This window comes from Podarcis filfolensis, assembly GCF_964270895.1.
Source record: "Podarcis filfolensis genome assembly, chromosome: 2".
Classification (NCBI taxonomy): domain Eukaryota; kingdom Metazoa; phylum Chordata; class Lepidosauria; order Squamata; family Lacertidae; genus Podarcis; species Podarcis filfolensis.
Genome location: NC_139605.1, coordinates 26,745,081 through 27,033,438, shown reverse-complemented (window position 1 = coordinate 27,033,438; position 288,358 = coordinate 26,745,081). Strand labels below are relative to the sequence as shown.

Sequence of the window (288,358 nt, the reverse complement as noted above, 5' to 3'; positions counted from 1 at the left end):
ATATGCTTCACCATCTGTTCCATGTAAATGTGCAAAAACATATCCAGGAGTGATTAGGTTTATTATTTGTACTAGTAACAATTTGCATTTATAACACTTTCTCCCAGCACTAGCGGATTCTGCTCATCGGCAAGGATGATAACGGAGGATAGATCCTTAGCTGAAACAAGCAACCGTAGCTTCAGCAGTCAGTGGCGCAAAGTTCTTGCTAAATGAAACCAGCTGAGGAGCCAACATGGGTCCGGATTCACCCCTTTGATTAATCCTTGCCTATATCATAGAATCATAGAATCATAGAGTTGGAAGAGACCACAAGGGCCATCGAGTCCAACCCCCTGCCAAGCAGGAACACCATCAGAGCACTCCTGACATATGGTTGTCAAGCCTCTGCTTAAAGACCTCCAAAGAAGGAGACTCCACCACACTCCTTGGCAGCAAATTCCACTGTCGAACAGCTCTTACTGTCAGGAAGTTCTTCCCAATGTTTAGGTGGAATCTTCTTTCTTGTAGTTTGGATCCACTGCTCCGTGTCCGCTTCTCTGGAGCAGCAGAAAACAACCTTTCTCCCTCCTCTATGTGACATCCTTTTATATATTTGAACATGGCTATCATATCACCCCTTAACCTCCTCTTCTCCAGGCTAAACATGCCCAGCTCCCTTAGCCGTTCCTCATAAGGCATCGTTTCCAGGCCTTTGACCATTTTGGTTGCCCTCCTCTGGACACGTTCCAGTTTGTCAGTGTCCTTCTTGAACTGTGGTGCCCAGAACTGGACACAGTACTCCAGGTGAGGTCTGACCAGAGCAGAATACAGTGGCACTATTACTTCCCTTGATCTAGATGCTATACGCCTATTGATGCAGCCCAGAATTGCATTGGCTTTTTTAGCTGCCGCGTCACACTGTTGGCTCATGTCAAGTTTGTGGTCAACCAAGACTCCTAGATCCTTTTCACATGTACTGCTCTCAAGCCAGGTGTCACCCATCTTGTATTTGTGCCTCTCATTTTTTTTGCCCAAGTGCAATACTTTACATTTCTCCCTGTTAAAATTCATCTTGTTTGCTTTGGCCCAGTTCTCTAATCTGTCAAGGTCGTTTTGAAGTGTGATCCTGTCCTCTGGGGTGTTAGCCACCCCTCCCAGTTTGGTGTCATCTGCAAATTTGATCAGGATGCCCTTGAGTCCATCATCCAAGTCGTTGATAAAGATGTTGAATAAGACCGGGCCCAAGACAGAACCCTGTGGCACCCCACTAGTCACTCTTCTCCAGGATGAAGAGGAACCACTGATGAGCACCCTTTGGGTTCGGTCAGTCAGCCAGTTACAAATCCACTGAGTGGTAGCACAGTCAAGACCGCATTTTACCAGCTTCTTTACAAGAATATTATGGGGCACCTTGTCAAATGCCTTGCTGAAATCAAGGTAGGCTACATCCACTGCGTTCCCTTCATCTACCAGGCTTGTAATTCTGTCAAAAAACGAGATCAGGTTAGTCTGACATGACTTATTTTTCAGAAATCCATGCTGACTATTGGTGATCACAGCATTCCTTTCTAGGTGCTCACAGACTGTTTGTTTAATGATCTGCTCCAGAATCTTCCCTGGTATTGATGTCAGACTGACTGGGCGGTAATTATTTGGGTCCTCTCTTTTCCCCTTTTTGAAAATAGGGACAACATTTGCCCTCCTCCAGTCTGCCAGGACTTCGTCTGTTCTCCAGGAATTCTCAAAGATGACTGCCAGTGGTTCTGAGATCACATCTGCCAGTTCTTTTAATACTCTTGGATGCAGTTCATCTGGCCCTGGAGACTTGAATACATCTAAACTAGCCAAGTATTCTTGTACTATCTCCTTAGTTATTCTGGGCTGTGTTTCCTCTGCTGAATCATTTGCTCCAAATTCTTCAGGTCGGGCATTGTTTTCTTTATCGGAGAAGACTGAGGCAAAGAAGGCATTGAGAAGTTCAGCCCTTTCTGTGTCCCCTGTTTGCATTTCACCATCTTCTCCTCTGAGTGACCCCACTGTTTCTTTGTTCTTCCTTTTGCTACGAACATACCCATAAAAGCCTTTTTTGTTGCTTTTAACCTCTCTAGCAAGCCTGAGTTCATTCTGTGCTTTAGCTTTTCTTTGTGTCTACACGTGCTGGCTATTTGTTTGAATTCCTCTTTGGTGGTTTCCCCCCTTTTCCATTTTTTGTACACATCCTTTTTTAATCTTAACTCAGTTAAAAGTTCTTTAGATAGCCACCCTGGCTTCTTTAGGCACCTTCCATGTTTCCATCTCATCGGTATTGCCTGAAGTTATGCTTTTACTATCTCCCTCTTAACAAACTCCCAGCCATCATGAACTCCCTTTCCTTTTAGTATTACTGTCCATGGGATCTCACCCAGCACTTCCCTAAGTTTTATGAAGTCCGCTTTCTTAAAGTCAAGAAATTGAGTCCTAGTATGCTTGGCTGCTTCTTTCCGCTGTATAGTAAACTTCAGAAGAGCATGATCACTCGCGCCTAATGATCCTTCCACTTCTACCCCACTAACCAGGTCATCAACATTGGTTAGGAACAGATCTAAAATGGCTGTCAAGCCAGGACTTCCGGGTTGGCGCCTCCAGCAATGGCGGAGCTCCTCCGATCGGGAGGAACTTGCTCCGTGGAAAGCAGGGTCTGACCGCCACGGCGAAGGTGGAGACCCTCTGAAATCACAAGCGGGAGAAGCTTGTGAACTTGGGATTCGGCTGGCACCTTCTGCGCCTCCCCTACTCGCGGGGAAACCCTGTTTTGGGAATCCGGAGCGATGTGGGGTGAGTGGCACAGTGCTTCGATCTGACTGCTTCTTTCACGGAGTGAAGCCGCATTGCTGTTGCCGGAGAGCGCTGACTTTTTCCTGTGGACAATTGGATTTTAAACAACTACCCGTGAGTAGAACGGAAAATTGGATCTTTAAATACCTTAATTTGGCACCGAAACGGGGAAGGTCTTAAACAGGAAGTCCGCCTTCCTTTTTTGTAAATAGATTGAAGCAAAGACGTTATAAGCTAAAGTCTTTGAAAGCTTTTGGCAAAGGATTAAATTTTCATTGGTTAAAACTACAAACCCCCCCTTGGAAGCAGGAGAAGAGGGGGGAAATTTTGGACTTAGCGAGCCTGCAGAAGAGAGTGAAAAACCAAATTACCACTGCTCTGAACCTGGAAAAGGGCTGCCAGAAAGAGTGAAGTTTTGGGAGAGTTCATTGACTGTGAACAGAGCATTTTTGACAGCTAGTTAAATAAGAGAAAGATACTGTTTCCATTGTCCTCTTCTGCGTTTAAAAAGGAGGAAAAGTAACTGAAAATTGAAATTATCTTTATGGCTTGAGTTGTGTTTGAAAGGATTGATACAAGTGGAGACTGTTTCCCTCTAGAGGGAGCCTTTGAAACTGTTACAGGAGTGTAACTGGGGAATCGCCACCTGCAAGATAAGAAATTGTGAGAACTAGAGATTGACCTTGGACCATTTAAAATGTTGACAGGAGAAGCCATTGTGACGGTATTATGTAAGATAAGCTATTTGCTGGAACAGCTTCATAAGAAGACGGATGACATGTCTTTTAAAGTTGACAACTTGGAACAAAAAGTGACTAAGTGGAGACAAAAATTGAGCACCAATACAGAAATAATTCAGGATTTGGTACAAGAATCTACTTTGGCAGGACAAATTGTGGAGGAGAAAGAGAAAGCTGTGGTTGTTGAGCCTAAAGTAATACAAGCGGGATCCTCAGTCTTACAGAAGCAAATTGAGGATTACAAGTTGAGGCCTTCTATGATCGAACCTAGAAAAAGCCAGATTTTGAGGATTCGATCCCGGCTTGGACGGAAGAAGGAAAGTTGGAAAGATCCCTCTATGCAGGGATTAACTGACTTTTGGGACATGGACTTGGGTCTGGAGGAGATTGGAGTTCTGGGGGCCTTTGGATTTGGAGGAATTTTGAAACATGTCATGTAACACCTTATAGACCTTAGCTTCAACTATGGAAATTTGGCTGACCTGTCCAGAAGGAATAAAAGCATTGTTAGGTTGGAGCCTTCCCGAGATCTGCTCTTTGGCATTAAAGAATATGAAGAAGACCTGCAGAAGGGACCTGGAAAAGAGTTAAGAGCCTCGGACATAAGATCTCCAGGTTGATGGACTATATGGAATTGACGGAAAGGACTGGCAGAATCCGAAACCAGGGAGAGGAGATGGTGGAAGAAGATTGGAGAATTTAAAGTTTATATATAGAAATACTGTAAAATTAATGAGTGCTAGAAAAATGATGGAATGGAATTATATGGCCTTAGCAGAAATGTTATAAGGAGTTAAGCATATATAAGTATTTTAGTTTTAATGAAAAATAACGTTAAAAAATATGTTAAGATATTTATAATATGATAGAAAATAGAGAAGGATGGAAAGGATTTGCTGAAACAATTAATAGAAGTGGAATACAAAAAGGGAGGTGAGAGGAAGTCGAGGAAACAAGGGAATGAAAGATAGAATATGGAAAAGGTGTGATGTATGTTTTTAAACGGTTTTTGTTTTGTTTTGTTTAGGGTTAGGGTGGGTTAGGGTTTTGTTTAGTTTAGTTTAATGTTTTTAGTTTAATGTGTTTAGGTTGTGTTTTGTATTGTTTATATATTGTATTGTATTGTTTCCTTTCCTTTTTTGTTTTTTCTCTCTTGTCTTTTTTTCTTTTTCTTTTCCTTTTCTGTAATCTTTAAAAGTAATAAACATTATTTAAAAAAATAATAATAATAAAATGGCTGTCAAGCCGTTGTTCCTGTCATTATTTGGGGGCAATCAGCACTATGGATTTATTATTTATTTTATCTATTCACAGAAATGCGTACAGCGCCATCACTGAGGAAAATCATGGTGGTGAATTACGTAAGATTGGCAAGAAAGCTACATCTATACAACCAATATGGAAATACATCTCCCATCAGCAGTTCAGATGAATGCAATGACATAGATGGTTCACTCCTTAGGGAAAGAAAGCTTTGGTGAGCAGGCAAGTTTTAAACTGGCACCTCTTACGAGATATATATTTTTAAAAAATATTAAGTGGTATATAAATACTTTGAAATAGTTTATAATACTTTGAAATAGCTTATAATCCCAGCACTGTAGATACTTACACAAATGACAGAGTAGGAATTCCAAGTTATTTGGCTTCCAGATTCCAAAGTCCTGCCCCTTCAGGCAAACAATTTCAAAACTGGGTTGTTTTGGCCTAAACTATCTGGGTGAAAGTAGATAAATAAATAAAGTGCAAGTAGATAAATAGGTACCGCTCTGGCGGGAAGGTAAACGGTGTTTCCATGCGCTGCTCTGGTTCGCCAGAAGCGGCTTAGTCATGCTGGCCACATGACCCGGAAGCTGTACGCCGGCTCCCTCAGCCAACAAAGCGAGATGAGCGCCGCAATCCCAGAGTCGGTCACGACTGGACCTAATGGTCAGGGGTCCCTTTACCTTTACTATCTGGGTGAAATAAAATTCATGTTTTATTTTAACTGATACTCATCAAAATATATGCAAAGGTTTGTCCCAAATACAAAGTATCTTTTCATAATATACCAGAATAAAATAAATATTTTTTTTAAAAAAAATCTAATCTAAGAAGAAACAGGAGCAAAGAAAAGAGAAGAAGAAGAAAACGTAAGAAAGTGAAAGGGGAAAAGAAAAAGGGGAAAAGATTAAAAAACTTCAGATTCTCTGTCTGTCAGCTAAATATAATAAGTTGTCCAACATATTCACTCAAATTTACATCCAACTATTCTATTTTCTATAAGCCAATATTTTTTCAATCTTCAAATCCGGCTATCCCAAGTTCATATTCTCTTCCATTGCAAAAAGTCCATAAGAAGTTTCCAATCCTCAATATATGTCAATAATGATTGTTCTCTGATCAAACACATTGATTTTGCCATCTCAGCTAAATCCAATTATTTTATCAACCATTCCTCCATAGAAGGTAGGACTGTATCTTTCCATCTTGGTGCATCTCACCGCTGTAATCATATATGAAATTCATCTTCATTGGAGGCAAACCAACTGGGCCGCAGAGTCCATTCCTACTGGCAACTCCTGCTTTGGGTGAAACTCAGAAGCAACGATAATCCTCTCTAGCATGCACTCTCCATCTTACCCAGCCTGCCTTTTCTGTAGGAGAAAATCCTACTGCTAGAGCAAATCTTGCAAGGGTGTGGTTATAGCTGCTTTTGGAACATCATTTCACAGAAGTGCCAAACAGTAGACATACCGAGAATATGAATGGAGAGCAATTTCAAGCTTTGCTGGCAACGTATGCTGGAGACTCAGAGCTCTTCTGAGTACGCATGGGTTTGTGTGTATAAATTAGATCCTTTAAAATAAACTGTGGGAAGACGCCACAGATTAATTAGCAAATAAAGTAGCTCAGCCTGTGGTTTTGTATGTGACTAACATCCTCGTTATTCCTTGATGCCGCATATGTTGCTAGAGTAATCTTAGGGAGGGCATAAGGGCTCAGCTGTTTGGCAGTGGCCGCAATAATATGTATGAGAAGGAATCTGGGAGGTGGTCAGTACCCCATCAAGTTGTGGGAAGAAGCCTTGCTGCATAAAGCAGAGGCTTGCTCTTTCTGAGGGAGATGCACTTACGGTTCGCGCAACATAGAGATTCTCTACCAGCAGTAATACCCCATCTGGGAATTTAGATCTTGCTCTGAAAGAAAGGAAAACACAATGATCTAAAAGCTCCTAGCTCTGCAGCCATATGGAGAAGGATACGTTTAGGCTGGGATGGAAGAGGGGTGGGACACTTTTTCAGCCTGAGAACCTCATTGGTTTGTGGACAAAATTCCATGGGGTGCAGGCCGGTGGTGCGTGGGGTCAAAGGCAAAATGTGGGTGGAGCTAGAGATATGACCCTTAGCTCTGTGCAGTAGACTATATTCCAGCCATGTAAACGCCAGAGGTTTCTCTCTCTCTCTCTCTCTCTCTCTCTCTCTCTCTCTCTCTCTCTCTCTCTCTCTCTCACACACACACACACACACACACACACACACCTCTCCTTCCATCCAGACAAGTAAAAGCTATTTTCACAATTGAAGGACATGTTTCAGACAGGGAAAAGAAGCATGGGCAGAAGACCCAGGCTCCAGGAAGTCCATCATGCTTGTAGCTAGCCTTGCTTATACAGTGGTACCTCAAGTTACATACGCTTCAGGTTACATACACTTCAGGTTACAGACTCCACTAACCCAGAAATAGTACCTCGGGTTAAAACTTTGCTTCAGGATGAGAACAGAAATTGTGTTCCAGCGACGCGGCGGCAGTGGGAGGCCCCATTAGCTAAAGTGGTACCTCAGGTTAAGAACAGTTTCAGGACAGTTAAGAATGGACCTCCGGAACAAATTAAGTTCGTAACCAGAGGTACCACTGTGTGTGTGTGTGTGTGTGTGTGTGTGTGTGTGTGTGTGTATTTAAAGGGGTTGGTACTGTGAAAAGAAGTACAACCCAGGTGACCACACGTTCAGCTGCTGCATCTTCATGACCACCAATGCCTCTGCGCCCATCGTTGTGCCTAGAGACGTTCTGGAGAAATGGAGATAGTGGCAGCTGCTGCAGCCAATGCTGATGGCTTATGTTCTGCCACTGCCTATCCTCACTGCTTTCTGCCACTGCCCGCCACCATTTGCCCCTGACACCTCTGCCTGCTGACTTAACCTGCGAAAAACACTCTGCAGTTCAAAGGCAGTCTCAAGCCCATTGGGCTTTCGCCTCAAATTTGTGTGTGAGTGTACATGGACTGTACATTTTTGAACAATGTATGTGACTAGCTATGAGTATAAACCTCAGCTGCTCATGCACACAGACATAGAATATAATGTGTGAACATGTCCTAGTCCATGAAGATTTTCTTTGTTCCTATGTATATATGGGTGGAACAGTGTAGCGGCCCCACAACTCCTACATATGACTTAGTTCTTTTCCAGGTAAAATGCAAACTTTTTCATTTTTATGCATCTCGCATAAGCCTGTAAGGTGAAGGAAGTAAAAAAAAATGGAGGGGGGAGAGACAAATCACACAATAGGGAATGTTCACAGTAACCCGTTCTTGATGGGAATGACAGCCCTATTTGTGTTGTTAAACAGTACATAATTAAAAGTCAATACACCCAGATCATAATAAAATCTGTGTAACTAGTCAACCTCTCCCTCCGAATACCTGTGAGAGAACCTCATTTAAAACTCAGCTCTGTCTAATTTGCAAACAAAAGAAGAAGAAGAAGAAGAAGAAGAAGAAGAAGAAGAAGAAGAAGAAGAAACAAAAGCAACCCTCGAATATAAAGTTTCACTATTATATCAAAGCTGTAGATTAACTTCCATAGGCAAAGTTCAGTTTAAGGTTATCTAGCTCTCTGGGTAAGCTGGGGAGTGTTATGCCAAGGAGATAAATGGTCGTTTACTTCTACAGGTTGTCTGTAGTATACTGTGCAGAAATGAGCTTAGCTCCTTGGAGAATATCTGTCATATCAAACAGGAAAGAATACCTTATTAGGCTGTGCCCATTTCATAATGAACAGAAGCTGCGAATCTCCGGAGAGGAGAGCTTTCTGCTTGCAAGTTCTGAGACGACTTTTAAAGAAAGAAAGAAAGGTAACCATTTTTCAGGAAGCTAATGCAATCAAATTAATTGTTTGCTTTTGCTTTACTTGCGCTGGTGCAAAGTACTCATCATAAAATTATCCGGTTAACTCCAGATTTGGATGGGCATGAGAGGCAGCCAGCTAAGTTTTACTCAGCGTTAGAGACAATGGAATTAATGGACATGACTAAGTTAGCTCCATTCATTTCCATGGGTCTACTCTGAATAAAGCTTAGCTGAATATCACCTCATGTGTTCTACTTTACAGAGGACACAATAGCTTCCCAAATGTTTGGCTTCCCAAAAAGTTAGAAAACCGGAACACTTACTTCTGGGTTTTCGGCATTTGGGAACCAGGCGTTTGAGAACCAAGGTATTGTGTTTCTATTTAAATTACAGTAATTAGTCCTAACTTGCTTCTATACATATAAATTACCATACACAAACTTTATGCAGATTTGGGTCCTCTTTTGTCTTCCATACGTTGCTCTTGGCATGCACCATCTGAGGCCTTGCCCCAGGTTCCATGGTCAAATGAGATACAGCAGGCAGTCACTAAGAGCAGGGCCTTTTCCATAATGGCCTCCACTTCCCAGAATGCTCTCCCGAGGGACGTTCATGAGACCCTGACACCATTCATTTAGGCAACAGGCCAAAGCACTGCTGTTCCAGAGAGCTTTTAGTTGACTCTCCCCTTGGCTTCTTTATTTCGGTGCTGTTCCTCAATGACTGATGCTTTGTTAAGTTTGATTTAATTATTATTATTATAACTTTATGGTGGAGATCTTTTTTATCTGTTGTATAATGCTTCCGTGCTGTAGGTCTCTTAGGGTTCATTTGCAAAAACTGGCTCATCAGTGATAGTTTGAGCCATTCTCACCCACCCACAGCTGCCTACAATCTGTGTGGTATGCATTTCTAGTTTCCTACCTTGGTCTTTATTTATTTTAAAGGCATTTATACAACACTTTTTATTAGAAAATTTCAAATCAGTGTACAGAACAGTAAGATCATACTTTGAAACAATAAAAACCAGCAACATACCATCTATCATAATAAATCCCAGTACTACACTGTAAAAGCAATGACAAACCTAGACAGCATCTTAAAAAGTAGAGACATCACCTTGCCAACAAAGGTCCGTATAGTTAAAGCTATGGTTTTCCCAGTAGTGATGTATGGAAGTGAGAGCTGGACCATAAAGAAGGCTGATCGCCAAAGAATTGATGCTTTTGAATTATGGTGCTGGAGGAGACTCTTGAGAGTCCCATGGACTGCAAGAAGATCAAACCTATCCATTCTTAAGGAAATCAGCCCTGAGTGCTCACTGGACGGACAGATCGTGAAGCTGAGGCTCCAATACTTTGGCCACCTCATGAGAAGAGAAGACTCCCTGGAAAAGACCCTGATGTTGGGAAAGATTGAGGGCACAAGGAGAAGGGGACGACAGAGGATGAGATGGTTGGATGGTGTTCTTGAAGCTACCAGCATGAGTTTGATCAAACTGCGGGAGGCAGTGGAGGACAGAAGTGCCTGGCGTGCTCTGGTCCATGGGGTCACGAACAGTCGGACACGACTAAACGACTAAACAACAACAACAACTACACTGTAACCAGCCATACGCAGAAACCAGTAAGAATGGCCAGGGAATGACTGAGTAAACAGTTAAGTCTTCAGCATGTGCTGGAAACATCTGTAGCACATTTGTCAAGGAGGTAAGGACATATCCCCCCACCCGCTCACCTCCACCATATAAACTCAAGACACAAGTTGGGGTCCAATGCTAGTCCTAAGATTAGACCCATTGCAATTAATGAATCTAATTTAGTCCTGCCCATTAATTGAAACAGGTCTACTGTAAGTAGGTACAAGCCCCACACAATGGACAGGATCCAACTTCTGCTTGTGGAAGCCTAAACAAGGACTTCTGCTAGCACAGTGGGGCTCTCCCACCTGCACCCCCCAAAACTGGCTCTGTGGGGGTCGGGAGAACCCTCAGAACAGCACAGGGGAGAAGGATGGGGGATCACTGCATCTGGCCATTTAGGGCTGGTACTTAAGAGTAGTCAAGCTCACTTAATGGACATAGCTAAATTAGGTTCATTCATATTGGTGGGACTGCTCTGCATTGATCTCAGTGAAATGCCACTCATTATTGTTGTTGTTCATAGAATCATAGAATCATAGAGTTGGAAGAGACCACAAAGGCCATCGAGTCCAACCCCCTGCCAAGCAGGAAACACCATCAGAGCACTCCTGACATATGGTTGTCAAGCCTCTGCTTAAAGACCTCCAAAGAAGGAGACTCCACCACACTCCTTGGCAGCAAATTCCACTGTCGAACAGCTCTTACTGTCAGGAAGTTCTTCCTAATGTTTAGGTGGAATCTTCTTTCTTGTAGTTTGGATCCATTGCTCCGTGTCCGCTTCTCTGGAGCAGCAGAAAACAACCTTTCTCCCTCCTCTATGTGACATCCTTTTATATATTTGAACATGGCTATCATATCACCCCTTAACCTCCTCTTCTCCAGGCTAAACATGCCCAGCTCCCTTAGCCGTTCCTCATAAGGCATTGTTTCCAGGCCTTTGTCCATTTTGGTTGCCCTCCTCTGGACACGTTCCAGTTTGTCAGTGTCCTTCTTGAACTGTGTGTTGAACTGGTGTTGTTGTTGTTGTTGTTGTCCCTTCACAAAATCATTGTAAGCATATCCTTCCTTATTGGTACTTCCGTTACCATTTGCTTTGCATCTTCACAAAATTCACAGCCCTGAGGCTACCTGCTTATTTCGTCCTGTATATTTCTGTGACATAATGTAGATTTTAAAACGCCGGGTAATTACCAGTGATACATTTCCAGGGACAGTCTAGTTATCTGTGAATGGGAAACTGCTTTTTAAAAGATATATTTTCCCCAAATGTGCCCAGCAATTAGTTGGCATCTTTATTGTAAAATGAACTAATTTTATGGGGCTACCTTCTGGTCCCCATTTATAGCAATCTAAAGTCTGAAGTAATAGTGTATCACTAAAGGGGGGGTGAGGAGAAAAGGAGGGCCGCTGGCACTCTGATGTGCTAACAGCCTATTTAGGTGTTATAAAGCAAACTGCTGTACACAGATTTAAATTCAGGTGCAGTCTAAGGTCAGCCTTGAATTGTATGTGTAATATGTTTGTCAGGCACCCCATGTGTACGACTGACAGCTCTTAACTTACTTGCCACAGGCTGTTTTGTGCAGCTGGGAATATTCTATGTTTTGGACCCAGGTGATGTGCACACAAAAAGAAAATTCTTCTACGCTGAGAAATCCTGCGGAGTCAGATCATACCCAGGGAAGAATAATGCCATAAATGTACATAAATGAAGGCATTCGGTTTTGGAGTTAATGTAGACAAGAAAACAGAGCACCTACCAAAATCAGGTTTACGTTTCTTTCACTAGGTGTCGTAGATGGGGATCAGGTACAGAGTTGTGTATGGAAGGAAGTATATGGAAGGAGCAATATTTATATTTCTCATTTACTTATATATTATATTTGTTCTCTGGCTTTTTGACAGTCCCTGAAAATGAATTGCAACATTTTTATTTTATTTTATTTTATTTTATTTATTATTTATTTATTGATTGATTGATTGATTGATTTTTTGGCAGACTGTATACTGCTTATATTTAAACAAAATTCTAAGTAGCTTGCAACATAGGTTTAAAACATCTTAGCAAATATTTTAAAATACCAGAGAATTTCCACATTTTTTAAAACATCAGCTACGATAAAACAGAATGCCTTCTAAACACCAGGAAATAAACTAAGACATTGATACCTCTATTATATACCCTGCCACTGTCCAGGAAAAAAATGGGATATCTCATTTTTTCATCATGAGCAAAGGGAGGCCATTTTGGACACCGTGATCTTGTGCGATTCTGCTCTGCAATTTTTGCGGGGCCACAATCTTGTGTGGTGCCAGAAACATGCGCTTTGGGGCACTGTGCCTGAAAAAAGCACCATTCGGGAGGGGGGGAATTGCGGTGTGAAATCGCCCGAGATCATAATGTTCAAAATGGCTGCTGTTCTCTCATGAGAAAAAATGGAAAGATGGCGTCTGGGAAGATTGTGTCTTAGATTTTCCTGTCAAGGTGTTGGAGAGTATCCTATTACATTTGATAACTTTCTAGTTTAACCGAGAATGAAAGACCAGTCCAATTAAAGCAGATGACGTCTGGTGTCATATTTGTCACCCTGCCTGCCCACTTCCTGGCTTCCTTTTCAAAAGCCACTTCCACAGCATACATTTAAAGCACTACGATATCACTTTAAAAAGTCATGGCTTCCCCCAAAGAATTCTGGGAGCTGTAGTTTTTAAAGGTGCTAAGCATTGTTAGGAGACCCCCTTCCCCTCAGAGAGCAGCATTTGCCGGAGTGGTTTAACAGTTAATGCCTCATCACGGGGAACTCTGGAAATTATCATGGGGGGCGGGGGCAGGATAGAGTGCCCCTAGCAACTCTCAGCTTCTGTTAACAAACTCCAGTTCCCATAATTCTTTGGGGACACCATGGATGTTTAAAGCGGTATCATAGGACTCAGCTACATTCGTAAAGATAAAGCGCTTTATATGCTTTATAACACTGTGACACCAGATGGCGCTGCAGAGTCCCGTTTTTTGCCAACGGGATTTCCCTGTGCAAAGTTTACAACATGTTTAACTGAATTGCTTCTTTGATGTGTCTAGATCCAGCCATGGTGCTTTGAATGTACAGTGGTACCTTGGGTTACATATGCTTCAGGTTACAGACTCCGCTAACCCAGAAATATTACCTTGGGTTAAGAACTTTGCTTCAGGATGAGAACAGAAATCGTGCTACGGCGGCGGCAGGAGGCCTCATTAGCTAAAGTGGTGCTTCAGGTTAAGAACAGTTTCAGGTTAAGAACGGACCTCTGGAACGAATTAAGTACTTAACCCAAGGTACCACTGTATGCTGTAAATGTGTTTTCGCATGGGGCAGAGGTGTGCCTCTGCCAGCCTCTCGCCAGCAAAGAGCACCCCAATGTGCCTGTTCATATGATGGGTTCATAGAAGCTACCATCAGTGGCACTGCTGCTAGTGGAATCCCCCCCCCCCCCGGCAGGGATATTTGGGGAGCAAGGAGGGGCCAAGACTGGGCCAGCCCAGGATCCATTTTCCCCTGAGACAGCCCTACTGCCGTCGCATGATGGCAACAGCTTCAGTTGGGGCCTCTTTCTCCAGCTAGGAGCCATCACAGCAAATATCCACTTTTTCTTGCATCACGAGCCTCTGCAGTCAGACTGTTGACGTGGCAGTGCTGGTGCTGCTCTATCAAGCCCTGGCTCTGCTAGCCAAGCTTTGGGACTGCAGCTTAATTGTGTGTGTGTGTGTGTGTGTGTGTGTGTGTGTGTGTGTGTGTCTTCTATCTGCAACAACATCTGCTCTGCCGCCACCGCTTCTTCTCCTCCTTTTGCTGCTGAAGACCACTTGATGCAGCCATCTGCAAACAGGAGAGGACCGCAATCAAGGACCCTTTATTGCAGGGGAGGGCACAGTGTCGGTCAAGAACTACCGGTAGATCTCTCGATGATTTGCTGTCATTCACCAGAGGTCTCTGACTCACAGCTGTTTAACAACGGCGACAACTAAAAGTCTTTTCCTGGTTTGTTTATTTGTTTGTTTAAATAAATAAATAAATAAATAAATAAATAAATAAATAAGCAAGCAAGCAAGCCTGTTGGAAAACCAGGGAAAGATTTTTGTAGAAAGGGTCTGGTGCTAAAAAAAATAGAAATAAAATCCCTTGAATATGTGTTCAGGGACAGCTTCCCTGTCCATTCATTCAAGCCCCCAGATCCAGTGTTCCCTCTGGTTGCTGATCCTAAGAAGTTTTAGTAATGAAGAGAGTAGGTTCCATAAACCTGAACTCTGCCCAGTTTGCACCAATGTAGTTTACAGAACCGTTCTGTGCTAAGCAAGCCTGTCTTTTTTAGCCTGCCTCTGACTTGCGGTCTCATGATAGAGCCACTTCCGGGACCTGGCAAGGAGGTGGGGTTGCGGGCTGGGTTCCAGCCCCCACGAGAACGAGGGAATCCAGGCCGCGTCGTCCACCCAGTCAGCCAATCGGGTGGCTGGGGGGCGTGGCCTGCCCTATTTAGGGCCGGCGCGGCCGGGGCTCACCCTCTTTTCGCCGGCCAGCCATCACGTTTTCCCACCCACCCTCCCTTTAGGTAGGCTTCTGACTTTGCTATGGACTTCGGTCTGACGCCGCAAGGGGCATGGTAGGAATTTTTCCCAATTGGCGATTTTTAGCCATTTGGTTTTTCGCCTACCTCGTAGCAACTCGTCACAACTCCTCGGCATTGGCGGTTAGGCATTGGTAAGGAGGGGTTAAGAGGATGTGGGGGGGGAGGAAACGCCATCACCTTCCCCCAAAGAGCGAAGGGTGGTCCGATAAAGGCTCCGGGGGGCGTGGCCCTGTCCGAAGCCTATGGAGGTGTGGGCCTAAGGCATGCCCCTGAGCAGTGACCCGGGGGAGTTCCTAGTTGACGTGCCTCAGCAGGACTCCCCCTTTATGGTGTTAACCCTTCCCGGTCTTCAGCAAACGGGCTGGAGACCGGATAGTAGATAGGACCAATGCCTAAGCCAATGCCTCTCATTCCTGAAATCAATAAAGTTGTGGCCTAATTCACCCATTTAACCTTAATTCTGGTGTCCTGTGTCTTTATTTTTCCCTGGTGGGGGGCGGGAACTCGCCACGCAACTTGCTTGCTTGCTTGCTGTATGTGAAGGATCATAGAGTTGCTTAGGCCACCAGAAAACATCTGAGCTTCTTGGTAAAGTAAGGTTCCGAGCCCTGAACGCATCGTGACCTCACCACAGCTCTCTCTAGCTGTGCCTTCAGATAGCATTGCATTGTCCTACTGTACACTGAACACTGAAATCACAATGAAGCAGGTGAAGGGGAGAGAAAGGCAGGAAGCTGCCTAACCTCAAGTCCACACAGCTCAGTATTGTCTACACTGACGAGCTGGGATTCTCCAGGGATGCAGGCAGTGGCCTAATCTGGCCCTATCTGGATATGCAGGGAACTAAACCTGGGACCTTACAAAGCAGGTTCTCTATCACTGAGGTACGACCCTTTCCTATTGGATAGGATGGGTCTTTGGCTGTGAGGCCATGTGCTAAGCTAGAGGATGGCCATGCCAAGATACAGTTAGGAATCTATGTCAGAGTCATCCAGAATATGCACATACGCGGTGCTAATTCTGCCTTTATGCAGTTTTGAAGGATGCTTCTTGTATGTGTGTGCACACATGTGGGGAGGGGGGAATAGTCAGAGGGGAGTGGGCGAGGGGGGGAGAAACACACCGATAATGGGCACAGTGGCTGTGTGAGTCATTCCTCCTGCGGAAAATTATCTGCCCCCCTCACCTGGTGTGAGTTATAATTATAATGAGGGCCACAACTGCACAGATGGTAAATCATTACTCATGAGGCAGTCTTTAACTGGGCGCGGGGGGGACCACAGCACAAAAATATACCCTGCTTCATTTGCAATAAAGGTTACCTACCTCCTCCCCACAAAAATACGTTTCTACTTATTTTTGTTATTTCCTCCCAAACATCCCCTTTCTCAGAGTCCTTCCACCAACACAGATCTCTCCCTTGAATAAGGATTTCTGGCAACTGCTTTCTCTTCCCGCCTCCTGCAGGTGAAAAGAAGTGGGTGCTGGATTCCACATCACATTTACACTGCAAATCTGAAGACAAGAGGTGGTGGGTGTTTCCAATCCTTGGCAAATGTTTCTGCCACTGTTCTGAAGCTTCATAGCAAATGGCTAAGGCTTCTGAGGCTCTCGGTCCATGTGATGTGACCACAGCAATGGGAAGTCCATAACTGAAGCTGTCCTGTGTACAGCAAAACAGATTACCATGGTCTTCACTGTTGGGAATCTGAATATGTGCAGCTACTCACACAGAGTCAATTAAGGTTTGGCAGACAGCCAGAAGGCAATCTGAAGGAGTAAGTCTGCCTGGTGATAACAGAGACATGGAGACCGCTCCCTGATTGGTCAAGCTCTCTCAAGGGAGTGATAATTAATGGCCTACTAATTGGAATGCGTTAGTTCAGTGTTCGTGTTCAGAGTTCTGTGTCAATGTAGGAGTTGTGAGTCATGTATGAGAGAGCAAGCTAACGATCCGTGTTCTGTTTCTGTAAATAGTCCACTGTATATAATAAACCCCTAACTGCAAGTTCCTGGTTCCTGCTTCGTCCATCCTGTCTGCAGCCAAGTCGCCAATTGCTTCCGTAGATTCTGCGTGTACTCTGCTAGGTCTGGCTAAGATCCTGCAACTAGTCAGAAAATTGCGAAACACCAAATATGTTTCCCAAATGAGGAGACAGAAGTGGGGTTACCACCTCCTGTTGTCTACCCTGGTTAGACATGGACCACAGGAAGCAAGTTTAAGCTATCTGCAGATTCTTTAAACTGCTGCAGATTCTTAAATGAATCAGGTAAGTACGTTGTGGTCTTATTTTTGTTTTTCATTTTCATTGGGGGAAACTGATGCATCTTCAAAATACAGAAGCTCTTTCACAGATCAGGAAAAATAGGGTGCATTTTTTTTATCTCAGTAAAGTGGGTACAAGGGCAGAAGATGTAAAGCATAAGAAAGTAGCTAGCTATAGGGAGGCTGGATACAGCAAAATACCCTTTTCCAAAGTCTTGTTTATGATTTTCAACTTCAAAAAAGAGAAAGCTTGCATGTGCAAAATTAACATCAACAGCTGTTTGGCTTCGGCCTGAAATAAAGAAACTGCAGAAGGTAATACCACCTGCACACATCTAATTGCAGCCCCTCACAATCTGTTCCACAGCTATGGTGTAATGGGGAAATAATAGGTGGCACTCTCCATCCAAAGATTGCAAAAGAAGTTTGCAAACAGAAATGCATTAAACCTCCAAAACTCAGTGCAAAACAGCCTAGATCTGCTTGCCCTGTCCAAACACCAGTTATCTCTTCCACTAAGAAAGCAGCATTGTGCTTTAAAGGCAAGGATGGGCAATCTGCAGCCCTTCCAAAAATAAATTTCTGGACTACAACCCCCATCATTCATGGGGCTGCATCTGGTGGGCTTTGTGTTCAGGTGTTAGTATGAATACATCCAAATGTGGCTGGTGGCAGAGGCATCCACCCAAGCCCCACATCTCCCATCCATCGACATTTATTTACATCTTTGCATGGTTAGCACAAAGGTGTGCTTAAAAACTTTAAAAACCTTCCTCTGATTGTAAAGTTTCTGGTTGCAGGGAGGCTTCTCTGTGCATTCAAATGATTGGGCTCAGAAATTTAATGTCCTGGGAGTGTGCTAGTCAGTAATCACATAGTTCAAAGTTAATTCTTTATTAGCAAAAACACTCAGCCAAAGATTTGGTTGAGTGGCAGGCATATTGAGCTGATCAGCTCATTCCTGGCGATCTTACTCCATGAAAATCAATTGCTGAGACTGAAAGTCCCCACCTCCTCAAAGCCTTCTAAGTCTCCTTCTCTCCAAGGCTTTTCCCAAGCAATTGGAGATTGCACTTATGTGCAGTCTGCTGGTGCTCCACCCATTTCAGTCCTCTTCTGGTTCTGTGAGGAGAGCTTGTCGCAGCAGGAGGGAGAGACACCTGTGACTCTTCACCAGCCTGACTCATCTCTGCCTCTTGGCCTCCCTCCTCCGACTCTCCTGCTTCACATTCTGACTCTGATTCTGGCCTCCTCTCTGCCACAGACTCCCAAGCTCACCATGCCCTGTTACCTCCCCAGATTCTGACACCTCCTCTTCCCAATCTTCTCCCTCTGACCACTCATCATTGTCCCATCACCACTCCCTGGGCTCTGAGCCTTCTTCCCTTGGTGGTTCTCCAGTTGGTTCTTCCCAACATTCCTCTGCATCCAACCAGTCCATGACATTTAAGCATGCAGCATTGATCCCAGGATTGAGAACTGGCAACCCTTGACTAGACAGATTAGATCGGTCACATGTTGACTCCTACTGTACCATTGTGAAGTTCATGAATAAGGTATGTTAGCAAAACTGGCCAAAGAACAGCATGGCATCCAAATAGGTTTACAGCTGAATTCCTGCACAAATGCTGTGCTGAATATCAGTAGTAGCATGGTGTCAGGGAACTGCCTTCGGAGCCAGAGGCGGAGGCAAGGCTCCAGAGAGATGCTGGAGAGGGGCCCAGCAGGGAGAGAGGCAGCCCATCTGCTGGGGAAGGAAATCAGCGTAACACCAGGGGTGAAGGGGGGCAGATGGGGGAATCGGCGAAGGGGCTCCAGGACTCCTCGCTGGAGACCAGCGGGGAGAGCACAGGTCCTCCGCTACTCACACCCACCCTGTGCAGAAGACTTCCGCGCAGGGAGAGTAGGCGGAGACTTGGCGTCAAAGAACTTCTTTGCTGGAAGAAGTTCAAGAAACGCCCACTGACGGATTCTGCCAGCGACTGAAACAGCCACAAAGTGAAGGGCTGTCCAGACAGAAAGGGTTTAACCAGGTAACCTAGCCAGGAGTGGCGGCAACTTACGCATGAGCAACCCCTATAACCATTACACATGGATTTAATGTAACTACAGTTATCATGACTTATGAACCTTCCATCCGGAGTAACAGTGGAATGGATGGTGAATATTCATTTGTATGTTGGCACTGAATCTAATCCCAGCTATCAAGCTGATGAACTTTCCACTTGGGAGATACAGCTGAGATGTATCTTTCAAGTGCTGTAATTATTTATTGATGCCATCGCTCAGGTTCTTTGTCTGTTGTAGCCTACTGTATAATAAACATAGCTGGTTCTATTACATTGCACATATTTTGATCCATTCCCATAGTGTCATTTTTCTTGGCGGTACTACAGTATGGCTAGGGAAAATATCTGAACCTGCCTGGCCTGGTCGTGTATGGACAGCCAGGGAGCATGTTTTATCAGAGATGTCACAAGCTGTTGGCTGTCTGCCCACATCATCCTGCACCAGCTGGAACTTCCAGGTCAGGCGCGAGGGCAGCCCACATAGAATGCATAGCAGAAACCCAGTCTCACAGTTGCCAATTTGTAGACTACAGTGACCAGGTTTCAAACTGCATCTAGCTGCACTCGCTTAGAATCTCTTTTAAGATAAGAGTCTGCTAGATGAGGCCGATGGCCTACCTAGTCCAGCATCCTGTTCTCACAGTGGCCAACCAAACGCCTGTGGGACACCTCCAAGGTTTTTCCATACTGCAGTTTTCAGCAACTGGTCATCAGAAGTATGTTTCCGAGCACAATTCAAAGTGTTGGTGCTGACCTTTAAAGCCCTAAACAGCCTTGGTCCAGTATACCTGAAGGAGCGTCTCCACCCCCATCATTCTGCCCGGACACTGAGGGCCTTCTGGCAGTTCCCTCACTGCGAGAAGCCAAGTTACAGGGAACCAGGCAGAGGGACTTCTCAGTAGTGGCACCCACCCTGTGGAACGCCCTCCCACCAGATGTCAAAGAGATAAACAACTACCAGACTTTTAGAAGACACCTGAAGGCAGCCCTGTTTAGGGAAGCTTTTAATGTTTAATAGACTATTGTATTTTAATATTCTGTTGGAAGCCACCCAGAGTAGCTGGGTAAACCCAGCCAGATGGGCGGGGTATAAATAAATAAATAAATAAATAAATTATTATTATTATTATTATTATTATTACCTCCAACTCAATATGGGAAGATCTGAAGTGGAGCAACCATGTGGGGGGGAGCTGTGCCAGGCCCATAGGTGCTGGGTCCAGGGGACCCTGGGTGCTCTAGCCCCCACAAAATTCCCCCTGAGGGGGCTGGGCACCCACAAATTTTGGGGGCGCACACACAGGGTACGTGTGTCCAATGTAAGTGATGGGCACCCACAGTCACAGGGGTAAATCGGCGCCGCTGGCCAGGCCCCTTCCCAGGCCACAACCCTCAAACACTTTGCTCTGCACTTTCCTTAAGTGATTTTCATGGAATCATAAAATTGTAAAATTGAAAGGGACCACAAGGATAATTTAGTCAATGCACCACAATGCACGAATCTTTCGCCCAACATGGGGCTCAAACCCATGACCCCAAGAGTAATACTCTACCAGCTGATGGAGCGTATACACAGAGGGTGTGAGTGCATATCAAAACCTCCTTCTTTTCCATAACTTGAAACACAACAAATTTTACCAATGTAAGAGTTCTGTCTGTTGCTGCACCTGCTGTTGCCTTTAGACCTTCCCACCACTGGAATGTGGTCCCTGGAAGGTTGCCTAGGTGGAAATGTGGCCCTCAGACTGAAAGAGGTTCTCTCCCACTTCCTGGGGTGGGGAGAGAAATAAGTTCTGCTGTTGTCACAGCTGATGTGCAGCCCCGTGACATTGCTGGAGAGATTCTCCTCCTGGAGAATATTTGGCAAAATGATACCACTGCTTTTGCTGCCAGCAAAGTGGGTAAAGAGTTTGGGGAGAGAATTTTTGCCCAGCTCTGCTTGAAACCCATTGTTTTAGTACACAGAGTAAAATACAGCTATATTATCATTTTCATAATATAGGAAGCCATATTAAGGGCATAAAATCGTACTGACAAATTTTCTATCCAGCTATTTAAACTGTTTCTCTGATTATGTATAATAATATTGCATCGTTTTTGCTTAGGCTTTATATATTAAACCAATAAATTGGTGGAGAGAAAAGACCACGTAATAAAAAACGGAAATGTGCATGTTCTTTTCATAACTACAATGTTTCCTAATCATGCCAATGTGAATTCGATACAACAAATCTATTTTTTGCTATTCTGTGTCCTGGCCGAAATCAATTCTTCAAAGGAGAAAGCAATAAGAACATTCGCAGATGTAAATGTCTGCTTGAAATCAATGCAATTATTCTACAGCCCTATTTGTGTGGCGGGGGGGGGGGTTAAGTACAATGAACCATGGCTGAGATGTACCTTTTTCAGTTCTGTACTTTCCACAGAAGGCTCTCCTCCCATGGGAGAGCTGAGGGCCAAAGCTATAGATGGCATACACACAACACCTTTAAACAAGTTCATTTCATTCCACCCCTCAAATAATTCTGGGCACTGTGGTTTGTTAAGAGTTGCTGGGAATTGTAAATCTCTGAGGAGTAAACAACAGGACCCAAATTTCTTTGAGTGGTAAATGTGCTTGGAATGAAGGTATAGCCTATACAGAGACTCTGTGACGCAGAAGCCCAGGATTCCAACCCTCCAACATTTCTCCGATGAAAATAGGAACGTCCCATTCCATATTTATACCCCACACATCTTACTGGAGACTCAGCTAGACTGGTAAAGAAAAAGCGGTTTAAGTGTGTTGTATGTGCAAAATAACATTGTGCCATCAGATAGCGACATGGAGTCCCGTTTTTCTCTACATGTTTTCCCTGTTTAAATTTACAACGCTTCTTGGATGCGTCTAGATCCAGCCTGGGTTGCTCCAGCCACTTTGGGCAGCTTCCAACATATATAAAAACACAATAAAACATTAAACATTTTTTTAAAAAAAACCTTCCCTATACAGGATTGCCTTCAGACAGCTCGGGGGTCGGATAACTCCACACCCTCCAACATTTCTCCAATGAAAATAGGGAAAAGTGAGACTTTCTGAGATCAAATCAGAAACCGGGATGGTTTCTCTAAATCAGGAACATACCTGAGGGAAAAGGACACTTGGAGGGTCTGGGATTCTGGTTTCCTCAGAAGCTCAGTTCCTTTGGCCTTTTGTCAAAGAAACCCACAAGTACCTTTTCCAAGAAGCTGCTATCAGTCCTTCGACTATCAGTCCATCTATTGTTTGTTATCAGTTTGTTATTTATAAGATCTGTATACTGCCCTTCATCTGTAGATCTCAGGGGAGTTCACAACATAAAAATACAGCATAAAAGAACACAAAATACATAATAAAAATTAGAACAAAAACAAACAAACAATCCCCCTCCCACAAAACATTTTAAAGGGTATCAGATGTTCATCACCATTGCCTACACTGACTGGAAAATGGCTTCCAGCTCTACCTGAACTAAATCCGGGACATCTTGTGTGTGGGATGGTGGAGGAGCAGGGCATCTTCACCCTTCTGTGGCCCAAGCTTGAAGGTGGCTGCTGTGAGACTAGGATGAGGTCACCTTCTGCAGAGGTTGTCATAAGAGACAATTCTGAGAGGACTTTTGAGCGGCCTACCCTGAAAATCATATGAGAGTGGTTCTCAGGGGTCTGGTGGGTGTGGCAGTAGCCATGGCCTACGGTGATGCATTTCACCATAGAATATTCTGGAACAGGAGCATGCACTTGATCAACCTGGACATGTCAGATAAGGTTTAGATTTCCTGGAGCAGAAGGGCCCTGCTCTGTGTTTTCTCTTCAGAAGGTATGCTGGGATTAATACATTTACCTTCCTTAATATAGTCACAGCTTTAGTTCTTTAGTTCTTATCTGCTCAAAGAAAACAAGTGGAAGGTGAAGGGGGGAATAATAGCTGTGGTGAAACATTTACAATATGTGCATTGCCGAAAATCAGAAACTGTTTCTGAGCCTTGAAAAAAACAGCAAAAAAATCTGCACAGACATTTGCATTTATATACAGAGCTAAATAATAGTTTTGAATGCACATGTCTAAACATATATTCTCTCAAAATAAACATTTATCTAAAATGTGTGTTTTAAAAGATATTTTGATACTTTTTTTTTTTTAGCTGAGTACTTACTGCAAAATTCAGAGAAATGCAAAAATCCAAAAGATGACTACATTAGTCTGGAGTGTATGGATCAGCTTGGCTCACAGCAGAATTCACAAAGGATAAATTCCTCAGGCTTCCTTGCCACACACTGGAGAAGACACATTCACCTGATCTGTCATGAAACAGCAGGTAGTTAAACTACTCTACACACACACACACACACAAACACACAAATACATAGAGAGAGAGTTGCTAAGAAATCTACACATTCTTCCTTTACTTTAAAATACTGGCGAACAGTTGACTTCATAGCTGACTTCATAGCTGTTGCTAATGTGAAGTGGCTCCTTTAGATACCTTCAAACAACACAGCAAGATTTGCTATTTCAACGCTACACTTTTTTTATTTGACAGAAGCTCCTAACTTGAGCTCACGAGCAAAATGCCAGCATTGGGGGGGGGGGGAGTTTGCTGCCTCAGGTGCTATTGGGAGATCCTTGTTACTGGAGAGGCTTGTTAGTCAATCAGAAACTCCGCATGAAATAGGCACACATAATGCGCTGGAGATGGAAATAGATTTCTCCATTTCCTAACAGCATAATGGCAAATGGTGGTCTGTGATGCGTCAGGAATAACATTCAGCAGCGACACTTTCAAAGTGCGGGTAGCTCAAACAGATTCATTGGAGACTTAGAAATCAGGGCCTACAACCAACCCACTTGCAGAGTATCTTATTTTTACCTTCCTTTTTCTTTACTTCTTTCTTTTTTTTACCACCAGCGGCAGTTTCCTGCTTCTGGCAAACAGGTTGTCTGGTTCATTCACCGTGATCAGAACATGGAATTTTGCATGCCGCTGTAAACTCCCCCAATGTAGGTTGAGCAGTGGAGTGAAAAATGCCAGGTTTTGCTTATGATGAATAATCATTCAACCCATTCTCCACAGCGGGAAAGAAACAAGCTTCCCCTCAGAAGGGTTTTTAGCATGTGTCATCCCTAAGGCTGAAGCAAATCCAGTCTTCTTGGAGCCAGTGAGGTTCAGTGGAGAAAGGAAAAGATTTACTGGATGGGTTCAGCTGAAACCAGACAGTGAGCTTTCTGGGCTCCCTTTAGGGTTGCCAACTCCTGCTTCCTTTTATTGCCCTTGCTTGTGTAGCTTTAGCGTAAGAATGCCATAGCAGTAAAATATTTCTCCTTTGCCAAGAAGAGCATCACCTGCTGGATTTCCTTTAAAGGTGCAGAACAGAGCAATTAAAACATTTTTAACTCTCAGCTTCTTCAGAAGGAACTTAGCTGAAGGAATTGTTTTGGGTGGATAGTGTTATTCTATTGTTCAGTCAATAGGTGGCACTGGACTTAGTTGTATCTGAATAGGGCTGGTTGGTTGGTTTTTCTTGTTTAAGAGAGACTATATATTTATTATCTAGCTTCCTGACTGTCCTGTCCTCTCAGCTGTTCATGGCATGATGTCAGAAGTCAGGTTTTAACATCTGAGAGATTTTTCCGATGTTTAGATTAAACCTGGACTAATATTCTCAGCTGAGCTGCTTTCGACTATTTGCAACAGGAGGGGTGAAAGGAAAATGCCCCCACCCCCACTATTGTGGTGGTTTGGGATAAATTACTGAAAATTTCAGAACAGGTGCTGTTTTAATTTACTTTAGAAATGTGTGGTTGCAAGTAAGTTTGTTTGTGTAGATGGCTTATATATCAGCCTTTTCACAGATCATTGAGTGGTTTACAATAAAAGAAAGTAGTTGAGAATACATAAAATCCATAAAAATAACACAGTCCATGAAACATGCACAACAGATCACTGAATGCCAATTACTAATAGCAGCACCAGTCAGGTCTTTCCTCCTCCAAACGCCCTCCAAAATTATGCATCTTGAAGTTATAAAGAGATGAGGCCAGACAGACCTCAGGAAGGGCAGAAGTCCACAAGAAGGGCCACTGATAAAGCCCTTTCTGGGGTCCTCACCTCACACTGCAATAGGAATCACCAGGAGGGCTTCATCTGCTGATCTTAACTCATGGGCAGGTCAATATGGGAGATGGCATTCTTGCAGGTATTTGGTTTTTCTTTCTTTTGTTAATATTTGTTTATGCCTCACCAGCCTCTAATCACAGCTGGCAAGACTCCCCATCTGTATAGCCTGAGCACCTTCCAGCCTGTGCCAGTCAGATTCCCATGGAAACAGTGCTACATGACTAGAAGGGACTAAGAAGACTGTGGAAATGGAAAAAGAGAGACATGTACAATGTCTAGTAAAGAGGGAGGGAAGTGGAGGCCTTGCCATGCACCACCTCTTGCACCCCTCCCCTCTTGCAGTGGCCAGGTTAGGTGCATGGCCTTAAAATCATAGAATCATAGAATCATAGAGTTGGAAGAGACCACAAGGGCCATCGAGTCCAACCCCCTGCCAAGCAGGAAACACCATCAGAGCACTCCTGACATATGGTTGTCAAGCCTCTGCTTAAATACCTCCAAAGAAGGAGACTCCACCACACTCCTTGGCAGCAAATTCCACTGTCGAACAGCTCTTACTGTCAGGAAGTTCTTCCTAATGTTTAGGTGGAATCTTCTTTCTTGTAGTTTGGATCCATTGCTCCGTGTCCGCTTCTCTGGAGCAGCAGAAAACAACCTTTCTCCCTCCTCTATGTGACATCCTTTTATATATTTGAACATGGCTATCATATCACCCCTTAACCTCCTCTTCTCCAGGCTAAACATGCCCAGCTCCCTTAGCCGTTCCTCATAAGGCATCGTTTCCAGGCCTTTGACCATTTTGGTTGCCCTCTTCTGGACACGTTCCAGTTTGTCAGTGTCCTTCTTGAACTGTGGTGCCCAGAACTGGACACAGTACTCTAGGTGAGGTCTGACCAGAGCAGAATACAGTGGCACTATTACTTCCCTTGATCTAGATGCTATACTCCTATTGATGCAGCCCAGAATTGCATTGGCTTTTTTAGCTGCCGCGTCACAGAACTGGACACAGTACTCTAGGTGAGGTCTGACCAGAGCAGAATACAGTGGCACTATTACTTCCCTTGATCTAGATGCTATACTCCTATTGATGCAGCCCAGAATTGCATTGGCTTTTTTAGCTGCCGCGTCACACTGTTGGCTCATGTCAAGTTTGTGGTCAACCAAGACTCCTAGATCCTTTTCACATGTACTACTCTCAAGCCAGGTGTCCCCCATCTTGTATTTGTGCCTCTCATTTTTTTTGCCCAAGTGCAATACTTTACATTTCTCCCTGTTAAAATTCATCTTGTTTGTTTTGGCCCAGTTCTCCAATCTGTCAAGGTCGTTTTGAAGTGTGATCCTGTCCTCTGGGGTGTTAGCCACCCCTCCCAGTTTGGTGTCATCTGCAAATTTGATCAGGATGCCCTTGAGTCCATCATCCAAGTCGTTGATAAAGATGTTGAATAAGACCGGGCCCAAGACAGAACCCTGTGGCACCCCACTAGTCACTCTTCTCCAGGATGAAGAGGAACCATTGATGAGCACCCTTTGGGTTCGGTCAGTCAGCCAGTTACAAATCCACTGAGTGGTAGCATAGTCAAGACCGCATTTTACCAGCTTCTTTGCAAGAATATCATGGGGCACCTTGTCAAATGCCTTGCTGAAATCAAGGTAGGCTACATCCACTGCGTTCCCTTCATCTACCAGGCTTCTAATTCTGTCAAAAAATGAGATCAGGTTAGTCTGACATGACTTATTTTTCAGAAATCCATGCTGACTATTGGTGATCACAGCATTCCTTTCTAGGTGCTCACAGACTGTTTGCTTAATGATCTGCTCCAGAATCTTCCCTGGTATTGATGTCAGACTGACTGGGCGGTAATTATTTGGGTCCTCTCTTTTCCCTTTTTTGAAAATAGGGATAACATTTGCCCTCCTCCAGTCTGCCAGGACTTCGCCTGTTCTCCAGGAATTCTCAAAGATGACTGCCAGTGGTTCTGAGATCACATCTTCCAGTTCTTTTAATACTCTTGGATGCAGTTCATCTGGCCCTGGAGACTTGAATACATCTAAACTAGCCAAGTATTCTTGTACTATCTCCTTAGTTATTCTGGGCTGTGTTTCCTCTGCTGAATCATTTGCTCCAAATTCTTCAGGTTGGGCATTGTTTTCTTTATCGGAGAAGACTAAGGCAAAGAAGGCATTGAGGAGTTCAGCCCTTTCTGTGTCCCCTGTTTGCATTTCACCATCTTCTCCTCTGAGTGACCCCACTGTTTCTTTGTTCTTCCTTTTGCTACGAACATACCCATAAAAGCCTTTTTTGTTGCTTTTAACCTCTCTAGCAAGCTTGAGTTCATTCTGTGCTTTAGCTTTTCTGACTTTGTGTCTACACGTGCTGGCTATTTGTTTGAATTCCTCTTTGGTGGTTTCCCCCCTTTTCCATTTTTTGTACACATCCTTTTTTAATCTTAACTCAGTTAAAAGTTAAAAGGTGCCTTGTGAGCACCTGCTTTCCACGCAGAAGATCTTGGGTTCAATCCCCAGCCTCTGGGGCTGGTAGAGAACCCTGCCTGGACAGCCATTGCAGACACTGAGCGAGATGGTTCAATGGTCTGTCTCCATAGAAGGCTGCTTCCTATATTCCTCAAGGGAAACAGGGAAGAGGAAAGCAAGCACAGAAACCATCACTTGTCTGCTCCTGATTCAGCTCAGAGTTTCCTCTCCTGTTGCCCCCATTCTCAACTTTTAGAGGGACAAGGCATTGTTGACCTGTGGGGAGTTTTATTTTTCTTGTTTGGCATTTTTTAATGGATCTGTTGGATTTTATAGATGCTGTGAACCACTTTAAGAGTTCTGTATGAAAAATGGAATACAAATCTGATAATATAAGCACTATAATAGTCAGGTGAAGGGCAACCTGGTCTGTGTAATGGAAATAAAATAACTTCTGACAGAAGTGCAGAAGAGTCTGATTTCTGGACAACCACAAAGTTGCAAGCCTAGATTTCCGGGCTTAGGTAACCACACTCAGTTTGGTCAACATCATGTATAGCCACATCTCTAAAATTCTGCACAGAATCATTATTCACCACGCCACAATTATACTAATGTCATGGGTGTCTACGTTTTAAGTTTACCTGCTTTTGGGTTGATTTTTCAATCTGTTTTTAGCTGGTTTTTCTGTATTCTGTACATTGCCTTGAGACATGTGAAATGTCCACATGAAGAGGCCACCAATAATATAACCAGACTTTGCATTTCCTGGCTCAGAAACGTAAGAGTGTAAGAAGAGTACTGCTGGCTCAAGCCAAACACCCACCTAGTCCAGCCTCTTGCTCTCACAGTAACCAATGAGAAGCTTATGGGAATCCCACAAAGTAGGCTCTGGGTGCCATACCATTCTCTCCACTTGCAATTCCTATTGGAGATTCATTCCCCGTGTCTGCAGTCATGGGATTGTTGTCTATCACATGATGGTGTATGTTTTCATTCCACAGAGTGGGAAGTGACGGAGACAGGCTGTTTGTGTTACTGTGTTCCGTGAAGTGGGACTATTGTCCTTTGCTCTTTGCTGTCTGATGAGAAAGAGGAAGGAGCTAAGTCAGAATGCTCCAAGTGTTTTATATGTAAATAAAGTAAAGGTAAAGGTACCCCTGCCCGTACGGGCCAGTCGTGTCCGACTCTAGGGTTGTGCGCTCATCTGACTTAAGAGGCCGGGAGCCAGCGCTGTCCGCAGACACTTCCGGGTCACGTGGCCAGCATGACGAAGCTGCTCTGGCGAGCCAGCACCAGCGCAGCACACAGAAACGCCGTTTACCTTCCTGCTATAAAGCAGTACCTATTTATCTACTTGCACTTAAGGGTGCTTTCGAACTGCTAGGTGGGCAGGAGCTGGGACCGAACGACAGGAGCTCACCCCACCGCGGGGATTCGAACCGCCGTCCATATGATCAGCAAGTCAGCAAGTGGATTTGTAACTGGCTGACTGACCGAACCCAAAGGGTGCTCATCAATGGTTCCTCTTCATCCTGGAGAAGAGTGACTAGTGGGGTGCCACAGGGTTCTGTCTTGGGCCCGGTCTTATTCAACATCTTTATCAACGACTTGGATGATGGACTCAAGGGCATCCTGATCAAATTTGCAGATGACACCAAACTGGGAGGGGTGGCTAACACCCCAGAGGACAGGATCACACTTCAAAACGACCTTGACAGATTGGAGAACTGGGCCAAAACAAACAAGATGAATTTTAACAGGGAGAAATGTAAAGTATTGCACTTGGGCAAAAAAAATGAGAGGCACAAATACAAGATGGGGGACACCTGGCTTGAGAGCAGTACATGTGAAAAGGATCTAGGAGTCTTGGTTGACCACAAACTTGACATGAGCCAACAGTGTGACGCGGCAGCTAAAAAAGCCAATGCAATTCTGGGCTGCATCAATAGGAGTATAGCATCTAGATCAAGGGAAGTAATAGTGCCACTGTATTCTGCTCTGGTCAGACCTCACCTGGAGTACTGTGTCCAGTTCTGGGCACCACAGTTCAAGAAGGACACTGACAAACTGGAACGTGTCCAGAGGAGGGCAACCAAAATGGTCAAAGGCCTGGAAACGATGCCTTATGAGGAACGGCTAAGGGAGCTGGGCTTGTTTAGCCTGGAGAAGCGGAGGTTAAGGGGTGATATGATAGCCATGTTCAAATATATAAAAGGATGTCACATAGATGAGGGAGAAAGGTTGTTTTCTGCTGCTCCAGAGAAGCGGACACGGAGCAGTGGATCCAAACTACAAGAAAGAAGATTCCACCTAAACATTAGGAAGAACTTCCTGACAGTAAGAGCTGTTCGACAGTGGAATTTGCTGCCAAGGAGTGTGGTGGAGTCTCCTTCTTTGGAGGTCTTTAAGCAGAGGCTTGACAACCATATGTCAGGAGTGCTCTGATGGTGTTTCCTGCTTGGCAGGGGGTTGGACTCGATGGCCCTTGTGGTCTCTTCCAACTCTATGATTCTATGATTCTATGATTCTATAAGTCCTAGGCACTGAGGTTTTACCCACAGCGCCACCCGTGTCCCAAATAAAGTAGATTAGCCAAAATGCTGAGTTGCTGAGGTCTGTTACGCAAGCTGCGAAGACTCTGCGGATCCCTAAGAGTGCTGATGTCTCCAAGGCATCAGTCACTGTGATTTTCGGGCAGAAGAAAGCTTTTGAAGCTCCTGAACGATCGACCAGGAGGGAGAGAACATGACCTTAGGGCATGTGTCTCTGCCAGGGTCCTACTCGCAACTGTTAGGACGGCTCCTAACAGTTCCCAGCAACTGGGGTTCATGGCAAGTGGCCATTTTGATAGCCTTATCCTCCATGGATTTGTCAGTTTGTAACAGTCACCTGAAAGACAAGGTGAGCATTGCATTCCCAGAAGTTCTTCTCTGGCTCAGACTTAAATCTAAGCTGTAGGCGAACTTGTCCTCCTTCAACATCCAACCATCTGCCTGACCTCCAATCTCCCTCCCCCAGCCTTACACATTTTCAAACTCAGTTTCCCCTCGTTACCTAGCTCACTGCTCTAGTTGTGGCAATGGAACAGGAAGTGTCTTCTCCCCTATGTCATGCCTCTATGGCTGTGAGTCTGGAGCATGAGAAAGTGTGGCTTTCCTAGCTCTGCTGGCATACATCACTGTGGGATGAGGGAAGCAGGTTTGATTGAGCTTGAAACAAATTGGGCTGCTTTCGATGTTTTGGGGAGAAAACTGGTTTCCCAAGCCAAATTCTGAGCTTGATTGGGTGAGCTTTCCCATCACTAATCTATTCCTCCGAAGCTCTTGACAACCTCACCTATCTCCATTTCTATTGGAAGTTCTCAATTCTCTGCTTTTATCAGTATGAGAAAAACCAATCTCTACAAAATGATCTTGAGATAAAGCCTCAGAACCTGCTAGGAGAGATAGCTGCATCCTTCCTCGCCTCATCTCTCATCTCCAAACGTTCAACATTTCCACAACTCATGACATCTCCCTCTACCTTCCTGCCTTTTACATCTCTGTCTTCAACTCTTGTCATTCCTTCAGTATCAGAGAAGGAGCTATTAGGGCATTGTCTTCATCTGCAATAGCAGGACTTGCAGCAAATAACTATTTTCTCCTCTATCTTGAAAGGTCCACCATTTCCACAGCTCCTATTTCCTAGCCCAGGATAAGCTTTTTCAGCTAACTGATCCTGAAGGGAATCGACTGTCACTTTCCACACTGCATTCCTACTCACCATTTCTTTGCGACTGACTTTTGCAATTTCATGTCAGTCTTGCTAGCTCCCTGTGCAAGCACCCTGTTCTGCTCCAGGAAATACATTTCATTCTCTTTGTTACAGACAGCAGCTCTTAAACCTTCTTTCTCCAGCAAAACACAACTGAATGTACCTGCTCTTCTTTATTTTATAGTTTCTTATAAAGCAAATATCCTCCATTGTTCTTTGTGAGGGATGAGGGAAATGTTCTATTTGGTGCTCATTTCAGTGAGAAACTATTTAATTTGTGCTTCTAGAAACAATATTCAAAACACATCTGTCCTTCAAAATTCACACAGATTTTGCAGTGCAGTTCTCCAACAAAACAATGTTTACAAAAATACATATACTAGTTGCAAGTGTGGGTGAAAGTGCATACATGGGTGAAAACATACAAATTGCATTCTCCCTGGGGAAATTGCTTGCAAGAATGTGCACATTTGTCAAAACTGCACACCAAACTATGTTAGGAGAAATTTGCACTAAAATGCTGTCAATTTTTAATGCAAATTTCATTTTGTAAAACAATCTGCAAATTGCTGTGGAAATTAGGAGAACTGAATCTAAGGCTGGAAAAATTAGGCATTGAGTGCATAGGAGCCAACTCCTAGGGGCCAAGGGGTCTTAGTTCCATCCAATAAAATCTTTGAGGGGGCTGCCCCCCTCCAGTTGGTGGGCATTGCCATTCAAATGTTGTGCATGCATCGCACCATGTGATTGGTTCTGTGGAGCAGGGCTTACCTGGGACCCCCAATATTTTGTTCAAGTTGGCACCCCGATTGAGAGAAATGAACACTGACTGATTTGTCCACGCCTACCACCTACCCAAGCTCAATCTGACGTTGTCCCAACATATCATGGGCCTTGGGGTAGTATGGCAAGTGCAGAGAAAAGGAGGTGCTGACAGATGGCGCCAGGGAGGGATCCAGTTGTCTGGGCAGATCTCTACACCCAGGTCAGGAGAGCCCAAGGAAGAGCATCGCGAGGAAGGTCCTAGTGGGGTATTTCCCTCACCTCACTCCATCTCCCTGTTTGTCCCCACAGCACTGGGATCAGGTTGTTCCTCCATCTTCAGACCTGTTGGAGGCTGGTTTTGGCTCATCCACTTTGATTATTGTGCCACCAATTCCACCTCTGGTGTTGTCAGAAGCCATGTCCAGTCCCATCTCTTTAAGGAGGGTTGTTACCTTGCCTGCCCCATCTGACTCTGAGCAGGTAGTGATGCCTCCTCCATCACCCAGGTCATGCAGATACTGTCGCAGCCTTCAACAGACAGGGTTGACTCAGCCTTCCCGGGGAAGTACTAGGTTGCTTGCCCAGCCTGAGGGTTGGGTCCACTTGCTACACTAAGCTGTGCCCACCTCTTTCCCTTATAACAGGGCTTCAGGGAGGTTGTCATTGTCGGATCACAGCCTTTGCTTGAGTAGCCATATCACCTGCAGTGCCTTGGGACAATGTTTTTCATATGTATTGCACTGCTCTGTGCATTAAAGCTTTTGGTAGAAATACCATCTGAGTTCAAGTTTGTCATCGAGCTGGAAGCAGGACTGCCTTCTAGCATGACCACCTTGATTAGCTAGTAATCAATAAACTCTTTGGCAGGTTTTCTCCTAGCTTGTTCTGGAGGGACCCCCCAGTGTAGCTGGGTGCATGACTCAGCTCCTCTGTTGAGACCAATCAGGTCTGCCCTTGTAAGCTAACTTGATGGCTGACTGTTTCAGGTGACTCTCTTTCCTCTGCTGAGATATCTGGCACAGTTAGGGCAGGGACATTTTTTGCCGCACTACTCAGCCCCTCCTCAACGGCAGGCTCAACACTCTCAGTATTACTCCCTGGCGTTCTCATTCAATGCTTCCTCCCTCTCTGACCAGTCCTGCAAGAGTTTTCCACAGGGCCCATGGCAATCCCCATCTCAGCTTGTCATCCACTCCCTTGCAAGAGAAATATATCATGTAGAAAAAGAAATCAAGTCCATGCAGTGGATTCACAGTACACTGCTTCCCCCGATTAATTCATCCTGGTCATTGAATTTCAGCTTCTTGATCACAAATTTTTCATGTGGATGTTATTGTGTGGGCAGCATGACTGATGTCTAAGCAGTATTTGGTTGAGGTTTTTCCCTCCAATGGAAACAAGAATTGCCACAATGGCTTTTTAGGAGGGAAATTTGCATGAAAGCAGTTGGCAGAAGTGACATCATTTGTAAACTGGCTGTATGAGTTATAATTGATGGAATTGATGAAATCTGCATATTGATGAAAACTGCCTGCTCAGTTTATATCCTGCACATTCAGCACACATGGACTCCGAGGGTGGCTTACAATATGAAGATTAAAAACAATATCTTCAACCATTTAAATGTGCAAATGAATAAGAGCAATAACTCTGAAGAAAAGAAACATGCCTTGTTTAGGTAATGCACAAACGTGCTCAGATGTGCACCATTTTAGAAGAGGTCACGTCTCTTTCCTTTTTCAGAAAGAAAAAAGAACCTGCTGCCTTCTAATCAATCAAACGATTTTCAATACATTACCGTAACTGGCTAATTGCAACTGACACTGCTGCCCTACTTGGATAGTTTGATTCACAGCAGAAGGGGTAAAACCACCACTTTCCCTCCCATCCTTCATTCCTACATTAGTGAACCAAGGCTCCCAGTTTCCTGGGAGCAAGCCCCATCAATCTTAACAGGAGCTACTTTTGAGTAGACATGACTAGGACTGCATTGCCTTCTGCAGATCATCTTCATGCGTGTGACCAACTCGGGGTCAGTAGCAGTCAGTAAATCTGTTTCCTCCTCAACATGGTAGGAAGCTTCCACTAGGGAGAATATAATAAACTTTCTGCTTGTAACAAACACCACTTCTATTTACAAGCCTTGGCAGCTGGTAAAGCCATTTTCTTTAGAATTTCTCCTTTCACATTCTAAAGGGTTTCTATTGTCATACATACATACCTGACTGTAAATGACAGGACCACAGCATGGGGCTGGCAATCTGTCAGCCCTTCTCCCACAAGCTGCTACTTGTGCGTATTCACTAGGGAAGCAGTGAGTTTTTTGAGCTCTTAAAAGCAGAGTCTGTAACCTTTTAAGCTCTCCAGACTATCAAAGGGTGCAGCAGCAGCAACATTCAGTCCAGAAGGTGGAAACTGGGGATGGGAAAGTGGGGAAAATAAACTATTTATTTGTACTATCAACGCCCCCCCCAATATATAAAACACCTGTGTATTAAAACGTGCACTGTACATACATTATACACCAAAGCAAGACATAATCTTTATTATAAACCTGTTGTAACAATTAGTGAAGTATAATAAATTTGAAGATTGATTTCAAAAGGTGTCCCTGATTAATCAGGGGGCAGATCTGAGAGAGAGAGAGAGAGACAGAGACAGAGACAGAGACAGAGACAGAGACAGAGACAGAGACAGAGAGAATGAATGAATGAAAGTACTCAGACAAAAACTATGAACTGGCTGAACTCCATATGGTTTTCACCTCTACATGCTGGGAGTTTACCTGCATTTGGAAACTGGGAGCTAACATGGCCCCTTTTCATGGAGAGGCTTTGTTCACCAAAGGCAGAGCAAGCTACCCAGGGTGGGTTAAGCCTCAGTGAGAGTTTGCTGGTTGCTGAAATTACAGATAGGTAGCCGTGTTGGTCTGCCATAGTCAAAACAAAACAAAAATTTTCTTTCCAGTAGCACCTTAAAGACCAACTAAGTTAGTTCTTGGTATGAGCTTTCGTGTGTATCTGAAGAAGTGTGCATGCACACGAAAGCTCATACCAAGAACTAACTTGGTTGCTGAAGCAACATTTGAGCTCACTTATCACTATCCCTGAGCTTCACATGGAGCTCTCCATGGTGCTACTCAATTTGCTGGCATCTTCCCTCTTCTTTTGCTCAAATTTGTCTTATCGGAATCTGACCTCTGTTTTGACTTGTTTAGATTGGCCAAAGATCCAAGGGAGGCAGTTGGAGTGGAGTGAGAGACTGTGGGAGGGATTCTGGGGGTCTGTGAGTGGGATTCTGTCAGGGGAGTTTGTTCTGACAGGTGGTAGAGCTGAGGAGAGCCAAGAACTCTCAGAATATGCTCTAAGGCTTTGAATCGCAGAACACTGTTAAAATAGAAAAGACCACAGTCTCACATGTTGTTTACAGGAAAAAGGGTCCTGTGAGGGAATACAGTGGTACCACAGGTTACATACGCTTCAGGTTACAGACGCTTCAGGTTACAGACTCCGCTAACCCAGAAATAGTACCTCAGGTTAAGAACTTTGCGTCAGGATGAGAACAGAAATCGTGCTCCAGCGGCACAGTGGCAGAAGGAGGCCCCATTAGCTAAAGTGGTGTTAAGAACAGTTTCAGGTTAGGAACGGAGCTCCAGAATGTATTAAGTTCTTAACCCAAGGTACCACTGTACTCTGAAAGGAAAGGGCAGTAGTGATTCTGAGGCCAAGGAGGATTTGGGTGTGTGTAAAGAAACAGCCAAGTTAAAATCCTAAATTCCTGAAGTGTGTGCGGAAAAGTCTGATGTATGAAAGACGTATAAAAGAAAGTAACCTTAAGCCTGAACAGCATACAGCCTATAACTTGAGACAGTATACATTTTAATAAAAAGCAACAGTACTGTTTGTTGCATTTCTGTGGAAGAAGAAGAAGAAGCAAAACTCCTTTTTTACATCTGTTATAATAAAGTTTGTTTGCAACCTGCTTTCCCAAAAGGAAAACCCACTGTCACTTGTGATTCAGACTCCATTGGGGATTTCACCTGAGGAAAAGGGAAAACAGAGGGCTGGCGCAGTGGCACCAGGGAGAGAGAGTGCCGTTGCGTCGTTGCATATTAGTTGGTGGCAGAGGTGGGATATGAAGTTAAAACCCACACAGAAACGTGCCCACAGATACAGAACAACCAGTTTAATGATGTATTGAGGATATTTTATTAAAAGAAGAAGAAAAATTCTGTCAGAAAATGGCCAGCAAGCGCCAAGCAAAAGAGACTCGGGATGACCCAGAGAAGGGAGTATGAGGAGGATCCCAATAGTGAATTACAAATGATGGGTCTAAGATTAGAATTGGCCAAAGTTGAAGCAGAGAGAAAAAAGGAAAAGGCAAAATTAGCAGATGAAGAGGCCAGAATCGCAGCTGACATTCCGTTAGCATAGATACAGGCTGAGAGAGATATGGCAGAGAGAGAGAGCAGATTAGCTCATGAGGAAAGAGAAAGAGAAAGGGAGGCCAAGATGGCCCTTGAGAAAGACATGTTTCTTTTAAAAATTGAGGAAATTAAGCTGAGAGCAGAACTGCCACATCCATTGGTTGGGGGTGGAGACTTTACCTCAGCTAATGTAAAGAGATTTCCTAAGTATGTCCAAGGTGATGGTGTACAGGCATTCCTGTTTAGTTTTGAACGGACCTGTAAGGACTTAAATATCCCTGAGGAAAACTGGATGCTGTATTTATGCCCACAGATATGTGGAACTTTGAGGGAAATATACTCAGATTTAAGAGAAGATGAAACCGCTGATTACCTCACATTCAAAGAAAGAGTGAAAGTGTGGTTTGGTTTAACTGCAGAGCAAAGTAGAAAAACCTTTCGTGACATTAAAAGAAAATCAGGAGAGACTTATGTCCAACTGGGTAGCTGTATTGATAAAGCTCAGGACAGATGGATGGAAGGAAGTAAAATTGAAACCTTTGATGAGCTTAAACAGTTGATCAGTTTAGAGCAATTTTATAGACAGGTTCCTGCACACCTGCGCTGGTTCCTTAAAGATAAGAAACGGAAAACAGTAACGGAAGTCTCCACCTTGTTAGATGAAATCGAAGGCGACTTAGGGGGAGCAGTAATATCTGGTCCCTTCAAGAAAAAATGATTATTGGAAACCCAGAGAGAAAGTTGGGACTCAGAACAAGAACCCTGAAAGGCAGACCACTCCTACACAATACAAACCTACAGGAGTAGTTTGTTACCACTGTCTGGAGGAGGGTCACATCAGAACACGTTATCCTAGAGAAAACAAAAACCCCTGTAGCTGCTAAGACTATTAAAATGGTACAAAGAACTGATAGTGTCAGCAGTCAGAACCCCAGTTCACAATCACCTGAGCCCAGTCAAACTGAGAAATCTGCCAGAGATATGCAAGTCTGGAGGGTGAAGGAAGACCTTAACAGAGATTGTATGGAGACTGTTACCATAAATAATGAGGTCTTAAGAGCGCTGAGGGATACTGGAGCAGAAATTTCCCTTCTACACTCTAAGCTGGTACAAAAAGAACAATTTTTACCAGACAAGTCATACCAGCTAAAAGGTGTACGCAGACCACAGTTTGAGGAAAGAACTTTTGAAAGCCTGTGAAATAAAACACTTGACCACCACCGCTTATCATCCTCAGAAAAATGGACTCACTGAAAATTTTAATGGGGCCTTGAATATTATGCTCAAGATTTATGCCTCCAACCACCCAAATGATTGGGATGCCTGGGTGCAACATTTCCTGTTTGGGTACAGGGAGGTACCCCAAGAAAGCTCAGGATTCAGCCCATTTGGAAGACAACCACATGGTCCTTTGGACATCTTAAAAGCTGCATGGACCAAGAACAAATTGAGTGCCAGGGTGTGATGGCATGCCTACACAAGCTCCAGGATAACCTTAAAGAACCGAAGGAGTTGGCAGCGAACAACTTACAGAAAGCCCAACAACAACAGAAAACATGGTACAACCCAGGAACCAAGAGTTCAAGCCAGGAGATCAAGTGCTGATGCTTCATCCCAGACTGAAGAGAAAGCTGGAAGTTTCCTGGAAAGGTCCCTTCTGTATCATTAGTAGAGTATCCAGTGTAAACTATTTAGTTAGTTTAAACTCAGAAGGTGGACATTGTAAAGTTTTCCATGTTAATATGCTTAAACCCTATTATGAACGGCGTAACCTAGTCTTAAACACTAGCGGGGAAATAAAGCCATACTTGTGGGAGAGAACATTTACCCTTTGTACTGACCATTTCTCTCTGAAATGGTTAAATCAAGTGAAAGGTGCCAATAGCAAACTAATAAGGTGGAGTTTGCAATTGCAAGACTACAATTTTGACGTCTCCCACATCAGAGGGAGGGATAATGTGATTGCAGATGCCCTGTCATGAAACTTTTAGATAAGTACAGGGGCAATCAGGCTTATTTAATGTTTATTTGATAAGATGTAATTGTTTGGAATGAAATTAGTTAAAATGCAAATTTAAAAGTGGTTAAAATGTATTTCAGTCCTGTATTTTTAAAGTGCAGTGTCTATTTATAGATATAAAGGAATATAGAGTTAAATACCTCGGGCTAAGTACTTAATTCATTCCGGAGGTCCGTGCTTAACCTGAAACTGTTCTTAACCTGAAGCACCACTTTAGCTAATGGGGCCTCCTGCTGCCGCCGCGCCACCGGAGCACGATTTCTGTTCTCATCCTGAAGCAAAGTTCTTAACCTGAAGCACTATTTCTGAGTTAGTGGAGTCTGTAACCTGAAGCGTATGTAACCCGAAGTGTATGTAACCCGAGGTACCAATGTATTATGCTATATAGTTATTTTTAGAACTTTATAGTGTTTGTAGCTTAATAGTATTATAACGTATATAAGGTATTGTGTGTACAGTACATGTATTTTTGCATATTGAAACAGGAACCCCAAAATACTTTTTACAATTCCTGCCCATTGCTGCATCGAGGCTGGTATATGTAACCTCGCCTACGCAATTATTTTCAGGGGTGGGACATGTGATGGAAAAGTTTGTTTACTGAGCAGGTTGAGTCATTGAGGTTTTTTTGCTTTTTTACCTTTTGTAAATTTATTTGTGACAAATACTGTTTCTATTTTATTTGTTTCACTTGATTTTGATATATTTTTCTCAGACACAAATAACTCTGCATTGATTTGATCTGCTGCAGTTTCCTTTGGTGTAACAAGACTATCAGCTACACAGACTGATATGTAATCTTGCTGATTTCCATCATGTTCTGCAGTCTGAGGAGTGCTCACATGTTGCCTGATAGTTCATCTAATTGGTTGATCAGAAATCTCAGGCTGTTGACCAGAACTGTTGCAGTGGTCTGTTTCCAGTGCCAAGGGTTTTTGAATATGCTCTGAAAGAGTGCTCATTTCAATTGCAGTTAAAATGTTATTATCAAGAATGCTTTCAGTTCTATGACAATTTTATTGGCACAGTAAGACATTCTGCAAATGCAGCTCATCCACATCTTTCTGTAATAAGAACTTTTCATTTCTTAGCATCCTAGAATTTTCTTTCTCTGTGCTGAGGGTCATGGCCAGAGCCTTATTATTGTGTTTCAAAGAAGTCTTAAAAAGTGAGGAGCTGCTTATTATCTTAGCTTTGATTTTACATACAAGAGCAGCATTCAGCTTCCCAGCTTTTAGAGCTCCATTCTCCTTCCCCCCGACATGTCTTTTAATATCTCCAAGGGTCAACGAGGAAGATGCTTCTGAAGTTACATTGCTTTCCATTTTAAAGGATGCAGTTTATTACCCAGTAGAAATAGGTTGTCCACATTCCTCCCTGAACTGAACCTTCGCATAAGTGTATTTGTTTTGCCTGATTTTGCCTTACTTGAAGCTGAGTTTAAAATGTTCCACTGTGCCTTGCTTCCCATCTTGGAATCCAAATATGTATTTTGCATGCTAAAACACCTTCCAGCAGAGACCCGCCCCATCGGAAAAAAACAGCATGAAACCAGAGTAATGTAGCCCAGTGACACACACACACACCTACCTTGAAATATAATATCTGTCTTATTCAGCTTGGACATACGTAACACTGGTGCTGTGCTATGATTTGGCCACACAGTAAGTTTGAACTTTATTATCCAGTGTGGCTACAGGGTAGAGCAGGAAGAGCTAGAGGACAATAGTCTGAGATGCTTCATTTCTCCTTTGGGAGTGTTTAATGTTATGGCAGCTCTTCTGCTGATTTTAGTTGTGTCACCATCAGGACTAGGTGGGGTCTATGAACATAGGTGGGGTGGGGTGAATGAACATAGGATTTCAACTAAACTCTGGTCCTCCTTGATGCGCCCATCATCTTGCCTAATTTAGTCTCTTGCATTTGCAGATTCCTGGTGGCATTAAGGGTTCTGCCCTCAAACTCCCACCAGCACCAGGGTATTGTGTAACTTTTTATTTTCTTGCCAGCAAAATAGTGTGATCTGCTGATGCAGTGCAAGAAGATTTAGGAGGAATCGAATCCAACTGGCAGCATAACTTGATGAAAATATCAGAGTGTGAATCACTATTCTACAGTAGCTTTCTGCAGTTTTGTGTCCAGAAATGTCAGACTGAACTAAAAATAAAATAAACATGCACTAATATGCTTATTGTCAATGTACAATTCTGCTTTCAACATAATTTACATCTTCTTTGAAGTTCAAGTTTTGAGTTAGCACATGGGATTGAGAGCAAACTATGTTTAGTTTTGTTTTTTTGGAGGGGTGGGAATTGAAGTTCAGGATGAAATAATATACGGTACATTCCTGAGCCATTCTTGACAGACATTGTCTAATTACCTGCACAACAGAATAAAAATTTCATTCAAACAGAACTCAGGAAAATTGAATTCTGAAACTTCTCAGCTGTAATGAAATCCATGCCGGGAAGTTTTTTTAAAAAACATCTTGATTGGGATAAAAGTCCAGATCACACCGAACAGCAAAAGACAGCTTAGATCTGTACAGATGAGAGCATTATTGAACAAGTAACAGACTGTGTGCGTACAGGTCAAATGGAAACCAGATGAAAATAAATCAAGAGATGAAGCAGCCTTGGTCGGAGCATGTTTGGAAACAGCAATCATCCCATGCAGTCAAAAGAGGAAGGTTTACAGCCTGTACATCTTACGACAGTGACAAATGACTCTGACAACATGGTACCTCGCAAAGAAAATGGATCAGAAATGTCTTCCAAATGCTGTGGCAACCAGAAAGCGAAAAACGATGTTGAACATTCCGTTGCATCATGCCATGATGGTGGCAAGACATAAGTACTGAACACTGAGCCTGGTAACAGAAGCAGGTCTTGATTTTTTTGGGGGGGGGAGGAAGGATGGAAGAATGTGGTGCATGGCACGTACGTTCAATCCTCTCCCAGCAGGTGCTGAAGGATTTCTCTTTTCAAGAACCTGCAAAGCCCTTTTGAGAAACAGAGAGAGAAATAGGTCTATGCATCTTGGAAAACACCACCTCTATCAGTCAAAAGCTTTCATTTATTTAATTTATTTATACATACATACATACATACATACATACATACATACATACATACATACAGTGGTACCTCGGGTTACATATGCTTCAGGTTACAGACGCTTCAGGTTACAGACTCCACTAACCCAGAAACAATACCTCAGGTTAAGAACTTTGCTTCAGGTTGAGAACAGAAATGGTGCTCCGGCGGCGCGGCAGCAGCGGGAGGCCCCATTAGCTAAAGTCGTGCTTCAGGTTAATAACAGTTTCAGGTTAAGAACGGACCTCCGGAACGAATTAAGTACTTAACCCAAGGTACCACTGTACATACATACATACTCTTTAAATGATTGCCCCCTACCTAAACCACAGGTAATAACAGCCTACAATTATTTCTCCACAAACCAGATTGATTCGTAGCTGTAGTGGTGGGTGGGTGACTTATGGCTCCTTGTCTGTTGCTACACCACAACTTCAGGCACCCCTCATAATTGGCAATGCTAGCTGAGGCTGATGGGAGTTGGAGTCCAACAACATCTGGAGTTCCATGGGTTTCCCATCCCTGCCAGACACTGGGGAGCATGCAAGCAGCTTGATCCCCTTCAACAAATGGGCAATGACACACATGAGGGGCTGTGTTTGCTTTCTTGCTTTCATTTATTTAAAGATCGTCAGGTTGCTTTTGGGGGCACAGGCCTTTCCAGACAGCATCTATAGCCATTAAAAAAGCATTACAGTCATATCTCGGGTTACAGACGCTTCAGGTTGCATTTTTTTGGGTTACGGGCCGCCGAAACCCAGAAGTACCAGAAACATGCGCAGAAGCACCAAATCACAACCTGCGGATGCACGGATGTGCCACTGTGGGTTGCGAACGCTGCAGGTTGCGAACGTGTATCCCGCACAGATCACGTTCGCAGCCCGAGCATCCACTGTACAAACATGGTGCATCTCTGAACATAAAATACCTTCAAAGTCAACTTTTAAGAACAATAAGAAAAGGAAATAATGGCAAAAGTAACACCAGACTCACACAATACAATGGCAATCAGCACTGTTTCAGTTAGCAGCACTACGGCATCTTTGAAAGTAAGCCAGTTGGAATTAATGGGTCTACAAAGCTCATTTAAAGGCCTGTGTATGTGCCGTACTTGGGAGGCAGCTCCATAACCAAGGGGCCTGCACTCAGAAGGCCCTCTCTTTTGAGCCCAATAAATCCTGACCTGTGGGCTCATGGAGTGCCCTACTTTGCTGGGGTAAAAGGCTTAGGTTTTTGCAGGGCTAGGGTCTTTGTGTGCTTTAACCAAAAAGGAAAAAAAAGCATTATGTGAATTTAGGATATTGTACAGAGTTGAAACCAAAGGCCATGTTAAGTTTTGTTTCAAAATAAATCCGTCTCAAGAATGCTCCAAAGGCTGGGGGAAACCGCTTGCGAAGCTTTGTAGTAACCTGTCTTTTAGGAAACAAAGATCCACTGTGTGCACATGCAAACATCTTAAGTGTGAATAGTCACAGAGGAAGCACAATTTGGGTCCAGGTTGATGCATTGCTGAGACTGATCCAGTGAATTGGAAAAAACCTAAGAAATATCAACACCTGGGCTAGTACAAGGGTGTGTGTGAACACATATATCCTCAGTATGAAGCCAAACACTTCCACCAAATCTCTCCATGAATCTCCTTCTGAGATACGAGCCATGATTGAAACCCAACAGATGCCCTGGGAATTAGCCATTTCTGTTCCATGATGCATTTATGGGAGAGATATCAGCTGTGCTTTAACAGTCATGTGAGATATTGATCCCAGGCTTCTGAAAGAACACACAAGACAATAAGCCATCTGAGCACCAAAGAGTGCTAAACTGAAATATATGTTCATTGGTTCCTACTGTGTAGTGTTATTGAATTTCCCACCTATCACAGACCATTTCTCCCCCTCGCTGAATTTATGTAGTTTATTGAAGGAGTAATAGAACCAGTGAATAAAATAAAAATATTCTAACCAATATGTCATCCAAATGGAATCGGATTTAGTGAAAGGGTGAATAGAGTTCCACTCTTCATCCACAATGTTAACATTCATGTCTCCCAACCAAGATTGTTTATCCGATAAAAGCTCCTTCATCTGGGGTCGGATATTAATACATAAATCCCAGAGATGTGTCTAGAAAAGCTCATACAATTTGAGCAAACAAAAAGATAAATAAATTACACTGAAAACTAAAGCAGAATAATAGTCTTTCAGAACGAAATGTGACTTCTTGACCTTCTTTAGAATAACAGCATAAATAGATGTGTGTGGGGAGAGGAGTACACAAGCATGGAAGGGTATATTAAATCAGGCTTCCCCAACCTGGTGCCCTCCAGATATTTTGAACTACTGCTCCCATCAGCCTTAGTCAGGATGATCAATGGTCAAGGGTGATGGGAGCTATAGTCCCCAAAATCAGGATGACACCTGGATGGGAAAATCTGTTTTATATGGTTCTTTAAGCAGAGTTTCACTGAATGAGATTAATGGAACAGCTAAATGGTTGTAATAATTATGTCTACTTGCCCTTGAAATATTGCAAACAGCTCTCCCAGGTAGACTGAGCCTTCCAGCCTTTTTATGGTCTCAGGTGACTCTAAGTCAGCGTTCGCTAAGCTCATGCTCTCCAGATGTTTGGGACTGAAGCTTCCATCAGCACAAGTTGGTGATGGATTCTCTATGGGCTCGTCTGCACTCCCGCTTGTCCCGTGCCTGGAAAGCACGGATCCAAGCAGTTTTTCACTTCTCCCATGCTTTCCAGGCACAGGTCCAAGCGGTTTTGCCTTCCTCTGCCACATTCCCCCAGAAAACCCACCCTTCAGCACTAAATTGGAGCAAATGTCAATCTGAAGAAAACCTGATTGACATTTGCTCTGATTCAGTGGTAAACAGCAGGGGGTTGGACTCGATGGCCCTTGTGGTCTCTTCCAACTCTATGATTCTATGAAAGTGGCAGGACAATTGGAAGTGTGCGTGAGCCCCAAGTCTCTCTTCTTTTCAAACTCAGTAGCAAAGTCCAGGAGGAGCTGTCCAGGGTCCTGCTTTGCCTTGCCTTGCCCTACTACAATCTGACTTGGATTTGAAGAGGCTCTGGTATTCCCAACCATCCCCCCCCCCCCCGCAGGTCCCAAGCCCCAAAAGAAGGAGGAGCTACGTGCAGAATTGGGCTTCTGTTTGTGAATTACCCTCCCCGAGAACACATAATACTTTCTGTCCTTTCACATTCCAATCAAGGTTGTCATGGAGAACAACAATTCTACATCCACATTCACATTGCCGCAGGTGTGAAATAGATGATCAGCATTGGGAGTTTGTCATCCACAGATTTTATTTTGGGCAGTTAAGGGGGGAAAGAAGGGCCAGAACCAAGTCTGGCAGCCACTGCCTTCACCCGTCTTGTGAAAGGCAATCTGATCCATGCTGAAGTATCAGCGGACAGCATTTGGCAGACGTAGATCCATTTTCACAAGCATAGGTTGGGCCTCTGCTACAAAACAAAATAAAATGAAAGATGGCATGGTGTTCAGATGCCTTTTCTTTTAAAATCATGATTGCAGGATATTTCTTTTTAAAGCAAAGCTATTGTTGTGTGTTTGGGATTTGTAGCTTTGTAGGTCACCTCAAAGGGGACGCGGGTGGCGCTGTGGGTAAAACCTCAGCGCCTAGGACTTGCTGATCGTCAGGTCGGCGGTTCAAATCCCCGTGGCGGGGTGTGCTCCCGTTGCTCGGTCCCAGCGCCTGCCAACCTAGCAGTTCGAAAGCACCCCCAGGTGCAAGTAGATAAATAGGGACCGCTTACTAGCGGGAAGGTAAACGGTGTTTCTGTGTGCTGCGCTGGCTCGCCAGATGCAGCTTGTCACACTGGCCTCGTGACCCGGAAGTGTCTTCGGACAGCGGTGGCCCCCGGCCTCTTAAGCAAGATGGGTGTGCAACCCCAGAGTCGGACACGACTGGCCCGTATGGGCAGGGGTACCTTTACCTTTACTAGGTCACCTCAAACTAAGGTTACCAGACGTCCCCATTTCCCAGGGACAGTCCCCGGATTTACACATCAGTCCCTATACAAAATCCATTGAAGTTGAAAAGTGTCCCTGGATTCATTGAAAAAAATCTGGTAACCTTACCTCAAACACATGGAGAGGTATGATACAAGGGTGCATAAACAGAGGCAATAAATTACATGTATAGAGGAGGGAGGACAAAATAAAAAAAAGGGAGAGAGCTGTAAATATGATTCCCAAGGTGAGAAATGATACACTCTGCAAATATATAAAATTGTACACCAGTCGTACAACCTGTGTGTTGGAGGGGGGTATAAAATTCATATATGCATATATGGTGGGACTGCTCCACCATACATGATTTTTGTGTGGTGGTTTCTGCAGCAATCTCTGATTTAGTTCAGCAGGTTGTGTTTCAAAATCCTATGCTCACTTTGCCTTTGATACATGAGGGTTCTCACATTCCTTATAAGGATTTGCTTATGCACCTATTGGTGGTGGCATGATTGGAAGTGGCAAAGCACAGGAAAGCAAGAAGAGGTGCACTTTGTGGTGCTGGTTTTCATGTAGGTGCTAGGTGGCACTGTCAGAAAGATTAACTCACCAGGTTAGGTTAACAAGGGAAACAGTGAAATAATAGTTGTACACAGATCTGGTTCCCTTTCCTTGCATATGTTAATGAGAGGGTGGAGAGCATCAAGCTGCCAGGCTATCAGAGGTCCAGCTGGACAGAAAAGAAAAGCTTGATTTCTGTGTAATGATGTACGCAACTGATGACAACGAACCATTGTACTCAGGCAGGTGCTCATTGTTGTAAAAGTTCACAATCTAAGTATAAAGGCAACACAATCCATTATATTGCGTGTTCGTTTTCTGAGTGTAACATTTTGGATTTGTTTCTGTGGAAATTTTCCTGAGATAACGAGCTTCCTGGAAACACACTGGGAACAATTTTGTTGTTATCATTTAGTCATGTCTGACTCTTCGTGAGCCCATGGACCAGAGCACGCCAGGCACTCCTGGCTTCCACTGCCTCCCGCAGTTTGGTCATGTTGGTAGCTTCGAGGACACTGTCCACCCATCTCGTCCTCTATCATCCCCTTCTCCTTGTGCCTTCCATCTTTCCCAACATCAGGGTCTTTTCCAGGGAGTCTTTTCTTCTCATGAGGTGGCCAAAGTACTGGAGCCTCAGCTCCAGGATCTATCCTTCTAGTGAGCACTGGGAACAATAGTCACCTCAATGTTCTCTTTATGCGACACAAGGATAATCTCTTCCAATGTGTACCTATTCCAGCCTCCCTTGCTGTTTCAATAAAGCTACTTCCGCCCTCCAGAGGAGGTGGAGTTGTGTGTTTCACACTCCCACCACTCTCGTGGTGGTTGGAGCCCAGCCCCCACGCGATTGGGGGAATCCCCAGCTGTGTCACCCCCTGGCCAGCCAATCAGCTGGCTCTGGGGGCATGACCTGACCTATTTAAAGGGGGCACGGCCGGGGATCTCCCTCTTTTGCCTCTTCCAGCTGATCCTGTTTCACACCCTCCCGCCCTTTAAGGTTTTCGTTCCTTGACCTTGCTATGGACCCCGGTTGGTCGCTATTGAGGGGCCTGGTATGAATTTTTCAACTTGGCAAATTGGCACCAGTTGCTTGGTTTTCGCCTACCTTGTAGCAAATCGTCACAACTTTCTTGGTATTGGTGGTTTGGCATTGGTATTGTTTTGTAGATGGAAGAGGGAAGCAAGCGCCATCACCTGCCCCTCATATTGAAGGGTAGCCCAATGAAGGATTCCGGGGGGCGTGGCCCTGTCTGAAGCCTATGGAGGTGAGGGCCTAAGGCACGCCCCCGAGTGGTGACCCCGGGGGAGTTCCTAGTTGATGTGCATCAGGGTGGTTAACCCTTCCCAGACTTCAAGCGGATGGGCTGAAGCCGAATATAATCAGTTAGGACCAATGCCTAAGCCAATACCGCTCATCACCTGTAACCAATAAAGTTGTGGCCTTATTTAGCCCATTAACCTTAATAATTGTGTCATGTGTCTTTATTTCCACTGGGGGGGGCGGGAACTCGCCACAAACAGCATGTTTACCAGGATAGGGGCTCTCCCATTGTTGCACCTAATTTTTCTTACTTCCTCATGGGGAGTCTTGTTGTTGTTGTTTTTACTGTTGGCTTCTGACAAGAGACAAAATCAGTATTGGGTGTGTTTTTTTGGTGTAGCACTGAGATTTTGTCCTCTCTGCGGGGTGGTGAGCTGGTAGTTTATTTTCTTGCTTTGCTGCTTTTAATAGTTGCAGTTGTTGTTGATGATGACGACGTTGTTTACTCACTTTCCCCACAGAATGCCTGCCCCAAACCAACTTTCATTAAAACAATATGCAATTAAAAAATCTTTAAAAACACTGGTAAAGGGCAGGGCTTGCACATCCCACCTCACTAAAAGAAGCCACAACACTACCCTTCAAATTAAGGGCCAGGGGTAAAGAGTCATTGCCTGGTGCCGAAAAATAGATCAAGATGGTGCCCAGTGTGCCTCCCCGGCAAGAGCATTCCCTAAGTGGGGGCCACCACTGAAAAGGCCTGATCTCGTGTTGCTTCCCTCCAAGCCTGCTATGGAGGGGGCACATGAAGAAAGACCTCAGATGATGATTGAATCTTGTCGGTTCATATGGCGAGAGATTATCCTTGTTAGCTCCTTTGTTGATATTATTACATTTATTACTCACCCTTACCCACCACACACTACTTCAACTTCCATTGGTCTTTCTTCTGTCCCCCAATAACTGTGGTCACAACCATTCCCAGATCACTTTTTAGGTTTAGGATTTACATATTCCAACTCCTCCAGCAAACATTCGAACTGGGATCCAAAGATCTACTGTAATCAAACACCATTGGATTCACGACTTTCCCCCTTTGAACAGCAGGCCTGCATGCCATGTGGCAAACTGCTTTTGGAAAGGAATTTGCTATGTAGCCTGGATGAGCTGTTTTTGAGAAACATAAGCCCCATGACTCGGGCATGTAAAACTAGTTGGGCAGTCCTTTGGATCTTGGCTCCAAGAACTGGAATGCCATTCAGGTATGCTTATCATTCACATCCCAGCTCTCAAGAATCAGGGATGGAGAACCTGTGGCACTCCAAATGTGGTTGAACTACAACTCCCATAATCCCTGCTGATTTCCTGTGCTGGAGTTGGAGCACAGTTCACCAGCCCTGCTCCAAAGTGACATCCCAAACCCTTTAATGACTCCAACAGAAAGTTCTGGAAACAATTGTTTGGATACTAATATAAATTAATTTCAGGGTATTCACTTTGTTTGGAGCTATTTCCCCCTGACAATCCTGTCTACCCATGCCATATTGTTCAGGAGTCCACCTCATCCTCCGTAGAATCTTTTAAGTTTACAGGTGACTTTAGGGAGGAGTAGAAGGGGAGGGGAAATGACCCTTCTACAGTGGTACAGTACCTCAGGTTAAGAACTTAATTTGTTCCGGAGGTCTGTTCTTAACCTGAAACTGTTCTTAACCTGAGGTACCACTTTAGCTAATGGGGCCTCCTGCTGCTGCTGCGCCGCCACCGTGTGATTTCTGTTCTCATCCTGAAGCAAAGTTCTTAACCCGAGGTACTATGTCTGGGTTAGCAGAGTCTGTAACCTGAAGCACCTGTAACCTGAAGCATCTGTAACCCAAGGTACCACTGTATAAACTTCTTTTAGCTAACTTATTTTAGGATCCAAGCCAAACGACCCTTAAAACGTAGCTTGTTAGGGGCTGGAAGGTAACTGTGTGTTTATATATCCCACTTTGATAATCCTTGTTTGCTGGTTTGTTGTTTATTATTATTATTATTTTAGCAACTTCAAAATAAACTCTACATAATTTCCTAGTGACCCATGAGCAGAATACTTGGTCTTGATTTAAGAATGTTGGTTATGAATCTTACATTTTCATTAACAATCAAGTTAAACCATAATCTGCTCCTGATCACTGGTGTGGAAAGTTAGTATTTGGAAGAGTTCATACTAGAGGCAGCTGTCTACTGCTTTAAATGGAGAAACAGGGTAATCACATCGGAAGAAAAATCCAATGAAAGCAAAAATGTTTGCCCGCAATGTATTAGAATATCAAGAATCAGTATACGTGGAGACATGAAGTGTAGCTTTAAAAAAGAGACAGAAGGAAGAATTCAGATCAGGTTTATAATATGTTCTACTATTTTTCATTCAGTGCCCTGTGTCTGCAGGATGCTGATGCCTTTGCAGATAATCAGGGATTGGAATTGGGACCTTGGTCACTCCACTACTGAGCTATGTCCCTTCCCTTTCAAGTGTGAGCAAGGGATCATTACTGGACGGCAGAGTACTGTGGACTCAGCTACATTCGTCACAATACATTTTGAATATGTTATAAACATCCAACACCAGATGGTGCTGGAGAGCACAAAGGATTATAAAATCCAAATTATATGGATTTTTACATAGGGTTTTTTCCTTTCCATTCGTTGTAATGATTTATTTATAGCATTTTAAACCTGTGTCTAGATCCACCCTGTGTCCAGTTATGGGCACCACAATTTAAGGAGGATATATGGACAAGCTGGAACATGTGCAGAGGAGGGCAACCAAGGTGATCAAGGGTCTGGAAACCAAGTCTTATGATGAACAGTTGGGGGAGTATGTGTGGCCTGAGGAAGAGGAGACTGAGAGGAGATATGATAGCCGTCTTCAAATATTTCAATTGCTGTCACATGGAAGATGGAGGAAGGTTGTTTTCTCTTGAGAGCCAGTGTGGTGTAGTGGTTAAGAGCGGTAGTCTCATAATCTGGGGAACCGGGTTCGCGTCTCCGCTCCTTCACATGCAGCTGCTGGGTGACCTTGGGCCAGTCACACTTCTTTGAAGTCTCTCAGCCCCACTCACCTCACAGAGTGTTTGTTGTGGGGGAGGAAGGGAAAGGAGAATGTTAGCTGCTTTGAGACTCCTTAAAGGGAGTGAAAGGCGGGATATCAAATCCAAACTCTTCTTCTTCTTCTTCTTCTTGCTCTGGAGGTTGAGACCCAAACTAATGGATTCAATGGATTCCAACTAAACATCAGGAAGAATGTTCTGGCAGTAAGATCTGTTCGGCAGTGGAACAGACTCCCTCGGGAGGTTGTGGACTCTCCTTCCTTGGAGGTTTTGAAGCAGAGGTTGGATGGCCATCTGTCATGGATGCTTTAGTTGTGAGTCCTACTAGATGGCCCTTGGGCTTCCTCCCAGCTCTACATTTCTATGCATTTTCTTTTTTAAAAATATTTTTATTGATTTTTACAAATAATTTCCAAACATCATAGAACATACTTTCTTATCTTATACAATGTTTTGGACTTCCATCAACTGCATCTTAAGATTTTTCGGTCTTTATCACTTAATCTGCATTTCATTATTTTCAGTATTACATTTAATACTCCTTCACTAATAATTCTTAATTCTATGCATTTTCTGCTCAGAAGGTGCTCTTCAGACTACTTTCTCAACTGCTCTGTGTTCAACAAGCATATACTGAAAACACAACTTTACTAACATCAAGCCCATCTGACATACCCACATGGTTAAGCTAGCAAGTGTTGTTTCAAATGTTGTTTATAGCGGTGTGTGTGTGTGTGTTATTTCCCCCCCATAATTGTTAGTTTCTGTTTGCCACTGAGCAGCTGCTTGGAGTCACAGGACTCTGTTTACATTCCAGAGACCTTCCAGGCTGTTGGAAGTCTCATGGAGGCAGGAGACGGATGTGATGTTTACTGGTTTCCTGTTTCCTTTGTTCCTTTGTTTCAGTTGCTCTCTGCTCTCATAGAGAGAGATGTATTTTGCTGTCTGCATAGCTTAGTAATAAAGCATAGCAATGTAGCCATAAATCTCATCACTTCCACGTGCTGTTTTGGATTCTCTGCTGAATGGGGGAACGTGCCTTGGAGCCTCATCAAAGGCTCAGGTCGTTAATTATTTGTCAGGAGGGCGATCCAGGAAGATGAGCTTTATCAGCTTGGCCAAGCGGAGATCCCGACAATAATCCCATCATACTGAAGTACTAAGAACATAAAAAGAGCGTGCTGGATCAGGCCAATGGCCCATCTAGTCTAGCACCCTGTTCTCACAGTGGCCAACCAGATGCCTATGGGAAGCTTGCAAGCTGGGCATGAATGCAGCAGCACTCTGCCTACCTGCGATTCCTAGCAAGCAGTATCCAGAGGCATAATGCCTCTGGCACTCGAGGTAGAACATAGTAGTACTTTACACATTTGTTGACTTCCAAACCAGTCCCCTGGGAGTTGGCACCTATGATTCATGGTGGGATCCTGGACTGAGGAGGATCATTCATGTGAGTGATCCAGAAAAGAAGAAGGAATAACACCTCCAAGCAGGTAATGGCATTGCAGCAGTGGTGGTTGAGGCTGCAATCCTGACCTCAGTAGCTTGCGAGTAAGCCCCACTGAATTCAATAGGACTTCAAAGTCTGAGTAGACATAGTTAGGATTGCATTGTTACCTGGTTTCAGGAGCAGGTTTCAGTGTAAAGGGTTGCACTGTAAGAAAAACAAGGCCCTAATCAGGATGTCAAATACAAACTGAATATTCACACAGTTGATTTTATATACGGATATATATATTTTTAGGAAGCACCTGTCCCATCATAATTGCTAGTTTCTACACCAAAGACAAACTCAAATGGAAGGATGTTCAGTGAAGCTCCTAACTTTACTTCAAATATAAATAAAATTACCTCTTGGAAGACAGAACGCTTTGAAACCTTCAGGCTGAAAGCCAAATGAAAAGTGTTATAATGAAGTTAAGTTGCCCTCGTTAACTCTTGCCTTTCCTACCATGAAGGTTACAATTAAAAACTCTGTCTGTTTATACTGCGCCAGCTGCTTAGCTTCTTTCAACTCACTTTATTCTTTTACTGTAGATTTTAATTAATGAGGCTTCCTGATTATTATTGGACTGGCTGGCTTTCTACAAATGAAAATTAGTCCCCTGCTAAAAATGTCATCTTAGTTGATCGATAAAAAGCTCCTCCAAATAGAACCTATATCTATCTATCTTACCGTGACATTTGAGTGACTGAGCAGGTAATTCAATAGAATGATGTACTGTCCACCCACTTTGAAAGATACAAGTTGAACAGAGAATCAAACTCTGCTGCATTTAGGTGGGGTGGGGTGGGGGGAGGAAACATTATTCATGAAGCCTTACTGTTGGTGTAAAATAACCTGACACATAGCATGAGGCTATGTGTACCCTGTGTCAAAATATAAGACACGTTCTGCATCTATGTGGGGGTGGGTGTTATTGGGTTATTTTTATTTTGATTGTGTATTTTGTGGTTCTATATTTTGACTCTTATTCTGTGAACTGCCCTGAAACCTCTGGGTATAGAAGAAGAAGAAGAAGAAGAAGAAGAAGAAGAAGAAGAAGAAGAAGATTCTATTGTTGGACCAGATCCAAACTCTATCACTTTATCTTTAACAGCAGCCTTGTCAAGAAAACAAAAACAAAATAAAACCTATCACAAGCAAAGGAATGTGCCAGACTCTGTTTCTTTTTTCTTTTTTTGTACTCAGCACCAAGCAACAAAGTATATTGCCTCTGACAATGGGGGTTCTATATCACATCATCGTGGCCACTATAAGACCTATACTCTATGTATTTATCTAATTTTCCTTCTCATATCAACTTCTATACTAGTGGTCATCATGATACCCTCTTCCAAGGAATCCCATGCATTTGCAAAAATTGGGGATTAGAATCTCTCTCTCTCTCTCTCTCTCTCTCTCTGTGTGTGTGTGTGTGTGTGTGTGTGTGTGATACTTTATTCCTTTTGACAGAAGTGGTTGAAATTTGCAGGCATACAAGCCCTTCTTGGGTGGATTACGTCTGCCATATTACAAGAAAATTGGTCTAGGGGAGACATACTGGGTACCTTTAAATTTTGTTTCAAAACAAACTAAAATAGAAAATGTCTATAACTTATTCATTCATTCATTTTGCAGAACTGGATGCCGTATGTAGGCATGTTTACTCCTTCCGATAAAAGGCACTTTGAGCCACACATGCAACTTGAACAGTGATGGTCATTAATATTCTCAGGATCTGAAAACAATCTGTATAAAAACAAACATGTGTATCAATGTTAATGACAAGTCTATAATACTACCTTCACATGCCTATGCATATCCTGAATTTGCAATTCTGTGCATGCTTACCTGGGAACACAGAATAGTCCAATTGAACTATGCGTGTAGACATACATAGAACTGCATCTACAAAAGCTGGAAAAGCCGACATTTTTTCTTAATGCCAATTTAGATATGCAGAACTTTGGTGTATAGCCCTGATTGAGAATTTTTTGCATATGGCAAGGTTGGCAAGAGGTCACACAGGCGGCTTCGACTTTTATGCCACATGGTGTGACTTTATAACATGCACAAATCAAAGGTGAGCACATCATAATCTTCCCAAGAGGTTCCTACAGATCTGAGGGGGGAAAGACTGATAAAATACGATGCACTTTATAGAGGTGAACAGGAGAGAGCAACACCCTCCAAATCACCTGGAAGACGATGTCAGGACTTTAGTGAGCCTTTCCTGTAACTAAAGAGACAAATTTCAGATAAACTCTGATACTATGGTACCATCAACACATACAATGGGTATTCTTTTCCTATTACTTTCCTTGTCTTTAGAGTTTCTTGGAAAGTTCAAAATGGAAAACAGGGTTGTTTTTTTAAGAGTCGCCAATTCAAATGTGCACTCGGAATCGTGGGGCTGTAACCAATGCTAATCCCTAATCCAAGTAGACAAACTGAAATTCATGATGCTTGGTTAGTCGGGTCTAGTAGTGTCGCTGGGTCTACTCTGAGTAGTACCCGCTCTGGTGACAACCCTTAGATCAGCTTTTTCCCTAAATGGGCATGCCATCTGTTCTCTCTTCATCTTTATAAGATCCATGACTTCTCTCTCTTTCTCATTCTCTTCAGTCCAGTGAGAGAAAGACTTCTGAAAAATAGAGTGCTGAGAGCTATTATTAGTGTATTGTTACGCGAAGGGGTCCGTGCCTTTTCATGAAAGGCAATGCCTGCCAGATATTCACTATACTCAAAAGGAAGATGCTGAAGAACAAACTGTATTCCTAGCTTGAAAAATACCCCAGACTGAAACTGCTCCCGTCTCAGCAGCTCCGACTGTTCATTGTCAGTGTTTATTAATCAGAGTCTGCATATGTGGCCTACCGTCAGGTGACAAGGAGCGCAAGAGCAGCTCACAATGAATAATAGGCCTTATAAAGTTTCCTGGAACACCTGCCTGCCTGCTGTGTACGTCCCTCTAAATGATTTCTTATGCAGCAGGATTTGAAGGGGTGTGTTTTCAAAACCTGAAGAGAGTTCTGGGCAGCCCCATATGAGGGGATTCTTTGGGATTTCCGCGTTGGAATTGGGCTGCCATTCTAGGAATACAGTGGTACCTCAGGTTAAGAACTTAATTCGTTCCAGAGGTCCCTTCTTAACCTGAAACTGTTCTTAACCTGAGGTACCACTCTAGCTAATGGGGCTTCCCGCTGCTGCCATTGCGTGATTTCTGTTCTCATCCTGAAGCAAAGTTCTTAACCCAAGGTACTGTTTCTGGGTTAGTGGAGTCTGTAACCTGAAGAGTCTGTAACCCGAGGTACCACTGTATAGGAAGCGGACTTGCAATATGCCAGAGCATTGTTCCATCTGGCTCAATATTATGTTCATGGACTGGCAGGTTTTCTCCAGGTTTCAGCCAAGACTTTTCTCCAGCCCCACCTGGAGACATCAGGGACCTTCTGAATGCCAAGCAGATTCCCTACCTGTGAGCTACAGTCCTAAATGCACTTATCGGAGAGTGAATTCATTCAACTCTGCTGGACTTACATTAAAGTAAGCAGGCTTAGGATTGCTTTGCGCCTGCTCCCCCATTTTTATTTTTTAATCTACTATCTATTTTGGCAAGTTGCTCGCTGGCATTTGGGCACCTCTTAAGATATCATAACCACATTTTACAAGGTTGTCCCCAAGATCAAGATTTTTGTCTGTGCTTGGATACAACTGGATGCCATTTTGAATCAAGATGGCAAAACGAACTACACTGAGGAAAGGCAGCCTTTTGTCTCTGAGGCAACAATGGCACATCAAGAGGCAGAACCAGCCTCAGACCCCACAAGGAGAGCACTCAGCTTCAGCCAAATATTTCTCAGGGTGGGGTGGGGGAAATAGGCATTCCCAAGAGAAGCTATTTAAAAGTGTAATGGGTAGGGTGAGGCTTGTTCTTGGAACAACATCACACTCTTGTGCAGTCTCAGATTGCACCTCTTGATCCTGGACTCCTGACCCCAGGCCTTTTTCCTGAACTGAGGGACCCTCGAAGCTCCTGTCCTTCATTGGCTAAATCCTTGCCACAACTCTGCTGCCTAAGGGAGTCTGGGCTGATTTCCGCTCTTCTCATGTTACTGAGTTTGCACTGTTAGTCTGCTAGAATAAAGCTTGGGTTCTCATGAGAAAGTGCACTTGCCACTGTCCTTGGGTGGGAGCAGGACATCTTTCCTCAGAGCTCAAGGTGACATAAATTATTCCCCCCACTTTACCTCACAACAGCCCTGTGAAGTAGGTTTGGCTGAGGCAGAGAGAAAGAGAGGGAGAGAAACTGGCTATGGTCGTTCAGAGAGCTAGTGTGGTGCAGTGGTGAAGAGCGGTAGTCTCGTAATCTGGGGAACCGGGTTCGCGTCTCCCCTCCTCCACATGCAGCTGCTGGGTGACCTTGGGCCAGTCACACTTCTCTGAAGTCTCTCAGCCTCACTCACCTCACAGAGTGTTTGTTGTGGGGGAGGAGGGGAAAGGAGAATGTTAGCCGCTTTGAGACTCCTTCAGGGGAGTGAAAGGCGGGATATCAAATCCAAACTCTTCTTCTTCTTCAGTGAGCTTCATGGCTGAGTAGGATATGGACCTAGGTTGTGTACAAACCATACATTTAAAACACATGACTTCTCCCAAAGAATCCTGGGAACAACAATTTGCCCCTCACAGGGTGACAATTCCCAGGATTCTTCGGGGGGAAAGTCATGTGTTTTAAATGTGCTTTTAAATATACAGTGTGTACGCAGTCTACATTATACCACAGGCTCACACACTCTACCATGTTAGAAGGGTGGAGTCATGCATACAGAATATACCTTTTTTTCTTTTTAGTAAAAAATCTAAAATTTGAGAGAAAGATAAAAATACACGTCTAGACTCTTACCTCAAATGCCAGAACTATTTCAGTGATGCCTTTGAACAGAAGTTCTTTACTTTCTGTCATATAAATGAATATGTGCCACTCATTCATAGGAGGAGATATAAAGTGCTAGAACTGGAGTGAAAATTGAAAACCTTGCTGACAGAGCTCACATGGGCAGGGGACAAAATGTGTCTTTGCAGGCCTCCTCATCACAAAAGGCTCCACCCTCCATGACAGGCGTTCCATTAGCTTCTTGAAAGCACTTGGGATTGTGAAATGGAACACAGGTACTCTTGCTGGTCCTCTGTAGAGGCCTCCAGCCTCTAGTCTTTGCAAAAGGCCTCCAACCCCCATATAATTAGAAGTTTGCTAAAGAGCACCTGAAAACTCCGGATTCTGTCCCCACTCATCAAAGCTGCCCGTTCCCACTTAGTGATAAGCAGATTTCACAGAGAAGCTTTAATAGATGGAAATTGAATCAAAGTAAATGGAAGGTCTAAAATAAGGAGCATTTAAAATAAGCGAATAAAGCAGTGGGTAGCTTTCACAATGTAGGGTATTGCTGAGTGCACATTACCTGAATTTTATACATTAAATCTCCACTGACTCTTCAATGAGCTGCTCATTTATACCATTCTCCCCTTGGAATTTTTTAGGGCAATATGAATTTTCTGTCATATGTTTCTTATCACCTTGTTTGTGTGGAATTTGTTTTTAATCTTCTTGGGTTTTCACTGAAGAAGATAAAAGACAGACTCCTTCATCAAGACTAGATTGATATTAAAAATACAATTGGGAAAGATTCTGAGTACAGACTTCATTTTATGCATTTAAAGCTTAAGAGAACTAAACTGTATGCTGATTGCATGGTAAACTAACTCTCTCTCTCTCTCTTTCTCTACACACACACACACACACACACGCACACACACGCACACGCGCACACACACACACGGTTAAACTCACAGATGCTCTGATCCTTTACTAACTTAGACTGAAAGCAGAACCACTGGCAGCCTGGAGCAATTTTAACTTAAATGTGCTATTTCATGCAGAATATCAGGATGGAATTTTCTGAGCTTTTACTACAGAGTAGTGGCTTGAGATGCTTTCACTCTGTTAAAGAAGCATACGGTGATTTGAAACTTCTTTACCTTTTTGCATGTTAAACCCAGCGTCCCTGGAAAATTAAGTAAGTTCCAGTTGAAGCAACTGATATATTTTATGATATACAGAACTGGTTGAATTGATTGCTGTAGTCCAGATAGGAAAATCCTTATACAAACACAGTTGTAGAATTGTGGAGCTGGAAGGGGCCAGAGGGTCAACTAGTCCAACTGCCTGCAATGCAGAATCTCAACTAAAGCAACCATGACAGATGGCCATCCAGCCTCTGCTTAAAAACCTCCAAGGAAGGAGAGTCCACCACCGTCTGAAGGAGCCCGTTCCACTGTCAAAAAGCTCTTACTGCCAGAAAGTCATTTCTGTTGTTTAGTCAGAATCTCCTTTCTTGTAACTTGAAGCCATTGGTTCAAGTCCTACCCTACAGAGCAGGAGAAAGCAAACTTGCTCCATTGCCCATGTGGCAGCCCTTGGAGATTTCTCCAGTAATACAGTAAGGCTCAGATACTTCAATTGGCAGTACAGGTCCAGGATGACATGGGACATCTGTGCTGGTTCCAGGGACTCTATCCTTCCCATCAAGATTTGGGTCTGAAAGGCTAAGGAGATCTGTGGCCGTAGGAAGGGTAAGTTGTAAATAAGCACAATTTGTGACATTGCTAAAATTCAGGATGGCTGCTAAGGTATTTTTGCCTTAGCTTCCAACTTCCCAGCTTTGTGCACTTTGAGTCAACATAAAATAGCCTCACCTCTGATATTAAACAAGCAGGCATGTGTAATGTGTATGAACTTGATTTTCACTGAACATTTGAACCTGATAAAGTTACAGCAACACCCTAATTTAGATCCACGTAGTCACTACGGAGCCTTTAAAATGTTTCATTTTGAAATTAATTATACAAAGAATTTGCCTCGATTTGTGTCCTTTTATTATTCAATTCTCTCCCTCCCTCCATCACACGGGTTCATTATGTCTGAATTACTGCATCCTCTCTCTAACCTCTTTTGGCTAAATTCTAAGAAAGGCACCTCACCTTATGTTTTAAAGATGACTGGATGACTTTCTGGAGTAAATCCCATGTCTGAAAAGATGTGCAAATGTTTTGCTGAATGGATAATGCACAATGTGGCTCCCAGCCAGACCTGCTGAACTTCAAAACACTTGGAAGTGGTTGGAAGTTCACAGGTCTGACTTGGAAAGCTGTAATTGTACATTACCGATTCAGAAAAAGAAAGTTTTTTATAAGACACGGGAGCCAACATCCTTCTTCAGTTGTAATATACGGCCAAACTAGACATCAGACCTAAGAAGCTGTGTTACACTGAGTCAGAGCAGTCATCCCTCTAGCTCAGTAGGGTCTATACTGGCTGGCAGTTGCTCCCTAGGGTTTCAGGGGGGACATTCCCAGCCCTACCTGGAGATGTTGGGGATTGAACCTGGGACCTTCTGCACTCAAAGCAGATGCTCTGCCACTGAGCTATGGTCCTTCACTGACCATGAGATACACATGAAATGCCTCCCAATGTATCAGCTTGCCTGTCTTAGTAGAGAAAGGCTGAGCAATGCCTAAGAACATACTGCAATAATAGTCTCCTGGATCAGCCCAAGGGCCCATTGAGTTCAGCATCCTGTTTTCACAGCGGCAAACCAGATGCCTATGGGAAACCAGGGAGCAGAGCATGCGCACACCAGCACTCTTCACTCCCATGGCATCCATTAATTAGTATCTGGAAGTATTACTGTGAAGGTAGAGCACAGCCATCAATGGCTAGCAGCCATCAATAGCCCTCTCCTCCATGAATTTGTTTAATCCTCTTTTAAAGCCAGTCAAATGGGTGGACATTACTGCCTCCTGGGGGAGCGAGTTCCATAGTCTGACTACGCGCTGTCCTAAACCTTACAACACTCTGCTTCATTCTGTTCCTACCATTTCTCTGCTCAAAATCATGCTACTGCATGAGCCTCAAACCTTTTGGTCCTGTGGGCACCTTTGGAAGCTGGGCAAATAAATCATGGGCACAGCATGCATACGGCAAGAACGCATGCATCACAGCCTGTTCCACTGCCTACAACAGAATCATTCTTTCCAGCCTAATTTCAGCAGGGAGAGAAGAAGAAGAAGAGTTTGGATTTGATATCCCGCTTTATCACTACCCGAAGGAGTCTCAAAGCGGCTAACAATCTCCTTTCCCTTCCTCCCCCAGAACAAACACTCTGCGAGGTGAGTCAGGCTGAGAGACTTCAGAGAAGTGTGACTAGCCCAAGGTCACCCAGCAGCTGCATGTGGAGGAGCGGAGACGCGAACCCGGTTCACCAGATTACGAGTCCACTGCTTTTAACCACTACACCACCACAGAGGAGACACTGTGGACGCCAAGGAAAGTTCCTCTAGGCACATGTGCACCAGTGGGTGTCATGTTGGTGACCTGTGCTCTGCCATACCTGTTTTCACCTTGTAAGAACAAGGATTCCTGAGGGAAAGGGGAGGGGGAGGCCATTTTGATCATCCCACTTCTGCTGCTTCCCCACCTTTAATTTTCAGTTCAAACACACACAGAGACACACACACACGAGGACATTGGAAACTGTTTACATTGTACAGGTTATACTATTGGCCTCAGAAGAGGGATTCTCTTCAGGACCGCAGGAGAGAAAGGGGTTAATTTCCCCCTCCATAACTTCCCTGATCCCATGAATTATCACCTTTCCTCAAATGATGCAAAATGCTTTCGAAAAAGAATAGGAAACCCTGCACCATAGGTATTGGTCCTTATTTAGGCCTCAGCAGAAGCCTTGCAAGAGGACATCTGAGTGCACCCGCCATTGAAATAGCTTGTTCCTTTAACATCAGCATATGCGGCCACTTTGATTTCCATGCCGGACAATTCTTTGCTTTGTCTTTATTACATTCACTACACTTGTCTCATCATATCCTTCAAGCAGCTTCTTAAGCCGTCTTTGAAGGGGTCACAGTCACCTTTTATCGGTGGTCCTTCCTCTTGAGAAGTCATTTTCCTCCACTAGATCTCGCAGCTCAGATCTTAGCGCTTTTTACCTCCTTGGTCCTCCATTGTCTCTGACAGAAACTCAATAAAATTGCCTCTCTCTCCCTGCAATATAGAGCAGCTCTGCCTATCTGGAACCGAGCGTCTTGCAACAAATCTCTCTCGATAGACTGGGGCTCCCTCTCTTCTTCGCAACATAGCAGCCTTTTCGATAAAGATGAAACATGCCTTTCGTAAACTGATGTGCTGCTTGTTTCCAACCCATTCATTTCAATCATAATTACTGTCCTCTGTGTGCGCGTCTCTGTGTGTGGAAGTTCACACCATCCGATACCAAAAGAATGAGGGATGATTATTACACTCTGTCCACACCAGTTGTAAATTTCCTTTAAACACAAACACACGCATTCTTTTGCTCTTGTTTCTCTTCAGCTTGCTATTTCCTCTTGAACGTTAGTGTTTCCTTGGAACAAAATTTTTAGCTCTCTTGAGGTAGGTGGAAAGGTTAGTCCCTGAGTTCTTTGAAGCTACGATTTCACTGCAGGGTTCTTCAGATCGCTTGCAATGAAAGGCATAACCACAGACCACCCAGACCACAGCGGGGCAACCCGCAGCCCCCGTTGCCTCACGCAGCTCCTGGCCTCACCACACTTCCTGAAGCTGCCGCATTTCCCCATCCCATCAGACTTCCTTCCTTCCTATTCATTTCCTCCTTATTTCCTCCTCTTCTGCTTTTAACAGTGTTTGGGTTTTTTTGTTTTTACATTGCTTCAGAGCAACTGGAAAGGGCAGTATTAGCTGTGATTCCTGCATTGACTGGGCAAACCTTCCAACTCTACAATTCTATTATTTGATAAAAATTAAAATAATTTATTATTATTATTTTATAAAACACCATAGTTGTATAGCTTGGGGGAAAGAAGCCCCTTCCTTACCCGCCTGACAACAAATTGGTTGGTGAGGTTGGTGTGTTGCAGGTGCACCAGTGAAGCCAATCCTGCACTCTTGCTAGTGCATCATCATCATCATCATCATCATCATCATCATTTATTATTTATACCCCGCCCATCTGGCTGGGTTTCCTCAGCCACTATGGGCAGCTTCCAACAGAATATTAAAATACAATAACCTTTGTTGTTGTTGTTTAGTCGTGTCCGACTCTTCGTGACCCCATGGACCAGAGCACGCCAGGCACTCCTGTCTTCCACTGCCTCCCGTAGTTTGGTCAGACTCATGCTGGTAGCTTCGAGAACACTATCCAACCATCTCGTCCTCTGTCGTCCCCTTCTCCTTGTGCCCTCCATCTTTCCCAACATCAGGGTCTTTTCCAGGGAGTCTTCTCTTCTCATGAGGTGGCCAAAGTATTGGAGCCTCAGCTTCAGGATCTGTCCTTCCAGTGACCACTCAGGGCTGATTTCCTTAAGAATGGATAGGTTTGATCTTCTTAAACAGGGCTGCCTTCAGATGTCTTCTAAAAGTCTGGTAGTTGTTTTTCTCTTTGACATCTGGTGGGAGGGCGTTCCACAGGGCGGGCGCCACTACTGAGAAGGCCCTCTGCCTGGTTCCCTGTAACTTGGCTTCTCGCAGTGAGGGAACCACCAGAAGGCCCTCAGCACTGGACGTATATTTGCATTTGTCAACCCCAACCCCACCGCCCCCCTCTACCTCCTGGTACCGTGACTGGAAAAGAAGAGTTCAGGTGAGTTGCACCACTGCCCCACCACTGCCACTTATTTGAAAGTAGTGTAACTATTTTGAGAGTACCCCTGTCAAATCCTCTTGGACTGAGAGGATTGGGTCAATCTATATTGAACAATCCCGAAGTCTTTTGCCTTTGGCTCCACTATGCATCACCCGCAAATTACTGCCAAAAGAATGTGGCCCTCAACAGTGGGTGCTGCTCAACCCCTGCTCCAAACCAGCTCATTATCTATTCCTAAACATTGGTGTAACTGGTTTTTTTATACTAGCCAAACCCTTTAGAAGCTATTTTGGCACTGAGCACTAAATAATAAACAGCAAGTCACCATATACTTATTGATTGGTTGAATTTATAGCCCACCTTTTTTCTCCAAAAAGATCAGTGGGGTAAGCATGGTTCTTCATGGGGTAAGCCAGTGTGGTGTAGTGGTTAAGAGCGGTAGACTCGTAATCTGGGGAACCGGGTTCGCGTCCCTGCTCCTCCACATGCAGCTGCTGGGTGACCTTGGGCCAGTCACATTTCTCTGAAGTCTCAGCCTCACTCACCTCACAGAGTGTTTGTTGTGGGGGAGGAAGGGAAAGGAGAATGTTAGCCGCTTTGAGACTTCGGAAGGGGAGTGATAAAGAGTGATATCAAATCCAAACTCTTCTCTTCTTCTTCTTCTCCTCCCTTTGCTCATTACTCTTCAAAACAGCCCTGTGTTGTAGGTTAGGCTGAGAGGCAGTACCTGTCTCAAGGTTATCCAGTCAGCATCATGGCTGAGGAGTTTGAACCCTGTTCTCACAGGTCTTAGTTCTATACTCTAACCACCATATCACACTGACTCTGATGAAGATATTTCCTCAGACTTTTTTTGGAAATCGCCAAGGAATGAGTTTCCACATACCACATTGGCCTGAATATAAGCCTCACTCCCCCCCCCCAATTCTGACTGGGAAAAGTTAAAGTGCGGCTTAAATTCGCGACCTTACAAAAATGGGCTTTTACAATATTGTTGCTGAAACAGACAAACGGTAAAACAGAACAGGTGTGAGTGCCTGCAGAATTTTAAGGGAGCGGCTTATATTCGGGTATTCTCTCCCCCCCCCCCAATTTTAAATATAAGCTGATTATATTTGGGTGCAGCTTATATGCGGGCCAATACGGTAATCTACCTTATGGGTTTAAACAGTTTATATATGCCAGGACCGTTTGGTGAAGGGCAGGCTGTAGGTGCAAATAATAAAATAAATTAGTGTCAAAACAAATCAGTCATTTGTTTTTCTCAGTGAGAAAAATCTGAAAGATGATTCCTCGCCTCCCCACCCCACCCCTTTTCCTTTTTGCTTGAAGAATTCCCACTTAAGTCAATGGGGACCAACAACATTGTGAAATGAGTGAAGGTGAATTTACTCTTGGTCTATTTCATTCTAAATTAGAATCTGTTATCCATTAAACAAAAAACAAAAAACAACCACACGAAGCCATAAATGTTCTTTTCTTCACTGCTGTAATAGCTGTTTTATTCTTGACATGTACCAGCAGGAGCTCAGATGGTATTCAGGGCATTTATTTATTTATTTCCTTTGAAAGCTCCATGCAGCCCTGGTGGTTAAAATGAGTTTGTGTTTGTTAAATAGGGGTTTTTTTATGCTTAAAGAAAAGGTTAATGATAAACAACATTCCTTGAACTGCTGGGCACCCACCACCCAAGCGCTGGGCATGGCATTCATCTCAAACAAATCAGAAAAGGACCTACAAAAAAGATGTTGGGAATGAACAGGCTATTTTAGCATTAGCATGCACTGAAAGTGGTACCTTGTACAGTGGTACCTTGGGTTACATACGGCTTCAGGTTACATACACTTCAGGTTACAGACTCCACTAACCCAGAAATAGTACCTCGGGTTAAGAACTTTGCTTCAGGATGAGAACAGAAATTGTGCTCCGGTGGCGAGGCAGCAGCAGGAGGCCCCATTAGCTAAAGTGCTGTTTCAGGTTAAGAACAGTTTCAGGTTAAGAGCGGACCTCCAGAACAAATTAAGTACTTAACCCAAGGTACCATTGTATAAGGAAATGAGGGGTTGGCACAAAAATGGAAGCAAGAAGAATTACTGACGAAAGAAGAGTGGCAAATGAAATTAATGGACTGTGCAGAATTAGATAAATTAGCAGGAAGGATTCGAAACCTGCGAGACCAGAGATTCTCAGCAGACTGGAGTAAATATTTGAATTATTTAAAAAGCAACTATAATAAATCGATTACACTAGTAGGATTGCAAGAAGTTCTGTAAGGAGGATTATGTGAAATATTGTAAAGATTATAAAGAAAAGTATTAGTTAATGATAATTAAAAGTAATAGAGAAATTAAGAAATGCAGAACGGAAAATCTTCAGAGGTTGTTGATGGAAGTCTAAAATATTGTATAAGATAAGAATTTATGTTAAATGATTGTTGGAAATGATATGTTTAAAAATTAATAAAAATGTGTGTGTGTATATATATATATATGCATATATATATATATATATATATATATATATATATATATGAATGAAAGGAGGGGGAAATGTGAGGTCAGTTCCGAAAGGCTTTGCAAACTAATAATCTTAACCAAGATGTTTGGAATGAAGGAAGTAAGGTTCAAGGTAATTTTCGAATGCACCAAGATGAGCGCAGAGCAGCTGGATCAGTCCAAAGGCCAATCTAGTCCAGCATCCCGTTCTTAGTGGTCAGCTAGATGCCCATGGGAAATTTGCAAGCAGAACCTCTTGGGAGTTGTTGTTGTTATTACAATAGTGAGCACAGACTTGAATCCCCATTGCATCAATAAGTACATACAGTGGTACCTCGGGTTAAGTACTTAATTCGTTCCGGAGGTCCGTACTTAACCTGAAACTGTTCTTTTTTTTTTTAAAGATATTTATTAAGATTTTTTAAAGTATTACAATAAAATAAAATAAAAACAAAAATACAAAATAAAAATAATTAAAAACACACAAATTTTCCATTGCTTATTTTCCTTTAGCCTGTTTCCCAGACCTCCTCATACCTCCCTTTTTTGTATTCCACCTCAAATTGTTGGTTCAGCAAATCCTTACCATTATGTTTTTACCTATTTATAACCCTTTTTTCATATTCTCTTAAAGCATTACAGCTGGAAACCACTTAATTTCTATCCAACATCATTCTAACATTCGTTAATTTTACAATATTTCTGTAGATAATCTTTAAATTTCTTCCAATCTTCAGGAAGAAGAAGAACCTGAAACTGTTCTTAACCTGAAGCACCACTTTAGCTAATGGGGCCTCCTGCTGCCGCTGCACTGCCGGCGCACGATTTCTGTTCTCATCCTGAAGCAAAGTTCTTAACCTGAAGCACTATTTCTGGGTTAGCAGAGTCTGTAACCTGAAGCGTATGTAACCCGAGGTACCACTGTATTAAAAGGGTGGAACATGCACCTGCTCATTACTCTTTTTTAATAGCCATCCTGCTTAAAAGGTCTTCATGGGTGATTAATTTTAAGGGGTCTGGGATGCTTGTAATAAAAGCGTTATACAAGGGTCACTACACATATGAAGTCCATGCACTGACCCCCATGCTCTGGGATACTTCACAAGCCACAGCCAATTCACATGGGAGATTTGTCACAGATAATGAGGAAAACATCATGTGAAAAGTGGCTCTAATGTTTGAAACAGGAAAAGTCATCCTTGCCGCCCAAAGCTGCCCTCTTCTTACAAAGTCTTGTGGAATGCTGTACCTGTTCATCTGGCTCCTTCACTGCATCTCTTTTAGGCACCAGGCAAAAATGTTTCTCTGTAACTCAGCTTTCGAACTCTCTATATGGCCTTTTAAACGTGCTTGTGGGAGGGAGGTTATTGGTTTGACTTTCTTGTATCATGTATTTTGTGTTCCCATTTTGTATTTGTGTCATCTGAATCGCCTTGCGATGTTCTAATGACAAACTGAATAAATAATCATAATAATAATAATATGGGGAAGAGGAGTATCTGAAAAATTCCCCCCGGAGCTTGAATTTCTTTTATTATGGATTGTCATGTTGGATGTTTTAATGTGTTGTAAACCGCTTTTGAGATTTTTCCCTTTAAAATATAAAGCGGCATAGAAATGAACAATAACAAGCTGTATCGTGGGTTGTAGCCCGCGCTTCTAGCAAAACATCTCAACTGTCCGGGACTCCGGGCCGGCTTTAAGGACGCTCATCCTGAAATCGGCTCGATTTCATTGGGACTCGCTCCCACATAAATAGGGGGGACAGGAGCATCACTCCGGCTGCAGCAAGGTGTCCTGTGCAGATCAGCCCCATGTATGCACAGCTGCATCACTTCAGCCCCACCCTAGGCACGCCAGTGGGCTTCTTTCAAAGCAGCATAGAATTGCCCTGGAGCGTGAATCTGGGCATGGCGCGCGGGTGCGTTTTTACGCGCGGGGGAAGCACGGCGAGACGGTGCAACCGGTCGCCGTGGCATTAATTAGGCGCTTTTCGGGGCCACTGGAGTGGCTCAAAGGTCGCCGCAGGCCAGCGGCTGGAAGCAGACGAAGGCAAGCCGCTCCCCGCTTTTTACTCCTCTCCGAAAGAGGTGCACTATTCCGTCCCCAAGCAGCGGTCTCCAAGGTCTGCGAGGGCGCATTTCCCCTAAGCAGACGCCTCCGCCACCGCGCGCAGGCAGCGCCGCCTCCGTCTCCGCCTCCTCGCCCTCCTCGCCGGGGCCGCCCCCTGGGCTGTCTCCGCTCAGGCGGCCGCCCCTCCTCGCTGCCCACGTGTGGCTCGACTTAAGATGGCGTCTCCCATGGCAAGCCAGGCTGGGACAGCGCTGCGGGACTTGGCTTTGCTCAGAGCTTCCCTGCTGGCGAGGCGCAGCCCGGTGAGTGCGCCCGGCCTCTCCCGGCCTCTCCGGCTTTCCTGCCCTGGCGCCGCAGCGTCCCGGCGGAGGGTTGGAGCGGCTGGCCAGGCTTAGGCGGAGCTTTCCCTCACTGCCCTGGGTCTCCTTTGGGTGCTGCTGCTGCTGCTGCTGCTGTTCTTGGGCAAGGGATCCTGGTGGCAGTTCTGCGAGCTCGGCTTTCCTCTCGGCCTTTTCTTCTAGGAACGTGTTTTAATTCCTTATTTAGCCTGTGCTGATGTATGTATATATATATATACTGGACCCGTTCGCAGTGATAACGGAAAGGCACTCTGTTCATGCTCAAAACACTCGAAGCGCATAACAGCAGGCTTTCGCTCTGATACACAATCCTAGGGGTGTATACTCGGAAGCAAGTCCCACTGATTTGAATGGCAGTTACTGTATGCCTCGCCTTTCAAACCACACCGCACCAACCAGGGCTAGACTTTGAAAGATTCTTGGCAACGTGTCCATCCCCTGACTCCCGTAAAGGAGCCTCATCCTGCCACCCAGTGGGTGCAGTTCCCTTTGCCTTGCTCATGCAGCCAGTCTCAGCTAAGCCCTGGTTTAAGTGGCTTAAGGAATACTTGTTGACCTCTTTGCACCTTCGCTGGTGCTAGTCTGGCTCTTCCATGGGAAAATTAAGGCAGTGGAGCTCCCTGTAACTCCCTTCTGTTACCTTTTGCTCATCCGGTGCAGGAGGCTGCCGCTAATAAGCTTGCCATCAGGTTGGTTTGGACTTCATTAAGATGCTGTGGTGCTGGCCCTTTCTGCTGCACAGCCCAGAGGGCAGGTGGGTGCATGGAGGAGAAACCGCTTGCTCGCCCCAGCAGGATCTAAACCATCCAGCAGCGGTTCTCAACCTGTGGGTCCCCAGATGTTGTTGGACTACAACTCCCATCATCCCTGAGCTCTGGCCTTGCTAGCTAGGGGTGATGGGAGTTGTAGTTCAACAACATCTGGGGACCCACAGGTTGAGAAAGGCTGGTGGCTTCCTTGAACTCACGCTTGCTCACTGAAGGAAATGAAGAGGAGGAAGTGTTTCAGCTGTCACTGCACAGTAGCCAGAAAAGAGAACGGACCCCTCTGCTGCATGTTTAATTAGTGTGTGGATAGAAGACAGAGCTAGTGACCACCCTGCCACCTTCACTGTGCAGAGAACGAGGCCCTTAGAGGCCTTCTTATCTGTGGTGGCGGCACCTACTGTTTCTGTATCATAGGTTAGGCAGGGGTTGGTACTGGTGGGCTATTCTGAGGAGGGCCGAAGCTCAGTACAGGGGCACCTGCTTCGCATGCAGAAGGTCTGTGATTCAAGCCTCAGCATCTTTTGGTAGAGCTGGGAGAGAGGCTAGTGGGAATCCTGACTGCCAGTCAGGGTAGATGATGCTGAACTCGATGGACTGATTTCTGACTTTTGGAATAAGGCTGTTTCCAATGTTCCTAGGAGCCAACATAGCCACACAATCAACCTTTCCTTTTTTAAAATCCTCTTCTGCCATTGCAGCTCATGCAAACAACTCCTGTCCTTGTCCCCAGAGTTCTGGCCTTTTATTTATTTTTCTCTTGTTTTCCCTCTCCCCACATCACAGCTCTCTTCCTGTCTTCCGTCACCATATTCTATGATCTTCATTCGTACTTCCCCCATCCCCCACTCCCTTTGGATCTCTCTTAATGCTTCTTCCACTTCAGGGCTCCCTTTTGTTTTTAATTTTTCTTCCTGATAATATTTTGGAGCAGCTCATGGAATGTGATTTCCCTCGGGCCATGGCTGTGACAGTGGTCCTGCTGCCAGCCACTTTTACCTTCAAGAAATAAGGGAACTAGCCTAGGGGCCTCAGGTCAGTGATTGACCCTCTGCCTGGCTGTGGGTTGCCAGTGGGTGCCTGACAGCGGGTGGCCCTCTAAGCTGTGGCCTTGGCACACGCCCACAGACCTCTTGCATTTTCGTTTAACAGAATAAATGTGGCTGTGTGGAGTTTGCACCCTCAGTTCATTAGTTCTGATATTCTAAGGGTGTGCCTTGACATCACAGATAAAACTCTGTGACAGAGGCCTAGTGAGCTCTGGCTCTGTGCCTAAATTGAAACTTCACAGTAGAATAATAGCAGCAGTAGCAGTGATACAGCTTAAAGCACTTACATGCATAAGCTCAGTAATGCTAACTGTAAACCTGTAGGATGGGGCAGTGCATATCTAGCCTATACAGTGGAACCTCCGGTTGCAAATGTGATCCGTGCGGGAGGCACGTTTGCAACCCTCTGCGCACGCATGGGTCGTGATTCGGTGCTTCTGCGCATGCACAAAGCACGATTTAGCACTTCTGCACATGTGTGAGTGCTGAAACCCGGAAGTAATCCGTCCGGTACTTCCAGGTTCGGCGCGGTACACAACCCAAAATCGCGTAACCCGAAGCGTCTGTAACCCGAGGTACCACTGTATTGCATAAGTGTGAGGATATGTGAGGGAGTTTGTCAAAAGCTACAATCATGGGGAAAAGAAAGTGGTTTTGAATTCTGTGGTTTTACATAGGAAGACATAATAACAATCATCTGTTCCTTAGCAGGTCTTAAAATTAGGTAACTACAACCTCAGATAAGCAACGACACATGACATATTACATAGTGCCATGATTTATTTAACAGAAATAAAGCCAAAATTGAGAAATCAAGCACCCTTACTGCTTCCATAGTAATTAAGAGGCTAAGCAAGCAGACAGACGCTGCTAATCAAATGCTCTTGCTTAATTGATCATCAGCAAGAGTGCCCACTTCTATAAAAGCTGAAGTTTCAACAGTTTGCTGGTGTGGAGCATTTCAGGTATGTTTTAACACAATGCCAAGGAGGAGAGACGACACAGTGCTCTTAGAGAAGCAATTGCTGCTACCCATGAAACTGGGAAGGGTTATAAGGCCATCTCTCAACCAATGTAAAGTCTATCATTCTACAGTGAGGAAGATTATTCAAAAGTGGAAAACATTCAAGACGGTTGCCAATCTTCCCAGGAATGGACGTCTCAGCAATTCACCCCAAGGTCAGACCGTGCAATGCTCAGAGAAATTGCAAAACACACACATACACCCCCCCCCCCAAGAGTTACATCTCAGGCTGTACAGGCCTCAGCATGTTAAATGTCAAAGTTTATGACAGTACAGTAGAAAAAGATAACAAGTATGGTTTGTTTGAAAGGCTTGCCAGGAGAAAGCCTCTTCTCTCTCAAAAGAACACGGCAGCACTGCTTAGGTTTGCGAAGTTTCATCTGAACAAACCACAAGACTTCTGGAACAATGTCCTTTGGACAGATGAGACCAAAGTGGAGATGTTTGGCCATAATGCACAGCATCATGTTTGGTGAAAACCAAACAGCATATCAGCACAAACACCTCATACCAACTGTTAAGCACGTTGGTGGAAGGGTGATGATTTGGGCTTGTTTTGCAGCCACAGGACCTGGGAACCTTGCAGTCATTGAGTCAACCATAAACTCCACTGTATGCCAAAGTATTTTAGAGTCAAATGTGAGGCCATCTGCCCGACAGCTGAAGCTTGGCTGAAATTGGGTCATGCTCCAGGATCCCAAGCACACCAGCAAATCTACAACAGAATGGCTGAAAAAGAATCAAGGTGTTGCAATGGCCCAGTCAAAGTCCAGACCTCAGTGCAATTGAACTGCTGTGTGGGACCTTAAGAGAGCTGTGCATAAGCAAATGCCAGCAAACCTCAATGAACTGAAGCAAGGTTGTAAAGAAGAATGGGCCAAAATTCATCCACAGCAATGTGAGAGACTGATGATGTCCTACAGAAAACAATCACTTCAAGTTATTGCTGCTAAGGTGGTTCAACAAGCTATTGAATCCTAAGGAGTACTTAGATTTTCACACATGGCTTTTCCGCTTTGGCTTTATTTCTATTAAATAAATCATGACACGATGTAATACAGTGGTACCTCGGGTTACAAACACTTCAGGTTACAGACGCTTCAGGTTACAGACTCCGCTAACCCAGAAATAGTACCTCGGGTTAAGAACTTTGCTTCAGGATGAGAACAGAAATCGTGCGGCGGCAGCAGCGGGTGGTCCCATTAGCTAAAATAGAACCTCAGGTTAAGAACAGTTCAGGTTAACAACGGACCTCCAGAACACATTAAGTTCTTAACCTGAGGTACCACTGTATGTCACGTGCTGTTGTTCATCTGAGGTTGTATTTACCTAATTTTAAGACCTGCTATGGAACAGGTGATTGTTATTATGACTTCCTATGTAAAACCACAGAATTCAAAGAGGGTGCGTTTTCTTTTTCCCATGACTGTACCTAGTGAATTCATGGTGGATATTCCATTGTGGAAGATGGTTTTCATAGGAGCGGCTGGCCAGATCCATCGCCTTCCCAGAATATGCTTGCAACATTATCTAGTCACTAGTCTGGTATATGTTTACAACAATGGCCCAGGTGCTATTGCACTACAATATCTCAAAGATGCCTGCCCTAAGGGCACATAATGGTCTGTAGGTGTGTTTGCTCCATATTTTCTCTTGCAGTCGTCTGCTGGATTTCTTAAAACACGTGACCCTCCCTTCACTACATAACTCCAGTTCCGTTGGAGGTAAAAAGCTGATAGTTAGCTGTTGGTTTTTATGCATAACTGATGACATATGGTAAAGTAAAAACATTTAGCGGGATGAAAGGATGCTGAAAATTGTGCACCACCTGGAGCGGTGCAAATGCTTTTAATTGGTCTTCATTGACTTATAGGTCTAACAATCTTCCTAGCCCAGGTGTACATTAAATCCTAAGGACATGTGTGCTCTTAGCATTGTCAGAAAACAAGAAGCGTCATGGTTGGATCATTGCATGCATAGGTGAGCTGTGGCATCAGGACTCTTCCTTTGCTAATTGAGAAGCTTCGTCTACTGAGCCAAGGTTGTCCCTGAAAGCAGCTGGTACCAAATGATTACAGACGTTATTACTCTGCATTATATTCTGCTATAAGACCATGGTATTATACAGAGCGTGCCCTCACTGGCACTCCAGAACATATAGCCTTCTGCTCACTGTTGATCATTTCCTATTTAAAGATGCCGATATTGTTTCACATGAAATTATTTTACAGTGTATGTCTGTGGTTTGTTTTTGTTTTTGTTTTTAAAAAGAGAGATTGTTGGCCAGAAGTTCCCTGTTCCCCTCTTTAGTTTTGATGTCCAGTTTATTAGTTATGGAAACTTGGAGCTGTTGTTAACTTATACAGTGGTACCTCGGGTTAAGTACTTAATTCGTTCCGAGGTCCGTACTTAACCTGAAACTGTTCTTAACCTGAAGCAACACTTTAGCTAACGGGGCCTCCTGCTGCTGCCGTGCCACCGGAGCACGATTTCTGTTCTCACCCTGAAGCAAAGTTCTTAAACTGAAGCACTATTTCTGGGTTAGCAGAGTCTGTAACCTGAAGTGTATGTAACCTGAGGCGTATGTAACCCGAGGTACCACTGTACACAGTCTAGGGCTCCGCAGTTCTCCAAAAAATTTTATTGCATCCAGCTGCAGTAATTTCCAAACGTGGAATAATAATAATAATAATAATGTTGGAATTTGCGTACTAATTTTCTCGGCTGCCTTTTAGGATAAAACACAGAAGCCCTCTTCAGGCATTCACTGTAAACATGCACTGGGGCGAGTGGGAATGGGTTGGTAGCCTTACACGCAAGGAAGGTAGCCTAATGGTGATTACGTATCAGCTGGGTATTTGGCCCTAGGTGAATTCATTCTGAATGTCTGAAGGGGATGAGGGGGAGCACAATTACTCATTCCCTGTCCTTTCCAAATTACTAATTCATTGGCAGTGGGTGAGGCTAGAGTCAAAGTTGTGTGGGGCATCCGCTTCCCTCTCTACTACCCTGTTTCTTTCTTTCTGTCCTGCCCCCCCTCCTTTTTGCCATTGGATGGGTCCCATGTTACCAGTCCCCACATTAGCATTTCACACTTTAGCCTGCCCTGTTTGGAAGATGAATTAGGGATGCTTACTAGACAAATAGGGACGCGGGTGGTGCTGTGGGTTAAACCACAGAGCCTAGGGCTTGCCGATCAGAAGGTCAGCGGTTCGAATCCCCGTGACGGGGTGAGCTCCTGTTGCTCGGTCCCTGCTCCTGCCAACCTAACAGTTCGAAAGCACATCAAAGTGCAAGTAGATAAATATGTACTGCTCCAGCGGGAAGGTTTCCGTGCGCTGCTCTGGTTCGCCAGAAGCAGCTTAGTCATGCTGGCCACATGACCAGGAAGCTGTACTCTGGCTCCCTCGGCCAATAAAGCGAGACGAGCGCCGCAACTCCAGAGTCGGCCACGACTGGACCTAATGGTCAGGGGTCCCTTTACCTTTACCTTTATATTTCATGCAATCTCTTGCTGAAGTTTCAGCCAATGATGCCAACTTGAACAAAATATATGGGGGGGGGCAGATAAACCCCGCCTTGCATAATAAATCACAAGACGTGGCACATGCACACCATTTGAATGGCAATTCCCATTAACCTGGTGGGGCAGCTTCCTCAAATATTTTACTGGGGGGACCAAAGGGACCTTGGCCCCAAGAAGTTGGCTCCTATGGTCTCAACTGTTGTTAAAAATGGTGGAACTGCCACCATTTTGTGGACTGGAAACATTCTGTTGAGGAACTGAGTTGGGGATTTTTTTGGTGGGGTCTCTGCGCGCTGCTCTAGATTGCCAGAACCGGCTTAGTCATGCTGGCCACATGTCTGCAGACAAATGCCGGCTCCCTCGGCCAGTAAAGCAAGATGAGCGCCGCAACCCCAGAGTCGTCTGCGACTGGACTTAACTGTCAGGGGTCCTTTACCTTTTACTAGACGAATGCAAGCTTCTCATGCCCAAGTAGTGTGAAGGGCTGTAGAGCAATCTGCTTTGTAGACAGGAGGCCCCCGGTCCAGCCCCTGGTGTCTTTTCCTGGGCTGGGAAAGAACCCCGCCTGAAACCTTGGAGAGTTGTTGCCCGTCGGAGTAGACCAGGCACCCCCAAACTTGGCCCTCCAGATGTTTTGGGACTACAATTCCCATCATCCCTGACCACTGGTCCTGTTAGCTAGGGATGATGGGAGTTGTAGTCCCAAAACATCTGGAGGGCCAAGTTTGGGGGTGCCTGGAGTAGACAGTACCTCGCTGGATGGACCAATGGTACAATATAAGAAGTGTTGCTGGTGGCGTGGTTTTTAGCGCAGACTCCCTCGGGAGGTTGTGGACTCTCCTTCCTTGGAGGTTTTTAAGCAGAGGTTGGATGGCCACCTGTCATGGTTGCTTTAGTTGAGAGTTCTGCATTGCAGGGGGTTGGACTAGATGACCCTTGGAGTCCCTTCCAACTCCTAAGATTCTATGATGCCATGATTCCGCATTGCCGGTTTTCGTTCTTGTTTTCTCGTCCGTCAAGGTAGAACTTTTACAGTGCAAGCCTCTGAATCGTTACCTGGAAGCAAGTCTTATTTTGTTCACCGGGACTTCTAAATAAATACGCATAACATTGCAACCTCATATAAGAATGGACAAGAAGCAAAATATTGCCAAGGTCTTTGCATTTTAAACGTATTATAAAAATGATTAATGTCTGGAGCTGTCAACTGGTTGAAATTGCCCTGGAAATCCCAATTGACCCTTGAAGGGTAGAATATAAATTTTTGAAATGGAAGCGATAAATAAATCTTGCTTTTCTTTTTTTCTTTTCAATCATGTCTCTTACCTGATCAGTCAGTTGCATTTAAGTATATTTGCATACTTACCAGAACTTAAACATAGCTGTCTTCTTGAAATGTTGAAGGAAGGTAAATTACCATTTAATGAACCTAAAATCTGTTTAGAAGGAAAGACTGTTTAAAATATTTTCCTTTCTGAAGGAGGGAAGTCAGCTCTGAAGAGCAAGTATAAATGTAAAACGTAATACAATATGTGTATGTGGAGTATCTAATTGAAAAACTAATAAAGATTATTTAAAATAAAATAAAATAAAATAAAATATTTTCCTTTCTACCCTCTAGCGATGCTTGCCCTCCCCAAATCATAATTAGGTCACCAATTATGAATGCTCTCTGCAAATGCTTAAGACATACAGATTGTTGTTCTAAACCGGGTAGCATTTTTCTTTTGTGCATGCTGTGGGGAGGAAAAATTGTTGTCTAGACAACTGCATAACACCCCTTTCCTTTCCACATAGCTGTGTTGTGCATCATGACATCTTGCATTACGATTGGCTTCTTAATTGGTTTGTTTTGTGAATTTTTTAAGTTGGTTCCTCGATCCTGAAGCCTCTTCCCCCCACATTTCATTTTTCTAAATAGTGGGTTTTTTCTGCTCATAAAGGCCTTATATACATTATGCATGTGCAGCAAGCATAAGCCACGATCCAATTGTGTAGTGAACTTGAATGAGAATTTAAACTAAGAGTACAGTGGTACCTTGGGTTAAGTACTTAATTTGTTCTGGAGGTCCGTTCTTAACCTGAAACTGTTCTTAACCTGAGGTACCAGAGGTACCACTTTAGCTAATGGGGCCTCCCGCTGCTGCCACGCCGCTGCCACATAATTTCTGTTCTCATCCTGAAGCAAAGTTCTTAACCCGAGGTACTGTTTCTGGGTTAGCGGAGTCTGTAACCTGAAGCGTCTGTAACCTGAAGCGTCTGTATCCTGAAGCATATGTAACCTGAAGCGTATGTAAGCCGAGGTACCACTGTATTTATTTCTGCTTCAAGCAATTTGGTGTTGTTTTTTATTAAGAAAGATGGCTTCAGAATCTTTCACTTCAGTATTTTGAAGCTTTCGTTCTCTATAGGTTCTCTCTTAGCAAGTCTGGCTTTGGGCCACAATGTGTTGTGTTGGGGCCACGATGGTGTGATGCTCCCACAATGGCTTTGCCTGGAAGTGGTACCTGTTCCCTTGCCTCTTCGTCCACTGTAGGTGCAAAATGCACCTGGTGCCTGGCAAATCTCGAAGGCTGGACATGCGCATTGTTAGAAGTTGAAATCAGTTTGTGCAATGGCTGAATATGCAACTAACAACACAGCAGCAGTGGTGGGGGTTTTTTTATGCCCCTTGGTTATGTTCCTTTTAGACCCCACAGGAACAAAAGAGAAACGTATGTTCCCAGAGGTCTTAACTTGATTGTGAGGAAAAGACCAGTGGCAAAGGAGCTCGCTCTGTGTTTGTGAATTGCGAGCTGGGTAAATGTGCAGAGGAAGCTGGATATTTTCAAACTTCAGTGGCACTAACAACAACAACAACAACAACAACAACAACAACAACAACAACAACAACAACAATAATAACAATAACAATAATAATAACAGCTATTCTGGGAGGCTTCCAGCATATATAAAAACACCACTACAGGGCTGCATAGCTCATAAGCATAGTAACTAGGGCCGAAATGTTTTGATCAAGAAAACAGGCTTTTCTTATTAATTGGCCAGCAGGTTTTAGAAATAATGGTTTTTAATATAAGTGTATTGCAGACAAGTTCTTTCATAGGAGGCATTCCCTCCTTTGTATGAGGTTGTGAGTAGTGCCTCTTTCGCTTCCTGTGAAACAAAGAGACTTTGCGCTTAAGAAAAAAAGACATTTAAATTCAGTTTCATGCAGATTTAATTAAACAATCTGACCATTTTACAGTTGTTTACACAATTAATTAATATTTCCTCAGTCAGGCTACTGCTTGAAAAGTAACACACCTGAACTAAATAATATATTTTAAACGAGTGTGTGCTCTTAATTGATAACCTCAGTGTTTAAATTTGGGCTTTGCTCACACCAATTAACCAACAAATATATGAACTGAGTGAGCTACTAATTAATTGGCTGCAGTCCTATTAATGCCATTTTACCAAAATGTTATTTGGCTTAGTTTGAACTAATTGTTTCTGATATCATTCATAAACATAGGTTGTTGGGTTTTGTTTTTTAAACCTATTTTAGATTTTTAGTTATAAAAGGGCCTTTGAGCAAAGCCCTTATCTATTTTCTCTACTAATTAACAAGAAGAAAATGAATATTCATGCTGAATCAACTATAATACTAATATTGTTTTCAAATGAGATTAAAACTAGTCTTTAATAGTTTTTAGGGTAGCATTTATTTGTGATCAGAATTTCAGCTGCAAGTTTACTCTCTGAGGTCAATTCCTCCTCCTTGCAATTCAATCTTAGGCTACTTTACTGCAGAGAGAGCTTTATTTCAATTAAAACTGCCATTAGCTGTTTTAATGGAACACAGATGATCTCTGTGTAATATACCAGTATGTTCTTTAAATAATACAAGGGGAATCAATATGTTATGGCCTTGCAAATACTTTCCCCCCTGCTTTTGTATAGACCAATTCTTACTATAGGTTGCACAATGTATTATCCTGGGTTAAATTCGGTCCCAAGTTAACCCAGTATTGTGTGTGAGTGAATAGTGATAGATGGATTTGGAAGTGAGAACAGGCAGTTGTGGTTCAGACCCGGCATGTGAGAGTGAAGGGTGGGCAAGAAATTAAACTACTACTATTACGACTAATAATAGGTAAAATGGGAATCTTGGTGGGTGCTAAAGGATTGGAAAAGCTAAGAACATAATAAGAGCCTGCTGGATCAGGCCAAAGGCCCATCTAATCCTGCGTCCTGTTCTTACAGTGGTCAACCAGAATAATAATTTTATTATTTATACCCCACCCATCTGGCTGGGTTTCTCAGCCACTCTGGGCGGCTTCCAGCGGAATAGTAAAAGCAAAACATTAAACATTAAAAACCTCCGTAAACAGGGCTGCCCTCAGATGTCTTCCAAAGTCAGATAGTTGTTTGTTTCCTTGACATCTGAAGGGAGGGTGTTCCACAGGCCGGGCGCCACTTCTGAGAGGGCCCTCTGCCTGGCTCCCTGTAACCTCACTTCTCGCGGTGAGGGAATCACCAGAAGGCCCTCGGAGGAAGACCTTAGTGTCCAGGCAGAACGATGGGTGCAAAATGTTCCTGGCGCCTAGCTAATTTTGAACATTGAGGGGGAGCTCCCGTTGCTCTGTCCCAGCTCCTGTCAACCTAGCAGTTTGAAAGGATACCAGTGTGAGTAGATAGTAGGTACCACTGTAGCAGGAAGGTAAACTGCATTTCCGTTCACTCTGGTTTCCGTCAGTGTTCCGTTGCACCAGAAGCGATTTAGTCATGCTGGCCGCATGACCCAGAAAGCTGTCTGCTGTCCCTCGGCCTGAAAGCGGAGATGAGTGTCACACCCCATAGTAAAATACAACTGGACTTAACTGTCCAGGGGTCCTTTCTTTTTCACCTGTGCTTTCTGTAATGTACAGAACCTGTCTCTAGAGCCAAGGCAGTCAGAAATTCTTCTATGAATGCTTTATGGAAAATGGTCAGCTGTGGTCACCAATGTAAGGCCAGCAGTTCCTGACCATGATAACAGGGTGCCCATCTGCACCCAGACTTTGGCAACAAACTGCTACCACAGATCCTACATGCCTTCGGTCTCGTTTGCTTGTTTTCCACTTGCCCCGTTCTTTCTAGACATGGGTCCAAGCGGTTTTGCCTTTGCCCCACTGCTTTGCCCTGGAAAACCCACTCTTTAGTGCTAAATCACAACAAATGGCAATCCATTTGTGGATTGGAAAACTCCATTGTTGTTTGTTCCGATGCAGAGCTACACAGCACCCCCTATTTTTGGCGACTCAAATTTAAGAAAATGGGGTGAGATGGCACAAAGTTGTTGAGCTTTTTTTTGCGGAGGGGATTACCCAGGGTTGTTAAGCTTTTTTGGGGGGGGGGGATGCCAAGGACACTCACACGCCGCAAAATCCACCTGTTGCACGTCCCCTTGCCAACAGAAGCTGCAAATTGTCCGCCCAAATGTTGCAACGATGGCCGATCAACATGACCAATTGACGCAGCAACCAATAACACGCACAATAGCTGCTGGCAGTAATGACAGGAACCAAAATTAAGAATCGGACTTCACACAGAAGTAGCTTTTAAGGCTTAGTATGTAAATATGATCTTGTTCTCATGTATGATGAAACCAGTTAAGTCATGCTGAAATAGCAGTAAATAGCAGTAATAGCAGTAAGTAATGCTGTGGATAAAAGAAGCTGTCAAGTTCTGGTATTTATTTGTCTGCCAAAACTTCAGAATGCCTTTTCTCCTCTTTAAACATGGTTTGTTTTATGGAGCCAAGCATACTTCGGCTATTCTCTCACAAGCTTTCAGTTTTGCAAAGGGAGGTTGCAATTGTAACTAAGTTTTTAAAAGTTTCTGGATAGGGAGAGGCTGAAAGAAGTAAGAGTTAGTGCTTTAAAATGCATGTTCTTTGTTCTCCAAATATTCCAAAGCCTTTTCAAAAGAGTATGTGAAATACTAAATGTGTTGATAAAAATGTTCAATTAATTCAGTGTCTAATTACTACATACAAGTGAAAAGACTTTCTCAAAGGCAACATTCTTCAGTTAACTGCATCACACCATATGAAACTGTCTAGGTTGTTAATCATAATTTTACTTGTCCCTTTTGTATAATTTCTTACAAACTAAAAAAGCTTTGGGTTTTTTGACGTATCTGGAATAATAGATACAGGATTTGCAATGACCAGGGAAAAAAAGAATTTATTAACACATTCACCTTACGGCAAGAAATAATTCCTTCTCTCCTGCCCTCACAGAGCCCCACCTCTGAAATACCTGTCTGAGAATGCTACATTTAAATTGCAAGTGTTGTTTTGTTGGTTGGGTTTTTTTGTTCTTTTGCCACAAAATGAAATAAACTTTCAACAACTGTGCACAAAAGCACTTGTTATCAACATCCCATTGTGGGTGCATTGTTTACACAGGTTCTAATGTAAGATGATGAGTGGGCTCCTTGGGAGGGAAGGGTGTGATATAAATCCAATAAATAAATAAAATTGTCATGGCGCTAGTGGTTGCAGCTTGGAGGATGTGCTAGAAGTTTGCAAAAAAATTGTGGTGTTTTGAAAGAGGATAAAGGAGCCCTTTTCTCCCTCTGCACCACCTAATAAAATTAATGGGTTGTCAATTAAGGGGAATACTTTTCAAAAGGAATGTATAAGCCCGTGTATCTCAAACTTGGGTCCCCGGCTGTTGTTGGACAATAACTCCCATCATCCCTAGCTAGCAGGACCAGTGGTCAGGGATGATGGGAGTTGTAGTCCAATGACAGCTGGGGACCCAAGTCTGAGAAATACTGGTATAAGCGGTGGAAGTTGGTACCACAGGACATGGCGATGGCCTAGAAGTGGATTGTAGAATGCCATGGATGTGCAATTGTGGTTAAATGGAACCTCTGTGTTCAATACCAGTTGTTGAGGGGCCGTCACACCATGGGAGAATGATTGTCGTCATGACTTGCTTGTGGGCTTCCTGGAATAACCTGATTGGCCACTGTGGGAAGCCAGGTTGATCCTCAGATCTGACCCAGCAGGGCTCTTCTCATGTTAGCCCTCTCTCCACAAGGCCTCTTGGTTGACACAAAGCCGTGGCGCTGCCAAGCGGAAATTAACCATTCTTGCCCTTGCTTTTGCTGCAAGAGCTTGGAAACCACAAACGGTGATATAGATATGCCTCTGGAATTCCACAAAACACTGGTCCTAAGAGGTCTACATTGGTTCCCAGCAGTCCTTTTTTTCTAGAAAAATAGATTCTGGTACTCACCATGAAGTTGTTAACAGTCAGTGTCACACTTATTAACAACAACTAAATCAGGTGCCAGTACTGAATACCTTGACTACCCCCTAAAAAAAACCTGGTTTCCAGTATGTTGACCTTTAAAGCCCTAAATGGCTTTGGCACTGTATACCTGAATCGTATACCTGAATCTCCACCTGCATCGTTCAGCCCAGACACTGAGATGTAGCTCCAAGGGCCTTCTGGCGGTTCCCTCACTGTGAGAAGCGAGGTTACAGGGAACCAGACACAGGGTCTTCTCAGTAGTAGTGCCCACTCTGTGGAATGCCCTCCCATCAGATGTCAAGGCAATAAGCAACTATCTTACTTTTAGAAGACATTTGAAGGCAGCCCTGTATCGAGAAGCTTTTAATGTTTGATGTTTTACATTTTCAGATCTGTTGGAAGTCACCCAGAGTGGCTAGGGGCAGCCCAGTCAGATGTTGTTGTTGTTCCTTTGACGTCAGTAAACCGTTGCAGCTTTTTGCAAGCTCTCCTTCACAGCCTTCAGTTTGGAAACCTGTTCTTGTTTCGAATTTGGGACCGCAGAAGGCCCTCTAAGTGACTTGGAAGCGAGGCATGCTTCTCTCTGTGTGCCTCACTGGAGAAGGAGAGAGAGGGAGAGAGAAAAAAATTGGCAGAACTTTCCTGTAGCTTGTGTTGTGCTGATTATGTTCAGACACAAAGCAGAACCTCTCTCACAATTCATTATCCTTGGTGTCAAATCCTTCACTCAGTAATCGTGTTTGCTGAAGAAGAATGCTTGGTCCCCTGTTATGTACCGATGATTCATGCGCCGCATTCGGGTCCCTGGGTGATCTGTTTCTTTGGCATCAAGCCTCAAAAGGCTTTCCTCTGGTGGCATATTTCGAGGGAAGGGCTTGCTAATGGCTCCTCGCTTTACTCTCTCTGAACCTGGTAAGTGTTCTTATGAGCATTATGAGATCAAGACAGCGAATGGGTCATTATGCCAAATGATTGCCAGGAAGATCCAGCAAATTGAAGCCTGTTAGCCAACACAGAGATTGCATTAGGACACAGTGGCCGCTCTTTCTCTTATCACAACAGGGGAACAATAGCCATGCCAAGAAATGTTGACACAGCTCAGCTTCGATGGAGAGGTTGCTGGTTGTGGTGGAGCCCAGGTAGACAAAATCGTCTCCCACCTCAAGTGGCAGGGCAGGTATGGAGTGGCATAAAAGGAACTCTTCCATGTACAGTGGTACCTTGGGTTACATATGCTTCAGGTTACATACGCTTCAGGTTACAGAGTCCGTTAATCCAAAAATACTGCTTCAGGTTAAGAACTTTGCTTCAGGATGAGAACAGAAATTGTGCTCCGGAGGCGCGGCGGCAGCAGGAGGCCCCATTAGCTAAAGTGGTGCTTCAGGTTAAGTACAGTTTCAGGTTAAGTACGGACCTCCGGAACGAATTAAGTACTTACCCTGAGGTACCACTGTAGTGAAGAGCACTTATTTGGCAACGTTGCCAGTCATGTCCCCAAACTTAAAGGCACTGCATGAACCAATCTTAGGAGCAAATCCTTGTAAAACCCGTGTGACTCACAGCCCCCTTTGCTCCAATTTGTTTAGGATTCACGGAAAGTAAATGAATAACCATAATAGAATTTTTAGGGCCCTTTCGCACGATAGCTCCTCCAGGGACACGCAGAGTTTTGTTCAGTTGCATCTAGGTGAAAGATGATGCTGTATTTCCATTTAGTGCTCCTTCAATGTGCGTCTTTATTCTGAAATTCAGACACACCTATATCTTCAGTGCCTTTATACGAGTTACATTAAAAAAAAGAAAGAAATGCTCATTGCCAGTTAAAGGCTTTGAAGACTGAAGCCAATATATTGTACTTCTGGGTTAAGAAAATTAACTCATTTGAATGAAGGCTGCTGGACATTGCATATTAAAATTTCACAAACATAATCCCCGTAAAGCTGTGCATTAGGTGGTTCAGAGGCTGTGTGTGCTTTTTTAAAGCAACCTCATAATGCATTTCCGGCTTTCAAAACTATTGCTGCATATTTGGCCCAATGACAGTAAAGCAGGCAGTTTTTGTTTTAATACCATTGTAGCTTTATGCAATTGCCTGTGAAACTTGCTGCTGGAGAGTTTGCAGCTAAAGGTAGGGAAAATGACACCATCTATATCAGGCATAGGCAAACTCCAGCCCTCCAGATGTTTGGGACTACAATTCCCATCATCCCTAGCTAACAGGACCAGTGGTCAGGGATGATGGGAATTGTAGTCCCAAACAGTTGGAGGGGCAGAGTTTGCCTATCTATATCAAGAGTGGGGGAGCTCTGCCCATAGGCCAGACTAGGTCTTCCAGGTCTCCCCAGGTTGCTTTGGATAACCTGCCCTATACCTGATGTCATAATGCCTTCAGGTGAGGGCAGGGCTTCAAACCTCCCCCCCAACCAATCAGGAGCTTAAAGAGACATTCCCATCGTTCCTTTGCAAGGCACACTGATGGGTGGTATGAACTTGCCTTGCACCAGGACGGTGAAGTAGTATCCATTGGAAAAAGCACTTCTCAGTCACCATGCTGCTTCCTGAACCTCTGAAAACTGGAGGCTCAAAGAGCAGTGTGTTGGACTGTTTGAAAGTCCTTTTGCAAGCAGCCCCCTGCTGCTCTTTAAACCTCAGAAAACTAGAGGATCAAGGAGCAGTGCAGGGCTGTTTGCAACAGGGCTTTCAAACAGCCTATTTGGAAGGCCCTACAACCTGGGCTTCAAAGCACAGCATTGCCTGGCAGCATAGTGACGCCAGGTGGCTGGGCTTCCCCACTTGTCAAATTTGATGGGGTGAGGTGATAAAGATCTGTCCCACTGGCCAGCAAAAGTTCCGCACCCTTGATCTAACTGAGCCACTGTGTTGACATGGGGTCTGTATAAACCCCCACCATGATTTGGGAACAGGTGGGTGTGGCCAGAAGTAGGTGTCACCTCTCCCAAAGGCAAAAATGCCGTGTGACATTTTAAAATGTCCCAGGCAGCCGCACTACCTGTACACTCCTTTGCCTCTGTGAACATGGCACAAGTTCTGGTAGGCTGGGCAGAATGGGCACTTAGTGGTGGAGGTCGGGGGCTTTTGTGCTGATAATGTCACCTGTGCCCAGCAAGGCCTGATTTGCTGGTGCTTGGCAGCAGGCGTTGTTTGCTACACTCCCAAAACAGGCCTCCGTCTCATAGCGTTGTAGAATTGGAAGGGACCCCGGGGGTCATCCGGTCTGTAGATGGAGCTTTCCTGCAGGCACCATACACATAAGATGCCTTCTAAGAACGTTGAGTGCAGGCATATAAACAAGGAAGGAGGGTATCTGAAGGTTTTGCTAATTTTGAGTTCCCTGGACACTTTGACGGACACTTTGATTAAATCTGTCTCTCTGTGTTGTGACAAGGAGACCTGAAGATGCTTGTCAAGTATTTTTTATTAGTACAAACACAACACATTTGTCCTACTTACTTATCCTTGGGGAAACCAGCCGCGGGTCCCAAATTTGCAAGTTGTACCCGGCAGTTGAGCATCTTTGCCTAGGCAGACACCTGCTTGAAGTCCGTGGAGGTCTCCGAGACAGTTTAATGAGCAAAAGAAAAACCTCCCCCTTCAACAACCTTCCATTGCATCTGCTTTATTCCTATCTTGTTTAACAGTGTTGACTGCCTGTCATTGAAAAGAGACAGGCAGATGCTCGGCTTAGAAAAGGGCAGTCTTGAAAAGGCTGGAGATTATTATTATTATTTTAAGATTCCCCACTTTTTTTCCCTCCCGAGTCGAGACGCAAGGTGTCAAACAAAATCCCCACAATATCAAAACATGGGAAGATGGGACTGAGACAAAGATGACTAGAATACTATAAACAGTGACTGACAACAACGAAACCTTTTAAAGTGGCGCAACAATAAATTAATTTGTGAATTAAGGGTGGGGGGATTAGTCTCAGCCTAGGGGCTACATTCCAGGCTGGACCAGCTTCTGGTAGTCACAAGATAGTGGTGCCAGGGTTGGAGGTCAACAGTGGATGGGGTCAAGGACAAGTGGGCGGAATAATGGGTGATGTACAGCCAATAAAAAACCAGAGGTTTCTTCTCTCTAACATTCTTCATTGTCATTCCTGATTCTTAGGTGTCAGATGTTCACATTTACTCAGGAGCAAATCCCAGTGACTGGCCCCCGAATAAACGAATGTAGGATTGCATCCTTGCAGTTTAATATGGCGCATGCCTACTTTGAAACCATTCCACCAATGTATTGAAAATAAGTGGCATTAGCAACAAAGTTAATAAGAATATGCAAAAATGAATTGATAATGGATGAAAATATAGAGTTATAATATGTTAAGATACAGAGTTAAGATAAACGAAAGAGGGTAAGGATTTGCTGATTTGATTATTTAAATGGGAATACAAAAAGGGGAGGTATGAGGAGGCCAAGGAAATAAGCTAATGAGTTCAAAGTTACAAAAAAAGGATTTGTTTTTAATTCTTTTTTTAGCTATTTGTCTTTTGTCTTTTGTCTTTTGTCTTTTTATTCCTCTTTTTTCTTTTTCATGTATTTTTCTGTGTTCTCTTTTTTGTATCTTTTTCTTTTTATATGACCTTTTTTCATTTTGTAAACTTATGTTTTTGTAAAACTTCAATAAATATCTTAAAAAAAAAAAATGAAACCGTTCCACCAAATTCAGTGGGAGTTGCCTGAAAATGCATGGGATTGTAGCCTCGATGTCCTAACCCTTCACTTGCACCTGTATTCTACAATCGTTTGGGAAGGTCAAGGTTAATTGTGTTTCTTTAAACCTATAACAGACCTGACCTGTTCCTTACTCTTGTTATTTAATCTGATTTGATGGCATCTGAAGGCACCCTGCGGTTCTCTCTGCTAAAATTTCACTTATGATTATGGCTTCCTTTTGGAAGGCTTCTGGTGCTACCTGTAGGGATATTTAAGTTTCATTGTTCTTTTAGCCTCTTATTTCTCCCTCCCCGCAATGGATTTTGATAATGTTGAACCTAACTCTTATAACTTACTGATAAATGTCAGCAGGTGTTTCGTATTGTAACAGTCTCTGCCTGAAGAAAAGTTTTCATGATTAATATCTAGAATTTGTTCCTGTAGGGAGAGAAAATCACGAACAGAAGCACAATTTGTCTTGGTGGGTGGGTAGGTTGGAGTTGCATGCATCTTTTAAAAAAGCTCAGTAACAAATCTAATTTTTAGGATGTTCTTTCTCAGAATAGAAAAACAGCAGCCCCAAATCCCACGGGTTGGGTAAGGTAAAAAGGTAAAAGACCCCTGGACGGTTAAGTCCAGTCAAAGGCAACTATGGGGTTGTGGCGCTCATTTTGCTTTCAGGCCAAGGGAGCCGGCGTTTGTCCACAGACAGCTTTCTGGGTCATGTGGCCAGCAGGACTAAACTGCTTCTGGAGCAATGGAACACTGTGACGGAAGCCAGATCGCACGGAAACACCGTTTACCTTCCCGCCGCAGCGGTATCTATTTATCTACTTGCACTGGTGTGCTTTCGAACTGCTAGGTTGGCAGGAGCTGGGGCAGAGCAATGGAACCGCCGACCTGATCGACAAGCCCAAGAGGCTCAGTGGTTTAGTGTGGTTCGACTAGCATTGGGAAGCAGTAGCAGATAAACAAGACAAGCAAAGGAAAAGGACCAAAGGTTCTGTGTATTTTCTTATCAGTTAGGTGGGTCTGTACAGGTTTAACTGTTGGTGGCAGCATTCCTCATGCCCTGTCTCCAAGCAACGCCAGCCTTTTGCTCTGCAGGATGAATATGCGACTTTAAAATGTCCAAGTGGTTTTAAGTTCCTGAAGACTAGGCTTTATCTTAAGAGCGTGTGGTAGAAAGAATACTGACCTTCAGGATTCAATGGACCTTAAATGATATCCCGCTTTGCCCTAAATTGAATTAGGCTTTTATGGCTGAACTGTAAATGAAAGAGTATGTTTGCCAGAAAATGAATGGTTACTTCTCGGCATATCACTTTCAGCCGCTTAAATAAAAGCGCTCGTTCGGATGTTGTGTGCCCTGAGTAATTCAGGAATGATAAGCAAGCCTGATGACGGTAATAACTGGGGAAGGTGAAAAATGATAAGAGATTATGGTTTGTGTCACCCTCAGGGCTAATCCATGCAACTGTGGCGCATGGGGGCCTCCTCTTTCCTCTTCTGCTTGGACTGCATCATATTCACGGCCAGCAGTTCAACAGGATTGGCTTTTCTGGGAGTTAGTGTGCTTTTGAGGGGGGTGGGATGGGGGTGATTCAGATAAGACTTTTGTTGTGAGAAGAGCTCTGTAAAGAGCAGGAGGAAAGGAGCTCGAATATTCATGTGATTTGCTGCACCTGTTTTCAAGGGCTGGGGGAGATGCATATGAGATGTGCAACAGGCTACCTGGAGGCAAGGCGTCTGACACATTGTGCTTTAGTGGCTCAGAATGCGAGGTGTATCTACATTGCAAACTTGGATCCAATTTTCCATCTCTTTCATAAAAGAGAGCTAGAGGGGGAGAGAGATTCCTTTTTCTCAGAATCTGGTCAGTTTCACATGGCAAATATTTCTTTGCATGCGTCCTTATGTGATGACAGTTGGTACCTGCCATGTGACGGGAGCCTGTTTTGTTGCATGAGCTTTTTTTTTTAAAAAAAAAATCTGCTGTCATCGCTAGGGACACGTTAACAGGAAATGCAAAGGGGGCCTGTAACAAAAGGCTGCAGCTTCTCCTCCTCAATGTTTCTGTCAGCCATTCCCTCCAACCAGGCCGTTCCACCACTGCCAATTTTCCATTTTTCTTTTTATGTTTTTCTGTGGCTACTGGGCATGCTCAGTCCCCATTAGTCTTGCTTCCCTTCTCAACCACATTAGAGTTTCTTTTTAAATATGTACAGGAAACCTGCAACTTATGCACATTCAGTTTCATGGGCTTGGCAAATTATTTTTTTAAGGGGGCAGGCATCTGGGAAAAAAAGCCGTTGGCAATGCTGCCCACCATTTCACCCAATATGTTTTGACTATGGGCTTTCGGTGTGATGCCTGGAACATAACCCCCATGTAAGTTGTGGGTTTACTGAATTGGTCCCTACCTGCTCATGCTTACCTCTTGCTTCTCAGGGCACCCATTTTGTTGGTACCCAGTGTTATGTACTGAAGTTTTCACCTAGGGCCAGCAGGGGGATACTGTAGATAGTTTTCACTCAGGTCCACATATGCAAATAAGGGATTGAAAGTGACGCTCAGTGATTGGATAGTTACAGAAAATGGTTACTGTTGCGTTGTAGTGGAACTCTATATAAGCAGGCTGGCTGAACCCTTCAGTTCAGTTCTGTTCTGGCCTGTGTTGTCTGCTATGTTCACCCACAACTTAACACCCACCACCTGAGTTAGCTATTTATAAGGGAGAGTAGTTGAGGTGCCACTCCTCGCCCCATTTATCTGGGAGGAAGCCCTATTGGATTTAGTAGGTCTTCCTTCTGGGCAAACATGATTAGGATTGCGCCATTATTCATCTTGTGAAATCCCATGGTAAAACATCACCCGTGTGATGATCTCTTGCTTTTGTGTGAGGACTGAACTTTTGCATTCTTTCTAAAAATGGTTCAGTCACTTTTAGTCCTGGGAATTGGTAGTTCTGTGAGGTTGCAGCTGGCCTAACCCTGCCGCAGATACACGATCCCAGGAGTAGGTTGTCAGAGGTGGGAGTTAAGCCAATTTGCCGGCAATGGTGGTTCTCAACTGGGGACAGTAAAATGTCTTTTCATACCTATATTTCAATTGCCTATATCACTATTCAAGGTGGGGTTTACTATATAGTAACAATTGAATGATGCTTAATAAACACTGAAACAATCTAATAAACCATACTGAAAATGGCTGAAAAGACTGTTGTGGCGTGGGATCAATACAATGGGAGTAATTTGCAAGCATTCTATGAAACAAAAATGTCTTCTCAGTCCACCATAAAGCCTGTGGGGCCAGGTGGGTCTCCTAAGTGATGTTGGGCCACAACGGAAAAGGCTGTGTCCCAGGTTTGCACTTGTTGTGTGGCACCTGAAGCAGAAGGAGCAAAGTTGTCAGGCATGTTCATGTGGATAAATTCACAGGTGTTTATTGAGATAGAAATAGCTTCTTTTGCTGTATCTTTATGCATGTGCAATTCAGACGTTTATACCTTTCATTTGTGCCTTTTGGGGACTTAATGTGAAATGCTGACTCATTTCCTAACTTTATCACCTATTATTATTATTATTATTAAGATTTGCACACCTGGGCTCTCCCATCGTCCACTGAACGTCCCTATAAATGCTGTTTGTTGCCGCCCTGCTTCTTAGGAGTGCCTGGCTACTTTTATGAGTCGCTTTGGCAGTGACCTCTAATACTGCAGCCTGATTTGATATTGTCAGCAGCTGGGTCTCCTTCAAGACCTCCTGAGTTTTGGTGGAAAATTGCTCTTCACCATACCTTCCGCTTACCTGATCTTGCTCTTACCACACAGTAAACGTTAGGGCATGTCTGAAAAAGTTCCAGAGGCCTAGTCAATGTTTGCATTTACAGGAAGCAAGAAATCAAACATCCTTTTCTTTTGCAGACTTTCATTTGCTAGGATTGCTTGATCTTTAGGGCCAGCTTCTTTTATCATTGCGAGTAGGTGATGATGTTGCTTGCCATTGTGACTTGCGTCATCAGTGCTTTCAGAATTCGCTTGTTCTCAGTTCTGTGCCTCTCCAATCATCTTGTGTCAATCATCTGGATATGATAATGGAAGGTGATTTGAAGTGTGTGGAGGAAAATAGAAGTACAGTGGTACCTCGGGTTAAGTACTTAATTCGTTCCGGAGGTCCATTCCTAACCTGAAACTCTTCTTAACCTGAAGCACCACTTTAGCTAATGGGGCCTCCTGCTGCCGCCACGCCGCCGGACCACGATTTCTGTTCTCATCCTGAAGCAAAGTTCTTAACCCGAGGTACTATTTCTGGGTTAGTGGAGTCTGTAACCTGAAGCGTATGTAACCTGAAGCGTATGTAACCCGAGGTACCCCTGTAACCAACATTTGTTACAGATCTTAACACTCCAAAAGTGAAATCCTAAACATGTTTATCTGACCATAAGGATGGCTTATCATACTGCAGCATGCCAATGTATTGGGATTTTAAAATACAAATTGAGATCATACAAATCGTAGCTGGCAAAAGCGATGGATTTTTTATTCTCCAGTACTGTATGCACTCTTCTTATTTCTGAATTAAGAATTCTGAGTTGCGAGACAAACTTTAGTCACCTATATATTGGTATGATTTTTAAAGTTCAGTCCTGTACATATCTACTCAGAAGTAAGCGCCATTGAGAATTTCAGTGGGACTTGACTTACGTAGACAGTTGGGTGTAGGATTATACCATTGGTGCTACTGAAGCCACTCTGATAATTTTCTCAACTGGGATCCGCTCCTCTTCAAGCAAAGGTAATTTTTCATCACCTCTACAACTTGCTGCATTGCTCAGCCATTCCTACCATTAGAGCATTTTGCTGATATGCTGTGCAAACCTAATGGGCTGCAAAAAACGTTTGTTCCCCTTTTTCTTTAGATTTTCTTCTTAGGCTGAAATGATCTGTCATTCTTGTTCTGTTCCTCTCTGTCCTCCCCCACTTCCATTCCACCCTCTGGCAGTTCTTAGTATGCTGTTTAAAAAGACAATGACCTAAAGACTAAGGGAAATTGTGTACACTTGTGGCAGTGGCTGGGTGTTATAGAAATGTACAAGAACAGTAGAAATATGTGACTCATTAACCATCCCTACTAGTGTGATAGTCATTCTCGTATTGCAGGCTGAACACAGCACTTGCTTTTTGTTGTGGAACACCTTCTGTAATGAACCACTGTGGTCCTAGTGAGCACGCTATTGTACTTGGACTGTAGAGAACTGGGTTTAGATCAATATTCTGCCAGAAAGCTAAGTTAGTCACTATTTCTCAGCCCAAACCTACCTCATAGACTTTTTTTGTCTGAGAATAAAATGTGTCAGGAGCATGCCAGCATTAAATTACACTGAGCAAATTGGAATTAACTCTTTATTAGCAGAGACACAATCTGCAAAGGAGTGTCAGGCCTAATGAGCCCAGCGACTCATCTCCAGTAGGTCTTGGCCCCGTGAAGCAGTTGCTGAGACTGAAGGTCTCTGCCTAAGTTCCCCTCCTCTCCCGGGTTTTTTCCAAGCAATTGGAGACTTTGTTTGGCGTCGCCAATCTCTCCTCCGCCATTTTCTTGCTGCTTCTGCCCTTTTCAGGAGGGGGAGACACCTCTTAACCAGGACTCCTCTCTGCCTCTTGGCCTCCCTCCTCTCCTACCTAAGCTTCTCTCTGAGACTTCTCTCTGCCCCAGACTCTCTTAGCTCACCAATCCATGTTACCTCCTCACCTTCCAACAGCTCCCTGGTCTTTTCCCTCTTCTCCCTTTGACCACTCATCATTGTCCCCCGACCACTCCCTGGGCTCTAAGCCTTCTTCCTTTGGTGGTTCCCCAGCTGGTTCCTCCCGCCATTCCTCTGCATCCAAACTGCCCATGGCAAATAGAAGAAGACTCGTGCATGCATCCCCATGCTCTTTGGGAGAAGGATTTGATACAAATCCGTTCAACAATAAATCTCATGGGCAGACAAGAAACATAGGTGTTGGAATTAAGGGCAAATGATATGCTAAGGCCACACACACACACACACATTGTTGCACTGCTGAAAGCAAAAGTCTAGTTTGAACGTTGTCTCCCATCCAAGTACTAACCAGGCCTGACCCTGCTTAGCTTCCGAGATCAGACGAGATCGGGCGTGTTCAGGGTAGTATGGCTGTAGACTAGTTTGAACGTTGTCGACTCCCACTTCATACATGCATGGACATACTGGACTTAAGCATTCATCATCCCTGACCATTGGCCGTGCTGGATGGTGCTGATGGGAGTTGGAGTACAACAGCATTTGGAGGGCTACAGGTTTCCCATACTTTGATTGCTCTGTGTTTTTTGCTTCAAAGAATCATAGAACTGTAAGTTGGAAGGGACTTGGGGATATCTAGTCCCAACAGTGCAGGAATCCTTCTGGTTAGCAGCCAGACACACTGACCCATTGAGCCACCTGAAGGTGATAGGATGCAGCTGAGATGATTATGATTATGATTACGATTTTATTTATTACCTGGCCTTCACCTTAAGGTCCCAGGGCAAGTTACAACAATTTAAAATACATTAAAAACAGTTTTAAAAACTTTTGCTTGTAAAAAACTCTCTCTCTCTCTCTCTCTCTCTCTCTCACACACACACACACACACACACACACACAGAGTTAGTGCTGAAGATATTCATCTCTGGTGTCAAAAGTATTGTGCTCATTTCCTTCCAGATGCTTATCTTTTCCTAAAGGATCTTCATAGCCTTTGTATTTTAAAAGAGAATTTTTTTTTTGTTTTGATGACAAAATCTATTCAATATTCAGTTTGGTTACCAACAGAAAGTCATTGACGTGGTCTGCCAAAGGGGTGGAATGAGTTGACCTTTGGGTCTTCTCTGATTCAAGCCACACAAAAGCTGGCTATTCCTATCTTGTATGTTCTCCCTCAAGACCCCATCTCTTCAGCCATGCTTATTCCCTGGTTTGTTTGCCTCTGTTCTGAAATAAGCCCTTATTTATGCAATCTGTAATCTGGCTATTGCACACGAAGGAGCCTTTTTTAGACAGGTTCCCGCTGCTTGCCCTGTCGACCCTCCTTTCCCTCTCTGTTCTTCGCCGTCATTTTCTTTCCCTTCTTTTTCTCATTGGGGGCAGCCCATAAGTTGGAAGATTCCGGACAGACAAAAGATAGTGCTTCTTCACACAGCTCATAGTTAAACTGTGGAACTCACTGGAGCATGAGGAAGTGAAAGCCATCAACTTGGATGGCTTATAAAGAAGATGAGGACAAATTCTTGATGGATACGTAATTATTTATCAGAGAACTTAGACTGCCTACTCTTGGAAATCACAACTGTTCAAAACATAATTAGATGGCACAGAGATCGTTAGAGACCAATTTTAGTCATAAGTAGTAAGAATATTTTTAAAGCGGCTGTCTTCTGTTTAATTTGTTACCGCTAAAGAAGAGGAAAAATACGTAAAGTTAACTCCCAAGTTATATTTTGTATTGTGTTCAATATTCCTAAAGACACTTCAGTTGTGGCTGGGGTCAAGATTCCTTGTGCAGTAGAAATGACATTTATGTCAGCTACCAGATTTTTTAAAAGCAGTTCTTCTTGACAAGATCATTGATCATAAGTTGGCTTTACTAAGCTCTCAGAGAAGGTAGAGCAGCTTTGTGTGCAGCAAAACTACTGGAAAACACACACCGAAGATAGTAAAATAGTCTTTTTCTGTTCACTATAAAATCTACTTTTTTCTTGGCTGTATTAAATACGCAAAACACTTCTGTGTTTTGCATAAATATAATTTTAATGTAGTAAAATGATGAAGTTAGGCATTTTATAAGATCAGAGCAAAAACATTAAACTTTCCCTTAAGGTACTTAAAATAAAAAAGAACATTTTCAATGCATAGAGAGAAAATAATTTCATTTAACTTTGGGGTTGCTAATGCATATCACATGCAATCTTATTTCATTTGCAAATGCAGTGAATGTATTACAGTATTTTATACAATTGATTATACAGTTGTATATTGCAGTGTGAATCTATTTTCATCAGGAACTTCAAAGTGCTTATTTTTTTAGGTCAGGAAAGCATGCCTTTCCCAGAGCTTTGAAGTTTTCATTAAGCAAAATAGTCATAAATTGACTTGAGTTAATTACATATGCAATATAATTTCTGTTGATAGCTGGCACATTGGAACTGAGTCACAGAATCGTAGAATCGTAGAATTGTAGAGTTTGAAGGGACCCCAAGGACTACTTACTCCAACCCCTTTGCAATGCAGAAATCTCAACTAGAGCATCCATGACAGATGGCCACCTAACCTCTGCTTAGACACTTCCAATGAAGAAGAGTCCACCACCTCCCGAGGGAATGTGCCACCTGGAAATTTGATGAGTATCCTCTCAATTCCTTTATCTATAAAGACGTTGAACAACAATGGGCCCAGGACAGAACCCTGCAGCACCCCACTTTTTCCAGGATGATGACAACACATTAGTGAGCGCTCTCTGGGTTCGGTCAGTCAACCAGCTACAAATCCACCTAACAGTTACCTTGTCCAGCCCACGTTTTACCAGCTTCTCTGCAAGAATTTCATGTAGGACTTTGTCAAAAGCCTTACTGAAATCAAGGTACACCATCTCCACAGCATCCCTCTGATCCACCAAGCATTTATTAAAAAAGAAAGAAGGATGTGTCTGGTATGGCTTGTGTTTGAGAAACCCATCCTCGGTCTTAGTATCACAGCATCCTTTTCTACCTGCTTAGTTATCTGTTCTAGGACAGATAACTGTCCTAGGACAGATAACTGTCCTAGGACCAACCGCTTAGTTATCTGTTCTAGGACCTTTCCTGGTATTGATGTCAAGCTCATAGTTACCGTATTTTTCGCTCTATAAGACGCACCAGACGATAGGACGCACCTAGTTTGGGGGGAAGGAAACAAGAAAAAAAAAATTCTGAATCCCAGAAGCCAGAACAGCAAGAGAGATCTGGCTTCTGGGATAGCCTCTTGCTGTTCTGGCTTCTGGGATAGCCGCTGGTCTAGCTGGTCTAGCTTTGCTTCAGTGAAAGGAACCCGAAGCCTTTGGAGTGCAGCGCGAGGTCCCACTGCGCCCCAAAGGCTTCAGGTGGCTATCCCCGAAGCCTGGAGAGCGAGAGGGGTTGGTGCGCACCGACCCCTCTCGCTCTCCAGGCTTCAGCGAAAGCAACGTGTAGCCTCCGGACCACGGAGGGAGTGCTCCCTCTGCGCTTTGGAGGCTTCGCGTTGCTTTCGCTGAAGCCAGGGAGCCTGCATTTGCTCCATAGGATGCACAAACATTTCCTCTTAATTTTTGGTCTGCAGGAGCCTCACCTGTTCTCTGAGAATTCTCCAGGATCATAGACAGAGGCTCTGAGATTACACCTGCAAGCTCCTTGCGTGCCCTTAGACATTGGAGATTTAAATTCATTTACAGTAGCTAGGTGTTCCCTTACCACCTCTTTTCCTATCTTGGGCTACAGCTCTCTGCTTGCATCGTTTATTCTGTTATCACCAGGTTGGGCACTGCTTTCCTTTTTGGCGAAGATAGAGACAAAGTAGGTGGTGTTGAGATGTTCTGCCTTCTTTCTGCCACCCAATAGTATTTCTCTATCTTCTCCATGCAGTGCACCTACCACCTGCTTGTTCTTCCTCTTACTCATCACATAGCTGAAGAAACCCTTTTTATTATATTTAACCTCTCTTTATTATATTATATTTAACCTCTCTTGCAAGCCTGAGCTCATTCTGAGCTTTGACCTGCCTGATCTTCTCCCTGCAACTGTCAACTACTTGAATATACTCCTCATTATTTAGCATAGATATATTGTATTTTTTCTAAACCTTCTTTTAAATCAGCACCTTCTATTGTGAAGGCTTCCAGGATGACAATTTTGCATTTTTGTTCCTAAATAAACTTCATGAACAATGTTACTCACCACTCAAAATGTATAGGGTTCTATCCCTCCATTGATGGAGGTCATATAGAAGCTTCAGTCAGTAGAATGGTGAGGTGATTTTTCAGTGATTTCCCTTCCTTCCAGCTGCTCCTTGGACCTCCCAAATCTGCTACAAATTGGGCGGGGGCTTTTGAACAGCATGGGGTGGCGGCGAAGGGGCTTGCAGAGAAAGGAAAATTTGTACCTGTTTTCTGGATACGTGTACTGGGAGAGTTTTCAGATATGCCGCCTTCCATTGGCTCTAAATGAACCTCCAAATCTCCCTTTCCCTTTCTTAAACCAAATCTGTTTGTTTCATTTGCTGCAAAACTTCCTTTAAGGTTTTGTAACTTCTATCAAGCTTAAATGGAGTTGTTCAACTTCTTCTCCGCGCTAATGAGAGGATAGATTTCTTTTGAGTCAAAATGTTTTGGTGAGTTAATGCTGAAGGCTGAACAAATGAAGACAGACTGAAGAAAAGCAGAATAAATACTTGGAGATGCGTTTAAATTAATTTTTTGGCGGAGGGAGGGAAGTGATTCACAGCTCAGCGTTAAGTAAGCTGTTTAAGGGGTTTTGTTTCATTTATAATGTTTTGAATGTCCTGCAAAACTTGACTTGTAATTAAGCAGAGAAATTAAAGGGGGGGCCCTCCCTTCCCCTCCCTCTTTTATTTTGGTGTGCTAAGTAGATAATCCAGCGATTCTGGTGGATTAGTGAATACAGTTTCCGTTCTATGGATTTCCCTCCAGTGTTTTAGCTTTTTGCTAGTTAGTGGGTTTATTGGGAGATGAGCTTTGTGTAGCTTGACACTTAGCTTTTGTTTTGGTCAGAGGCTATTAAGGGTTTCTGTAATATTCCATGCTGATTATCCCATTTCCTATGGATTGAAATAGCTTTCAGTGTCCTTATTCTAATGAACCAATTTATTGTTCCACCGCTCTTCCCTGGTTGCAAAGATTAAGTGTTAACAGTGAAGCCAAGTGGTTTTTCTCTGTTTGTTGTTTCTCTGTTTGAGACCCCCAAACCACTCTCCTCAATTTCTAGTGCATGGAATGTGATAGGAGCACACTGCCTGGTCTTCTAGCTTTTGCTGTTCAAAGACAGTGAGTAAAATTAAACATATAGTAAGCATGGAAGGAAAATGGCAGCCTGCTTTGAGCCAGAAAGTACTGTATCTGGGCTCATATCATGAGGGACAAAAGAAAATCCTAGTCTTGTTCTGCTGTTGGAGTGTATCTCAGCTTATTGACCCTAAGTTCAAGTTTCTCATATGCCCCGACTCCTTGTATGATTTGCCTTCTCAGTAATATGACATAGTAACTCTACTCACACAGGATAAATAGCACAAAGATATTAAATGTTCTTACCAAAATGAAGGGGCTTTATGAAGGGCAAGCTGGGAGCCAGTTCAATTTTTCAAAGCTCATTTAAGCATCAGTAAGCTCCTGAATTGACTCACTTTCTGACCTTTTATCATTTCAATGTGATTATTTACAAGGAAAGCTAACGGGTTGTATATTTAGAACCTTAACATTAAACTCACCGGAAAGGCTGAGTTAGAGGGCGAGAGAGGGTGGGGGAAAGTTTCCGTGATGAATTTCACTTTTGCTGTGTTGTCCCCGCTTCTTGTTAACCTTTGCGTCAAGTTGCTTCATTTCCCCCGATCCTACCCCCCGAGTAAATAGTAATTGTGGGATTCTCGTTTCTCTTGACTTCAATCTTATCTCATGAAGACTTTCCGATTAATTTCAACTCTCTTTATCTTCTGGATTCTCCAGTGTGCTCTCAGGTTTCTGGGGAGGATCTCTAGAACAGCCAGAATTACTAGCGGATAAAAAGAGGCTTTCTCCCAGGACACTGCAGATTGTAATAGAGAACACACTGTAGCCTGCAGTGCAGGTGACTGGGTCCTGGGGGAAAAACCAACCCTACCTATCTGAAGTCAGACCAGAAAATATTCCCAGGAAGTCATTTGCACCTTCCTTGGGAGCCTTTAAACTTTGGGCATCTGTCTGGGAGTGGGTTCACTGATACACACTCTCTGCTGTGTCACGGACTAGTTGTGATCAACTTGGCTCCAGAGAGTTCTGATATGGACAATGGTGTTGCAGATAGGAAGGTTGTATGAAGCGTGACCTTGTTCCCTTAGATCTAGTTTGGATGGAGAACAGTGGGCCTCCCCCCCCCAGTGAGAGAAATGGGGAGAATCCTCTACAGTGGTACCTCGGTTTACGAACTTAATCCATTCCAGAAGTCTGTTCTTAAACCAAAGCGTTCTTAAACCAAGGCATGCTTTCCCATAGAAAGTAATGGAAAATGGATTAATCCGTTCCAGACGATGTAAAACAACCCCTAAAACAACAATTTGACATGAATTTTACTATCTAACAAGACCATTGATCCATAAAATGAAAACAATAATCAATGTTCTGTACTATAAAATAAATAAGACAGTATTGCAGATGATAAAAATTAAAATTAATGATGATAAAATGAAAAACAAGCCACAGTCACAAAAATGAAAAAGCCACACAAACAAAAACGCAAAAGATTAGCAAAAACAAAAGAACCAAACATCACTTCAGAACACTGCAATCAGAAACGGAAGGCTTTAATTACAATGGGGGGGTCTCAAATGAGTTGCGCAAGGGTAGAAGCGGTAGGGGAAATGCTTGATTACTATGCGGGGGACTCAGATTTGCTGCGCAACAGGGAAAACAGGGAAAACGGAAGCTCAGGAGCACGTTCTGCTTCCGGGGCAAAGTTCACAAACCCGAACACCTACTTCTGGGTTTGCAGTGTTCGAGTTCAAAGTTGTTCGTGAACCGGGCTGTTTGTAAACCGAGGTACCACTGTACTTTGGTTATGAGTTCTCAGTACAGGTCTCTGGCACAAAAATAAATTAATTTCATAAGTCATCAGAATAAAGTTGATGCCATCTTTGGTTAAAGCCAATAAAGGAATTTGTGGGGTATGTGAATACAAGAATATATGAAAGCAGGAATTGGATTAGGTTGCTTAGGAGAGATGTGCATGTGGTTTGCATTGTTTTTCCAAGCCCCCCCCCCCCCCGGGTGGATCATTGTAAGATGTTTGGAATTGGGAAGACTAGGGCAGTGGATTGTTGCTGTTTTTATGAATGGACCGTCTTGCAAAGTTGTGGAGTTCCCATGCTATGATTCTAGACTCTTGAAATGAGTTTTTCCTCCTTGCTAAAGACTTGAAACATATGCCACAGCAGTTCTTGATGCCTGCTCTTCCATCCTGGATCTAGACGTTTGCCAAAATGAGTTATATTTTTTAAAGGCAATGTTTCAAAAGAATGAATGGAAACATGAAACTGGACCTAATCTGTTACGGAAACTAGAGGCGAAAGGTCTTGAGATTGTCTGCTTTTAGAGTAGCTGTCTTGCTTGGAAAGCTGCATGTATACTACGACAGACCCCTTTGGGTCACCTTATTATTCTCCAGCCCGAGAGAGTGCTGTCCTGGCGATACTTTTCATAGTTTCTTTGTGGGGACTTGTAGGCAAGACATCTGCTTTGGCAGTTGTCTTCCATATTTCGTCTTAGCCTTCCTGCCTTGGGTAACCGCGCCTCAATCTTTCCAGGCTGTCTGCACCTCCCATAATCATTCATTTGCTCTCATTTACCATCTGCTATCCTTCTTTAATGTCCTTCAACACACTTTGGAGGAGTACCAAATGACAAGGAGTTTGCATGTCACCTTTGTCCATTTATTGTTGGCCCTGAACCTGCAGGAACTTTAGCACACTGGTCCCGATGCTGCCAGCACTTTCCAGGTTTTTGTTTTGTTTGTTTTGTTTCTACAAAAGTCTCAAAAAATAAATTTGGATTTTGAAGCCAATTGTGTTGGATGAACCTATTGTCATCCTGTAGTTTTCTATACTGAAATCTTTACATTTTGATCAACTAATTGAAATTCAGTTAATCAGATAAACGAGAAACCTTTAATCATCTCTTAGTTTTCTACATAAATGTATGGATGTTCATATCTGAATATTTTGGTGCTAAGTCTAATCATTATGCCTTCAGAGCATTGCAGCAGAAATGCCCGATTTTGCATCTGTGCAGGACGAACAGACCATTGAAATTTAAATGAGAAAATAATGTTTTATCCCTCTTGAAGAAATTGCCTGTGAATACATGATAAAAATTTAATTGAAAGAATAATAAAGATACTGCTTCTAGTCACTTTTTCCACACATACGGAAAACCAATTGCCTCATCTGCCTCACCTTTGGAGTAGCTTGGGTTAGTCAGATATTGTTTTGAAGAGATTAAGGTTTTTGGGTGGGAGAACTGGGTCCACAGAGTCATCCAGATCCCCAAATTCACCAGTGGACCTACAGTGTTGAATGTTGGATATCTCAGTAGAGCATGAGACTGTTAATCTCAGGGTCGTGCGTTCGAGTTCCATGTTAGGCTAAAGGTTCCTGCATTGCAGAGGGTTGGACTAGCTGACCCTCATGGTCACTTCCAACTCTATGGGCCTATGATTCTGTGATCTAGTGGTAATGTGGAAATGGGCCTTCTCTGTAGTGGTGCCTGTTCTCTGGAATGCTCCCCTCCCATATTATTTAGGAAACATCAACCGTAGTGTGTTTCCAACCTTTATCTGAAACACTCACCTTTTGCTCTGATGTTTTCTGATTATTAACAGTGGATTCTACGGTCCTGTTTTTTAAAAATATTTTTGAAGTGGTTTAATGTCTGTTTTTAATCTTGCAAACCACTTTGAGAGTTTCCTTGAGAGTAAGCAGTACAAAAATATTTAAAATAAATAGACCCCCTATTGGGACACGGGTGGCGCTGTGGGTTAAACCACAGAGCCTAGGACTTGCCGATCAGAAGGCCGGCGGTTCGAATCCCCGCAACGGGGTGAGCTCCTGTTGCTCGGTCCCTGCTCCTGCCAACCTAGCAGTTCCAAAGCACGTCAAAGTGCAGGTAGATAAATAGGTACCACTCCGGCGGGAAGGTAAACGGTGTTTCCGTGCTGTGCTCTGGTTCGCCAGAAGCAGCTTAGTCATGCTGGCCACATGACCCGGAAGCTGTACGCCGGCTCCCTCGGCCAATAAAGCAAGATGGGCGCTGCAACCCAGAGTCTGTCACGACTGGACCTAATGGTCAGGGGTCCCTTTACCTTTACCTTTACCTATTAGAGTCATGTGTGTCTTCAAAGTAACTGCAAGTATCCCTTTAAAAAGACAGAGGTAGGATGTTGGTATTTGCCATGAATTTAGGCCTGTATACAATCAGAGTGAACAAATCTGGTGAAAGGAACATGACATAGCTGGACGTTTGTCAAATACAGCAGAAACATTTGGATCAGACCATCAGGTGCTCCTGTTTTTTCACAAAGAGTGATAGTACATAGAGTTTTTATTTCCTTTTTTATTACTAATGATAACCCTCCATGACTACCGCCTGCCCCCTAATATTGTCTCTCTCACCCTTCTAATAGTAAACAAACAAACAAACAAACAAACAAACAAACAAACAAAACAATACTTCTGTAAACTTGCCTGTAATTCTCAGAGGTCTTGGAGTTGAACTGTGCCTTTCTTAATTTTAATATTTGTTCTGTAACTTTCCCGGCCTGCATCAGGTCATGATTCCAAGGGACACTACAAAACAGAATCAAACTACAATAAAATGCACAGATTAAAATATAATAGCTAGCACTTCAATTCACTTGTCTGCAGAGCAGCAAATTGACTTTTGCTCAGTAGTAGAATACAGGCTATGCATGCAGAATGTCTGAGGTTCAGTCGCCAGCATCATAAGGTAAAGCTGGAGAAGACCAATGTCTGGAACCTTGGTGATCCACTGCTAGTTTTTGTAGACAGGGCTGACCTGGATGGGCCAATGGTCTTATACTGTGCAAGGCAGCTTCGTGGGTCCCTCTGAAAAGCCTGGGTGCCAAAATGCCAGCAGCTTCTGTGCCCCTCTCACCTCAGTGGGAAGGTGTACAAAGTGGGAGCACTATCACTGAAAGGGAGGGTGTTTGAAAATCAGGGCACTACCACCAAGAAGGCCTTGTCCTATATCCCAGCACATAAGTGTTTTGCCTAGTGAAGGGGCAACAAGATGGGGCTCCCCCACAGAAATTAAAACATGGGCTAGTTGATAATTAATCTTTTGTCATATTATGTGCCCCCTGCCGCTGAAGCAATATTTATCTTGCCATCTTCAATACTAAGGGACATTGACGTAGGTCTTTGTTAAATGTGACTAGGTTCTCTGCTTCTTTTAGTTGCGTTCTTGCTTGGGGTAACAAAATCTCATGATGGGGGCACAGAGGAGAAGCTGTTCCTAGGTTGCCCAGGGCCCAGGCACTAGTTTATAGTCTGTGACCTAATGTGCATTACGTTGGGCTCATCTGAAAATTGTATTGGCTCAAGTTAACTTACCTAATACTCCTTTGGCTATGAACAGCTGCAACAAAGGTGTTGTCAGTTATGTTTATTGAATAATTCAGAGTCTGCAATAGAAAAGCTCTGCTCATTTTATTGATGAATTGTACCCTTTTTCATTATAGACAACTTGGCGTATTTCCTTTCACGTAGTCTTGAAATTGCAAAGAGTGCTTTGTATTACAGGTCATAGCACACAAGCAAATCGAATAAAATGTTGAACAGCGAGAAAGGCAGTATATGTTTACTCTCTTCTTTCCCCCAGCAATGGATTCCCAATTCATCTGCCTTTTCCTGTTAAAGACTGTTTTCTAAATGCTTCTCTCCCATCCACCCACATAATCAAGTTTACTTTTGCTAACATAAAGGTAAAGGTAAAGGTAAAGGTAAAGGTACCCCTGACCATCAGGTCCAGTCGTGACCGACTCTGGGGTTGCATGCTCATCTCGCTCAAGAGGCCGGGAGCCGGCGCTTGTCCGCAGACAGCTTCCGGGTCACGTGGCCAGCGTGACTAAGCCGCTTCTGGCGGACCAGAGCAGCACACGGAAACGCCGTTACCTTCCCGCTCCCCGCCGGAGAGCGGTCCCTATTTATCTACTTGCATTTTGAGGTGCTTTCGAACTGCTAGGTTGACAGGAGCTGGGACTGAACAACGGGAGCTCACCCCGTCGCGGGGATTCGAACCGCCAACCTTCTGATCAGCAAGTCCTAGGCACCGTGGTTTAACCCACAGTGCCACCCACGGTCCCTAAAAAAGATATTTCATATTTCTACCACCCCATCCAAAGTCTAAGTGATTGGTAGATAATTGTCTGGTAATTTGCAATGCTAGAGCGAATGAATGAATTTTATTATTTCAGTCACAGACCAGTTCCAGCCCACATACAATATCAAGGAAGTCATAAAACACGATAGGGATACATTTGAATTTGCAATTAGGTATAACAGGGACAATACAGATATAGCAACAGTTAAAAAATATATAAATTAAAACTTAGTCATTAACATATAACCTAAAAATATCATTTAAGGCCTTAATCATTATGGTAGCACAGCTTGTTCCCTAAGTTTTATGGCAATCGCACAGAATTTGGCTACCCTTTACGTGATCTCAGGATCCTTGTCCTCTACCAGGGATTTTAGACATTGAAGTTTGGGTTCATTTGGAGATTTCTGCATAGCAGGGGTAATAAATACCGATCGTATATCCCCGTAGAAATGGCAGCGTAACAAGGCATGAGAGACAGTTTCTACCTCCATCAAGCCGCAGAGGCAGACCCGTTCTGCATATGGTTTAGCCTCAAATCTGCCCTGCAATAAGGCAGATGGCAGTACGTTGAATCTAGCAAGGGTAAATGACCACCTGTATTTAGGTATTTGTAATTTTGACACATAATTTGCCAGGGTAAATCCTCTCCCATTATCTTTTATTGCTGGGTGTTTATTCATCTCGCTCACATGGCATTGTAGTTCCACACCCCAAATTCGTTGGCGGATTATTGCTCTAGCTTTCTCATAACCTACAGCTATCAGGGCCTGTGAGGAAAACCCCAAGCCTCTTAGCTTTTCATGCAGTGTAGCTTTCCATTTGGATTGGTAGGAATCCAGTAGGGTTAAGGGTGCCAGCCCAACAGGGGAAAAGGTAAGTTTTAACCAATAATGGATCTTCAGAATCCATATCCGAGCGCTAACAGGGAGCAATGCTAGAGCTGTTCCAACACCAGCAGGAAATCTGTGATCCCAGGTTGCAAACAATGTCAGTTCAGAGAGGCAGCATGGCGAGAGGGAGAGGGCATTTCCTTCCATTTCTTTTACATACTGTGTGTCATGGAACTAGTGCTTTCTTCTTCGGCAGGACCTTTGGCTGCTGCATGTACCGAGTTTATTTCTGAAGCCTACTTCTTTGTGTTCACATATTGCTGTTTACTTGTATAGCCATTGGTAGACCTTTCATCTTATTGAACACTTTAGTGTTGTAGCACTGTGACATGGTTCCATTCACTATGTTCTCTGATTCCCATGTGTCTAATACTAAAGGAAAAAACTAGCAGAAACACACTCTCTCTCTCTCTCTCTCTCTCTCTCTCTCTCTCTCTCTCTCTCCCACCCCCCCCTCTCTCTGTGTGTTTATGTATAGCAGCTTCTAGAAGAACCAAAACGAATATTCAGGTTGTGAATATTCTCACAAAGTGGTATTGGTGCATTCGCCCAGTAAAACATTTGTTTTTCTGCACCCTTGAGGTATCTTTCATCCCCCTTCTCTTGGCGCATTCTCTCCTTTAGTTCCTCCAGTACCCCTAACCAAACAGAATTAATGTTTGAATAAAGCACGGACAACTTAGAGTGTTTGGTGCAGGCATACGTCTAAGATTTCAGATGTTTATCTGATCCATCCTTCCTAGTGTACTTCTCTGCAGCAATTTGCATTGCATCCATGCTTCGTATTTGTTTTACAGACCACGGAAACAACCTCTGCGCTATCAATATTTAAAGAAAACACATAGTGTTTAAAGATTTAAAGTTCTTTTGTCTTGTAAACCGGGATGGAAAGTGGCTGAGAGTGTGTATGACATGATCTCCTTTGGCCTCCTGAAATAGTTTTTGAAGCGTCTCCAGCTATGCAGCAGCACACTCCCTGCCCATTGAGCTGGCAGAGTTTTTAATGGTTCGTGGGCAGGTGGACAGCTGGAAACTGACTTGACCACTCGGGGCGGTCAGCTATGTACCAGTCAAAAACATGCTTGCGAGCTTGCAGCTTGCATTTAAAAAAAAAAAACCTCAAGAAGCTGATTTAGAGTGTAAGCAGAAACATCTAAAGTAGGTTGTGAAAACATGAAATGATGGTTCAGTGAGCGAGTACCAACTCTGTGTTATAAAGTTGTCTGAAAATGTGACATGAAGACAGGCAACATCAACCCTGCTGGGTGGGAATCCCTTGCAGACTATCACAGTGCCTGGAGGCGAGTCAGGTTGTGTATCCACATCAGTGACCAGAGGAGGAATGACTGCAGGGAGGTGTATAGGGAGACTCGGTGTTGCACCTGTAGTAGCAGACCCAGATGCTTTCATCTGCCCCAGCTGCAACAAAACATGTCTCTCCTGTATTGGTCTTCATAGCAGGCGCTGTAACTCTCCAATGGTTTGACTTTGCATTTGAAGGCAAACTCTTTCATTGTCTCCAGAGACAGATGGATGCCAACCATCAACATGACCCATAAGGCCTGGATATCCCTTCTCTGCGGTTTCCTCAAAAAAATGGATGAGGGGGGGAACCTGTGGCTCTTCGGGATGTTGTTGGATTCTAACTCCCATCATTGCTGCTTTTTAATGTATGGGAATCCTGCTCAGTTGCTAAGAGTCAGTGTGGAAGTATCATTTATTGTTGTTGTTTAGTCGTGTCCGGCTATTTGTGATCCCATGGACCAGAGCATGCCAGACACTCCTGTCTTCCACTCCCTCCCGCAGTTTGGTCAAACTCATGCTGGTAGCTTCGAGAGCACTGTCTAACCACCTCATCCTCTGCCATCCCCTTCTCCTTGTGCCCTCAATCTTTCCCAGCATCAGGGTCTTTTCCAGGGAGTCTTCTCTTCTCATCAGGTGGCCAAAGTATTGGAGCCTCAGCTTCAGGATCTGTCCTTCCAGTGAGCACTCAGGGCTGATTTCCTTCAGAATGGATAGGTTTTGCAGTCCATGGGACTCTCAAGAGTCTCCTCCAGTACCATAATTCAAAAGCATCAATTCTTTGGCGATCAGCTTTCTTTATGGTCCAGCTCTCACTTCCATACATCACTACAGGGAAAATCATAGCTTTAACTATACGGACATTTATTTCTCTGCTTTTTAAGATGCTGTCTAGGTTTGTCATCGCTTTTCTCCCAAGAAACAGGCGTCTTTTAATTTCGTGACTGCTGTCACCATCTGCAGTGATCATAGAGTCCAAGAAAGTAAAATCTCTCACTGCCTCCATTTTTTCCACTTCTATTTGTCAGGAGGTGATGGGACCAGTGGCCATGATCTTAGTTTTTTTTATGTTGACCTTGGGCTAGTCACACTTCTTTGAAGTCTCTCAGCCCCACTCACCTCACAGAGTGTTTGTTGTGGGGGAGGAAGGGAAAGGAGAATGTTAGCCACTTTGAGACTCCCTTGGGTAGTGGGATATCAAATCCAAACTCTTCTTCTTCATCTTCTTCTTCTTCTTCTTCTTCTTCTTCTTCTTCTTCTTCATTCCTCCTCACTTTCTGCCATCAAAGTTGTGTCATCTGCAATCTTAATTCTGGCTTGGGATTCATCCAGCCCAGCCTTTCGCATGATGAATTCTGCATATGTTAAATAAGCAGGGAGACAATATACAGCCTTGTCGTACTCCTTTCCGAATTTTGAACCAATCAGTTGTTCCATATCCAGTTCTAACTGTAGCTTCTTGTCCCACAAAGAGATTTCTCAGGAGACAGATGAGGTGATCAGGCACTCCCATTTCTTTAACAACCTGCCATAGTTTGCCGTGGAGCTTTCAGGTCCTTGCACATCAGTCCCCACCCACGCACATTATTTTGAGTTTGCTGGAAGAAAAACTGGGATCTGAAAGTCACTTAGTAAGTACTGTATTCCCCCGCTAGGGTAGTATCAGCTGCTCTTCGTTATGCTACCCCTTCCCTGCGTGTGCAGTGATGAGAGAATTTCAATGAAAGGCTCTGGAGTGACTGGATAAAACGAAACTGCACATTATGGGGAGTGGGTCAAAATCATCTCAAATACAGCTTAAATCTACTATTCACCACAGCAGTTAGGTAGAGTCAGATCCACTGCAGTGCTTATGCAGTGTGTTCATGCAAGGGGAGTTCCTTAACCTTCTTCCTAGCTGCAATGCTCGGTGCCCTTGGTAAGGTTTTGTGGAACCTTGGGAAAGGCTTAGAGATTGTGTGGTGGAAGGAATCAGGGAATGAGGCAGAGGTAGCTTATGCCAGCTCTAGTGGCAGAAATGTATGGCTGGCCTGTTCCTAGGAATCCATAAATGCTTTTGCCATCTTATATAAATGGGCTAATAAAAAGACAAAGCCGGGAATTGGTGTTTGTAATAATGGTCATAGCGAGACTGTTTTATTGGAAAGTCGGTGGATAAACAAATTATGGGAAATGGCAGCCTTGTCGGAATCAACAAATTATGTTCATCTTCAGGACAGAAGACAAAAAAATCTAATGACTTGGCTCAAAGATGGATAGCCTTTATTTATATTGGAATAATAGGTACCAGATGAATGTCGATAAAACTGTTTCTGTTTATTAAAGACCATTTCACGCATAATGGATACTTCTTTTTTCTTACGCTGCATATAAGGAAACACAGGTTTGTTTTTTTTAAAAAAAGGCAATTGTGCAGAAAGTGCAGGATTCCCCATCCTGAACGCAAGTTTTAAATGGTCTTTGAGAGAATCAAACAAAAATTACAAAAATCCTCTCCCCAATGTTGATGCTTTACCAGGCAGTATAACATTCCTCATTGCAGTGTGTGTGTGTGTGTGTGTGTGTGTGTGTGTGTGTGTAACACAAGGTCTCCCTGTCATACTAGTGCAAGTCTTCCTTGTATCATGTGCTGGTGCATGCAGACAAATCCCATCAAATCCCAGTCCCATCAGTTACTGATCACTGAGTCCTGTAGTCTTCAGACCTCAAGGGCCCCCTTAGTTGCACCTGTGTGGGCTGTCTGCCAGGGCAGTGTCCAGAAATAATATGGAGCTCAGCACAATTTATGGGTTTGGCCCTCATGGTTTATATCAAGGCTGGGGAAACCCAAATGCTGCCATTGCCTAGGACAGTGATGGCCAAACTTGGCCCTCCCACTGTTTTGGGACTACAATTCCCATCATCCTTGATCACTGGTCTTGTTAGCTAGGGATGATGGGAGTTGTAGTCCCAGAACAGCTGGAGGGCCAAGTTTGGCTGTCACTGGCCTAGGACCATTGCCCACTCTGTCTGGGGCTGATGAGAGTCCAACATCTGAAGGGCCATAGTCTCCACCCCAGGTTTATATTCTTAACAAATGCACATGAAGGCTTGAATGTAAAGATTTCAAAAATTCAGCCTTGATCCTCTGAGAAGGATGTTTACAGCTGCCAAAGGGGCACGTATGTCTTGAACAAATTCATGGAGGATACATGTATGAATGTCAGGATGCTGTCGGCGGCTCCTGACTGGTTGCTCAGGAGAGTATAAAGACAAGGAAAAGTTTCTTGCCGCCCTTTTTTATTTCAGTCTTTACAGAGAGAAGCTGTAGAACAAAGCCTCATGGATAATGGCATCTGGTTGACAACTGTGATAAACATGATTCTGGATTAGGTGTGCCTTTGTGGTGATCCAGCAAAGCTCTTTTTATTAATTGTTGGAAGTACAACAGCAGGGATCATTCTGTGCATGACGTAAGGGTTAATTTTGTTAGTGTTACAGTCAACTAGCCAAGAGGGAGATGGGTAGATATGTTGCTGTATGTTTGGTTGAACATCTCCTTGCTTGTGTACAAGGCCTGAGACGAAACCTCTCTGTTCCTTTCTCTTCGAATTATACTCCTTTTTTGGCTCAGTTTGCTCAGTAAAGTGTTACCGGGACTTTTCTCTCTGTACTCCCTGTACACTCTGTTATTTAAGTGACTTTCCTAACATTTATCTCATTTTAAATATTTATATCCTGCCTTTCTATGAATCACACAGTTCTAACTAAGCAGTAAAGCGGCAAAAAATAAAATAAAAAATACCACATCTTTGTGCAAAAAAACCAAATACGCCACATAGACCTTTAAATATTTATGTACATTATTATGTACATTATTATTATTAGAATTTTCTACTTAGAAGCAAAAGATCAATTCTCAGCGTAATGTTTTTAAAATAAAAACACACTGTGAGAAGATGGTGTCCTCTGTTTTAAATGAAATGGAAATGCCTATATATATATATATATATATATATATATATATATATATATGATATATCACAGACAGACACACATTGCTCTCTTGTAAGTAAATCTCAGGTGACATCCAATGAACCTTGTTCGAACCCTGGTTTCCCCTGCTGTCCATCTGTCACGGCCAGGCCAGACTGCATGGCTACCTCTGGCATAATGCTGCAAGGGACATAGTGGTTCTTGACAGCAGCACGCAGTGGCAGGAAGGGATTGTCAGAATGAGTAGTACAGCTGGCAGGTACCTGATGCAAAAGCTGGATTCACATGCTGCTTTGATTCCCTGCCAAATGAAAGCAGCCTGTTTAGTAAGTCTCCAGGGGGCTACGCTGCCAGAGGGATGGTCTGAGAAATGTAGGGCTTCTTTTCAAACGTGAAAGTTATTTCACAGCTCTCATGCGAGGAAGGTTGGGTCGTGGTCTTTGCAAATATCTGGCACATTTGTAGCGTGGGCCATGCTTAGCTTTGTATGTTTCCTGCACACTGATTTGCACAAACATACTGCTGTGAGATTAATCCGGGCATAGGTAATCAATCAATCAATCAATCAATCATTTATACCTCGCTCATCTGGCTGGGCTTCCCCAGGGTAGAACGGTGGGGGTGGAGACGCTCCTTCAGATATACATTGCTAGGCAAACTCCGGCCCTCCAGATGTTTTGAGACTACAATTCCCATAATTCCTGACCACTGGCCCTGTTAGCTAGGGATTGTGGGAATTGTAGTTCCAAAACATCTAGAGGGCCAGAGTTTGCCTATGCCTGGATTAATCAATATAAAGAAGTGGAAAGCTATTTGCCTGAATCAGGTGTGCGGAGTCTTCAGGCACTGTGGCTAAATTTGGCTGTCCGGAATCCTGTACCCAACCCTACGGCTTTTTCTCAGGCCACACCCATTGCTAGGCCACACCCCTTCTCTGAAAGCCACACGCTCTCACCAGTTTTGCTCCACAACCTTCTCACATGCTTTTTACCATGCTGGAATGTGCCCTTAGATGATGATTGGTTGATCCTTTGATTATGAGGGACCATCCATATCTTTTAAAAGGTATTTTTTTGGGGAGGGGACGGCAAGATGCTTTGGCCACACTGGCTCATAAGAAAATAAGAAGATCCTGCTGGATTAGGCCAGTGGCCCACCTAGTCCAACAGCCTCATCCTGCAGTGATCAAACAGATGTCTATGGTAGTATTTTGAGCGCCAAGAAGATCTACATTGAAGATCAGGTTTGCATTAGTGTAGTATTGTTTTGATATAAGAGAGAGAAGTTAGGGTGTATCAAGGGGGAGAAATAAGGAAACACCTTTGAAAATGGGATGGGAATTCGACAAAAGAAAAGAAAAAGGTATTATGTATATGTGAAATTTCTGGACATTTAATAAAATATATCTGGAAAAGAAAGAAAATCAGATTTGCAGTGCTCATTTGAAACAGCCTGGTGACAAAATAGTGAGCTTCCTCCCTCACATTCAAGGTATGGTAAATCATTTTTGTGCTTTCCTAAATATTTCACCCACTTTTAAAAAATAAAATAAAAATCCTTTAATATTACTTGCTCCGATGAGATGTGAAAACCGCAATGTAAACCATTTGGATAGCTGTTCTTCATAGGAGGGATATTTTTCTTCTCTTCAGAGAGAGGTTCTATTTCTCTGAAGCTTGTAATGTAACTTTTAAACATGTTTTCTTTAGCTCTGCAGAGCTTTTAATACACAGTCAATTTCCAGCGATTTCCAAAGTGTACAGATAATCAATGACTGTTGTATGCAGGGGTAGGCTGCATTCATTCATCTTCACTGGTAGTTCATTTATCACAAGGAGTTTGTGTATTGTGAAAAATCCTGATTGAAATCCTGTCTCAGTTGAAATTCAGGATGGAAAGTGTTTGCTTGACGATTGGAATGTTTTTTATGGTCCACAAAGGGAAATGTTGATAAATAAGAATGCCTGGCGTGTGTGTTTCTGTCTTTCAATTGACAATGTGCTAAGACTTCTGATGATTTCTTTATACTGTCATTCTCAAGATTAGTTGCCTGCCTTACTTCCAAGTAAATGTTTCAACTTGCTAAACTTGCTGTAAGATGGGCATGGGAGCTCTATGCAGAAAGGTGATATAATTGTTTTACTGGTAAGTAATAAAAGGAAAACTAGTTTGTTTTGTGATCCTGTAACAAGCTCAACATGTGCATTGCAAAAGAGAAAAGTGACCTTAAGAGTTCTTCAAATATTACGGTGTTCAGTGATGGGGTTGCTCTCCAAACTTTGCATCGGATTAAGACATAATCCCAGTTCTTTTTTGGGGGGGCAGGTAGGGAGGCAGAGAATATATGAGGAACTGTGGTAACTTAGCTGAACCAATAATCAGGATTAGGAAAATGGCAAACACATCAAATCCCTTGCTTCTATGCACCCCCTCAGTGGTTTCTCTCATCCTTTCCCTGGCAAGTGGGGGGGGGGCAGGAGTACTAGCAGGAATGCCAGTGGTACCTTCCATTGTACCTGCCTTTTGGGTTTATTCTCTCCCAGAATCCTATGCCTAGCAGCTAATCTGCAAAGTTTGTTCATTGTGAACATGAGTGTGCACTTGTGTGTTCTGAGCATATATTAAGAACTTGGCCAATGACTAAATGAAAATCTGTGAAGGGAGAAAGTACTATAGCTGTGGGCTTTGACAAGAAGGCATATTTCTTGAATGTAACGGCCAAATGGCTCGCATCCAGATTTGTACATAATATTTTGCCTTCCAAAATAGCTTTCACCTGTTGTCTTCTAATCAGCTATTCTGATTTATCCTATGTCCTATTTGGTGATGAAACAAGGACTTATTGCCTACATGACGCAATGCATTTATTTATTCTTTAGTTTTCCTGATATTTCAGTAGCTTTAGAGTGAAGCAGGTAAGGTCAGAGGCAAAGCCTGGTCAGGTCTCTTTAAGCGGAGGTGAAAGAAATCAGGACCCTGGACAGCTTCCAGTGAGCCTCCCCTACCTCTGCTATGGAGAGATGTTCTCTCAGTGGAGAGGTGAGGCCACCTGAAGTCTTATGTGGACCGGTTAGGATTATATTGTACTTGGTCCTGCGTCTTGGAAGAAGTTCTGTCTTAAAAGGCCCTTGTCTGATTCTGCAAGTGTTTGCGTCTATCGTGAAAAGGGCATGTGGCTGTTATTGGAGCTTGCCCTATTCTGTGGAAGGTACAGAGGGACCCAAGCAGCACTTCTTGTTTTCCTCCTCACCTGTATCCTAGGAAGGGATGGGGTTGAGGAATCACAACAGCTCACACTGTATGGGTGACATCGTTCTGGTGCTAGCACAATGTTAGTCTCCATCCTGTTCATTCTCTCACTTAACTGGCTCAAAGAGAAGATGCCTTACGATGTTTTGCCATGGATGGTATCACTTTTCAGTTCAGCACTGAACCTGGAATGGGAATTTCATTTGCATAAACTCTTGTTTGTCTGATTCAGAGAGCAGACAAATCTGGGATTGCCATCCTGTCCCTTGCAAGCCACCCAGCGCCAAGGTAGTGGAACTAACCACAGGATTGGATGTTGTAGAAATACTGTCTAAAAAATGCATATGTTAAGGGCATACCCTTTCATAGATTTAATTTCCCAACATTGAGTGAACATGGGAAGCCCTTAGCACAACTTCTTATAAACTGAAAAGTTTTCTTGTTTATTGAATTGTAATTTAAAATGTTTAAAGGACCTATGATCATTTATATTTATTAATAGCTTTACTCGCAAAAGCGTCTCAAAGTGATTTGCGGCACAGTATAAACATTAGAGCCGGCTACATCCAACCAACCAATAAACACATAAAAAGCAACATTCACCATGCAGAAATAGTTGCTAGCTTTTTGTTTGAGAAGGCAGGGCTGAGAAATGGAATCCTGCCAGAGGCCGGATCCGGAATATCCCACCCTCTGTGGGCCACTTTGATAGCTTTGGTGACAAGAAAAATGTCAAGAAGTGAAAAAGTTATTGATTCTAGTAGCTGGAAAGAATTTGGAGACACTCTCCTGGTTCTTCCTTTTGAATTTCACTTTCCATACCCTGAGCCTGAAGTCCTGTGGTGTCAGGTTGGTGTGGTTTAGTGCGAGCCACATTATGACCCAAATGAGGAGACCTGGTCATCTAATTAGGGCCACAGGTTCCCCATAGCTCATTTTAAGGTTTCATAGGTTTAATATTTTGCAAGATGTTTTCATTGAATCATAGAATTGTAGAGTTGGAAGGGATCCCAAGTGTCATCTAGTCCAACCCACTGCAATGCAAGAATAATTTAAATATATTCCCGTGGTGTTTTAATGACATTGAAGATGTGCATGATGCTTTTACATCTGTGACATTAATCGTAATGGCCAGTGTCAACCTTCAGCCTGGTGCTGTCCAGACGTTTTTGGACTACAGTGGTACCTCGGGTTAAGAACTTAATTCGTTCCGGAGGTCCATTCTTAACCTGAAACTGTTCTTAACCTGAGGTACCACTTTAGCTAATGGGGCCTCCCGCTGCCGCCGCACGATTTCCGTTCTCATCCTGAAGCAAAGCTCTTAACCCGAGGTACTATTTCTGGGTTAGCGGAGTCTGCAACCTGAAGCGTCTGTAACCTGAAGTGTCTGTAACCCGAGGTACCCAACAGCCCCAGCCAACACAGTCATTGGGAGCTGTAGTTCAAAACATCTGGAGCGCACCAGGTTGGGAAAAGCTGGTCTCTGTTTTAGAAAGCTTTTTCCAGGACTCATGAATGTTTCTAAATGAACAGTATTGGGCAGCAGTCATGATCTTAAAAAGGTTACAAAACAAGACAAATACAGGCGTGGAAAGGCGCCTGCAGAAACCCGAGTGAGCAGAATGCCAAAACTGACCCGTACGATTGTAGTGAAAGGATAAAAAGCTGATTATCTGTTCCCTTCATTCCCTCCCATTTTATTGCAATCTCATCATGTTCATTTAGTGTTGCAGTTTTTATAGAGAGGGAGACGAGATTTTCAAAACGGACCTTTCTTTTTTGCTTCCTTTGTCCCCCCCCCCAGCGCACAAGACCTTGAGTGACTTGAGGTTAAGCGATGCATTCTCTTCTGCCTCGGCCTCAAATGCATCTTGCTCCTCCAGCCCCATTTGTTAGTTGCCCCCAGAGGTCCTCGTTCCTGCTGCTCCTTAGTTGCAGAGGCAAACAAAGAGCCTGTCACAAACCCCAGCTAACTGTGCAGCGAACTTGGCTGAGAGCCTCAAGGTCACCTCTGACAGCTCTAAGCATCTGTGCAACTCCATTCCCCTACTGCAGCGCGGAGCCTGGCGTTGGCTCAAAGCGGTTGTACGCGGAGGGGGGACGTTGGCAGGCTCCCATGCACGGGCTGCGCTTCTTTACCCAGAGTGGGGCAGAAAGGAAATAACTTAGTTTGCGAGAGCTTCAGCAAATGTCATTTTCAGCCTGTATTCGGCAAATACTGTGCATGCTGAGCCTCATCTAAAGGGCAAAAAAATAGAAAAGGAAGGAAAATCATAGTAAAAATGTGTATTGCTTTTTTTTGTGTCTTACACATTTTATTCTTGCCTTTAAGATGGCAGCCGGGAGTTTCCGAACCTAAATAAGCAGGTTTGTGACTCTCACCAGGTTTGCAAATTGCTGTTGGAGGGTTTGAGGTGCCTTCTCCAACCCATCAACAAGGGCTCTCTGTTGACTAGACAGCAACTGCTTATTACTGTCATTTAAGCCACATGCATTCCTTTGGTCAAAGGCTTCCTCTTCCATTGAGAGGTGGGTTGCCTGCTTCTGGGGAAGTGCCTGAGCTCGTTTTCTCCTGAGTGTTGATTCCCGGCTTTGCACCAAAAAGCCCTCAAGGCTGAAGGAGAGTTTGTCTGTGAGGAACTGCATCCAGGAAGCCCTATGAGCGCCTTGCAAGCGCATGTCAACTTCATAGATGAGGATGTATCTTTCCAAACTTGGTCTTGGGAATCAGTATGTAGCCTGTTCTGAGATGCATTGGGGCTGTGAAGCTGTCTTTGAAGTAAAAAACCCCAAGCCAGGGTCAGTTTCCCCCTCACTTTCTTCCTTAGCTTCAAACTTCAGCATTGGACTGGGGCTGGTCTGAACTGCGCTGTGGAGGTAACAGAGGCATCTTGTAAGAATAGCAGGATATGGAAAAGGTCCAGACCTCTTCCTGTTGGGAGGATGCATCTCAGAATGGTTCTGAGCCTTGGAAGCTCATTAGGATTTTTGGGCAGCCCAAGGCAAGCCAAAGTCTGTATATCTCTGGGTCATTTTGAAGTTAGCATCACAGCCTGTCTTTGTCAGGTTCTGCAACCAAGAGCCAATTGAGGCATCTCATTTGGGACTTTTTAGCTTAGAGAAAAGTTGTGGGTGACATGTTAGAAGTTTATAATGTTGGATAGAGAAAAGTTGTGGGGGTTTTTTACACTCTCTCATAGTGCCAGTACTCTTGTACCTCCAGTGAAGCTGAATGTTGGAAGATTCAGGACAAAGAAAAAAAAGTACAGTGGTACCTCAGGTTACAGATGCTTCAGGTTACAGACTCTGCTAACCCAGAAATAGTACCTCGGGTTAAGAACTTTACCTCAGGATGAGAACAGAAATTGTTCGGTGGCAGCGGGAGGCCCCATTAGCTAAAGTGGTATCTCAAGTTAAGAACAGTTTCAGGTTAAGAACGGACCTCCAGATCGAATTAAGTTCTTAACCCGAGGTATCACTGTACTTTGTCACACAGCACATAGTTTAACCATGGAACCTGCACCTACCGGAGATGGCCACAAACTCTGATGGCTTTAAAAGAGGGTTAAGGATATTCATGGAGCAGAGAGCTAGGATTAGCTACTAGCCATGATGGCTATGCTCTGCCTCCACAGTTGAAGGCTGCAATGCTTCTTGGGTACCATTTGCTGGAAACCTCATGTGTTGTGATTCAGTGTTTCTTGATTTAATGAACCATAGTTCCATTTACGTCCAAGCTAGGGAGACTACAGCTAGTAAGACCAGAATGAGCCAAGATCATAAACCATGGTTTGGAGTTGGCTTAAGATCCTGGCATGCTCTGAACCTGGTAACCAGAAGTTTCCTGATTGGGGCATAAGAAACAATGGTCAATTTGCCTGGGAAATTAATAATAATAATAATAATAATAATAATAATAATAATAATAATAATAATTTGTATACCACTCTATACCCACAGGTCTCAGGGCAGTTCACAGGATAAAACCACAATATAAAACCACAAAATACATAATCAAAATTAAAAACAAGAGCAACCCAATTACCCCCCCCCCCCGGGCATTTTTAAAGGGCATTGAATGTCAGTCAACCAACGGCCTGGCTAAAGAGGAACATTTTTGGAAATGTTGCATTGTGGTGCACTGAGGACACAAAAGGCAGGTTCGAGGCTTGTTCATCGCTTCCTTGAATAAGCTGAGCTGCGTACATTCCAACTGGGCCATAAAGTGCTCCCTTGATGTAAGATTCACTCTGTGTAGCATTCCCAAGCATTTGAGAGCCCGCAAAGCGCACTCACTCTCTCTCTCTCTCTCATACAGCGTTCCTTGCACATAACAAAGCTTTTCGTTGCCGCTCCAGCCCTCCTGTGTAGATTGAATAAATAAATAAATCTCCAAATATACTCTTTAAACACCAGTTTATTGCAAGGGAAGTTCTTACTGTTTTGTGTTATTCACTTTTTTGTGGTGCTGCCTATTTATTGCATCCTACAAAACTTGCATGTTTTGATGGTCGTGGTCCATGATGTACAGTCGTAAAGTAGAGGCAGCAGCAGATGGGCGGCTGCTTTTGATATAAGGCTTTAATATTGCATGCAAGCCATATACGTATATAGCTGTGAGATAATTACTTTTTCCCCCTGTAATGCAGAGCTGTTAAGGAAGAACCCGCTTCTCCACTGTGTGTGTGAGTGTGGAAATAGATAGATAGATAGATAGATATAAACACATTGCAGTATTAATCTAATAAATAATTCCTGTGTGTCTGTTTTGTCTCAGCTGGTGGACCAATAGTGGTTTTTTGCTTGATGAACAGCTGTTTGATTCTAGCAGGTTAGCTGCCAGAGGGGCACAGTTCATCTCTCCATAAGGAGGATGTCTTCCACAGGACATAGAATGTAATTACAGCACGGCTGGGTAGTACTACAGTTGCTTAGGTTGGCTTCTCATTGCTTTTTACAGTGAGATTTTCCTCCCCCTCTCAAAATACTAGAACTTAGGGGCAGCCCATGAAGCTGACTGCTGAAAGATGTGGGGCAGACCAAAGGAAATACTTTTACATGGTCATATGACACCCTTATGACGCCCCCTTCCATGGGAGGCAACGATGGTCGCCAACTTGTATGGGTTGAAAAGAGGAATGGACAAAAGGATGGAGGACTGGTTATTGTTGAAGGCAGCACCCCTCTGAATACCAGTTACAGCAGTACCTCGGGTTACATACGCTTCAGGTTACAGACTCCGCTAACCCAGAAATAGTGCTTCAGGTTAATAACTTTGCTTCAGGATCAGAATAGAAATTGTGCTCCAGCGGCGCGGCGGCAGCAGGTGGCCCCATTAGCTAAAGTGGTGCTTTAACAGTTTCAAGGTTAAGAACGGACCTCTGGAACGAATTAAGTACTTAACCCGAGGTACCACTGTACTGGGCATCACAAATTTAGAGAGCTCTGTTGTACTTGGGTCCTTCTTGTAGGCTTCCCATAGGCCTCTGTGAAGACAGGATGATTAACTCAATGGGGCTCTGGCCTGATCACTAGGGCTGTTCTTATGCCCTTACTTTGACTTCTAACATGATTGTCAGTAACTCATTATGGGGCCAATCCTTTGCAGGGTTGCACCCATATGCCGGACAACGCAAGCATGTGGAAGAGTACAAGGGAAGAACTGGCACACTCAGCGTTGGGGGCAAAAAGGCAGGTTCACCTTGCACGTTGAGTTAGCAAGGTTTTAGGATGGATAAGCAAGTGAGAATTTGTGGCAGGCTTGTCCAGGACCTCTGGGTTGCTCAGACAGCTAGCCACTTAGACAGTTTCATATAGTGCAGGGTATAGTGGTTCAGAGTGGTGGACTAGTAATCTGGTGAACCGGGTTTGATTCCCTGCTCCTCCACATGCAGCTGCTGGGTGACCTTGGGCTAGTCACACTTCTCTGAAGTCTCTCAGCCTCACTCACCTCACAGAGTGTTTGTTATGGGGGAGGAAGGGAAAGGAGATTGTTAGCCACTTTGAGACTCCTTCGGGTAGTGATAAAGTGGGATATCAAAGCCAAACAGCAACTCCTCTTCTTCTTCTTCTTCTTCTTCTTCTTCTTCTTCGTCTTCGTCTTCGTCTTCGTCTTCTTCTTCTTCCAAATGTTGTTGGGACTACAGCTCTCACTTTTGGCGACCAGTGACCGGGCTGGTTGGCGCTGACGGAAACGGGAGTTGATCAACATCTGGAGAGCCACAGGATCCCCATTCCTTAAATAGTATATGTTGAACACTGGGCTGCATGTGGCGTAGCTTGAAGTTTGGTTTTCCAGGTGGAGCAGATAGTGGTGGGATGGAGTTTTGAGTTTGTGTAATTCACAATTTTGGCCTCCGGGGCATAGAATTGTAGAGTTGGAAGAGAAGCCAAGAGTCACCTTGTCCAACCCCCTGCAATGCAGGAATCTTGCCCACAGCTATCCCTGGATGGGTTCGAACCACCAGCCTTCTCGTAAACAGACAGACATATTGATCCCTTGCACCACAGAGCCCCTCATAGAATTGGAAGGGACCATGTGGGTCATTGAGTCCAACCCCCTGCAATGCAGGAATCTTTTGCTTAGCGTGGGGTTCGAACCCACAGCCCTGAGATTAAGAGTCTCATGCTCTACCGACTGAGCTATCCCAGCATGATAATGTGTTGTGGTTATATGGCCTGACTGATGCCTGAGTGGCAAAGGGGATGAGGCCCAGGGACCATGGTTGAAGATCTATGACACCTTTTAATCTTGGCATTTTGGTTTGAACTAGTGTAAAATGTAGCCATGCTCACAAATATTTAAATAGCATATTTATTTTTTTTAAAGTAAGTATGCACAGGATCATAGGGCTCAAAGAAGCTGTTAAGCTGATCAGGTTCTAATTTTAGGTCAACTTGAAAGTGATTATAGCAGCAAAATCTGAAATAGTTGTGGCGCTAGAAGAAACCATGCTGTTACAAAATTGTAATAGTAGACTAGATCTTAAGCGTTCATTGTGTTCGGCACTGAGGGCCAACTTGCCCCGTTTCTTAGATACGCAGATCTTCAGCTGTATGGGAAATAGAAATTTAACAGCCTATTCAACCCTCTCCAGTTCCATGCAAAGGTTGCTCTGTCTCCCCCCATCTTCTTTTTCTCTCTCTGCACAATTCAGCCACAATAGGAAGGAGCCGAGGAGAAAAGTAGCCAGATTTGGAGCACATAACAAATTCATAGCCGATGAAGGATTGCAGCACAGGGCTCCCTAACCAGTACTCCACTAGATATCCATCAGTGGATATGGATGAAATATCTGCTAGATCACGGTGGCGCTCATTTTTTTAAATATAGATTTTATTTAGAACCTGTTTGGCCCTGATACCTTTTTTTTTTTTTAATGTACGTTTCTTGTTCATTTGGGGATGCTTGGAAAGTCTGAAACTCAGGTGAGAACTGCACTGAAATTAAGACTGAAAATCTCACAGTTACACAAGAATAAACCCCAATATTGTGACTGGGACTTGTCTGGATGGAAGCGTGAACAACCTAATCTAATAACCTGATAACGATGTTTTGTGCTTTGGGAGCTTGGGAGAGGGAAACCATCAAGATGCAATTTATTTCACAGAAGCTAGAGCACACCTGGATAAAATTAAGAAGTACTGTACCATACACTGGTGCCATCTAAATGCCTTCTTCTAAGGATGCGGAATATTTTGCTCATAAACATGCATGCAGTGTACTCTATGCAAAAATCTTAAAGAGTTATTTCCTAGCCTTGTTTATTGCGGGTTGCAGGTGACCACAACTATGCTGCTTAATAGCTCTGTTGACTGCTGCATGAACTGCTCATAATGAACATTGTGATCTCCTCCCCATCTCATTTCTGTAGGCTGTTCAGTTGGCCCCTAGACGATGGCTAAACCTGCAGGAATACCAGAGTAAGAAACTGATGGCTGATCACGGGGTCACAGTTCAGAGATTCTTCGTGGCTGACACTGCAAATGATGCTCTTGAGGCTGCTAAGAGACTAAGTAAGTTGACTAGTAATGAAGTGAAACCTGCAGAGGCTGTAAACCAGCCTGGAAAATTATGTTGTGCTGCAAATATATCGTTGCATACATGTTGCATACAGTCTTTGAAGTGAAGACACGTTTTTATTCTAGGGATCGGAAATATATAAAGATAACGAACATGGTTTCATATGCAATCTTTATTCCATTTAGTCCCAGAGGCTCTGAGCGTCAGCATATATACATATATAACGGAACGTGTAGTGTAGTGCAGAACAGCAGATGCTGTTGCTCAATATGACTTTTCCAGAATTTCATTTCCCTTTCTTGCTATCAGTCCTACTAAACAGCAAACTTGGATAGTGAGCGCTGACAGGATTGTAGACAAACTGGGACCACTGATAAACAGGAGGGATAGTCCTATACTTGGGCGGGACATGGGTGGCGCTGTGGGTTAAACCACAGAACCTAGGACTTGCTGATCAGAAGGTTGGCGGTTCGAATCCCCGCAATGGGGTGAGCTCCCATTGCTTGGTCCCTGCTCCTGCCAACCTAGCAGTTCGAAAGCACGTCAAAGTGCAAGTAGATAAATAGGTACCGCTCCGGCGGGAAGGTAAACAGTGTTTCTGTGCGCTGCTCTGGTTCGCCAGACACGGCTTAGTCATGCTGGCCACATGACCCGGAAGCTGTACACTGGCCCCCTCAGACAGTAAAGCGAGATGAGCTCCGCAACCTCTGAGTTGGTCACGACTGGACCTAATGGTCAGGGGTCCCTTTACCTTTTAGTCCTATACTTAGGGTAGGGCTGGGGACCCCAGGATTGCACAATCTTAAAAAATAAAAAAATAAAAAATCCACCAAAGGGGGCAACCTCCCCCCCCCCCAATGTGGAATGAGCATGCTCACTAATTATGAAATGTTGACTATCAGTTGGAAAAGGAAAGTGGTGTGTAGGAGAGAATGGAATGACATTCCAGAATGGGGCAGGGCTGGCTGCCTAGGCCCCTAAGCAAGAAACTTGCTGTTAGATAATGAGGGTACTACAGTCTTGTGTTGCCAGCTCCCACATGTACTTTAAAAAATAAATAAATGAAAAAGAAAGTGTGGTTGGCGGGAGGAATTGTTGCTTAGTCTGCATGGTGACCAAGCTGCCAGATGCCATTAGCTGGTTACTAGATATGTATGCAAGTCTACGTCTCTGCATTCTTATTTACTGAGCTGATTTTGTTATGTTGTTAGTGTGCTGCCAAAACTCCCCTTGGCTGTTATGCCAGGGGGTGGGGGTGGTCTCCCTGTGTATGTGTGAATTGGAGGTGTTTGCAGTATTAATGTTAATGGTTTATATGAATTTTTAATGGTATAATGTGTTTATGTTTATGTAAGTCACTTGGAAACCTTGGTAATAAGTGACTAATACATCTAAATATTATTACTATTATTAAGTAGCAAGTTTTCTCAGACTCTGGGGCTTATTTCTGCAAAAACCTGCATAGGACTGTGCTGCAAGCCATTGCTAAGTAGTTTATTTTATGTTCGTTATATTTCTACGTAAAAGTCCTTGGATCACCAGGTAAATAAACTGTCAAACAATAGCAATAAAAAATGTTCCAACAGTAAAACCATCAAAATCAACAGGGAAACCACCAAAGGCAATTAAAAGCCAGGAAATCAAAGCTGCTTTTACCTGGTGCTTAAAAACATCATCTGAAGTCTGCGTAGCTGACCCCATGTAGCAGGAATCTAACCTAGCTATTGCCAGCAGATCACACTTGTATGAACATCCACAGACGAGGACCTAACAGCACTCTGTTGCTGTGAACCCAGTTTTAGGAATAGTGCAATGTCATCCAAACCAGAGTTGACTATTTCATGGTCAACACTATCCCCATCCGCAAATATATTGATCGAGTAATTGAATTTCAGCCATCTCATTTCTGACTCCTGATACCTGTTTAGAATGTCCACAGTCACACCTGGGTTCAAGGAAAAGGGGAAACAGAGCTTAATGTCTGAAGTGTCACTCCAAATCCCCGAATAGCTGCATGTGTCATGTAGACATGAAACAGAATGGAAATCAAATCAAAACAGAACAAAATGTTTTGTGCACGAAACGTGCACAATCTAGTACCATAATGTCATGGGGAAGCTTCTGAAATCAGTCAGGTACAGTGGTACCTTGGGTTACATACACTTCAGGTTACACACTCTGCTAACCCAGAAATAGTGCTTCAGGTTAAGAACTTTGCTTCAGGATAAGAACAGAAATCGTGCTCCTGCGGCGCGGCAGCAGCAGGAGGCCCCATTAGCTAAAGTGGTGCTTCAGGTTAAGAACAGTTTCAGGTTAAGAACGGACCTCCGGAACGAATTAAGTACTTAACCCAAGGTACCACTGTAGTTGGTTTGGAATCCTAGCATATTTCATTGAGCAATTTTATCCTGCTTTATAGCTCCAAAGTAACCTACTATAGATTCTCATAGTGTAATGAATCTTTCCTTATATGTTCTTTCGGTCACCACATACTGGGCAGCAGCTTTTACTGAGCACCTCTGGGGCAAAAGAGTGGGGCGGAGTGAAGTCTTGTGGTGAAGTCTCACCTTTCCTTTCCCTGTTTTATGAAGGGCAACATGATTTCTGTCCAGCCTGTCACACATGTGAAGATTGGGCAAGTGCCATCTGTCTTGGCTGCTTTGTGCTCTTGTCGTACAATTAATTCAGGTCAATTGAGAAGACACACAGGCACTCATAGTTAAGAACTGAGCCAGGGACAGGTCTGGCTCCATGCCTTCAAGCCATGTACATCATTCTGGAAAAGTGGCAGAGGTATCCGGGAGCTGCATGGGCTTCTCTTAGCCCCACACCTCAGTTGGAAACCTATTGGCTTTAATGCAGGCATAGGCAAACTCCGGCCCTCCAGATGCTTGGGACTACAATTCCCATTATCCCTAGCTAACTGGACCAGTGGTCAGGGATGATGGGAACTGTAGTCCCAAACATCTGGAAGGCCGGAGTTTGCCTATGCCTGCCTTAATGGGACTTCAAAGTCAATTCGTAACTGTGTGCTTAGTGCCGGTAAGAGCTGCGTTCCAAATTAAAGAATGAAGCTCTACATATGCAGCCTTGCTCTTCCATAGGTGAAAGTTGTTTCGGTAATAGTCCTTCAGATTGCAATGACAATAAGGCAGCAGAATGCAGCGTGTGCCACTTCAGCAGATTAAATGAAAATTATCTCCTGTGAGGCTCTGAACTCATCATTTTTAATCTCTCCCTTTTCATTCTCTCATCAGCTCACTTTAAGGACTGCTGAGCCCAGGAAAAGATCTTGTAGCATACCTTTACTCGCTGCTTTTAACTTGAGATGTGATACTACTTAATAAGATAAGGGCTTTTATAAATAGGACTGAAAAGAAAACTAGTTGTATGCCTGTCATAATAAAAAGAGACGGATCTCTAGACTGAGTAATGTTCTCACTGTTCGGCATTTCCATGGTTTATTAATGATATTGCCATTGATTGCAGTGTATGATTACAGGGATATTAATATCGGAAGGGGGGTGGGAAGCATATTGTGTTTTTAAAACATGGAGCAGACAACAATAACAAAGGGGCCAGAGTTGTCAAGCATGGGATGCGTTTCTGCTTGCATGATTTTCTGCCAACTCCCCTATCTCTCTGCAGGTCCCCATTCCTGAGAACCACCCGACCCAAACTGGGCTCTGAAGTGGGGTTTCACGTCTAATGCATTGGGCAGGTCATGGTTGGTCCATGGACTAGAGCAAGTCAGGAGCCCAACTGTGACTGAATAATGTTGTATGAAACTGGAATGCATAGTGGGAACGCATAGTTTCAGAGCCTAGGCAATGTGGGCTTGAACAGTTCTGAAAACAAACATACGGAATAATGGAGAAGGTGTCTCTGCTGAAGTACGATAGCCCCATCTGTACTGGCATTCTGTTGGCTTTGGAAAACGGACCTGTTTACACAGGCATTCCCTGTGTAAACGACTAAACAGCAACATTGCCTGTTTTATTAATGGGTGCTTATATTTAAATATTTGTGGCTTTTTGCACTTTGTAAACCACTTAAGGGCCCATAGCAGCATTAAGCAATATATAAATTTATTTATGTTGCTGCTGCTGCTGCTGTTATTCTGCTATCAGTGTTCCATCACTCTGTCAGTAAAACACATGGTGGTGGAAAAACGTTTATGATTCATTCATTGAACTGTCTTGCATCTTCCATCTTTGAAAGCATGTTTCCATCATTCGCGGTGATAATGTTCCATTTTATTTAAGTGTATCAAGTGCACAGTGAATTAACTGGATTATTTAAGACATCTTTGAATTTTAGTGTAAAGGGAATTGCAAGAGCTATGAAATTACTGCCATGCTCCACTAAGCCGTTAATTAACACAGTCCTTGTAGTTAACTTGCTTGCTGGGGCATCATTTTGTTGTGTTTAGTTAAATTCAGTCTGAATAATGCATTTCAAAATTGATATGTTGTTCCTCTACTTATCCCTGCAAACCAACGTATGTTTCATTTAGTTATCTAGAACGTCATTTGGATACGTCATTTGCAGGATACGACACCATGATAGTTACATAAACAGAAACCACCATTGCACTTCTGTAGATTTCCCAGATGGTATACAGAGCCATGTGCTTCTCTGCTGTACCCTGGGGTTGAAAAACCCTGGCAGTCCCTAGAAAAATCATCTTAGCTGGGTGTCTTCTCTTTCCCCATGCTCATAAGATACACAAATTGATAAGACAGACAAAGACCAGTAAGAAACCTGAGTTAATTGTGTTCATGTCTTCAACCAGACCTTCAGTTGATTAACAGTATGTCCTTTTAAATGTGTTCGGTTGGGGGGTATTGTTTTATCACTGTTCTTATTAGGTATTTTGTGTTTATTTATATTGTAATTTTATGTTGTGAACCACCCTGAAATCTTTGGATGAAGGGTGGCATACAGATCAAATAAATAATATAATAATATAATATAATATAATATAATATAATATAATATAATATAATATAATATAATATAATATAATATAATATAATATAATATATAATGTAATATAATATAATATAATATAATATAATATAATATAATATAATATAATATAATATAATGTTCACAACAACCCTAAAGTTTAAAAAACAGATTTAAAACTAAAAGGACTGAACTACAGGAGTTGTTTAAAAATACTTGGATGAAGCAAAAGGCTTTCTCTTGGCATTGAAAAAAAAACCCATGAGGATGCGCACTTGACAGCACTGGTTGTTCCAGAGTCTTTGTTGGCATAGATCACAATGTGTGAGTGTCCATCAGGTCTTTAATGGTTTGGGGGCAGATGTGACCATTCTCAGTCTCTTCACAAGGGATTCATTTGGGTTTTTCCTCTTTGGCTTGCATTCCCCTTTCTCTCTGGTCTGAATCTCTCCCTACCTGCATGATCTTCACAATGCTGAATGCTAACTGTAAACGTAAAGGTACCCCTGACCGTTAAGTCCAGCTGCGGACAATTCTGGGGTTGCGCGCTCATCTCACTCTAAAGGCTGAGGGAGCCGGCGTTTGTCCGCAGACAGCTTCTGGGTCGTGTGGCCAGCATGACTAAGCTGCTTCTGGCGAACCAGAGCAGCACAAGGAAACGCCGTTTACCTTCCCGCTGGAGCGGTACCTATTTATCTACTTGCATTTTGACGTGCTTTCGAACTGCTGGGTGAGCAGGAGTTGGGACTGAGCAGCGGGAGCTCACCCCGTCACGGGGTGATCGGCAAACCCTAGTCTCTGTGGTTTAGACCACCCACATCCCGAATGCTAACTGTAGTTCGATGTAAATCAGCGTTTGAAACCCGATTCTGATTATTGTTTCAGCTGACCATAGCATCCCAGCTTGAGGGGCGTGGGGAGCGTGTGAGCTCATGATCTCTCATTCATCATGATTCAGAGATTGGGAAGCGATGCATCTGCATTGAGCCAGGGAGAGACAGCCTTGGAATAGTTTGCCTGACTGCCAGTGCTTGCAGTTAATAAACAGCTTCCAAAAGTTTCTGTTTGCAAATGAAAATTTTAGTGGTGGATACAGTTCCTTCAGATACAAACCTCTGCAGTACTAAAGTCGGTGGCAATGTTAGAACGCCCTATGTGTTTAGTACATTTCTTGATTAACGGTTTCCCTGAAAAATATGTCAAAAACTGCTGGAAGTTGCTAGTGAAAAAGGGGGAAAGAACATAAAAGGATTTGTAAACATGCTTAATGGAGTTGATAGACTCCCCCCCCCACCCCAAGCAAAGCGGATGACTAGAAAATTAAAGTCATGACATTAATGCATGCCTGCAAAGGGGATTCTGTCTAGTAAAAGACAGAACCCAATGGATTTTTGGCTTTGCACATTGCCAAGCAGTTCTTAGTTGAAACGACTTTATAAGAAGCACTGCTTATAAGTCAGCGTTAAGTCATTTTATGCTCCAGGTCAAGAGCCTGCAAGTATCCAACAAATAAGGAAATAACACATTCTGTATAATAATGAAAGTACTCTGTTATGCCCAATCTCCCTTATGATAGAAGCTCAAAATAAACAATTTTGTCTTTTTATATCTGTATTTAACATGGCATAACAAGCCAAGAGATTTGAGAGCTTGCTTCTGAAATTCGTCTGTGAGGGAACGATCATAATGTATCGTTAGTATTTGCATGGGGCTTTCAGTCGGTGTCAGGTATGAGCCTGAACTTCTCTTTAGAGAGGAGACAGATGGGATTAAGGTAGCAACCTAAAAATATCGGCATTGGTATTGACTTCTAATGAACGTGAATAAACATCCACATTTGCAAGCTACAGATGCATTTGAAGTTGCTAGATTTTGGTTTTGCTGCATGAACAGAGTAAGATCAGATTTCCCTTTATGGCTTTGACTTGCTGAGGGCAGGTTTCTCTGGAAGGGGGGCTGCCATCAGTTAGTTCTTTGTGACAAAGGCATTTAATACTAGGATGTGAGCCATGCTAGTAATTGTTGTGTATTTTGGATTCCCACCTCCACCTATCCCTGATCAAGAATTTCATTTGGTGGGGTGAGTGAAGGTTCTGCTGTGTGAGAAAACTTTCCCATTCACTGTCAAGAAGAGAAGAGCTCTGTGCAGGGTTGTGTACAGTGGTACCTCGGGTTACAGACGCTTCAGGTTACATACGCTTCAGGTTACAGACTCCGCTAACCCAGAAATAGTACCTCGGGTTAAGAACTTTGCTTCAGGATGAGAACAGAAATCATGCGGCGGCAGCGGGAGGCCCCATTAGCTAAAGTGGTACCTCAGGTTAAGAACAGTTTCAGGTTAAGAATGCACCTCCAGAACGAATTAAGTACCTGAGGTGCCACTGTAGTTCCTTGGGTTCAAATAGATGTTTCTGCAAGCAGACATTTCTTGCTAAAAAAGCAGTATCCCCTGTGGGTGGGGATGTGCTAAGCAGCTAATTTTGATCTCTTTAATGCTCCATCAGTCCGCCAATCCATCCCATTGCATGCATTTTGTGTGCACAGAACGAAAAATATGCACTTAAAAACATTTAAATGTTTTCCAGTGAGTTGGTTGATGCGCATTTGAACATACATAGCTTACATAATTTACATAAACCTCAAGAAGAGGTGGCACATCAAGAAAAAAGAGGGAAGCTCTTTGAAACAACTTTGCAAGTGCCACGCATTCTTGGAACCCTGGCTGCTAATTCTGGACTCCTGAACCTTGGCCGTTGCTCCTGGACCGGACTTGCTGTTGCTACAGCTTTCACAGGTCCTGCTTCACTACCCCAGAATGTTTTTGCCTGGTTATTCTTATATGTTAAATTTATATACCACCCTTCATCCATAGATCTTTGGGCGCTTCATAACATAAAATTACAATATAAAAAACACAAAATACATAGTAAAACTAAGAACAAAAACCAACTTAATAATTCTCCCTCCCAGGGTCAATAGGAATCCCCAAGAAGCTGGCAAGGCAAACAAGGTCAACTAACACGTTTTATTTTCTGTTATTCCTTCTTCTGACACACGAACAAGGCACGGCTGAACGTCAGTCAAACTTGACAGATCTTATCGCGATGTATCCCTTCCACTGGGCAGAATTTTGCAGAATTCACCCCAAGCCGATCAGGGAACTTGACCGCCTGGTCTCTGCCGATCTTTACAGTCACTTCCTCGTCATCAGAGGACATGCATATCTTGGTGTCTTCGCCCTGCTGTAAGGAGAACTCCGGCAGCTCCATGCTTTGTCTCCTTGTAATTGTGTCTCTGTACCCTGATGGTGCCTCTTTTTTTATCTGGATGGAGAATAGACAGGAGTGTGTCTATAGAAAACAGCTTTCTGTACAGAGGTAAAATTTACATTCGTTGCTCCAGCCACTTTTGCCTCTGGCCATGCCCACTGAAGATTGCCCCAAAGTGAATGACATCTCTAGATCGTGAAAGGTTCCTCATCCCTCCTTTTATACCAACTAGGAAACCTTAAGCTAAGCTGCAAACAAAGAAGCTGAGTATGTAGGTAAGAACTGATGTTGGTTTAAGGTAAACAAACAAAGGCTGCCTTGACACCTCCTCTGCTAAGTAACTAATTAATCTGCATGCTAGCTAATTATCATCACTACTCCATCCCTCCTTAATATGTTTCAGTGAGCCAGAGGGCAGTTTTGTCGCTAGAAATGAATATTGTGTTGAACTCCCAGTCTAGCGAGATCTTCTGAATTTTCCATTTGCCATGCCGTTCCAGCATTCTTTTTGCCATTCCAGGGTGCATAAATTGGCAGTATAGACTTGAGGGGTACCCAAATAAGGGACATGGGTGGTGCTGTGGGTTAAACCACTGAGCCTTGGACTTGCTGATCAGAAGGTCAGCAGTTCGAATCCCCGCAACGGGGTGAGCTCCCGTTGCTCGGTCCCTGCTCCTGCCAACCTAGCAGTTCGAAAGCACGTCAAAGTGCAAGTAGATAAATAGGTACCACTCTGGCAGGAAGGTAAACGGCGTTTCCTTGCGCTGCTCTGGTTTGCCAGAAGTGGCTTAGTCATGCTGGTCACATGACCCGGAAGCTGTACGCTGGCTCCCTCGGCCAGTAAAGCGAGATGAGCGCTGGAACCCCAGAGTCGTCCGTGACTAGACCCTAACTGTCAGGGATCCCTTTACCTTTACCCAAATTTTGCCCCTTAGGACCTTGAATGTACTCTAGAGTCTGTGAAATTAAGGGGTGGATTTATTCATGTTGGCTGATTTTACAGACACAGACAAAAAAGAGCAAGCCATTTGCCCAACACCACTGAGAAAATAAATACCTAAGCAGAGATTTTGTATGTAAGCCTCCAGCTTGGCTGTCAGTCAACAAGGACCTCTTCAGTGTTGGTGGCATTTCTCATAATATTTTAAGTCAGTGGGTAGGGAACCCATGGCCCTACAGAATTTGCTGGATTCCTACTGTTCCTGACCCTTGGTTATGCTGATGGGAGCTGGAGTTGAACAGCATATGGAGGGCCACAGGATTCCCTAACCTCAGCTCAAAGTAACATGTGGTCTCCAAACAAATCAAGCTTAATTAATAAAGCAGTGTTGATAGGGAAATTCTTGAATAAGAAAATTACTCTCCCTCCCTCCCTTATTCCCCTGCCCTCCAGCACTTAGAAGTCTCCATTTATACTTTTAGAAACTTTAACTAAGGACGTCAGTGCAAGCTGCAGCATACCTTTAGTTATTTTATAACCCTTCTCTGCCACCAAACGTCTTTGAATCAAATAGATTTATAGTAATGTGAGTAATGGACAGGGGGCCAGCAAATCAAAATCTCATTTCAGCTGTTTGACACTAATGTTGTGCTGAGTTACTGTTCTCCGTGTTGGATTTCTGATCAAATTACTAAAATTGCCACTTGGAAGTGGGAATGGAGACGAAAATACAAACAAAATATTGTTATAAATTGAGTACTGAATTTCATAGTTAGCATATGCCATAGAAACCATTCTTTTTAATCCTGGCTATGTTGTGTGGTTTGTTTGTTTTTGTTTTTTTTTTGTTTTAAGGGAGTTTGATTGGTGACTTTTTCTGCAGAAGGCACAATTCCTAATATATAAATGTGATAAAAAGCCAGATTGTATTACAAATAACATGGGCGCAAGGATAATTTGGATTCTTTATTTCTAATTTATTGTGATGTATACTGTTATTCTTCAACTGTGAAAATAACTAGGCGTGCAAGCTAGGATGTGTTGCGAGTAACTCCACCTTCCTAATGTGTAAAATACAGAACTATTGCATGCTTAACATGGGTTGTGTTTCCATATATGGCAGTTTGACACATGCTTTATGGACTTAAAGCCCTTCAATGTTCTCACTTGAGGAAACTATGTAGGCATGAGTCTATCCATGCCCACCCAACCACATTTCCATGTTGAATTTTTCTTCTCTGACGCAAGATATACAATAGCTAGCAGCATCCTGTGGTGAGATTTCTAACCTATATTCCATGTCAACAGCAGTTTCTGGTGAAGGCAGGATAGCCTACTTAAGATATTGCTTAACCTCTGCGACAGGGCTGGGCAACTTGTTGTCTCCAGATGTAGTTTGGCTCCAACTCTGTTGGCCTCAGCCAACAAGACTGGCATGTTGGAGCTTGATGGGAGTTGTAGTCCAGTAACATCTGGAGAGCCACAAGTTGTCCATAGAGGTATTGTTGTTGGTTTAATTTTTATCCCACATTTTCCACGAGAAGCTCAGAATGCTACACATGTTCTCTTCTCCCCAGTTTTTTCTCCACAACACCTCCGTGAAGTAGGTTAGGGAAAGAGAGAGAGAGAGAGAGAGAGAGAGAGAGAGAGACCCAAGGTTGCCCCACACTCTTCTCAGACAGGCATGTAATTTACACCAGTCACATATGTAGCATCGGAGGAGTGAAATTGCTAACACTAAGTTCCTTTTCAAGTTGCCGTTGTAGAGAGGAAATTCACTGCTTCCAAGCTGTTGGGCCTGGGAAAACCCTGGAAGACTCAGACTGCCAGTAGTGACCTCTACTTGCTACTACGAGCCAACTCCATAGAAATGGAAAACAGAAGGTTCCCTTGTCGTAAGTCCATTTGACCAGGGAAATATCCATAGTTAGAGGGTTGGGGTGGGGCTCCCAGTGACTGCTGGATCTTTCTATCAATGGCCCTTATAGAAGGACCCAAAAGAGGGATCCATCAGAGATTTGGAAAGGCCCCCTTTAAAGGGAAATGGGAGAAGGGAAGGTGGCCTGTAACCATTCCTCTTAATCTGCTAGCCGGTTGATTTTCTGAGGATAGAGGAATAGTGCGGCATTCTTGTTTCTCAGCTTAAAAAGTTCAAGAACGTCATTTCTAGTTGTTTTTCTTGCTGTCAGAACAGGCTAGGTATGATTGAATCAGAATTTCCCAATAGCATGGAATGCATTAGTATAGCAAGAGCTGTCAGTTTGTTTTGACATTAATTTTGCTGTCACTTTCATGTTCCTGAAATACTCAGACAAGATGTAAAATAATAGTCACGGTTGAAAAACCAGATAGCGTGTGATTGCCATAACTTTGTCTTCCTTCCAGAAACAGTGTTATCCTGATGTCGACCACTGGCATCACAAAGGCTTTCCCAGAAATTACCTGTTAATATTGCTACGTTCATTAGCACAGATTGGGTTAGTAATATTCAGTTGGATCCAGCACAGCTTCCTGTGAGCACTTCTCCATAGGCTGGAGGGGTGGAGCTTGCAGGTTTTTCCTGAGGGACAGGCTGTAGACGGTTGGTGGTGAAAATGAATCTCAGAATGTGGACCGCTGTTTCTTCAGTCCTAGGCAGTCCCCCATCAGGTTAGGGATAAGCCACTTCCCCTCCCTGCATGTCCATTGCAGAACCATGTTCCCCTTCTGCTGCTTTGTAGCAGAGAAGGGACATCCATGTTTCTAGTCCTCTGCATGTCTCCAGACTTTTTTTTTTTTACTTCTGATATGTCGCTATAATATGCTGAACAGTATGAGAACAGCTATCTGGCTATGTATTCATGCATGCATGTATGCAGTGCTTTTTCCCCTTAAAAAATGTTTAGGAGTGCTCTCATTTTGACTCAAGAAAATCACCATTTTATAGTTCAAATTGGGAAAAATAGATACAGTAAATGGACAAAGATTCACAAAATGTTTAGGGGTATGCATACCCCCAGAAATAAAGACTTTGTTTGTTTGTTTGTTTACCAACCACTCCTCGACACTATCTATCATCTATCTATCTATATCTATCTATCATCTATCTCTATCTATCTATCTATCTATCTATCTATCATCTATCTATCATCTATCTATCTATATCTATCTATTTAAATCACACTGTTTACTCTGTAGGTGAATAATAATAACATCTAAAATATACAGTGGTACCTCCGTTTACGAACTTAATTTATTCCGGAAGCCCATTCTTACACTGAAAACATTCTTAAACTGAGGCGCACTTTCCCCAATGAGGCTTCCTGCCGCCGGTGCCCTTCCACCAGTCGGCTTCCGTTTGTCTTCCGGGGCAAAGGTCGCTAGCCAAAACACCTACTTCTGGTTTTGCGGAGTGCATTGCCCGAGTCGTTCATTAACAGGACTGTTCTTCGACCGAGGTACAGCTGTACAATAATTATGCAATATACGAAACTTAAAACATACATTTAACTTCCAAAATTTAAAGCGTTCAATAATTTAAATTCTTTTCTTTCTTTCTTTTTAAGTAAAACACCTGAGAAGCATTCAGGGTGCAGCTTTGTCCAGGTGTCTGAAACTCAGTAGGGATAGTGCTTGTCTAAACTCCTTGGGGGAGGGAGTTGTGCTTTCAAAACCGAAGGCTGCTGCAGGTAGAGGTGCTCCATCAGAGGTCCCCAGGCATGGAGAGCTTTGTATGTTAATGTCCTCACACTGGATGTGAGAATGTATAGGCAGTCATAGCCATCTCCAGGCACCAGTTCAGCACCAATACAGGTACATCTGGTACAGATGCCATATTGCAAGTAGAGGTCCGCCTGGCCTAAAATTGCCATTGTGGCTTGCAGCAGGTGTCTGTTACTTCCAAACAGCGGCCATGCAGATGAGTTGCATGCATAGAAGAGATCTGGGTTGACAAAGAAGCAAAACACATTGCTACAGCTTTCCCCAACCTGGAGCTCTCCAGATGCTTTGACTACTACTCCTATAGTCCCTGACCATTGGCCATGTTGAATGGGACTGATGGGAGCCAAAATGCAAGGACCCCAGGTTGGGAAAGATGGGGTGCTATATTGTGAGCTACAATCCCCACACCCAATCTCTCTGAACAGTAACCAGGTGGCTAACAGTTGGAAAAGAGATTCATTTATCAGTGAAATATTCTTTTTGGCAAGCAAATGTTTGGAAATGCAAGATCCAACTTTGAAAGTAGGTCACTCTGGTGTCTGTTCTGTAGGACGTTGAGTGCATACGCCTGCTCACATTTCTTGAACCATCTGTCTCTTGAATGTTCTAAGGAATACTATTCTTTCTATGGTACTTCATTAAATTTATAATTTTCAAGGGTGATGGGGTGCGGGAAGCGAATGCTATGGTGTTATCAGGAAAGGAACTAAAAACAGCAGTGTTGTTGTTGTTGTTGTTTAGTCGTTTAGTCGTGTCCGACTCTTCATGACCCCATGGACCAGAGCATGTCAGGCACTCCTGTCTTCCACTTCCTCCCACAGCTTGGTCAAACTCATGCTGGTAGCTTCAAGAACACTATCCAACCATCTCATTCTCTGCCGTCCCCTTCTCCTTGTGCCCTCAATCTTTCCCAACACCAGGGTCCTTTCCAGGGAGTCTTCTCTTCTCATGAGGTGGCCAAAATATTGGAGCCTCAGCTTCAGGATCTGTCCTTCCAGTGAGCAGTTAGGGCTGATTTCCTTAAGCATGGATAGGTTTGATCTTCTTGCAGTCCATGGGACTCTCAAGACTCTCCTCCAACACCATAATTCAAAAGCATCAATAGAGGGTCGCAATGTCATTCCTGTGGCATGTCCCTGTTTAGCATGCACTAGGCTCCATATCAAAAGAATGCGGGCGGATACAGTATAAGGGCATAAGAAGATTCATCATGTATCAGAGCAAAAGTCCATGTTGTTTGGTATCTTTGTTTCCTATGGTGCCAACCAGAGGCTTCTGGGAATTCTGGGAATTCCACAAGCCGGGCTCAAAGGCCACACCCTACTTGTTGTTTTGTGGCATATTTCAACTAAATGATAAAAAGGATTGGGTTGTTTAGGAAAGCCTAAATAGGTTGGGAATCCTCAGCTCTGGAAGGAGAAGGAGAAAGAAGAGTTAAGCATGGTAGAATTTAATGACGTGCAATGAAATTGAAATCGCAAACAGTAAACGATAAAAACAGAAGGCCTCGATTCACACAACACCTAATTAATAGAATTTTATAGAATTAATTCTAGAATTAATTCTATTAATTAATTATAGAATTAATTCTATTAATAGAATTAATAGAATACAGTCGTGATAACTGTATCATAAGGTGTGGCCATTGGTTTGAGTGGTTTTCAAAAAGGTTGGATAAATCCCTGAGGTCGAGTCTGTCAATGCTTATTAGACGTGACAATTAAAAGGCATTGATTCTTCGGTCAGATGTGAGGATCGGCAGGGGGCTTTTAATCTGTATCCTCTCCCTGCTGGCAGCTGCCCATGAGAGTCAAGCTAGAGTGCTAGGCTGGGTCAACTTCTTATGTGATTCAGGGGGGCAGTTTTTATGTTGAGTAAAGTGTAGAGGAATGGATTTTAATGGTGGGAATTGTATTGTTAGGCTTTTTGCACAAGTCGGAGATTGTGTGGGTCGCAACACAATGATAATGTTATCTTGCTCCTATTAATGTCCATTAATTTTATTGGGTATACTCTCAGCATGACTAACAGATAAAGCCCCTAAGTGTTGGGATGCTGAGTAACCAGTTTTTCTGTATCTTGGCTTGCAAGTGAAAAATGGTGTGAACGTAGGAGCAGGGAATGAGAAAGTAAAATTGCAAGGTTGTAGGAAGCTCTACTGGACAGTGAGAACATATAGAGAAGAGATGGAGAACAGTTTTTGTTGGTTTGTTTGTTTTTTCTGTTGAGTTGCACATTGCACAAGTGACAATCCTTGGACTAGCACAAAACACTAGTTAGATACCACCCAAGGTACTCAATGGGACGCGGGTGGTACTGTGGGTTAAACCACAGAGCCTAGGGCTTGCTGATCAGAAGGTCGGTGGTTCGAATCCCTGCAATGGGGTGAGCTCCCGTTGCTTGGTCCCTGCTCCTGCCAACCTAGCAGTTTGAAAGCACATCAAAGTGCAAGTAGATAAATAGGTACCACTCCGGCGGGAAGGTAAACAGCGTTTCCGTGCGCTGCTCTGGTTCGCCAGAAGTGGCTTAGTCATGCTGGCCACATGACCCGGAGGCTGTACACCGGCTCCCTCGGCCAATAAAGCGAGATGAGTGCCGCAACCCCAGAGTCGGCCATGACTGAACCTAATGGTCAGGGGTCCCTTTACTTTAAGGTACTCAACTTAAGCAGCAACATCACTTTAACTGTCTCCTGCACTGAGCTTCTACATACCTTGAGGGTGCCTTCCCTCAAACCTTTTAACTGCAGAAGTCACGCTTCCTTCAACCTCCAGTTCACTTTTGGTACCATTCACACGAACCAGTTATTCCTGATCAAATCATGGCCCACAAGCTTAAACACTGCCATCTTGTTTGTCAGCATGTTTAATCGTGATAAGGGGGGTAGGGTTGCAGTGTCTTGGAGTAGTATTTTATATATTGTAGGGACCACCCCTCTGTTGTTAGGAGGAGTTTCTCAAAGCTAGCCAGTGGACTGGTGGACTTGTCAGCTTGCTGTACGTAACAAGAGAGCTTAGTCCCTTTCCCTCCCAAAATTCTTCTCTGGGTTCCCCACCACCACCTCCCTTCCAGCAGCCCTGCACAAAAAGCACTCCCATTCTTCACATCTCCCCCATCTCCTGCTTCTGCCATCAGAAGGCTCTTTGTTCTGTTCTGGTCCTCCTACTGAATGCTCCAAGTCTCATCCCAGCAGGAGCCTGAAATCTGTTTTCTTTAGCGGGACTATAAGCATGGTGTATGTCATTCTTCCCTCAAGAAAAGCAGCATGCTCCAGGTTCTTCTGCCCACCTCCCTTCTGCCCAGCTTCTCAGTTCTTCACAAACTAACAAGTTTTACCCCCCCCAAAAAAAAGGGTTCTGGGGAGACAAGCTGTCAGAAGGAAGGATTAGTTAAAGACTTCTCCTTGTACTTGCCTTTGGGCTGCATGGAAGGGCAGCTGGGAGAGAGGCCAAAAACAGAGGAACATCATTGGGGAGATAAGTGGAGGCTGGAGGAGAAACAGGGATTCAGCTGAGGTTGGGGCACCCAAATCAGGTGGGACACATCTAGCTATCTATTGTCTCTTCCAGGTGGAGCAAACATGGCATCTTTCAGATGTTGTTGGACAATGACTCCCATCATCCCTGACCTATTGATTCTGCTGATGGGAGTCCAACGACATCTGGAGAATACCACATGGGCCTCCCTGGTTCTACACTAACTTCCCAAGGTTTCAGACAGGGAATCTTTCTCCACCCTACCACAAGATTTCAGGGATTGAATCAGGGATCTTTGGCCTGCGAAACATCTGCTCTCCTGCTCAGACGTGGCCATTGGATCCAGCCTTTGGTCTCATCAGGCAGGGTTCTCCTTAATTTTCATAATTAAGATTGCTAAACTTTCATTTGATTGTGCCCTGAATGATATTATTAATGGGAATAACGTTCCACTGCCACTCACAGACTTTGCCGTCTTTAATGTGTGTTGCTGAAATTGACACACACACTCGTTGTTTGTTTTCCTGCTGGCTTTTAATCCCGTATTGTTAATGGAAGGTCATGGATGCAGTTAAACTTGTGTGTCAGCTTTAACATGTAAATTTGTATTAAAGTCAGATTTCATTTTGCATGCAAACGCACACACACTTTAAAAAACAACAGCTGATGTGATTATTAACCCTTCCTCCTTTTCAAATGCTTTTAATTCTTCCCAGTCACAAAGAAGGAATGTGTCTCCAGCCCTCTCTTTCCAGGTAGTTGCAGCAAGTGCTTTGTCCCCCGGGTCTAGAAATGAAACTAACAAGCCCCAAGGGACACAGATAGCTGGGAGGATTTGCAGTGGCAAAGAATATGGTCTTATTTATAGCTCCTGGTGCCGGGTATACTGCTAGTATTTTAACTTTCCCCGTGAATTTAGAGATGTCCACTGCCACCATGTGATGTGTAACAAAAGGAAGTTACTCAAGTAACCTGGAATATGACAGAAAATAAGCTCTCTGCTGACTTGAAGGTCCACTTGTAACTTCAGTATTTAGTTGTCTCCTACGTGGGTGGCGCTGTGGGTTAAACCACAGAGCCTAGGACTTGCCGATCAGAAGGTTGGCGGTTCGAATCCCCACGACGGGGTGAGCTCCCGTTGCTTGGTCCCAGCTCCTGCCAACCTGGCAGTTCGAAAGCACGTCAAAGTGCAAGTAGATAAATAGGTACCGCTCCGGCGGGAAGGTAAACGGCATTTCCATGCACTACTCTGGTTCGCCAGAAGCGGCTTAGTGATGCTGGCCACATGACCCGGAAGCTGTACGCTGGCTCCCTTGGCCAATAAAGTGAGATGAGCGCTGCAACCCCAGAGTCGGTCACGACTGGACCTAATGGTCAGGGGTCCCTTTACCTTTAAGCTTTACATATACAGTCGTACCTTGGAAGTTGAACGGAATCTGTTCAGAAGCTCATGCAGCCAATTGGAAACCACTGAAGTCCCGTTGGATGTTTGGCTTCCAAAAGAACGTTCCAAAACCGGTACACTCACTTCCGGGTTTCAGTCGTCTGGGAGCCTATTTGTTTGGGAGCCAAGGTGTTCGAGATCCAAGATACGACTGTATTTGCTTTCTCTTTCCCCTTTAATTTAGTAAGGATTTTAGATAAGCATTTATAAAATATCAAGACATTACGGCGAGTAATTCCGTCATCATAAAATGTGCAATTGGACTCCAAACACCTCTTACATTCTGATATTAACTGGAATGCACCAGTTTTGTAGTTGCCTTAGCTATTTCATTTCCCCTGAATCAGAAATTTATTTCCATTGTTCTGCAAATATGATCTTGCTGCAACGCACTGGGCCATGTAAATTCATAGGAGAAGCCATTCCACACACACTCCCTGTCACTTATATGATCTGCCTACCTCATATTGATATGCATAGCAAGAACAGTCTTCATTTCTTAAGCCAAAATCTGCAGCATGAAGACAGAAATTACATAATAAGCTAGTGCTGCCTAGTGATTTAAAAGAGTGAGCTGTGGACTGGGATGAACTAGGAAATTCACCTTGGCCTTCTAAGCTATCGGACATGCCTTAGGCAAGCCAATCTCTTAGCCTCAATTTTCCCATTTGTTCTATGGGGAATGCTGTCCTATCGTCTGTATTTATAGTATAAAAGGTAAAGGGACCCCTGACCATTAGGTCCAGTCATGACCGACTCTGGGGTTGCGGCGCTCATCTCACTTTATTGGCCGAGGGAGCCGGCGTACAGCTTCTGGGTCATGTGGCCAGCATGACTAAGCTGCTTCTGATGAACCAGAGCAGCGCACGGAAACGCCGTTTACCTTCCCGCCGGAGCGGTACCTATTTATATACTTGCACTTTGACGTGCTTTTGAACTGCTAGGTTGGCAGGAGCAGGGACTGAGCAATGGGAGCTCACCCCGTTGCGGGTATTCGAACCGCCGACCTTCTGAATGGCAAGTCCTAGCTCTGTGGTTTAACCCACAGCGCCACCCACATCCCATTTATAGTATACAAGAAGCATATTGTGCACTTGGCATTTATAGAGAATGTTTTTTACACTTATTCTCCTTAAACCTATGTGAACATAGACACATACACAAATGCCCATTGCTGGGGAGTCACAATTGGAGAGGCCTATTGCCTTTGCCCTGGTTGGCCACTGCTGGAAGCTTTGGTCTGATAGGATGGATGGACATTTGGCTTGATCCAGCAGAACTGTTCTTTTGTATTTGCTCAATAGATTTTGACTGATCTTGATGTCAGCAATTATTCGTGGTCACCACAGACAGCACTCCTTCCCCCATGTTTCCTGTCATGCTGAGACGATTTAGCTTCTCGCTTCGTTCCAGACGTTTAAGACATTTATGAGAAGTGAGAATCTCTGCTCTGGTTCAGGGTCTCTGTGAAGCCCAAGTGTGAAGTGTAAGTCCGACGCTCTCTTCTCCTATGTTCTGAGCACATGACAGACGGCTCAAGAGAGGGCAGGGTCTGTCATTCACCCACCCACCCACCAGCCTCTTCTCAGATCTTTGTGAGGCACGGAGAGTTAAACAGGAAGGGCATCTCACTTTGTGATGGGCATTGTGGTCACTAGAAAAACATCTGGAGTTACTGCTGGCCGCTTGGTGAACGCATGCGAAGAGCACATTTGTTTTTTGATGTTCACTATGTTGGAGATACTTTTAAGAGCAGCTCTTAAAAATAATCAGTAAATGTAGCAAAAGCTAGATTCTTCCAACTGAATCCAATAGTGTCGTACCTTGGAAGTCGAACGGAATCCGTTCTGGAAGTCCATTCGACTTCTGAAACGTTCGGAAACCAAAGCGTGGCTTCTCATTCGCTTCAGGAAGCTCCTGCAGCCAATCGGAAGCCATGGAATCCCCTTGGATGTTCAGCTTTCAAAAATAGTTCGCAAACCAGAACAGTCACTTCTGAGTTTGCGGCACTCAGGAACAAAAACATTCGGGAACTAAGCTGTTCAGCAAGCAAGGTGCAACTCCCTTTCTATAAAGAGATACACTCTTAGACGTGTTTAAGTACTCTTTTTTTAAAAAAGTAAAATCTGCAAATTTTGGAAGTAATACAGAGATTTGAAAGTCATAGCAACTTCTCAAATCTGAAGCAGCAGATTAAGCAAATGCCAGAACATCTTCAGCTGTACGAAAAGCTTTCCCAATTTAGGTAGAGATTAGCTAGGGAAAAGAGCACAGCACATAGAGGTAATGGAGTTTAATTGCGCTTTCCAGCGATAGTTCAGTGTTAAAATCCAATCTCGTTAACGCTTCTTTACATGCACACAATTTGGTTTTGATTTTCACATATCATGTTTTAAATCATACCTTAAACTGCTTGCGAAAGCAATGTCTGTTTTTGTTCACCTGGAAACAGAAAGTTGCCTAGAACAACCTTTGCTGTCCCACCAACCCACCCACCAGCCTGTGTTTATACACTTGAGGGATGCTCTCCTGATAATACTCTCTACTCGTTTGTCAGCATAGTGAAAAAGGGAACCAGGCAAAAGCTGGTCTCTTCAGGAATGTTCAGATTTACCCCTTCACACATTTAAAGTGAACGAGAGGGAGCTGTGGGGTCAGCTCTGCCCCACTGCTGCTAAATCTGCTACTTCACTGAGTAGTGGGAAAGAGTTGTTGTGTTCAGGTGTCAATGCACATGCAACACACACCTCCATGTGGAGGCGTGGCCCTTGCGCTATTCAGGATCTCCCCTCATTTAGAGAAGCAGAATGTACTAGCCAAGTATGCAGCCAGCAGAGGAGAAGGAATGGTTGGTGGAGGAATAGACAGTGTTGGGGGTGCAAGCTTCTGTGGCCCCACAGCACCCTTACACTTGCTTTGAACAAATGAAGGGGTTTGTTTGGCCAGACCTCGCATGGGGAAGTCAAACAGTTCCAGGTCTGTGTTGGGTTTTACCACAGAAGCTCCCAAAATATGTTTTGATCCCTAGAGGAACCCTTTGGTTCTGTAACGTTACCCTTTCTGAGAGGTACCATATCAAATTATGTGGCAAAGGCCCCTGCTATCAGCCCCAGCTACATGACCGTAGAACTTTGAACTTCATAGCGGTACCATTGGAGGAGACCATAAAAATAAATAGTCTTGCACTCTCCTGGTCCAACGTTGCCACAGGGTGGGGTGGGGAAAGGGAGAAGGTGTACCACATGGGTAGGCAAACTAAGGCCCAGGGGCCAGATCTGGCCCGATCACCTTCTAAATTCGGTCCGCGGACGGTCTGGGAATCAGCGTGTTTTTACATGAGTAGAATGTGTCCTTTTATTTAAAATGCATCTCTGGGTTATTTGTGGTGCATAGGAATCTCGAAGCTACAAACATGAGTCTGACCAAACAGCGGGAGGCAGTGGAAGACAGAAGTGCCTGGCGTGCTCTGGTCCATGGGGTCGCGAAGAGTCGGACACAACTAAACGACTAAACAACAACAGGAATCCGTTCTTTTTTTTTTTTCCTTCCAAAATATAGTCCGGCCCCCCACAAGGTCTGAGGGACAGTGAATTGGCCCCCTGCTGAATAATTTTGCTGACCCCTGATCTACTCCCTCTGGCCCTTCTCCCTTTGGCATGGCATCATTGCAAGGAAGTCTTGGAGGTTCAGGAAACAGGAAGCAGTACACCCTGTTTCCTGAAGCTCCAAGACTTCCTTGCAATGGTACCATGCCAGAGGAAGAGGTGGGACTTTTTTGAGGTAGGCAGAGGTGCCCAGTTTCAGCAGAGGTTTGGAAGCTACTGGAAGGAGCTGTCCTAGATACTAGTGGATTTACATTGATTTGCCCCTAGAGATGTGGATCTGGTTGGATTTTAGGACATTCTGGAAGCATATTTATCCATCAGTTGGGCAATGCACAGGATCTGGGGATCTGGTGGGATTCTGGACCTCCCTATGCAAAGCCCCATGTTGACCTCTGCTTGAGGTAAATTGCCTGATCCCACCATGGAAGCCTTTAGGTGTGTCAACAACGATGATATGTGGGTTTTCCTGAAAATCTGCATAGGGTAATTTGCATTAGAAAATTTAGCATATTGACTTGTATTTAGTAAACAAAACTAGAAAAAAGACACTTGTGTTAATTTCTGTCCCAGCATACTGCAAATATTTCATCATGAATATTGGAGGGGGTGGGCGGGTAAGGAACTAAAACATACTTTATGTGATTATAAATATTATATTGGACAGAAATTTTAATTGGAATACTACTTAAAGACAACAGCATTTCAGACAACCATTTCATGGTTTAAATCTCAATAAAAAACGCAAATGTACTGAAAACTGTTGACACGGCAACAAATTTTTAGCAACCCAAAGAATTGTGTACAATATGCTGACTCACATTCTTTCTCGGGCTAATCACCTGAAAAACGTTAATTGCAACTATGAAACTGCCAAGCTTGCCTAATATTGTATTTGCCATTAGCATCCATTCATTGTTACTAATGCACTTACAAAGCAGAGCCATTTCCACAGAAAATAATGCACTGAATTGAAAAAATAGAGGGATGAAAAGGGGAAACAGAAATGAAACACGGTTTAGGTATCCAGATTATCGCTTCTGCAATCTCCTACTTTTCTTTCTTTTCTTTTTTACTTCTAAATGAGACTTTATGTATATAGCTATATTAGTACAGTATTCAAAATGAGTAATAATAGCCGTGAGAGCCACTGAGTATTACAGTCATACCTCAGGTTGCGAACGTGATCTGTGCGGGAGGCATGTTTGCAACCTGCAGCGCCGTGTCTGCGCATGCGTGTGATGCGATTTGGCATTTCTGTGCATGCGCAAAGCACTGAAACCTGGAAGTAACCGGTTCTGGTACTTCTGGGTTCAGCATGGTCCGTAAAAACGCGCAACCCACAGTGTTCGCAACCCGAATTATGACTGTATTAAGAGCTGGTACAAAAGCACAAAATAAAATTAGCAATTAACATTCTCCTACATTTTTATCTAGAAAAGCCTGTCTAAATTTTGCTGCTAAGAAAGCAAACTAGGTCACTTCTAATGTTACATATTTATCCTCGTAATTTAGCATTTATCTAAATCTATAAAACAATGGCCAGCTTCTATTTTTGGCAAAAGAAAAACAACGGCAAGTGTTCCTTCTAGAGTGCTATGAAAGAAAGTATAAATAAAATAAATATGCAGAATAAAACTTCTGCCTTGTGTGCTTGTGCATGCATGATTAAACTTTTAGTAATTAAAAAAAAAACTGTTTTCTGAAGCATTTGATGAATAAAAGTCCTCTCTGTGGCAACTCTGGAATTGTTGGTGTGAGAATAGGTGCCTGCTTTAATAAGTTTTGAACAGTTCTTATAGGGTTGTTTTAGTATTGGCATATTTGCTGCCCTTGGCTCCTTTGAGGATATAAATTTAATTAATTTACTACTACTACTACTACTACTACTACCATAATAATATTGTGAGTATGTGTGTGTACAAAGAGAGGGGTGCCTATGTAGTGTATCTCCAAAGTGCTGTCCTTCTGGAGTTTTTTTTTACTCTCTGTGGTTTTTTCTCTTGTTTCACAGTTTCTCATTGCTCTTGTTAGGCGTGGACAAAGATTTAATCGTCATTCACCTTTTAAATCTGAATTTTTACTTAAGATTTTAGTATTCAGCATGTAGTTAGAAGAAACAGCATTACACAGAAAATTAAGGATTTTAAGGCACCCTAGACAAATGGAGGAATGCAAAATCGTGACTGCATGTTACTCTTGAATATCAAGGGAGATATTGGAAAAGCTGGGTACTGGTATAAAGAACACTCCGACAGGAACATTTAGTTCATTAACTTAATTGTAATGATGGAGAGAGAGTAAAGGATAATCTCCCACTGTCTATGTTTCTTTATCTGTTTGCAGCACAGTATTCCATAGTCTCTGTAAGGACAAGGGCAGCAATTTAAGTCCCCTGTGGATAAGTTACTGAAATGCCCATTTTTTCCAATGGAGCTACTCCTATTGTAGAATGCAGCCCATTATCATTACTAATTATCTAATATTCCACATTCTGGAGTTCTTTGGTATATGAGAACTGAAACCTGATGTAAAAGTCCTTGTGTGCTAACAAAAAACCAAACACATTTCTAATAAATTCCTAATCAGCCATTTCCCTGTTTGTTGAGGTGACAGGAAAGTCTAAAGGTTTGCTTGTTCATAACAGCTGTCATTTAACTACAACGCAGCTGAACTCAGCGATTCCTAAACAGACCATAACCATAAAAGATCTACCTGTCAACTTACAAGTCAGAAACTCCTTTGGTTCAAAGTTTGAACACAGTATTTTCGGAGTTCTCTTTCCATACTACTAAAAGAAATAGGCACTATGCACTTGATTACAATATCTTGCTAGGGTTGTGATAGCTCCCAAATAACTAATCATGAAGTAACTAATCCAGGTAATATCCTTTTTTCTCTTCTGTCTGGTCATTGACTCTTCCCTCTCAGGTAGCAAACCAAAATGGTGATATATTTTCACCCTCCATCTACTTGTTACAGGCACAGTCAGATTTAAATACAGTGGTACCTCAGGTTAAGAACTTAATTCGTTCCAGAGGTCCATTCTTAACCTGAAACTGTTCTTAACCAGAGGTACCACTTTAGCTAATGGGGCCTCCCGCTGCTGCCGCACGATTTCTGTTCTCATCCTGAGGTAAAGTTCTTAACCTGAGGTACTATTTCTGGGTTAGCGGAGTCTGTAACCTGAAGCGTCTGTAAGCTGAAGCGTCTGTAACCCAAGGTACCACTGTAGTTGTCATTTTCCTTTACCTTTTGCTGACTTACAAGTTATGTTAGGAAGTACTGATGGAAGCCTGGTTACTGGAGAGTAAATTGAACCCATGACCTCCCCAGGGTAGGGTCTTCTGCTCTTTCCCCTGGCCGCACGGGTGTGAGTTAATGACAGCTTGCAACTGACAACCACAATTTTCCTGGCATTGAAGAAACTGCAGCAGACAGAAGCATGCAATTCAGTTGTGGAACAAATTGGGAGTCCCACTCATTGGATTCCCTTGCCAGACGTCCCATTGAAGGCACAGATGTTAGGAGCTTCCCTTCTTCACATGTTTAACATACGATTGGAGGGGATGCCTGAATGTGGACAGTGTTCACTCATTCTCTCTCTCCCCCCACCAACCCAGTTAAGTAGAAATTTGTCAAAAGACCACTACCCAAAGACATGCAGTTATGACAATGTCTTTTTTTTCCTTTTCACTTGAACAAAAATCTTTATTTATAAAATTTTCAAATTTAACAATAAAAACAAAAAACAAAAAACATTCCATTTGAATTATACATCCAATTCTAATCTTTCCACTTTCAGACTTCCTTCAGTCTATCTGGAAATTTTCATGTTTTCACAGTTATTCACATTTCTTGCATCTATATTGTTTTGTTTTTTTAAACCAAATTAATCTTAACAATTATTATAAAACAATATTTCTTTCCATTATTATCACAGAGCTTCTTGAAAACCTACAAGCGTTAATTGACCTTCACATATATTCTTAATATACTCTGTAAATTTATTCCAGTCCTTGGTAAATCTCTGGTCTCGCCGGTTCCGAATTCTCCCCGTTAGCTTGTCTAATTCTGCGTATTCCATCAACTTCATTCTCCATTCTTCTTTCGTCGGGATTTCTTCCTGTTTCCATTTTTGTGCCACCAAAATTCTTGCCGCTGTTACTGCATATAAAAACAACTTCTCATCCTTCTTTTTTATGTCATTTCTTAGTATTCCTAACAGAAAAGTTTCTGGTTTTTTAACAAAGGTATATTTCAACATTTTTTTCAATTCATTATAAATCATTTCCCAGAAACCTTTCATTTTTTTACATTCCCACCACGTATGATAGAATGTTCCTTCTTTCTCCTGACATTTCCAAAATTTCTTACTCACTTTATACCTCTTTCCAAGTTTTACTGGTGTAACATACCATCTGTATAACATTTTCATAACATTTTCTTTTATTGTAGTACATGCAGTAAATTTCATTCCTTCTTTCCACAATCTTATCCAAACATCAAATTGAATATTATAACCAAAGTCTTTGGCCCACTGAATCATTGCAACTTTAACCTCTTCATCCTTAGTATGCCACTCAAGTAGTAATTTATACATTTTTGATAAAATTTTAACATCATTATTCACAATTTCTTTTTGAAATCTAGATTTTTCATCTTGAAAACCTCTTTCCAGCATCTCTTTTTTAAACATCGCATTCAGTTGGAAGTAGTGTAACCAATCAAACACATATTCTTTAACTTTATCATATGGCTTCAATTTCCATTTATTTCCTTCTTTTATAATTAAATTCTCATATGTAATCCAACTCCCCGTCATATTGATCTTCTTAACACTCATTACCTCCAATGGCGACAGCCAGAATGGAATTTTAAACTCTAATAAATTTTTGTACCTATTCCATACTTCAATCAGCGGACCTCGGAAAATGTGATTTTCAAAACCTTTATGCACTCTTTTTTCTCATAGCATAAATATGCGTGCCAACCAAATCTATTATCATATACTTCTAAATCCAAAAGTTCTGAATTTTCCAACTTTATCCATTCTTTCACCCAGCAAAGACATGCAGCCTCAAAATATAACTTTAGGTCTGGCAGAGCAAAGCCTCCTCTATCTTTTGCATCCGTTAAAATCTTAAATTTTATTCTAGGCTTCTTGCCCTGCCAGACATATCTTGATAATGCTCTTTGCCATTCTTTAAATATCGTAACACCTTTAATTATTGGTATTGATTGAAATAAAAACAACATTTTTGGTAGCACATTCATTTTTACCATTGCAATTCTATCCCAAAATGACAACTTCATTCTTCCCCACACTTCCAGGTCCTTCCTAATTTTGTTCCAAACTGGTACATAATTATTTTGAAAAAGATCAATACACTTGGGAGTTAATATAATCCCAAGATATTTAACTTTCTTAACCACTTCCATATCTGTTTGTTGCTGAATTCTTTCTATTATCTCTTGGTCCATATTTTTAACCATTATTTTCGTGCAGTTATGACAATGTCAGAGATCATTTCTGTGGTTCCATCTCTGTTCCTGAGAAAAAATGGGAAGGAGGCACATCTCCGTGATATAGGAGTTTGGTTTTTGTGTCACACCAAGGCAAATCATGGCCTTGCACAAAAATACGACCCCTTGGAGAGTAGATTGTGGTTACTTTGCTCCTCCCCAGTCCGTCTGTGCTGCACTCATAGTTTAGCTCTCTCCACAAAAGTCATGAGCTATAATCAAGGGGTTTTCAATGGTTTTCAGCTTGTGGTTTGTCTGGGAGAGCTATACAATAAGCCTGATTTCAGACTACATGCTGAGGCAAACTTTGACTTAGTTCACTTAGTGCAGCAGCAGTTACCAGGCAATAGCAAAGCAGATGCAATCTAAGTTCTGACTAAGCCATGTTTTGGCTCAGCACAACATGGGAAAAAGGAATCTCCTTCTTTAGGTGGTCTCAAGCAGCAGGACTGGGAAAGAGTTCTGCAGGTGGTTGTGGAGAACAGGGGTAGACAATAAAGACCTAGATGGACCTCAAGTAACAAGATAGACACAGAGTAAGGAAGGTTCATATGCTCACATTCATCACCACTCCATAACATCGCTCCGTTCTTCAGCTAAAGCTGAGTACCTCCAAAGACATTTTTATATGGTCTTACAGTGCAGAATTTCCCTCTTTCTTTCTTTCTTTTTTTGAGATTCTGTTTTGAATGCCATTACAAGGCTCATTTTGTGCGTTGTTTTTTTTTGAGATATTAAAAAAAAATCTCCACATTGAGGCAACTTTGAGTGATTAGAAACAGCTGTTCTGTGAATTATTCTGCAATGAATGAATTTTTGAGAGCATTTCTTTCCTGTAATCGAGTTTCCCAAAACAACAAAGATGATTGGTATTCTTTGTGTATAAATAAGGAAATAAGAGTTTGTGGGGAGAATGAAGAATCTTTTAATAAAACATCGTCCCTTTTCTACTTTTCGCTCATCTGGGAAAATCAATTTTTGGGTTTTTTCAAGTGCAGAAGAGAGATCAAAAGGAAGAACTGACAATCTAAACAAAGGGCAAGGTGTGAAGCGTTGCTTGCTCTCTATTCCCTGGTGAGCTTTATCTAGGCATTTCTCTAAGCAGAATGCACTTGCTGAAAAATAAAGTTTATGCCACACACCCTCCCATAAATCAATAATGTTATGAGTTATAGAATTTTAAATGGAAAAGAGCTTCAAAATATCAAGTGCTAGATTAATTTTTATGGCATTTCTAGGTTTCTTGCGACTGGAAAAATGACATACAGAGGCTTATTCAAATAGTTTTCAGGTGCAAGTTGACACGCAGTACTAAGCGAAACCATAACTTAGCACAAATGAGCAAATGTTTAGGTTCCTGGAGTGAAGCTCATAGCCATAGCTCTCCACTCCTAGTCTTGATGCTGCCACACCACCCGAGGCTAAGCTATGGTTTAGAATTTGGCTTAGCATTACAGTCGAACCTCGGAAGTCGAACGCCTTGCCAGTCGAACGTTCTGTCTTCCGAATGTTGCAAACCGGAAAGTGATTGTTCTGGTTTGCGAACATTCTTTGGAACCTGCACATCTCTTGTGGCTCTGCGGCTTCCGAACATTTGGGAAGTCAAATGGACTTCCAGAATGGATTCCATTTGAGTTCCGAAGTACCACTGTATGTCCAGACTGAAGGTCATGGTTTGTATCCTCTAGGCAAACCATAAACAGTAAACCAAGAACAAATGTTGGTTATAGCTTGTGGGTTATCTAGAGTAAGACAAGCCATGAGCCTGGGTTCAGACATAATGCTAAGCCAAACCATGGCAGGACTAGAGGAGCAGCACAGTGGCTACGATCCGGCTAAGCCGTGGTTTATGTTCAAACCCAGTTGGTGAAGAAGCAGCACCAAGGGCTGAGTGCAGCAGTCATGGTCTTCATTCTGGGAACCCACACATTTCCTGATTCATGTTAAACCATGGTTTGGATTGGATTAGTGTCATGTGTGAACTGGGCCAGTGTATCATACATACCTCATTGAGGACAATGCTACTTATACAGAGAAGAGTTAAAGTGAAGGAGACAAAAAAAAAAAAATATTTATGCAAAAATTGCAAAAATTAGAATACTTTCCCCATTCCCCATTTCACAGTAAATATGACTTCTTCTACCATAGAAAGCACAAGGAACTTTGGGATAGCCCTACATAACTGTTCTGCCCTACTATTTGAGCTATGAGTTCCAACAGCCTCAGCCAGCTTGATAGAAATTGTAGACCTAAACAACTATAGCAGCCTTTCTCAACCTTGGGTTCCAAGATGTTGTTGGACTATAACTTCCATCATTCCTAGTCAGCATGGCCAGCGGTCAGGGATGATGGGAATTGTTGTCCAAAAACAGCTAGAGACCCACGTTTGGGAAACACTGGTGTCAAGGTTCTCCGCATCAGGAAGGGAGGAGATGTTGGGCCAATCTTGACTTCCAGAATCCAAAGATGTCTATCATTTGTTCTTGAAGGCTTTGGAATTGTTTCTTGAGCAGCAAACACACACAGCATTGTATAGCAAATACTGATAAAATTCAAGAGCTGCTTATAAACATGATGTGTGTTTGGTGTGAGGTATGTTGCCTACTGTTAAATACTAAAATATATATTTAAAAAAATTCTCTAACACAGACGTCGCCAACATGGTACACTCCAGAAGTTGCTGGACTCCAGTTTCCATCAGCCCCAGTCAGCATAGCCAGTGGCCAGACAGTATGGGAGTTGTAGTCCAACAACATTTGAAGGATGCACTTTGGCTACCCAGGGCCTCAAATGTAACTGAATAGAGATAAACGTTTTTTGGGGGAGGGTACCTAAAACCACTCTTTGAACCCCAGCTTTAGTATCCAACCTCTTCAGAGCCTCAGTTATTGAGTCTCCTTGTTTCTTTTAATGAAAATTGCATTGGGTCAACTTTCTACTTTGGATCCTGGTCTTAGAAAACAACATCATTCTGGCTCGGGGAATTGTTTGGGAGAGGAGAATAGCTTTTGGTCTTGTTTGAGTAGTTTTAGGCGACTCGATCCCTCGATAGCATCCTTGGAGATGTCAGCAGAAAATTGCCAACTGTGCCCCCTTGGTCTGCGATGTCAAGGAAGTGACATTGTAATATTTCATTGCTTTATGTCACCAGCAAAAGTGTGTTAGCATTTCTTTCGGTTTAAAGGAACCCTCACTTTATTTTCCCCTCTCCTGAATGCTTGTTGAGAGGAGTCCTGGGGGCCAGCTGGAAAGCCAGTCTTTGAGAAAGAAGAGAAGGATGAGGGCAACTTTTTGTGTCAAACCAGAATAGGCTCTAGAAGGCACCCTACAAATGTATTAGTTATATCAATAGCTACACCCCCACTCCCAGAGGAAATGTGTTCCATTTGATTTTTGATGCATTAAAGTGGTGGGCATGTATCTGATCTTGATTGTTATATATAGAAACATGTTAGGATGGATATTGAATTATTGAGAGTTGAATGAATGATTTTATTGCAGTCTGAAATGTTGTTTATTTATGAGCCAGGATATCTATGTTTAATCATACAGTGGTAAGCTTACAAGTCTTAATCAAAGTTTAGGCTTATTATCATGTTTTGTGTCTGCGCTTCTATTTCTGCTCATGAATGGCCTTTTTCATTTATTGATTCATTTAAAATTTTTATCTCCTGCCTCATCCTTCGAGGCAGCATGGAAAGAGAAAGCAGATCCTTAAATCTCCCTTCACCCAAAATGTGTTGGGAATCATATGCTCTGTTGTTTTTGTAATTTCGCCTTCCCAGATGTTGCACTAGGAAAAGGCCTGGTCGTGCAACGTAACAGGTTGACCTTCTTCCTCCACCAACAGCTGTAGCCCCCTGTACATCTTGGAAAGCTTCTCATGATAATTGAAGGCTTGTCAAATGTTGTGAAACATATGGGGCTGCAGGAGGAGGGAATGATCACCCCAAATCAGGTAGATGAAATCATGTGCTCTGTTTGTGCAAAACTATTGCACCTGTTGTGAGGCTATCAGCCTCTCCCAGTATGAACCCATACAGCTCAATATTTAGTAAGTACCTCCTATACTCTGAATCCAAACTTCAGTGTTTAAAATCCCTGGTAGAGGACAAGGATCCTGAGATCACGTTAAGGGTAGCCAAATTCTGTGTGATTGCCATAAAACTTAGGGAACAAGCTGTGCTATCACAGTGATTAAGGTTTTAAATGATAATTTTAGGTTATATGTTAGTGACTAAGATCTGATTTCTTTCCGCAGGGCCTGTAAGACAGAGTTGTTCCGCCTGGCCTTTGGCTTAGAATCAGTTTGATTCCCTCCCCCTCTTTCTTTTTCCTTTCTCCTCCTGTGAAGAGGCTGCATCCTAATGTTTTAATGTTGTATTTTAATCTTGTTTTTTAAATTGTATTTTAATCAACTTGTTTTTATTATTGGTTGTTAGCCGCCCTGAGCCCGGTCTTGGCTGGGGAGGGCAGGGTATAAATAAAATTTATTATTATTATTATTAAGTTTTATATTAATTTTTAAATTCTGTGCGATTGCCATAAAACTTAGGGAACAAGCTGTGCTATCATAATGATTAAGGCCTTAAATGATAATTTTAGGTTATATGTTAATGACTAAGTTTTAATTTATATATTTTTAAACTGTTGCTATATCTGTATTGTCCCTGTTATACCTAATTGCAAATTCACATGTATCCCTGTTGTGTTTTATGACTTCCTTGATATTGTATGTGGGCTCGAACTGGTCTGTGACCGAAATAATAAAATTCATTCACTCCAATACTCTGGAGAGGTGTTTGGGAAAGTACAGGTGCCTACAGGTGAGAAGTTAGTACAGGTAGGAAGGAGATAGCTGTTTGCCCTGTCCGTGTCTGAGCTAGGAGACACACAGATATCTTGGCGTGATGCCCACAATCTTTTGCTGGGGTCACACTGGCTTAGGCTCATTGTGCACAATGAAAGTCAGTTATGACTAAGTCCCACTACCGTAAGTGGGATTAAACTGCACAGTTAAATGCTTAAGTCATGGGAGGGTTAGAGTTTCCAATGCAAACCCCACTTATGTCCTCCATGCGACACATGCACAAATGCAGGGAGAAACGATTGCACGTGGATGCAGCTGGCAGCGACCTCTGTCACTTGCTGTGCTTCTGCCAGCCACTGTTTTGCTACTTCTTTACGGTTGGCTAAAGCTTTTATCTAGCGCTTCATTGGAGAGGGCTAGGAGAGCTGTTTTATTCTAGGAGAGATGATTACTCAACCTCACACATGTTCTGATTTTCCTACACTCTCTCTCTCTCTCTCTCTCTCTCTCTCTCTCTCTCTCTCTCTCACACACACACACACACACACACACACACACACACACATATTTTTCATGTTCCAAGTTTGCAGCCAATGCTGTTTCTCTGAGCATGCCAGTTCTTATGCTTTGTTTTCCTCTAATTCAGATCTGGCCTTTATAAGAGACCTGCAGCTTTTTTCTCAGAGGGTGGAGTTTCTCACTATACACGGACCATTAATCCTCAATGCTCAGGGGGCTGGATTTTAGGAGAGGAGTAATCCATTTCTCTTTTTAATACAATTCCCTTTGTAGGAAAAATAAATAAAAAATAAACCAGGACTGTGTTGATACTCCCAACATTGCTTCAGGCTGTAACTAAGAAGCTAACCTCAATTTAATTCCTGCTGCTTATATGTTTCATAGGCAGATGTACCAGGTCCTGTAAGTGTCTGCTGAGTTAATATTAGGTGGCGGCGGGAGCAGGGTGGGGGTGGGGAGAAACACATAGGCATTTAACGTGGCAATCTCACTGGCTCAAGAAAATGACTTGATTGTACACGTTTGGGTTTCTGAAGAGCGGTAATGAACTAGAAGACAATTATTGCACACATTATCTCATTTCATTTCTCATTTACCCAGTAAAATTGGCTTTAAAACACCAGTCCTGAAGGCTGTGTGTCGAATTTGCTTTGAAGAGCAATCTAGCGAGGACTTGCCAAGACGCTTTTCATATCTCCCCAACCACAATATTGTCCCTTATTAATCTGGTGTAACCGTAGCTGGGGGGGCGGGGGGAGGAGGGCAACTGAGTGGATTCAAAGCCATAGGAGAGCAGCTGTTTTAATATTAGTTCTTTGTGAGCATTTAGGAGAAGGGAAAATGGGCGCAACGTGGCATGACTTTGGAATTGGGCCACTCCCCTTCTGATTGTGGAGCCCCCTCATGCATAAGGTATGTGAAGAAGCCCTCAGTTGTTCCCAAGTAAGGGAGGCATATGTTTAATTTGTACTGCTTCGTTTTAAATCGAATTTTATTATTTAGTGTAATTTCTTGATACTTTGTTGAATGCATTTTGAGATGTTGTGCCCTACCCTGGGACCATGTTGTGAAAGGCAGGAAATAAATTAGGGGTGACGATTGTCTAGTCCCATGGTTCCCAACATGAGGCACATGTCCCACAGGGGGGCAATTCAAGAATGTGTTATTAACAGTGAATGGCCTTTTAGGCTTCCTCCATGTGAATAGGAGTTCATTTTTTGAATAATAAGAATTATATGTCACCGAGGGGGTGTGTGTCAGGATTTTAGAGATACTTAGGTGGGGCATGGACAAAAAAAGGTTGGAAACCACTGGTCTAGTCCAATACGGGCTGTATTGGACTGAAAACAAGTCTGTGTTAATGAACCAGGAACCATTATGCAAGCAAAAATGCTTTGTAAAAAAACGTTTCAACTAGGCAACACTGGTTTGCATAATAATAATAATAATAATAATAATAATAATAATAATTTATTTATACCCCACCCATCTGGCTGAGTTTCCCCAGCCACTCTGGGCAGCTCCAAACAGAATATTAAAAATAGAATCAAACAATTAAAAACTTCCCTAAACATGTGTGTATTTTAGGCAAAATTGCTTTACAAAGCATTGTTTTGGTGCTAAAATGCTGACAAATTTTCATGAGGCCTTTAAAAAATATCTGAAATCATGCCCTGGAGGTGGAAATGTGGAGGACCAAATTTAAGACTGAAAAATGGAAAATTGAAATTGTCCAATTCACCCATTCAAAACTGTTGAGTTCAGGTCCTGCCTATGGGCTTCCTATCACAATTGGCCACTGCGAGAACAGAATGCTGGATTAGGTGGGCTTTGGCCTGATCCAGGTGGGAAGTCTTCTTTTGTTCCTCATCTGGTCCATCTTCTTCTCTTCAGGTTAAATTAGGGCACAAAGGCCACGGTGCTCCCCGTTTTGTCCCCTGACAGAAGCCGGGAGAGATTTTATTTATTATCATTTTCTGTATCAGACAAAGAAAGGGAAACATGATGGAAGAGGAGAGCAATATATCAGAATGTAAAGGAGGGTGGAAGTGAACAGGGACACCATAGTTTGGTCTATTTTCTTTCTCCTTTATGATTTCAAGAAGTATGAGGATGCTAAATTTCACATTCCCCATTTAATTGAGCAGTGAGAAGTTCAAGGGCAGCACTTACCCAGCTTTCATCTCTTCGGAATAAGTGCTCACTGGATACTTTATCTTGTTTTTGCAGTCTTTGGTTATTTGCAAATTGACCTGTTAACCATAAGGTGGAAGCCGACTGCACTTCTGCAACCGGCAAATTCACTGCCCCACATGAGATTCCCAGAGAGGCAAAGGCTTATTTTTTCATTATCCTTGAGATATAGCGAGAACTAGAGTGTACAACAGCATAGTGAAGGGCTGAATAAACCCATAAGATTAGAAAGTGTTACAGAAAGCCTGGAAGCTTTGGGTCATAATACAATACCACAGTATGCAACATCTTGCATGTAAACATCTATGGAATAACGTCCAAATAAAGACTGAACATGACAAATGTTTGTAACCAGAAATGTACTTAGGCCTCCTCACCCAGTAATATCTCGCAAGGATGATGAAAGATTCTATCTATATTTTTTGTTGTGCCCGTTAAGAAAATGCATGACTCTGTTAAGCTTTCTGCCAACATCCTTAAGTGTTTCCGTAAGGAACTCTGGTGTTCAAATTTGTTTGTTATGTTTTGTAGTGCAATTTGCAGCTAAAGTTCTTAAAGAATAATCAAAGGAGAGTTTCCGAAGATTGGGCTTCTGACTAACTAGGTGGCCATTCTAGCAATATGGTGGTACCTCGGGTTACAGACGCTTCAGGTTACAGATGCTTCAGGTTACAGACTCCGCTAACCCAGAAATAGTACCTCGGATTAAGAACTTTGCTTCAGGATGAGAACAGAAATCGTGCAGCGGCAGGAGGCCCCATTACCTAAACTGTGCAGAGGAATGGTGGAATGGGATGCTGATGGACTGCTTCTTAGGATGCTGCAGAGGTTTTTGCCCTAAGACATCTTTGTCCCCAAAGTTCTTAAAATTTTCTTGCATCTAGTTGTTCAGCCCTCTGAGAAGTTGCTCAGACCTTTCTCTGTTTCCTCTGCTGAAAGGTAATGACAAGCATGTTGTGATCGTGAGTATAGGGATCTCCGGCCTTAACAGGATGCTGTTGCCCTTTCTGGAAGACCACTTCCCTGACTGCGTGATTTCACCCAATTTATACTATGCTGATTCGTAACTTCCAAGGAGGGTAGCTCACGTCTTGGTTTTTCTGTGGCAAAAGCCGGTTTATTTGAGATAGCCATTAACAGCTTCCAGCAGTTTAAGCAGAGATAATATTCATTCCAGCATTCACTTGTTCATCTAGCTCATGATTGATTACATTAAAAGCTGTAATAATAGAAGCTTAGTGCCATTAACTCATGAGTTTATATCACACTTACTGTACAAACTAATATCTGACTTACTGTGTTGCATGACAGGAGCACACTTGCTTTCCTTCGGCAAGAATGGTGCAAGTTTTATGATATATAAAGATTGTTCTTCAAGCTTTGATGTGGGGAGTGGCAGCCACTCTACCAACATCTACATCTGCGTTTCCCAAACTTGGGTCTCCAGCTGTTTTGGGGCTACAACTCCCATTTTCCCTAGATAGCAGGACCAGTGGTCAGTGATGATGTGAACTGTAGGCCAAAAACAGCCGGAGACCCAAGTTTGGGAAACACTGATCTAAACATTCAGAAGACCTGGTGAGGATCTCTCCCACGTGGAGGATGTCTATGCACGTATAATAATAATTTATTATTTGTACACACACACACCCAAATCTGGCTGGGTTTCCTCAACCACGTCTTCCAATATGGCTTCCAACAAAGATTAAAAATACATTAAAATGACACACATTAAAAACTTCCCTGAACAGGGAATATTGACATATTGGTGTATATTGGTACAGTGGTACCTTGGGTTACAGACGCTTCAGGTTACAGATGCTTCAGGTTACAGACTCCACTAACCCAGAAATAGTACCTCGGGTTAAGAACTTTGCTTCAGGATGAGAACAGAAATTGCGTGGCGGCAGTGGGAGGCCCCATTAGCTAAAGTGGTACCTCAGGTTAAGAACAGGTTCAGGTTAAGAACGGACCTCCAGAACGAATTACGTTCTTAACCTGAGGCACCACTGTACACTCTTCCAATGTGCAACCAGTGGGTGGCATGGCTGCTCTTGTGTTGTAAGGGTGGAAGCTGGGCACAACCCTGCTCCCCTAGCAACAAGTGAGGGTTATTCATATGAACACCCTCTGGATAAGCACTGAAGTCCTGGTGATTCCACTGGAACCCTATCATTCCAGTTGCTACCAACCTAGATGCCTTTAAAAGATGGATTAGACAAAGAGGGTGATCAATGGCTGCTAGCCACAGTTGGAGGCAGCAGTGCTTCTGAATTCCAGTTGGCGGAAACCACAGGAGGAGGGAATCCTGCTTGCTAGTTTCCCACGGCCATCTGGTTGGCCACTGTTGGAACAGGAGGATGGGACTAGATAGACCAGTGGCCTGATCCAGCAGGCTCTTCTTATGTTCTTCCCATGTTTTTATGACCTTATTCTCTGAATTGTGCCTAATACCTTTGATCTTTTGAGTTCTCTTAGATCACCAGCTCACATTGTCAGAATCAGAGCAGCTGTTTATTTCAATTTTATCAACTTCCGAAGCTGGCTCGTGGCACAAGTAAAAACTAAAAATGGGGAAAAGCAAGATTCCCTCTCCGGAAGATGACTGAAGTTATGACCACCAAAGTTTCATTTTCTCCATTGTCTGAAAACTATTTGTATTCCCCCCCCCCTCTTTACCGAGTGAAGATTAGGAAATTAGTTTTAATTATTACTTATGAGGCACCATATGGCTACTCTATAATTTTGGCTTCCCATGGAGCCTTGTGTGCGTATGGAAAATGAAATTAATTAGGATTCACACTTTGAAATCTATTATTAACTTAATAAAGCTGGCAGCTTGTAGGGTGCTTTCGTACACTGTGTGATGTAATTGTTTATGATAACAAGCCACTATTTATAAAGCCGCATAGGAAATCTGACACACATGGGGAGTAAAGGTCAAGAAAGAGAGTCTACAAGGTAGATATCATTTCTATCCAAAGTAGTGCTTTGCAATTAACTCTGCACACATCACACACAAAAAACCCTTTCAGCAGCTTTGACTAAATTCAGCAGTATTTCCTTTGAAGCTGAGGACTGAAAACACAGTGGTGTGCAGTCTGCAAAGGCTGAGATGCTAGCCCATTAGGTCCTGTATATCAGCTTCCCCAACCTGGAGCCCTCTAAAAGTTCTGGCCTACAACTCCTCATCATCCCTGACCACTGGCTACAATGGCTAGGGCTGGTGGGAATCGTAGTCCCATGAGTAAGGAAGGCTGGTGTGCAGGGAGAATTGGGCTGGCTTCTCATGCAGTCTGCTTTGTGTTTGCCTCACTAGAATCCCCTTGAATAATCAATATGTGTTTAGCTTTATGAAGTTTATGAAGTGCAGGCTCAGGAACTCTTTGCATTTAAGGCATAATTAAACTGGTCAAGTGATCTTGAGAAGGAACTCAGCGTAAGCAAACATCAGGTTTGCCCTGCTCAATCAGACCGAGGTTTGTTTTCCTGTGCTAGCATTCTGTCAACTATAGTCATACCTTGGAAGTCGGAATGGAATCCGTTCCGGAAGTCCGTTTAACTTCCAAAACATTCAAAAAACCAAATCGCGGCTTCCAATTGGCTGCAGGAAGCTCCTTCAGCCAATCAGAAGCTGCGGAAGCCCCGTTGGACGTTCAGGTTCCAAAAGAACGTTTGCAAACCGGAACAGCCACTTCTGGGTTTGCAGTGTTTGGGAGCCAAAAGGTCCAAGTTCCAGGGCATTCGGGATCCAAGGTACGACTGTATTTGAAAGTCGGTGGCCCACAAGTGAATTGCAGCTACTTTCTGCCCAACCATGATGTGTATGTGTGTGTGTGTGTGTGTGTGTGTGTGTGTATATATATATATATATATATATATATATATATATATATATATAGGTTTGATGCTGAAATATCACTAGGATGCAGTGGGCTTGTGTACAAGATCATTTGAAGTCTCTTATTGTTTTATGCTAAATGCTTACAAATATTTAAGCAGCTCTTATAACTGGAGTCCATAAGGTGTTCCTATCTCTCGTCTTTATTTAGCATTCTGTAGCTGTGTGGTTCTAGAATAAATTCAACAACATATGAGTGTTTTAAGGCTGACATCTGCGCTACAGAAATGTGGCATTTAAAAAAAAATACAAGATGTAGTATTGTTAAAGAGCTAGCAAGACTTCAGCATTCTTTTGCAATTAATACTTGATTATTTATTTTTATTTGTACGCTGGCTGCCATTGAATGTTATATATATTTTTCTCTTCCTCCGTTCCCTTGCACCTTGCAGAAAATTGTGAATGCATTACACTGTCCCTTAGCTGACTCAAGCTGTGAGAATTCTTTTCTCGCGGTTCCTGATTTCCTTTGAGCAAGGGTTCTCAACGTGTCGCCACGAACCACGAGCTCCCTTCAGGTCGTCCGTGGCATGTTTGTAAAGAACACTTACAATTTCAATTCTAAAGAATTCTGTAGAATTCAAATTAGAATGCAATAAAATGCAATATAAGAAAACAAAGAAGCAATAAACATATAACTAGAACCCATGCAGCATCTAACAGTTGCTACAGCAGTCAGGAAAATATCATGAAGTGGCCTGCCTGGACCCTCAGCAATTGTCAAGTGGTCCATGGGAAAAATACTTGGAGAGCCATTGCCTTAGAGCAAAGACTCCTTTGCTCAAATATGGAATAGACACATCTCAACCACCTACACTTCTAATACACAATAGCACAGCCAGTCTCAAACTAGTACACTCCAGATTTTTCAGACTACTATTCCCTTCAGTCCCAGTCAGGGCTGCCAAACGTTAGTATTTTCTCTTCAGTTTAATATGTCTGACAGGAACTTACAGAGATCCTTCCAGTTTGTACCTCTTTCCTACTCTGGGCAGTGACAATCACCCTCACATCCCCATCTCTGAAGACTTTGGTGCTCTACCTCATGTTGATCCAGATTCCCCATTGGTTTGGCTTCTGCCTGTCCACCTCAGTGTCAAACAAGATATAGGTGAGGTAATCTTTTTGTTTGCTAGTTTCATACGTCTGGCATATAAGTGGAACTTGGCAGCTTGCTCAAACTGTTAGGCTTGCTAGATGTTGAATTTATATTCCTATTTTTATATTGTGTCCTGCTTATCTCTCTCCCCATACCCTCAGTCATTAGCTTCCTAAAATAAGCCCCTTATCATTTGGGATCCTGGATTGACTGGTAGTTTTCAACCACTACTGTTTATCTTCCACGAGTCACACTGCTCGGGAACATGTTCCAAGGTCTGTGCAAACACATTTGTGAGAGGATAGACTGACACTGTGACTGGAGAGAGTCTGATGGTAGGTTCCCAGTTTGTAGGATAAAAGCCTGAAGGTTGTGGGGAATCCCTTCTGCTCATTAGCTTAGGGGCTCATCAGCTATTGCTGGCATCCATCTGTCTTGGGAGACTATGGAGGAGTGCGCCCATGGGAGTGAAGTCAAACCATTGGAGAATTACAACACCGGCTATGGCTGTAGAGATTGATATGGGAGAGCCATGTTTTGCTGCAGCTGGGGCACATGAAGGCATCTGGTTGAGTTGCTGAGGATTCATTGTGGCGTTCCTTCTCTCTGTGCTCCTCCCAGTGGTCATTCCTCCTCTGGTCCCTGCTATGGATGCACGACCTGACTGTCTGTCTCCAGCACTGTGGTCATCTGCAAGGGTTTATGTTGCAAGCCTCTTGTTTGCAGACATCTTAGGTGGCAAAAATAATTTGCCTTCCCTCCACCCTTTTCAGCCTAAAAATCCGGAGCTTCTAAGGAACAATTCAGAAGTTTAGTAATTATATGTTTAAAATAAAGGTGTGATACTTATTTACCGTAGATTCTGGCGTATTAGGTGACTGGGTGTATTAGACGATCCCCCAAATTGACAGCTGCGAATTTGGGGGTTTGTTTTGTAAGCCCCGTCGCCTAATACGCTGGGCAGCTCCGCGCCGGGAGAAAGACGTACCTGGCGTATAAGACGATCCCCGACTTTTTAACCTCTTTCCCGGGGTTAAAAAGTCATCTTATACACCGGAATCTACGGTACTTAGCAAAATGGATAGCATTACAAGAGATGGGGTGTGTCTGTAGTAACAATTTCCAAATTTCACTTCATATGGGAGATTGGGGCAGCCATGATTGAATGGTCCTCCATACAAGATGATTGCTCTGCATGTTATGGGGTTGAGTTCAGGTGTAACAGAAAACCATGGCTTTTGCCAACCTCTATTAAGAACTTACACCTTACTTGAGCTTCCTTGTATAAAACAGGAAAACCATAGTTTTGAGTTGTTTTCCTGGTTTTCCCCATCTGCTCAGTGCTTAGCATTGTCAGTTTGCTCCCATCTCTATGGTGAAGCAGCCTGTTGAGATGGAGCAGTTTGTGAAACCATGGTTTGTCAGTGAAATAGCAGCAACTCCGAAATAACAGCAAAACATAGTTATCACAGACTGTAGTGTCAAACCAGTTTCAAACCGCAGCATCAGATTCCCAAACAGCACCAAAACAAACCACAATTTGTAGGCTTAACCGATTTCAGATGCTAAAGCAAACCATAGTTTTGTTTTATGTTTGAACCCAGCCTGGATATAAAGGAGAAGAGTTCTAACCTAGTCTTCTTCTTAACATTTCTAATGATCTATGTGCATGAAACTCTTTAAAAAAAATATAGAACTAGGCATTTAAGTTATAGGTAAACAATAGAGTAGTACCTCGGGTTAAGAACTTAATTCGTTCTGGAGGTCCGTTCTTAACCTGAAACTGTTCTTAACCTGAGGTACCACTTTAGCTAATGGGGACTCCCGCTGCCACTGCGCCACCAGAGCACAATTTCTGTTTTCATCCTGAAGCAAAGTTCTTAACCCAAGGTACTATTTCTGGGTTAGCAGAGTCTGTAACCTGAAGCGTCTGTAACCCGAGGTACCATTGTAATGAATACCTGTCATGTACCCATTATGTCCACCGGAATGCTCTCCTCAAAGCTGTCTTTTATTTTAAAACAGTTTTTGGAGATGGGCTCAAAATTTGTATGTTGCAGAATTACCAGTGCTCAGTTTATTATTTGTTCTGGTGTATATTAAATTATAAAATGGTGGCGCCTGCTTCTGAGGAGACTTCATCTCTTTGCAGTAGTTAATATGTACCAGTTGCCTCGGGGCCATAATATTTCTCTCTTGCTCTCTTTTGTACTGTTTAATGCAGTCACTTTTCAATGGTGAAGTGGGGGAGCTCAATGCTGTGAATGCTAGCAAATAAAAACTCTTGGCAGATTCCCCTCACACCCTTCAATAAACAGGGCAATAAGACGCGTTCAGAAATAAATATATGCCTCACTTTCCTTCTGCGGTGTTTCTGTATATAATTAGTCTGCAGTTCCCCGCCCCCTCTTTGTTTTGTTTTCCTCCTTTTGAATATAGCCCATGCATCTCTAAGCAGTGGCATCTATAAGGAGTGTCCCTCTGTAGCTTCGGTGAACTGTGTTCCCTCGATTCTCGATGGTGTTAGACATGAAAATAAGCTTTTGACCAGCGATTTCCAATTACTCAGCCTTCACTGCACAAAAAAGAAACATCATAACGAATTCCCGTCAGATTTTCCCTCCCCTCCCCAATCCCTTTCATTTTTATTCCTTTTATTTATCTTTTTGCTCTCCTTGTGTCTCTGTGTGAAATTTGCCCCTAAGCAGAAAGGTCAGCACAAGGACAGCGAGCCAATTTAGTTCTGTTTAGATCATCCAAAGAAGACTTGAATAGTACACAAATCTCTTTGCACAGAGATGGCCTCCGTCCTCCCTGTGTCTCATATTTGACTGCTCACATCTATCAAATGGATGCCAAGACTCCACAGGTGATGTTTTTTTGGGGGGGGAGGGGGGTCGTCACTTGCCCTGTGTGAAAGAGCCGGGCAGGTGATGACAACATCTTTACTTAAACATTGCCCTGTCTTCTACCTCCTCCTGTTCATATAAGCAGCTTTCTATCCATAGAACATTTGCTTGTTGGATTCAATGTATTCTGTTGTAGTTTTTTTTTTCCTTTCCCTCCTGCTGGTGGGCAAACTATTCTATCCAGGTTTGGAATTCAAGACTAAAAACAGTGTAATCTCCTCCTCTTCCTCCTCCAAACTAACCCCCTCTTTCCTTCTTTCCTGGCCTGTGCAATTTGGACTCTCCTCCAGAACACCTTCACAATGGTACCTCTCTTACTTTCAAATCCCTTCTCAGAACTCACATTTCCCACGACACCTTTGGCACAATTCCTTTGTCCCTATACCCTACAATCCTAGATAACTGTAGCTGAAACAACATGCATGTGCTATGCTTGCCCGCATCTCCCTTTTGGTTTGGTTTGTAGAAAAATAAAGCACTAAAAAAAAATTGTGTTCCCCTCACCACTCTGTTCCTATGTCAGAATTTTAATTGTTAGACTCTGGGTGCAGGGTCTTGTCTGCTTGGACTTTATAAAGTGCACCTGCCCCAATCTATTGGAGTGTGTTGATTTATTACATAGCAGTAGCTTTTGCAATGTGGTCTATTCTCCTCGCTTGGACTACGATGAGAGGTTTCTGGCCACCAGAGCTCCCAAGCTTGTCTGCCATGGATAAGAGGTTCCCATTGCAATCCAGTGCATGTCTCCTCGGAAGCGAACCCCATTGTCATCAATGGGACTTGGTGTGTGTTGGATTATAGCCTCAGTTACGCTTCGCCATCCTCACAGTAGGGCCCAAGTGCTCTCTCAGGCATATACAGTGGAATCTCTACTTACGAACACGATCCGTTTTGGGGTGCCGTTCGCACCCTGAAAAGTCCGTAAGTAGAGTGCTGCTACTGCGCGTGCGTGAAGCACGATAGAGCGCTAGTGCGTGAAGTGCGCAGATTGCTTCTGCGCGTGCGACAAAACTGGAAGTAAACACTTCTGGGTTTGTGGCGTTCGTAACCTGAAAAGCCGCAATGTGAAGCAAACGTAACACGAGGTATGACTGTACTTTCTTAAGGAAAACTTACTTCTATTTTTTATTTAAAAAAATAGAAAGGGGAAAAAGATGTATATTCACAAAACTATTCTAATTCTTCATTTTCTAGAGTTGGAGATAAATAAAAATTCCCACCGTGAATTCCGCAGTTCAGCCATGCATAAAGAAGCAGGCTAAAAAGCAAAGGTTCTCTCTCCCCCTCCCACCTCCCAGCTCTGTTCTGCCATCATTACAAAAGACGAGGGTGGGGGGGAGAGAAAGAAATCAGTCCAGGAGCACAGGTGTGCATATTGTTGCTGCTAGGGGCAAGAGCTGTGTATTTCGTTCTTAATGACTACTTGATTTCAACACTGCCTACTTCATGATGCATAAAAAAGTTATCCTCCAAGCTGCATTATAATAAATGCTATTATGAATCTGAAGACACAGCTGAGCAGTCTTTCGCTGCTAACGTTTATCTGCATTAATGATAATAATAATTTTAAAAGAACGAAGGAAGGAAGGCGGGGAATACCTCCTGTGTGACTTCCCTTTGTCTGCTCATGTAGCTGTTATGGGTAAACATAGGGGACTGGCTTACCCGTTTTCCCAAGCACAATTGGGTCCATCATAGCCTCCAATGGTAGCTGGTCATAGCACCTCTACCTGTTTATCGCATCTCTTGCTGGAACCTAAATGCTTTATGTGCAGGTGAGTTTCAATGCGACAAGGATATTATGGTGACCACCATGAAAATTAGTTTAGTAGCAGTACTAAGCAGGCATAGCTAAGGTTGGAGGCAGGGGATGGCATTCAGCTAATGTCTCTCATTAGTGCAAGGATTTCTGCTTCTGCAACAGGACTTTCTTCCTCCTGCACATACCCCATGTCCTCCCCACACCTGCTCTGGAAGGTTGGAGGAATCCCGAGAGCATACTTAGGTGGGAGGGAGGGCAAGAGTTCTTGCATTGGCGGGAATCTGTACCCCAAGCACTGGAGTTTGGCTTGACACAGATCAATGAGTATTATCCCAAACCACAAAACAAAAGCACCAATTTGTTTTGTTGATTGTTGAAATTACTACCACTACTACTACTACTACTACTACTACTATATTTCATAATATATTTATTTATACCCCACCTTTTTCCTGGATGACACTCAAGGCAGCCAATAGATAAAAAGAAGAATCACTAAAAACATGGGGGAAGGGGGAATCATTAAAAAAAATTAAACCTTAATAGAATTAAAACACTCTCTCTCTCTCTCTCTCTCTCTCTCTCTCTGTGTGTGTGTGTGTGTGTGTATATATATATATATATATATATATATATATATATTGCCCCCCAATGAGGCCAAAAATGTTTAGGGGTATGTTTACCCCCAGTAAAAATGTTTAACCCCAGAAAAAAGAAGTGTGTGTGTGCGCACGTGTGTGTGTGTGTGTGTGTGTTTAAAATATACACATAATTAGAATAAAAACAGCATTTCATTACCCTGTCATTAAAAAATAGGCAGCTCCCAAAAGGCTGTTGGAACAAGAAAGTCTTCAGTTGCTGACAGAAGGAAAACAAGGAGGGAGCCAGTGTGGCTTCTCCAAGGAGGGAATTCCAGAGCCTGGGAGCAGCCACCGAGAAGGCCCCCTCCTGCATGCCCACCAAGCGTGCCTGTGAGAGAACCCAAAACCGAGAGAGGGGCCTCCCGCAAATATCTTAATACCTGGGCAGGTTTTTCAGGTAGCAATCTCATATAGCTTGGACCAAAGGTGCAATCTCATATAGGTTGGACCAAAGGTGTGTAGGACATTATAGGCCACAACTAGCACTTTGACTTGTGCCTGGAAACAGATCACCAGCCTGTAGAGCTGTTCTAATAAGGGAGTTCATAGAATCATAGAGTTGGAAGAGACCACAAGGGCCATTGAGTCCAACCCCCTACCAAGCAGGAAATTGTATGCTCCTGATGGGACACGGGTGGCGCTGTGGGTTAAACCACAGAGCCTAGGACTTGCCGATCAGAAGGTCGGCGGTTCGAATCCCCGCAACGGGGTGAGCTCCCGTTGCTTGGTCCCTGCTCCTGCCAACCTAGCAGTTCAAAAGCACGTCAAAGTGCAAGTAGATAAATAGCTACCACTCCGGCGGGAAGGTAAACTGCTTTTCCGTGTGCTGCTCTGGTTGGCCAGAAGTGGCTTAGTCATGCTGGCCACATGACCCGGAAGCTGTCCCTCGGCCAAAAAAATGAGATGAGCGCTGCAAACCCAGAGTCGGTCACAACTGGACCTAATGGTCAGGGGTCCCTTTACCTTTGCCTATTCTGATAACCAGCTCCAGTCGACAGTTAGGCTACAGCTCTTTGAGCCAGCTAAAGTTTCTGCAGGACCGTCTAACCCATAGGCGCTAGGGGTGCGGGGCAAGAGTCCGGGGCCTGAGAGTTGAGTCTGGGGAACAGCCTACCATTAGCCGGAGTGCCGCAGCAGGATCTTCTGCTCTGTGCTGCGAGTTTGGGGGCAACTGAGCCAGCAAGACACTGAGGCGGCCGGCTGGCTCCATCCCCCTGTGTGCCTAAATCAGATATCTCAAGGAGCGGGTGCAAAGCTTTAACTGTGCAAATGTCCTCCTGGCCACCACAGAAACCATGGCCATCACCATGCTCAGGTCTGAGTCCAGGAGTACATGCAAACTGTTGTGTCTTCAGGGTTAGTGTTATCCCATCCGGTGCAGGCTGAATCTTGATTCCCCGTTTTGCCTTCTGACTGACCGAGAGCACATCTGACTTGTCAGGATTAAGTTTCTTCTGAGATTCAGAATATTTTTTTTCTTGTTTTCCTCCTCCAAAAACTAGGTGCGTCTTGTGGTCTGGTGCGTCTTATAGAGCGAAAAATACAGCAGTTACTCAGATCCTTGAAATCTGATGGGAGGGCATTTCACAGGGTGGGTGCCACTACCGAGGAAACCCTCTGCCTGGTTCCCTGTACATATCTTTTTATACATATCCGCTTTGGTTTCACCCACATTACAAGGTTGTGACGTCATATCCTACTGGGGCCAGGCTGACTGGAGCTGTTGGAAATTGTAGGTTGGGGCACCAACTTGCGGAAGGCTTTCATATACCTCAGGTTACATACCTTTCATGTACCTCAGGTTACATACGCTTCAGGTTACATACGCTTCAGGTTACAGACTCCGCTAACCCAGAAATAGTACCTTGGGTTAAGAACTTTGCTTCAGGATGAGAACAGAAATCGTGCTCCGGCGGCGCGGCGACAGCGGGACACCCCATTAGCTAAAGTGGTGCTTCAGGTTAAGAACAGTTTCAGGTTAAGTACGGACCTCCGGAACGAATTAAGTACTTAACCCGAGGTACCTCTGTACCAGACAACTCATTAAGCACATTCCTGTGCTAGAATCCATGACCCCAGAAGGTTGCCATGTACACATAGCTTTTTGCCACATAGAAGAGGTACTTTGCGGCAGTCAAGGTACACCATAGTTGAATTTTATCTAGCTTTCCCCTCCTCAGTTTTTAATATTACTGAAGTGTGTAATAACAGATATGAAAACAATTAATAACATTGGCTGATGGAATCAAGAGACTGGGTAATTTATCATTATGGATTTTAATGAGGCCTACGATCTTGTAATAAATACACAACATTTTGAAGAGGTTGGAGTTATATATATATATAAAAAGATGATTAATCTGTCTTCAGCTCTGAAACAAGGGAGGGGAGAATGTATGGGGCAGGATCTGGAAACCTGTGTGGAAAGGCCTGGCTGCATCTGTGGGGGATGAAACGTAAGTGGGATTGCTTAGAATGTGGGTGGCATCGATTTAAAAATAAAAAACCGTGTAAGTTGCTACGTAGGCATTTAACATAAATATGACACTGCCGATTTCTTCTTGTGAGTGGGAGGCTGATCTCTGTCTTGTAGAGAAACTTCAATTTCACACCTCAGTTTCATTTATTCACTTGTTATTTGTGGGAGTGCTATCTTTATAAAAGCAGAGGCCGCTTTTGCATGCAGGTGTCTTGGCCACCATTCTGGATCTTCTTCCTTGGAAGGGGATCAGGGGAGGGGAACAGAATTGCTACTTCCTCTTGAAATATTATTGGTGCTGCAATCTCTCTGTGTCTTGAAGGGTCATCAGCTCCCAGGTTAGGTTGTCGTCCTTTATTCTGCCCCCAGTCCCCTGCCTATAACAGCAGAGGAGGCTTTTCTTCTGCCACTTGGATCTCTATGCCAGAAGTTCACCTGCTAGATTTCTGTGCTAGGAATATAGCCCATATAAATAAAAGGCCCAGGAGTGTAAAGGGGCTGTTGCTGTTTTTTAAAATACATTTCTATCCTACTTTTCTGCCAAGGAGCTCAAAAGTGATGTACAGTCGTACCTTGGATCTCGAACGGCTTAGTTGCCAAACGTTTCGGTCCTGAACAAACGAAAACCAAAAGTGAGTGTTCCAGTTTTTGAACGTTTTTTTGGAAGCCAAATGTCTGATGTGGCTTCTGTGGCTACTGATTGGCTGCAGGAGCTTCCTGCAGCCAATCAGAAGCCGTGCTTTGGTTTCCAAACATTTTGGAAGTCGAACGGACTTCCAGAATGGATTCTGTTTGACTTCCAAGGTACGAATGTACTTGGTTCCTCCTACCCTCTCCTTGTTTTTTCCTCCCAACAATCCTGTGATGTAGGTTAGACAGAGAAACTGTGATTGGCCTACGGTCACCCAGTGAGCTTCATGGCTGAGTGGAGATTTGAACCTGGTTCTCCTGTGCCCTAGTCTAATGCTTTAAACCACTGTATCACCCTATTATTTTTGTTAGCTATTGTATGGTCTGTACAAAAGGGGGAATATAAATCCCTAAATAAATAACTGGATCGAGCATTCATTAGAGCTTATTTAAAAGTTTTAATAGTTGTTTGATTATTTTAGTACAAGTCCCCCCCCATAATAGCCCAATAACACACTCATATCATGGGATGTTATTTATGTGTAGAGAGCAAAATATTTTTGTTACTATTCTTGCAGCAGACTGTAAACTCCCATCAGTGTGAATGGAATATTAGAACAATGTGTAGGTAGGTAAAATTCGCAATCCCACATCAAAACCTCAGTCACTGTTCTCACCCAACCATATTGTTTCGTGATCAGGAATCCAGCAGTTAAATAGACACAGCAGTGGGCTGAAAACAAGCTGCTCGTTTCTGCTCCAGGCATTTCCAGTGGACCAGAGCAATCATAGTTGCTAAAGTAGGTCCAATTTTTATTGATTCACAATAAGCTTTCATTATAGTATGGAGTCCTGTTGCAATTTCAAGGTGCAGCACTTCAATTTGTATTCACAACACTAAAACGCAAGGAGATGTATTGTAAAATCTAATACCAAAGGTTTTGTCCCTTGAAAGAATTGCTCTGTATAGATTTAATTCATTTGCTGCGACGGGTCGGCCCAGTCTGAGTACAAGTCTTTTGAATTGGACACAATCCTCCAAACAAGCACTCCTTTCATCTAGTTGCCACTGAAATGAACTAGAGCTAGGAAGCAAGCAGGTTTAGAACGATGGCATCCAAGGCTACATTTCTCTCAAACCTTTAGCTCGTGGGATGAGTGAGGGTGTAGCACAGGGTAGACAGACAAATACAAACCAGCCCTTTGTGCAGAGACAGGAAGGAGCCTGGCCTACTGTAAGAATGAGGTGCAGATCAGATCTCTTGTTGTCAAGGCTGAATTAGATAACAGGCAAATGTACTTTCAAAGGAGGCATAACAAACATTGTGCATTGTGTCCTGTGCCACAAGTGCTCTGCTTTCACTGCAAACTTGGCAGACTGAACTCTCTGTTTGGGGAACAGTTCCTTGGCTGCAGTGCCAGCCTGCCTTGGTGTTGTTCATTCTCAGGGAAACCAAAATGCTTGTTTACAAAGCTATTGTACTACCAACCTTACCATATGCTTGTGAAACATGGACCACCTGTGAATGCCATCTCCAACTCCTCAAAAGATTCCATCAATGGTGTCTCCAAAATTTTTTACACATCACTTGGGAAGACAGGCAAACTAATATCAGTGTACTGGAAGAAACAAAGATCACCAGTGTTGAAGCAATGATTCTTCAATATCAACTTCGTTGGACTGGTCATGTTGTGCGGATGCCTGATGATCGTCTTCCAAAGCAACTACAGTAGTACCTCGGGTTACATACACTTCAGGTTACATACGCTTCAGGTTACAGACTCCGCTAACCCAGAAATAGTACCTTGGGTTAAGAACTTTGCTTCAGAATGAGAACAGAAATCATGCTCCGGCGGCGCGGTGGCAGCAGGAGGCCCCATTAGCTAAAGTGGTGCTTCAGGTTAAGAACAGTTTCAGGTTAAGAACGGACCTCCGGAACAAATTAAGTACTTAACCCGAGGTCCCACTGTACTCTATTCCAAACTTAAAAATGGAAAGCATAATGCTGGTGGTCAACAAAAGAAGTTTAAAGACTGTCTCAAGGCAAATCTAAAAAAATGTAGTATAAACACTGACAACTGGGAAACACTGGCCTGTGAGCGCTCCAGTTGGAGAACAGACTTTACAAAAGGTGTCACAGAGTTTGAAGACACTCAAACTCAGAATGCAAGGGAGAAATGTGCTAAGAGGAAGGCATGCTTGGCAAATCCACACCGTGATCAACTCCTGCCCAGAAACCAGTGTCCCCACTGTGGAAGGACGTGTGGATCCAGAATTGGCCTCCACAGTCACCTACGGACTCATTGTTAAAACCGTGTTTATGGAAGACAATCTTACCCGGATACAAGTGATTGCCAAAGAAGAAGAAGAGTGTTGTTCAGCCGGCTGACCCCAAAGGGCCGTTTCTTACCTACCAAACTCTGCAAGGGCCCTTTTTCCTAAGCCCCTGCTCCCAGTCCCCGTCCTGTTCTCACTGTGCAATTGCTTCTCGTCTTTGTTTGCTGCTTGAGGACTCACCACCTGCCTGCTGTGGACCATGCAATGTTTGCAGCCCACTTTGATTCCCACAACTGGACTACCTAGAGTCCGGCCCTTGCTGAGGACCGACAGCTAGCTGTGCAGCTGTTTAGACAGTAGCTGCTGTTAAGCAATCTCCCTGCTTCCCAGAACCATACCTGAAAGAGCATTTTTCTGCTCACAGCAGCCAAAGATCTTTCTCCATACACATGAATATTAAGGTTCCTTTTCAACCTGTAGGATTTTTCCAACCCTATAAGATTTTTTTACATGGCATAATTGGCCAGCATTCTTTTCATTTCTTTATAAAATTTATATCCTGGCCTTCCTCCCAAATCCATTGAATTTCAGAAGACCCTGGGGGTGAACCATATTAATTTGGCTTCCATCCCTCTGAAAGGGTGGAGGGTGGCACTGTGGGTTAAACCACAGAGCCTAGGACTTGCCGATCAGAAGGTCAGCTGTTCGAATCCCCGCGACGGGGTGAGCTCCCGTTGCTCAGTCCCTGCTCCTGCCAACCTAGCAGTTTGAAAGCATATCAAAGTGCAAGTAGATAAATAGGTACCACTCCGGTGGTAAGGTAAACAGCGTTTCCGTGCACCTGCTCTGGTTCGCCAGAAGTAGCTTAGTTATGCTGGCCACATGACCCGGAGGCTGTACGCTGGCTCCCTTGGTGAATAAAGCGAGATGAGCGCCGGTCCAGAGTCGGTCATGACTGGACCTAATGGTCAGGGGTCCCTTTACCTTTTACCCTCTGAAAGGTGGGGGATCTTTACCAAAAGACCTCACTGGTCTGACCATGACAATAATGTTATTCTACCGCCCTGCATCTTTTTTAGATGGTCACTCTCACACCTTGGGGCAGAGACCATATGTAGAGTATGACCCATGGACATCCACAGAGAGGATAAGAGGACATACCTAGCTGCCCATGCCTGGTGATTGATAACATCTAGATTCCCAGCTTTCATTTTAAAAAAGTTTCTCGCAATTGCAGAATGTAAAAGACAGGCAAATGTACAGGCACTGTTCTTATTTGCTGGTGGTCCAGACACTCTAGAGTGGGCTTTTTTTTACCATAAGCTGTAGAATCTGCTGAATTCCATTCAGCCAACCTCATCTTAAGGCAGGGCTACAAATTTCTATGTCTTCTCCCTTCAATTCAGCGGAGATTCACATATATATGAGGTTAGCCAATCATCCTGTTGTAATAATATAATATAAATTCTCAGGAAAGTTTTTCCATGGCTAATAATGCATTTTTAAGATTTGCTGGTACAATACTTAATGACTGAATTGGTTACAAAAGCAATGCACTTCTAACAAGCATTTGACTTATTTTACTAATTTGTTGTTGTTGTTTTTTACTTTGGAGCTCTACAAACACACTAATGTGTTTCACAGTATGTCTTATCGGCCAGAAGACGGGACTAGCAATTGATTGAGAGGCCTTAATTGCAAAGTGAAGGAGTGTTGAGAATGCTACATTATATTGCACTGTAGCACATCCCCTGGTTGTAAATATCAATATGACACTAGTTGTGCCAGCCACTTTCTAAAATTACATAAAATCAGGGCTTTCTTTTCAGCTGGAGCTCACCGGAATTCAGTTCTGGGACTTCTTGGGTTGGCACCATTGCCATTACAGTGGTACCTCGAGTTACAAATGCTTCAGGTTACAAACTCCGCTAATCTGGAAGAGTTACCTCAAGTTGAGAACTTTGCTCCAGGATGAGAACAGAAATCATGTGGCGGCGGCGCAGTGGCAGCAAGAGGCCCCATTAGTAAAAGCATGCCTCTAGTTAAGAACAGTTTCAGGTTAAGAACGTATCCCCGGAACAAATTAAGTTCGTAACTAGAGGTACCACTGTATAAGAAAACAAGGGAGGCATTCAATTGTGCATTCCGGCACCTGATTTATTTATTTATTTTAAATAGCAATACAGTGGTACCTCGGGTTAAGTACTTAATTCGTTCCGGAGGTCCGTTCTTAACCTGAAACTGTTCTTAACCTGAAGCACCACTTTAGCTAATGGGGCCTCCCGCTGCCGCCATGCCGCCAGAGCACGATTTCTGTTCTCATCCTGAAGCAAAGTTCTTAGCCCGAGGTACTGTTTCTGGGTTAGCGGAGTCTGAAGCGTATGTAACCTGAAGCATATGTAACCCGAGGTACCACTGTACAGTATAGGGATTTTCCCCACTTTCTCACACAGAGACATACATATACATGCAGGAAAAGAGAGAGACATCTAGTATGTAATTAGAAAAAGATTTCTCTCTCTTGGAATTATTTGTAGATTTATTGGAGCTGAATGATAGACGTTAACTGAAGAGATCCATTTTAATGTCGTTTCCTGAATATGGGCTTATTTCATTTCCATACAAAGCCTGTTAGAAGCTGCGCCTTTCATTTGTGCATCATCCTGCGAGGACAGTCGAACCATGTATATATTTTCGGATACAATTAAATTTCCTGTGCGAGGTACTCTTTCCTAACGCAATCTGGGAATTCAGGCAGGAGACAACACGGAAAGCGCGGCGGCAAATAGGAATTGGTTGTGGTGCGCTTTGTGAGAGTCGGATCTTTAAATAAAATGGAAACGGCGACATTGGAGGAGCGAATCAGCTTGATAAATACTAAACCATCAGGCCTAGTTACTGTAAAATAAGATTTGGCTGGTTTACTTCATTTTCCAGAGCTTGGGCAAATAACTGTGGAATTAAATTACTCCATGTCACTTTCCCCTAGGGTGTCAGGAACCTGTTTGTAAAGTGTTCCGCTAAGTCGCTATATTGATTAGTACTTGAGGTCCAACCTTTCCATAGTTATGCTTACTTTCCTTATGCACTTATTTATGGCTTTCGTACTTGTTGCCGTGAAAGAACTTTCACGGCCTTGATGCTCTTTTGGCAGGTTCACTGAAGTTGTTGGGTTTTTTTTTTTAACCACCTCTTTCATCCCTCCCTTACCCCCCCCCTCTCTCAGTCTGTCTTCTCTCCTTATTTGTTGTTGCCAAGTAAAAAGTAATCAGTATGCAGGCTATGAATGCAACTGACTTGGCCTGAAGAGCCTGTGGCACAAAGGGTAATGATCGCAGTCATAATTGACAGCACTTACCATGGTGCATACAAGGCTTTCATTGTCGGGATGGTTAGCGACTCAAAGTAATCTAATTAAATGCTCGTAGCGTCTATTAACAATGCCAAAATAGATGTTTTATCACAGCGGACGGAGCAATTCCTGGCTTTTGCTATCATCAGTTGGAAAGTGGCTTATTTTTTAAAAAATCATCTTAATAATTTGTATGCTTAGACAACACAGATATGAAACTGGATTCGTTTTTTATTTGATTTTTTTGGTTGCATTTAAATTTCCTTGTTATGTGCCTTTTGGCGGCATGAATTATAGAAAAGCTGGGGATGGGGGAAAGCGGGGGGTGGGGGGTATTGGAATGCACGGCAGATCTTCAAGGGGAAGGATTTAAGGTTCAAAGTGATAGGTGTCAAAAAATAAGTGCTTGGGAAGCAGATCTTTTCTAGTGCACGCCTCCTACAAGCTGTGTGGAGGGGAGAATGTAATTTCTTTTCCTGGCTTAAATTTTATGCTTTTATAATAGGAAAACACACACACAAAATTTAACTCGTCAATCCCGTTGCAAGCTCTGCCCGTGTATGCATAGATCTCCTAGGATTCTCAGTAACAAGCCAGATACGATGCAGCAGTGTTGAATCTTAGATCTCCCACTTCTTTTATAGTAGCAGCTTGGGTGGGGTGGGGTGGTGTTAGTGGAAACCTCCGTTTGGATGGAGTCGCACAATTTGGAGGCACTCCATGATCCAGCTTTGTTGCTTGTGGTCCAGGTGGCCTCTGAGGCCGTGTGTGCATATTTCCAATGTAGACTGGTTGCCAGTGGCGTAGCGTGGGTTGTCAGCACCCGGGGCAAGGCAAGTAATTTGCGCCCCCTAACCCATGGATTTGCGCCCCCTAACCCGTGGATTTGCGCCCCCTAACCCATGGATTTGCCCTAACCCCAGATGTTGCGCCCGGTGCGGCCGGCCCCCCCTGCACCCCCCACGCTACGCCACTGCTGGTTGCCCCTTCTGAGTTAGGGTTGATCGGCCACAATGATCCATGCTCATGCGACTTCAGGATTGTACTTCTGTCATGTGCTTTGTGTGGGGCTACCTGGTGAACCCATATTCACCTATTTTGTAGCAGCTGCACCTGCTGCCCATTCGCTACAAAGACCAATACGAATGTTAGTGTACGAACCCATACTACACAGGCCCCCCCACTATAAAAAGAAGCTCCTTATCTCATATCTGCCCTAGGACTTTGTGTTCTGTCAGGAATGCTCTCCCCATGGTCCATTGATGGGCAAGGCCCAATATCACCGGGGGAGGGGGAAGGCCTTTTCCACGACAGTTTCCTGATTTTGGAACTCCATCCCTGTGGAAATACAACGTTTTCCTCACTGAAGGTATTTAAAAGTCAGTTGAAAAGACTTTTCTTCAGACAGGCATTTGAGTGAGGGCTGTAACTCAGATGAGCTTGTTTAAAACCACTGTGCTGTTTTAATTATTGAATTATTGAACTGACGCTCTTATTTTATGTTATTTTATTGGTTGCGTGCGCTACCCTGCTATACTTTGGATGAAGGACAGTCTAGGGAAAAGGCAAAAACTAATTTTCAAATTTTATTTATTTATTAAAAATCGTTGACCACTTGCCTTTCGGAGTGGTGCACAACAGACTCCGACAATAAATTCGTTCACAAAATGCATTCATATTAAAATCCCTCAAACCATTAAATAGCCTGTCTATAAAATCACCATCGGTTAGTAGAACAAGGACAGAGCACAGCAGCAAAATGTAAAGAGCAAGGGAAACAAATAGCTGGGTAGAAGAGTACATTGTATTACGTTACAATTTATATGTCACTTTTTGACCAAAATGGCCCCAAAGCAGTGAACAATCCAAAAGAGAAATACAATAAAAATACAACAGACCAATCAAAGAAACATAAAATAGCAAAGTCACCTAACACCCACCCACCACACTGAATATACATTTGTACATTGAATGAATATATATTCATTCTCTCACTACTGACACAGCTTCCAAGCATTGCATTTAGAAGCCAGGTTAACTCATATCTCCACCCCCTCCACTCCCAGTCTGCTCCCATTTCTCATCTAGGTGTGTGCCCATCCACAAACAGTTTCCCAAGAGATGTGTCCTCACCCTCATTGCAGTCTGATGGAGTGACCAGTAGTGACCCAAAGTGGACGTTTCTCTTTGGGGCTGTCCCAGTGGTGGCAGGTCGCACGACAACATGGTTTGGATCGCACAACAATGTGCCTTGTGTTTTGTTTCACAGATGCTACAGAAATTGTGTTGAAGGCTCAAATCTTGGCCGGAGGAAGAGGAAAAGGTGTTTTCAGCAGCGGGCTTAAAGGAGGCGTGCATCTAACCAAGGAGTAAGTTGGGAAATTACAGCAGTATTATTTGTTTGTTTGTTTTTAAGCCATCCATCTTAATGTAGATTTTTGCCTTTCTCTCTCCCTTTTCTAGCCCTAAAGTGGTAGGGGAGCTTGCTGAACAGATGATTGGATACAATCTCACCACAAAGCAAACTCCAAAGGGTGGTGTCAAAGTTCAGAAGGTAAGAGAGTCCCCCACCTGCAAATCATAATAAATGTTGTCAGGTGTAGCTTGAAGCTAGTGGACGCACTGCAATATGTCTTGTGCTGAGTGAGGCAATTGGTCCATCTGCCTCAGTACTGTTGACATTGACTAGCATCGGTCCTCCAGGGTCTCAGATAGGCCTTTCCCAGCCCTAGCTGGAGATTCTGGGAATATGAAACAGTTGCCCATCCTTTTCACAGGAAAGTTAGCTGTCTGATGGATGCAGAGCTGATATGGACTTGATATGGTGGGATTATCAGGAAGAGGGCTTGAGAGTGTGAAGGGAGGCTTGGCAAATAGAAGTTAATAACAAGCAATGATCTAGCAGAAAAAGCAGGAACTAGATTATGCCCAATGAATGCTAAATGCGATAAGCAGATAATAATAAAGCATTCTTGACTTAAAACGTTTATCCCAGCCTGCAGTTAACTGCTCCCTTTTATGTGCAGAAGTCACATTGATTTCACTGGATCTGTAATAATTGTGCGCAGGATCGTTGCCAGGATGTTTTAGGTGCATGAAAATGACACCCATCTTTCCTAAATGCATGTGCTCTAAAAAGGGCCCATATCTCTCCAGTTACTGCTTAAAAACTGCCTTTGGTACACCAACAGGGAAATGTTTCTCTTTCACTTGCAATTGAAATATTGCACATCCATTATTAGATGGTTAGGCTTGAAAAGCAGGCTTTCTGCTTTTCTTCTGAAATCGATATGAAATGAAAGCCTTGTATGTTTAGAACAGATTATTCAAATGAATGTGCACTGAAGTGCCCTTTTGATGTTCTCCCAACCGCGTGGAAGCTGCTTATCTGTCAAGAGCTCCTGCGCAGCTGAAAAAAAATGTTTAAGTGACCCAACTGTGTGGGCAGTTTTTATTAATGACTAGTGTGGGTGAGAGAAAGGGATGGAGAAGCATGTTGATGGAATTTGCAGATGACATTAAGGTAGGAGGCAATGTCAAGTAATTTGGGAACCAACGCTGAATATTTTTGCAATGAGATGAGACCAAATCAGCTGGAGGAGAATGGCGAGGGGGAAAGATAATGGTATTTATTCGTGGATCACAAGATGACTATGAGCCATCACAAGATGGCTATCGAAAAGGAGGTTTTTAAAGTGTCCCAATGGACGAGACAATATTGACTAGACAAGACTCCAAAGGCCAAAAATTGTTGGAGAAGATTTGTTTTAATGACAACCTCAGAAGGCCAGTGAACACACTGCAACTTAGAAAAGTTAGAACGTATTTTTATTCACACTGGTGTATTGTCTGAGCTTGGCTAAGGCCTTCTCAACATTTCTGCCCTCAATACAGGCTTATTTCAGGCCTATTTCTGTCATGAGACAGTTCTTTTCCCCCTTTCCATTCCACAGCTTGTGGGATGATCACCAACATCAAGCATGTAGATTTGCTCCAAAGCCATGCTCGTTAACAACTATAAGCCATCAAAGTGGTACAGTTTCAAAGAGGGCAAATTCAGTCCATTGAATGGCATAGAAGGGTGTCTCTGTCCTGCTGACACATCTGAATTTTGTGTCTAATTTCTCAACCATACTTGAAGAAAGATGAATACAAGTTGGAACATTAAAAGCGAATTGCTGCTAAAATGATTTGGTCTGTTGCTGTAAAAAACCATTTGCTCAGACTAAAATGATCATAAATATGAGGAGCAGAGGTTACAAGTCTGTTGAGGACACCTCATGGAACTTGGCAATAGATTAAACTCATTGCCCCGAGTCAGATAATTGCAAGTTCTTTGGCTCCCGTACAAGTAGATCTCTGCTTTCCTTCATTGGAATGGCCATTTCAGTACAGAAAGAAAGAATCAAAGCAACTACTTTGAACTGTTTTCAAAAGACATGGAGCACAATCTATTTCATATTTGAAGTCCATTTTGCGCACCCCCTAGTCATTGCAAATACATGTGGATTTATCTACAACAAACAATTCCCCTTCTTTTATCTCACCTTCCTAGCTTTCCTTGAAGCTTACAAGGACAGAAGCATGTCATGGTTGTTTGTTTGTTTATTACATTTATATGCCACCATTATCTTCCAAGAAGCTCAAGGTGGTACACAGGGTTCTCCTCGTCCCCATTTCATCCTCATTAAAACCCCGTGAGGTAGGTTAGCCTAAGAGATGGTGACTGGGCCAAGGTCACCCAGTGAGATTCAAACTCTGGTCTCCCAGGTCATAGTCCAGTCCCCTAACCATTACGCCACACTGGCTGCCATGTGCTAAATGGCACACAGTCTCCTGTGTTAACCCTCTGTAGTCCGTGAATTGGATGCATGTGTGTGTGTTTGGGGCCATTGTCCCCCCACCACAATCATTATTTTAAAATGTTAGACATATTTGGCAGTTGTCAAACACTATAAAATTCACTGTGTAGCGAGGATTGTGAAATATTGGGCTTACTTCCTCTCTACCTCTATTGCTGCCTCTGTTTTATACCCACCCCACCCCTGCTCCCAGAAGCCTGGGGATGTGTTCCTGCAAGTGGTAGCAAGAACCACAAATGCAGAATTCTCGGCAACCCAATGAAACTACAGTTCTGAGGCTTGCTGGGAGGGAGGAACTAGGAACATTGTGGTTTATGTCCTGAGTACAGATGATGTCCTTATCAACAAATGAGCTTTAGAAGGTAAAGACTTTCCTTTCCCTGAAGTAATGCTTAATATGTTGGTGCAAGATCAATCTGTCTTAAATAAACAGCACTCCCCTCGGCTCCTTCAGAAGTTGGCAGCTATTTTATAGGTTTACATAAAATTCTCTTACGGCCTCATGGCATTTGGAGAACCTGGTTATCTGCAAAGACAGTTTCCGTTTATCACAACTCACTACCTGTCCCTTTTCTCCAAGCAATTAGGGAATTAACTTTATTAAAGTTTGAATTAAAGATCTGGGTGATTATTTTTTTTAAAAAGAAAGACTTCAATGTCATGGTAGATCCTTGGAAGATATTACACAACCGCTCAGTAATGGGTTCTAAATACAGGAGTCCATTAATTCAATTAAATTCATAGTGGTCCTCATCTTGAAGGCTTGGAGCAGAAATAATATAGTGCAAGGTAAAAGAGCATTCACAAAAGCCAGTCTACACGGATATATCTTGTAGAGCTCCTGAAAGATGCTAAGATTTCTAAGAGGTGGAAGTGCTGTCATTATGGGGCAGCCACTAAAAATGTGTTTTCATGCCCTCTTTATTCCTTAATCTAGGGTATATATTGAGTCAAAACCTGTTTGATTTTCAAAAGCAACTGAGGGGAAGGGATATGTTGGCATTTAGAATAGAATGCTGAGTTTCCATCTCTTCTCAAAGCATTAGGAGGATAACATAAGGCATTACAATGGTGCCTTGGTTCTCGAACTTAATCCATTCCGGGAGTCCGTTCGACTCCCGAAACCAAGGCACAGCTTCCTATTGGCTGCAGGAGCTTCCTACACTCAGTCGGAAGCCGTGGAAGCCACACCAGACATTCGGCTTCTGAAAAACATTCGCAAACTTACAGTTTGCGGTGTTCAGGAGCCAATTTGTTTGACAACTAAGCCGTTCGGGAACCTTTGATATGGATCAGATCAAAGGCCTCTGAAGTCCAGATTCCTGTTTTACACCCTGGCCAACCAGATACCTCTAGGAAGCCCATGAGCAGGGCCTGTCTATGTGCAACCGCAGAGTAATAGGGACCAATACAGAAATGATGGTTATGAGCTGGCTGAACATTGCATGCCACAGGCCAGTTGTATTCAAACAGCATAGTGTGGAGAAGGAGAGCACCACAAGCCTGTACAAGAGCCTAAGAAGATCTCTTCTGGATCAGGCCAATTGCCCATCTTGTCCACCATCCTCTTCTCACAGTGGCCAACAAGTTGCTTGTGGGAAGTCTAAAAGAAGGAACTGAGCGCAATAGCACTCTTCGCACTTGTTATTCCTATGCATTCAGAGGCATACTGAAGTAGAACAGAGCCATCATAAGCGGCCACTAACAGAAAGCACAGCAGAGGAGGATTGCAAGGGACAAATGGATATATGCAATGTCGTGCACAAACCACTATTATTATTATTGCAACTGTTGTTGTTATATTTTTAAAGATCTGAATTCTGTTCAAAGTTGCCCAGAAATCTGTACCTGAATTACGGCAACAAATTAGAGCATACTGTATTTGTATTAATTTTTTCAATTGCCAAGGCTTTTTAAAAAATGGTTGTGTGCTTTTTTAGTTTTGAAAGGAAGGAAGGAAGGGGGTACAAAATCTAGATAAAAAGAGGAGTACATGCAGTGCTATTTTTCAAGAAAAAGAAGTGCCAGAACTCACCACAAACACCTCCCTAGATCTCTTATAATGGCAATGGCGCCCACCTGAGAGGTGCCAGAACTGAGTTCCGGCTGAAAAACAAGCCCTTGTTAAGTGTCAGGGGAGGAAGGGGAGAGAGAGATTCTCAGAAATGGGAAAATAGCAAAAACAAATATATGGGATATCAACAAAACACTGCCATTTGGGTTCATTCATATCCCTGCTCAGCCATAAATACCTCACTGGGAGACCTTGGACCAGTCACTGTTTCTCAGCCTAACCTAAGTCGCACAGGAAACCCTCAGTTTTCTAAAAGAAGAAGATGTAAGATAATTCTCCCATCATTCTCAGCTTTGGACAAAGTTAAAATTGCCCCTTTTAAATTTCTCTCTTATTTTTATTTCCTTTGATGTAAGGGCTTGCTAATAGGACCAAGGTAAGTATACTGTTCCTGCATTTGTTTCAAATAACTTGTGAAAACATCCCTCCTTAGTTTGTGGTAGTTTCTCCTCTCGTGTTCTCTCATCTCCATGGTGGGTTATTTCCATAATCCTGAGGAAAATGAAATGGAAAGGAACTGTATGATACCAATGTCCTAATGAAGTCATTGATTTCTTCCGTGACGAGAGAAATCAATGATGGATTCAAGAATGTGAGTCGAACTCCAGTGCACATTTATTACAGTACAATGTGTTCTCTCTGAATAATGGCCACTTCCTCACTCGGAAGCCTGAATTTCCAACGCAGCTAACGAAATACTGTCTCCGTTGGATATTGCCAGCAAAGACGTGCTAATAATACATTGCCAAATTGTACTTTGCAGGTCATGGTGGCAGAAGCACTAGACATTTCAAGAGAAACTTACTTTGCAATATTAATGGATCGAGCTTGCAATGGACCTGTTCTGGTTGGCAGCCCACAAGGTGGGGTTGATATAGAAGAAGTGGCAGCTAAAAGCCCGGAACTCATCTTCAAGGTACATTTCAAAACTTGGTGACATAAGTTTTTAAAAATCTTCTTATTCTTATTCTTATTCTTATTATATCATCACCACCAGCAGCAGCATCAAACCTTGTATGGGAAATTGGAGCTTCCCATGACACCAGCATGGAAATTTCTTCCAATATCATGAAAAAGCAAACTGGGCGTGTTGAGTTCCTTTTGCCAGGTTCATACAACAGGTCTAACTTGGTTTGGTTTGGTTTCATTAGGAACAGCAAAGGGCAGCTTACTGTACAAATGGGAAACTGTGTTGGAGGTTGTCAGCTATGGCTGTGGTACTGGATTGGATCCACATCATTATCTCCCACTCCCCTGTCGACCAAGTTTGGCTGGTGGGCAGCTCTGACCCAAATCATGCAGGCAAAAACATTGTTCTTTGCAATCCCCACCAATGAGTACAGCTGATGGTGTCATGTGTGGGGAAGGTGGGCATGGCTTGCCTTGGATGAAATCACCTCGCTGGTCAAATGGGGAGGACTGGAGCATCTAACAAAGATCCTGGTCTGGAAGTTCCCTACTGCTAAGTTATAACATCCCTGACAACTATCACTTCTTTTGCAGTCTTTCAACTGTGTATGCATCTGACTATTACAATACCAGTGCTCAAATGCAGATTGAATTGATCCATTTATTCTTTGCCGCTATTAGATCAGGTCCTCTGTGTGTACAGTGAATGTGTGTGCAGGGGCCAGCTTCACCCGCTGCTCACAGAGACCATGCACACAGTGGCCCACATAGAACCCTGCCATTTCAGAGTTTGCAGTTACATGGCTCGCAGTCTCCATGCGTACAAGATATGTTCATGTGGCGCATTGCAGAATGGGCTGTTCATGTGCCAAACACGTGTTGTATTGGAGGGGTCAGAGCTCAGGGTGCTTTGCGTGGAGATGGCCCTAGGCTGAAATTATGGTATCTCCAGTTGAAAAGATTACAGTTTGCAGAGACTTTGAATAGTTTCAGCTACTCAGAGTAGCTTCTGGGATAGATAGGACAAAGTATTGCAGAGCTTCATGTGTTCACAGAAACTTCTCCTGACAGAGGAGTGTCATAGCAAGTCTTCCCAGGACTGCAAATCTGATGGCTCCCTGAGAGGAGCTTAACACTCGCTCTGCTCCTTCCCAGTCCTTTTACTTTAGCTCAGCATGGCAGTTAAGCCATCTCCTCCTGGACCAAAACAAAGCTCTTAATATTCCACACCCCACCTGCAGCCTAAAGGGGCTCATTCTAAGAGAATATTTGCCACCAGATTCTGCTGGCCCTAAAGAGAAAGGTCACTTAGGTTGAACACAGTGGGGCTTACCTCTGAGGGAAAAGAAAATTGGAGTGTCAAGGTGCCTGGCTTCCACAATCATAGGGGCAATTTCATGAGGGGAGCATCCCAACAAACAAGTATTGTTCCCTTATAGTCTGAAGTGTATTGTCCAGCAGTAGCTATCTATCTGGTTCTGCTCCTCTATAAATTAGCCTCTGTTGCCCCCTCAGCAAGAAAATACTCTTTCGCTCCTTAGCAATACAAATGGTTTACTTGCTGTTACGAAATGCCGGCTTTCCCTCACATTAGAACTAGTTGTTATTTCATGTTACTGTACTGGAATGCTTGATTGTATTATGACCTTCTAATAGTGGTTACTGTCTTAAAAGTATTTATCATGAGACAGTCACTTAGCAACAAGGATCCCTTTTATATATTTGGTGAGCTAACGGTACATGCATGCAGAGTTCCATAATGCACATTTGAAACGTACACAAACAGAGAAACGTTACCGGGCAGTGACACCAGTGCTCTGGTTCCTTGCCAGAACCAGTCACAAAAATTAACAGACTAAGTATTCATCGATGCCATCTGTACAGTAATTAAAAGTGAAAACTGGTGTCAGATTGCCTTGTCAGCATGCCACCCTGAAGAATTACATAGTTTTTTGGAGGGACTCTCTTCCCTGGCTGGCAAAGTAATTATAACATACCCTATAGGCAGCTGCTATAGCCTCAGTCTCAGACTTTTGGCAACTTGCCACATTTTAATTAATAACTTGCAAATATATATTAAGCATTTTGGGGGTGCTTTTGAAGTTATGGGTCTGTTTTCAAACTGAATATCTTAGTTCTGTTTTGTGCACTTTATTGCAACAGGAGGAAATAGATATTTTTGAAGGGGTGAAGGATCTTCAAGCCCAACGGCTGGCAGAAAATCTGGGATTCAAGGGACCTCTGCAACAGCAGGTAAATTTTACCAGGAGCAAAACTGTGACTGCATTCAGATGTCTGGGACCCTTTTCCACTCAGTAGTTCTCTGGAGTTCCAGGAACTTTTCATACATAGGGAAGATTGCACCCAGTGTGGCAGTGACCTTGGTGGCATCAGAGGTCATGGGATACCACTGCCTCTGGTTTCCTTTCTCATTTAGGAGTTACGGCAGACAATCGGTGTTCAAAATACGGGTTCCAACTAAATCATACAGTGGTACCTCAGGTTAAGTACTTAAATCGTTCCGGAGGTCCGTTCTTAACCTGAAACTGTTCTTAACCTGAAGCACCCCTTTAGCTAATGGGGCCTCCTGCTGCCGCTGCGCCGCCGCTGCACGATTTCTGTTCTCATCCTGGAGCAAAGTTCTTAACCTAAGGTACTATTTCTGGGTTAACAGAGTCTATAACCTGAAGCGTATGTAACCTGAAGCGTATGTAACCCGAAGTACCACTGTACTTGGAGCAGATCCTTTGAAATCCACGGACTTAAGTTGATTGCAATAATTGATTTCAGTGGTTGAGCTCTTGAGTGTAACTTGGTTGGCTTCATCCCAAGAATCTATTCTTAGAGCATGCCTACTTGCTTTGGGATAACAAATAGGTAGGATCTAGATGTAGGCTTGCTAAGCGTACAACCGTTGAAATAAATGGATCTACTCTGAGCTGGACTAAGTTTGAACCCAACCCAATAAATCTTTCACTGCTTACTGGAAATGACCTCCTATTTTCTTCAGGCATTACCTTGAATTGTGCTTCCCCATCCGTCTTTCCAGAAGCTCATTCCCAGAATTCCATCACGTCCCATGACCAAGAAACAGCATCAGTGGCCCATATGTAGGTGAAGGGATGGTGCTTTACTTTCTCCAGTACACAGGAATTTCCACCATTTGTAATTGTTCGCAAATCCCTGCTCCTGGGTGCAGCTTTATGATGAGGACAATGCCAAGAGCTGTATGTAGAGTGTACAGTGGTACCTCGGGTTACATATGCTTCAGGTTATATACGCTTCAGGTTACAGACTCCGGTAACCCAGAAATAGTGCTTCAGGTTAAGAACTTTGTTTCAGGATAAGAACAGAAATTGTGCTTTGGCGGCGCGGCGGCAGCAGGTGGCCCCATTAGCTAAAGTGGTGCTTCAGGTTAAGAACAGTTTCAGGTTAAGAATGGACCTCCGGAACGAATGCGAGGTACCACTGTACAAAATTACATGCATCCACAGTATACAAACTGTCCATTTTTTACTCTGCATAACAATGGAGATTTATATTATATTATATTATATTATATTATATTATATTATATTATATTATATTATAATATTATTATTATAAATTACAGTCATACCTTGGATCCTGAATGCCTTGCCAGTTGAATGTTTTGGCTCCCGAACACCGCAAACCCGGAAGCCAATGTTCTGGTTTGTGAACATTCTTTCGAACCAGAACGTCCAACACGGCTTCCGATTGGCTGCAAGAGCTTCCTGCAGCCAATCGGAAGCCGCAGCTTGGTTTCCGAATGTTTTGGAAGTCGAACGGACTTCCGGAACGGATTCCGTTTGACTTCCGAGGTACGACTGTATATTAATTAATTATTTTAATTTCAGTTCTACTCTGCCCCTCCTCCCAAAGTAGCCCAGTGCAGCAAACCATAAAATAACAAATACAATACAAATATATAAACATGTAGCACTTCAGTCTTCCACTGGATGCTTAAGAGAAATGTCCCTGGCCATCCCTTCCAGGGTAGCCAATCCTGAAAAATCAATGTGAAGATGCCTGCTGATTAAAATGGCTCTGGAATGCAGTGTTGATCTTTTTGCCACTACCATCCAACACAGCTCTCTTCTGCAATTTTTCTACAGAATTTTTCCCCTGCAGTTTTCTTCAGGTTATTACTGAAAAGCAAAAGCTTGCCATTTTGTAGGTGGTAGATTCTCAGCATGCATTTCACTCCTCTTAAAATTTATCATTCATGTTCCAAAATGGGAGCATGAAAATGCAAGCCACCAGGCCTGTTTTGCAACTAGCTTAATCTTTATTTTACTGCTCTGGGAAGAGAAGGATGATAAATTGTTTTTTTGTGAGGGGTTTTGCACAGAATTTCCCATATCATCAAAATGCCACTTTTGTAAAACCTTTGAATTTTTAATACACCACTTCTAATTAATTTCTATCCCAACTGTGCAATTAACAAATGCATAATCATTAAGATGATTAACACCCATTTGAAGATTTAGCAGTATCTTTAATGAGAGAGAATTATTATTAAATCTTTCTAGCTTTGCATGTTCTAGCACTTAATTATTAGCACAATGCATGAACTGCTTAACTAAACAACAGCTAATACATTTCTTCCCATGTGCTATAACCTTTGCAGTGTGATTTACTGGAGCATAGAAACATAATGGCTACATCAGTACAATCAAAGGTCTATTTAATTTGGTCTTATCATAATCGTTTATATTCCCCAGTAGGTAGATGCCAGAAGAATTCTAGTTAGTACGACAGTGAAATTCTTCCATTTAACATACTGTGGAGTCCTTGTGACAAATCTTAATACTGCTTGACGACTGCCTTGTGGGGTGTTTTTTTTGCAGGGTGGGCTAAATTTCAGTTTATACTAACAATATCCATTAGTATCCAAATAATTTCAAACATTAATGTGGAGAACTTTACTATAAACATGGTAAATACTTCATTTGATAAAACGTATGGTTAGGGAACTGCCGTTTGTTCTTCAGATTCAAAACATTTGGGGTTTAGTTTTGGTCGTGTGGAGCAGTTCATTCAAATTAGAATTGGATCCATTCTTTAAAGGCCTTGACTGATGTTCGGTGCACAAAAGTGGCTTATGTCAGTGAGAACCATAAGTGCCGTTGGGATGAAGTAAACTATGAACAGCTACAAGTAGTCACTAAATCACTTACGGCATCAGCATGTGGAATCCTTGGGCAGCCGGGAGAACCCACTGCTGATGCCTGCCCTCCCTCCAGCTCCATGCTTTGAGCAGCACCACATGGCTAAACCCAGCTGCCATTTTAATTCCCCCCAAATGTCCCTGATCACCGTACGCTTGCTCTGGGGCACTGTGGGAAATTAACATGGCGGTGTTCAGCCATCTAGTGCTGTCTCCGGCAATTACTGCTCCCCTCAAAACTCCCTAGGCCACTGGTTCTCACTTATATAAGCCACCTTTTGTGCAGAGAACATCAGTCAAGGGCTTTAAAGAATGGTTCTCATTGCCTCCTCCATCCACGTGAGGTCTGGAAGGTGGCAACATGAGAACAGGCCTTTTCTGCAGTGCTCTCCCCAGAGAGATTCATCTCGCACCTTCATTATATATCTTTAGGTACCAGGCGAAAATGTTCCTCTTCAACCAGGCCTTTGGCTGATTCTATGGCCTTTTAAATGTGTCTGTGGGAAGCGGGGGTTATTGTTTTGTTGTTTCTGTTTTAACTATTTATCTGTGCTTTTATCTTGGGAACCACCCTGAGATCTTTAGATGAAGGGCGGTATAGAAATCAATCAATCAATCAAATAAATTTTGAATGAGCAGCTCCACCAACAGAGGATGAGGCCTACCAGAGAGTACTTTGCCCAGCGTCTCTCATCCTAGAAAGCTGCCTTACCCTGCGGCAGACCCTGATCCATCTAGCTCAGTCTTAAGCTGACTGGCAGTGGCTTTCATGCAGGAGTTTTTCCAACTTTACCTGGAAATGTCTCTGCATTGAACCTGGCACCTTCTGCATGCCAAGCTGATAGGAGATCAGCAACATCTGGAGGGTTACCAGTTCCCCATCCCTGCTTTAGAGACGAGCAACCAAGGGCTAAGATTCCCCATGCAGTTATTTTATGAACAGCTTCCTCTATGTTGTTACCAGGTCAGCAGTTTGTTTCAAGGTAGGACCACTGGAGGGATGATGTGGCATATGGGGGGGGGGGGACACACTCTTTCTTCCCCAAGACAGCTACAGACATCAGTCTGTCCATACTTCTGTTTAGCCTTGGAGTTGGCAATCAGAGGCTAGCTGATTCTTTTAGAGGCTTGCGGTTGTTGATGTGCAGTTGTTGATTCCCCAATATAATGACACAGAGGAACAAACTGTTAGATAAACCAGCCCCTGTTCCATTGCTCCAGGTTGTGGGTGATTATAAAAGGCTCAGCAGATCACGAAGTTAATGCCGTTTCTAAATAGTGGCCTCCCTATTTGCTTTTTTACAATTACATTTAAGGAATATGCAGCAGTTATTTAGTTAGTTCTGATCGTGTGTCAATGCTGCTTAACAGAAAACAGATAAGAGCTGAGTTTAGAGAGCAAAGAAGCCAATTTTTCAACAATTGTTTCTTCAGTCAGAGTTGCATTTTGATGCTGGGAGGGAGGGTTTATACATTTTCCAAACAAATTCAGCAACTAATCTGCATTTGTCAGCTGCATATTGCTTCACAGTTTCTGAATTTAGTCTCATTAAGGTAATCACTTTAACTTCAATATCAGCATAATGTATTCATTATCAACTCTCAAACTTGGTTCACTGTGCTTAAATTAAGTTTGTTTGAATTAATGACACTGCTCTCTCTCTTTTTTTTTAACTACTAAGTTCTATTTAGTGCACTGCGAAGAGTGAGCCTCTGTAATGTTTGACGTTTCAAATCAGCATTCCATTTCCTCCTGGCTAAAATAATCGGCCACTGATTTAAAAGCAATAGATAACATTAGTGTTTCATAAAGGAAGGTTATTATGTCATTAACTTTTTGTAGCTGCTTTTACACTGATGCAGAAAATACAAACATCTTTAGCGTCTTAATTCAGGATAATTCTCTGCCCGCCTCCGCTAGTTTCCTTTTGTGTAATTATGCACCACTTTTTTTGAACTTTAGGCTGCCGATCAAATTAAGAAGCTGTACAACCTTTTCCTGAAAATTGATGCCACTCAAGTTGAAGTGAATCCCTTTGGCGAAACTCCAGAAGGACAAGGTACAAAAGAGAAAAAGAAAGATTCAAAAAAGCTTATTGATCTAGCAGAGAAATAGGAATTTCTAGATGAACTCACATGCATGGGAGTTCTATACTACACCCTTGTGCCAACATAACCTCCCTAATTTTCGAAGAAAATGTGCCATGGGCACACCATCTGCCTCTTTTCCACCATTGTCACATTCAAAATCCCCACCTCCTTTCCAAGGTTTGACTGCGATGTGTGATTCTGCGCTCATCGATGCTAGACTCTTGTCCTGTTTGCAGGTTTCCTTGCATGAGCGAGTCCTGACTCCTGCCCAAAACACGATGACAGGGGCTCTTACAGAGATCTTCATTCACATAAGTAATGATACAGGCTCAGCAGGTGTCAGGAGTTCAGGAGCCAGGCAAAGAAGTTCAGAACTGAGCAGGAGCAACCAGGATGCCCCAACCAATTTCCACACCCCTCCCACCAAGCTTTTAAAGGCCAGGTCCGGTGTGCTTGTTTGCTTGGCTCTCTTGCCGTGCAAGACTGCTGAGGTTATAAATGCACACTCTGGGAGGGTGAGTCTGTTCCCATCTATGGAGAGTGGCACCTGGTCCTTGACAACAATGCTGCGTCCTTCCCTATGGTTTTCCCAGTAGTGATGTATGGAAGTGAGAGCTGGACCATGAAGAAGGCTGATCACCAAAGAATTTATGCTTTTGAATTATGGTGCTGGAGGAGACTCTTGAGTGTCCCATGGACTGCAAGAAGATCAAACCTCTCCATTCTTAAGTAAATCAGCCCTGAGTGCTCACTGGAAGGACAGATCGTGAAGCTGAGGCGCCAATACTTTGGCCACCTCATGAGAAGAGAAGACTCCCTGGAAAAGACCCTGATGTTGGGAAAGATGGAGGGCACAAGGAGAAGGGGACGACAGAGGACGAGATGGTTGGACAGTGTTCTTGAAGCTACCAGCATGAGTTTAACCAAACTGCGGGAGGCAGTGGAAGACAGGAGTGTGTGGCATGCTCTGGTCCAGGGGGTCACGAAGAGTTGGACACGACTAAACAACTAAACAACAACAGCCTCTGCCTCCTGCAGCTCAAATGAAGCTCTACGCTCCATGGGAGAGGCGAAAGCGGGAGAGCCTCCATCCTTGGTTACCACAAACCCCCACTACCACCCAGAGTTCTGCTTCTGCTCTATGAGTCTGAGCATTCCCGATTCTGACAGAACCACTGGGATTGTGACATTGAGAGGGGACCAGAAGCACGTCCCTGCTCCTCTTGCTGCATGCGAGCACCCTAAATGTAGGCACGCTCGTGGCTAGGGCAGTGGCTAATTCTAAACAGAATCGCCTTCATAGCCATAGCTTGAAACTCACTTTAGGCCTGCGCCTCATCTGGCTAGCATGGCATTGAGTTAAAGGCCAATTAGACTCTCAGCAGGATCTTTATCTCCCTTAACAGATGTTTATTTATGGGAGGCTTATATACACAACTCTTCTCGTAACAGCTTCCAGCATAGTTACTGTCACATTTCAAGCAGCCAAAATCTCATTTTCCATGGATTTTCCGCCCTATTGTTGCTTTACTTGATTATTTTCCCCATTTCTGATACAATATGTGAGTGAAACTTGTAATGATTCATTTGTGTCATAAGGAATGTTCAGGGATGAGAGACAATGCAAAAATGCAGTAGTTTCTTTCTCGGCAGACAGACAGTATCCCAAGTCGGTCCAAATCCCAAGAAACGTGTGGACTGGATTGAAGTATAAATAGTGCAGTGCTTTTAGGGTGAACAAGCTTTTTTAATTCTATTTTACTTCTGATATTTCTGGGAAAGCTTTGCACCATAGATAGTCACAAAAGCAGTGTACACAACCCTCAATGAAGATACCCATCAATCAAAATAATTCAGCGTTTAAAACAAAACCCACAAGTAAAAACATAAGCTGTATTATGCTTGCTCATGGAATTTCATAAAATGCCTGCTGAAATGGAAATATCTTTGCCCAGCACCTGAAGTTCAGCAGGGAAAGCCATATCTGACTGCAAAGGGGAGTTCCACAGAATCAGGCCCACAAAGCTGAACCCTTTCTTCCTGGTGGATGTGAACCATAGATCTGATCCACTAACGGAGAAAGAAATATAACTGTGCATAAAGAAACCTAAATAAATGAGAAACCCTTAATGGCTCAATTGATTTGACATATTTTTTCCTACGTTTTGGTTGTCAAAATGCAGCAAGTTACCATCAGTTGTAGTCCACACAGTTATAAGCAAATAGCATAATCTTCTCCAGTAATTTGTATCTAACAGATAAACCCAGTAAGGAGAACTTGCCACATTAGTGAATAAAACAGAATGTTTTGAGTCTTAGAGCGAAAATCTCTGGTTACTTAATGGCTCTCTTAAAAGCCACAGATCTTCGGTGATGCAGGAAAGATACATTTCCCTTTGCCTCAAGATTGTGTTCCTTTGGACGCACAAAATGAAATATAGTAAAGTGACTTTTTTTAAAAAAAAAGAGCAAAACATCATAAAAATAATTCATTTATAGTAACACATGGCAATAATTCAGAGATTGAATTACAGTCATGATCAAGTGTGTGTTTGTTTTATGACCGTAACACACAATAGTCAAATTAAACTGAATTATTGGGGGAAATGATTAATGATCAGAATTTACAAATGTTGCCTCTGTGCAGGAGCTGCTGCTCTCCCCCTCGCCTCTAAAAAATTCCCTGCGGCATTTTGAATAGATTTGTGGCACTACGAACAGAACAGTAAAAGAAATCAGATTCAAAAAAAAATTGGAAAAGAAAGATGTATTATTTGTAAATTATTGTATTACACTTTCTAGCTGGATTCTAGGTGTTTTGCGTTATACTAACTGCATGCAGATTAGGGCTGCAGCCACACAGCAGTTTATTCCATTTCCCTGATGTTTCCCTCACTGTTTACTTCTTCATTGTATTTGAGCTTACACGTAATGTAAAAGACACTTCCAGAAAACTAATGGAATATGGCACACGTTTAGCACTCGTTTCCATGTGACCTGATTCCAGAAAAAAAATCCATTTGCAGCTCCCTTAACCCAGGAAATTGTGCGAGTAAAGTGACAATATTTGGGGCAGGATCCCAGCACAGCACACTATACTTTCCTACCATTTTCATTGGGAGACAGAAGCATGCATGTGCACCAAGGGAGGGGGAGAAGCCATGTTGTTATGTGACATATTAATCACTGGTGTGAAAAGTCACATCTCCGTAACACAACAGGTATGAGAGGAACATTAGACACTGGAACAGAAGTGCCAGCATTATAATCAGGAAATTCTGCCCATGTCTGAGAGTGGATCCTCATCAGTTAAATGTGAGCAGCCCCATCGACATCTATGGAAATGATCAGCCATACAACCAAGTGAGATTTCAGTCTCATGCTTACAACTACTAAATATTTCCCATTCCTTTCAATGGAAGCCGACGCATTAGATAGTGGTGGGTTTATTGTATCCCGTGATCCTGGCCTCAATCCGGATACAGTAGTTTGCAATTGTTATGTAACATGTCACCAGGAACCTAGGATAGTGATCTTTGTTTACATTAGTTACAAGAAAGGAGATTCCGACTGAACATACGGGAAAACTTTCCGGCAGCAAGAGCTGTTCGACAGTGGAACAGACTCCCTCGGGAGGTGGTGGACTCTCCCTCCTTGGAGGTTTTTAAGCAGAGGTTGCATGGCCATCTGTCATGGATGCTTTAGCTGAGATTCCTGCATTGCAGAGGGTTGGACATGATGACCCTTGGGTCCTTTCCAATTCTACGATTCTATGATTTCAAGACGGATGACAGAAGCCCATGTAAATATCCTGCATTGATATTGGGAATGGCATTGGGTGTTTTGCATCCAGATGTATATCCACGTTCAATCTATGAGTGTGGTTATGAATAGGATTTGAATGTTCTGCTGCTTTGGAGCAAGTAGGCAATTAGTTTACCTCCTGTATCCCCCCCCCCCCCCCCCGCTGCTCATGAAACCCTGGATCAAATTAATATATATATTTTCCATTGAAAAGAAATCGGTAGTCTTCAAAGAATGCAGAAATAACTGTTCATGAAATAGGAGAACTTCACCTTAGGCCCCATATGCACTGTGTATTTAAGGCAGTATCATACCACTTTAAGCAATGGTCGCTTCCCCCAAAGACTCTTGGGAATTGTAGTTTTTTAAGAGTGCCAAGACATATTAAGAGACCCCTGTTCCCTTCACAGACCAACAGTTACCAGAGTTCCCTGAGAAGTGGAATTGACCATCAAGCTACTCTGGGAACTGCAATTCTGTAAGGGGAATAGGGATCTCCTAACAAATCTCAGCACCCTTAACAAACTACAACTCCCAGAATATTGGGGCAGGGGAGCCATGCCTATTTAAAGTGGTGCCATAAACGTAGCCACTGTCCACATGTATCCCCTCACCCCCTGGATTCTTTGGGCGAAGCCATAACCCTAACCCTGCTGCTTTCAATATATATTGCAGGTGGACCAGGGTATAAACAGGTACATTCTAGAGTAGGTGAACAGGAACTGTGAAGAACTCTGCAAGTGTTGTTGCAGTTCATGCTTAAATCGGAGATTAAAATGTCTGTCCTAGATGGCCCCAAGGACTGCCAGCGTTCTCCTTGCCCCTTAGCATATGCTGTTGAATTCGCGCACCTCTGACAGCTTCATGTCAATAGCAAAAGCAGAGGGAAAGCACTGCAAGAATAGAAGTGCCGGGGCTCTCTTTGATATTTGTTCAGAAGAAGAAAAAAGTGCATTTGTATAATCTATCATGTATGTAACAATATTCTTTTGACGGCAGAAAATGTTTTATAAATATTAATAGGTGGGCTTGTTTCCCTGCTGTTTTGCAATGTTGCTCTTGTTAATGGTGAAAGTTCTGCAGAAATGAGATTTCCATGGTGACGTTAGGAAGGTCTGCCAGGAGAGTCCTGCTAGCGGTGCAGGCATGGATCAGGGTTTCATATCTCGGTTAAGAGCAAACCCTGGTTAAGGTTGGAGCTGGAAGCGGGAAGGAGATGTTAGAATTCCTGCTCCATGATTGCAGTCATGGGATTGTTGTCATTCACATGACGGTATATATTTTGACTCCACAAAGTGGGAAGTGACGGAGACAGGATGTTTGTGTTACTGTGTTCCGTGAAGCGGGACTATTGTCCTTTGTTCTTTCTCTTTGCTGTCTGATGCTAGAGAGAGAGGGAGCCATGTTGCAGTACTCCGTGTGTGTTTATATGTAAATAAAGTAGATTAGCCAAAGTGCTGAGTTGCTGAGGTTTGTTACGCGAGCTGCAAAGACTGCGGATCCCTAAGTGTGCCGATGTCTGTTGGCATCGGTGATGTTTGGGCAGAAGAAAGCTTTTGAAACTCCCGAGCGAAAGACCAGGAAGGAGAGAACATGCCAGTCGGGCATGTGTCTCTGCCAGGGTCCTACTCGAGTGTAGGACAAGCTCCTGACAGGAGAGTGCAATCTCACGGCTCCTTATGTGTGTGATCTGCTTCCAAAATTGCACTTGTTTATATTTAGCTGCTTTTTTTTGTTTGATTACTTCTGTTTGATTTTAGGTTGCATTTCCTCTTGTTTTTAGATCTGTTTGATATTACATTTATACCCCACCTTTCCTCCAGGAAGCTCAAGGCATATGTGGCTCTTCCCCTCCCTAGTTTATCCCCCTGTTTTTCACTGACTGTGTCTGTTTGTGCAGGATATATTAAAACAATCGCTTAAAAGCTTTATTAACATAATGCATAACAGCTACAGCTATTACAGATTTGTAATTAAACGCATGCATTGTTACGTCGGTCTGTTGAGAACATTTATGGGAGACTGCTCTGTTGAGCTTCCCTTTTCTGCCCTGACTTTCATTGTGTGTTTTCGCCACGCTGGCGTTCCACATCTTAGTTTAAGACTCTTGACACCTGGTAGGCCCATGGCAAATTGAGTTTTGATGTCTGCTGTTCTAAGTCCCTGAGGCCTGCTTCTGTATAATTCTGTTGGGCGGGGCGGGGAGTTACATTGATTTTGCAGAGATCAGGACTGTGCACTCTCGATACTGGAAAGTGTGGTGCTTAAAAATTATGCAACTCTATTTCACATTTGGAACTAACCACTCAATAGCTCTGATGTATTGATTTCATTTCCCTTTCATTTAGTTGTGTGCTTTGATGCCAAGATAAACTTTGATGACAATGCTGAGTTCAGGCAAAAAGAGATATTTGCCATGGATGACAAATCTGAGAATGAGCCAATAGAAAATGAAGCTGCCCATTATGACTTGAAGTACATAGGCCTGGATGGAAACATTGCCTGTTTTGGTAAGCAAAAATATGTTCATACTATACATTTCTGACTTTGATTCAAAGACCTTATGTGTTAAAAGATGGGGGGTATTTGGAAACTGGGGGAGTTTCAAAACCACCATGCAATAGGTCATAGAGGTATGCAGTCCAGTGAAAACCAGTCAACAATTCTGGCTGCATGCAGGTATTTGAAGAAGAAGAAGAAGAGTTTGGATTTGATATCCCGCCTTTCACTCCCTTTAAGGAGTCTCAAAGCAGCTAACATTCTCCTTTCCCTTCCTCCCCCACAACAAACACTCTGTGAGGTGAGTGGGGCTGAGAGACTTCAGAGAAGTGTGACTGGCCCAAGGTCACCCAGCAGCTGCATGTGGAGGAGCGGAGACGCGAACCCGGTTCCCCAGATTACGAGACTACCGCTCTTAACCACTACACCACACTGGCTCATGACTAAAGTTGTCTTTTGGATTCCCAGCCATGTGTTTGACATAACCGTTAACAACCATGGAGGCTGCGTTCAAATAATCGTATCTCAGCTTAATGAGCCAAGGTATGACTGAGCCTCATGGCTGCAACTACATCCCATTTGCACAAGGTCCTGAACAAAATAGAAAGTTTGCAGTAAACTTGGCTTTCCCAGGAAACTATGGTTAACAGCTTCAGATATTGAAGTTAATATCTTGGCTTGTTCTGAAGCTGTTAACCCCAGTCTCCCAGGTTGGACGAAACAGGAAACTATAGTTAACTGAAGACTTCCTGGTTTGTTTGCCAGCTCAAAGGTTGAAATCAAAGGCTCGTTCATAGATTGGCTAATTAAGCTGCAATATGATCGTCCAAACGCGGCCACTTAGTAACATTAAAAATGTGCGGCAGAGCTGTTCTTCACATTTAAGCTGCATGCAGTCATTATTCTTGGCATATGCGCGCTCTGTGAACATCAAAGATGCCAAATGATGGCGGGTGGGTGTTTTACTTACTCCACAACTGTGTTACTGGAATTGTCAGCCATGTATCCAAAAAGTTGTCAACATTTGAATAGAAATGAATTCTAAATAACGGAAGGAAAAGTAATTGCTGCCCCAAGGAATCTGGGCAGAATGTTTTGACTGCATACCCAGAACTATCATTTGAATTTAGAATCAGTGTTTTCTGTATTGCTTCCTGTATGGAAAACCATCAAAGAAAATGTGCTACAGACAATGAAGGGGGCCTTTTTAAGGGTTCATGCTCTTCTGCACATGATAGACCTATCCACTGGAGCAAGTCATTATGTTCTGGTGGACGCCAGTCCAGGCTCCCTACCCACCACCCAGGCAAGATTTTAGAACAGTTGAGACCTCAACTAGATGTCACTCAAGCAATCCCTGATCAGAATCTTTCACTTTTTTAAAACATTGAAATAGCTATATGGGACTATTAATGGATCAGCGAATGGGGAGTGGACTTTAGCTGGTTCCTCCCATGAATTTTCCCCAGTCTAAATTGCCTCTCTCCCCAAGCTGCTATTAGCAATTTGGGGGTGGGGGTAGATAAGTCTCTAGATCTGTAGTTCCCAATTAGTGGTCTGTTGACCCAGGGGGTCCGTGGCGCCATTTCCGTAAAAAAAGCTACTTCTGAAGGAGCATCTCCACCCCCATCGTTCTACCCAGACACTGGGGTCCAGCGCCGAGGGCCTTCTGGCGGTTCCATCACTGCGAGAAGCCAAGTTACAGGGAACCAGGCAGAGGGCCTTCTCGGTAGTGGCACCCGCCCTGTGGAACACCCTCCCACCAGATGTCAAAGAGAACAACAACTACCAGACTTTTAGAAGACACCTGAAGGCAGCCCTGTTTGGGGAAGCTTTTGATGTTTGATGCATTGCTGTGTTTTGGTGTTTTGTTGGAGGCCGCCCAGGGTGCCTGGGGAGGCCCAGCCAGATGGGCAGGGTATAAATAAATAAATAAATAAATAAATAAATAAATAAATAAATGGGAACCACTGCTCTAGATCAGGAGTCTGCAAGGTTTACCTTGCCTGGGCCAGTTCACTCCCATGGAGATCGCTCTGTGGGCTGGATTGCGAATGCGCAGACACGGTTTCCGGTGCTGCGGGGGCTTGGTCCAGGAGCGGGTCGTGGGCCGTTTAAACGACCCACCGTGGGCCGCTTGTGGCCCATGGGCTGCAGGTTGCCGACCCCTGCTCAAGATCATATTAGAAGCCCCAGTGCAGCTGCTTTGTTACTAAACAACAACAAAAGGATCACAGAACTCAGGTATGTCATGGCTACAACCATACCATACATTTAAAGCACATGGCTTCCCTCAAAGAATGTTGCGAATGGTAGTCCTGTGAGAGGTGAACTACAGTTCCCAGGATTATTTGTGGGTAGCTTTATTCTTCAAATGAATGGTGTGGATGTGACCCATGCCTGGATTGGCTCTTAGTGAGAAGCATGGGACTATTTTTGAGAGGGCGAGGGGAAGATTCTCTTGTACACACAGAATCTTCCTACCCAAACCTTTGCCTTTGGATTATTGTCTCTTGTTTCCTTACAATTCTTGTTCACTTTTCTTTTTAAAAAGTTTGATTAGGTTATATATAATAATGATGATGATTTATTATCTATACCCCACCCATCTGGCTGGGTTTTCCCAGCCACTCTGGGCGGCTCCCAACCGAATATTAAAAACACAATACGGCATTAAACATTAAAAACTTCCCTAAACAGGGCTGCCTTCAGATTTCTTTTAAAAGTAAGATAGTTGCTTATTTCCTTGACATCTGATGGGAGGGCGTTCCACAGGGCAGGCGCCACTACCGAGAAGGCCCTCTGCCTGGTTTCAGTGTAAGTTAACATTATACTTCGGTTCCCCAGCATTTTAAAAGCCTAACCTGATAAACAGAATGTGCATGCGTGACCATGTAAATTTGGGATCCTGTATTGTTTGAAAAATGTTTCAGTGAATGGAAATAAAAGATTAAATTATTTATCTGGACCACTTATATTTAAGCAAAAACTCTTAAGTGCTTTACAACATAACTTAAAACATCTGAAATAAACAGGAGATACAAAAAAAAAGAAAAAAACAACCCAGGGAATTTTTACGTTCTGCAAAACACTATTAACAACTAGAGCATCATTTTTAGTATCAAAATAAATATTACACATAAAAATCAGTTTCAGATATACAAGGAAAATTCATAATAAAAATGGAAATAAGAGCTGAACCAGTCTATATTTGACATAAACATTTCATTTACACTTTTTTTTAAGCCTTCATGGGAATTTTTTTTAAAAAATGTAGAGAAGTAGCTTTTTGCTCCTCACAGTTTATGGCATGTAGATTTCTCTCCATGCTTAATTGCGAGATTCAGAGATTGTGGTAGAACAAATTTGTAGCTTTGGTACTGAGGTCTTAATCTAACTGGAATTAACATTTTTAAAAGGATTTGTAGCTCATTAAACCAATAGCACCATCAAATTATATGCCTGAAACATCCCATCCGGATTGTAAGCTTCTGTTCAAGGAATTTTTTTAAAATAAAAGCTTACTTTGTAGAGAAGCAATCAATTTAACGTGCCAAAGCATTTTCTTCTCTCTTACCCAGATGAGTTAATGTATTTGCAACACAGGCAACATTTAACATAGCAGAGGTGTCAACTATTAAAAAAAAGAAGATAAAATCTAAAGCATTGTCATCAAAAGAATATCCAGTGGGAGTTTGGTTAAAAGGAGAACTGAGTTTTTAAATATTTTCCAACAGGATGTTAGCTTTATGCCAAGGTTAATGAAATTAGACATGGCCCATAAAACTGCCAAGGGAATTAAGGGATCAGTGGTAAGTGAAGGAGACGTTTTGTGGGGTTTCTGCTGGTTTCAGAATATGCTTTTTGCTCCTAATTCCCTGGGAAAGTATATGCAAGTTCAGAACATAAAACTGTGAAAACATCATTGTATTATGCACAATTAAAATTATGCCTCATTTATTAAGTACTAATCAATTAAAATTACCCTATGAATGGGCATAATTTAGCCTGCAAGTCACATGCAATCCCCAAGCAAGGTTTGCTCTATGTTTTCTTCCCAGCATCTGTCAGGGCTCCTCTCAATCTCTATACAAAACCAGTGGGGAGCCTGCAACAAAACATTGCAGTATATTTCCCGACTCTAAAAGGGACTGTTCCTCTTCAGCCAGCCTTGGACAGGAACCTTGTGCCACTGTTTTGGACTTCTTAGCACCCCATTTTCTCCACCCCGCCATACTATATTGGGCCTTGAATCTAGGCTTGCAGCTAGCGTTGAACCATGAGGCCAAAGTCCAGGACTCTGCAAATCACCACTCGGAGAACAGCAATTGGAGAGTCAACAGCAGACAGGCCCAATGGTGTCAGCTGGGTCTATTTGGGCTCTCACTGGTATATTTTAACGGAGGCGGGGGAAGTACACTTGCAAATAGTGCTGCTCTGTTTCCAGAGATAAATGGCAATTGCAGCAGAGAGCAGGAAGTTGCTGTATGGCCTTTCTTTCTGTCACACACACCCCAATAGTGAAACATGTCTTAGTCCATTTAGTTCTGCATAATCACTGGGGAGAAATGAATCAATAAATAGCAGCCTAAGAATGCCAGACACCAAATATTGCTGATGTCTTCTTTGTATCCATGTGCATTAAACCTGAAAGTCCATCTCTTTTACACTGTTTCCTGCTCTCTCTCTCTCTTTCTCTCTTTATTGTATTATTAGTTACAGCGTTTTCCTACCACTCTTAAACTGTAACTTCTCTGGGTAGTGGTAGTGGCACTTTCTAAACGACATCCCTACGAGTCTGCATTTCGCCATTTTAAAATGCACAACTCTGATTCTCTTAATTGCAGTCAATGGCGCTGGGCTTGCTATGGCAACGTGCGATATCATTTCCCTTAATGGCGGAAAGCCTGCCAACTTCCTGGATCTTGGTGGAGGCGTGAAAGAAGCACAAGTATATCAAGCATTCAAACTGCTCACTGCTGATCCCAAGGTAAAGCCTGTTGACTCTGCACAGACGCTTTCTCGATACACTCGTATGTTTGTCTTCATAAAGCCAAAAAGTGTGCACTGAGTAGCATCGAATGCAGCAACTCTCTGAAGTTGTGACAGTTTGAGTCCCCTTGGCTCAGTCCTGTTCAGCTACAAGAGGAGGGCCTTAATGGCTCAGTGGCAGAGCTCCAGCGTGACAGAGTTTGTGGAAGCACAGCTCCTGCACTGAGAGGAAATGCCATAGCTCTGCGGACTGGTAGCTTCACATGCACAAGGTCCCAGGCATCTCCCATTTGTGCATGCACAAAGTTATTCCCAGCCCTACTGATCTGTCTCAACACCCCTTTTGATTTCGGAGACATGCATCTGGCCCCAGGTTGTTATGTGTGCTTGGGCCGCTCACAACTACAGCTTCATCACGGGAGTGAGGTCACCACCTTCTGTAAACCTTCAGCTCAGGTTCACAGTCTAACACAAAATCTAGCTGTGATCCCATTGTTCTGATTCCTTTGGAAGTAACACCAAGCCCCTTTTCACCCAACCATGGTTTTATTCTTTTATCCTAAACCTCCACTGCTCTGCAGGATATCTTTTGAGAATAAAGGGCTAAGGAGTAAACCCTACATAAATCCAGCGTAGAGTCCCTAAGACAGTTGGATGGCTCCTTGTAGGCCTCCTTCCGGCAACTCCTGATACTAAATGTATTGCTCTGTTTTCTTTTGGACCACATAAGCGAAGCTGGGAGCAGGGTCTTATCATCTGGGCAGCCCAGGACCTCCATACACACTGCCCAGGCTTGCACCCTGGGGAGGTCACTTCAGTGCTGCTAACGCTGTGGCTTGACTTCACCCCTGAAGGCACACTCCATGGTCTTTTGAGGCAGATGAATGTTGATTGTACCACATTGTAAGCAAACCGTAAGGAAGAAGTCGTGTCATAAAACTGAACAGGCCTTTGGCCGTTTCAACCACAGCCATCGCATTTTGAAGCTAGCAAGCTCAGTAAGTCTTATCTCCCAAAGCCACACTTTTATGCATTACAAGTTGTGTGGGAGCCATTTCTGTGGGGCTGTCTCAGAAGGTGGTGGGCTCTCCTTCATTGGAGGTTTTTAGCCAGTCGTTGGATGGCCATCTGTCAGGAATTTAGCTGCAATAACTGCATTTCAGGGAGTTGTACCAGATGAAACTTGGGGTCCCTTCCATTGAGTTCCTGCACCACTGCAATCCAATGAGCATCTGAATACAGAATATATGCAGACCGCTTTCACACTTGCTCACCATGCCAGTCATGTAATGCCATTTTATTGGGTAGCTTATGTGGATATTCTAATGGCGTGAAGGAGAGAAGCACAGGAGTCTTGATGGGGAATATATGACTGGGGTATTTATAAATTTCCCAACAGCCTGGAATCACAGTGCAGTGAGAAGCAGTTCCATTGTTCTTAGATGAGTACAGTGGTACCTTGGGTTACAGACGCTTCAGGTTACAGACACTTCAGCTTCCGCTAACCCAGAAATAGTACCTCGCGTTAAGAACTTTGCTTCAGGATGAGAACGAAAATCATGTGGCGGCAGCAGGAGGCCTCATTAGCTAAAGTGGTACTTCAGGTTAAGAACAATTTCAGGTAAAGAACGGACCTCCGGAACAAATTAAGTTCTTAACCCAAGGTACCACTCTATGTCGAAGTTACCAGCATGAGTTTGACCAAACTGCGGAGGCAGTGGAAGACAGGAGTGCCTGGCGTGCTCCAGTCCATGGAGTAACGAAGAGTTGGACACGACTAAATGACTAAACAAACAAACCACTGTATGTAAAAAGGGGCATGAACTGAGCCAGTTGGGCAGCAAAGACTAGTGTAATTACCTCTGCCTACATTTTTTTCCATATTCAGATTATTACTGCAGCAATGACTGGCATCGTGCCATGATTCAATGTGAGTGGCGCCAAAGAAACAACACCACAACTGGATTTTTGTACTTGTTGTTAATATCACTGTTCGCCAAACAACAGCTCAGGTGGTAGAACATGAGGGTTGTGGGTTTGAGCCCCACGTTGGGCGAAACATTCCTCCACTGCAGGGGGTTGGACTAGATGGCCCTTGTGGTCCCTTCCAGCTCTACAATTCTATGATTCTCATCTCAGAAACATCAAGTTTCAATTCCTGGCTTTGCTGGAGACTTTCTGTGGCAAATGAATCAAAGGGCCTGGTGCATTTGATCATAGTGTCTATTCCGTTCGGGGTTTTTTCTTTTTTTCTTTTTAACCCGTCGCAATTTTATTTAATAATTCTGATTTCCTTTCATCTGCTCCTTTTGTTTTTCTGTTTCATGTTATCTCTTTTAATTAATATTATCCACTTGGCTCTCTGATAGAAATGCTTCCTGTTCTGTAAGTCGGAGGGAATTTGGCCACCTCGAGCTTGCCTCTCTCCCTCACTCGCCACGTTTGTTCTTTTTCACTCTTTCCATTTTTACTTTCTCGGTTCTTCCTCCAGCTTGCCTCCTGCTGCTTTTCAGAATATGTCTTTTTAGTTTTCACTTTCATTTTTATTTTTTGTATATAAAGCATCCCACTGGACAAGTTGGGCTTTTGCCATCCTTTGTAAAATAAGTGCCCTGCTAAAAGCAGTGTCTGCCCTTGGGCGCCTTGCTAATAGGAATGTCAGACCTTGACAAGTAGGTACAATTGGAGCCTGTGGCTTTGTCCACTGTAGATTTCAAATCAGACAGAAATTATTGCCATCATCCTTTTTAAAAAAACAAAAAAAGGAAAAATATTAACCTCTTTGGCTTTGACTGTATGCCTCTGTATACCATTGGTATTGTTTCCTGAGTTGTTGCTTTTTAAATATATATTAAATATATATTAAATATATATTAAATATATTCATGCTGCAGTTCCCTTTAAATCAGGCGCATCTGAGCTGCCTGTCCCTTTGGCCCTGCAGAGTGAGGCTTAAGTGTTGCCCCTCATGCCACTGCTGTGGTTGTGCACACCAGAGAGATTACGTCACTTTTTCCTTTCCACAGCAAGTTATGAGGAATATTGCAGGCGGAAACGAATTGGGATTTCCATCAATACATTTCAAGCGATCTATCTCCTGTGCAATGCAGACATGCATCAGCTATGCATGGTTTCAGAAGAAGAATTACAGATTGCCTCTTATCCATAATCACCACTCCTATAGCATGGGGCAGTTTTTAAGGCACTGTATGAGCTGTTGGGACGTAACATGCAAGAACGCTTTTTTTGCAAAGCCTTTCTAAAAATCCGCCTGCTCCACTTACATTTCCTCTTGTCTCTTCTGTGCTGCTTCCCATTCATCTGTCTCAATCACCTTGTGTTTATGTTGCTGAAAAGAACTGTTTGGCCTTCTGCTGCTGGCCCTTTAAGACTGGGACAGACAGCATCAGGACATTCATTCCCTGAGATGCTGTAGCCTTGAGATGCTGTAGCCAAGCTACTCCTCAAATCCCTATACTATCAGCTCTCAGATCCAGCACAGGCTCCCTGTCCTTACCTTCAGAACCCTTCGTGGACTTTCCCTCCCCTACTTCCTTTGCTCTTTTACCTCAATACACCCCTGTCTTCACTTTTCCAGCTCCACCAGCACCCAACACCTGAAGGTCTCCTCCTTCTTCGTAGACCTGTGTGATGCCACCTCTTCCTGTTTTCAGATCCTTCCTCGAAGTACACCTTTTCCATGAAGCCTTTGGTACTATCTTTTAGTGCCTCACATGCCCTTCAGTGACTCAGTGTGCAACTAAGCCTAAGCACACGTTACTGAAACAACTGCATGTTGCTTCCCTGTTCAGCCTTGTCTCTACCAACCTCCCTTCTTCTGTTGTTTCTCCTCTGTCAAATTCTAGATTGTAAACTCTTCACAGCAGGGGCCTGGACTCTTCCACTCTATAAAGCACACCCATGTACACTGAGGGTGCAGTGAAAACTATTATTATTATTATTATTATTATTATTATTATTATTATTATTATTATTATTACAGTGGTACCTCGGGTTACAGACACTTCAGGTCACAGACTCTGCTAACCCAGAAATAGTACCTCAGGTTAAGAACTTTGCTTCAGGATGAGAACAGAAATCGTGCTCAGACGGTGCAGCGGCAGCAGGAGGCCCCATTAGCTAAAGTGGTGCTTCAGGTTAAGAACAGTTTCAGGTTAAGAATGGACATCCGGAATGAATTAAGTACTTAACCCAAGGTACCACTGTATTATTATATTTGCAGAGCCAGTGTGGTGTAGTGGTTAAGAGCAGTAGTCTCGTAATTTGGTGAACCGGGTTCGCGTCTCCGCTCCTCCACATGCAGCTGCTGGATGACTTTGGGTCAGTCACACTTCCCTGAAGTCTCTCAGCCCCACTCACCTCACAGAGTGTTTGTTGTGGGGGAGGAAGGGAAAGGAGAATGTTAGCTGCTTTGAGACTCCTTAGGGTAGTCATAAAGCGGGATATCAACTCCAAACTCCTCCTCCTCCTCTTCTTCTTCTTCTTCTTCTGCCTTTCCCACCCCTAAAGGCAGCAGTGAACAGCACAGAGGGGTGCTGCTGCTCTGCTTGATGGCAGAATTGCTACGACTTACTAGGATGGGGCGGGGGCAGGGTGAAGGCAAGATCAGAGCTGTGCAGTAGTGGGAGCACCTGATTGGCCCTGCCAGCATGCCTGCACAACCCCGATCTTGCCTCTGCCCCACACCGTTCCAGTCCACAGTGATGCTGCTGTCAGGAGGGCAGCAGCAGAGCACCATTCCAGGCACCAGTTGCTTCAGGGCTTAAAACACAGCTGCCGCAAGTCCTCTCCTCACCTTTAGTGCAGCGTCCAGATGACAAGAAGGGCAGGTGTGGGTGAGGAAGTTTACTTGTAATGACTTCCTTAGATGCTCTTTTTAGAAAGCTAGGGGGAGAGCATGGCTTGGCTAAACGTTCTCCGCCACAATTGGAGCACTGATGCCACGCCTCTCTCAACCTTCCCCCTATCCATCAAGGTTGAAGACGGGCTGCCATTAGACTTTCAGGCATTCCCTTCTCGGAAGCATTGTTGCTGTTACCAGGATAAAATGTTCAGTGGCTGTTACTGAATGGGAGTAGCTAATTGCATCCAAGAATTGAAATCTTTATATATCTGGTATGGTGGGGTGGGGAAATAATAACCTGACATTGTTGTGACAATCAGACTTCACAATCCATTTATTTCTAGACACTTCTTGCATTGTAATTTGTTTCTGTAAGTTGCTCTCCTCTTTCCTTCTGATTATTTGAGCAATGGTATCAGTATACAGGGACGCAGGTGGCGCTGTAGGTTAAACCACAGAGCCTAGGACTTGCCGATCAGAAGGTCGGCGGTTCGAATCCCCGCGACGCGGTGAGCTCCCGTTGCTCTGTCCCAGCTCCTGCCAACCTAGCGGTTTGAAAGCATGTCAAAGTGCAAGTAGATAAATAGGTACCGCTCCGGCGGGAAGGTAAATGGTGTTTCCGTGCGCTGCTCTGGTTTGCCAGACGCGGCTTAGTCATGCTGGCCACATGACCCGGAAGCTGTATACCAGCTTCCTTGGCCAAGAAAGCGAGATGAGCACCACAACCCCAGAGTGGGCCATGACTGGACCTAATGGTCAGGGGTCCCTTTACCTTTACCTTTTTATCAGTATACAGAAAGCCCGTCATGCTGAAACAAACCCTCACTCTTTCAGGGGCATGGATTTCTGTAAACAAGAAACTGAGTAATAAAAGAAGTTTCTTCGAGGTCACTGATGCTTCTGTGATCAAGTTCAGACATGGATCTCACACAACTCCTCTGTAAGCATAGCAGGGGAGGCTCAGGACTGACGTGTGTGAACTCTTGTTTCCTTTCCATGAGGCAAAAGGATCACACAAACCTCTGCATGTGACTGCAACACATTCGCTGTAGGCTTGGTGTAAGCTCGGGTCCTGCTTATAGGCTTTCCCATAATCTTGTTGGCCATGGTGAGAACAAAACGCCGGACAAGCTGGGACCTTTGACCTGATCCAGAAGGGCTGTTCTTCTACACTCATATAGCAGTGGAGTTCCTACTAGAGACAAGTGATTGATTCAGGTTATGTTGAGCGTGTCTAATGCTTGGCTGTGGTCAATTGCGCATTCTTAATTGTTAGAATCTTGCCCTTGGACCAAAATCTGCTTTAGATTATTCCTTCTTTATTTGCTTAAAAAAGAAAATCAATCTTTTCTGTATAAAATACCCTAGGCAGCTAACAAAATAACCACCAAAACAACAATTAAAATATGACATTAATAAATTTAAAGTGGTGCTTAAAAAAAAAAATCCGTAGGAGCATAGGAAGTTAAATAAGTAGATAGATAGCAGTAGAAAGGTTAGCCAAACTGCCATGGCATCATGGCCAGCAACTGGTCTGGGAAAGTTAATGAGCAGACGCTTAGACTGTATTTCATGGGAACTGCCAAAATGGCGCCTGCCGCTTGAATAGGACTTTTGGATTAGCGTGAAAATCCACACAGGACTATAATAATGTTTGCTTCAACTCGCTTGTGGAAATGACTCAGAGGTTATTAAGAGGAAAAATGATAGCAACAACAAGATTGGAAGGCGGGACTTGTGAACATCAAAGCAGCAGAAATATGAGAGGATTGGACCCTTCTGAGCTTGAAGCATAGGTACCCCCAACAAAAATTTTAAAAATTCGACAAAATATTTGGACTTTATGATATGTATTGGCATAATTTGGATTAATTAATGAGACATGATTGGATTGTTAAATGGAAATTTAATAAAAATTATTTAAAAAGAAAAAAAGAAATGAGGCGTCTTTATCCTCTACTTAAAATCCAAAAGGAAGGAAGACAGTTGAACCCCACTGGAAGAGAATGCCTTAAAGCAATGGGGGACCTGTGGTCCTCCAGATGCTGAGACTGCAGCTCCCATCAGCCCCAACCAGCATGGCCAAAGGGAATTGTAGTTCAACAACAACTGGAGAGCCAGAAATCCCTCATTCCTGTTCCAGAGTCTGGGAGAAACCAGTGAAAAATCTGAATACCCACCCCATTTCATAGCATCAGAGAACACAAAGGAAGAGCCTAATACAGGGGTCAGCAGACTTTTTCAGCAGGGGGCCAGTCCACTGTCCCTCAGACCTTGTGGGGGGGGGCAGATTATATTTTGAAAAAAATAATGAACGAATTCCTATGCCCCACAAATAACCCAGAGATGCATTTTAAATAAAAGTATACATTCTGCTCATGTAAAAAGACGCTGATTCCTGGACCGTACTCGGGCTGGATTTAGAAGGTGATTGGGCCAGATCCGGCTCCCGAGCCTTAGTTTGCCTAAGCGTGGCCTAATATTTATTGATTTCTAAAACTTATGTCACACTTTTTATTCCTGTTAACATTGCATATTTGCCACCACAACATGTGGTGATGGCCAGTAGTAGACAGCATGGTGGGGCAAAGGTGCTTACCTGACCACCTGACAGGGGAGTCACTGCTCTTTACTGGAAGGAGAAGCGATGAGGCAGGGAGGTCAGTGGAGTGCAGACATCCCAGCAGGAGTGCCAGATGGTCTCCGCTGGCGTGTCTGCACTGCACAGACCTCGCTGCCTCCTAACACCCACCCCAGTAAACAGTATCGACCCACCTATCTGGAGCTCAGGGGAATCCCTCTGACTGATCATGCTGGTGATGACCATGAGCTTCAGTGGCTCTAAAAGGGGATTAGACAATTTTATCAAGGACTAGGCTGATAATGGCTACTGGTCATGATGGCTTTGTAGTATCTTTGGGATCAGAAGCAGTCACTGGGTCCCAATGGTGGGAAAGAGCTATTGCCCTCATCTCTTTCTTGTAACCTTTCTGGTTGACCACTATAGCACTAGGTGGGTTCTGAAATTTTCTCTGTTTAAAACGAGGTAATGTTATTTTAAAAGTAGGTTTGAAGAGGCAGGAATAGCACGGTATCTCTTGCTAACAGAACAGAAGCTTCTACTTATAATATTTAGAATATGGTCAATAATAACATTATACCTTTAATCAAACCAGCTGATTATTAATAACTGTTTACTTGTCATATTCAGAGGAGATTATATTGACTGACATTTCTCCAACACTGTAAAATGTTGGCTATTGGCAGCTGTTAGCTCCCATAAATGGAATAATTGATGACAAGCTTAATTTGTTTTCTTCTGCAGCCATGCCTCAGTCCAAACACAGACTGTTGTTTTCTGAATATGGAATAAGCATTTCTTATTCATGTCACTTTTCTTAAGCTTGTTTACTCCTGTCCAACGAATCACTTCTGTCTAAGGCAGCGAAGGTAAAATAATGGCAGGGGAACATCAATGCCATTATGTTGTGTGTGTGTGTGTATGAATTGGAGATCTTTTGGCTTTCCATTTTCTCAACATCTCAGGCAGTGATCAGAATCCTGAAAAGAAGGTATCATTAAATATTTCTGCTATTTGCTTATTTCTGGAGCTGTCGCGGGTATAAAAATAATACCAGTTGTCCTTTTAAAAAATACTTTCTTACCACTGCTGTTTTCCTTTTGAAGCAACAATTCTTCTGGATTTCTTTCCCTAAAATTGCAGCCTGTTCTGCAGCATAATGGGCAGCTTTTCTGATTATCAAGCGTAGAAGAGGTCAAATGGCGGAAGAGGAAATAAATGATATTTTAGATGTTTAGCAAAACAAAACAAAAAATAGAAAGTGGAGATAGAGGAGGGAAATATAGCACCACAAATAAGTATGCTGTCGCAATTGACGTAGAAGCTGGAAGAACCTGCCCCCACCCCCGTTTAGAAAACCTCTGGCTTCCATTGAAATACATTAAGCTGCTTGCAGTGATGAGTTTGGACACCCTGTTTTGTGGGGTGGTAAAGAGAACTGCATTTGAAGAAGGGTTAAACACCACCTCTTTTAGCACTGCTATTCCAATTGAGTCTCCATTAAAAAACCTGGAAAACCTTAGGAGAACCAACCATGGACTCTGCATCTCGCACGTACATTAACAGTACCAATTCCTGACTGAGGCTCATTCTGGCACTGTCTGCAGTAGGAAGAGCTTCGTCCCAAAGTATATATTTCTCCCCTCCCCACTGTGGGTGAATTTTCATGGCAGCTCCAACTACTGTTCCAAGTTGCTTGGCTCAAGGCAATTCGAGGCAGCCTTAAAGAGGGTTCTTCATTACTGCTATGTTTAAATCAATCTCTCATAAAAGACTTTTGCATTTCTTGGGCGTAGTCCAGATAAGATAAAAGTGCCTGAGCTCCATTGAAATCAATGAGACTTCAGTCCACATCAAGGCGCTTGAGCTGCATTGAATGTAGCAGGACTGAAGAATGCCTTTGCTTTTTTTTTTATGGATTACGCTTCCTGACACCCAATGGCTCTGTAAAGACTTCTACTATTTGTTTGTTTGTTTTAAGAGGATGAATCCCTCCCCCACCCTCACCCCCCGCTGTCCGGTATACCGTTGCTGGCAGACGGTAATGAATGAAGCAAAATGTCAACGGCCTTCGCTTCTCAATGTAACGCGGTATGTCAGCAGCGGATTTATTTGAATTGTCAGATTGCATGTCATTAGGTAATAGAGAAGCAACCATATTTTTCTGTGGTCATTAACAAGCCTTTTGCATTCCGATTCAAATAACCATGCATCTTTTACACACCTCATTGCCCAGTTCTCCTCTGCGCAGCATGAAAGCGTCTTTCATTTGTGACTTGCTTCCCCCCTCCCCCATGCAAGGAACGCGGTATGAAGTTCCTGGGAAGCTGGAGGAGAGCTGGGGCGAAGAAAAGAAAGTTTATTTCAACAAAGGCATAGGCAGGGGTCAGCAAACTTTTTCAGCAGGGGGCCGGTCCACTGTCCCTCAGACCTTGTGGGGGGCCAGACTATATTTTTTTTGGGGGGGATGAATGAATTCCTATGCCCCACAAATAACCCAGAGATGCATTTTAAATAAAAGGACACATTCTATTCATGTAAAAACACCAGGCAGGCCCCACAAATAACCCAGAGATGCATTTTAAATAAAAGGACACATTCTACTCAGGTAAAATTAACAGGCAGGCCCCACAGATAATCCAGAGGTGCATTTTAAATAAAAGGACACATTCTATTCATGTAAAAACATGCTGATTCCTGGACCGTCCGCAGGCTGGATTGAGAAGGTGATTGGGCCGGATGCGGCCCCCGAGCCTTAGTTTGCCTACCCATGGGCATAGGGCTAATACGATTAAACTATGGCCCACATCACCTGGCCTGCAGAGGGACTTGCGCTTAGGGATGAGGTCATGCTGTGCATAATGTCTTACATGCAGCCCTTAGCATCTCCACTGTCTAAGATGCAAGAGAGCATCCATTCCTGGGCTGGGTGGTCCAACAGTGATTCCACATAGTTCTAGGGTTCATAAATTCAAATGGAGATGATACAGATGAGGGGTTGGAAACCCTTTGAGTACAGTGGACACACTGGAAATTTCGAGAAAAGGTTGTGGGTGCCAGTAACAAAATGGCTGGCATGGGGTGGGTGGCATATCACAATGTGGCTGCTGTGGACATGTGGCATAGCACAAAATGGCCACCACATCCAAAAGGACAGAAAAAGGATAGAATCACACAAAATGGTGTGAGGTGAGCTTTTTGTACCTCCTTTCTGTATGAGAGAGAGAGGTTGTTCAGCCCTGGAATACAATGAAATACAGCCATGTTTGAGGGTGAAGATTCGCTCTAAGACAGGTTGAGCCAGAAACTGAGCAGGAAGAGGAAACAGACTTTTGTGCATTGTGGATTTTTGAGGCAATATTTACCAAGACTTTTCTCACGTGCCGCAGATTGCAGCCCCCCATCCACATACACAAGGCTTTAAACCTTATCAGCAACAGCGTATCTGAATACAAAATTCATAGACCATATGTGGAAAATGTTCAGAATTTGGCCTTGGAAAAGCCTTTATGATCTGGGGCACATAATTTCAAGTTTAGTTGATATACGCCATGTAAGGCCTTCTCATATTATATTTGATTTATTTAATGTCTATATAGTGCTTAATATATTAAAAATATCCCTAAGCAGTATACAAGAAAGCAGCAACAACAGACAACTTACAGAAAACATTACAAAAAATACAGTTACATATAAAAATATATTAATACAAGTTACTAATGAATATCAATTCATTTTCCTTCTGACACAATCGTTTTCCTTCCTCCTTCTTAGGCCCTGGGTTCTCACCCAAGGTCCAAACAAACTCTTGCCCACACAAGTCTCACAATGAGAAGAGTTCCTGGAAACAGTGAACATCACCCTAGTCTCTCACTCTAGCCTTGCTTTTTAGAGGAGGCCCAAGGTGGATGGTCCTTCCTCAGGTTGCCCATAGCTGCATTCAGCTGCACTCTGCACACCTAATTCCAGCTTTAGCAGGTTTGTTGAGTTTCCTGGGGGGTCCAAAGGATGGGGAAAGGCCCCTGCTCCACTCACAGCTCTTTCTTCACCCACTGTTGGAAGGGTTTCTGTTGGAAGGAGACACCACGCTTATGGGTCAGAATAAGGATGTTGTCATTAGGCCCAGGCCAGAAGACACGAAGAGACACTTGTGTGGATTGTGAAGCACTGCTTGAAGAGCTTTCAGGGGGCTTATTCTGGTTCAGAGTTTGGCCACTGAGCCCTGAGAAGGGCAATGAAATAAACTATTTTTTTTACATTCCGATTTACACTTTATTTTTAGCAGCATTTTAAACCCATCTTTTGTTGCACGGCACTCAGTAAAAATACTAAAATACAATAGAAAACACTTAATCTGCGATTTTGCCACAATGCTTAGTCTTAATTCTGTTTTCTTTCTTGTTTTACCGGCAAATAACTGGGTGTTCAGGCAAGCGATTTTCATTTTGTATTGTTGCATTTAGTGCATTTAATTTCCAGTGTTTCCCTTTCCCAACCCCTCCTTCCTTTTTGGGGAGCAGGCGTTTTCTGCCATGATTTAGTGCACTGTCCTTCCTTATTACAAGGTAGAACCTTCATTTGCTGTGTGGGCATTTTTCAAGCCATTGGAAGGAGAAGTGATTTAATACCTTTTTATTTGATGAATGGAGATGTAATGGTTTGCTTAGAGTGGGGGGTGTTAATGGAGGCTTCGTCAAACTTAGCCACAAAGTCCTGCGCTAGCAGAAGCATGCTAACACGAGGCTTGATGCCATCAAGGCTTAATTAACCATTAAAATTCTTTACAGGTGCTGAATCCCTTTTATTTTGAAATAGGTATGAACAGCTTAACCACAGAGCGCGGATACAGGTGGTTGCCTGTGGGCCTGATTCAGTTTGCTTCCAGACAAGGAATTTAGGGTGGAATTGCCGTTCTGCATTCACACACTTTCTGTGTGTGAATCCTTAATATCATCATCATCATCCAGTCTTTGTCCTCTTCCACTTTCTTTAGTCTTTTCTTAGACTGAAGGAAATCTGTCCTTTTCTAAAATAACAAAATTTGGAGCAGTAGCACATGATCTTCAGGCAAGGGCAGCCATGGGCAGCAAGGCAAGAGGAGTATGGGCAGTTGCTCCCATTGAATGAATCGTCCCAATTTTTCCACCATAAAGACAGAACAAAAACCATCGGTGAAAACGTGAATTGTATGAATGAAGTTAATCTGTGTGTATTTTGTTATAAGGTAAAGGTTAAGTCCAGTCAAAGGCAACTATGGGGTTGTGACGGTCACCTCGCTTCAGGCCGAGGGAGCTGGCGTTTGTCCACAGACAGCTTTCCAGGTCATGTGGCCAGCATGACTAAACTGCTTCTGGCACAACTGAACACCGTGATGGAAACCAGAGCGCATGGAAAGGCTGTATACCTTCCTGCCACAGCAGTATCTATTTATCTACTTGCAGTGGTGTGCTTTCGAACTGCTAGGTTTTTAAGAGGTGATTTAACTATTGTTTGATTTTATATCAATGTTTACATTTGATGTTAGCCGCCCTGAGCCCAGTCTTGGCCGGGGAGGGTGGGATACAAATAAAAGTTGTTTTATTATTATTATTATTATTATTATTATTATTATTATTATTATTTGGTTGGCAGGAGCTGGGACAGAGCAACGGGAGCTCACCCATTTGCGCAGATTTGAACCACGGACTTTCTGATCAGCAAGCCCAAGAGGCTCAGTGATTTAGACCACAGCGCCACCCACGTGTTATGCACCAAGGGCAATGGGGAGGGGAAGTAGGGAGAGTGCTGTTGCACTCAGGTCCTGCTTGTGGGTTTCCCATGAACAACTGGCTGTCCACTGTGAGAACAGGATGCTGGACTAGGTGGGTCCCTTGGCCGGACCCAACGGGGCTCTTCTTATGTATTTGATTTTGCCCTTAGTCAAAGTCCCTTGCGGTATGTGGCAGTGTGCACAGCAGGGTTGCCTCTGAGGAACTGCAAAACGTAAGCAGTGTTTGCGGCAAGGGGATGACAGAGGAGCGTGGGTGGGGGGAACTTGAGAAAGATGAAAACCGCATTTGCCTTACATAGGGGAAGTGAGAGCATTTGATTTAGGGGAAGGTTTCAGAGCCATGTTATATGAACTGTGTAGTAACTTGAAAATCCATTTCCCTTTTCTACATTTTTCATAAGGATATCAGTGCTGGCAACAGTTTTGTTCTACTACCAAAGCTTTTTTTGTTTGTTTAAAAGCATTTCTGAAACGTTTTATATTTAAAAATCTCTAAGCCCGTATACAGAGATGCAAGCATAAAAGGAAGGAAGGAAGTTTCATAAAAACAGAGATACAACATGAAAGCCAGTAAAGCAGTATTTTATGAAAAGAGAAAATCAGCAGTAGCAGAGTCCAATTTTATGGGTCAGGGAAAACCCGGGCAAAAGGATGCATCTTTCTAAGACGTCTGAAGCAACTCAGGGATGATGGTTTAATTACAGCATTGTATTAGTTGTTGTTCACTCTGGGAAAAGGAAAGGAAACTTGTTAGGCTGTGTGCTCTGTTCTCCAACAAACAAAATATCTCTCTGTTTATTAAATTTAAAAAGAGCTCTTTGAAGTTGTGACATCAAATTAGATTCCGTGTTTAGTTCAAACTGTTTGGAGGGCAGCAGGTTGGGGAAGGGTGCTCAGAGTGATTAAGGATACAACCGTAGAGAAAGACGTCTGAGAAAGGCATCTTGAAATCAAATGGCGCAGCCAAGCATAGAGTTGCACTGTAAATACCTTTAAAAAAGAGGGGGGGGGGAGAAACCTTATGTTCTGTGGCAGGTGAATATTTTCAGGGACTTATCTGCACATGTGTCTTAGAAAGTTTCACATTTGGGTTCTGACTTATTGTCAGGAGTTGGAGTTTCTTTTGGAGGGGCGGGAACTGGCTTGGAGATCTAAAGCAGGGATGGGCAACCTTTGGCTTTCCAGATGTGGCTGAACTACAACTCCCATCATCCCTGAGCATTGGCCATGCTGGCTGAGGCCGATAGAAGATGTAGTCCAACAATATGTGGAGGTTCCCAGGTTTCCCTTCCCTGCTCTATAAGTTTCCAGAAGCTGGCAATGTAACAAAAATGCAAGCTAATGTACAAAAGAGTGACATAGCGGGTCTCAAATCCGCCAGGTAATGTTTGTGTGAATTTATTCTCTGTGTTGCTGTTGTTGTTAATCTGAATTGTACCTTATATATTAGTCTTCGCTGTGTGGTGAGAGGAAAGGCAGGGGTGTAACCATTTAGAAGAGAGTAAAAACACATTTCTTCCCTGCGCCCTCTTTGGTAACTGAATAGTCACTGTGTAAAAAGCGTGACTGTACGCAGGTCCTGTGCATTTTGATGACGGATGTTCGGGAGACATTTACGGCGCGTTTCGCAAAATCCCTGTTGCGCAGTAAAGGGAAGGCACATTATCTGAGAGGAAGGTGGTGGCTCTGCAGAAGCCATTTCAGACAATTACTTGGGTGGCAGAGCAATTGAAGTGGTGGCGGAGCAGGCACACAGCCCTCCTTTCAGAGATCCATGCTGAGGCCTGTGTGCGTGAAGGCTTGATTGTGCAATTCTTTCCCCTCAATTAGAATTGAACTGCGGGCCACCCACACAGAGCGTCTCTGCCTGGCTTTGGGAGTGCGGTGGCGGAGGTGGGCAGTGCCGCGTCTTCCCGCCTCCGTTACAAAAATGGCATCAACCAGCCTGATAAGTTTACCAGCAAGGCTACCGGGTCACGTTTGTCCCAAGGACGGCATTTGCATTTGCACGAAGTTGCGAACATATTGGACCGAGCCAAAGGTCGTTTTACAGAAAAGTAAAAGGCGATGTTCAAAGGGGAGAAGAAAAATCTTTTAATTTGGTTTGCAAGCACATGCCAGATTGAGTTGTGCTCAGAAATGAACTCCAGCTGAGAGTTTTATTAAGCGTGAGAGTTTGTGAAGCTTTATTCTTGTTGACAAGGTAATGTCAACTGTACGTGATTAAAGCAAGCACATTAAGACAGAAAACATGTAACAATGATAGATTTCTTAAAATAATCATTTCTCTGAACCCAAAAAAAGGGAGCTTGTTAACTAATTGGGTTTTCTAAGTTTGTTTGTTTTGAGAGTATTATTATTATTTACTGACAACATTTTTATTTTGCAAAGTTAATTTTGTTGAAACTAAGTCCCGATTAAGCTAGGCCTTCTGGATCCTATTGCAGGACTCTTCAGAGGCAAGTCTTTGAAAAAAGAAATCAATTACTGTTAAGAGTAAGTCAGAGAGAGGGTATAAGGAGGGGAACGAATGTGCAGAGTCAATATTTTATAGTAGGTGATGAAACTTGAATGCCTGATGCCCAGAAAATCATTTGATTTAAAGGTTTTGGGACTGCAATGCATGGCTTTTCATTGAAGAAATATAAAAGAGCAAATTACTATTTGCTGGAAAGTCACAGAAACCTTACCAGAATTGTTTAGTTCCTCCAGCTCTCTAGAGGTTTTCCTCTTCAGCCCCTGATTGAGTATGTGCTCTGTGGATTGTGAAAGATTTGCCTTTAATCAAAACTTTCATATAGCCTTATATACTTTTTTTCGTATTGTGCGATACTTAGAAGAAAACCTTATTTGGCAGCGGGGTATTTTGTTTTTATCACAAGCCACAGAAGTCCTTTGAACTAATGACGGTTTTTAAAAATTACTAAACCAGAACCATCTACACTGTTAAGTTTCACCAGTATATAACCCTTTGAAGGTGGTTAACAAATAATTAACACAATAATTAACAATAATGACTTTTAAAAGGATTGGGAACCTTTTAAGATATATATACAGAAGCAATACATTGAAATGAACTCACTTGTAGGATTTGAGTAATACACTTACAATGAACAAATACAAATGGTAAATACAAATAGGGAATAAGAGGTTAATAATAGACTAGGAAATAAATTTATTTTAGCATGGAAGGTACATAAAATTATATGCAGAACAGAAATAATATACTCTAAACCAGAAAGGGAAGTTGGGGGAAGTCGTGGGGGGGGAGGGTTAAACTGAAAATGTAAAGTGTAATTTGAATTTTCTGAATATGTTAAAATTTGGTGAAAAATCTCAATAAAATTATTTACAAAAAAACAAAAACAATAAAACCACATAATTAACACATGCTAATGAAGAAAGGCAGCTTCCTGATCTAAACTTCTCAGAGAGTGAGCCTGCCCACAGAGCAGGGTCTTCCTCTTTCAGTTCAGTACGATTGTGTTTGCCACACAATGGGGAATGGAGAAGCACTCAGTTGAGCAGGGCTCCGTATCTATTGGCACCAAAACCACCAGATCAGGGGAAGAGCCTGATTTCCTGGTCTGGTGTAAAGCGGATCTCCAGAATAAAAAGTTTCATCAAACGATTGCTCTCAGTTTACAACTGATTACCCATTTTGTTTTCAAACCAATATACTTCCCAATATACATCTTGTCCTAACTGTGATCTTGTTGCTTGATGTGCCTCAGGCACATCAAGCAACAAGATGCTCTGACTGTCCCCATTTTTAACTAGAAGCTCTGGAAGAAGCGGCTGATGTGAGTCTCCTCAAACCTACAGCCTATGATTGATTGATTTGGCTGGTTGATTTCATTTTGTATCCTGCCTTTCCTTCAGTGGGTTCAAGGCAGTGTATGTTGTCGTCTTCTGCCACCATTTTATCCTCACAACAATGCTGTGAGGATAGATTGCTCGTTGGTGAGTGGTCCAAGGTTACCCAGTGGTCTTCATGGCCGAGTAGGGATCTTCCCATTCCTATGCCTGACACACTTTAAAGCCCTCTCAGCTGGTTGTCAGGATTTAAAAGCACGGTGGCTTGTCTAAAATGGCCTGTCAGACCTGATTAGGCCCATGAGTCAAATTTTCCCCATCCCTGCTCTACGCAGATGAGCCACAGATGAGCTACGCAGCGGCCACAGACCCACTGAGAGTCAAAATTCACCTCATACTTTGCAAAATGAGTTATTACTATAGAAAGATTGATGTTACAAAAGCAGGTGGAATTACTTTGGTACCTCAGGCTACATAAGCTTCAGGTTACATACGCTTCAGGTTCAGACTCCGCTAACCCAGAAATATTACCTCAGGTTAAGAACTTTGCTTCAGGATGAGAACAGAAATTGTGCAGCAGCGGCAGCAGGAGGCCCCCATTAGCTAAAGTGCTGCTTCAGGTTAAGAACAGTTTCAGGTTAAGAACAGACCTCCAGTACGAATTAAGTTCTTAACCCGAGGTACCACTGTATAGATAAGCAGATGTACAAATTTCTATAGAAAGCAGTAACTATGTACATTCTGTGTAAGCTAAGATGGGGAACCGGTGGCTCCCCACACTTTCTTGGACTCCCAACTCCCATCAGCTACAGCCAAAATAGTCAGTGGCAAAAGTCTATTAAAGTAGGCAAGGAACAACTGGAGAACCACAGCTTCTAGCATAGCCTGAGGAAGTACCATCCGCCTTGGGCCTACCCATAAAAAACAAGGCTAGAATGAGACACTAGGGTGATGTCCGCGGTTTCCAGAAACTCTTCTCATTGTGAGACTTTTGTGGGTGAGCAGGGAGCTTGTTTGGACCTTGGGTGAGAACCTGGAAGCTAAGAGAGAGGAAGGAAAATTAATGTGTCAGAAGGAAAATGAACTTGGGTGTGTGTGACTTTGTATTAGTATAACGTTTTTATATGTTGCTGTGTATTTTCGTAATATTTTGTTCAAGTTGTCTGTTGTCGCTTTCGTTTTTTGCACTCCAGTTAAAGATACATTAAATAATAAGCGGTATATAAATTAAATAATCAATCATACTTGCTATGCTGAGACACACTATGGTCCATCTGTTTCAGCATTCTGTCTTCTGTGGTATCCAGGCACAAGGGCATCCATCTGGAGCTCTTGCTAGCGATGTCCATTTGCTGCTGTCAATCTCGCATCAGTCTGCAGCCAGCGGCCATGATGCAAAACAGCCTATCTTAAGCTACTGGTTTTAGGGTGCGAATACGCACTGGCAGCATGTTATGATACTTTCAGCTTTTGCCGTGTGTATGCTCGGACACCCCCCCCCCCCAAGCCTTTGGCAGGGCAGGCGCTCCAGGGGAGATGATACTTAGGCTATAAGTAAGGTGCTGATTGCCCAGTCAGTCAGCGCTCTGAGGAATGTAGAACTTCACAGATTGATGCTTGACAGAATAATTAGAAAACTGTCACTTGAAGTAACCACTCCAGTGTTCCCTAAAGAAATGTGGCTAAGCCAAATGTGTGCTGTCCAAATCTAGAGGTTAAATGTTCAGTAAGACAAAACACAGCCTGTCACTCGAGAAAATTGCTTCAAACATGCGGTGAAAGTGATGCCCCCACCCCACTCAAAAAGAAGTAAAAAAATAACTGCACAGCTTATTGAACTCACCTGCTTTGAGATCGTGTCCCGGTATCAAAGGGATTCCTGGTCAGCTCCGACTTAGATAAGAACTGAAATAATATGGGTGCTGCATGGCGTTGTTTGCATATTGCGAACAATCATTTCAAATGCTCACGTGTTTATATATCTTCTATCCAGTGGAGGGACACGGGTGGCGCTGTGGGTTAAACCACAGAGCCTAGGACTTGCCGATCACAAGGTCGGCGGTTCGAATCCCCGCGACAGAGTGAGCTCCCGTTGCTCGGTCCCTGCTCCTGCCAACCTAGCAGTTCAAAAGCACATCAAAGTGCAAGTTGATAAATAGGTACTGCTCCGGCGGGAAGGTAAACGGCGTTTCCGTGCGCTGATCTGGTTCGCCAGAAGTGCTTAGTCATGCTGGCCACATGACCCAGAAGCTGTACGCCGGCTCCCTTGGCCAATAAAGCGAGATGAGCGCCGTAACCCCAGAGTCGGTCACGACTGGACCTAATGGTCAGGGGTCCTTTATCCAGCGGAGGACCTCTACCTAAGTTCTTGGAGCTCCACCACTGATTAGAAGTAGGCAACATGAGGATTAGGGATGGGCACTGAAATTCTGTAGTGGGCTATGGAATCCAAAAAAAGTGTCCAGAATCCCTTCTCCAGTCATGCCCTTCACTTGCATATGGTAAAGTCAAGGTGCATTAGACCCACCCATCCCCAGCATCAGACAGAAATGTCCTTTCCGTGATGGACTTTCATGGACCATTTTTGCACGTGGCCGTGTTTGCCCTTTGACATTCCAGGGCATTCACCAGGTGTATGAGGGCCAGCAGCATTCCTTCATGGCTGCCAGCAATCTGGCGGTTTGAACACTCACTGTAAGATATTTTCAAGAAGGGAAACCTTTGTCCCAGATGGCGAGGGAGGAAGGAACCGTGAGAGTAAAAAAAAGGGGGGGGGAGCCGCCGCAGCAGGAAAAATGACACAGAAGAAACAGTATCAGTAAAATATTTTGAAGATGTGGGAAAGCATAAAATTGTTTCTACTTGTGCAGAGAAAATCTACATAGTTTTCATCTGTATGGACACCCTTGGGCTTAGAAGTCATACCAAGAGCTCTGTTCATAAAATCTCTTTAGGGCCTTGTGCTGTTCCACTTCATACTTCTCCCATAATTTTCCCTCTGCCACATAACCAATTTTCCACACATGTTTTATATGCGTATTTTTATCACAACAAGTGTAAGCAAACTTTACCTTGAAGCTATTATCCAGTTCGGATGATTTGTTGGTGTGTGTTCGTGTGTGTGTGTGTGTGTGTCCCTTTCTCCCTGAATTATATCACAGTGCTACTCTCTCTTAGGCTTAAAAAATAATAATAATCCATTTTTCCCTCTTGTAAATATTTTTAAAGGTCAGGGCGAATTTGATATTTGCCATTAAACTTTACTGTGCGCGCAACTTGCTTTTCAGCTTCCAAAGTGTTGCCCAGAATTGTCTTGACAAATAGTAAAACTTCGTTGCATGAACATTGGGAGGGGGAAGGGTTGTAGAGGCTGCACCTATTTATCTGTATAAACAAATATGGACATCTTTGTGCATAAGCGATGGGTGTTGTGGTGGAGCTTCACTGACCATCAGGTCTTGCAAAGCCTAGAGCACAGCTCTCCACAAGCTCTGACTGCCAGCTGTTTTTTGGTGCTTTGCAGATTGTTCCTTTGTTGTCATTGTGATGTCAGGTGGGCAACACTGTCCATTTGTCAAACTTGGGCCCACTGTATCTGGTCCACTGCAAGGATCAAGCTCTCTGCTCCTGACTTTCCTAAAGGTAAAGGTACCCCTGCCCGTACGGGCCAGTCGTGTCCGACTCTAGGGTTGTGTGCCCATCTCACTTAAGAGGCTGGGGGCCAGCGCTGTCCAGAGACACTTCCGGGTCATGTGGCCAGCGTGACGAAGCTGCTTTGGCGAGCCGGCACCAGCGCAGCACACAGAAATGCTGTTTACCTTCCCGCTATAAAGCGGTACCTATTTATCTACTTGCACTTAAGGGTGCTTTCGAACTGCTAGGTGGGCAGGAGCTGGGACCGAAAGACGGGAGCTCACCCCACCGCGGGGATTCGAACCGCCGACCATGCAATCGGCAAGCCCTAGGCGCTGAGGTTTTACCCACAGCGCCACCCGCGTCCCCCTGACTTTCCTAGCGGAAGTTATATTCGAGATCACTATCTGGTTTCTGTTGAACGTTTTATGACTCTGGTGTTTAGGAACTTTCTTTTGTTTTATATGAAAGCTCGAAGAAACTGCAAATGCCCAAGCCATAACAAAATGGCCTGTGGCCTTCCAGAACTTACTGGACTACAACTCCTGTTCGTCCCATGATACGCCACGCTTGTTATGGCTGATGGGAGTTGGAGTCCAGCAACACCTGGAAGACAAGACTTTCTCCATCCCTGCTCCAAAAGGCCACTTCCCTCAGTGTGCAAAGATGAGAAGGTGTGTCTTTGAAAGAGAAAGGGTCAAAGCAATGGAAAACCAAATGAATCTGCCAAGCTCAAGCTCAAGCTGAGCCACATGGACAAAGAGGCACCCTACTTAACCTTATAAAGATTCTTGCTCTTTCTCTTAACAGCAGTGCTTTTTGTCTAGGAACAGTGTTACACTTTTCTCAAGGGGCTGCTTACATGCCCTATTGCAAGAATCCTTTGTGTCGGAGTGATGATTTGGGACTCCTTGTCATTATCGACCTCAGCTTGCTGCGCTCACATGAGATGGGCGCCTATGGCTGCCTACTCTGTCTGTGCCCCTTGTGTGTCTTTGTGTGCATTTGGTTTTTCCCTCCCCCCCCCAAAGCATTTCGGCACCCACCATTTTTATCTGAAATCGATGGGCACTTCCATTCCTTTTCCCCTCTGAAATATCAGGACCAAGGAGGTCACTCAATATCAAAGGCTAAATTGGAAAATGTAAACCCTAATGATTTCTCTACGGACACATGTCAAGTGAGTAACAGAACCAGGTATTGATCTTCTGTGTCTCATTCAGAACTCCTCTTCTGGCCACTTCTTGAATATTGAATTTTGCCTAATACCTTATGGTTCTCCTTTCTCCCCAACTGCCTCGATCCTTTATTTTTGGTCTCTTGCCTTGTAGAAGGACCATTAATGTGATTGCATACGTGTTTAATTCTATGTAATGTGATTTTGTTTTTCCTTTTCCAGAAAAGCTGTGTGTGTATGTTAGCCTCATCCTACATGCAACCACCACAACGAAACAGTAGGCATTTTGATTAGCAAACCAGATATGATGATCAGTGGCGGCTTGTGCTCCTTTGGACTAGGAGGGGAGAAGACAGAGACCCCAAACATCACAGCTAGAGCCAAGGACAGGCAGAGTCAGCCAGTTCTAGTTTTGGTCCCATCCTCCACCTACAAGGGCAGCACTGAGACTAAAGAGGAGAAAGCTGACAGGCAGGTAGGGGCTGCGGTTTGGTCAAGTCGCTTTGGTCTTACCCAGCTTGTCAACTGCAGTGAAATGCAGTCTTATAAAGTAGGAGGAAAAATTGCTTTCTAAGATTTAAGCCCTGGGAAATAAACAAATGTGATGCCTAGGCAGTAACAATTCAGGCATTAAGACATTTCTTAGGGATTAATGACTAGCGGGGAGGAGCTGATGGCTCAAGTATAATTAAGGGCAATTAAAGTCAACTGATCATCAGTCTCCAAGGAGTGGCTTGCATCCAGCTCACCTTCGTTATTGCAAAATAAATATCAGGGTGATAGCTGAGCACTCTGGCGTGTGCCACTCCTGGTCCTTTAAGGGGATGGGCATGCTGCAGCCACCCAGGCAGCCATTTTTACTTTGCAATTGAACTAACTACACTGAGCTCCTTACTGGTTTTCATACCACAAGTCTTCCTCCATAGCCGCCCCATAGTTTCTCATATTCTCATTTATAGACCATTAGTCATGGTTTGGTTTTGAAAAGTGTAGGTTCTTTCATTGTTGCAAGTACAGGTGAAACTCGGAAAATTAGAATATCGTCGAAAAGTTCATTTATTTCAGTAATTCAACTTAAAAGCGAGATATGTCAAGCCTTTATTTGTTATAATTGTGATGATCATGGCGTACAGCTGAGGCAGTAATTGATGCAAAAGGGGCCCAAACCAAGTACTGAATACATATGCATGCTTCTACTTCTTAGAGGTCCAATATTGCTCTATTTGCAGTCCTTGTTTTGCTGATTTAATTTAATATTCTAATTTTCTGAGATTGTTAATTTGGGGTTTTCATCAGCTGTCTGCCATGATCATCACAATTATAACAAATAAAGGCTTGGCATATCTTGCTTTGCATGTCATGAGTCTATCTCATATATTAGTTTCACCTTTTAAGTTGAATTACTGAAATAAATGAACTTTTCCACGATATTCTAATTTTCCGAGTTTCACCTGTAAAAAGTATGGGGCACCTTCCCCCCAAAGACATGTGTGCATACATGCATAATAATGATTATTTTTTGGATGAGACTTCAACTGGAACTCCAGAATCCACATTCTGATGTCCTCCATCCCTGGATACAAAAAAGTACTCAAATGTTTTGGCTACTTTCTTGTGGTACTTTCTTTGTTAACTGGCCTGAAGATTTCCAGGAGAGACTTCTGTTGGAGGAAGTTTCCGTACATGTCTCATATTAGAACCTGTGATCATCCTTTCCACTTCCTCGCCACAAGAATTCTTGCTCCTGTGGTGGCATACATCAACAGTGGTCTTATGTCTTTTTTAATTTCTAATGGTAAAATGCCTAAAAGAAAGATCTCTGGGGGTTTTTTAAAAGTGAGTCTGAATAATTTCTTGAATTCATTATAGATATTATCCCAGAATTCCCTAATGATTGCACAAGTCCACCACATGTGGTAGTATGACCCCACATCTATTTTACAATACCGACAATCACAAATTGGCAGGTACTCATGTTAGAATATTTACAACTAGCAAAACTGACGGGAAGAGTTAAAGGAGTATTGAACCAGAAAATATTTGGAGAATTGAGAATATTTAAGGATTATATAAGATCATATTGTACCAACCACACCATATTAGCAGAACTTGAGTGATACTTGTAAACACAACAAATACCGTTTGTGGAGTAGACAGGAACAATATTAAAGAATATAAAACTGTGCGGGGGGAAACAACGACAGTATAAACAGTACAATGAGAATGATTGGAAGACTCATTTTGTCAGAAGTCTTTTTTATTTGAGTATTAATTAGGAAGATTAAGTTTTTTTATGCACATAAATCTGCTTTTTCTTCTTTCTGTATTTTTTTCTTTTCTTTTTTCTTAATTGTTTTTTCTTTAATTTTCTTTTTGTAGTATGAGATTGTACAGTGGTACCTTGGGTTAAGTACTTAATTCGTTCCGGAGGTCCGTTCTTAACCTGAAACTGTTCTTAACCTGAAGCACCACTTTAGCTAATGGGGGCGTCCTGCTGCTGCTGCGCTGCCGGAGCACGATTTCTGTTCTCATCCTGAAGCAAAGTTCTTAACCCGAGGTACTATTTCTGGGTTAGCGGAGTCTGTAACCTGAAGCGTATGTAACCTGAGGTACCACTGTAAATTCTTTGTAAATTCTTTGTATATGTGTGTAATTTAAATGAATAAAGATTTTTTGTTAAAAAAAAAGAACCTGTGGTCATCCAGTGGTACCACTGAATGGTAGGAGATTCAGGACAGACAAAAGAAAATACTTATTCGCCCAGTGCATCGTAAAACTGTGGAATTTGCTACCATAAGATGTTGTGATGGCCAGCAACTTAGATGGCTTTCAAAACTGCTTAAACAAATTCTTGGGGGATAAAGCTGTCAATCACTCCTGTTCACGATGGCCTCTGGGATCAGAGGCACCATGCCGGCTTCTGAATACCAGTCATTGGGGAACAGCAGCAGGGGAGGGCTATTAAGCTTATGCCCCGCCTGTGGGCTTCCCATAGACACTTGGCTGGCCACTGTAAGAAACAGGATGGGTTTTGGAAGAAGCCTGTGTGTGAATTTGTTTTACGTGTGGGAGATCAGTGCACGCTGATCAACGCGTAGCCTTCACAGGGCTGGATTGACCTTTGGTGTGATCCAGCAGGGCTTTTCTCAATGGTACAGTAGTCCAGGCTTGGGCACAGCAACTAGCTTTGGTGCTCCTGGCCCTGTTTTTTCATTTTCTCAGGATTTTAAGCCCCTCTACCTTTTCCCCAGTTCTTAAAATGCAAATATTACATATATATAGATATATGGGTTATTTTCGCATTGCATTATTCATAATACCTGCTTAGTAGCTTGAAATTAAAATTCCTTTCCCTACCGATTTTGCCCCTTTCTATTTGGCAAACATTGATTTCCTTCCCACCCTCCGTGTCTCTAATGGACCTTGAAATTACCATGTCCTTTTCAGTTTCCTTCTCAGTGCACCATCATTGCCTGGGTTGCCGTAGCTCTCCTAATTGTCTCTTAGTTTGGCAAACAGTGTCCTGGACTAGATCAGCAATTCCATGCAGGTGTCTGTGTATTCTAAGGGATCCTCTACCCGCTTTGATTTTCAGGATACGCTGCCTTCATCTATCGGATTAAAGTTCTGCCATTCTTTTCAGCATTCTTCCTTCCTTTCCTTTCTTTGTGTGTTTGTGTGTGTGCATCATTTCTGAATTACATGAAAAAGTGGTGCATTTTCATCAACAAAAGAAATAAACACCATGGACTGGCTCCACAGCTGATGGAGATTAGCATAACTCAGGAGAAATTGCTGGAGCTAAGATGATTTCCATGGCAGAACATCTGCCATTGTGTCTCGTTAATTTTTGGGGAATCCAATTGCAACTTTATCCTCAAGCAACCCCTCACCTTTATTGTGGGGTGGGGGGGGGGAGAATCCAAAGTAAAAGTCACATTTTATAGGTTCACGGCAAACAGACTGAAATGGAACCAATTATGCAAATGCCTCCTCAATGGAAGTAATCCATCCGTCAAGTTTAATTGGTTAGACACACGCCCTCTTTGGTATTAGTGGAAGTGGTGACTCCTTATTCTGAACAGTATGGCAGGCTCAGTTGATGCCAGTTCACATAATCAACTGCGTTTCGTGGTGAATCTAGACTGGAGCTCTTTAGGCTAGAGGCGTTTAGTGCAGGCATGTTTGCTCCATCCAGAAAAAAGCTCCCTTCATATAGAGAGAGCTAGCATGTCATGAATTCAGCCTAGCTATGCAGGTTCCTCCCATCCCCAAATGAGAGAAGCATTTAACCACACCTGCAACATGAAGTTGTATAGTCCAGGGAAAGCTTTGCCATGCGTGGATTTCTCCCCATAGTATACCCCAGAGGTAAGGAACCCTTTTGGCTCCATGGGCTAGATTAGCATCACAGAAGAAGAAGAAGAAGAAGAAGAAGAAGAAGAAGAAGAAGAAGAAGAAGAAGAAGAAGAAGAAGAGGAGGAGGAGGAGGAAGAAGAGTTTGGATTTCATATCCCGCTTTATCACTACCCTAAGGAGTCTCAAAGCGACTAACATTCTCCTTTCCCTTCCTCCCCCACAACAAACACTCTGTGAGGTGAGTGAGGCTGAGAGACTTCAGAGAAGTATGACTAGCCCACGGTCACCCGGCAGCTGGAGGTGGAGGAGTGGAGACACGAACCCAGTTCCCCAGATTACAAGTCTACCGCTCTTAACCACTACACCATACGCCAAATATGACAAGTGAAGCCTGGACATTCCTTGGATTCTGCTGTGTTTGTTTTGTCAGGGATAGGAGCATCTCTTAAGAGCTCGTCTCTTTTGGAAAGACTTGTTTCTTACCACGAGTGCCCCAGGTATATGCCAGTTACACATTTTATTTTATTTTTGTGCAAAACACTCTCTCCTGCCGCAGCTGATTGTGCAAAGTTCCACAGACAACCACACAAAGGAATTAAAAACAGAGGGGGGAGAACAATCAACAGCATCACAAAGGATGCTCTGTTTGAACATTTCCTATAATGCTTCCGAAAGAAGATTTTAGATTCAGAGAGTAGAATTACAGGGGAAATGAGCAACAAGGCAGCTGAGCCTTTCAGTAATGGCAAGTCCCACACAGTTATCCAACAAATCAGAAGAATTATGTCTCTTCCTTTCAGGTTTTGCCTGCAAATGTAAGATTTTACAGCGTGCTCTTGGGTGTCTGGCATGGTTAAGATGTTGTGTGCTCTGAAATAGATTTCAGCACAGATGGGACAACATGGTTACAGCAACCGTTTCATGACTACGTTTCATGACCTGACTATAATAGCAAAACCCTAACAGTCCCTGCCCACACAATATGTGCAAAAATGACGCTCCAACACAGATGTCCCCACCAGGCTAGACTGTGCGTTCTTGGTTCATCTTATGGAGTGGCTGCTGTTCAGCTAAATCTGGCTTCAATTCTTCACTGCCGTTTGGGAAACTGTGTGTTTTCTGCATAGCACCACGGGATTTCTGAAGACAACCCCCTCTTACCAAATGAAAAGAATCAGCATTCAAAATATTGGTACTATGGCAATTAGATCAGGTGGAGAAGCCAGAGAAATGGGGCTCTGTCAGAGATTAACTCTTCATGAAAAGCATAGCTATTCTGTTCTTGTTTTCCTCCCTCACCCCTGTTTGGTGTGTCACCTAAAGTGAAAAGCCATGGTTCCTCCAAGGTAGCAGCCCTCCACTGCCTGCCCGTTTTATAGCTGCAACAAGTATGAAAAGGGATCAGCATCACTGGCTTTGCTGATAGCCTGATTAATCAACATAGAGGATGTCAGGGTAATGCAGTGCTAATACAGTTGCCTTTCAGACTGCAGCGAGAATGGGATAAAACAAACTCCTCAAGCATTAATTCCGATTGCTACATTTTTTATTTTATTTTTTATTTTAAGAGAGTTATGAACAGTAGGGTAGGGGAGAGAAAGAAAAATATGCCATCAGCCTGGAGGGCAACATCAGGCTTTGAATTTGAGTGCCCAGACTACAGCTGGTGGACGTGCTACAGTTTTGTGATACTCTGAGACTGTTGCCTAACAAACCATGGGCAAGTAAAATCATGACGTTGTGCTGGAAATCATTGGTTCAAAGCCATTGGGACATACCCACATCTCGTTGCCGCATGCTTCTTTCTCCAACATATTCAAGAGAGTGTCCAGCCGCTGGTTCCTCCTTTGGTTAGTTGATGTAGCACTTAGTGTTAAGCCAGGTGTGAAGAAATGCATCTCCAGGGAAGTCGCTTCCAGATGGGAAGATTTTGGAGCAATACCCAGCCAGTACACAAGACTGGACTCGTCTCCCTGTGTTAATTGTTTTTGGTAGTTGAAACAGCAGCGAAAGGCACAACGTGAGTCTTCTCATCATTGTTTATATCCTTCTCCTGGAATCCTGGAGAATGGGGCTATCAATGGCCACTAAACCTGATGCCTAAGTTCTGTCTCCCCTGTCAGAGGCAGTCAAGAGTACCAGTTGCAAAAAACCACAATTTGATCAGATTTACCACAGGCATCTGATAGGCCACTGTGTGTCAGGGGTTGGACTGAGGAGGAATGGTGGGGGCTGCCCCATCCCCCTTTGCTGAACTTTCCCGAGAAGAGGAGGACAGATACAGTGGTACCTCGGGTTAAGAACTTAATTTGTTCCGGAGATCCATTCTTAACCTGAAACCGTTCTTAACCTGAGACACCACTTTAGCTAATGGGGCCTCCCACTGCCGCCGCGCCGCCACTGTGCGATTTCTGTTCTCATCCTGAAGCAAAGTTAACCTGAGGTACTATTTATGAGTTAACAGAGTCTGTAACCTGAAGCGTCTGTAACCCGAGGTACCACTATATAGATTGACAACAGGTCATAGTTCAGAGGCTTCAGAGGGGAGACGCTGGGAAATGTTGGGAGGGCAGCAGGAAGAAGAAGCACCAGGGGAGAGACAGCTGACAGACTCAGTGATTTTAGAAAGCATTCCTGATCCCCCCCCCATCCCAGGACCCGGCATGCTTTGAGAGTAGTAGAACAGAAAGCTCAGAGGCAGAAAGCACAGATAAGCCGTCGCAGGGATGATGTAGAATAGAAGAGACAGAGGGGGTGGGACTTTACTTGGAGCAACAGCATTATCTAACATAGACTGCATTTCTACGTTCTCTCTCTGTGAATATTAAATAAAATACTTAGTAAGAATTTTTCTTGTTTTTCTGCTTCTTGGCCACCATGGGAGGAATCGGATTCCCTGAAGCCTAACACTGTGGGAAGAGAATGCTGGTCTAGATGGGTCACCGGCTGTTCTGATGGGGAAAACATGACCCACAAACAAGCATGATCAGAAAAAAAAGGGGATTACAGCACAAAAGCCGACAGTCCTTTGCAGATGTTCAGTTTTTGATCAGTTGGTCATCTGAATGATTAACATTAAATGAGGTTTTATAGTGTATAGTGTACACTGTCTTGATATATATTATGATGTGGCAGTACAGAAATGCTTTGTAGATAAATGTTTTTTCCACCTTTAATAATAACACGGCCCATATTAGTTGGTACTCTTTTAGGATAAGGGGAGCTATGGCCCTGCATAGACATTGTTGCTGCTCCAGAGCTTCCCTGACCTCGCTGCCCCATTTCCATTCCGACAAGCTCCGCACTAGGGCTGGGAAGAGGTCCCAACTCACAAGTCACCACTGAACAGTCACGATAAAACAATAACTGAGGGGAAATCTAACTCAAGGAAGAGATTCCAGCTAGAGAGAAGTGAGTGGCTGTAAGTTATAAGCTTGTCGATCCTTCAGACCCTATCATTAGCACTCGTCTTTCTGGGGCCAAACTTGTCATTCCGTTTATTACTGCAGTGATTGGCATGCTGCCCTAAGGTTGCCATGTATTATGCACTCTGAGGCAGAACATCCAACATTTTAAAATGGGGTGGACTTTCATCTAAAAATGCCTAAGGAGCTTCCTTCTCCGCTCTGCCCTTCACAGTCTTATCTTCTCTGCCTCTGTGTCTTGCTGAAGACGTTACTAATGCATTCATAAAGAACTGCAAACAAAGGTCTAGACCACGTTTTCTATTTAGCTCACCAGGTCCACTTAGCATACCTGCAGTTTTCACTATGCAACTTTATCAGAAGCCATTTTTGTATACCTGGCAAATTGTAGAATGTCTTCCTGTCGTCAATACATTTTCAGACGGTCCACTTCCATTTGCTGCTATTTCCACAAAACAACATGGGTCCCGCTTAGTTAATGCATTCATCCATGGTTTTCTACTCCCTCTCTTTCTAGAAAAGTTTCCGCATTTTTGGCCTCCTGCCCCAGCCCCACATACCTGTCAAGCATAAAGTTCACTCTTGCACTGTCGAGGTCAGAAATGTTTAAGTAATCCATTAGTACATTCTGTAATCCTGCTACAGATAGGTAGCCGTGTTGGTCTGCCATAGTCAAAACAAAAAAATTTTTTTCCTTCCAGTAGCACCTTAAAGACCAACTAAGTTAGTTCTTGGTATGAGCTTTCGTGTGCATGGGTGTGTATCTGAAGAAGTGTGCATGCACATGAAAGCTCATACCAAGAACTAACTTAGTTGGTCTTTAAGGTGCTACTGGAAGGAAAAAAAAATTTTTGTTTTGTAATCCTGCTGTGGTGAAAAGACTGGAATTCTGTGTAATGGCTAGTGTATTGTACCAGGCAGTACCACATTCACGTCCAAACTCGATGTGATGTTAAAACATGTCACACTAACTGCCTGTCTTGATTATAAAAAATATGAAATAGCAGTTGCATGACAGCTGGAGGGTGCGAGATTCAGATCATGACTGCAGGGAACAGGAGCTGTCTGCTAAAGATTTATTGTTATTATTATTTATTTATTCATTACATTCATATACCACCTCTATACTCCAAGGATCTCAAGATGCTGGGGCAACCCAGTCAAATGGGTGGGGTACAAATATTATTATTATTAGGTGGTATAAAATGGTTCTCCTCCTCCCCATTTCATCCTCACAACAACTCTGTGAGGTAGGTGAGGCTAAGAGCTGTTGACTGGCCCAAGGTCACCCAGTGAGCTTCATGGCCGAGGTGGGATTCAAACCCTGCTCTCCCAGGTCCTAGACTAACACTCTTAACCATTACGCCACACTGGCATAGTAGAAATAGTAGTAGGGAAATGGCATACACCTTCCACTAAGACTGGGATGCCAATACAATTCAATCCCTACTTGAAAGAGAGGGGGAGAATAACATGTCAGGCAGCAACGTGTTAATGTTTTGTCTAGAGTGTCCGTATCGGTCTCTACAGTCCAGGGGGTGGAGAAGCAGGTGTTGCTGGGGTCTGCTATATCGAGGCTTTTATATTTTGTGTGGTTTTTTACATATTCTTTTGTTCCCTTCAGAACAAAACTGAAGCTAGTAGTTGAGCAAACGTTTTGGAAAAATCCCATCAGTTCCTCTCTGTTTACTAATTTGGGGATTGTTGGTTTGTTTGTTTGTTTTGAAGAGGCTGAATAATGCACACCAGCACCGAGCAAAGTTTTGAACCGTTGCCCAGTCATTCGCGGAGAGAATTGGATTGGGTAGCTCAAGTTTAGGAGCTAATTCAAAAGAATTTTCCCGTCTCTGACGGGCAAGGGATTATAAATGGGTCTATCTGTCGGTTGCAGACACTTAGACAAATGACAATGTGAAACAATGATAATGAATGTATTATCATCTGCAGTTATTCCAGAATAATTTTGTCGTCCTTTGCAGAATTCAACAGAGCTCTAAAATTAAACTGATGCTCTTCTCTTCCCCTCCCCACCCCGCCTCCTCTATGACACAAATACACTTCTTGTTTTTCACGTATTATTATTTAGCCTGCTTATTTGTTGGAAAAAGCTGAAGGCACCCTATAGCCATTGGGTGAGATTAGGGCTTTTTCGGCCCGGGATGAGTATCGGCATGCAAGGTGTTCAGGGCTGCATGTGAATTTGCCACCACAAATAGCAAATATTGTGTGGATTTGGTGGTATTAATGTGTGCAGTCGACAACCATTTTGCACAGAGGTTCCATACCCGGCCCCCGTGCAGATTGGAGAAGCGTGCATAAGCTTGTTACGCCCCGGTCTGCCCCGCCGCCATTCCACCTTTTTAATGACTTGTTTAGCGCCATTTTGGGGTCACTTCCAGGTTCGGTGCCATGCGTGATTGTGCAATCGTGCGGCATTCAGATGCCCATTAATCAGTCGCTGTCTGTATTCTACACTGCAGGTAAGGCCTGCAATAAAATGCAGCATGCCCCCCACACACCTGAAGAGGAATGCTTTTATCCAGGGCTCCCATCTTCCCTGTACAGGAGTTGTGTATTCCTGCAAAGACTTCAGAAGCTGTTGGAGATTTTCAGGAAGGGGAATGAAAAGAATTGGCATCCTTCCCTTTCAGTTCTATATACAGTGGTACCTCGGGTTAAGAACTTAATTTGTTCTAGAGGTCTGTTCTTAACCTGAAACTGTTCTTAACCTGAAGCACCACTTTAGCTAATGGGGCCTCCTGCTGCCACTGTGCCGCCAGAGCACGATTTCTGTTCTCATCCTGAAGCAAAGTTCTTGACCCGAGGTACTATTTCTGGGTTAGCGGAGTCTGTAACCTGAAGCGTATGTAACCCGAGGTACCACTGTAATGTTAGAGGGCTGGTTGGGGGCTGCCTTGCAGCTCTGAACCTGAGTATTTTATGGCTGTTTAGCAGAGAGAGGATTGTTTCTTTTCTTTTAATAAATATTTTTTTATTTCCTTTTATCAATACAAATTTACAATCAAACAGTTTATGTAATCATTTTGTGAGATTCTCTGAATCTCATGACTCTCCCCCCCCCCATCCCCTACATAGGTCCTTATTACAATATTTAAAACTACATATCAGTACGTTCTCCACAATTTTCATTTTTCCAAGTTATCCATAATCTTCGTTACTTTACAACGAAGTCTTGGTTCCTGAGTCTCCCAGTTAGTTTTGCCATTTTGGCGTAGTCCAGCATTTTGGCTGGGAGAGGATCGTTTCTACGGTGTAAGGAAAACTGCCCTTTTAAAATTTTGTTCCTTGTATAGTGTGGGGGTGGGAGGCGTAATCTGGATGATGATGATGATGATGATGATGATGATTTTGAACCTCACTACACACATCCTTCAAACTCCATTCTGCCCCTCCAGGTTACATACTGTAAGCTGCTGGGGGCTTGAATGGCCTACTCCGCCCCTGCCCCCTTTTTCCCCCTCCTTGCTCAAGTCTCAAAATCTTACAGGTCCCCATAAGGCCCATTGGGTCTTAAAAATAAATAAATATTCAGTTATATAAAGAGCATAATATGAGCCTGCTGCTTCAGGCCAGTGACATCCCTAGTCCAACATTCTGTTTTCCCAGTGGCCAACCAGATGCCTATGGGAAGCCTAAAAGCAGTAGTGGAGCACAGCAGCACTCTCCCCTCCTTTGATTTTCAGCAACTGGTATTTGAAGCATACAGTGGTATCTTGGGTTAAGAACTTAATTCGTTCTGGAGGTCCATTCTTAACCTGAAACTTAACCTGAAGCACCACTTTAGCTAATGGGGCCTCCCGCTGCCGCTGCGCCGCCACCATGCAATTTCTGTTCTCATCCTGAAGCAAAGTTCTTAACCTGAGGTACTATTTCTGGGTTAGCGGAGTCTGTAACCTGAAGCTTCTATAACCCGAGGTCCCACTGTACTGTCTTTTAACTGGAAGAAGGAGGTCATGCTTCTGCATATGTGGGATAGTCCCTTATGTAGGAGCCACAACCTTATTTTTGGCTGGCTCTGTTTCACTGCCAAATGGATGGAGCACGCCACCTCCTTAGTTCACACTTGGAAGAAGGACTGGTACCTCCAACCTCCCCACTCCTTCCTCCTCTTGGATGTTGTCAATATAGCATCCAGTGATAATATCGCAAAGTGCATAAGAACTTTGAAACAGAGTATCAAACTCTTCTTTTAATAACGTCCTCTAATCTACTAAATATTTGTTCTGTTTATTCCCAGCTACGTTTTACTTTTTTTCTTTTTGCTTGTGCGGTAAGAACTCAAGTCTTTTTTATTATTATTATTTTCAAAGCAAGTTAATTTCCTCAGAAGCTAAAGGAGTTATGGCGGCTCTCTCAAAGAATTCATCTTGACCCTTGACCTTTAACATTTCTGCGCCACCAGATTTTTGAAAAGAGTTTTCAATTAATAAAGGGTTAGCTTCTTAGCATTGAATGCAGATGGAAAAGCCTGCAATTAATAGATAACCTAAAACAATAATTTTAATAGCCCATGATAGAGAGCGTTTAATATGTGAGGGGATTTTCTTAGTTTAAAACAAAACAAAGGCTGAGTGAATGCGGGTGAGATTAGCAACATGCATCAAGGGTATGGTATTGTTTCTGCTGAAAAGAGCCGCACATGTGTAGATAGTTGATAATACAGATAATCATTCATTTGTATATAGCTGACTTTCACAATGGGAGAGGGGCTACAAGTTCTGTTTGTGCTTTTTTCTATGTGGTCTGAATTAGATAGGGAAATGATTAATTACAGAGCTATATTTCTTGTCAAGTCATGAATAAATATGCTTAGCATTAGTATAGCTGTTTACAAACAAGGAAGTCGCGTACTCGCTAAAGATTTGATTAAAAAAAAATCAAAAAATCCCAACATTCAGTTCATCTCAGTATTCTCTGTAGGAAAGATCTTTGCATTTGTATAGTTCGGCACGTTGTAATTAAATGGTTCTTAAACATTTTAATTAGACCGAAGGGTAGCAGGAAAGTCTGCACTTTTTGTGTGAGCGCTCTCTCGGGGCGCCACCGTGCAGAGAGCGGTGTGCAGATGCAACTCGCCGGGGGTGGGGGCTGGTTGGAGGGAGGTTGGCATGGTTTCTGTTGCATCGTGACACACCTCTTTACCCTGGCCTTTGACTCCGAATTCAGATTTATGCAGTTGGCTGGGGGGGGGGGAATAAAGGGGTTGGGCTTCCAGGGGTAAAAACATCGGCTGTCCCACCCGCCATTGCACTCGACTTCAGAGAGCGTTCGGAGGTGCAGAGAGTATCTTGGTAGAGTACATGTGGCCTTGGGGAAGCAGAGAGTGTTTGTTTTGACCAAACGCATTTTGGCTTTATGCACTATACAGTGGTATCTCAGGTTAAGAACTTAATTCGTTCCGGAGGTCCGTTCTTAACCTGAAACTGTTCTTAACCTGAAGCACCACTTTAGCTAATGGGGCCTCCCGCTGCTGCCGCGCCGCTGGAGCTCGATTTCTGTTCTCATTCTGAAGCAAAGTTCTTAACCCGAGGTACTATTTCTGGGTTAGTGGAGTCTGTAACCTGAAGCGTCTGTAACCCGAGGTACCACTGTACCCGGAACGTTACCCAGGCGTAAGCTGAGAGTCAGCTGTATATATTTTCAGGACAGGCCCTATTCCTGTGTTTGTAATTTGTTTTAAACTGGTGTCAATACTGAACTTTAGATTGATGTTGTTGTGAACTGCCTTGAGACCTGTGAGTACACAACAACAACAACAACCAACCCCAGGACCTTAAGGTGAAGGGCAGGTAATAAGATTGTATTATCATTACAGTGGTACCTCGGGTTACATACGCTTCAGGTTATATACAAACAGTTTCAGGTTAAGTACGGACCCCCAGAACGAATTAAGTACTTAACCCGAGGTACCACTGTATTATGAATAATAGTAATCCAGTGCTCCTACTGGTGCGTTTACACCCTGCCAACCTCCTCGCCCTTCTTCCCCCAGCAAAACGGCAGCAACCTATGTGCTGGGAAGCCAGCACAGCAGTTCCACCTCACCCGGGCAAGACACTTCTGGTGGTTTGTGTTGCAGCAGGGCCCTGCTCTTAACAGGTTCCCTGCAGCCACACCGTTGTCCTGACTACTTGGAAGTCGGGGCGGGGGGGAGGACAGCAGAATGGTGACACTAGGCTTGCTTAAATCGACACATTTATTGTACTAGCCTTGAAGTGATCTTGGCCACTTTAAAAATAAATTTCTAATATGGTTTTGACGCTTAAGCAATGAGCTAAAGGTAAAATTAGATAAAAGCGAATATATGGTATAATTACACTAAGAACCATTACATGGCATAATAAAAAGAACAAAACCATTCTGAAATAACTGAGGAGAATAAACCTTAAACTCTCAGACAACAGCTGGTTCCTTAGCTGGTTCTTTCCATCTGACGTTTCCTTGCAGCTAAAGCATGTAATGTTGTTTTGTATGTCACAAATTGGTGAATATCTTCTAACAGAAAGCAGATAGTTTCTTCATTAGAACGGTTTGTTAAACTAGACAAAATATTTCTCAAGAATGTTTCCTTTGGACCATCAAATAAAGGGAATTCCAGTACACAAAGGATTGCATTCTCCGGCTTCTTCAGATTACAGATGCAAATATGTTAGGAGACAGGTATCTCTTTGTAGCTACCGTCCAATGTAGCAGAAGGCAAATCTGTAGGCATAATTCTAGAAAAGCCCTATGTAGGATGGAAACTATCAGTTCTTTTAGGTATCTAGATCTTTTGTTGTTCTGTTTTCAAAGAAGAGACTATACCATTGGGAAAATTTAGATTGTTGTCACAACCTCCCATCTTTCTCAGCTTGGTCTTCACGTCACCTGCCTCTTAGTTTTTCTTTATCCAAGTGATCCCAAAACACTTTGGGCAGATTATACAACTGCAACAAAACTGTGATAACGCCACTTTGATGTCCCATGCAGCTTGAGAAAAAAGCAAGCTTGTTTTGCCAACTGTTTCATTTATTTGTATAAAAAATACATATTTCTATACTGCCAACTCATATAAAATATCAAGGCGCTGCACATCAATATATGCAAATGCAACAAAACACAAAAGGCTGTAAAAGCAATACAAAATAATTGTTACAATGACTGACTAATCCTGAGGAAAATATGAACAACCAAATAGGGCTGTCAGTATAAAATGGTCTTCAAGAGATTCCTGGAAGTGAGCAGCAAAGAGGCTTGCCGAATCTCCAGAGGAAGAGTGTTCCACAGCCCAAAACCAGCAGCAAGACTCCTGGTTGGGCCTCTGTAACACAGGGAACAACCAGCAGTGCTCTTTCATATTTGCCAGAGTTGAAAATCCCTGTTCACAACAATATGTTGTGGGGAACTGTAAAAGAATAGCCAGTGCTCTTGAAGAGACCTAGGGATACTATTTCTGGTTGTGTGTGTGTACTGTACTACACTCCACTACACTGAAATGTTTAAAAGTTTCTGTGATTGTCCTTGAATCTTCCTACCGTGGCTTGCCATCCGCTTCTGCCACATCCTTTGACAACCACTGCCTTAATGTATCAAGGGGCCCAAGTTGTTTAGTGCTTTGTGTATTACCACAAAAACCTTGAACTTGGCTAGTAGTATATGGGAAAATATGCAATTAATCAAGCAATGCTCTCACCGCTCAAAAGTGCATAAAACGAAGTTCTATGCCCTGTATAAGAGAGATACACACTGTTGTTTAGTCGTGTCCGACTCTTCGTGATCCCATGGACCAGAGCATGCCAGGCACTCCTGTCTTCCACTGCCTCCCGCAGTTTGGTCAAACTCATGCTGGTAGCTTCGAGAACACTGTCCAGCCATCTCATCCTCTGTCGTCCCTTCTCCTCGTGGCCTCCATCTTTCCCAACATCAGGGTCTTTTCCAGGGAGTCTTCTCTTCTCATGAGGTGGCTCAAGTATTGGAGCCCCAGCTTCAGGATCTGTCCTTCCAGTGAGCACTCAGGGCTGATTTCCTTCAGAATGGATAGGTTTGACCTTCTTGCAGTCCATGGGACTCTCAAGAGTCTCCTCCAGTACCATAATTCAAAAGCATCAATTCTTCAGCGATCAGCCTTCTTTATGGTCCAGCTCTCACTTCCACACATCACTACTGGGATGCACACTATAGTAAGCTATCTTTTGTGTACACGCAGAGAAGTCTGCTGAGTTGGATGGAGCGAGTCTCAGGTGTATATCCAGATGTATATCTGCATGCCATGTACATCCAGCTCTTGAAACCTCTGTAATCATGCAAGCTGAGTGATATGCATGGAAAGAAGCACTGATGGGGGGGAGGGTTCCACAAGCACATAATGATGGTAATATGCATCTTTATTGAAGCCACACATTGCAGGTTAGGCTATGCATCTCAGTCCTTCTTGCCATGCAGATGAGAATACCTTACCCACAGCTGATCTCTGGATCCATGTTCATTTGTTGCATGCCACACTTTGTTTTGGCTAATAAATCAGGTACATAGCACATGTAAATGCGGACACCTTCATTTTTATGCCTGCTTCAGATTTGGACTAGAGCATTACATCTGAAATGTGATTTGTTTTAAAGCTGCCCGGCAAATTTACAAATATTATAGCTTCAAATTGGCAGTGATAAAAGGACTTCAAACTCATTACCGAGCCTGTGAGCCATCTAGTTCATCCTATAATGTGAATTCCGAAGTTAGCACTTTAGTTGTATGAACGTTATTACTGATCATTAATTTTTAAACTGTCACAGTTATTCAGGTTCTTTTTTTTATAAAAAAAATCAAATTAGTTTTATATAACCCTGCAGAAGATAAAAATGAACATTCATCTTCCCAAAACTTTGCTCACAATGGATGGCCTTTAATATACTCAGCAAGTAACCTGGCAGTCCCTGAAGATAACATTAAGGACAAAAGTTCTTCCCTAAGACCTTTTAAGTCTAAGTGAAAGTGAGCAAGGGACCCTATTTACTGGGTATACTAAATTGCTTCATTATTATCCTACTCTGAAGTAACATTTTGTTTGCTTTTCTTAGGAGCCTGTGTACTATAATTATTTACATATTCAACCCACGCTCTTGTCGGACATTTGCACTATCTTTGCTACTCACCCATCACTTTCCCCATAACCCCACTTTTATCTTGCAAAGAGGACAATTACAACACAAAGTCAGTGTCATGTTCCAATGCCTTCTGAGTCTCCTGATCCAGCTATATTCCCACATGGGCTAGAAGCCAACAAAACGCAACCAGAAGACCCATTCACTGCAATTTAGCATTCAAAAGGCAAAATTAATTCACCAAATGGCATCTGCAACCCACATCTCCATTTTGAATGGCTACTAACCCTGACAAGTCCTTTAGAACTACTCACCTCCCTAACCCACCCCAAAGACAACTTCCCCAGTGGCTATACACAAGTAATAGCACTTCACTTCTGTGGGAGCCCAACAGACTGCTGAATCACAGAATCAGAGAGTTGGAAGGGACCCAAGCATCATCTAGTCCAACCCCCTGCAATGCAGAAATCTCAGCTAAAGCATCGATGACAGATGGCCATCCAGCCTCTTCTTTAAAACCTTCAAGGAGGAAGAGTCCACAGCCTCCTGAGGGAGACCCTTCCACTGTCAAACAGCTCTTACTGTCAGAAATTTTCTCCATATGTTTAGTCGGAATCTCCTTTCTTGTAACTTGAAGCTATTGGGTTCTAGTCTACCCTCCAGGGCAAGAGAAAATGTTGTGGTTAGTCCATCTTCAATTCTCTCACCACCACCATTAGGATTGCCCCCTCAGCCAACAAAATAAAAAAAACGTTTTAAAAAATTGCCACAATTAAAGTACCCTTTTTGATTACTGTGTTCTCATTGCTAAAAGACCCTTTTTAAATTATTTGCCAGGTGCAAATATTTGACATAACAGATGCAATTCGGCACTCCTGACATTGTGTTTTTATATGTTAATTACTCTCTTATTATTAAGAATCCTAGAAGCGTCTGTCTATCAATTAAAAAGTGACTTGACCTAGATAGGAATTACTGAGAAGCTGCTTTTTTTCTCCTGCACAGGGAATAAATGCCAAAGATGTTTCTCAGGTGACAAAATGCTAAAAATTCCCAAATCTCTCCTAGCTGGTGACTAACTGTTTCTTCGTCTGTTTTTATTCTGGTGGGTGGGTATCAAAAGTAAATGTTTTGACAGGTGCAGTAAGTGAAGGCAGCATATATTTGGGGAATGCTGTTTAGCAGGGCATGATGTTTCTTCAGGGTGAGGTTTTGGTGTTCCCTTGTTGTATGTCCTTTTAAAGTATAGCACTTGCCCTGCGCCCTAAGGAAAATATGGAACTCTGCCTATAAAAGAGACAGCAATAAATGTCAGCCAAAAAGAGAGAGAATTCAGCATTCTGTGTGATTTTCAGAAGGTCGCAGTAGGAGTGTGGAAAGAACAGTTTTTGCTTTCCAACCTATACATTAGCCCTCTTCTGTTTGGGTGGATGCACTTTGATACCTTGAGATCGGGAACCCTGATAAGACAGCGGTCTTTTCCACAAAGAGGATTGCAAGTCAGGATTTCCCTTCCGACCTTCCCCATCAATGCAGGAAGGTCTGAACTGGAGCTAGCATGCAGAGGATGGGGCTTACTTGCGCCCCTCTCCCCACTTTCAGCCCACACAGTTCTGGGAGAAGCAAGACTATACAGATAGACAATGCCAGAATAATCTCCACGCAGCCCTAGAGTTGAGGGTCGGACTTGGGTGAAGATTCATCAGAATCATTGTAGTCGCTTCCTCCTTCCAGCCACCGGCCCTCAATCCTTCACCCAAGCCTCATGGTTCCACTGTATGTCAACAGTAGCCACATCTTTAATATTATAAATAGGCATGGCTCTCCCCACCTCCATATTCTAGAACTGTAGTTTGTTAAAGGTGCTGAGAATTGTTAGGAGACCCCCTAGTTCCCTCACAGAGCTACAGTTCCCAGAATGGCTTAACGCTCCTGAGAATTGTTGTTCTGTGAGGGGGAACAGGAGTTTCTTAATGACTCAGCACCAATAGCAAATGACAGGTCCTGGGATTCTTTTGGGGAAGCCATGGCAGTTTAAAGTGGTGTCGTATTGCTTTAGTTAACAGGGGTCAGCAAACTTTTTCAGCAGGGGGCCGGTCCACTGTCCCTCAGACCTTGTGAGGGGCTGGACTATATTTTGGGAAGAAAAAAAAAGAATGAATTACTATGCCCCACAAATAACCCAGAGATGCATTTTAAATAAAATGACACATTCTACTCGTTAAAACATGCTGATTGCCGGACCATCCGCGGGCCAGATTTAGAAGGCAATTGGGCCAGATCCGGCCCCTGGGCCTTAGTTTGCCTACCCATGGTTTAGTATGTGGTGTAAATACAGGCAGCATTGGCCACACTTTGGACCTCACAGAGTAGCTGAGGCCCTTCAGCCGAAATCCAAGCTGAGAGAGCCAGTCACTGAGGCCTAGATTTATGCTTCCCCTGAACCTAACTCACAGAACCATCTTCAGAGAAGCAGCTGCAATTTTTGGTTCCTTGGAAGAAATTTACATGATATGTCATGGTGATACATAACGCTTGCTAATTTGGAAGGTTGCGGTTGATTAAAATAGACCTCCTTATTTCTTATATAAGATTCTTTTTTCGGCAGAAGAACTCCTCTAGTTTTGTTTTCGTTGGGCATTCTCTTGCCTTCAGAACATTCACACATACATGGGATTGTGTCATTTCAGAAGATTATCGCCCTCTTCAAGTGGTTAAAGTCGCTCAGCCCCTTAGCTTTGTAACGCCACGTAGAACATGATGAGGTTGTACAGAAACGCGCTCTCTGTCACAGCGCATTGGTAAAACGCCGGAGAAATACACAACCTGTTGTGTCACATTGCTTAAATTATTAATCCTACGCTTGCTTTCCCCTCCACACCACCCGCTTTACTTCTCAGATCACTGCATAATTCTTGTTTTGTTATATGTCACTGGAGCTTTCGGTACATTTTTAAAAGTGCCACGGACTAATTGCAGAGGAACATGCAGCATGTTGTTGTTGCACTGGCTTAAATAATAAATAATTTGAGTCCTGCTTCGTTATTGTTATTATTTTTCCTTTTTTTAAAAAAAAGAAAGAAATCCCCGTTTTCCAAAAATCATAAAAATAAACACAAATTGAGATAGCTTCCTGAGATGTGAAGTGGTGTCCGCTCGATAAAATGGCATTATGTATTCACCCTGTGCAGGAATGAATTTAGCGCTGCTGCATCTTATTTACCATCTATTTCCTGATGATTCAAGCCAAAGCTGTCCTGTAAACAAGGCACCGCGTTAAGCCCTGCCAGTACCTGGGGTGTCTTACTAGAAAACGGAGATTGAAGCTGACGTGATGAGCAGCGCTGACAGGTGTCACTTGGCCACATACCATGTCTGTCCTGAACTTTATGATGGCAAGGAAGGATAGCCCTTTAGCCTCCCCCCCCCCCCCCACAGTAGCTGAAGCCTCCGGCAATTTGGCTGAAGGAAATTCTCCTTCAGCTGCTATCGCTGGAAGTCCTGCAACCCGCATCCCAGCAGCCACGATTATATTGAGCATTCTAATCACTGCACTGATTATACCAATTATACGGTAGGATACTGATTATACCACACTGAGCGGGGACTGTGGCTCACATGCTAGTCAGTTCATTACGAGGTTTTTCCCTGATACGGTGGCCAAGTAGGAAAACAAGCTATTAATTCCTGAGCCTCTCCACATAACATGACCACTTTGGGCACAGAGAGGGCAAACTGGAAGGAAGAAGAAAACGTTTCAAGTTGATTCCGATTGAGAGCCAAGCTAGGCAGACCCAGTGCATGAGCCAGCTAATCCCTTGCTATGGGATCTGATGGGTTCTTCAGGCCACCCTTGAAATAAGTGGCGCATTTGACGGAAGCGACTTGTTTGCGTTATCTTTCTTGTAAAACGGCAGTGCTTCCACTTCATTTGCTTGGACGGTGGATGCCAAGACATAACAGAGGTGGGTTTTCATTTGCCCTGGCAACGTCCTGGAATTGTTTAAATTCAGCTAAGAAAAATAAAATCGAGCCAGCCCCTCAAAAAGTTATGAAATGGGAAAACAATGAATTATGATGACTTCGGTAGGGGCAAGCATGATAAAATGGGGCTGCTTGCCATTTCATTCCTATATTTGTTGTTAAATTTTCAGTCATAAGGGCAGTGGTGTTGAGAGACTTACAGGTTTCTAACGAGACCCAACTTAGTATTCAGACATCTCCCCATCACCACCACTATCTTTCCTTGATTTTTAAGGAAATCCTTCCTTTCCTTTAATTTTTTTTTTTAATCAGTTAAAACATGACCATCTCCCTTATGAATCTCACCTGTAGAGGAATGGCCACAGCTGAGTGACAGAGCGCATACTTCCAGAAAGTCCCAGATTTGATTCCTGGAATCTCCCAAGTACGGCTTGGAAGGCCCCCTGCTTGCAGCTATGCAGAGATGCTGCCAGTCTGTGTGGGGTGCACAGTAGTCAGCTCAGTGGGCCAGTGGTTTGACTTGGCATAAGGCAGCACCCTATGAGATCCACTGTAGTTGTTGAACCTGAGAGGTCAGTGTTCAAATCCCCACTCAGCCATGAAGTTCACTGGATGACTTTAGGCCAGCCACTGTCTTAACTTATCCAGCTCACACAGTTGTTCTGGGCACATCCACACTACAAACCTGAACTTTCACGTGGAGTGCGCCCCTTTACAAAACAAATTGAGACCCATTTCCCAGGGCACAGGAGCCATCCACCCACAGAACTTCCCATCTTGCTAGAATTAAGCTTTAGTTTACTGGCCATCATTCAACCCATTACTGAAACCAGTTCCTGGATTGAGTACATCCATCACATCACCTGATTCTGATGACAAGGAGAAATATGTGAATGTCACCTGCTTATTGTCGGCATTGCATCCCAAGTCCCCCAGTGATCTTGCCGAACAGTTTCATATACAGTGGTACCTTGGGCTAAGAACTTAATTCATTCTGGGTGTCTGTTCTTAACCTGAAACTGTTCTTAACTTGAGGTACCACTTTAGCTAATGGGTCCGCCTGCTGCTGCTGCCACCACGCGATTTCTGTTCTCATCCTGAAGCAAAGTTCTTAAACCGAGGTACTATTTCTGGGTTAGCGGAGTCTGTAACCTGAAGCGTCTGTAACCTGAAGCATCTGCAACCCAAGGTACCACTGTAGATATGAAAAAGCAAATAGAACGGGATGGAACTCCTGAATTTCATAGCAGAGATGGGGCCTAGCAGTAGTCCCTTAGTCCTGCCTTCTGGTCATGGTCCTGCAACTAAGAGCAGAACATCCCCCAGCCCACAGAACCAGTCCAAAGGGATACTTCATTGAAGGCATCACAAGCAACTTTGAGGGAAAGGTCACAGCTGTGTGGTAGAGCACATGCTCTGCATCAGAAAAAGGTCCATGTTTCAACCCCTGGCAACTCCAGGAAGGGCTAGGAGAGACCCCTGCCTGAAACCACGGAGAGGCATTGTCAGTCAGTGTTGACAATACTAGACTAGATGAACCAATTGTCCGATTCCGTATAAGACAACTTCCTGTGTTCCTAAAAGAGTCGCACCAGTTAGCTAGTTAAATTCGGCCCACGGTGGCTAATTGTAACTATCCTTCTTAGGCTGACGGGAGAGGTGGTCATATTAAATTACCTTGCATGTTTACTTTCCTTGGATTTTGAAAAATCCACACCCCAAAGTATTGAAACAAACGACTGATTTCGGGTTTTTTGCTTTCTAAAGCCCCCATTGCATTTTTATTTTCCCTTCCCATTCTGAATTTATACTGTCCTCTAGTGGAAGTCTGAAGCAATTGTTATGGTAACATTATCTTAAATCTCTCCATGTTCATCCCAAAGAGATGCTGGGACTTATTTCTGAGTCGCTGAAGAGATCTGAACACAGATTTTAGCCCTTCTATGGCTGATGCAAAAGGTCACGGCAGCAACACCCAGATACTTAAAAATGTTCCTTAGTTCCCATGTTAACTTGGCTTCTCCTGTGCCTGGGAGAACTGTGACAGTAACATCTTTGTGAAATAATCAGAAGGGAAATGCTCTCTTTAACAACAGGATTTTGGGTACCACTGCAGCCAGTGAAAGGGTTAAGCGGAGCTTGTTTGCCTTGGGAAGGAGGAGTGTTCAACAAATGCATTGAGCTACCTGCAGGTGTAAAAAGGTTTTGTCAGATTTCAATCACCTCAGGCTTGAGGCAAGCTCTCTGCCAATATGTAGCTTTTAATTCACTGCAGACATGGCTTTACTGACAGTTACTGAGCTGCTTGTTTCAGCTAAAATAAATGGATCAAGCTACAGAGCAACAGATTACAGCAAGGTCAGACAGCGATATCAGTAATTTTAGAATATTGTTTATAACAGATTTTTTTCTCTCTCTCCCTGTGCTGGTGTTTTCTGATGGAGATATCTGACACCAGCAGCAGATGAAAAACTAACCCAGAAGATTAGGTTTTCCTACTGCTGCAAGATTAGATAACATTTAATTTGTCTTCAATAGAAGCATCTCATAAAGAGAACATTAGCAGCAGCTTTGATTCTTGGGATCTAAGGGCTCCTGTTAATTAGCCCCCTCTATTACATACTCGGTGTGTGAGAGAAAGAAAGGGAGACTGGGACTTGTTTTTAAAATTATTTCCCACTTTATATTGAGAAGACCCATTATGTTTTGGAGAGGTCTTTATTTTGAATTAACATGTGCCTATAAAAGTATCAGAAAGTACATTTGCAATCTCTCATTTTAAGTCAACATTGATGCTGCCTTATGAATTAATCAGTGTTTCTGGCATTCTGGTCCAGAAGCAGCTGGGGTTGTTTTTCTCACGGCGATACCGAATTCTGCTCTTCGTCCTGTGCTGCTAATAATAAATGTATCCCAAGTCTGTGAAGGTGTAATATGGACACCATTGTATTGTTCAGTGCTTTCTAAGAGGATTCCATATCTGAGAAGCCATTTTGAAAACTCCTACATTGGCATGCACAAATCCTTTTAGCAATATTCATTTTGCTGATGTAGGATTCAAAGGGTACCTGTGATAGGTGAGATTCTTGCTGCATCAAACAGCTAGACTGTATATAGATTTATAGATGTGTTCTCTGCGTGTGGTAGGGCTTTTCATTTTTTTTCCTTTTGAAACACAAGGATACTTTAGTAGATTTTGCCTAGTTCAGAGTGACTGTGTGTATAGGGGCCATTGTAGACATGGCAACAGCAGCCATGTTTGTTGTTCACCTCCTTATGTGAATGTCTAAAGCAGGAGGGGGGAGCCTCTGATTCTAATCTTAAAAGGGAGCTTTGGGTGAGCAGAGATAAATTCTCCCCTCTTCCCGACTTCCAACTGCCCATTGGACATCATTCGCTCCCTGACGTGTCCAGAGCCATGCCCAGGCTCAGTAATGGAGTGGCAGACTGAGATAGGCAAGGAGGAGGAACAGGAGGATGACAGGATTATTGGGAAAACAGAAGGACTCCCCTCAGCCCTCTTGTGGGGAGAGGCACAGCAAAGGAATCTGGGGAGGGTGCCTGCCCACCGGTATGGAGTAAAGAACCACAGCCAGAAAGGGAGGGCACAGCCCCGTCACCCACAACCAAGTGACACTCCTGTTGCATCCTTCCTGACACAGTGCACATCTTGTAAGGCACAAATGCATTAAAAATAAGCATGTGTTGCCTTGTCTTGGTGGGGCAGCAATCCATGGAACTACTCCATTGCTTCCATGTACTTCTGAACTCCTTTCCCTGACCATGGACTCTTTAAGCTTGGGCTGTTGCTCCCAGCTCCATCTCTCTGTTCCAAGATTTGAGGGAGGCAGTTGAGGTGTTAGACTGGTACTTAAGGGGTGTGGTGGACTAAATGTAGGTCGAGAAATTGAAGCTGAATCCTGTAAAGACAGAGGTTTTATGTGTCCCAAGTTCTCATGTCTGGGTGGTGGGAGATGGCCTGTCTTAGAAGGAGCAGGGCTGAGGTTGCTCCTGGATCTAGCCCTGCCCCTAGAAGCTCAGATGGCCTCAGTACCCTTTTCCAACTAGGAGACCTTTTCCCAGTGTTGGCTGGCTCACCAGATACGGTCCCTTTGGGGTGGAAATTACTTGGCCACTGTATTCCATGCTCTGATAACTTCCAGACTGGATTATTGCAGTGGGGCTGTCTCAGAAGCTTTAACTGGTCCAAAATGCAGCAACCAAATTACTAAAACAGCTCTGCATTGGTTGCCAGCTTGTTTGGGGACCCAACTCAAGGTGCTTACATTAGTGTTTAAAGCCCTAAATGACTTGTGTGCCAAATATCTGAAAGATGGCCTCCTTCCCTATAGAGCTTCATGCTTGTTAAGATCAGCAGAGTGGGTTCTCTTCTTCATTCCATCACCCCCCAGAAACCAGAGGAGGTAATGGGGTGGCCTGGGAAAGGGCATTCTCTGTGGCAGCCCCTAAGTTGTAGAACTCCCCACGGAGGTGTGTCTGGCACCTTCATTATACAGCTTCTGGTCAATGCTGAAGACACACCTCTTTACCCTGATCTTTGACGCTTGAGATGTATGTTTTAAGGATCTATTCTTGTTATGATTGCAATTAGTTTTATACTGTTTTTACTGTCGCATTTTAAATTGATAGGTTCCACCCTGGGAACCTAGGGTGAAGGGTGGATAATTAACTAACATGATGGTGATTATGATAGGTGGAGGTTTGGCTCCCTTCACCCATGCACCCCTTAGGATGAAATTGCCACCCACTCCACATGAAAGACCCATGGACAAACAAACATGACTAGTACCACCGTCACCTATATTGCCATCATTTGGTGTTGTCATCCATAGATTTGCCTCTTTTTCTGGTTATCCCTGACTGCACATCATTTGTAAATAAGTAAACTACTTTTCCTGTTGTTGTTGTTTTAAACCGTTTATGTATCCATTAGAGAACTTAGCCCCTAATCCATATATGAACCTAGCATTAGGTGTAGATATCTGCTGGGAGAAAATCTGTGAGTTTTAATTCGGGTTCCAAACCTGGAGCTTTCCTCCTGTACAAGATGCAAGGCCCTGCTAGCCCTTGATTTTTTCTTGTTTTGAGCCACCTGAGAACTTTATTATAGGTTCACCTATGGATAGCATTATTATTATTATTATTATTATTATTATTATTATTATTATTATCTTTTAAAATATCATTTTTGAACAATAATATGCTGCCTGTACAACCGTTCACAGGTTGAAATGGCCTTTCATTTTATTTTGCTGTTTATCAAGGGGTTAGAGAATGCATAATATATTCTCTTATGAAATAGTTTCCTAGTTGACCTTCAGAGACCATTCTGAACATCTTTCTTGAGGGGACCAATACATTCACAATCAAACAGGTGGCAAAATATCTGAATGTGGTTCTGTCTCTCTCTGTGACAGTTGGTCCTCAGGTTGTCTTTTAAAACAAAGTAACATTCTTCTGACATTGTGGTTTTGTACAGTGGACCCTCGAGTTACGTACCGCTCTGGATACGTAACTTTCGGGTTGCGAACACTGCAAACCCGGAAGTGTATACTTCCAGGTTTCGTCGCATGCGCAGAAGCGCTATGCATACGCAGAAGCGCTATGCGCACCACGTGTGTGCGCAGAAGCTCTCTATTGCGCCATGCACGTGTGCAGAAGCGGCGCCTCCAGTTATGGAATTTTCAGGTTATGTACAGACCCCTGGAACGAATTTAATTCGTATCCGGAGGGTCCACTCTGCTTCGTATTTTGTATATTGGTTGGTAATAAGCCGTAATAAGCTCTTGACAGGATTAATAAATTAACAATAAGCAGGCACTTTGTGGCAACTAGTTTATGAAGAATGGGTCCTGAAGGCAGCTGAAGGCAACTCAGTAAGGGTGTAAATGTGATTGGCTAATGTGAATGAATTGCATGGAGGTCCTTGTTCCAGACAGGCAGGAAGTTAACTAGCCCCCTTCTTAACCCCCTAGGGTTCTGGCTGCTAAACGTCATTCTCGACTTGCAGATACCAGAGATGCACAGTATTGTGTGGGTAGCTTGTGAGAGGCTGTTGCAAAACGCTGACAGTCTTCATGTAGCACCTATTTCCCAACATTAATCCTTCGTATTGATGAGCTGTGCATTGGCCGTATCAGTGGATGTCTTTACATATTAGCATTAGCTGTTGCCGCCGGCCGTGGCTTCCCTTTGATGGATATTTCATGTCTGCTGTGTCAGTAAAAGCAAACAGTTACCGGACAAAGATGCTTGCATCTATACTTCCTACTAAAAGGCTACCTGAGAGATAAAGCTCTGACTTGCAAGGCATGAAGCAAGGTGGAGATGTTAATCATTAATATGCCATTCGAGGAAATCGCTCTTTTCTGCAGGCAGGGTACTCTGTTCTCTGTGCACATTTTATGTTCTGTGTCCTCAGATGCTGGGTATGTTAATGAAGACTTGTTTGCAATATGCAGTGGGTGGTTTTTCTTTTCCCCCACTGAGCACTTTTTCAGTCTCCTTCCTTCTTCTGTGAACACAAGAATACCAGAACGAACCCCTTCATCAGAATGCATTGCCTGAATGTTAAAAACTGCAAAATCCATTTAGGGCAGCAGAGAAGTGATAAACAATGTTCACCAATTTTCAGCAGAGTTTGTAACGGAATCTCTTGGCTGTCTAAACCGGTCTTTAGGCTTATTTATAAAATTATAATAAAGCCCATGATTAAATTCTACACCTGATTCAGTTTCCCACTGATTGAACTCATTCAGGCTCCTCTCTAATTTAGCTGATTTTATTTATATTATTGTTGTCGTTATTATTAAAGCCAGGCACACGTAATGTCGGTTATCCAGTGCCAAATTTAATTTTCTTCCAAAATACTTTTTTTTCCTTCTTCATGTGGTTGCCAATGGAGCTGATCAGAATTCAGCTTGGAAACTGAAAAGGCAGATCTTTAAATGAGGGGGCTGCATTAGGAATTAAAGTGTCTATATTGGGCATAAAATCCTCTTCCTTATCTTTAATGATATAAACACGCTTTCTTAAGTGGATCTGTCATGTAGCTGGTCCAGTGCCCCAGCATGAGGAACATGTTAGAGAGAAAAAAGTTTGAAGGTTTTCAGTTGTGTTGGCAACAGAGCTCTGGAGAGCCAGTGTGGTGTAGTGGTTAGGAGCGATAGACTCATAATCTGGTGAACCAGGTTCGCTTCCCTGCTTCTCCACATGCAGCTGCTGGGTGACCTTGGGCTAGTCACACTTCTCTGAAGTCTCTCAGCCTTCCTCACCTCACAGAGTGTTTGTTGTGGGGGAGGAAGGGAAAGGAGAATGTTAGCCGCTTTGAGACTCCTTCAGGTAGTGATAAAGCGGGATATCAAATCCAAACTCCTCCTCCTCCTCCTCCTCTTCTTCTTCTTCTTCTTCTTCTTCTTTTCAGTGGATTCATTTTAGAATATCACGACTGAGTCGTGTGCGCACACACTTCTTTCCCCCCTTCCTTTCCTCAAGCAACTGGTTCAATAGAACACTTCCTGGTTCATCATGAGAGCTGGCTTGGAAGATTTGCTCCAACCAATTCTCCAGTTCAGATATCATATCAAACTTTGACAAACCAGGAAGATTTCTGTTAATGGTAGGAGGAAAGGGAAGGATAAAGTATGTGTGTGCACAGCTTATTCCCACTCTTCCAAGTCATGGTTTGGATCAGGCACCCCCAAACTCAGCCCTCCAGATGTTTTGGGACTACAACTCCCCTCATCCCTAGCTAACGGCCAGTGGTCAGGGATGATGGGAATTGTAGTCCCAAAACATCGGGAGGGCCGAGTTTGGGGATGCCTGTTTTGGATGATCAGATAATGTGATGTTTGAATACGTCTCTGCTGGCATGTTAGTTAAACCAGAAGGTTTTAAACATGCATATGCTGCTGGAAATCACGTTTCATTCCTCTCTTCTGTCTGTAGTGTATAACAGAAGTTTACTTGTCCACATTGGTTGCCCCTCGCAACCAGAGACGTGGGCAGTGGAGATGGAGAAATGCAGAGCATTGTGACATCACAATGCCTGGCAAGCTCTACTGGTTCTTACAAAGAGAAGTTAAACACCTAGCTGAAAACTGCAACTGTGTGCTTATTACAAGTTTCACATTCAGAATATGATTTTTATTTTATTTTAATTTATACCCCGCCTTTTCCCTTGACTCAAGGCAGCTTACAGATTAAATATGAGCTGCTACAAATATAGAAAAAACACAATCATTTAAAACAATTAAACATTGATAGATTTTTTTAAAAAAACATTTAATCATTTTTTCGGTATAAACAACAACCGCAAAAGACACATACAACAAAAACCATAATGACAATAATAACACAATTTGACAATTCAGATTTGAATACACTGATATACCTATTCCTACACCGTTTTTAACAATATTTTCCCACCTCTCTCTCCTCCCCCTACTTCCCACCACTATCCTCCTTATCGCTTAAATATTCGTTCCAGATTTCTTCATATTTATCCATTATTATTTTGCGTCGACATGCAATTCGTTCGTATGTAGCTAATCTGTCCATATTATCCATAACTATCTGCATATATAAAATCTGTTTAAAATATACCAATGAGTATAATAAAAGCAGCACGGCACCAGCCCTTAAAGCAGTCAATTCCCAAAAGCCTGTTGGAACAGCAAAGTCTTCACCTGCTGGCGAAAGGACAACAAGGAGAGATCCAATCTAGCTTCTCTAGGGGAGTTCCAGAGTCTGGGAGCAGCCACCAAGAAGGCCCTCTTAACTTCTATATATTTGAAAGCCTACATGCAAAGCCTACGCCTTGTTCATTGTTCTTCCATGGACTTGGCGAATATAATAATAATAATAATAATAATAATAATAATAATAATAATAATAATAATAATTTATTATTTATACCCCACCCATCTGGCTGAGTTTCCCCAGCTAGTCTCCTTGCTTCCAACTGTGCCAGAGTAAAAGGTATTATGGTCCTATTCCAAGGCGAAATATGTGATCTGCAGAGAAATAGGAAGGTGGGATTAGTTTATGTTGCTGAAGCTCCAGAAATTGAATCTTTTCTAATTAAAGTGGTTCCCAACAGTGGTAACTTCAGCTCCATCTATCTCTGGATTATTTGTTTTCGTTTTCTGAAGAAGCTACATAAAAGGTTTTCAAGTTTTTCTATCTCAACCATGAGATTAAGAAGCAAGTCTTTTCTTCCCTTTAAATGAAAGGTCAAAATCAGCAGAGACTATTCATAGTGCATTCTTATCCTTCATAAATCCCTTTACACACATTTTGTCTTATGTGGTTCCAATCACTTATTTCTTGACTAGGGGAGCTTCGCTGTGGTAATCCTTCTATGCCATCAAGTGTGGTCTTCATTGCAGTATTTAGCAGGGAAATGTAAAAGCAAGATATAAACTATTCTAGACTGCAAGGGAAGCACAAAAAGAATATAGTAAAAACTAGTTGAAAAGGAAGTTAATGAGAAGATACCAGTGCCATCTTGATCATATTAAAATGACACTAAGCTTAGCATTCCCTTGCGCTCTTAATTCTGCATATGCTTATCCTAAACAATGGTCCTGATCTGAGAGAGCACTGAAGAGTTTTAGTGAATCCATTTCTGGCATGGAAGGATTGTTTTACAGATATAATACGGAGAAGAACATTCTAATGCTAGGAAGCTTCTGTTTTACTGCTGTCAGGCAAAATTACATTGAGTGGTATTCTGTTTTACCCAGAGTTGTTGTTGTTTAGTCGTTTAGTAGTGTCCGCCTCTTCATGACCCCATGGACCAGAGCACGTCAGGCACTTCTGTCTTCCACTGCCTCCCGCAGTTTGGTCAAACTCATGCTGGTAGCTTTGAGAACACTGTCCAACCATCTCATCCTCTGTTGTCCCCTTCTCCTTGTGCCCTCCATCTTTCCCAGCATCAGGGTCTTTTCCAGGGAGTCTTCTCTTCTCGTGAGGTGGCCAAAGTATTGGAGCCTCAGCTTCACGATCTGTCCTTCCATTGAGCTTTACCCAGAGTAGACCCATTGAAATCAGTGAACACGACTAAGTTATGTTGATTTCTTTCAGTGGTCTAGTCCTGAGCCCACGGCCGTTTTTCCAACTAAACCACACACCCCCAGCCAGCCAGATTGGCTGGCTAGGGTGCATCACACGGGCACAGGGCTCCAGTGACGCAGGGGGCTGGCCACGCCCCCCTCCTGCAAGCACAGGAAGCGATTCCCGCTCACAACCCCTCTCCTCCGGGAAGAGGAGAGGCTTTCCCAGCAGCCCATGGCTTCTCCTGCCTATAGCTCCTCTCCTGCTCATGGCTCCTCCGCTTTTTGTTTTCCTCATTGGAGCTCTAGTCATTTTCAGTGTTCCTTAAAAGATGTTCCCCATAAGTAGTTTGAATGTTTGCAATTATTGTGCACCATCACATTAGCTAGGGGCCTATTTCTTCATCTCTCATGGAGTACACTTTGTGTCACCAAGCACACTGGATAATTTTCACTTATGTCACAACAAGGAACTTGTGGTACCATGCTGAACTCACCTGAGCTACATAGTTCCCAGGTGCACATAAACTTTGTGGTAAAATTGAATGTGTGGCATTAATTAAGGCAGCTTCCATGGAGATGTGCAGATAGGCCACAGGGAAACTTTTTATGCGCATGCGTCCAAGTAAAATAATGGCCTGAAGTCAAATGGGAAGGGAATTTCCATAGGGCCATTTGATTGTAAGTTACATACCAGAAATTTCGATTCCTCCAAGTTGATGGACAGCCCTTTTCCTGGTGGGACTTAACTATTAATCTGTTGTGATGAACTCCCTATTACTTACCTCTCCTTGTTGATTGTAAAGGATTTTCTTACCCTGTTTATCACGTCAGAAGAAGTACTTTACCTCTGTGAGTCTCCTCTGTTTTGAATATGGAATATGCCCCAGTGAGTTCAGCAAAAATCCACTTGCTAAATACTGTGGTTCAGATTATTCAGGCAAATGACTAAAGAGAAGGAAAAGAGGTCTGGCCTTTATGTTTTCTCCTTTATTACGTTTCAAGTGATGTACAGTGGAACCTCAGTTGTCAAACACCTCCGTTACCATATGTTTCGGCTCCCAAACGCCAAAAACCCAGAAGTAACTGCTCTGGTTTTCAAACAATTTTCGGAAGCCGAACATGCTACACAGCTTCCGTTTTGAGTTTCCCCTATTGTATTGAGGCTTCCGCTTTCAGTTTTCGAATGTTTCAGACGTCAGAACGATCTTCCAGAACAGATTATGTTTGAAAACCGAGGTTCCACTGTACAGTGGTGCCTCGCAAGACGAATGCCTCGCAAGACGAAAAACACGCAAGACGAAAGGGTTTTTCGTTTTTTGCGTTGCTTCGCAAGACGATTTTCCCTATGGGCTTGCTTCGCAAGACGAAAACGTTTTGCGAGTTTGTTTCGTTTTCTCTTAAAGCCGCTTGAAGAGGTGCAGTTGTGAAGGACCATGCTTCGCAAGACGAAAAACATCGCAAGACGAAAAGACTTGCGGAATGAATTAATTTCGTCTTGCGAGGCACCACTGTACTGGGTTTTTAAAAATAAATCTTTTTGCCACAAACATCGCTTATCAGCTACCCAGATCTCACATGTGTATTTAGTTATATCAGTGTCTACACCTGGGAGCTGTTACAGATCACAAGGTTTAAAAAGTATGAGGCAGGCCGACCAAAAGTGAAGTTTATTTTTAAGAAACATGCTGTGCCTTCATGAATGGCTGATGTGGAATTTCTGACCTGAATTGTTGATAAGCCCCATGCAGTGTTGGAGAGGTATCCCCTTGATAGCAAGAGCTCTCCTGCTGTTGAGTTCCTTTGTGGACATTTTCCTGTCGCTTTTAAAGAGTAGGAACTAGCTGTCTGTTGATGGCGCTTTCTTCAGAAGCACTCAGAGCATAACCTGGTCACATATTATACTTTGCAGAATACCATTGCAATTTCCCATTTTCTGGCTTTCATGGTATATTTTGTCGCACATTATAGAGTGAGAAAGGATAGCTTTCTTGGATTGGCATAACCACATCTCTGAAACCTGACTCAATGTGCATGGAGCAGGCAGCGTAGATGACTTCTATTCAATAATAATAATAATATATTAATATGATTAATGAGCAAAACGTTCACATAACTGTGGAGATTTGTTTTGAAAGCTTATCTTCCTGAATCCTTCATCTAACAACTGGATGAGATCTATAATTATAGTGTTAACACCTCAAAAGAATTGAAGAGGAATAAGCATTTTTAAAAGGGGGGGGGAGTTTACAAAATAGAGCCATTGCAGGGGACATCGCCGCTGCTCACTAATCGTGGCATACATTATCCAGCAGCTGTCCGTGACACTTGCGCCATCTCATTCCACAAAGCAATCACAATAAGCAGTAGATGGCAAAACCTTCGGGAAAGTTTTGCATTTTCGCAGGTGTTATATACTATGTTTCTAACTGCTGGATATGCAAATCTCCCAGTAACAGGAGTGTGACCTATAGGTGCATATTCTGCAACAAACGAGAAAATTATGCAGATTACCAAAACGGATGGCACTGAAGGCCTCTTAAGAACCTATTTATACAGGGCAATCTTAAGTCAGAAGGTCTGGCTGAGTCACTAATCACCATTCTCAAAGCTCAGCCTATATGCTATATGTTTCAAAGTACTTCAGTCCATTACCTTATGCATTTTCATCACACGTTTACTGATGTTTGTCAATATTACCACAATTTTATTCGTGGAAAATTACATCTGAAATTATCTGGCTTTCCCACAGCTACTCATCTGAACCCAGAACTCAAACATTTCAAGGCTTTGTAAAACCAAGAACCCAGACCTTTCACATCAAGAGTATGCCAGCTGGTCCCTAATAATCTGAAAGATTTTCTTCGATTTTAAGTCTGGCGACAAAAGCCAATGAAGTTCTCTGATACTCAAATATGAGCTTCTGGAGCTTATAAAGATCTCCTTAAAGAAAAGGCAAGCTTTTCCAGCTCACATTTTAATCCAAGCTAGAAAAGAATTCTTGGCTTGCCTGCCCAACTCTCAATATCCCTCCCCGCTTCCCTTCCAATTAGAGATGGCAGACCAGTCCTTAAAAACCACACTCAGAAAAAGCGTCATGCGCTTGTTAAAGCTTGCCTCTCAATAGGACCTGGAGAATAATCACTGCCTTCCTTATGCAGTGTAACAGAGCTGTGTCACTGCTTTACATTCCTTCGAGCAGGGGTGGCTAACCTATGTTCCCTGCAGTGGTTGTTGTTGGACTCCAAATCCCATCAGTCCCAGCCAAAATGGCCAGTAGTCATGGATAATGGAATTTGTAGTCCAGCAACATCTGGTGGGACATAGGTTCCACATCCCTGCAATAGGGAAAGAGAAGAGAAGAGGAAGTGATCTATCTTTTTTCTCCAAAAGCAAAAGTGGCTTTTGAGAACTGTAGTTTTTCCCAGGGCCACTTTGGCGGCAAATAGGACAAAGGGTGAGGACAACTTCTGAAGTCAAATTGGCTCAGAAAATAAGCTTCTGACTTTTGAGAAAGCAGCCGAACTTCTATCTAAGCCTGTCCAGTTCAGACTGCGGGGAGTTCACCCATTACTGCATAATACTGAGAAATCTACATTAACTTTTCCAGCACACTATATGTTGAATCTCACAGGCTTCCACTGGCTCAGGTCATATCCATCCACTTCTAGTAGTAGCTGCATCAACTGCTACTGCCTTACACCTCCATTTTAAAAGGCACATGTTTTAACAAATTTGACAGTATGTTTCTTTTTCTCCCCTAGGTTGAAGCAATTCTGGTCAATATTTTTGGTGGGATTGTCAACTGTGCCATTATAGCCAATGGCATCACCAAAGCCTGCCGAGAGCTTGAACTGAAAGTGCCTCTAGTGGTCAGGCTTGAAGGTAAGTTTGAAATCTACATTCCTTTGCATCCGTTGACCTTTATTATTATTATTATTATTAGGGTTGCACACCTACCACACATTCAGTTCTGACTCCAATTCAGTGGTTCAGAAAGGAGCAACATTCAGAAACTTCAGGGTCTCAGTTAGATTCAGATGAAAAGAAGCTTCACACTTCCCCCATTTTCTATGGCCCATAACTTATTTCTGTTTGACAGAAGTGGATAAAATTTGCAAGTGTATTAGCCCTTCCGAGTGGATAAAATTTGACAAATTACTGAAAATTCTGTCCAGATTTGTGTGTGTGTGCTGGGTGCCTTTGAAATGAGATTTCTCTCTCTCTCTCTCTCTCTCTCTCTCTCTCTCTCTCTCTCTCTCTCACACACACACACACACACACACACACACAAACACAGAAGGAACAGTACAGTGGTACCTCTGGTTACATACTTAATTTGTTCTGGAGGTCCGTTCTTAACCTGAAACTGTTCTTAACCTGAGGTACCACTTTAGCTAATGGGGCCTCCCGCTGCCGCACGATTTCTGTTCTCATCCTGAAGCAAAGTTCTTAACCCAAGGTACTATTTCTGGGTTAGCGGAGTCTGTAACCTGAAGCGTATGTAACCCGAGGTACCACTGTACATAACTTGTTTAATTTTGTGTGCGTCCTGTAGAGAGCATCCTAGAGCAGATGTGGGTGAGAAATGTAAGAAGAGTCCTGTTGCATCAGACAAAAACCCTGTCTAGTCCATCAACCTATTCTCACAGTTGGCCAACCAGATGCTTATGGGAAGCCCACAAGCAGGACCAGAGTGCAACAGCCTTTTCCCCCACTTGTGATTCCCAGCAAATAGCATTCAGGGCTCTGTCCTCTGGCTAACATAACCTCTGACAGTGGAGGTAGAGCGCGGCCATCATAACTTTTAGCCATTGATAGCCTTATCCTTTATTCGTCTAATCTTCTTTTAAAGCCATCTTGGTGGCCATTTCTACAACTTGTGAAAAAGGTCCTTGGTCTTCCAGAACATCCCTTTCATTGAGGAAAGATGTCCCACATTTAAAGATCTCCAATGTTTTACTCCTTCTATATTTCATTTTTATTTTGGGTTTTCGGATTACTTGAAGCAGGGTTTTGTTACAATCTGCATCTGAACAGCACTATACTTGTAGGCCAAAATCGTGTGACACCAAACATCCACCCGCAAGTTTCGTAATCATTGGCTGAGATGCATGTAGATTTAGTTTCTTTAATCTTCCCTTGTAGCTGATCCTCCATCGCAGACCCTTAATCGTATTATCTGCTCTTCTTTGAACTTCCCAACGCGTGGAACGAGATTAAAATTAATTAAAATTAATAATTCCTTATTTTTTTATGGGGAGACTGGAGTCCACAGATACAATAAAATACAGATTCATAAGATGGTGAAGAGGGACCTAGTGTGGTTTGTGTTTTCCATTTGGCACATTTCCCCCTAACCGAAGGTTCATGATTATTCCCATAAATCTTTGCAGATTTGTGCCCTGGACTTTAAAGACTATTTGCCCACATGCAATGTATTACAAATGTCTGGATGAGTAAAGTTTTAATCAGTCAGATCTGTCTTGATTTAGCTGGATTTTCTGGACAAATCTTTATTCCCAGCTATATAATAATTACCAGCTGTTTTACCAGTGGATAAAGAAAGGATTATTCTCCCGTTTGAAAATGGTAACTTTATAATTACATGTATTTTCTTGCTTGATAAAAGAGAGAGAGAGAGAGAGAATGAATTTTCCAGCAGAAAAGCCATTTCTTTTTTTTTTCTTTTTTTTTAGGAGCCAGAACTGTGTATTTTGCATTTTAACTTGAAGTAGTCGTTTGTGCTGGGAGAGAGCAGCTCCTGGTTAGCATTTTTTTGTTAACAGGATTTTCATAGCAAATAGTTAAAAGTATTGGATTAAAGCCAGATATGCATTGCTCACACAAAGTATAGACACAATTGCAAAATAATACAAGATTTTTCCTCAGTCATGATGCTCTGGGTTGTATCCAACTTAAGTTCTACACAGAGCAGACCCATTGAAATTAATGAGCCTAAGTTAGCCATCTCCATTAACTTCAGTGGGTCTACCCTGAGTAGGACTGGCATTAGATACAACCCACTGTTACCAGCTTTCTGTAAGTCGCTGTCTCCAGGCTGGGGTTCCATACTTGTGTACACACACACAACACACAAAATTTCTATATCTTCATTCGTTTTAGTGAAAGGAGTAGTTCTGATTGCAGGTGTACTTTTATGCAGGGACACACCTGTTCCCTCGTATTAAATGAATAGGAAATCTCCTCAGTACACCACTGAATGAATAAACAAACCACAAACTCTTTCTCTTTAGTTATTCTGTGTCCAGGGCAGCTGTTTACCATCTCCATCTGGTACGCAGGCTGAGACCCTACCTGCCCGCAAACTGTCTTGCCAGAGTGGTGCATGCTCTCGTTATCTCTCGCTTGGACTACTGCAATGCACTCCACTTGGGGCTACCTTTGAAGGTGACCCAGAAACTACAACTAATCCAGAATGCGGCAGCTAGGCTGGTGATCGGGAGCGGCTGAGGAGACCACATAACACCGGTCTTAAAAGATCTACATTGGCTCCCAGTACGTTCCCGAGCACAATTCAAAGTGTTGGTGCTGACCTTTAAAGCCCTAAACTGCCGAGATCCAGTATACCTGAAGGAGCGTCTCCGCCCCCATCATTCTGCCCGGACACTGAGGTCCAGCGCCAAGGGCCTTCTGGCGGTTCCCTCACTGCGAGAAGCCAAGTTACAGGGAACCAGGCAGAGGGCCTTCTTGGTAGTGGCACCTGCCCTGTGGAACACCCTCCCACCAGATGTCAAAGAGAAAAACAATACCAGACTTTTAGAAGACATCTGAAGGCAGCCCTGTTTAGGGAAGCTTTTAATGTTTAATAGACTATTGTATTTTAATATTTTGTTGGAAGCTGCCCAGAGTGGCTGGGGAAACCCAGCCAGATGGGGAAACCCAGCCAGATGGGCAGGGTATAAATAATAAATTGTTGTTGTTAGGGACCAATTCACATAAACTCAGTGCATGTGGCATACCAGGATCATTGTCATCCCACCTCCATTTCTGCCTCACTTACACCATGCATTGGTGTAACATATGCAGATGATGAACGTCCGCCTATTACAGAATGTAGATACCAGATTCCCACAGAAGACACTACAAGGCAGTTAAAATTTGACATCTGACAAATGCAGATGTTCAGCTCCAGAATAAATGGTTGAATCAAGCATGGTGAAAATGCCTTTGAGCACGTTTCCCTGCTGTTCCACATCAAAATTTTGTTATTGATTTAAGACAGGCTTCCTCAACCTCAGCCCTCCAAATGTTTTTAGCCTACAACTCCCATGATCCCTAGCTAGCAGGACCAGTGGTCAGGGATGATGGGAATTGTAGTCTCGAACGTCTGGAGGGCCAAGGTTGAGGAAGCCTGATTTAAGAGTCACCTTTTTGAGTAATCCATGCTTAATAGTGAAGGTATACCTTTTGGACTCGGATACATGCTACAAAAGATGGAGTGTGGAATACGAGTAGGGGAGCTCTAATGAAAACAAGCCGAGGGATGTTACTAACTGTCCCACTGTATCAAGTAAGGCATAGATTTGTATGTGGCTTCATGGCAGCCAGATATAGAGATGACGAATCCCAGGACTAATTGCTAGGCAAGCAGCTGTGCTACTCTTTAGCCCTGTTCAGGTGTGCAGCACACACCACGAGGCGTAGTGAGGATCAAGCCCCATCGCACCCGCCTGCCTAGCCCAGCCACTTTCCCCGCCTTGCAGAGACAAACGTAAGGTGGGGAGCCTGTTGTGCTTACAGAGGTTCCTTGCACAATTTAGGATCTCGAGAGGGAGGGTTCCTGGATCACTTGGGGATCCACCACAAGTACAGCCAGAGCCCTGCTGTAGACACTTCCCCGCCCAGTACATGGAGGGTAGCAGGGCTATGTTGTTGTGGGCATCCGTCTTTCAATGGAGGAGTGTGAAGTCAAACCATTGGAAGGTTGCAGCTGTAGAGACTGATGCTGTTTTGTTGCAGCTGGGGCAAATGAAGGCATCCAGTTGTGCTGGATGCGCCGTGGTATTTCTTCTCTCTGTGCTCCTCCCAGCAGTCATTCCTCCTGTGATCACTGCTGTGGATACCGTACTTTTCCATGTATTGGACGAGGTTTCCCCCCCCAAAAGATCATGTTTAGAGGGGGGGCGTCGTCTTATACATGCTCAGTGCACTTTGTTGATGTGGGATTGGTTGGTCTGCAGTGTCTTTGGTGGCTGCAACAAGGTCTGGCGTCTATTTGCAATTGCCGCGGTAATAGGGCTGGTGTTTTCTATTTCTGGGCAGGGAAGGAACAGCTGATAGGTGGCTTTTGTGGAGTGTGGAGTGTGGGCGGCAGTGCTGCTCAGATGGGTGAGCAATTTTTTTTCAGCAATATCCCCCCCTAAAAAAAAGCTCAACAAATCTGGTCCACCACCCCCACCCCAAAAAAGCTGAACAACTCTGGTCAATCATCCTCAAAAGAAAAGCTGAACAGCTCTGGGCAATCTCTCCCCATTTTCTTCAGTTTGAGTCCCCAAAAATAGGGGTTGTGTTATACATGGAGGCGTGTTATACACGGAAAAAATACAGTATGTGACTTGACTGCCTGTCTCTAGGCATTGCAGTTGCCTGAAAGGGATTCCCACCGCAAAACTATGTAATGGGAATGCAGTGGAGGGGGCGGAGCTAAACAATGCATACCCACTTCCCCCGTATATGATACTAATTGTGTTAATGCCTAGATAAGACTCTTGACTACTTCCCAATGCCACAGTGCTCAGCACAGTATCATACCGCCCAAAATAAAACAGGCCATATTTTTGCACTATCCACTAATATCTTACCCAACTTCTTCCATTTGATCAAATCATCCATTCAGCTACCTAATGTGCATCCATCCAGTTTAACTTGTGTTCCCCCATGTCCTCCATTCAAAACAAGGGCCAGCTAGCCATTGGGCATACATCTGCCTTGTGCAAATGGTACGTATCATCATACATGCAGGTCTCACTATGCAAACACTCATTCTACAAACCTTCAGTTCGTATACCAGGGGTTGTCAACCTGGTCCCTACCGCCCACTAGTGGGCGTTTCAGAGTTCTAGGTGGGCGGTAGGGGGTTCTACAGCTTCCATCAAGCACTGGTGGGCGGTCAGGAAATTTTACCATCAAGAAAGATGCATTAGTGGGCAGTAGGTATAAAAAGGTTGACTACCCCGGTCTGAACGATGGGACCTGCATTCGTACAAATCAGCAAGAAATTGTGCAGCATCCTGAACAATTCTGCCAGTGGTAATGTGAGTACGATCTCTCCTTATAATAATACTGTTGTTTAGGGTTTTGCTGGACTTTTTAAAATCATTTGAGAATTAAACTTCCTTGGTTGGGAACACATTAGAATTTTCCCCACAGGAAATAATGGAAATGCTCGACTCGTTATGCAAATATTTGCCCTACGAACCATTTCTCAGGAACGAATTAGGTTTGCATAGCGGAACCTAAGTGTATATGGATCTGCACTGCCGATCTTGTGCCTCTCCCCCTGTTTTTGTATAATTGTTTTATTCTGTGCAGCATCTTGCATGAAAATTTGACGTTTTCCTTTTTTCTTTTTTCAATCTCTCCATGGATCTGCAATAAATGTTTGGGAACCTATTCTTATAATTCAGGACACCTATCTGAAACTTGAGAAATGAAAATTCACAGACATTTGCCATATCTTTCATCTTCAGATGCAAGTATGCATCTAAAAGTAACTTTACTGTGCCTTCTAAAAGTAAAATTGATAAATAAAAATAATAAATAAATAATGTGGAAAACAGATGTATATTTGTCAGGCCATCAGAGGCCCAAATTTGTTTGGTGCCCAGCTCCTCAGCATATTTAATAAAACGGTTCATCATTTTGTCCCACTTTGCAAGAGTTAAAATTTGAGGGAAATCTTCCCTATTATCCTGTGTGACTGGAGTAAGGCAGTATAAATCTCTCTTTAAATCCCATGCCTTTTCTCTGTCAGACTTGCTTTCGTGCAAGCGAAGTGCAGATTATTTTGATAGCTTTGCGTTGGAAACCTGTTTATAGTTCTCTAACACCATCCAGTGGCAGGAGGTTAATGCTGGTTTAGTTTAGAGGGGGAAGCTTCTCCCCCCCCCCCAAAAAAAAGCCTGCTTCTTGAGCTTTCTAGGTTTCAAATGTTTCAGTCTTTGCTATGCTTTCTGGTGATATTCTCATTCATGTCTCAAAATAAGCAAGGTTTATCAAATTCCTGTGCTTTCTGGCAGGAACGTGGCACAAACAATTGGTTGCTACCATCCGTTTTAGTTCATGGAACGCTTTTAGCTTACATTTCTGTTTCTTGACATCCTTGAAATGTCTCCTCTGATTTTAAATAAACCTCACCATGCTGTGCATAGTTAATTTTGCTCCAAGGCTATCTATTGCCTGTACATCATTTGCCTGTTTCCTTTCATTTCCGCAAGACAGTTTAATTCAAGTGTTTGCTTTGTGCGACTGATAATCATATGAACTACTCAAACGCGTTTATATTCCTCATGAGAACACACGACTTTGTCCATTTTACTTTTTTTGCATGGAAACTTTTACTCACATCAATTCTGTTTACTGTCCTTTGTAGGGCTGCATGTAACTTTTGAGTTAAAAAAAAAATGAAAACCAAAACACCAGAGAGGAGATTTAAAAAAAAAAAAAAAAGGTTCGGATAAAACAAACCGCTGATTATTCCTTGCCATTACTGAGAATCTTTACTACTTTCCCTTTAAACTCATTTTTAATAATAATAATAATAATAATAATAATAATAATAATAATAATAAAAAATTTCATTTATACCCCTCCCTGCTCAGGGCAGCTAACAACAAATTGTAAACACTTAATTGTAATACAAGATAGAAGCAGCATAAAATACAGTATAAAAGCATGAATAACAATAAAATTCAAAGTTCAAAAATCAATTTGGGGGAAATCCATCCAATAAGTATTAGATAGTCACCAGGGCTAGCTGGCAGAATTAGTCCTGCTTGGGCCAGCGAGGAGGCCAGGGGAGAATTAGCTGTGGAGTCTCAGAGTGGGTAATCTTCATAAAAGTGGAGGGGGAGGGAAGAGAAGGGAAGAGAAATAAAAGATCAGGCTGAATTCAAATTAAAGGCCAGGCGGAATAGCTCTGTCTTAGAGGCCCGGCAGAAGGAGGTTAAATCCTGAAGGGCCCTAGTCTCATGGGACAGAGCATTCCACTAGGTCGGAGCCATCACTGAGAAGGCCCTTGCCCTGGTGGAGGATAGTCTGACTTCCTTAGGGCCCGGGACCTCTAAACTATGGTTATTCATGGACCTTAAGGGGCATACCAGGGGCATACCAGGAGAGGCGGTCCGTAAATACGAGGGCCCTAAGCCACAAAGGGCTTTAAAGGTCAAAACCAGCACCTTGAACCTGACCCTATACTCCACCGGGAGCCAGTGCAACTGGTAAAGCACTAGGTGAATCTGCTCCCATGGCAGAGACCCCATGAGGAGCCTCGCTGCAGCCTTTATAGAAATCTAAATGTTTTCTGAAGTAGCATCATGGCCCAAGTTCTAATACTTTACACTACTGCACCTACTCACACTGCCAGTTTTGTGTCGTCATGAATTCCAGCTCCAGTGAATATCTGCTTCCTATTGAGATACTATCCATATTGGCCTCCTTGCCTGCTCTGTAGATGCAGAACTTCCAAGAGTATCGCCTGCACTAGGAGAGTACTATTGAAGTCACTGTGCATTTTGCAAATGATTTCCACATACAGCTAGAACAAGACATACAAAGAGCTCTGCTAGTTCAGCACTCTGCTCCCACAGTGGCCAACCAGCTCCCCATGGGGAAAGACATGTATAATCATTCCTGTTCCAAAGAAAGAAGGGCAAGGGAATCATAGAATTGTAGAGTTGGAAGGGGCCACAAGGGTCATCTAGTCCAACCCCCTGCAATGCAGGAATCTTTCGCCCAGAGTGGGGCACAAACCCCTGACTCTGCGATTAAGAGTCTCATGCTGGACCAACTGAGCCATTTGGGCATGAGTTTGCTGTCCCTTGGCAACTTTTGAGGTATACTTGCATGCCTGGGTCAGAACTGTCATTTAGCCAAGTACAGTGGTACCTCGGGTTACATACGCTTCAGGTTACAGACGCTTCAGGTTGCAGACTCCGCTAACCCAGAAATAGTACCTTGGGTTAAGAACTTTGCTTCAGAATGAGAACAGAAATTGTGCTCCAGTGGCGCGGCGGCAGCGGGAGGCCCCATTAGCTAAAGTGGTGCTTCAGGTTAAGAACAGTTTCAGGTTAAGAACGGACCTCCAGAATGAGTTAAGTACTTAACCCGAGGTACCACTATAGTTGGATAACACAACAGAACTCCCCTCCCTTTATTTCTCCTGCGTGCCCCCTGTCCCGCACTCAAATCTGCTATGGAAAAAAGGTTAAGTAAAATCTCGGAGCAGATTTGGGGTGGGTGCAGGTGGTTTTCCATTGCACAATGCCGTTTCGCTCATGCAGTGACTTAGGTGCTTACAAGCCCGGGTGTCTCTTGCCCTGCTCATATTGCTCTCCCGCATGTTTTAGAAATATCTCATCTATGTAGCAGAAATAATCCTTTATGGTTAACAGCTAAGGGGTGTCATTAGAAGAAAGCTGCTAGTATAATTAGCTTTCTTTTAGGAGGATCTCATTAACATTCCCTTAAGCATTTTGATGTGGCAAAATGAACAAGGAATTTGGTTTAGGGAAGGCTGCTGAGTAAAGAGGGAGCAAGGCACTAGTATGGTTTTAGATGTCCTGGCTTGATGTTTCATGATGTTTCAAAAGTGCCAAGCCTGTAATACACCAGAGTGATAACCTCAGAGTGATCTCTCAGTGACATTTCCCTGAAGACAGCTCCAGCAACCATCTTCAATGTATCGCCAATTGTAGCCATGCACCTCAGTTTTGAGGCCTGCTAGCATTAGCAAAGGGACACGGGTGGCGCTGTGGTCTAGGGCTTGCCAATCAGAAGGTCAGTGGTTCGAATCCCCACGATGGGGTGAGCTCCTGTTGCTCGGCCCCAGCTCCTGCCAACCTAGCAGTTTGAAAGCACGTCAAAGTGCAAGTAGATAAAAAGGTACCGCTCCGGCGGGAAGGTAAACAGCGTTTCCATGCGCTGCTCTGGTTTCGCTGGCCACATGACCCGGAAAAACTGTCTGTGGACAAACGTCGGCTCCCTCGGCCAGTAAAGCAAGATGAGCACCGCAACCCCAGAGTTGTCCGTGACTGGACTTAACTGTCAGGGGTCCCTTATTTGCATTAGCAAACAATTTCTCAAGGTGGAATGTGCTGACCACTATTTTAGCACAACACCACCACACGTCATAAGATAAACCCAGGGCTAGGTAAAGGGACCCCTGACCATTAGGTCCAGTCATGGCCGACTCTGGGGTTGGGGCGCTCATCTCTCTTTATTGGCCAAGGGAGCTGGCGTACAGCTTCCGCGCCAGTATGACTAAGCCGCTTCTAGCGAACCAGAGCAGCGCATGGAAATGCTCTTTACCTTCCCGCCGGAGCGGTACCTATTTATCTACTTGCACTTTGATGTGCTTTCAAACTGCTAGGTAGGCAGGAGCTGGGACAGAGCAACGGGAGCTCACCCCGTCGTGAGGATTTGAACCGCCAACCTTCTGATTGGCAAGTCCTAGACTCTGTGGTTTAACCCACAGCGCCACCTGCGTCCCAACCCAGGGCTATCAGAACCTTAAAACAATGGGTTCAAATCAGAAGAAGAAAGATTTTGACGAAGCGTTGGGGGAAACTGATGGGGAAAGCTATTTAGCAACGGAACAGTTTGCCTCAGAAGGTGATAGACTCTTTTATTAGAGGTTTATTGGCAGAGGCTGGATGGTCACCTGTCAGGGAAGCTGTATTTCCTACTTTGATAGGGGGGTGGACAATTTGGCTTTTGAGATGCTTTCCAACTGATCTGTGATACTCCAGTTTTTCAACAATTTCATTTCAAAACTTGCTTCAATATCTTGGTGGAATGCAGGAAGACATTTCACACAGTACATTGGATGTATTTGCGGAATCTTTTTCTCTCAGAGCATATTGTTCATTCCCTAAAAGGAGCAGAGGAGTTTCATGATTCTCAGCTGCAGTTGCCTCTGCAATTTTCAATGTTCTGAGTACTCAAACATGAAAAGTTAGAGAAATTAGTGTACCGGAGACCTGAAAGCTACTTGTTCATGGCACTTTTGCACAAGTAAACCACTTTACCTGGTGAATGAAAAGTTCACCTAAGACTTTACGTGAACTGAAGACACTGAAAGTCAGTATACTGCAGGATGGATTCTGTATTGTTGATACAAAAGTTGGCAAAGGGGATATCAAGAGCGGGAAAATAAAATCTTAAAATCCCTCTATGAAAGTATAAAAAGAATTTGGCGCACACACCCAAATTAAAATGATCTTGATGCAATTTGGAAGCTTAAATTGGTTCAGCATCTTATCCCGTTTAAAAATTCCCCATTCTCGTCCTGAAGTGACCTGATTATAATTTATCTTCACATTCTGTGGAAACGTCCTGGCATATTCATGAGCATAAGCAGTAGTCTCCAGAATGACTAACATCCTTCTGCTCTCATTTAGGATTATCTCCGATTAAAAGGGCTGAAGCAGCACAAATTGTTAAATATTGAGATGACATTAATTACATTCTAGTGGCAAAGGAAGAGGGAGTTAAGGTCAAAACTATGTTTGTCTTTTGGAAGCTGCATTGGGACTGCATTATGTGTGCAGAAAGAAAACAGGGCAGAAGGAAGCTCTGAGCACTGCCAAGTGATAGTTTTTCAGAGATTGCCAATTATCAACAAAAAGTGGCCCAGATAAGCTCTTCTTTGGAAGAAGTTTCCGTGGCCTTATTTCTGTGTTTTTCAGCACACTTGGTGCATAATCAAAGTAAAACTTATTGTAAGGTTTTTATGTATACCTCTCCAGATCGCCGGCACTGCGTGCCAAGGTTCACTTTTCCTTTAAAATGTTGCATCAGAAGTCCCTTTTAACTAGAGCTGGCCTGAAGTCGCCTGATTGCATTTTAAGATTCCACAGGGCCTCACTACACATTCAAGAGTTTTGTTCAAGCTGGAGCTATCCCAGTCTTTTAAATGTCAGATAAGTCAGTTCATAACTCCTGAGTGTTTTGTAGCAATTAATCATAAGGATAATTCCCTGCTCATGCACAGTCCCAAATGGCCGCCTCCTAAGCTTGCATACTCCCTCTCAGCCTCTCCTACTGAGGAGAAATTCAGAAGCTTTCCTCTTCCCTTACCCATGGTTTATCTTGCCACTAGGTGCAACAAACTGTGGTTAACAGTAACTCTGGTTAGTTTCAAACATGTCATTTTGAAACACTGTTCATGAAAACAGGCTTCTTTAAACAAACCATAGTTGTTATTAACCACAATTTTCAGTTTGGGCAGCATGGGAAGTTTCTGTTAACTAAAAGCAGTCACATGGGAAGAAAGGGTGAGCGGAGCATGCAGTCCTCAATGAGAGGGCAGGCTTGTGCACATTGTGCTAAACTATTTAAAAATCGTGATGGGGAACCTGTGGTCTTCCAGTGGTTTTTTGCACAATGGTGCCCATCATCTCTTCTCATTGGTCATGCTGTCCGAGGCTGATGGAAGTTAAAGTTCAACAATGATGCAAACATTGTGATATTTGATTGAATATTAGATATAGATAGATATAGATATAGATTCTGCACTAACTGTCCCAATATCAATTGCCTTTAACCTTTTAGATAGAATGTATTAGCCTTGGTTTTTGTGTGCCTGCATTTTGTAACCTCCGTGCTTTCTTCCTATGCTGTGTGAACATTGCCTAGCCTTCTAGACCTATCTGACCCTAGAAAGGGAAATTATTATTGTCAAAGAGGTATGTGTTGAGTTCGTATCTGGAAGGCAATGGGTCATTCAGCCTTGGTTTAAGCATTCAGCAAGACAGAAGAGCACAGCAGTGAAATCAGCGGAATTATACAGATAGACCCTGGCTTTGTTCTCTGATGACTTAGTTGGAATTTCTGCCAGGTAGAGACAAGCCATGGCTACTGTATGATAGGAGGTTCCTCTGCTCCATCCCGTTTTTGAAAAAAGTATGCTGACTCCACATTCACCACTTTGACGCTAAGGAATTGTTTTTTCAGTTTCCCTCCGTGCATCACAATCAAGCAGTTTTGATTGGAGGTAAATGAGTTGAATGAAGATAATGTTTTCATGGGTATATTCAGTGCAAAGGTGCATTTAGTACATTACTATAACAAGAAGTATTGCAAGTTTGGCGATACTTTGAACAAAGAAACAGGCTAAACCTATCACAGTGGGTGGTAAATGGCTAATATAAGTGGTCTTCAGTGGTTTTGTTACTTACAGTTCGAAGCTGAGTAAACACTATTGAACTGGCCTTCCTGCAATTGAGATGGAGAGATTTTACCTGCTGTTGGGACTGTGAAACCATTGGCTCTTAAACTTAAAGATCGATGTTCTCGCTCACATGCAATTTGAGGAAAAGATTTTGCAAGAATTTTTCCATCCGCCACAATTAAGATAATTCTGCAGCTCTCTGGTTAGTGGTGATTTAAGCCACCTACTAATATTCCTGGTATGTGAAACTCATTTCATCCAATTGAAATGTAGTTACTTAACGAACGGGCATAAGCCTCTGCTTATTTTGTGTTCAAGTGTAGAAATTGAAGACCCACAGAGAATTGAACTTCTTGAGCATCCGCTCTGAATAAAAATAAGTCTCTCAACCAGCCTTCCCCCAACATGATGCCCCCCACAGATATTCTGTACTACATCATCTCTAACCATTGACCATGCTGACAGTTTGACTCCAAATCCCATCATCCCTATCCAGCAGGGATGATGGGACTTGTGGTCCATCAGCATCTGGAAGATCACATTCCCCATCTCTGGTATAAATGCATAGTAGTAGACCAGTTCCTGCAGTGCATAGGCATTTGAATAATACTTCATTGGTGCATATTTATTGAGCCACTTTGATGGTTTTTAAAAATGAGCACACTTTTTGCACTTGTTGCATAAGACTTAGCCAGCCAGCCCTACTTAACTAGAAGAGCTGCTGATCACTGGTAGACCATTCAGAAGGTCCCTGGTCCAACTTCTGGCATGTCCAGGAATGGCTGGGAATGTCCCCGGTCCAAAACCCTGGAGAGCCTCTTCCAATCAGTGCAGACAATGGACTAAAACAGCTCTGTATGTTCCTCCCATCCTGACTTACATGGGGGAAATATATCTGTTCCACGTTATACGGTCAGACACTGATCCCCTTTCCGTTGATTTATTGCCATGCTTTACTGCTCCAGGAATGAAACATAAAGGTGACTGTCCTCTTTCTAGCTTTAGTCCCAACACAGACGTGTGGATATTTCACCCAAGGCCCAAATGAGATCTCCACTCCCAGAATGGTTCTGAGACGGCACTTGTCATTTTTGTATTGATCTTCCTTATTGACATTCAGTGCATGTGCTTATTAAAGCCTCCAGAGCTTGGGGGGGGGGCGCACCTGTCTCGATTTCTGACAGACCTTTTTGTCTTGTGCATTGCCCTTTCTGCTACCCCGTGAAAGGTGCCATCATTGTCAGGAGATGCCCAAAGCGCATAGGAGGCTTTTGGGAAAGCTGGAATTTGTATGATCACTCTGCCAGAACATTTCAACTGTGCCTATCTTTTTTTCCAGCATTAATGAGCAAAGAGCTACAGGATGTGAGCAGCAATCAGTCATCTCTTTTAATTAATCTCCTCTCATTTAGCTATGCATGTGCCTTTTATAGGAGCTTGACAGAGTGTAACGCACACTTCCCTGAAATGTCTCTCTTAATTTATGGCATTTTTTTTCCAAAGGCAAAGCAGTGCTGCTGTTGACTGAACATGAAGTGTGCATCAGCTAATGCGGCTCTTACTATTCCGTCCTGTGCATATTTACTCAGAGTTAAGTCCCACTGTCTGTTAAATGAGGCTTACTTCCAGGTGAATGTGCACAGGATTGCAACCTTAGGCTCAAAAGTGTGTTCTGTTGTTCCAAGGAACATGCACTGCATTGCAGCAACCTTAATCTAATCAGTATAGGAAAAAATTAGCCCTCCATATGTTGCTGCACTGTGACTCCCAGCGTCTCTGCTCATTGACCATGCTTGCTAGGGGTGATGGGAGTAGTGGCTTAGCAATGTCTAAAGGGCCAAGAGTTTCCTGCCCTAACCTAAACAATTTACTGCTGAGCACATATTGGCCTGTTTTGAAGATACAGCAGGAGGACCTTTTACTCAGCAGTAGAACATATACTTTGCATGCCAAAGCTCCAAGGTTCAACCTTTGGCATCTCCAATCAAAAAGGTTCTACGAGAACATAGAAAACTTACGTTCACACCAGGCACTCCTGTCTTCCACTGTCTCCCGCAGTTTGGTCATGTTGGTAGCTTCAAGAACACTGTCCAACCATCTCGTCCTCTGTCGTCCCCTTCTTGTGCCCTCCATCTTTCCCAACATCAGAGTCTTTTCCAGGGTGTCTTCTCTTCTCATGAGGTGGCCAAAGTATTGGAGCCTCAGCTTCAGGAGCTGTCCTTCCAGTGAGCACTCAGGGCTGATATTCTTAGGAATGGATAGGTTTGATCTTCTTGCAGTCCATGGGACTCTCAAGCGTCTCCTCCAGCACCATAATTCAAAAGCATCAATTCTTTGGCGATCAGCCTTCTTTATGGTCCAGCTCTCACTTCCATACATTACTACTGGGAAAACCATAGCTTTAACTGTATGGACCTTTATTGGCAAGGTGATATCTCTGCTTTTTAGGTTTGTCATCGCTTTTCTCCCAAGAAGCAGGCATCTTTTAATTTCGTGACTGCTGTCACCATCTGCAGTGTTCATGGAGCCCAAGAAAGTATAATCTCTCACTGCCTCCATTTCTTCCCCTTCTATTTGCCAGGAGGTGATGGGACCAATGGCGATGATCTTAGTTTTTTTGATATTGAGCTTCAGACCATATTTTGCACTCTCCTCTTTCACCCCCATTAAAAGATTCTTTAATTCCTCCTCACTTTCTGCCATTAAGGTTGTGTCATCCTCATATCTGAGGTTGTTGATATTTCTTCCGGCAATCTTAATTCTGGCTAGGGATTCATCCAGTCCAGCCTTTCGCATGATGAATTCTGCATATAAGTTAAATAAGCAGGGAGACAATATACAGCCTTGTCGTACTCCTTTCCCAATTTTGAACCAATCAGTTGTTCCATATCCAGTTCTAACTGTGGTTTCTTGTCCCACATAGAGATTTCTCAGGAGACAGATGAGGTGATCAGGCACTCCCATTTCTTTAAGAACTTGCCATAGTTTGCTGTGGTCGACACAGTCAAAGGCTTTTGCATAGTCAATGAAGCAGAAGTAGATGTTTTTCTGGAACTCTCTAGCTTTTTCCATAATCCAGCGCACGTTTGCAATTTGGTCTCTGGTTCCTCTGCCCCTTCAAAATCCAACTACCAAATCAGGCCATTGGAGATTCCAGCTAAACATCAGGAAAAACTTTCTGACAGTACGAACTGTTCGATAGTCTCCCTCAGGAGGTTGTGGACTCTCCTTCCTTGAAGGTTTTTAAGTGGAGCTTGGATGGCCATCTTGCTGTGGATGCTTTAGCTCAGTTTCCTGCATTGCAAGAGGTTGGACTAGATGACTCCTGGGATCCCTTCCAACTCTATGATTCTATTATTTTACCCCACGCTCAGTATTGTATACACTGGCAGGGACTCTCCAAGTTTCAGAAGATTGTCCTTGAAGTTGTATTTCTGTGGCTCTTGAAGCCTTAACAGACCCCGCCTTTGTGTTTTGAGATTATCTGTGCAGTCATGAATACTGGAAACCTGCTGAGTTGTTGTTGTTGTTGTTGTGTGTGTGTGTGTGTGGTGATTTCACATTAAAATGTTCATTAGGTGTAAAATAGGATCTCCATTCAGTCTCCTTCTTCTGAACCTGCAAAATCTAGAAGGCAAAAACTGGAAGTTAACTTTTCCCCTCATCTTTCTCCCACCAGGGACAAATGTTCATGAAGCCAAGCGCATTCTGACTGAAAGTGGGCTCCCAATCACTGCCGCAAGTGACCTTGAAGATGCTGCCAAGAAGGCAGTGGCCAGTGTGATGAAGAAATAGAAGACACTTCCAGCAAAGGACTTTATATAACACACAACATTCCCCAAGTTGTCTCAAATGCATATTTAGGATTCTTTTAACCAGCCAGGAGTAAAACTCTATTTGATCAGCCTAACCTATCCACAATAAATTACGAGTTTTTTGGTGTGTAAAAAAAAAATTGTTTGGAACTTCACACAGAGCTCCTGTTGTTCAGTGATTTTTCACAATGGTCTGCGAGTACAATATGATGAGTAACCACTATCTATTTCCACTCTGGTTTCTTCCTCATATAATATGCCATTTGTAATTTGTAATTTTTGTAAGGTGTTTCGGTACATCTTTAATGTCCTGGAGGAATAGTAGAGAATGGTTCGGTCTTTATTGGTCATCATGGCCAGGATCCAAGGAAGCACACAATGGGAATTTTGTTTCTCAAAAATAGCAGCCTTCCAACATGGCAAGAAACTTTTGAAAGTGTCACAAATGCCATTTGTGATAAGACTTGCCAATTGAATTTTTAAAAGACAAAAAAAAAAAGACTCCAAATTGGGTATGCCTGAAAGCCTTCAGGGTGTAAGATACAGCTTTCTGAATCTTGGCCATTTTTTTAAAAAAAAGCTTTTCCAACTAGGGCTAGAGAAATGGTTACATTTATATTATGTCATTTGAGCCAAAATAACAGGAATTGGATTTTTCACTTAGAAGATGCGTACCTGTTTCACACATGCCTTAAAATTAAATGTTTGTGCTTTGATATCCACTGTATACCTCACATCAGAAGAAAACTCAAAAATGTAGCTGTGTGAAACCATACTGATATATCATATCATGAATGAATGAGTTTCTCGTGTGAATACTTAAGCAGTGAAGGACGAATGCAATGCATAGTGCCATGTTATTTTGATAACTGTGTGTCCACTTAATACTGACTGTGACCTTCCTAAATCAATGTGCATTGTTGCTGGAGAATCGACATAGTGTGCTGAAGATCTTTTTGTGGGAGGGGGATGACATTTCTTCAAACATTTATACTGCAATCCCACTGAGATTAGTCAAACCTGCTTAGTATGAGCTGTCAGGGAACCTGCCATCATTAAAAAGAATGTGAAAAAATATATAAACCATAATGAGAATTATTAGGGCATAATCTGGCTTGAGATAAGAACTTTCCAGTTCTGTTAATTGCAAAGAAGGTATTAATCATGTGCTTCATTTTCATTTTGTAATAAATTGAACTTTCAAGTACTTAACGTTGGCTTTATCGTGCCTTTGATTTGTGGAAAATATGTATGCAAAAAAGGTGCAGAAGCTGTTGAACTGATTCAATAACTATTATGCTTATTTCACAATGGAAAGATTTGTCTTTTAAAAAGAACAACAACTGGAATGTTCACTGTTGAAATCTACTTTGTTTTTGGTGCTGGTAATTCACACGAGTTCTACAATAAGGAAACAGAAGTATGCGCCACATTGTCTAACTAACTTAAACCACAAATGCATGTGCTGAACTTTTTTGTTTAATGTTCAGGAAAGACTGTTGAAACTAATTTAAGTGAAAATTATCTAATAAATTTTTCATTGTTAATATCTCATTAGTTCCAATTAATGCTGTGGGTTTGTTTTTTTCATACAAGATTCTCATGAAGTCGTAGGCAAACCACCAATTCCAAAGCTGTGTTGGACCCATACTAGCAAGATGGGAGGAAATCTCTATTTTCTCTCCCCCACCGCCACCACTGTGAAATCTGATGCTCCCCTGGGCACACTCCCAGACACCACAGAATTGCACCATTAATGTTAGATCACACATTTTTCTCACAACCAGAAGGTCCTAGCCTCTGCATATAGGGCTGGAAAAGCCGTTCTGACGTCTGGACTGGCTGGATGTCATGGACTGGGGGGATACAAAAGAGTGATGGAATGCACCAACCAGGAAACCCCCAAGGGAAGAAGGCTCAGAGCCAGGGAATTGGTGGTGGGACGGTGATGAGTGATCAGAGGAAGAAAGAGCAGACTGGAAGAAGGTGGTGTCGGAAGCTGAAGAGGTAGCAGGGTTTAGTGAACAGGAAGAGGCTGTGGCAGAGATCGGTTCAGACTCTGACTCTGAGGCTGGAGAGGAGGGCAGCCAGGAGACGGAGCGGAGACAGGCTGCTCCAGGGAGTTTCCCCCTTGGTCTCCTAGAACTAACAAAGAGAGAGCAGAGGATGGTTGTGCACAGACACAGCACGAGACTGCATGGGAAAGACCCTGGAGAGGAGGACTCCAGGTGGACACTGGGAAGGCGGCGACCTTCAGTCCTCACAAATGCTTCATTGGGGCAAGACCTGGGAAGAGTTGCTAAGAACACTAGGCCTGAGCTGCGGCTTGTTCCTTTGAATAAAGATTTAACTGCAGGTGATCTATGGTTTTTGTTGCTGACCTATGCCTGACTCCAACCCTGAGACCCAGTGTGGTGTAGTGGTTAAGAGCGGTGGACTCGTAATCTGGTGAACCGGGTTCGCGTCCCCACTCCTCCACATGCAGCTGCTGGGTGACCTTGGGCCAGTCACACTTCTCTGAAGTCTCTCAGCCCCACTCACCTCACAGAGTGTTTGTTGTGGGGGAGGAAGGGAAAGGAGAACGTTAGCCGCTTTGAGACTCCTTTGGGTAGTGATAAAGCGGGATATCAAATCCAAACTCCTCCTCCTCCTCCTCCTCCTCCTCCTCCTCCTCCTCCTCCTCCTCTTCTTCTTCTTCTTCTTCTTCTTCTTCTTCTTCTTCTTCTTCTTCTTCTGACATGTGGCCTGACTCGGTATAAGGCAGCTTCCAATCCTTCTTCATTTCCCCCCAGCATTAATTTATGCAGCAGTCTCTCTCATTCCAACAGAGCTTCCTAGTGACTGCACTTCTGATCACAGTCTTGGACAACAAGGATTCCCTTTAAAATTGCAAATGCGTAGCAGCCCTGTTACCTTAACTGGTTTTCTAGTCCTGGACCAATGCCCTGATGCAGGATGTATTATCTGCATAGCTAAAAAGTGTACCTGCCATTAATAGCTCGCTTGACTCTGTTGGACTATAGCCAGTTTGTTCCTCCAGATTTTACAGGGGGGAGGGGGGAGTGGAGCCAACGTTTCCCCCTAGGGCAGATGTACAGGAACGGTGTCGGAAAGTAGTCTGATAATCTGACACTAAATTCCTATTGAAATCAAGACTAATTTGTTCTGAAAACTAATGGGGCCAGTCGGTGACAGAAGTAGGTTACTCTGCGAATGAGCTGCTGTTGAGGGAGATGACATGATGGGAGTTTGAGGCAGACCTTTTTACATTTTGTAAACTGACTCTTCTGGAAAAAAGCAGGTCATGGCGAGGCGGGCTGACAGTGACAAAGCATCTGTAAACACTTCTGGGACGGCAAGGCTCGGAGGACTATCCACGTTAAGACAGACTTCCTCCCCCAAATTCCACAAGCAGGAAAAAGAGATGTGATCTTTCCAGCATAGTAATGGCCAACCTGGTTCCCTCCAGATGTTTTGGAGCATAACTCCCATCAGTTATGCTGACTGAGGCTAATGGGAGTTATGGTCCAAAGCATCTGGAGGGAACCAGGATGACAACAGATCTTCTGTTTTAATGGACGCAACGAGTTGTTGGCCAATACAACCAAACCAGCCAGTTTTGGATACTTCTAAGACTCTTCACTGTTTCCCTGTGGCAATACATGATCAAGGAGTTGGACAGAAGTCAGGGCCAAAGAACACAGGAGCACACCAGGGTTTAGGAAAACCTTGTTGCTTAACAGGAAGTCTCCCTGTCCTGATTGGATGGACAATCCAGGCTCTGAAGAGACAAAGCTTCCCTGGGAGCTGCTACAGCATGCAGTTCAAGGACTCACCACATGGGGCAGCCACACATGAAGGGTCCCAATCCAAGCTCTGGCAGCTCCTGACACCCCCAAACTTCTCTCACCTATTGCATCACCACCAACCTTTTTTTTCAAATTATTTTTAATTATTTTAATGATTATAGTAAACTCCTATAGTATAATTACAAAACAGAGTAATATTTCAAGAATCCACACATGGGCCAGTGTACATAAACATTAAAACATCAACACAATATTAATGAACAAAAATCAAAATATAGCAAGGTCTGAGAAGTAGGAACCGGAAGCTATTCATCAAGCTAAAACGATAACAGTAAATCTGAAAAACCTAGGCGAATAAAAATGCCGTAATCTGGTGCTGGAAAGAGTACAATGTTGGCACCAGTCTTGCATCCTTCAGCATGGTAGTTTGAAACCAGAGTGCTTGGGTCTCCTGCTGCTTAGCTCCATTCTTTTTCCCTTGCTCCCCCTTATTCCTGGAACAAGCTCCCTGAAAACCTTCAAGCTGTTATCTCAAATCTCAGGTCTTCTGCCGAGGCCTCAGAATACATTTCCTACTGAAACTCATCCTGTGCTGAATGCATATTCCCCTGTATACCCTCCCTTCCATTTGTCACCCTGTGTCAAATTTCAGCTCGTAAGCTGCTAGGGACAGGGGCGTGGAAGATAATCATAAGTTTGCGCAAAATCTGGGAGCAAACAAGGAGCTCTCTGTACTTAAGGAGGGACATCACATGCCCACAGCCAGTGCTTTTCTGAAATCTGTCCAATTCCTTCCCCTGTGAAAAAGGCTTCCATTTTGCTGCTTTTTTCTCGGAGCACATTAGAATTTCTTTAGCAGTTCTGTGCATGTGGGCCTTTCAGCTTATCATTGCAAGAAAGCTGTGGGCAGTGTATGTGTGTGTGTTTTAATATGATTAAGAGGAGTACATCAGCTTGACAGTCTATTCTGGCTTCGTAAACCATGGTCTAGGGCAGGGTTGAGGAAACATTTTCAGCTCGAGGACCTTCCTGGAGTCACCTGCTGGTGGTGGGCATGGCTTGAGGCAAAAGTGGGGTAGGTAATGAATGTGACATTCCAAAATTCAGAGGCCTCTCTCACCCACACCCAAACACTATCATCATCACAATTCAAGACCACATGCTAGCCAGGCAAAACAGTTGAGGAAACTGAGGATGTTCAGTTAATGGTGTGACCTATGGGATATTCCATGGTCTGGATAAAGAGACCCATTCAGTTTCTGGGCAAAAGGTTCCTCTACACCTGGTTTAGGAACTCAGGACTGTTACATCCAAACAGGCCCTCAATATTTCCCTGGAGGTGCCAGGGATAGAAGCTGGTCCTTTGCATGCTAAGCAGAAGCTGTACCACTGAGCTACGGTTCTCCCACCAAGGACTATGGCTCTAGTCCTGCAGCCTATTTTCAACTGGAGATGTGTTTCTGTTGGCACAAGTGTTTATGTCTGTCGAAACCAAGCTTGGAGATTTATATGAACGTGATGGGTTCGTATTTCAGTCTGTCAAATGTCAATAGGCAAAGCAAAATGTTTTATGCCGTAGTTACGGGATCCAGCAATTAAAGCATTTGACGAAAGTGTTTTTATTAGAATATCCATCAATATTTGTCCCAATTATTCTGCCGTTAAGCATTAAGAATAATTGAAGCAAATGGTGCCCAATAGAAGGGATACATCTGCTCTGATAAATTTTAGCCAAGAAGCATTGGGTCTCCTTTTTTTCAAGCAATATATTTCAGTATTACTCTCTATAGCTAATAGAGTGAAGCTTCTGGAGTTTATTATGACATACAAATTAGGCTGCTGGAAACTGGTAACAAATTATCTCTCGTAAAAAGAAAAAGGAATAGAAACCAGACTGGTTTCATGGAACCAATTCTGTTAGGAATTGAGCAACAATAAATAAGAACATTTTTTAAAAAGAAACCAAGGAGTTACGATACATCATTATGGGGAAAGGGTTGGGCAGGGGGTGGGGTGGGGTGATGCCGCAGACCTATCCAAATATTTATTGCAATGACTAGCTCTGTGGGACCTCCAACCAGTAGGTGGCGATATACTATTGTCTTATTGGGTTTAATCACTAGCCCATAAATGCACATTAAAAGTGCAACCTTGGTGGAAGTTGCCTGTGTTAGTGCTGTTTGCAGTGTTCATTTTGCTATTGCAAGTGGGAGTGGGTGGGATCACAAGGAACCTCAATCCGCCACTACTTCTGGCACTTCTGCGCCTATTAAACAGCTGCCCAGAGTGGCTGGGAAAACCCAGCCAGATGGGCGGGGTATAAATAATAGATGATGATGATGTCAGTCCTCATGTAATTGCCCAAGGTCTGTACCAGGTCTTCATTAAACTTCTGGTCTGGCCACTCTTGTAAAGGGCTGCTCTTTTTGTGAACCAACAACTATACCTCTACAGTGTTGTTCCCCTAAGGTGTCTGCAATGGTGAAAGGTGATCAGTTGGTTTCTTTGAGATGCAGCGCTCAGCGGCTCTACAGAACAATTTTGTTATATAGTAATAATTTTATTATTTATACCCCACCCAAATGGCTGGGTTGGCCCAGTCACATACACTCACACCGAAGCATCAGCTTCTACAAAGAGTGCTTCACTGTGCAATGGTACCTCGGGTTAAATACTTAATTCGTTCCGGAGGTCTGTACTTAACCTGAAACTGTTCTTAACCTGAAGCACCGCTTTAGCTAATGGGGCCTCCTGCTGCCACTGCGCCGCCGGAGCGCAATTTCTGTTCTCATCCTGAAGCAAATTTCTTAACCTGAAGCACTATTTCTGGGTTAGCGGAGTCTGTAACCTGAAGCGTATGTAACCTGAAGCGTATGTCAGATGGGAGGCATATAAATAATAAAACTAAAATTGAATTCTGTAGAGAAGGGCTGTTGCTCAGTGATAGAGCATCACTTTGGCATGCAGAAGGCCTCAGATTTAATCCATGTCAGCCCCCATCTTAAACTTGGAAGGCTGCTGTGAGTCTAGACCAGCCTTTCTCAACCTTGGGTCCCTGCTGTTGTTGGACTACAATTCCCATCATCCCTGGCCACCGGTCCTGCTAGCTAGGGATGATGGGAATTGTAGTCCAACAACACCTGGGGACCCAAGGCTAGTCTAGACAATACTGAGCTGGATAGACCAAAGGTCTTATTCCGTTTAAGGCAGCTTTCTATGTTCATGGTAAGAGCTGCTAACTCAGAGACTGGGGACCTGCCTTCTTCCAGATGTTGCTGGACTACAGCACCCATCATCCCTGACTATTGGCCAAGCTGGCTTGGGCTAATGGGACTTGGAGTCCAACAACGTCTGAAGGACCCCAAGTTCCTCATCCCTGTGCTAGCTGAACAAACACCCCCCTCCTCACAATCCTGCAGCAATTTTTGTGGAGGCTGTTGTGATGTGTGAACCAGCCCACAGGATCCCTGGAGAGAAGAGACAGGTGTCTCCGTTAAGTCTTCTCCATTTCTTCACTCTCCAAGGAGGAAGCCTGCCAAGCAGAGGGTAAATGTGTATAAAAGACCGTGGCTTGCATATTTTGTTTCGATTTCTATGACCTGTGGTTAGAACCGCTTTGTTTGGATTGCTTCTCTCCACAAAATATGCAACTCTGTGTTCTGTGACATTTGTTTCTTTGGCCACTCATTGTAATAGGATGGGACTTGTAAAGCAGGATTGGAACTCATTAAAAAAAATGTTGAGTGTTGTTGCAACACCCCAGGGGAATACAGGGCAGGAAACATGGGCTGACTGGGCCAGATAACGGAAAGAACAGGCAAGAGGAGCTTGTGCATTAGCTGCATAAGCATTTTGAAGAAGCCATGAATTTTTTACAGGATATTTTAAGTTCCCTGGAAGGAAAGGTGGTAACTTGATATGAATCCTGGATGCCCTCAAATATTCAGTGTTCACTAAGAATATATTCCTTTTCATCCATTTTTTTGGGGGGGTAGGTTCATATCTCCGGTGTGCCTCAGTAATGTTGGAGACATTGTAGAATTTTATTTAAAAACAAACGCACACAGTCATTGCATGAGCACAGGAGGAGCTAAAAAATTTGTGGTAGTTCTCACTTTGAAAAGCTTCCTAGAATCATTTGTCCTCTTTTTGATGTAATCCGCAACTTATTTAGATGCCCCTGAAAACTATGTTTGCATTTTAACCATCTCTCTGAGCTTTGTTTTTTTTTAAAAAAAAAAATAACCCAAAACGAAGCGTCATCTCCAATACTAACAAAAATTAGGCAACTGCCAGATGGTAGAAATTCCCATGGACCATCATGATCCCTAAACTAAACCATGGATAGGGGTTATGGCCAAATGAAGCCATGGGGCAGGACGGCCAGTGTGGTTCCCTCCAGATACTGTGGGACTACAAGTCTCATCATCCTTGACCAATGGCCATGCTGGCTGGGGTTCATGGAAGTTGGAGTCCAACAATATAAGGAGAGCATCTAGTCCAGGCTTCCTCAACCTCGGCCCTCTAGATGTTTTGAGACTACAGTTCCCATCATCCCTGACCACTGGTCCTGCTAGCTAGGGATCATGGGAGTTGTAGGCCAAAAACATCTGGAGGGCCAAGGTTGAGGAAGCCTGATCTAGTCCAATATCTTGTTCTCATAGTGGCCAACCAGATGCCTGTGGGAAACAACCAAGCACACCTGCACTCTCCCCTCCTCCAGCATACCCATCATGGCTAGTAGGCTCCTCCATGAAATGGTCCAGTCCTCTTTTAAAGCTATCTAGGTTGGTAGCCATCACTGTCTCCTGTGGGAGCAAGTTCCATAACAAAGACCTGTGTGAAGAAGTACTTTAGAGAATAGCTTAGACCTGAATTTGGAGAAGTCGGGACCTAGCCCACTGAGACTTTTTCAAACTGGCCATTGTTCAAACTGAAGTATTTCAGACTTCCACCATTCCAAGTTCAGTCCCTGGTTTCTTGAAATGCAAAGTGTTAAACAAAACACCCACTGGGTATTATCCTGTTTGGGAGTGCAACGAAAAACAAGTCAACGTACACGCTAGTCAGAAAGATATTTTCCTCGGTTCATTTAGGGCTAATAATCACCTTAATGTCTTTCTCTGAATCTGAGGCACTTTATAAGAAATACTGGTTTGGAGCAAATGATTAGAGCAGTGGAGCATGAAATCTTATGAGTGTAACACTGGCAAAAAAATAACATAAAGCCAGCAAAAAATAAAATAAAATCCCAGATTGGTGTGTTGTTGTTTTTGACCTAGCGTGATAGTTTTGTGTGGGAAAGAAATGCAGTGAAGCTCAACAAAAGTTACAAGGCCTTTTGTATGTATTTCTTATATTGCTCACTGAGTAAACTGAGTCTTTTTTGTTGTGCTGGTGCAAGCTTAAGCTTAAGTTGTATATTGTATGTGGGTAGCAGTTTTTGCCCTGTATAAGTGTATAAATTGTGGCATCGCCCAGTTAATGTGAGTGGCTTTCAAACCATGTTTTGACGACAGCTTGAGGAACCTTGGAAGAGGTGCTATTTTTCAAGAAAAAGACGTGCTGGAACTCACCCTCTGGAACTCATTCTCTTAGAATGGCAATGGTACCCACCTGAGAAGTTCTAGAACAGAGTTCCGGTGAGTTCCGGTTGAGGGAAAAAAGCTCTGCTTGGAAGTCTGTCAGCACTGTTAAGTTAGCATAAGGATGGGCACCTTGGGCCTGGGTGCCACATGTTGCTCTCTAATCCACTATTTTTTGTTTTATTTTGACAATTTCCATACTGCTTAATCATCCCTAAGCAGTGTGCAAATAACTCAATACAATGAAAATAAAAACAAGTTATTACTATACAACTCTTTAAGGCCACACACCCTCTCCGCAGGCTACACCCTCCCTAGCACACCCCTTAGGGCTGTTGATGCTTGGCTGGAATCCATCCTTGAACTCTCATCATGCCTCTGACTTGGCTGGATGGAGTATCGAGAGGGATGTGTGAGTGTGTGTAGACACTACAGTCATACCTCGGGTTACAGCTGCTTCAGGTTGCATTTTTTCAGGTTACACCCCCGCCGAAACCCGGAAGTACCGGAATGGGTTACTGTGACGTTAACATATGAGAGTGCTGGAGGTGAAATAGTTAAACAGGTTACCCAATCAGAACCCAGGGGGGTGGAGTCAGAGGGACTATAAAACCAGCTCTGGGAGGGGCGAAGGGAGGAGTTCGTTGGGAGTTGGGTGGTTGGTTGGAATGGGAGTGAATTAGGATAGAGTCTGTGGGTAGGTTGAGTTAAGTGTAGAGAAATAAGCTGAGTCAGGAACAGTTAGGAGCTAGGCAGACAAGTAAATAGCTGAGAGGTGATTTAGTGAGTGAGAGCAGGTAGCGGAAGTTATAGGTCTGGATAGGCACCCCATGATTGTAATTGACCGATACCATTTATGAAACCACACGCCCGTTAAACTGCAATAAATAAACAAAAGTGTATGTTCCAATTTAACCCTGACTGGACTCAGTATTGTACCAGGTAGGGCCTGGGTGGTGGCAGTGAGAAATACAGTGGTGGCACAGGGATCAATAGACGGTGAAACGTCCGGGGACCCTGTGTGATCGCCACAGTTACTTCCAGGTTTCGGCGGTCGCACATGCGCAGCAGCGCCAAATTGCAACCCGCGTGTGCGCAGACGCGCCACTGCGGGTTGCGTACGCTGCAGGTTGCGAATATGCATCCCACACAGATCACGTTCTCAACCCGAGCGTCCACTGTATTGTACTATATAAAGGTAACATATTCATTGCTCCACCCGTTTTTGCCTCTGCACCCACCCACCACAGCCATGTGGCCCTCAGAAGGGAATGTGGCCCTAGGATGGAGAAAGGTTCCCCATCTGTGAGTTAGAAGATAGTAGTAGTAATAATTTTATTATTTATATGCCACCCATCTGACTGCGTTGCCCCAGCCACTCTGGGTGACTTCCTGACAACCTTCTATCATAAAGAGCTTCCTGATACGCCCGTGAAATTCATAGCCTCAGATGCATTTTGGGCGTGTTCTAGACCATGCTTTCAGTACCCACTGTGTGACATGAGGCCCAGCTTGTTCAGCTAACAAGCTTGTTCAGTTACCATGTGCAAACTGTGTACATCCCATATTATGCCTTAGAATCCTCACAAAGCATTAGAAGGATGTTGGAATGATGTTATGTGACTTTAGCAGGAAGGATATAAAGGATTTGGGGAAAACTGACTGTTAATTGGTGAAAGGAGCTACATAATACTAAGATAAATTACAGGACTAAAATTTGAAAAGATGGAAAGGATTTGCTGAAATAGATAATTGATCTAGAATACAAAAAAGGGAGGTGTGAGGAGGTCAAGGAAATAAGCTAATGAAAGATAAGTAATGGGAAGATTTGTTGTATTTTTCTTTGTTTTTTCTTTATTGTTTAATGGATTTTATTTTTCTGTTTTTTTTCCTTTGTATTTTATCCTTTTTTCTTTACCTATTGTGATGTGTTGTATTGTTTTTTGTTTAAAATGATGTTTTTTACTTTTTCTTTTTGTACCCCTTAAAACTTTAATAAATATTATTTTTTTAAAAAAAATAGAATCCTCACAAAGCACAGGACTTCTATGGATGACATGGAGAGGTTCCTCATCAAGCATGGAAGGGACTTCCACAGGGAGAGTTTCCAGACTATTGGTTAGCTCAATGCACCAATGTATATCACAGTCAGAATCTAGTGGGGCCAAGAACACAGTTGAAGCATGTTCACGACAGCCCAGTCTCTGTGAATGATGGCATTTCAATGTCCCAAAGTGGGAGATGATTCCTGATCCATCATCCGCTCCATTTGCAGCCTCTCCTTGATTCCTAGTCACATGGGACTTTAATTCTCCTGTCCTTAAGAGTGATGCAGAGATATATATGTTGGCTCTGCTCAAGTGCTAATCAAGGGCTCAGCAGCTCTCAGTTTCCACGACTGTTCGCTTTAGAGTGGAAATACATCAGGTGCAGGGCAGGAATGGCATTTCTCAGCAGTGTGTCATAATGATTGGTTGTATGGGGGTCAGACGTCGGGAAGAAATGCACCGCGTTTCATTCTACCGTCAGGTCCGCCGTCTCGCCGGGAAACATTTGTAACTAAAACTGTTGTTCATTTGCAGAATGTGCGAGAAGAATGAAGCCTCGGCTGAAAATATGCTGAGGAGCTGCTCTAATAAATTTGATATTATATGCATGACATGGATGGATAGACCATTGTTTGGAGGGCCCAGCAAATAAAACTGGTGCTGTGGAGCGAGAATTGCTGAGAAGGGGGAGCAGTGCTGCTCAGCAAGGCATGCCTCAAATAGAAACCTGGTCGGAAATAGCCATTTATTATTCCACTGCTCTTTTTTTTAGGGGGGAAATACCCTGAATGATGAGGAAGGCTTCCTTTGAAAAGATATTGTGCCTTGATTGATGGCCATTAAATGAACTTCTAAGAAACTTTCTTCCTTGTGAACAGAAACTCCAGCATACTTTCTCACTGCATTTGAATGCTCAAGACATCAAGTGCAACTGGTCTAGCATTGCCAAGCCTCCAGGAGTGGACTACTGGTGTCTGAATGTAGCATGGACTTGTTGGCTCAGATGAAAAAGTCCATTCAACACACAACTAGCAGATCAAGAGACAAAACTGTTCCTGGGTGGAGAAAGCTTAGAATGAAGCTGTGATTGAACTAGACAACCCTTTGGGTCCTTTCCAACTCTTCAATTCTATGAAGGCACTGCCCAGTGGAAGACTACATGCTTTTCAATTCCCTTCATCTCCAGCTAGAGGATAGTAGTTCTGGGGAAGACCACCGCCAGTAGATGTAGCTGGTCTGTGTGAGCCCCCTGCTCCTGTGTAGCCCTAAGAACAGACCTTTGCATGTGATGATGCTCATATCCTAGGTTTCATCTGCTCATTTTGGCAAATGAAGCTGCTGTTAAAGGCATAGGAGCAGGCCAGGCCTTTTTTTCTGGTCAGCTGGCAGCTCTAGATCTACTGCTTGGGTAAAGCAAGATTTAGTCTCCCTTGATTTGTTATAGGGGAAGTGCTGGGGTTCCTTTCTTGCATATTTCTACTTGACTGGACTCTTTAAGATTTCTGTTCAGCCCGAAGCTGCATTTAGAATGGGATCCATTCCACTGCTTTCCCCATTTTCATCCATCATTTTATCATTCTTTTCAGCCAGCCAGTTTTCCTCCATAATAAACGCCAATCAGATCTTCATGTGTAAAGCATGAGTCTCACGACGCTGTTGGATTCAGCTTTAATATCCAAAAAGGGCCCATTGCATGATCATTTTTGACATCAGGCACAATAAATTATATAAGCCTCAAACTTTTGAGTTGTGCCAGTGCCTTTCTGGAAGTTATAAACGGGCACATTAGTGTTGATTTCCAATTATTTTGCAAACATTGGAATATTTGTATCCATAGGCATTTACGTAGAGGAAAAAGCAACTGATCTCCTCCTCCTCCTCTTCTTCTTCTTCTTCAGCAATTGCTCGTAGCTGAGTAAGATTGTCTTCCATGAACACAGTCTTAACAGTGAGTCCGTAAGTGACTGTGGAGGCCAATTCTGAATCCACACGTCCTTCCACAGTGGGGACATAGATTTCTGGGCGGAAGTTGATCATGGTGAGGGTTTGCCAAACGTGCCTTCCTTTTAGTACGTTTCTCCCTTTTCTCCTGAGTATGAGTGTCTTCAAAGTGACCTAATGCTGTAGCATAAGCGAACAAGTGCTTACCATGCCGTTCTCCAGCAGTTTGAAAGGGGAAAAAATGGCAATCAACTAAAATCTAGGGCAACACACTGGCTACTCATCCATTCACAGTATCATTGTTAGCTTTAAGAAGGATATTGTGAATGAAGGGATAGCCAATATGGTACCCTCCAGATGTTGTTGAGCTACAGTTGCCATCATCCTAGACCATTGGCCATGCCTTCTGTTGCCCTCTGTTCAGACACAACATGTGGGATATATGCTCAACAGTTTCCACACGTAAATGGACTTTCCTTTAAGTCACAGAAAGGAGGGTTTGAACAGGGCCTCCTTCATTTACTCCAGTGCTCTGACAGGAGAAGCAGCAGTCAACAGAATTCTCCCTTCTAGTTGCTAATAAAGAGGCAGGCAAGAACCCTGTTTTTTCCTGGATCTTTCAACTATATCCTTCATTGATGTCTATGAACTTTAATGCATGCTGAGAGTATTCAAAGATAAAATTGAATGAGACCTAATTGTATTATGTCACGTCCTGTTATGAACTGGCTGGTTACCTGGATCTCTGCTTCTGATGCTCAAGAATGGCAGGTCAATAATTCACTTTAAATACGTTAACCATATGTGCTGCATATTGACTGAGCCATTTCTTCTACTGTACAGGAGCTGTGGGAGCCAAGCAATGATGTCACCTGATCAACCAGCACTGGCACCTGATCAACCAGCACTGGCATAGTACCTGGAAATATGAATGCTCATTTAAAAAAATAGCTGTGTTTCTAGCTTTGGAAAAAGGTAAAAGGAAAAGGAAAAGAATTACAAACTGAATATCCTCACTTTCCCTTCCCCTTTTCCCCAACCCAAAGGCATGGTTCAGCTGTAAACAATAGTAGTAAGTTCATACAATCACTGAAGTGGCGAGAAACTGCTAATATCAATATGAAGGAAACAGTTAATACAGCCATATGTATTAAGGAATTTAAGCAAGTACATTTTGTCCTTG

At 43.3% G+C, this 288,358-nt stretch overlaps 1 protein-coding gene across 2 annotated transcripts; it reads left to right on the top strand.

The window, feature by feature from the left end:
- Positions 1–67,707: 67,707 nt before the first annotated feature.
- Positions 67,708–275,341, top strand: SUCLG2 (succinate-CoA ligase GDP-forming subunit beta). Of its 2 annotated transcripts, XM_083602015.1 has the most exons (11): positions 67,708–67,857; positions 120,707–120,848; positions 176,628–176,727; positions 176,822–176,912; positions 182,058–182,210; positions 184,367–184,456; positions 189,358–189,454; positions 195,638–195,799; positions 200,636–200,778; positions 257,328–257,448; positions 273,657–275,341. In XM_083602015.1, the coding sequence occupies exons 1-11, from the start codon at positions 67,771–67,773 to the stop codon at positions 273,770–273,772; spliced, it is 1,302 nt and encodes a 433-aa protein (XP_083458141.1). In that variant the 5' UTR covers positions 67,708–67,770; the 3' UTR covers positions 273,773–275,341. The 2 variants fall into 2 exon arrangements, 1 of the variants encoding a protein (XP_083458141.1); XR_014545006.1 differs by lacking the exons at positions 257,328–257,448; positions 273,657–275,341 and adding an exon at positions 202,445–203,551 and having other exon boundaries at positions 200,636–202,206.
- Positions 275,342–288,358: the final 13,017 nt, after the last annotated feature.

What these genes read in the sequence shown, in the direction of transcription:
- SUCLG2 (XM_083602015.1), top strand. Translation starts at nt 67,771, where the DNA reads ATGGCGTCTCCCATGGCAAGCCAGGCTGGGACAGCGCTGCGGGACTTG. An exon ending in TGAGGCTGCTAAGAGACTAA is followed by an intron (nt 120,849 to 176,627) that starts GTAAGTTGACTA and finishes TTTGTTTCACAG; the next exon opens with ATGCTACAGAAATTGTGTTG. An exon ending in TGCTCACTGCTGATCCCAAG is followed by an intron (nt 200,779 to 257,327) that starts GTAAAGCCTGTT and finishes TTTCTCCCCTAG; the next exon opens with GTTGAAGCAATTCTGGTCAA.